The sequence below is a fragment of the Prionailurus bengalensis genome, chromosome B1 (genome assembly GCF_016509475.1).
Source record: "Prionailurus bengalensis isolate Pbe53 chromosome B1, Fcat_Pben_1.1_paternal_pri, whole genome shotgun sequence".
NCBI classification, from domain to species: domain Eukaryota; kingdom Metazoa; phylum Chordata; class Mammalia; order Carnivora; family Felidae; genus Prionailurus; species Prionailurus bengalensis.
Window position 1 is genome coordinate 152,095,492 of NC_057344.1, and position 288,358 is coordinate 152,383,849.

Here is a 288,358-nt window from a genome sequence, read left to right on the forward strand (position 1 = left end):
AGTCATCATTTCCAAGAAAATGCATAAAAAATCACCAGGACACAAAATGATATAACAAATTTTTAAGTTTCTAAGAGTGTTTATGAACAGATTTAGAGAACATACTTTTTCTTTGAGAACATACTTATTTTAAAGGAACAAAGAATATCCAAAAAATGTTTGGGATTTTTTACTTGATGTTGTGACCTAAACTACCCACAAGGCCTGTACTATAAATGATCATTTTGTTCCTACAGCATATTATTAAAATATGCCATGGGACAAAGGAGTACTAATAGGCAAATTGAAATTCCCTCACATGCAAATAAAATCAGTGTGTAATAGCAGTTTCATTTCCTCTTAATAATCAGGATTGGTGGTTTCAGATTTTATGATATAGCTCTACAAAATCTTACCTAAACCATTCCCTTATTTGTTCTTCCTTAGTCAAATCATTATAGATAAGTTTTGAAGTGACTTTATGTTTGGGTTAAATAAGAAATGGCTAATACAGAGGGAATAGAATCTCATGACTCTGAACCATTTTTCCATGTGTCTTCAAGATGTGCTCAAACTAGATTCCATCTCTATATTAAGTTTCACTAGATGAGTACTACTGCAAATGCACATATTTATGGTTTTGTGGTTTATATAATACCATACTCAAAATAGCTTATACTACATGATAACTTCATGGATTATGTTCAAATATTCAGTCTCTATTACAGATCATTGGCAAACCAGAAACTGTTTTTCAATAGAAAATAGTTATGTATAATAGATGGCATAATTTTGCTCTAATTTCCTAAAGGTCTATTTGTTCATTCTTCCTTAGGGGACCCATCAAAATTACCATACAGCATTCTTATCTGTTACAAATACTTTAAATAACAATTGATCTTGAAAGTCATAATAAACAAATGCTAGACTAATTTTTATAGCAGCCTGAATCTGTTGTTGAGCTCATGAATATAGCTTTAGTAATCTTTAAGATGTTAGTAAATAGAATCCAACAATATTTTAAAAATATGATGTATTATATTCAAGTGGGACTTATTCCAGAAATGCAAGGTTGGTTTAACTTTTAGAAATCAATGAGAATAGGGCACCCTGGTGGCTCAGTCAAACATCTGACTCTTGGTTTCAGCTCAGGTTATGATCTCATGCTTCATGAGATCGAGCCTCTCATTGAGCTGTGTGCTGACAGCATGGAGCCTGCTTGGGATTCTCTCTCTCTTTCTCTCTCTCTCTTTCTTCCCCTCCCCCACTCTCTCTCTCAAAATAAATTAATAAATTAAAAAAAAAAGAAAGCAATTGGTGTAATATGACTCATTATAGAATAAAGAAGGAAAACTAAATGATCATTATGATAGATGAAAAATTGACAGATTTAAATATCATTCATAATATTAAAAATTTCAGAAGACAAGGAATAGGAGAAACTTTTCTCTATATGAAAATTATCTATGAAAAATCTAGAGTTAAAATCATATTTACCAAAATATAGAACATTATCTTCCTAGGATCAAGAAATCAGTAAGGCAGTAATATCCCCTCTTATCACTTCTATCCAACACTTCTGTGGAGGTCCCAGGCACTCTACTCCACAGAAAAGAAATTAAAGCTATAAAGTTTGGAAAAGTAAAGTTAAAACTTTCAATATTTGCAAGTTGTTTGATTTGAATTAGAAAATTATAATGAATCTTTTTAAAAATACTAAAATTAATAAGTGAATTGAGAAAGTATAGCTTATATACATATATAATCAATTTTATATCTACATTTCAGAAATAATAATTAGAAATAATCAAATAACATGTTTTCTAATAATTGTAAAATTTCAAATCTATAATAGTCAAAATTTTTTGAAAAATGAAACATCTGAACTTATTAGTTCAGAATTATGCTTACATCAGAATATTTACATCAGAATACATTCAGTGTATTCACTGAAGTTGTTGAATTTACTGGATGGCTTAAAGTAATTTGTTGTGGGAAATAAGCTAAGGAATTTCCTGAGCCTGCACTGATGGGTTAACAAGGCATAAAGAATTAGAAAGCCATAGGATGTTCTCACCCAACTTTAGGCAAACAAGATTAGGTAAATAGGTATAGAGAGGGGGGGGATGGGGTGGGGGGAAGGGCCCCAGTATAGAGAGGGCGGGGCATAGGCCCCAATAGAGAACAAAGGTATATGAGGTAAAGAAGATTAGGTGTTCAGGGCAGAAATGCCCCCCAACTTAGTATTATAGCAGAAAGCTGCTTTCACAGGAAGGACAGACCAAATTAGGTAACAGGTAAATAGGGCTATAGACCACTGTGGGGTGAAGTTGCCCAGAGTGGAGCTAATTAGCAAAAGAAAGGTGCCTTGTTGACCCTGAGGTAGCATGCTCTGTCTTTCTTGTCCCCTAGACCAGTTTAGGTAAACAGAAGTGGTGCCTCATGTCTGCTGTAAATAACCTTCCACTGGGCGCCAGGATTTTGTTTTGTATTAACCCAAACCCCTAACCCCACATGTATTTTCAAAACCCCCTTTCCCTCAAGCCCATGAGTTAATGTTCAAAGTTTCACTGTCTCTTTGTGCACATCCATCACCATGTTTGTAAGCCTTCTGATCCTAATAAAAACGGAGCAAGGACCCTGAATCAGGGCTATTCCCTATTTGTTCTTCTGTGTCCTATACTTTCTATAATTCCATCCACTAACCCCTATTTATAATGAAAGCTTCTATCTATCTATCTATCTATCTATCTATCTATCTATCATCTATTTTTAATTCCTGTTTGCTAAGTATACTGGAGTTATTAATGAGTATGCTTTCATCAATTTATTTGTCCTTTGATTATGTATTATTTTTCCTAGTTATTTGTTTGACTCCTTATTTCATCTCATATACGTGTGATATAAATATGTAAATTATATGATATATAATATCATATATTTATGATATTTATAAATATCAATATTTATATGATATATAAATATATATAAGATATATATATATATATATATATATATATATATAATCTCATGAAAAAGTAAACTATAGGTTGCTTTGCTTTTCTTTTCCCCCAGAAAGTGAACATTCTTTCTTTTGTGTATAACTGTGAAGTGAGGAACTTAGAGCTTTAATAAATTTGAGATCATTTTTTGAAAATTCAGCTCATAATTCTCATGCTATCCTTATAAAGAGCTGAGATTCTTATGAAGTTACTGGTTGAACAGTGAAAGAATTTAGTTTTAGATTTTACTTTCTATTCTTAGAGAATCAGAATTTAATCAGTATAAGAATGTTCAAGATATCACAAATTCTTTACTTTTAACAACTCATTGCTTCTTACTGAGTAAAATTCTGGTGTGGGGAAAGGGTATTTTATAGAACTAAGAACTAAGCAATTTTGCATCTCAGATTATTCCCAATTCTAATTTGTTTTTTCACTTACATACACTGTCATTAAATAATTTTTCCATTTCTTCCTAACCCTGTAAAGTCTTTGTCAGGGTAATTCTTCGGCTATTTCAATCAGATGATGTACTTGCCACTAGGTATGGATTCTACTTGGTTTTAAATTTTGAAATATTTCTCTGTCTGGGGTTTGGTTCTTTATTGTTTTCTTTGCATCCATTGCTTTTCAATTTTCAAACTTTTACTTTCCTGTTTATTGAATAGTCCATATCTAGCCATTAGAAGTACCTTATTTTCTTTATCTTCTAAATGTATTTCATTTCTGTACCATTATATCACTTCCATCACCCTGGAGAAGTAACTATCATTTCTGAAGAACCACGGTACACTGTAAACAACTCTCCCTGTATTCAATATTTTCTCACATTTTCTATTTTTCACAAGTAAATATAGAATCATATCATTTCCTTATCAAAATGCTCCAGTAGCTTCCATCACATTCTGAAAAAAGAAAAAAGAAAAAAAAAATCCATGGTGTACCTGAATGATCTGGCCCCTAGCCACCTTTTCAAACTCACAATTCTCTCCAGTATCTTTTCTTTCTCAAAAAATAAAAAAAAAAATTAAAATGTGGAGAGTTGTGTCATTTTTTTCTGTTCAGGGAGTTAATATACATTTTCGTTTCCCTAGACTTGGAAAGTTCTTCCCTCAAATATTCACATGACTCATTCTTCACTTCATTTATATAATTCTATCAAATTTGCCTTGCAATCATTCCATATAAAAAAGAGGTCATACCGTTTCACTACATCATTAGCTAACAAATCATCCACTTAAAAAAAATTCCTTCATAGTACTTTTTATTATCTAGCTGACATTTTATTTTCAATCTGTTTATTCACTTGGGCTCTTCCTATGACATTTTCACACTGTCTTGTAGTACTCCATGTTTTACTTTTCTTTGAATAGAAAGTGAACTCCTGGCATGCTTGGGCAATGTCTCATTTCTTTTGTAATTTCCATTACATAGTTACCTTTATGTTGCCAAACTCCTCACAGGGGTGAATTTTTTCTCTCTTGTTCTTTGCTCAAGTCCTGACAACTGAAAAGTTGTCCACTTCAACTTCCACTTATTATGGCTTCAATAAATATTTCACTAATTAGTTCATGGTTTACACCTCTAGGAACCCAACAAATACTTGCTGAATTAAAGTGCATTGAATTCTCCCATTATTAATCATGTTATCAAAGATTTTGCTATATTATGTGGTATCAGAGAATAGTTCTGACAGTTTTTTATGTAAAATTTCAAAATATTATTATGGGACAATTATTCATGTTCATTAGTATAGCAGCTATTTTAATTCTTTGCTGATGGCCTAAGAAAATAACTTGGAGAAATGAAGCAATTATACTATATAGAATACAGTAGTGACTAGCCACACGTGGCTATTGAGCACTTGAAATGTGTCTAGTCCTAAATAAGTTTCTGTAAGTGTAAAATACACGCTAGATTTTGAAAGCTTAGTAAGAAAATAATGTACAATACCTCATTAATAACTTTATATTGATTCCATCTTAAAAAGTCAATATATTTAGATTCATTTGTTTAAATTAAAAATGGTTATATTTTATCTGTTTCTCTTTACTTTTTAAAATATGGCTACTACCACTTGTGGCTTGAGTCTATTTCTTTCAGATAGCATAGGACTAAATAGAGCTGAAACAGGAGGTTAAGTGGAGGATTGGTTAACCTTTTCATAGTGAAATTTGCTTGCATGCTAATTATTTTCATAGCATTTCAAACTCCCAAATACATAACAGGTATATCTGCTAGTTGTATGATTACTGGCTCTGTTATTTTGAACTTTCTGGCATATCCTTGGATACCTGGACTAATTTTACATAGAAATTGTATTCTATCAAGAACTTTGGTAAGAAAATATATACACAGCATTAAAAAGGCCCAGCTTGTTCTTTAAAAATGACCCATCAAATTGAATACAATATATTCAATTTGGAGTAGATATAGATATGTAGATATGTAGATCTCTATCTCTATCTCTATATCTATTATTACTCAGCAATCAACAATAATGAAATCTTGCCATTTCCAACAACATGGTTGGAACTAGAGTGTATTATGTTAAGTGAAGTAAGTCAAAGAAAGATGAATATCATATAATTTCATTCACATGTGGAATTTAAGAAACAAAACAGAGGAACATAAGGGAAGGGAAGGAAAAATAAGATAAAAACAGAGAGGGAGGCAGATGATAAGAGACTGAAATACAGAGAACAAACCAAGGGTTGTTGGAGAAGTGGGTGGGGGGGATGGGCTACATGGGTTATGGGCATTAAGGTGAGCACTTGATGGGGTGAGCACTGGGTGTTATATGAAAGTGATAAATCACTGAATTCTACTCCTGAAACCAATGTTACACTATATGCTAACTAATTTGAATTTAAATTTTAAAAAGTAACCTGTGAACAAACAATTAAATGTGGATTGTCCAGTGCTGAAATTAAAACATTGTATTAGTAGGATAGATAATTATTGAGTATGTTGAGGCTTCTCTCTTCTAGTCAAATTAATAGACTGGTGTGGTGGATGGTGTTGCAGGAAGAGGAGTTATACATGAGATGCAAAATTTCATAGTTGGTTAGATGATGAGTAGAGAAATGATATATACATTACAATCATAAATTGGACCATATGAGGAACTTCCAAATGGAAGTGTGTACCTAAAGTTACATTCCATGTGCTGCAGCTTTTCTAGTAACATCTTTCAAAGAGGGAGATGTGCCGTAGTTATGGGTTCCAAGGATAGGCTTTGGAGGCCATGGCTGTCTGATGTGGGCGTCACCATGTTATTGCGTAAGTACTACTAGTATAGTCTCTCTCTGTGCATAAAGGTCAAAGAATTTACGATAGTATTGACGCTAAACTTAACTTATGGGATATAAAAGCTTCTCCCACTTCTGAATTTCATGGCTATATGTAGGAACAATCAATGTGATGTGGTCAAAAAGGGATTTACAAGGGCTGGACACTGGGGATTGTTGTGTATAATATCCTATTAATTCTAAAAATCTTAATTGGTGGTTCTTTAAAGACTTTGGTTAGCTTTAATTCTTTCATCTTACAATGCTCAAACTTTTTTTTTAAATAAATTATGACCTTGGGTGGTATGCTGGCCTTTCGTAAAACTGGATCTTTCTCCTAGAAGCTTGAGAAGAAGGGTTAAGCTAACTTGCCTGAGATCTACTTACCCCTTTTGCCTGTAGAACACCATTTCCCAAAGGGGGAAACAAGAAGACAAATTCCTGATTTATTTTCCTCATGGCCTGGACCTTAGTATTAATAACCTAATTATATTTTTCTAGGAGAAAGATACTTATCTCTAAAATGTCCTCAGTAGGATATCCCTGGCTAAGGATTATAGTAAATAGAATCCCATATGGCTTGGATGTTTGAAAAATGTCACATAAGTTATACAAGTCATTGGTATATTAAATGGAGATGATTCACACTACAAGTACTCATATTCTGTGAAAAAAAAACCCCACACAAACATAATTTAAAGACTGAATCTATTCTGGGCTAGTAGGTGCATGTCCAATATGAAATATTAAGCTCCCCTAATCTATGAGCCTCACTCTACTTCATCTGAATGTTTTGAATGACTGTATTTTTGAATTAATTTTATAAAATTTGATAGTGGGTAATATGCTTTATTCATGTGAGTCTAATTTTACAATAAAACCCTGCATGTTAAGTAAAATTCTTAGGAACCTATTTAGCTAAGAATGATAATAAACAAGGCAAATACATTTACAAACTCTTTGGTCAGGCAAAAACAAAAATTCATATGCATACCATACCAAAGTGTATCACGTGGGAATTCTATGAGAATTGTGTTATGTCATGTCTGAATAATCATGTACTGTTCAAGTATACCATTAACTTTCCCAAGTGTACATAAACATATATTGACTATCTTAAAAAAAAAAATGAACAGAGTTCCATGACAGCATAAAGTTTACTGGAAGGGAATATGATGTAGAGCAATATTTGTAATAGGTGCTACAGAAAAGTTTATGAATATTAATATTTAAAATGTCCTTAAGTTCTACTCAAATCTATATTTTCTACTTTGGGTTTTTTTTAACAATAAGAATAGATCTTATAGGATGGTGCAAAGCCTTTGGTGATTAACATTTCAGTTATTGGTTAAAGGCAGGTCCTGGCTTCTAGTTTTAGTATGTGTTTTAGGCTATCAAATAAAGCAAGCTTTCAATGTGGACCACAATTCAATATGTCCCCTTTAGTCATTCTATAATGCATTGAATTCTGGGGCCAGAGAGTATTTAAGACTTCTAAGTGATCAGGCCCTATTTTCTTCAAGGACATCACAAGTTGGACAGCTTTGCCAAGATCAACTCTAATTCAGTTATGAATAGAGAGCCAATAAACACTTCCAAAAATTATATGTTTCTGAACATCTAGTTTAGCAATGGCTTTTACATAAGACTATTCAGTTAATTTGCAGGTATTATCACATTTAAAAATTGTATTTTTCAGTATGGGAGTCTGAAGAAAAAATGCTGGTTGAGACAGAGAGAATGTTTAGTATTGGTATTATACTTACAAGTATAATTGTGAGTTTACAGACTTCAATGGATAAACATTATAAAGTTGCAGGACTTAGGGTTTAGACAGTAGCAACTAAGTCAGAGGGTATTAATATTTATGTCCTTCCATGGCCAATTATTAATTCTCTTGTGCTGGCCATAAGGTAAAATGGAGAGCTGTGAGGACCCCTATAATTTCTCAAAGTACTGTCATTGTACTTGGTCTATAGCATTTATTCATTGAATTAGTTGTGCTTGGGCTGGACATTGTTTTTGTTTACCAGTATACTTTCTTTTGCATTATCTATAGTCATATTTGTCAGTCTCCTGGCTTTAGGACAAAGGAAGGGTTGGGCTCTTGTAATATGGATCTTTGAACATGGGCCAGTTTGATTTTTAAGGTGAGGAAATTCTTTTGGGTTTTTGTTTGTCTATAAATTGTATCTGTTTGGGTAAAAAGGTCTGCTAAGTCAAATCACCTTTTTCATGTTTAACCAATGTCTAATAGATTTGAGGCTCCCTAACTTCTACAACTGGGTTGAGATCCGAATATTACTTAAAGCTTTAATGTAGTCTGGTTTTGAAATTGTCTCGTAATTTCATTCATAATTTCTTATGCTGTTTACAGTTTTGAATTTTTGTTCAGTATCCCATTAAGGAATGATGGCCCTAAATAGAGTTCTCTTCTACCTTCTGGCTATTATAATACCTTTTTATGCATTAGGCATCTTAGACTATTCATGACTTTTAAGTGACATCCTTTGTATCTATCTGATTATTCCAGCAAGTAGATCAATTACCAGAAATCTGGCAAACCTGGGACATTGGCATCTAATATAATTCTAAACTCTTGCTTAATTTTTTTCCATCTTCTTTGATTTTCAGAAGTTTTTAAATGTAGCTTTGCAACAAACCAGAAGTTAGTTTTTTGTTTGTTTGCTTGATTGTTTTTTTTTGTAAATTAAGCAGCTCTACCTCCAGGAACTTAGGCAATGTTTATTGAATTAAGGACCCAATCACAATCATGAAGAAATGACAATTAATTTAGTAAATTTGTCTCAGTATAATCTGTGGATGAGTTCTTGTAATAAAAAATAAAAGATTTTCTTTTGAGTAGAACAAACAAATGTACATACCCAATACCATAAAAGAAGGGAGGATACATTTTTTGTTTTGTTTAAGTTTATTTATTTTGAGAGAGAAAGAGCACAAGCAGGGGAGGGGCAGAGAGAGAGGAGAGAGAGAATCCCAAGCAGGCTCAGCACTGTTAGTGCAGAGTCAACATGGAGCTTGATCTCATGAACCATGAGATCGTGGTCTGAGCCAAAGTCAAGAGTTGGATGCTTAACCAACTAAACCACCCAGGTGCCCCGAGGACACCTTTAATGAGGATTAATTCAAGGATTTAGGGAAACTGCTCAGTTACCTAAATGAAATTTATCTTAAAGACCTATTTTCGTAGAATATAGCAAATGATTTGCAGGTCCCAACCTGCTTGTTCTAGGTTATACGTGGAAAGAAACTTATGGCATTTGATCCAAATCCGTTCCCCATGAACAAAACAAAAAGACCATAAGAATAGCTGGTGGTAGAAGACAAGTAGAAGGTATGGGAAGTATCACAGAGAAATTTTCTGGTTTAAGCAGTCTGATCTTAAAATTTGGTTTGAGTCCACTTCTGTGGCATAATATGAGTGTATGTAAAATGAGAAGATGGAGACTGTCCAGAAAGTAGAAAGACAAGGGAACACTGAACAAGGTGGATACAGTATTGCATTTCAAATGAGTTAAAAATTACTAAAGAGTAATCTAAGACCATTGAAGTAGTTTATTAGAAACTGAATACATTATCTGGCCAGGTGAGAGAACCACCACGTCACTCAAGAGCAAGTGCAATGAATTCTCTGGGTAAAGCATGAAAGGACTAGACCTAAGTTTATGATGAGGAATTCTCAGACACCTCCTTAGGGACTGGTAATTATTCTATTGTGTGGTCATTGACCAATAAGGTCTGGAAGGAGCTACATTGTTTTTTGATCATTGTATCTATTTGTCTATCATCTGTATGTATGTGTGTGTATATACATATACAAATATATCAGTCTATGTATGTATGCATCTCTGTGTCATATATCTGTATACCTATGTATTGATCATCTATATGTCCAAGTATCTATGTTTGTGTGTATCCATCTATGTATCTGACTGCCTCACTTTCTGTCATATTAGCAGCAATAAGAACGTAGTGAGAAAGTTCATATGCACATCCCCAAAGCTCAGAAAAAAATACCTCCATCAGATTCTGATGCCAATATGTATCTTCTATCAACAGATACTGATAATTCAGCACTTATTTTTGGGTGCCTACTATGTATAAGTTGTATTTTGGATACGAAAATTAGGAAAAGCTTTTGTGGTCTTCAGAAGCATGCCTCTAAGTGGTGAGGTGTATATAAAAGACATCATGCCATAAGTACTTTTAATAATCATTTCCCTTTTTTGGATATAAGAAAAGCCATTTCTTCTATGTGTTGCTAAAACTTCCTTTTAAATTTGAGAGCCTGTTTCAAATGGAGATGTACCCACTTGGATCCACTGGAAAATAAGCAGAGATTCACAAAGATTTCAAGTTGCTTTCAGGGTCACTTAAGAAGCTTTTGCAATAATTGAATGGGGGCTGTACTTATGCATTTGGAGTCTGTCTGGTATACGCATTACATCTCCACTTGAAGTCAGAATCCCACATAGAGTGTTGCAGCTGTATTGGCAGTTAAGCAAAATGCACATTTCTGTTGAGCAGCATCACTGTGAATCACGGTAGAGGGAAACATTTATCTCTTATAAAACTTCCCACAGATGCACATCTCCCTGAGCTTTGTGAGTCTGTTTCTAACTCACGTGCCAGAGACAGAGCTCATTATTGCTTACTGTAATATTGCTTTCAACATGAGAACTCAATTTCCCATACAAGCTGCCAGAGTATTTATTCTGCTTATTACATTTAAGCAAAGTACAAATAAAATGATTCTGGGGGGAAGTGGAACACACCCTTGAAATAAACTAACCCATGTTTACTAAGAAACTTGTAATACATGTGATATCCAATGGAGATACAACAAAGCAGGTTGCCAGTTTTGAAGGGGCAGAGGAAAAGTTTGCAACAAAACTTGAATTAAATTTATTCCTGACGCTTAGCCCGCTGCCATAATCTTTGCTATTTTATTTCCTAAAGCAGTGGGAAGCTTTTCTGAATGTTTTGCAAAAATATACAGACATGTATAACATTACAATGCTGAGATCAAATGGTGATTAAATGAAAGCTCTGGTCATCTTCTGAGTGAAGGCACGCACACACTTGGTTTTGGTCCCGTGCCTTACACTCGGTTAGAATGTGTGAAAAATGCACTAAGTCTAGAAACTGCTGAACATGATCTTTAGCATTACTGACAAGAATCGAGTGATCATTATGTAAGGGAATATGTACTGTTGGTTCTGCAGACCCTCCATCTAGTAACATCACATTTAAATAGATATGAGAAAGATAAACAGTTGCAGGTGTTTTCTGCTGCCCCAGTGAACAGAGATTACTGGAATCTCTCACTACTTTCTTCCAGAGTATCCCAGAGGAGAGAAACACCGCTTCATAAAAAGCAATATGATCATGGTAAAAAATAAAAATGACACAATAGCACTATCATCTCCTCATGTCTAGTCCGTGGGGGACTAAAAATCATGTTTACAAAACAGTATAAGCTGTTATCCATGGATTTACAATAGGAGCCATGGTATTATGCTGTCCAATACAACATGATTTCTATGTTTGCATACTCAAATAATCATAATTCAATTTTCAGCCAGAAACAACTTTGTTTTTCTGATTATTCCTGACATCCCTTTTCCCCTTTGCCATTAGTGCTATCGTACTTACTTTTGTGTGCCACACTTGCCTATTTGGTTCCAATCACACATAATAAGTCACTTTATTTTCATTTTATTCCAACTGTATCTCAAAGCAAATGTCCACTAATTTGTTTTGAGGATATCCATGGCCCATTCCCTGAAACAGCGCTCTTAGCAAAGGAAAAAATAAGGAGGGAAAGAAATTCAACAAAGCAAAATAGCCTGAGCATAAAATCCACAAATGGTTTTGTGTGTCATTTGAATATATGTATCTGAAAGAATTGGCGTTTGTTAGTATGACCCTTATGCTACTATTCTCACACTACCTTTGATTGCCAAACTTTCTGTGCATTAAATAAACATGAAACGACAACATGCTTGTAGAATTTAAATTCCTGTTAAGTTTCAATGCAAAGTTGCTGTTACTTGAGGCTTCATCCCAGATTTTGAAATAATAAGCAAAGAAATGTAAGGAGACCACCAGCAGCCCCTGCCCATGCTGTAGACCCAAATAAGGTCGAAAAAAGAAGGGCAAGAAGGGTAACTGACCTTTTGATTGACTCTTCAGAAAATAAAATATACATGAAATCATTGGCTTGGCTTAACATTTTCAAGTAATGATGGAAATGAACCTAGGGAGACTTTCAAGTAAAAAGAGGAAGAAGCTTTATTTTTCAGAGTTTCCTGAAAATATGTATTATAGTGTTAACAAAAGAAAACTCACTTTGTGACCATAGGCAGCCTCTGCCTGCCCACGGCACGGAGGTATTCCCAAGTCACAGTTGCCCTTTTCTTCTAGAAATAATTACGTCTACAGACTAACTCTCCTCACCCTTTATGCTTTATTCACTTCCTCCCAAGGTCAAGAGAGATTAATAGGTCTGGTTTACTTTTTTAAAAATATTTATTCTTGAGAGAGAGAGACAGAGACAAAGACAATGGGGGGCAGGGCAACAGGAGAGGGACACATAGAATATGAAGCAGGCTCTAGGCTCTGAGTTATCAGCACAGACCCTGATGCAGGTCTCAAAATCAGGAACCAGAGACCATCACCTGAGCCGAAGGTGGACACTTAACGAACCAAGCCATCCAGGTGCCCTGGGTTACTTTCACCAGCTCTCTGCAGCTTTGCCTAAAAAACTGGAAGTATGTCCTAAGAGAGAGCTAATTTGGCTTCTCAAGCTCAGAATCTGGCAATAATTTACAATGTAGCTGCTTTTCTTTTTCCCTTGACCATCACAAAATTGCTTCTTTTTTTATTTGGTCTGAATTTGTTTATAACCCTATGTCTCTGAGTACCACCTTTGGAGCGTGTGTGTGTGTTTAAACTGCTGTTTTATTTACTTTGCTTAGAAATTGACACAGGTTTTAAAAATAGGGAAGAAAAAGACAAAAAAAATAGTAACATCCAATTCCAAGCAAATTCTACTTGATGTGGCGGACACTGTTACATAACCACACCTAAGTTATCCAGAGACAAAGATTACATGTAAATCAAATACATTCTAAATTAAGGGTAAATGGCCTATCTTGGGCCACCGGAGACTTTTCCATCTTTCTGTCAGGAAGAGGAGTGAGGTTAAAATTGGAGGCAAGAACTGGGACAGCCTTTAGGATACTCACTGTCCAGGTATGCAGTTTTTAGACTTCTATCATCAGCAACTCAGGATCTATCCAGGGAGCTATGGAGCTAAGACTGACTTGGGATGCTGATGAGTATTTTTGGAGGGGAATGCCATAAGGTCGGCGAGACCTAGAAGGCACTGTGAAGTGCTACCTGGGCAGACAAGAAAAGAATTAAGGGACTCTTAATTTTCAGTTGAGTCATGTTAATTCTCTGAGCCTCAACTTCCTTCTTACACAACATGCTGCTTATCCTCTTGTGAAGACTAAAAGAGAAAGTATGTGCAAATGTAGCTGTATCAGAATTCTAGTTCAAGTTACAGAGGCAGAGAAAATGAAGGGGCTAAAGTTCTTTTATCAATCGCTTAGAAACTGGATATCTTATTACTGTATCTATCATTTTTTATCACATTATCTGTTCTAATCATAGCACTAGACATCTTATATTCACTATCATGTTCACAGATAAACTTAGAAAGTAATTACGTAATGTCCTCATTTTATATAAGAGGACACTAAATGCAAGGAACGGTAAAGAGCTAGTAGAAGTCTCAGTAGTCTGTTTGTGGCATTGAAGTGATTCACCCTCAGGTTTTTACAACTCTGGACTTTGTTGCCTCCCCTCCCTCATGCTACATTAATTTAGAGTCCATCTCTGATGACCAAATGAATGGAGAAAGCAAGCAAGGTAGATGTGAGACATCTGTTACAAGGAAGGAGTCCCTGTATCTGATATGTGGTCTGACTTTTGTGTTATGGATCAATTCCAGATTAGCAGTTCAACTTGAACAAATATTTGAGAGAAGTCTATGTGTAGAGTCAATTATTAGCTGCTGGTACTCAGTATATCATTTTTTTGTAGCAATTAAGAGCTTTGGTTTGGGTGAAGGGAGCCCAATCTCTTCCACTTACTAGCTGTATTACCCTGGATAACCTATTTTTTCAAGAGCAATAAAAGATATAAAATGAAGACAATTCTATTACCTACTTTATAGGATGTTTGGGAAATCTGATATGAAAACATATATAAAGTACTTATTGTGCCTGATACAGTATAGTAAAATGTTAATGCATGCTAATTATTATATTATTGTAATTTTCCTCATGCCGCAAGGAGGTATATAGCTCCTCAAAATATTAAACAACCATATGATCTAGCAATCCCACTTCTGGGTATATATCCAACAGATATGAAATCAGGATCTCTAAGATATGTCTATACTTTTAAGCTCATGGCAGCATCATTCACAATAGCCAAGGTACAGAAATGTCCTAAATGCCATCTACAGATGAATGGATTTTTAAAAATGTGGTATATACATAAAAAGGATTATTCAGCCTTAAAAAAGAAGGAAATCAAAATGATTTTTATTGTGTGGCATGGGAAGAAAATTGGTAGTGGTTTCCATCTCTGCCCTGGATTGTTAAGAGATGTTGTATCAATTCTGTGTAATTCTCCTTTGGCAACTTTTTATCACCACAATGTGCTTGAGTATTCTCATCTTTAATTTGGGAATTCTGAGTGGGTCAAACTTTGAAATTGGGGTAAAAAGTGAGCTGAATAGGGTTTCTTATTCAGGCTGAATAAGTGGTCTCTCCCTCTGATGTTATTTGTATTCTGAGGTCTCACTGCTTTCTTATTTCCCTTGAGTCAAGATATAAAATCATCTTTGAATAGGGGTTGGAGTGGAAAGAAAGAAGAAATCTAGATCACTATTCCTTCTAATGTAACCACTCTTATCACAGGTTCTGAGCCTTTTGACACTTTAAAGAATCACCTACAAATAAGATTGAGAAAGAGGAACCTGGTCAAGCACTCTCATTTAATTCACATTTTAAAAGTTTCTTAGGAATCAATAAAAAAAAGACTGTAGTTTCATCCTGAGGGGGGAAGAAGAGAAGAAGGGGGATGGAAAGAGAACTATGTGAAGTAAATGTTTTTGACATAATTCCCCAAACGGGAATGGGTGGTGAAATTATCTGGGAAGAGAGAGGTTAAAATATGATAAACATTTCGTAAATTAAAAAATCAATATTTAAGATTATGTTACACGATTTATTTTTTGCATTCACTAGCACTTGAAATCTTTAGCATATTGTATAGGATTGAAATGATTGAAACTATAGCCACTGAAAAATCTGTATCCTTTTTTCCTTGTTTCTATATTTATTTCCAAAGTATGTGATATTTAAGTCAATGATAGAAGGTTTTTATTTTAATATTTGGGTCCAGTGAAGTCAATTTCTTTTTAAAAGAATCTTAAATTATAAGTTCAAATAACAAAACTTTTGGCTGCTTAGCACCAATAGAATATATTTTTATAATCACATCTGAATTTTGGGAATGACCAGCTAACTCAGAAATTCTTTATGTATCCCCCATTGTCTCCTGGAACATGAAGAAATAGGGAACATGGCTTATGGGAAAAAGCTTTCTTGCTGCATTATTTTTCTTCAAGGATCAGAAGAATTTGTGCCACTCACACACATACATGCATATACATTCACAGATAATAAGCTCGTAAAACACCACCGAATCAAAAGAAGCGAAGTAAAGTGACATTTAGGCTGTGAAGTCTTAATTTAGACACCACAATGATTAGAGTTTTTTAATATCATAATAACTGATAAATAGACTATGTGTCAGACATTTCATTCCTTTTTAATCAAAACTCCTAGTCTGCTAAATTAATAACCCCCTTGGGGTACAGTAGCAGATTTCCAATTTAGTCATAGCACATTAATAATGAAAAGTTCTGGGGGCACATTCCTTTATTTATGTTCCTCTTTTTATTTAATTATCAAGGAGGTTTAAAGAGACAAAGCAAGAAGGAGGGTGTTACCTTGACAGTTGCAAGCAATACAGATAAATGCAGAATGATTCAAATTATAGACTTTAAACATTGAAAGAACACTGTGGACTCAGGCACTTAAATCCACCCCCCGCCCTCACCCCCAAATTAGAAAGCCTTTCAGTAATGTTTCTGTTGTATGCTCAGCCAAGGTCTGCCTGGATGCTTCCAATTCAATTCCATGAACATTTACTATCCATCTGTTATGCATCAAGCACTGGAGAAGCACAGAAAGGCACAAGTAAATGAGTGGAAGATCTAGTTAACAAACTGGGTGGGAGGGGTATATAGAAAAATTAATTACAAAAATGTATAAAAGTAATTGAGCATTTATCATTTACCTTAAAACAAATGAGAAAAGACAACAAGTCTTTTTTAAAGGAATAAACAAAAATACTAAAGGCAAGAAAAATGTTACCAAAGGCCCAGAAATTATGGAAAACCGAGAGAGAGAGAGAGAGAGAGAGAGAGAGAGAGATTGGTAGAGGCCTGAGAAGGACCTGATAACCGAAAACCTGTGTGAAACAGCTCTGTGTTCCAAACCTGGAAGTGGTAGAAAAAGGATCAGGAGAGCTACCTGTGGCCAATATAAAGGAGGTACATTAAGGAGTAATTTGGGTAACGGAGTGGACTTTCCCCTACAACAGTGCTGCCCCTTGAAGCACATTAGGTAGCGGAAACATTTGCCCACAGCCTGAAGCAGTAACTGCAAAAGCGTGGCTAAGATAAAAGATGAACGCTGCAGACGCTGAGGGCAGCAGGACAGCCACCTGCCCTGCCCAGCGACCGTCCCTCCCTCCCTCTTACAGTTTGAGATGGAAAATACATCCTCAATTAGGCATATGGCAAACGTACATACAATTTCTAACATAAAATCACAAATCACCAGGTATTTAGGGGAAGCAATCAAAATGAATAAGCAGCACCAAATTCTCCATGAGAAATCCAGTCTGGTGGGAACAGAAAAGCGATAATATAAAAGAAAGGGAAGTTAAAACAGGTATAATTGATAGACTCATAAGGGTGACAAAGATGCTGCATCTATGATCCCAAAACAGACTTCTATTTAAAAAGAAAAGCAATTTGAGTTCTTAGAAAATAAATGAGTATATAAACATATATTATTAATAGCAGAATGGAAAAAGCCACCGTGAATTTTTCAAACTAGAATTCTGATTTCTTCCTCAATGTGATACAAGAAAAGTAGTAAGACAAACATATAAGAGAATCAGGTCTAGAAGAGCTACATAAACTTTACTCAAATAAAATGATACATAATATTTATAATAGAAAATATTAATAAATGTATATACATATGTATATGTATATATATATACTCCTCTATACATTTGGAAGCTGGTCAATCCAGTGAAGCTCTATATAAATCTGCTTTTTCTATGATGCTGTTGTTTATAGTCAGTGGAGCAAGCAGTTGGTAAGAAAAGAAAGATGCTAACTGGGAGAAAAAGGGTGTTAATTGGAACCCGAAAGAACAAGCTGGACCCTATAAAGTTCAGTTAGAACCCACGTTGGTCACTTGCTGCCTTTCAGTGTCCAGTTTCTGTGGTGTAAGTGATTTGAAGGAGACAAGGGCACCCTTCATCCCGGAGCCGAACATGGCCCTGGCCCAGGATTTGGAGCAATTGGCAGAGGAGATGGGGCAGGAGTAGGAGAAGCTGTAGGCCTGGCTACTGCTCACAGATAAGCAATAGGGTCCATGACTCGCATCAGTGCTTGGTGGTCTGTAATGGCCTTCAAGGCATGTAGAGCTTATAGCTCTTACCTCTCCTAAACCTCTCAGGTCAAATGTCTCTCCTGGCCACACTTGCCGGGACTACACAAGAAAGGGAAGAGGTCCACCAATTTGAGAAATAATTGGGTATTACTGACCTGTAAGAGAAATGTCACTTGGATAGAGAGCAGAGCAAACTCAGGATGCTGATGTGCTCAGCTATTATACTTATTTGAAATCACTGTCTCTTTCCCATAAATTGTTTAATCGGTGTCACAATCCTGTTTTACATGACTCAAATTGTATCTACATTATTCTTATTGTCGCTGTTTTTGTTACTGTTGTTAGCAGACACCACAAATTTGTTCCAATAGTGAATCTTAAAACCCACACAAGCTTTTATAAAGACTTTCAACTGCTTGGCTCAAGTTATTCAACAAATTGGATTCTTTCTGTTAGAACTCTGTGATTGATTTATATTTTGTATCTTTTACATCCTAAGTCTAATGAGGGAGTGCATTTAGAAATAGTTCATGGATCCTTTAATTCAGAATATTTATATGTATGCAGTCCAATCTGGTTTCTTGTTCTTTGTGTAGTATAATTTTTGTAACATGTTTTTGTATAAAAGCATGAAATATTATATATATGTATATTTACACATTCTTCTAATCTAACAGTATAGCTCTAGATACTTATTCATATTGAACCCATGCCAGCCTAAAAGGTCAGCTGTTTCTTTTCGTAAATGAATTCCACCTCATCAATAACCCTTGGTTAAAAAAATACCATTTATCAACATATCATCTATTGATTCATATCTTCTGAAACTCATCTTTGTCCCCCTTTGGAATTGTTTGTTTGTTTCTTTACTTTTATCTAAAGATGACTTCCATCTTCTGACCCGGTCTCCTTGTTCCTTTCTTTACATGTGTATATGATTATTTTAAGCCTGGAGACAAAAATCATTTAGAAGATGAGTATTGCCTGTTTCTCTCAAAGCATAATAACAAACTGCAGCCCTAGTAAACTGGTTTTATTATTGAATCATACACATGAAGTCTAAAACTAACTGAGAATTAAAGGGTACAAAAATGTAAAGAGGCTTATTTAATAAACCAGCTCAAAGATATTGTTAAAAAATTTCTTTAATTCGATAATTCTGCAACATAAAGTAGAATCAAGGAAGACATTTGATATGGATTTCTTAGGAGGCGGAAAGAAGTAATGCGAAGTGTAGCATGGCAATTAAAAACATTACAGAATATGATGTTGTTGAGATCATGTTCCTGGTCACAATTTTCAGTATGTGTTGGTTGTGTGACTTAGAACAGTATATTACTTTTCTAATTCTTGATTTCTCCCATCTGTAAGAAGATAATAGTAATGTCCATATTAGATATAGACTACATTAGATATAGTGTAAGATGATTAGATAATAATTACTTAAAAGTATAGCATAATATCTTTTTCATTTTTTAAATGTTAAGTTTTTTAAATTTTATTTCAGTGTAGTTGACATACAGAGTTAGTTGCAGTTGTAAAATACAGTGATTCAACAATTATAGACATTACTTAGTGCTCATGATGTGTACTCATTAAGGGTTTTTTTTTTTTTAAGTTTATTTTCAGAGACAGAGTGCACAGGGGAGGGGCAGAGAGAGGGAGAGAGAGAGAAACCCAGGTAGGCTCAGTGTTGTCAGCACAGAGCCCTACGTGGGGCTCAATCCCACCAACTGTGAGATGATGACCTGAGCTGAAATCATGACCTGGACACTTAACCAACTGAGCCACCGAGGCACCCTGCTCTTTAAGTTTTAATTGCTGCAATACTGTCACAATCAACAAAATATCTTTGCTTTTATTTCTGTTTAGACTTGCCTTTCCTCTTCCTGTTAACAATATCAAGTACTCCTAATAACCGTGAATGGGGTGAATTCTTGTAGCAGATGAATCATAATATGCTAAAGCAATTAATTAAAATGGCATATTATTTCATCTATCCACGTGTATCATTTGACTTGAACCCTCCACTCCAGGCACTTAAACACTTAAAATCAAAATCAAACCTTCATTGGTGCACAAAACAAAAATTTTGATAAAATAAGATGCATTAGGGGCACCTGGGTGGTTCATCTGGTTAAGCCTCTGACTTCAGCTCAGGTCATGATCTCGCGGTTTACATGTTCGAGCCCGCATCGGGCTCTGTGCTGACAGCTCAGAGCCTGGAGCCTGCTTTGAGAGCCTGTGTCTCCCTCTCTCTGCCCTTCTCCCCTCATGCTCTCTCTCCCCTTCAAAAATAAATAAACATCAAAAAAATTTTAAAAAATAAGATGCATTAATTCCTAATATCCTATAATCTATATTTTCCCCCAATGCTAGCAAAGGGTATTTTCACAGTCTTAAAATTCTTCCACTCAAGATGCACATGACTAAAGGCAGATGCCATGTAAGTGACTCTATTTGACTTTGTTCACTACTCTGGGTCTCTGACACCTTTACCATTAAAGGTGCGTATCACGTAGGCTGTATTCTGCTTCTAGAAGGAAAATCTGTGGATAATGATGGCTGGTTGTATCACTTCAGAATCTGGTGGTGGTTGTACAGTGGTTCAAAAGCAACAGGGTACTAAGTTGGCTTGTCTTTCCACTCAGGAACCCAAGATGCATACCTTTTTACTTATTTTTACCAGTGAGAAAAATCTTGCCAAGAAACACCAAGCATGGAGGACACAGGGACAATTTGGACTTGAGGGTAATCTTTCCAGAGAGGTGGGTCATCCCCAGTGGTCTCACACCTGGATTAAGCCTCAGCCCTTTTATTGTAATTCTTCTTCTTGTTCCTCTCTAGTAGAACAAGAATTGTTACATCTGGTCCATCTCTCTTATGGCCATTTCAACAAAAACCATTGGTTACATAATAACTGGCTCATTTAGTCCTAAACCCACTCAAAGAAGCAGAGGACTTTTGTAATTTCTAGTTAGCTTTATCTTGTGTTAAATAACAAAGATTTATAATGCTCGAGAATTTAAAAGTTTGCATGGCCAAGTATTACTGAAAAATAAATGTGTTAACTCAAATTTATGTATATTCCATAACAAAATATACTAAATATCAAAACTAGAATGTTTATCATAGTTTTATCCTAAGGAGAAGAAACCATAACCATAATTTTGTAAACATTCATGACATTCCAATTCATGATTACCTTCATCTCTCATTTCTTAAAAACCTACATATTTGTGAACATGTGATCATAAGTAATAGGATCACCAATGAAGATCACCAATAGAATGAGTTTTTCTTAGTCTCCCTGTGATAGATTATTATGGATGCTTTTTGCTGATGTATTAGGAAAAGAAGCAAAATAGCATTTTTTGTATTGTATGATTATATATCCATAAAATAACAAATAAATTTATAAAATGATAAACTGTTAAAACTGATAAGATATATTTTGGTTGAATAGCTATATACAAAGGGATAGATAAATATCAAAACAGTTTTTGGTAAAGAAAAAAAATTATTTGCAAAGGCATCCATCAACAACTAAAAACTGCTAGAAAATAATTTTGTGAGGTATGAACAAGATTTCATTCTGAAAGACTAGAAAGACTTTAATGAGTAACAAAAATTTTTCGTTAAAAGGAAGAAGCAGTAAGTAGGCTGTGAATACACTGGAAGATTCAATGTTGCAATTATATTATTTCTTCCTAAAAAACGGAAACACTTCCAATAATATTTTCATAACTTTTTATTTTGATTTAATTTAAAACTTTAGAAAAGTTGCAAGAAAGCTATAATTTTATAAGACCCTTTTCACAGATTCAACCATTTTTAACATTTTGCTCCATTTGATTTATTCTGTTTATTTTTAAGAACCACTTCAGAGCAAGCTGCAGATATTATACCTTTTACCATAAATACTACAGTGTGTATTTCCTAAGGAAAATAGCATTATTTGACATAATCACAATATGATTTTTAATATCATAAAATATAGCTTTGTATTTCCTTACCAGGTTAATCTCCTTTAACACTTCTTGAGTCTTCGTTTGTCTTTCATGATTTTGATGTTCAGAGTACAGGGCAGGCATTTTGTAGAATTTTTGTCTATATTTCCTCAGATTTAGGTTGTCTGTTTTGTCACTTATACAGGTGATGTTGTGAACTTTCAATGCATAATATAAGGAGATACAAGATGTTAGTTTGTTCTATTATCAATGACATTGTTGATCACTGATTTAAGATGGTACCTTTAGGTTTCTCCATTTTGTAAAGTTACTACTTTCCTCTTTGCAATTAGTGCAATTAATTGCGGGGGGAGATATTTTAGACTACATAAACATATTCTTCATCAAACTTTTACTTATTTTAGTATCTTAATGATTCCTGTTTGCATCAATTGCAACTTTGATGGTTGTAGAATGGTAATTAATTCACTTCGTCTTGGTTTTATTCATTGGAAGTCTATAAAGACATGCTTGTTTTCTTTTCCACTATTAATTTATATTTATTATGCACTAACAGAATTTTATTCTGTAACTTACAATGTATCACTGTCATTATTTACTCAGTATTCAAATTGATTTGGTCAGTAGAAGCCCCTTTGATACGTTCCTATAAGTCCGTTAACAATTATTATTGCTCTGCCCTGGAATCATTTTTCCAGAGTCCTGTTTTTGTTTTTGTTTTGTTTTTGTTTTTGTTTTTGTTTTTGTTTTTGTTTTAGTGCAGGGTAATATTTAAATAACAACATCTAGGCACAAGAGATGCTCATTCCTATGGAGATGTCATCGTTTCTGTATCCTTTCAGAGAAGGAAAAAAAAATAGGAAAATGTGTGGTATATGTGTGTGTATTTATGTATCTATTTCTATATCTATTTTTGAGTTTAAACTGATATATCCAATTCCAGTCTAATACCATGAAGTTTATTTTAGACCTCCTGCTTTTATTTGTAACACTCTTCTCCAAAACTGAGAGATGTAGCTCCTATTATCTTTAATATATTTACTTATTGCATAATTCCTGGAATACACAGGATGTAGACTCAGAATCCCTAATTCAACCCATTTCAGGTAATAGTCTGCTAATTCTAGTAACTAAAGTTTCATAATTGTAAGTTGTTTTAATCATTAGTTTGAAAGTATTTTATAAAAATTCCCTGTTTAAAAGTTACCTAGATTAGTTTTTTTAATGTTTGTTTGTTTGTTTGTTTGTTTGTTTGTTTAGAGAGAGCATACGTGCCCACACAAGCAGGGGAGGGGCAGAGAGACAGAGGAAGAGAGGGAATCTCAGCAGGCTCTCTGCTGTCTCACAGGGGGCTCAATCTCACCAACTATGAGATCATGACCTGAGCCCAAATCAAGAGACAGATGCTCAACTGACTGAGCCACCCAGATGCCCCTGGATTCATTTTCTTATAAACTATTTCCCTCCTCCTCCTCTTTTCCTCCTCCTTCTCATTTAGTATAGTTATGTTATATATTTGAAGTAGTTTCAGGTTCGTTTTTCTCTGTCTTCCATGTTAAGTTTTCTATATTCTTCCTAGTACAAGCTGTGATTCCATCTCCTCCAGATTAATGCAGTAATTTCTGACTGATCTTCATTCTTCCATAAGGCAGTCAAAGTAATCCTCTTTCAATATCCTTGACTATGTCATTCCCTGGCTCTAAACACTCCAAATGGCTTCCTATTTTACTTAGACTAATGCAGAGCATTTACAATCACCTATAATTTTCTATATGAGCTGCCTCCTCTTCTGAAGTCCCCTCTAACTCTGTTTACGTACCTACACTGATTCACTGGTGTTCTTCAAATATCTCAGGCACTCTCCTGCCTATTTCTCTTGTTTTACCCTGTGCTTAAAATGCCCTTTCCCTAAACCACAGAACGAATTGTTTGCTTGTTTCCTTCAGGAGTGTTCTTAGTGACTTCTTAGTGAGCTTTTTTTTTTTAACCCACTTACTTATAATAGAAACCTTCACTCCACTTTTTTGACACTCCTTTCCCTTTTATTCTTCTCCATAGTACTTACTGCAAACATGTTGCATGATTTTGTTATTTACTCTCCTTTTTTCTGAATCAGAGTGTAAATTCCAGTAAGGCAGCAGTGTTTGCACTTTGCTCACTCTGTATCCACAGTGCTGGTACTGTGCATGATACAGTAAATTTTTAATAAACAATGATTGGATGAATTTAATTAATTAACAGATCTTATCATAGCCTATTCTAGGACATTAGAAAGGAGACAAAATAAAACTCATTTCAAATATTTAATGGAATTGAGATTTCAACTTGCATGTTTTCAAAGTATTTTTCCTGGAGAAGTTATTTTCTATGGAGTATGCACTTACGTTGTATTGGGTTAAGGATATTGGAGTTTAATTGTATAAGTGGGGGTATATATAGGGTAAAAAAAATCTTGCTTACTTCAGGAGGCTGTGTAACTTTTCATTTTCCCAAATCTACCAACGAATCTTTTTGAAAATCTCACTTTTTCTGATAAACTGCAAGTTTTGTCTGTGTCCCGGACTTTCCATTCTCTGGAGTTGCATAATATTTTAGAGAAAATAGCACAGCAGTGATTGCAAATAAGTGTTTGTATTCTCTTTGCCCTGGGTGGGCAGGGATTTCTCATTTCATACATCATTACAACTTTCTCCAATGATTGGGCACCAATTTCATCTCACTCCATTACAACCAGCTACCTGCTCACAAACTCAGCATCCAGGCCAAGCTGAAACAATCTCCACAACACATTGTCTGCAAAACCTTGTAATTTCAATTGTTCATGCTAAAATGTTATGTTATGCATCTCAGTGCAATCTCATCATACTAGCACGTAGCAATAGGCTAATGAACTGTAACAAAACTCAGTTTAAAAATGTCAAACATAATGAAAAAAGGAAAAAAAATAACAGAAATACATAGATCCTCAATTGGATTTATATGTTCTTTGTGTTAAGACTTACATAAGTTTTATAAACTTTATTACTGGTTTATTTCAAATACATAAGTATTTTAGCATTATTCAGCTAGTCTATCTGCATTAATATTCTGAACCAGCATCAAAAGCTACTGACTCAACTCAATATTCATTCTTAAGTTTGTCACTGTCAATTAGGTCACATTTTCTCCATATAGTAGGTCACTAAATTTGGGAGGAATCCCAGATAACTCATCTTTATTCATTCATTTTGGTTGTTTCCTTGTCTTACTTTTGAGCATTTTCTGTGTGTAAGTTTCTAAGAACACCATGGTGAACTTAGCAGAAATGATGTCCGTCCTCATAGAGCATTATAAAACAGTTCCTCAAATTTATATTTAAAGCTGAGGTATGGGCTATGAAAGCAGAGTTTAGAGATCTGTATAATATCGCAACCAAAGTTCTAAGTGGTCAGAAAATTTATTCTGTGTTGTTCCTTTCCTGAGAAAATGAATGGACCCAACAGCGGGGAAGAGACGAGGGGGAGTAGACGTGAACATGTATGTTAGAGTTATGTGCACAGCTCTAGAGAAAGGGAAAAAATATGGTGAGTTTAATCAAGGAGAAAAGGGTAATATGACTCTGATATCAGGAAAGAATGCGAAATGGCAAAACTTGAGGCTGGAGATGTTGGCACCACCACATTGAGCTGGATTTGGAGCTCTATTTTACGAATCAGATGACTCTGCTGAGGAATTTCTGAAGTTGGAATAAGTCTGTCAGATATTCATTTTAGTGTGTTTCTTTTAGCTACAGTGAAGGGAGTGGATTTGCAAAGGCCAAAGGTAGAAACTGCAAAGAGTGGGAGATGCAATCATCAAGATGAGGGCATCCTGATGCCAGTAGAAGTGGAGAGATGCATATAGACTAAAGAGATGTTCAGGAGGAAAAAAAAGCAAGATGTAATAATTGATTGGGCATAAAAAGTGAAGGGAATGGACGTGTCAAGAATGATACCTTGATTCCTTAAATATATATTCAATAAACATTTTTGAGTCCCTATCAAATTGAAGAGCTATTCAAAGGCTAGGGCTACAGCAGTGAAAACAAAACAAATTTTTGCCTTTATGTAATTTACATCCTAGTTGCGGGAGCTAGGCAATCAACTAATTACTAAGAAAAATATATAGTTGTTCAATGGTGAGAATTGGAGAAAAATAATCTCCAGAAAACTTAAGGGGAGGATGAATTTAAAGGTAGGAGGGGAGAATTATAATTTTAAGTAAATGAGTCAAAGAAATCCACACTGACAAGGTGAAATTTGAGCAAAGATTTTAAAAAAGGACATCAATCTGAAAAGAATACCGAGAAAATGACATTTATGGAAATATTTGAAGGGGATGACGAAAGCAAACTTGAAGATAGTTGGAACAATGGGGTACCTGGGTGGCTCAGTTGGTTAAGTGTCTGACACTTGATTTTGGCTCAGGTCATGATCTCATGGTTTGCGAGATGGAGCCTTGCATTGGACTCTGTGCTGACAGCTTGGAGCCTGCTTGGGGTTCTTTCTCTCCTTCTCTGCTCCTCCCCTGCTTGCACTCTTTCTCAAAATAACTAAATAAATAAACATTTTAAAAAGATAGTTGGAACCAGAGTAGTCATGTCAGATTCATTTTGTTGTTTTTTTTTCTTTTGTAGAATTTTAAAAATTCATTTTAACATCTTTTTCAGATGTCATCTACAATATTCCTGTCTTCTCACACATCTTCGCCTCAGCCTGTGCCCCCTATTCCTCTCTTTTTCCTTTTCAAGCACGTACTCCCTTCTAATAAACTACATAGTCTGTTACTCTCAATTAGAAGTCCTGTAATAGATTTTTGTCTGTTTTGCCTAGAACATTGCTTAGCATAGAGCATATATTCTATACATATGTGTTAAGGAGGATAAATGAATGTCCGTCTTCAGCAGTATCTCTTTTGTATGCATAAACTAGATAAGTTCAATTTTCTTATTACGGTTCAGTGCCAAAGAGTTCAGCATGCGAGATCAATTTTCTGTCTCTTATTTCTTCCTGCACACAATTGAAGACTGCAAAATTCTTAGATCCAGAATTCGCTACTCAGTAATCTTGTTTTACAGTATGAATATATGTGTCAATAATGCATGTACACATTTTTGGACATTTCCTCTTAATTTTCTCCATATAATCAAAGGTTTAGGTAAATTTTATACCTCATGTACTATAGAAAAATGTGAGTAGATAACCTTACGGTAATTATCTTGCTTCATCTCTCCTCTCAACATTATAGCAAAGCAAGAAAGAAAGCAGATGTTGCTTTTGAGCTGAAATGTGCTAGGTGAATAAATTAGCTAAAAATGCCAAAGGATTGAAATATGTTGAGAGATACTTAGTGTGTCTTGCTAAAGGGAAAGATAATAAATGACTATGGCTTTTACTTCTATATTTTTATAGCACTTTCTATAAAACAAATAATGCATTACTGATATAGCTATTGCCAAAATGGTATTAGAGTAGTGCCATTTTTGCCAATTTTTCTTCCTAACTAATGAAATCTTATTTTCTACAACAACTCATTTATAAAACACATTAAGTGGCTTTAAAATATTTCTTACTGAACAAAGTTTGCTTTTTGGACTTAAATATATGCCCTTAGTACAGTGTTTGTGTTTAGACTTTAAAAATATTGCAGAACTAAGAGTGGCAATATAATCAATATATACATATATGTATATGATGTCTATACATATATATAAAATATATACTGATATATGTGTGATATATACACACACACATATATAAATATATATAAATATATACACTGATACATATACACACACACATATATATGCATGTATACACATACACATATATACACATGTATATACATACACACGTGTATGTGTATATAAACACATACACTCAGATATGTGTGTATATATATATGTATATATCAGTAATAGTGTGATGTTAGTACAGAGCTGTCCTTCTCTCAACTTGATTTTATTATAGGACTCATGTTCACCAAACTGTCTCATCATGCTTTATCATGAGTGAAATTAACATACATTAATACTAAAACATATGACTTTAGTGCTCTTAAAAGACCTGTGACATTAATAGGCATCACTATGACATGTTTATAACAAATCTACCTCCCTGATAGAGGTCAGGGAATGTACTGCATGTTGGAAATAAAAATGTGTTGATGTCATTTGCTTAGAGCAGAAACTTGACAGTTTTTTGTCTTTAACATGGAAACCCATCTGTATCTGTGTTTGCCCTTTCATACCTACCAACTACTTTCCTGACTAGGTCAATTATTTTAATATTTCTCAGTAACATAAATGAAAACAAAGACCTTAAAAAATTCAGCACCTATATTTTCTTAAAAAGTACACTCCAACTTCAAGCTTGAACAGTGAATACTTCAATATACTAAACACATGATTTAGAAGAAGATGTATTAAATAACACCACACAGATATAAAGCCAAACTTTAAGAAACTTATTTTATATATATTTAAAATATTTTCATTAGTACTATTTTAGTTCAAAGGGAAATCTAACTTAATGACTGTTATGATTCTTGACATTTAAAATATTCTGGTTATACTCTACAAAAGACTTTCTGCAGATGTTTCAATATATTTTTTATTATAAGTCAATTTGGTTGATAGGTCAAAAATAGAGAAATTTAAAAATTAGCAGTTAATGTTAACTTCCTTTATTCGAATACTCTTGCACTTCAGCTCTATGATTTTTGTCTTTTTTTAGAGAGTGAGAACCTGCACTGGTGAGTTGGGGGGCGGGGGAGGGGGGACAGAGGGGCAAAGATGGAGAGAGAGAGGGAGAGAGAGAGAAAAACCGAAGTTGGCTCTGTGCTCAGTGGGGAACCCGACACAGGCCTTGTACTCATGACTGTAAAATCATGACCTGAGCCAAAATCAAGAGTTAGCCACCTAAAAGACTGAGCTACCCAGGTGCCCCCACTTTGCTTTTTGTTATTTAAATATTTTTACAATAGGGGCACCTGGGTGGCTCAGTCGGTTAAGAGTCCAACTTCGGCTCAGGTCATGATCTCACAGTCTGAGTTTGAGCCCTGTCAGGCTCTGTGCTGACAGCTCAGAGCCTGGAGCCTGTTTCAGATTCTGTGTCTCCCTCTCTCTCTGACCCTCCCCCGTTCATGCTCTGTCTCTCTCTGTCTCAAAAATAAACATTAAAAAATTTTTTTAAATAAATAAATATTTTTACGATAGAATCTCTATGCTTAAGTTTTGTTTCTTGTTTTGGCATTTTACTCAACATTCTACAAATTTTCTTTATCTTTAATATCTTCTATTAAATTTTTCATTTTCCGTGCATTTACAGTTTAAAAAATGTCTTTCTGGTTCTCTCAAATCAGTTTTTCTCTTTGATTTATTGAATCAATTTTTTTAATGTTTATTTTTGAGAGAGAGAGACAGAACACAAAGCAGGAGGGGCAGAGATTGAGGGAGGGAGGGAGGGAGGGAGGGAGAGAGAGAGAGAGAGAGAGAGACAGAATCCTAAGTAGGCTCCAGGCTCTGAGATGTCAGCACAGAACCCAAAATGGGGGCTCAAACTTACAAACCGTGAGATGATGACCTGAGCCAAAGTCCGGTGCTTAATTGACTGAGCCACCCAGACACTCTGAAGCAATGTTTTTTTTTATATTCTCCAACGTTGCTAGCTATTTTTAAATGTCCTTGTATTCCGTGACTTATCTCTTTCCTCTGGTATAATTTGTCATTTTTTTAGTGTAATGGTTCACTCCTGTATAATTGTTTTTTTTAAAATATGTGTTGACCACTAGTTTTCTATTTTTTTATTAATATTTGTGAATAGTTTGATTACTATAAGGATTTACTTTTCATATGTGTTTTCTTGAACTGATTACGAGTTTTAAATTATTAGCATATCTACTGACATTTTTTATTTTAGAATTAGTGGTCAAAATATTGGCAGACAAACTGAACTTCTTATCACATGTGACAGAAAATGAAGCATTTTTATCTGGTGCACCAAGCCTGACACTTAAATTTTAGTTACTCACTGGCAAATTTCTTATGGATTCAATGGATTTACTCTAATTTTAGGTATGATGGTAAATGTCTCCACTGACAAGTTTTCTCTATATGAGGAGTATGAGTAGGACTGAACAACCATTGATGATCATTAAATTAAAAACCTAGAGGAAGGGCGCCTGGGTGGCTCAGTTGGTTTAAGGGTACGACTTCAGCTCAAGTCATGATCTTGTGGTTCATGGGTTTGAGCCCCGCCTCTGGCTCTGTGCTGACAGCTCAGAGCCTGAAGCCTGCTTCAGATTCTGTGTCTCCCACTCTTTCTGCCCCTCCCTGACTTGCACACTCTCTCAACTCTCTGTCTCTCTCAAAAATAAATAAACATTAAAAAAATTAAAAACTAGAGTAATTCATATACATTGGACTTTTGCTTTTTATGGACTGTGATTCTGAGTTTGGAATCCCTGCAGAGTCCCATCTGGTAGAAAACTCCAAGTTTCATTATATCCTTGCCTTGTACCATACCTGTTTTGCTTATGTCTTTCTCCACTCTACTTCATTAATCTCTTGTACTGCATATGCTCTCTGTATTCCAAAATTTTGTCAAAAATTCTAATGGGTACACTCCCCGTTTTGTTTTGGCTTTACTTTATTTGGCAGATATATTTACATTTATTTTTTTTTTAACGTTTTATTTTTGAGACAGAGAGAGACAGAGCATGAATGAGGGAGGGGCAGAGAGAGAGGGAGACACAGAATGGGAAGCAGGCTCCAGGCTCTGAGCCATCAGCCCAGAGCCGGACGCGGGGCTCGGGGCTCGGGGCTCGAACTCACCGACCTTGAGATCCTGACCTGAGCTGAAGTTGGCCGCTTAACCGACTGAGCCACCCAGGCGCCCCAGATATATTTACATTTAAATAGGAAGGTAGGGGAGGTTAATTTGTCCACTGAATCTACAATGTTGTTTCAGAAACTATATACTTTCCACTTCTTAAAGTTTTTTTTTTTTACTCTTCATTTTCTGTGTCTTTTCACAAGGTAAGGAAATACTTGTCCTGCTCTTTCCTGTCTTAAGAGATTACTTTTACTAATGTCACAAAATGAATCAGATTTCATTATCATGTATAGTATGATTCTGTGTAAGAGTGTGGACAGGGAAATAGAACTGGCAAAATTCCTATCATAGCTGTACCACTCCTAACTGTGATACCTTAAGCAGTTTAGTTAACTTTTTTGTGCATCAGTTACTTAAATTATAACATGGATAAAAAAATGTGCCTTCTCATTAGAGGGTATGTTACTGAAAAAAATAATAAAATAAAAATATAAAAAATAAATGAAGAAAGAAGGAAAGAAAGAAAGAAAAAAAGAATGTTACTGAGAAGTTTAAATGAGCTAATATATGTAAAGCACTTAGTGTATTTCCAGGTACTAAATAAGCATTCAAGAATGTTAAACTGCCATTATTAAAGTTTTTCTTTCAAACCATAGCTCCCCTTTCCTACACCCACATCCTTACTTTGCTTTCACTTCATAAGTCTTATTTCTCCCTTAATTCTTTTCAGCAACAAAAGTCTATCCAGTCTTGGTTAAGAATAGACATAAAAAAATCAGAAAACCAATTAAAAAAATAACAAATGGCAAACAGACTGCAATATTATTTACTTCTTTTAAATCCTGTCCTCTTTACTTTTCTTTTTAAAAAATTTTTTTAACATTTATTTATATTTGAGAGACAGAGTATGAGCAGGGGAGGGGCAGAGAGAGAGGGAGACACAGAATTCAAAGCAGGCTGCAGGCTCCAAGCTGTCAGCATAGAGCCCCACGCGCGGCCCGAATTTACAAACTGAGAGATCATGACCTGAGCCAAAGTTGGATGCTTAACCGACTGAGCCACCCAGGCGCCCCCTCTTTACTTTTTAATAAAAATTATTTTCATAGAATAGCTAAGTGCTATAGATTTAGTAAATCTAGCAAGTTTCAGTCTTCTCATTAAAGAGATTGACATTGTTTATTCTAGGAGAGTTCAAAAATATTCAAGAAAATTGAGCTCTTTCAGTCAAATATTTATAGAGAAAGGTCTTGTAATTATATAATACTTGTGGGAGTGAGGAAACTTGTGAATAAAAATAAATATAAAAAAAAGATTTGACTGCAGATTGTATATGAACAAAGGACAGGGAAATAAAACTGGTGACGAAGTTTGCTTGCATTGACTTTGATTTTGATTTGACAAAATGTATCTTGGGCTTTTGAAAGGACAATTTATTTTGACACTTTTTTTTGAGTCTTAGGTACACCAGGGATACAGGTTAGAGTCTCATGTGTATACAGGCAGCTTTTTTTTTAAAAAGTTGTGTTTTACTAAAAGAATATATGTGTTAAAATGGCATTGCACTTTCTGGTGGAAACAAATTTGTAAATAAATAGTATATTAAATGAATGAGTAAGAGAGAGAGAAATTTTACCAGTTATTTAAGGAAATAAAAGTGCTTATACGAGCTGCATCATAAAATAAATTTCACCTGTAAGTCTTTAAATAGTATTTGTCATAAGGTAAATGTCTTCCATGCAGTAAATGAAGAAATGGCCTTCTTTAGCCATTTATCTCTATCAACTTTCTGTCAAAAATAATAATTATGGCTTTCAAAATTCTAGGTTCAGTAGCTATAAAATAATAAGAAATTCATACTGATCTTTATGATACTATCTAGTAGAATGGACAGGAAAATAGAAAATTACTCATATGTCTTGAGAAATAAAATATAGCAAATAAATATATCTTAATAAGTACAGTGAGATGAGACTCAATATCAAAGTTAAAGGAAATAAGGTTTCATCTTTTCTATGCATCTTCTGTTTCAAAGAATGAGATAAATTCTTATTCTTTGATAAATTCTGAAACTTAAACATATCCTGAAAAGCATCTTTCAAATTAAAGAGAACAATAAAAAAATATTGGATACATTTACCATAATAGAAACCATTATTTTTAGACTCTGAATGCCTTATTATACTTAATTATACACATGATGAAAGTAACTTATATACCATAGAATGGACAATGCTAGAGAACGATACAAGTATGATAATATAGACATGATCTTCCCTGAATTTCCTTGTCATATCAACTCTGTTCCAATGGTATAAATGGATTAATCAAACATAACACATTACAAAGCATTTAACAGTTATAAAGTTGTAGTTTTTAGATTTTTTCCTTTTTCTTTTAAATAGGAAAAAAATATTTCAGTGACCATTTGAATATAATATCTCAAATTTCACTCAAACACACCAAAAAAGAAACTAAGCTTTCTATATTTGAAAAATAACCAAACATTCCAAAGAGAACATAATAAGAATTATAACAACCAAAGAATAAGATGTGAAGATGTGAAACAAATTTTATGTAAAATCTAAAATAATCAGACAATAAGTCCTTGTTAACCAGGTAGTTTTGAAAAACAAAATACTGTTTTGCACTACAAGGGAGCCTATATCTGGAAATTAGAGTTCACTTAAACTAATTGCCTTGGAGTTAAGTTTTGAAGATTACTGGCATAATAGCAACTCACACTAATGACATTCTAATTTCAAAGACAAAAATCCCACTTTGGGAAATTACAGATAGCTAATGAACTTCTAGTAGTTATATGAAGAAAATTGTGATGAGCACTGGGTGTTGTGTGTAAGTGATGAATCACTGAATCTCCTGAAATCAATATTGCACTGTATGTTAACTAACAAAAATTTAAGTCAAAAAATAAGATATTATATGAAGAAAAATTTTATTGTGATTATGTATATCATGGATAAAGCAATATAAACTAGTCATTCATCTCAACCACTCCGACAATAGAGTTGTTTTGTCAGCATTTAATTGAGTAAGAGGATTGGGGGATAAGAAAAAGGCATGGCCGTGCTGATTTCCTCTCCTTTGAGTCTGGTCCTTAAACAGAGGCATTTAAAAAAATTATGTTTTGGGGCGCCTGGGTGGCGCAGTCGGTTGAGCGTCCGACTTCAGCCAGGTCACGATCTCGCGGTCCGTGAGTTCGAGCCCCGCGTCAGGCTCTGGGCTGATGGCTCAGAGCCTAGAGCCTGTTTCCGATTCTGTGTCTCCCTCTCTTTCTGCCCCTCCCCCGTTCATGCTCTGTCTCTCCCTGTCCCAAAAATAAATAAACGTTGAAAAAAAAAATTAAAAAAAAATTAAAAAAAATTATGTTTGGATATAATACAGGAAAATAGTGTCCAAAAGTAAAGCCAAATCTTAATAATCTGTTTTATATGATTACTCTGACATTTAAATTGTTTGCATACCAACAAATTGACAAGAACACTTTACCCATTATAAATGGGTATTATGATTGCTCACATTGGTCCTAAAATATATTAACTTGTGTCTTAGGCCTCTTTCAGTACAGGCAGCAGATTAAACAAACCAAAACCATAAGACAAAATCTGACAGAGACTTTTTTGGATGAATTCGCCAACTATCTCTGGAAATATTCTGTTATTTTCCATTTTAGATAGGCAAAAAGTCCAGAAACTGCAAGAACAACATGTTAATGGTAAATAGTTATTTATTGAAAAGCGCTTTACATGTAAAGTGCTTTATTTCTTTTAGTTTGTTTTTGCTCCTTAGAAGAGGAAAAGCTTTGTGACTGGTTCTTGAATACATATTTTTATTAAAGGTAATAGGCCAAATAATGGCCAAATCTTTTTATGACATAAACTGCTGATTTATTTCTTCCATGGTTATATCAATAGAGTAACAAAAGAGTTAATTCAGTTAGAAATGGTAGTATAACATTTTATCCCTTTTTACTCAAATTGTGTGTTTGTTTGTTTGTTTTGCTAATTTTGTGTCATAATTTGACATTTAAGGTCATTAAGCATGTGTATTCTAATATGCGTCATCCTCAACCACAAATAATTTGGGGTAAAAAAACCTTTTGAATGAAATAATGTATATTATTACATTTGATTATTAATATTTCAATAAAAATAATAAGAGATTCGATCCTTATCCCCTTTCACAATTAGTCTAATTTCTTTTACATATCTTGTTTATTCACCTTTGCTTTCGTTACTTCAGGCTTCGTTAGGTCAAGTCTCATTCCCTTTAAGTAGATACAGAAGCTGATAAATTAAAAGTCTGGGAATTTAGGGATGCTGGGGTGGCTCAGTCAGTTGAGCATCAGACTCTTGATTTTGGCTCAGGTTGTGATCTCACAGTTGTGGGATCAGGCCCTGCTCTACACTCAGGGATTCTCTCTCTCTCTTTCTCTGTCTCTGTCTCTGTCTCTCTCAACAAATAAACTTAAAAAAAAAAAAAGAATCTGGAATTTCAATGCAATCTCCACACCTCAAAGGCCAAATAAATGCCTATGTCAACCCCTTTCTAGAAACTTAATTTCAGTGTTCAATAGTCACTCTGATATATATCATGTTCTGTGCTTTTAGAGTCATCCACACCTTTTGTGTGGCAGAAAAACTACTTTTCATTATCAAAGAAGCTAGTTTTGCCAAGAACAAAATAGTGATTTTAAATCTTAACTAAAAAATTAAGTGACTTCTTTTGGAAATGTCTTTTCATTTAAAATGTCTGGGTTTTATTACCATTTTAACTTTTAGGGATGGGAGACTCCTGAGTTGCATGGGAATTTTTCCTGTATTCTCTCTTCCTCTTTTTTCCATTAGTGCTAGATAATCCTTTCCATAGCCTCATATCCCTCAGTTTGTCATGTATGTCTTTCTTACTTTCTAAACTATACATTCCTCAAGGGTAGACTTGAATATTAGTCATTACATTATTCACTATAGTCAAGCAAGTTTTATTATAGTTGTTTTTACACATTGCAATAGTCTAAATGTCTTTCTTTAATGAAACTATATAAACCCTGTTGTTAATTTCCAACTACATTGAAAGTAAAGTAGAATTATTTTGCTAGTTTTACTTTAAGGGTGCAATTCTTAGCAGTGGTATATTTAATGCATGTTTTTGTTTTCTTTCTGCATATATGTTTTAATCAGAAAGAAAAAAATTTAAAAATCATTTTGTTGCTTGATTGTGTCATAATGCATTTTACTGAAGTCTTTTGGAAAATGTATATGAAATATAAAAATTCTGATTCGTTAAACATTTGGCTGTTTTCCAAAACAAAGTAATATCAGGAAAAATCCAATTGGATTTAAATAAATGTCAGTATCTTTTGAAATTGTAATTAGTCAAGTAATGTTTCTGGTTACCATGTGACTTTCCAAGGGAAACATTTTCTACTAGCTTGTCATTCTAATGACTAGGGTTTATTTATTGGATGAGTATCGTGTTATAATACCCTTGAAACTCTTCTAGTTGATTACTTTAAAAATCCATGAAGAAATGGTACATATATAGAGCTACATTTACTTGCACATATCTAGATATTAAAAATCTTATACTTTTCCCTTTGAAAATGAAAGTTTGATCTGATATATAAATCTCATAGTGTGGACCTAAAGTTTCCATCAGACATAATAGGATCACTGTTGAACAATTTGAATTTAGATTGCATGCAGTCCTAATGGTTTTCAGATTAAGAATATCAGAAAGATAACAAGTTATGGTATCTCAATGACATATTTATCATAAGGTTATCAATTAGAATGCAAATCTTTTGAAGCCAGAGTATTACATTTAGCAAATAATTATTCTCCCATCCACAGACTCTTAAGTCATATTCTAATGCCCAGGAAAGAGGCCTCATGACTAAATAATAAAATCTACAGAATTCAGAGTAAGTCCATTTGTGGTCACATTTCAGGGAACAGAATTCTCATTGACTTCAAGGGCAAAAAATTTAGTTGTAATGCAGCTTTCACAGTAAGAGGTTATCTATACAAGTAGATTTAAGAAGTAGCTATTATCCTGAATTTCAAAAACTAAATTCTGTCCTTGAATGGACATATGCAAACTCTATTGATTATAGGCCATTAACTGACTGTTTTTTAAAGAGGGTTTGATATTTATGTCATTACCAACTGGAAAATACAATGTTTAAATGAAATAAGCACAATAACCTTAACTGCCTCTGTGTGTATTATAAACATTCATTAATTTCATTTTCTCTACACTTTCTTAATTTATGTATGTCTCAATGTCATTTTTGTTAATTACAAAGACCTCTGTGTTCCTATTTAAGTTTGAAAAGCGATTTTGGTTATGTAGGCATCAAATGGTGTATCTCCTTTGGGATTTTTTCTAACATTATCCAAATTTTATTGGGTACCACATAATTATTTTACATTCAGTTTTGTGGTAGTTTACCTAGATGACTCACTCTGAAAGAAAAACACCAAGATACAGAATCTCTGACATTTTGTTAGTAACAGTTTCTAAATTAAAATGTTGTTAATTGAAACTGATCATATCAAGTTTTTTCAAATAATGGGGCTCTCTCCAGAGTCCACTAATGTTTTTAAATTTTTCACTTGAACTTTTAGGACAAACATGTCATTCTCTTTACCCCCTTTGTTCATTTCAGCCACATACTCCTGGATAAAATTATGTATGACCAGAATGGCATGACGATAACATAAGCCCATGGTCTATAAAATATCTAACAAAAAGATAGAAAACAGGTTAAATAAAGTGCTATCCAGTATATCACTTCTACTCTTAAGCTATGAGCAGGATTGTAGTCTTAAACTTCTTTCTCCTTCCCCATAAGAGTTACGAGCTTTTTTTTTTTATTTTTTTTTTAATTTTTTTTTTTCAACGTTTATTTATTTTGGGGACAGAGAGAGACAGAGCATGAACGGGGGAGGGTCAGAGAGAGAGGGAGACACAGAATCGGAAACAGGCTCCAGGCTCCGAGCCATCAGCCCAGAGCCCGACGCGGGGCTCGAACTCACGGACCGCGAGATCGTGACCTGGCTGAAGTCGGACGCTTAACCGACTGCGCCACCCAGGCGCCCCAAGAGTTACGAGCTTTAATAGTAGCTGTATAAAAGCTATAAACCTAAGAATTGGTAACTTTGAAGTTTTTTCTCCTATGTGCTTAAAAGTAAAATTCCTTTTTTCAATTTTGATAGTATTGTTCCATCTGCATCAGTAGATACTCCTCTTGGTAAGTTCAACTATAGGAATAGTAAGATAGACTTCCAAGTAATTTACATTCAACTTTGGAATTTCACAATCAGAGAGAGCTAGTAGAGAATAGAGAAGTCACTGTCTAAATAAAATACTAAGATCCATTATATTTTCTGGAAATACCCCTCTGTCTCCCTTAACATAAACAATTCAGAGAGCCCTATGACTTACATCCACAGGAAAGAAAGCACTATACCTAAGATAAGACATAACTGAATAAATAAACACCACATCTACTCAATCAACCTAGTTTAAATTTAAAAGAAAAATCTGAGAATGTAACGGTCTTGATTTTAGTAAGAAAAATTGATTTACACAGAGTAACTACACAAGTAGCTACTCGGTTGCTAACTAATTTGGGGATTACTATATGATGTAAGTGATAATAACTCCCAATTGTCACAAGGTTGAAGTGACTTCTTACTTGGATCAATCTCCTCTCAATAGGAAAAGCCTTACATTACCTTTCAGTAATAATAAAAGCAACAAGTACATATGCAAAATACACAGATATACAAAGCCAAGTTCATATATACATCTTTCTCAGACATGTAGCTCTTTTCTTAAGTGAGTGTTTAGTACTTCTAAGGCCATGCTGTGGCCAGCTAAGTGGTAGTAAAATGTGGAGGAGCAGGAGGCTTGACACTGTGTATCTCTAAACACAATGGCTCTTTCCTCACAAATTAATTTTAATATCTATGGGTAGTTTGTCATGAATTGAAAAGTTTTGCATCAATACACACAATTAGATTTATATGCAAATCTTGGAGTTCTTCTGGAATACAAAGAGGTGTACTTTGAGATAAGGGAAAAGAAGAGAAATAAGAAATGAAACTCCAAAAAACCCAAGTTATTATTTAACTGGGAAATGGCTGTGACTTTTTTCTCTCTTCTGCTTTTAGCATGAATGTATACAAATTAGTATTCATTTTTTGCCCCACACTCGATATGATAGATAAGTGGGAAAAAATCCCCAGGAAAACAGAAAAGTGCAATTTGGAGATTGCTTCCAAAAGCTAGTTAAAGTTTAAACTACGATTCCTGACTAATGATGATCTTGTTGCTATCTGGGTGTTTCCTCTCTGTTTCTTTCCGAATATCTCTGCCTCCATTGGAGGAAAAAGCTTAAGAGGATTTGTGCAAGCCCATGACTCCCTCATATGTAGGCTGTCCATCATTTTCTGAAGTGGGTATGTTTAAAAATAAAGATAACAAATTGTTTCAGGCCCTTCTCTAGCCCTATTCGGGTGGCCCTACTTTTCTTTGTCACAAAGTGATCTTGGACTGTGTTAGATTCTAGAAAGGCAGTATTTTCCATAGTACCAGACAATCTTAAACCTCTGCAGTCCCTTCCTGTATGTACTTGTGTGTACAGAAAAAGAAAAGGAAGGAAATGTTGCATTTTTTTGAAGCCTTTGTATTCTGTGTTGTGATGGGCAACTATAAGCATTTACAGAGAGAAATTCAAGGGTACTTGGGCTTCCTTTTACTTGTTTATTCAATGGGGCTTACATTTCTATATTTTTGCAAATGGCTTTATGTGGTAAGAATCACAACCTTCACCTACATATAAATACTCAACTTTATAAATAAATCCAATAACATTTTAAGAAGGGGGGGAAAGCAAATTTAGTACATGATAATTCATTGAAAGAAAAGAAAAAAACAAATATGCTGTATATTATGTTCAGTCACAGGGAAGGAAAGATAAATTGGCCACACATACAGATCAATAGAATGCCCATGAACACTACTGTTAAATCTTATATAAATGACTAACTGGAGGATCTGAAATACAATTAATTGCCTGTTATAGATATTTCCTCATAGGAGTGATAGATGCTTGGTCATCTGAGATTACATCTCCTTGAGGCATACAAACTACATGAGGCAATGATGCCATGAAGTCTCCCAACATTATCAGTCACAATCAAAATGGACAGAAGCAGCAAAGGAAAAGGGGACTCAAAGTTAAATAGTGACCTCTCGAATTGTGATTTTATAAGGATACTGAAATTATCAGTATCAGGCTATAGAACAGTAACAGGCTATAGAAATAAGAAAAAGCAAGCCTGAAGATAATTTAAAGCTAAATCTTTTAAATATTTTTTATGGCTGAGTCAAATGTTTGATATCTCATAAATGTCAGCTATATCATCTTCCCCTTTTAATATCAGCATTTCCCCATTCTTCTTTGGTATTCTTTCCTTTTCTAAATATTAAGTCTAGATTTGTCTGATGAAAATCAGCCTAAAAGTTGGTGATATAATATTATTTTTCTAGTTTTAGATTTAGTGTCTACTATGAAACTCAACTATGTTTCTGAGTTGAGGATTCCAGAAAATTTGACATTTTCAATATGAACAGTGCTAGAAATGTAAATAAGGTTTCTGGTGCTTTTATTCAATGAATTTCTTCAAGTCCCTAACATGCAAGGCGGTTTGTTTTATGTACTATGAAAATATAAAGATGAATTAGTCAAGGACTATGCCTTTAAGGGCCTCCCAGTCTAGTAGGAAAGACAAAACAATTCATAAAACTTATTGAAAAGTTTGGGTTCTAATATATGAGCTTTAAAATTCAGAGATATATCATAATTATTAATGATTTTTCTGTCTTGTTCTTGATAAAAATAGCATGGATCAAAAATGGCAGATGAAAACCAATTAGGAGGTCTGAATGAAAAATGCCTGTATCTGAAAAATGAATATGTATAAAAGCAGGCAATACAAATATTTTAAAGGAACATATCTCCTTCCAGTAGAGATTGGAGCAGAATATTAGCAATAATCAAATTCTCTAATTTTAAAGAAAGGAAAATTGATAACTAGTGAGGTGATTGACTTATTCATGGATTGATAGCTAAGCCAGGACTAGAATCAAGATTATAGACTCTAGTCCAATGTTCTGTGCATTAGGGAAATACAATATGTACAAAACACTGCACTTTTGATTTGAGGATATAAGATAAAAATATGTGAGAAGTAGAGAAAAGTAAAGAATGATGCAAAACTCTATGTCAAAGAGTATTCACAAAGATACCATTGTATTTTAAAATACTGGTTTCTGAACAGGAACAGAAAGATATATGTTTATTTGATATTTATTTCCATGGTAAAAAAGAAGAAAAAGGGATGAGAGAAGTTATGATAAAAATTGAGAATACAGGGTAAAGAAAACAATTGTAAAATGTTTTCTAAAAAGAATGACTAGGTTAGGTTACAGGATAGGTAATGGTAAGATGGATTTTGTAAATCAAGAACATACAGGGGCTCCTAGGTGTCTCAGTCTGTTCAGCATCTGACTTCAGCTGAAGTCATGATCTCACACCATAGATTCAACCCCCACTCTGTTCTGACAGCTCAGAGGCAGAAGCCTACTTCAGATTCTGTGTCTCCCTCTCTTTCTCTGCCCCTCTCCCACTCAGTCTCTCTCTCTTTCAAAAGTAAATAAAAACATTAAAAAATTTTTAAAGAAAATACATTAACCATGTTTTCTATAGTTATTCACATAATACCTGCTATATTTTTGACATTTCCTTATTTACCTGTATTATATTATTGATATATTTTATAAACTGATTTTTTATTTAGCTTTTTAATTGAGGTATAATAATTAATATATAATGCTATATTAGTTCCAGGTGTACAACATATTAATTCAACAATGCTGTATATTACTCAATACTCACTGTAATACGTATAATTGCCATCTGTTACAATATAACATTATTACAGTATTATTGACTATATTTTCTAGGATGTACTTTTTTTTAAATTTTTTTAACGTTTATTTATTTTTGAGAGAAAGAAAGAGCACAAAGAGGAGAGGGAGACATAGAATCCAAAGCAGGCTCCAGGCTCCGAGCTGTCAGCACAGAGCCTGTTGCAGAGCTTGAACTCACAAATTGCAAGATCATGACCTGAGCCAAAGTTGATCACCCAACCGACTGAGCCATCCAGGTGCCCCTACGATGTACTTTTCATATCTGTGATTTATTTATTTTATAATAGGAAGTTTGTATCTCTAAATCCCCTTTATTTTGTCCCTCCCCTACACACCTCCTGTCTGGCAGCCACCAGTATGTTCTCTGTCTTTAAGGGTCTATTTTGTTTCTTTGTTCATTTTGTTGTTTAGATTCCACATACAAATTAAATCACACAGTATTTTCTTTCTTTTATTTCCCCTAGCGTAATGCCCTCTAGGTCCATCTGTACTGTTGCAGACATGAAGACCACATTCTTTTTTATGACTGAGTGATGTTCCATTTTATGTGTGTGTGTGTGTGTGTGTGTGTGTGTGTGTGTGTATGTGTGTGTGTGTTATTGAGCCTTTTTTGTGGCCTAAGGTGACCTATTATGGAGCAAGTTTCATGTCCACTTGAAAAGATGTGTATTTTTTTTAAGCTGGAATGTTCTGTATATATCTGTGAAGTGCATGTGGTCTAACATGTCATTCAAAACCACCATTTCCTTATTGATTTTCTGTCTGGATGATCTATCCATTGATGTAAGTAGGGCATTAATGTCTCCTTCTATTATTATATTACTATCAATTTCTCCCTTTATGTTAATATTTGCTTTATGTATTTAGATGTTTCTATGTTGGGTGCATAGATATTTACAATCATTATATCTTCTTCTTGGATTGATCCCTTTATCATTATGTAGTGCCTTTCTTTGTCTTTTGCTACAGTCTTTGTTTTAAAGTCTATTTCATCTTATATAAGTGTTGCTACATCAGCTTTTATTTTGTTTCCATTTGAATAGTGTATGTTTTCCAAGCCTTCACTTTCAGTTTGTATATATCTTTAGGTCTGAGGTAAGTCTCTTGTAGACAGCATATAGATGAGTTTTGTTTTCTATTTGTTTTTAATACATCAGTCACCCTATGTCTTTTGTCTGGAGCATTTGTCCGTTTACATTTAAAGTAATTATTGATGTGTTATTTATTGCCATTTTGTTAATTGTTTTCCAGTCGGTTTTATAAGTCTTCTCTTTTCCTTCCTCCTTTTCTTGCTCTCTTCCCTTGTGGTTTGATGGTTTTCTTTAGTGTTAATGCTTGTATTTCTTTTCCTTTAATTTTTTTAATGTTTATTTATTTTTGAGAGAGAGAGAGAGAGAGAGAGAGAGAGAGAGAGAGAGACAACAAGCAGGAGAGGAGTGGAGAGGGAGACACACAGAATCCAAAGCAGGCTATCAGCACAGAGCTTGACCTGGGGCTCAAACTCAAGAGCTGTGAGATCATGACCTGAACCAAAGTTGGATGCTTAACCAACTGACCCACCTAGGTGCCCCAAATTTCTTTTCCTTTATATTTTGTGTATGTATTATAGTTTTGGTTTGTGGCTAATGTTAGGTTTATATATAACACCTTATATGTATAGCAGTCTATTTTAAGTTGATGGATGCTTAATTTCAAACATAATCTAAAAATGCTATATTTTAAGTCTGTCCTCCATATTTTGTGTATAAAGAGTCCTATTTTATTTATTTTTATTTTGTATATCTGTTAGAAGATGAGGGAGAGACAGTAAAGTATCTCCCAAACTGAGAAAGCACTTTGAGACTGGAAAACAAAGTAGCCCACTCCATACAGTTTGTACAGAGTTTTATTTAGGGTAACTCACTGACAGGTTCTGGTAGAGAAAAATCCACGGCAACTGTATAGTTATTGTCTGCAAAATCCAGACCTTAGTCCACAGATTACATAGAGTGAGAGACAGACAGAAGGACATTGCAATGAGATCAAAGGGTTTATGTGCACCTCAGACAGCTTGAATGCACCTAACCAACAGCTAGACTTTAATTTGATCTTGTGGAATAACCTATGCAGCAGGAAGCGAAAAGACTATGTTAATTATAACAAATTAATGGAAGGAAGGCCAAAACAAGCTTCTTCCCATCCCAGACTTGGTGGGTAGGCATTTCCAAGGTTTGTGTATTAATCTCCTAAGGACTGGAGCAGGTAGCCCCAAAAGAGGTCTTTGAGCAAATATGAACAAGATGGAGAACCAAAGATGGAGTCAGTGTAGTCAGCACTCTTACAGGTATCTCTTGACTAATTTTGTAGATAAATTGATTTTGCTGCTTTTGTGTTCTAACCTCCATACTGACTTTCTAAGTGATTAATCTACTACTTTTATTATATATTTGCTTTTACAAGTGAATTTTTTTTCCTTTCATAATTTGCTTACTTCAGTTATAGACTTTTCTTTCCACTTAAAGAATTCCTTTACCATTTCTTATAAGGTTAATTTAGTGAAGGTGAACTCCTTTAAATTGTATTTATCTGGAAAGCTCTTTATCTCTCCTTGTATTCTGAATAATAATCTTTCTGGGTCCATTATTCTTAGTTCTAAAGTTTTTCCTTTCAACACTTTGAATACATCATGTCACTCCCCGCTAGCCTGCAAAGTTTTTGCTAAAGAATCAGTTGATAGCCTCGAGGGGTTCCCCTTGCATGTTACTATTTTCTTTTCTCTTGCTGCTTCTAAAATTTGTTCTTTATTATTACTTTTTGCCATTTTAATTATTATATATCTTGGTATTGACCTCCTTGGGTTCATATTGTTAGAGATTCACTGTGCTTCTAGGACCTGGATGTCTGTTTCTTTCCCCAAATTAGGGAAGTTTTCAGGTATTATTTCTTCAAACAATTTCTCTGCTCCCTTCTTTCCCTCTTCTCCTTTTGGGATCTCTACAGTATGAATGTTATCACACTTGATGATAATGCAGAGTTTCCTTAACCTGTTCTCATTTATATTAGTATTAGTATTAGTATTAGTATTAGTATTAGTATTAGTATTAGTATTTATTGCTGTTCAGCTTGGTTGCTTTCTAGCACCCTGTCTTCAAGATTATTGATACATTCTCCTGCATCCTCTAACCTGCTGTTCTTTCCCACTAGAGCATTTTTTTAAAATCAAGAGTTGGACGTTTATTATTATTTATTTTTGAGAGACAGAGATAGAGCATGAGCAGGGGAGGGGCAGAGAAAGAGGAGACACAGAATCTGAAGCAAGTTCCAGGCTCTCCAGGCTCTAAGTTGTCAACACAGAGCCTAAGGTGGGGCTTGAACCCATGAACCATGAGATCATGGCCTGAGCCAAAGTCAGATGCTTAACTGACTGAGCCATCCAGAGGCCCTGCCCACTAGTTTATTTTTTAATTTCAATTATTATTACATAATTTTGAACTCTGATTCTTTTTTATATTTTATAACTCTTTGTTGACGTTATCACGGAGTTCATCCACTCTTAAGTCCAGTGAGACTCATATGACTATTAATTTTGAATTCTTTATCAGGTGTATTGCTTATTTTAGTTTTATTTAGATCTTTTGCTGTGACTGTATTTTTTCTTTTAATTGTGACATATTCCTCTGTCTCTTCATTTTGTCCAGTTCTGTGTGTGTGTGTGTGTGTGTGTGTGTGTGTTAATGTATTAGGTAAGTCAGCTATGTTTCCTGGTCTTAAAAGTAGTGGCCTCCTATAAAAGAGGTCCTTTGGTGCCCTGTAACACAATACCCTGGTCTCCAGAACCAGGTGCTCCAGGGGTGTCTCCTGTGTGGGCTGCATGCACCCTACTTTTGTGGCTGAGCCACATTTACCATCAGCTCAGCCAGTTGCCATGGTCAGCTTTGCCTGCAATGGGTTCAGTCGACAAGGTTTACTGTTGAGAGGCCTGTTTGAGATGGTACAGGGTTACAGGTCGGCAAGGTTGGCAGTCAAGGTAGCTGTCTGCAGTTAGCCTCTCTGCCACAGTTTCAGGTGTGTACTGAACAGCAAAGATTGTTCCCTGCATGACCAACTGATTAGATTTTGTTGGTGGGGGTTGTCAGCAGTCAAATTGAAAATCTGCAGCTAGCTTGTCTGTCACAGTTGCTGGCATGCCAGATGGCAGGGCTTGTTCTCTGCACAGTTTAGAGGCTTGGCTGCTAGACCTACAAGCACACTGGTTCTCTCTCCCTTTCCACAAGACAGGAGTTACTTTTGAGTGACATCAGTCCCTGCCAGGGTTGCTTGCAGGGTATGGGTGGGAAGGAACTGTACTGGACAGAAGCCAGCTGAGATGGGTGGGTTGAATGAGGCAGGTCTGCAGGGGAACATGGGAGTGAGGCATGTGGTGCTAGCAAGATAGGTAGAAGGCATTTGGGCTGGCTCCTGCAAATATCCAGGTATCTAAGATGGGTAGGAAAGAGAAATGGTACTTGCTGGCATTTTTGTTCCTGAAGAAATCTCTTGAAGACCCTTGCCCCTCCAGAACATATTTTGAAATTAGTAAATAAATTTCCTTCACATATACCTACATCATTTTCAAACTGCTGATTCTGTGCTGTGTCTTGGGTGGAATTATTTAGAATGTTGGCTCTTTAAGGGCAGGAATTTAGTTTCCTATTGCCTGATGTCTCTCCTAGAGTTAAGACTGCTGATTTTAAAAGCGCCCAAAGGCACACTGGTTTTCAAAGACAGGTATGATGGAGAATAATCCCTAGTGCCTGGGGTGCCTGGGGTAGGGTCTGACCATCTCACATCTCCGTGGGGATTTGGTTCCCAACCACGTTTCATTTCCTCCCTTCCACCCTTTTCTTTTCTATGTGGCATCCTCTCTAGGATTAAATGTAGAAGGCCTGCTATGCCAGTGTTTAGGTTATTTTCAGAGTTGGTCACATAGATGTAGCTATTACTTAGTGTATCCCTGGGACCAAGTGAGCTTAGGACTTTCCTACTTTGCCATCTTCTTTGAAAAATTGATTAAAACATATTTCAGTTATTAGGACCTAATGAAAAACCTTTAACACTTGCCATGAATAGGTCACAATCAAGGACAATAACATAGTTAAAATAATATTCAAGTAAATGCAAATGATGTTGTTTATTGTGCCAATATCAATAATTTCTATCCACATTTTTTGTTAAAAAATACATTAATTTATCATGGATAGGTTTGGGTAGTAATCCTTAAATTGATATGAAATTTTGTGTGTCTATTTCTTTAATTCCAGTTAATGCACAGTGTAATATTAATTTCACATGTACAATATAGCGATTCAACACTTCCATAAAACACCTACTGCTCATGACAGCAAGTGCCCTTGTTAATCCCAATCGCCTGTTTTACCCACCCCCCCACCTACCTCCCCTCTAGTAACCATCGGTTCTCTATAGCTAAGAGTCCCTTTCTTGTTTTGCCTCCCTCTCTCTTTTTACCCTTGCTTGTTTTGTTTCTTAAATGCCATATGAGTGAAATCCTTTGGTATGTTTCTTTCACTGACTGACTTATTTTGCTTAGCATAATACTCTCTAGCTCTATCCATGTCATTGAAAATGGCAATATTTCATTCTTTTTGATGACTAATATTCCATTGTGTGTGTGTATGCATACACACACACACACACACACACACACCACATCTTCTTTACCATTCAATAATTGATGTACACTTGGGCTGTTTCCATAATTTATCTATTATAGATAATGCTGGTATAAACATCAGGGTGCATGTGTCCTTATGAATTAGTGTTTTTTGTATTCCTTGAGTAATACCCCGTTGTGCAATTGCTTGATCAAAGTGCAATTCTATTTTTAACTTATTGAGGAAACTCAATACTGTTTTACAAAATGCCAGCATCTATTACTTGAGATTTTCCTTGCTTCTTGAGGTATGCCTGTATTGCAATCTGCTTTCCTCTAAGGACTGCTTGTAATGCTTCCCAAATGTTTTGACCATTGTTTTTGTTTCCATGTACTTTTCTATTTCTTCTTTCATTTCCTGGTTGACTCATTCATTGTCTAATAGCATGTTATTAAACTCCATATATTTATGGTCTTTCCAAATTTTTTCTTGTGGTTGATTTTTAGATTTGTAGTGTTGTGGTCATAAAAGGTGTATGGTATGATTTCAAACTTTTTGTATTTGTTGAGGCCTTATTTGTGACATAATATGTGACCCATTCTGGGGAATGTTTCATGTGCACTTGAAAACAATGTATATTTTGCTGTTTTAGGATGGAATGTTCTGAATAAAACTGTTAAGTCCATCTGGTCCAGTGTGTCACTCGAAACCATTGTTTCCTTGTTGATTTCTGTTTAAATAATCTGTCTATTGTTGTAAGTGGGGTGTTAAATTCCCATACTATTATTGTGTTATTACCAATTGGTTCCTTTATTTTTGTCATTGTTTTATATATTTGAGTGTGCTCTCAGGTTGGGGCATATATAATTATTATATCTTCTTGTTTGATTGTCCCATTTATAATTATATACTGACCTTTGTTTCTTTTTATAATCTTTGTTTTAAAGACTAGTTTGATATAAGTATTGCTACTCCAGCTTTCTTTTGATGTCCTTTTGCATGATAAAAAATTCCCACACTTCACTTTCAATCTGAAAGTGTCTTTAGATCTAAAATGAGTCTCTTGTAGGCAGCATATAGATGGGTCTTTTTTCTTAAATCCATTTTTATATGCCATGTCTTTTAATTGGCATGTTTAGTCCATATATATTCAAACTAATTATCGATATATATGTATTATCATTTTATTGCTTGTTTTGTCATTGCTTCTTAGAATTTTTTCTGATCTTTTCTTGCCTTTGTCACTTTTGGTCTCTGCTCTGCACTCAAAGAAACCCCTTTAATATTTCTCGTAGGGCTAGTTTGGTGGTCATGAACTCCTGTAGTTTTTGTAAATCTGGAAAACTATCTCTCCTTCTATTCTGCACTTGATCTTAGCCAAAAGGCCGAGAAGCAATCTCTCCTTCTATTCTGAATGATGGCCTTGCTGGATAGAGTATTCTTGGTTGCAGATTTTTCCCTTCTTAGCATTTTCAATATATCATGCCTCTCCCTTCTGATTTGCCAAGTTACTGTTGAGAAATCTCTGGCTAGTTTTATGGGTTTTCCCTCACAAGTTAATGACTTCTTTTGTCTTGCTGCTTTTAAGATATTTCTTTATTACTATATTTCACAAATGTAATTACAATATGTCTTGGTGTTGGCCTACTTTTATTGATTTTGATGGGAGTTCTCTGCCTTCTGGATCTGGATGTCTGTTTTCTTCCCCAGATTAGGGAAGTTATTATGTTTCATGGTCACTGAGTTCCCTAAGTCTATTTTTGTGCTGCATAATTCTTACTCTCTTTGTTCAGCTTCACTGTTTTCCATTATTTTGTCTTCTAGGTCATGAATTCAATCCTCTGCTTCTTCCCACCTGCTGTTCATTGAATCAGTCCTCTTTCCAATCTCCTTTACTGTATTCTTCATCTATGATACTTTTTACTCTTTTAAGTCTGTGGTAAGGGTCTCATTGATGTCTTCTATTCTTTTTCAATCCCAGTGAGTATCCTTATGATTTAAATTATCCACCAGGGATGTTATTTATAGCTGCTTCATATAGATCTCTGGATGTGGCCTTTCCTTGTTCTTTCATTTGGGGTAAATTCCTCCATCTTGGCACTTTGTCTAAATTTCTGACCTCTTCTCTGTGTTAGAAGAGCCAGTTATGTCTCCTGCTCCTGAAAGTAATGGCCTTCTAAAAAGAGGTCATGTAGTGCATAGGTCATGCAGATTCAGGGAGAGTCTCCAGTTTGTGCTACATATGCTCTGCTATTGTGTTGTGGCTGCTCTATCTTTCAGCCCAGTCCTCTGTAGAAGGTCTCCTTGCCTGTTGGGATAGTGTTTGGTCCCTGGCCTGATTGTGGTGAATTTTTAATAAGGTGTGCTCTGGTCTGCTGTAAAATGAAAGCTGACACCAACTCTACCAGAACTGAGGCTTTGCAGAACCCTCTCATCAGGAGAGGTGGTTTGGGCAGGGTTTTGTGCTTGTCTTCTGGGGGTGGAGCCCATTGTGCTGGGACTGAGGCAAGTTTGACTGAGAAGGCCATGCCAACAGAGCCCAGGGAGTGGGGCTTTGTGTAAACGAGGTAGGCAGCCAGTGTTGCCACTGTGCTGCTGCCTTCAGGTGGCTCTGTTTATGCTGATGGGCTGGGGAGGGAAATGGCACCAGTCACCTCCTTTTATTCTGGAGAGATGTCTCTATGAATGCTGCCTTTCAAGGCAGCCCTCAGCAGAGGGACTGACAGATGCCCCCTACCCCCATTATGTCTCAGGTGTTCTTTGATTGCTGTTTCCACATTACCTACCCCCTGGGTTATTTGCCTGCTTCCTTCCAAGAGCAGTGCAGTGCCCTTCAGGCTTTATCTCAGCCAAGCCCATTGACCTTTAAAATTCCAGGCTTTAAGACCCACTGACTGCAAGAACTCTTGAAATTCAGACCATCTCATTTTCCAAGTCAATGGCTTTGGGAAATGTTTTCCTTCTATGTTTCCATGTGCTCCCTTCTTTCCTGACCTTCCATGAGACCACAGCTCCTTCCCTTCCACAGCATCATTTCTCCCCTAGACCTTGTCTCTGCAATTCCTATTTTCTTCAGTGTGGACCTTTTCTCCCTTTAGTTGTGCAGTTTGTTCTGTCAGTCTTCAGGTCAATTTCTGGGGGTATTTAGGATGATTTGGTAATTAACTGCTTGGGTTTGTGGTACAAAATGGAACTAGGGTCCTCCTATTCAGCTGCCATCTTCCTTTCCCCGTGTCTCTTCTTCTTTTTTTTTTCTTTCATTTTTTTTTTGATAATTGAAAACACGTTACTTTTCTTTACTTTTTTTAAACACTTCATTTTCAGATAATTGTAAATTTACATGTAGTTGCAGTCAATAACTCAGAGATCCCTTTTATCCTTTACCCAGTTTTCCTGAATTGTATATCATGCAAAACTTTAGTACATTATCACAAGCAGTATATTGACATTTCTATATAGTAGAAACATAGAAAGGCTACATCAATACAATTATCCCTTGTGTTGCCAAGATGCTTATTCTTGAGAATTTGTTTTATATTCTCCAGTTAGAATAGCATCTTGTATGTTATACATGTGTATTAATACATAAATATTATTCCTGTGAAATCAGTTGAATCTCACTATATTATTCTGAAATTTGCTTTTTCATTTATCTGTTTATTTTCTTCAAATTTTATGTAAATTCTAGTCAGTTAATATACAGTGTAATATTGGTTTCAGGAGTGGAATTTAGAGATTCATCAATTACATATAACACCCAGTGCTCAATGCAACAAGTGCTCTCCTTAATACCCATCATGCATTTAGCCCATTCTCCATACACCTCCCTCCCTCAACCCTCAGATTGTATACTCTATCATTAAGAGTCTTATGGTTTGGTTTTCCTCTCTTTTTCACCCTTTCCCTTTCCTTCTTTTTTTTTTTTTTTTGTTTATTTTTTTTTTCTGAAATTTATTGACAAATTGGTTTCCATACAACACCCAGTGCTCATCCCAAAAGGTGCCCTCCTCAATACCCATCACCCACCCTCTCCTCCCTCCCACCCCCCATCAACCCTCAGTTTGTTCTCAGTTTTTAACAGTCTCTTATGCTTTGGCTCTCTCCCATTCTAACCTCTTTTTTTTTTTTTTTTCCTTCCCCTCCCCCATGGGTTCCTGTTAAGTTTCTCAGGATCCACATAAGAGTGAAACCATATGGTATCTGTCTTTCTCTGTATGGCTTATTTCACTTAGCATCACACTCTCCAGTTCCATCCACGTTGCTACAAAAGGCCATATTTCATTTTTTCTCATTGCCATGTAATATTCCATTGTGTATATAAACCACAATTTCTTTATCCATTCATCAGTTGATGGACATTTAGGCTCTTTCCATAATTTGGCTATTGTTGAGAGTGCTGCTATGAACATTGGGGTACAAGTGGCCCTATGCATCAGTGCTCCTGTATCCCTTGGATAAATTCCTAGCAGTGCTATTGCTGGGTCATAGGGTAGGTCTATTTTTAATTTTCTGAGGAACCTCCACACTGCTTTCCAGAGCGGCTGCACCAATTTGCATTCCCACCAACAGTGCAAGAGGGTTCCCGTTTCTCCACATCCTCGCCAGCATCTATAGTCTCCTGATTTGTTCATTTTGGCCACTCTGACTGGCGTGAGGTGATACCTGAGTGTGGTTTTGATTTGTATTTCCCTGATAAGGAGCGACGCTGAACATCTTTTCATGTGCCTGTTGGCCATCCGGATGTCTTCTTTAGAGAAGTGTCTATTCATGTTTTCTGCCCATTTCTTCACTGGGTTATTTGTTTTTCGGGTGTGGAGTTTGGTGAGCTCTTTATAGATTTTGGATACTAGCCCTTTGTCTGATATGTCATTTGCGAATATCTTTTCCCATTCCGTTCCCTTTCCTTCTTTAATATGAGTAAAATCCTATGGTATTTATCTTTTGCTGAGTGCCTTATTTCACTTAGCATAATACACTCTAGTTTCATTCAGATCATTGTAAATAGCAAAATTTCATTATTTTTGATGGCTGAATAATATTCCATTGTATGTGCGTATGTATATGTGTGTGTATATATACACACACATATATACACACATATATACACACACCACATCCTCTTTATCCACACTAAAGTGAATGGATATTTGGGCTCTTTCCATAGTCTGGCTATTGTTTATAATGCTGCTATAAACATTGGGGTGCAAATGCCCCTTCAAATCTATATTTTTGTATCACTTGGATGAATATCTGGCTGCACAATTGCTGGGTTGTAGGGTAGTTCTATTTTTAACCTTTTGCAGAACCTCCATCCTGCTTTCCAGGGTGGCTGCACCTGTTTGCATTCCCACCAACAGTGTAAGAAGGGCTCCCCTTTTTCTGCATCTTCACCAACATTTGTTATTTTCTGTGTTAATTTTTTAAATAAATTTAAGAAATAATGTGAAGAGCTCCAAAATATCTATTTTTTTCTAAATATATGGAGTAATTTGAATATCACTTTCTAAAATAAAGGCATAGGGTCTTTTATATAAATTGCCACTTATCTGGTATGTGAAAATAAAGTGCTTCATTGCAATACTTTTGATATTTTCTGAGAATACCAAAGAGGATACATACATTGTTCAGACAAGAAACATTTTACATTATTGCTTAGTTAGGGAGAATTAATAAATGAGTTTCTCATACACCCTATTTATATTTTGACCCAAGCCAAAATATATTTTGATCATTTCCCCAAATAAAATTTGGTCATTTAATGAGAGTTTCCTATGTACCAAAAACATTAAATCTTGTAACAATCTTACAAGTTTGGCACAATTACTATGGCCTTTAAAGCTGAGGACATTGAGATTTAAAGAGTAAAGTAAAAAAGTAGATTATTTTCCCTTGAACCCTGAACTTTGGAGCCTCAGTGGGAGGTAAAACCAGAGCTTGAAGTTCTTCTGCTGTGATCACAGAGCATTGGATCTGGGCTCCCCACACAGGATCTCAGCCTTTGACTGGGCCTCCTCTGCCAAGAGATCCAGAAATGTTTCTTGTTCCTATTCTAAGGATCCTAGCATCTGCTGGCTCAGTTCTATTGTGGGAAGCCCATCTTGGTGGCTTTGGAAGTTATATGGTGGGGAGTATGAGCAAGTAGGAGTGGGAGAAAAAGAGATTGGGATACCAACTAAAGCTCAGAGATTAAAACAAACAAACAAACAAACAAACTAACTAACTAAAGAAACCTCTAGCCTAGGCTCCCACCCTCCCTCTGTTTCTTCTTTCCTTCCTTCCATTTCTTTTTCCTTCTAACTTTTCCCCATGTGTTCCCTTAAACTCATACAGTACAGACCTTTCAGTCACTAAACTGTACCTCAGTCTTCATCATACTAGTTGTACATATCAAACTCTATAGAAATAATATCATTAACATATTTGTCTTTAGAGAGGCGCTATGACTTAGTGAAAACTAGGTATTTGAATAAATTCTACTTCTACATTTACTTGCTGTATCAACTTGGCAATCCTGAATAAAACATTTGTACCTCTGTTCCTTCATATGAGTACTTAAGTCACATGATTTTTGTGAGGATTAAATGAGATAAAGTTTGGGGCACCTGGGTGGCTCAGTCAGTTTAGCATCTAACTCTTGATTTCGGCTTGGGTCGTGATCTCATGGTTTGTGAGTTCCAGCCTTGCATCTGGCTCTGTGCTGACCGTGTGGAACCTGCTTGGGATTTTCTCTCCCTCTCCCTCTCTTTCTTTCCCTCTCCCACTCACCCATGCTCTATCACTCTCAAAATAAATAAACTGAAAAAATATATGAGATAATGTTCATTAAGTGCGTGGTACCAAAGTTAGTATATAGAGAATAATTAAAAATATAAAGTATTATAGTTTCTTCATATACATATATATGTATGTACACATACATACACACATATAAAACATAGCAGACAGTGGAATATACTGTGCTTCTTAAAGTTTTCTTATATTTTCATCCCTGTAATCTGATTAATAAAGATTTTCTGTAGCTCTAGTGTAATGAGCTAGCAGAATAAATTTTGAAATGTGATGAAATAACCAGATTGTATTTTTTGGTGGAATCTATGTCCTTCCTTCTATTATGGTGCTGATTTCTCAACAAAATTATCCATTTTAATATCTAATTCACTACCAAAATTGCCCTCATATGTTGTTTTCCCATGCATCCAATGACAATAACTCTTCTTTGGTGAAAAAACACATAGTTGAAATAAACAGAACTATGACATGAATATTTCATTAAAATTGACAAAACCATCACTAGCTGAAATTATTTAAAATGGAACACTATAAACATTCTAATGGGATTGATGGTAGATATATAGATAAATACATTTAAAAAGAAAATGATCTTTTCCTTGATATTCATAGCTATGGAATAGCTCCCCATATTTATAGTAAGAGTTTACTTGCTTATTAATCTGAGATCTTCTTGTTCTTTTCCTTTGTCAAGCTCTACTATGCTTTCTTATATTCCATTTTTCCAACAAACATTCCACCTTTTTATTCCTATGACTTGGTAGTTGACCCATTGTTCATTAATTTGACAAAACTTTCTTAAGCACTTCTCTTAAACATTTCTATGAACAAGATTCAGCCTGGGCACGAGGGAAACAGATAAATAAAACATGGATCTTATTTTTAAGAAACTGATAGACTGGTAAGGTGAGCCAGATATATGAATAAGTTAGTGGAATAATATACTTAAAATATAACATAAAATTATATGCAGAAGAGAAGAATACCCTGCTAACAGGGTATTATTCTTAGTGTAACTCTGCCAAAAATAGATGATTGATGCATCCTCCTGAATAGGGTATACTAAGTTAGATTGCAGTAACAAAGAGCCCCTCTATCTCAATAGCCTTCACTAGCACAGTTTTTCTCTGGTATTATTCTTTGCAGGGTGACTCAGATCTTTAATCCAGCATGAATATGAAGTAGAAGACCCTATTGGGACATTCTGGCTCCATGTTGGGTAGGGAGGGCACAGTATAATCATGTAATGTCTTTAAATCTTCTGTTAGGAACTAACAAATATCCCTCCCACTCATATTTCATTAGTCAGAACAAGTCAACTGCCTCATGTTGATAGATTAAAAAGCCTAATCTTACACAAAGGAAACCAGTAGAAAGAGGCCAATCAGAATGGGAAAAAGGAAGGGGCAGTAAATATTTTGAACAAGAAACACAAAGACAACACCCCTGGCTCCAACCAAGGAGAAAAAAGCCATGTTAAAAATATGCAGTAAAAGTGATTTACTTTTATTAAAAAGTTTTATTTTTATTTAAGTAAATGACTATTATTTTTTTTAAAGCATAGGCATTCATCCACATACATAGTAAAAGCACCATTGGCCAGAAATGTTTATTAATTAGTTTCTATGTGATGATAGCTGAAACATTTTGTGGAAAAATAATTTCCTGTTTCCACTTGCAATCCATTCTGAAAATAAATACTTAGAAATTGAAACTGGCCACAAGAAAAGCAAGTTTAGCAGGATCACATATCAGTATAACTTTTGAAGACACTTCTAGCTTTACTCTGAGAGCTTTAACCAAAATATATTTTAAGAATGACTTCAGTTTGTAAATTAGTATCATCTGAATTTATTAATTTTTCTCTCAGTAAACTCATATTTTAAAAACATTATAATATCTTTTATTTGTTAAACCAGTCTGAATAGAGACTATAAATTTATATTCTTAAATGAAGGACATTTTATTTTTCTGTTAGTTTCTTTTTTTTTTTTTTTAAATTTTTTTTCAACGTTTTTTATTTATTTTTGGGACAGAGAGAGACAGAGCATGAACGGGGGAGGGGCAGAGAGAGAGGGAGACACAGAATCGGAAACAGGCTCCAGGCTCTGAGCCATCAGCCCAGAGCCTGACGCGGGGCTCAAACTCACGGACCGCGAGATCGTGACCTGGCTGAAGTCGGAAGCTTAACCGACTGCGCCACCCAGGCGCCCCATTTTTCTGTTAGTTTCTAATTTTATCTTTGAAATAATTCAATATGTGGAGCTCCTAATCTGTTTAATCATGATGATTAATGTTTCTTTTCATTTTTAAAAATAAGGATATGATTCTCATGTAAATATTGAACATCCAACTATATTTTAAACACATAAAAGATAGAAATTTTAGATGTTAAAAATACATGTGCATTGTTCTATTAGTCTCAGTATGTATAGTATTTACTTTCCCTTTGATTTTAGTATCTTTTTTCTGTCCCGTTACTTCAATGGATAGTATCATTTAGAATGAAAATGAAACCATTCTTTGAGATCATTTCACAGAAACTTTCTACATTCCATGTTTGTGGATATATCAGGGAATTGTCATATTTTAGAATTTCTGGTCAAAGACTCTATCCAGGGTTTTTTTTTTTTCTGATAACTTATTTAAAATATGATAAATTAATTGACAAACACTGATGTGACAGCAATGGAAGTACAGAGCATGATTGTTGTTTAACAAAAGGAAATGGAACAGAGGAGGGATGAACATCAGATATATAAGAAAAGAAGGCACCAGAATTCAGGAAGATGTAAGAAAATGGGAGTTTCAGCAAAAGAAACTGCATGTGCAATAGTGTGGTGACAAGTTGGCACACTTCTGGTGGTGCAAGAGGCTGAGGTGATTAGAGCCCCATCAAGTGAGAGCTTTTGTCACAAGTCTCGGGAACTGGGATATTTATTTTGAGGTTGAAGGCAAGCCACTGGGATTTCTTTTTTTTGGGGGGGGGTGGATTTTAAGTATGGGGTTAATTTTTGGAAATATTATTCTGGCAACAATGTTGAAAAGGCTCTAACATGGGATAGGGAGACTGCTAGAAGATTCTTATAGCAATCTGGGCATGATATCTGAATAGACCTAAGGCATTGATAGTGGAGAGAGGATGAGTCAGCAATAAAAGTTAATAAAAACTCTGTGTAGCTGAAATAGTCACTTAGAAGATTATACTTAGCAAGCAAGGACTTGTATGTCATAGAACATGAAACATGCAAAATATGCCCATAATTACAAGAACTCACGAAATGACTGAAACATGAAACAGATAGTCTTGCTAATAAAAGTCATTTCAAGCGACTTTCAAGAGGAAATGGTTTTCAAATCACCACTGGGATATTAAAAGCAAAGCTGTCAATACAACAGTAAATTAACTTAAATATGTATCTGTTGAGAAAGGATTAGATCAATATTACTCATTCATGGATATTCTTACATGTTTATTCCAGTGATGTGCCAACGTTTCGGATCGTGCACTCTATTATGAGGGACAACACTTTTAATTTTGTATCCCAATATACGTAAACTTCAAAAATTGTATGCACATACCACAAAACTAATAGAATGTTTATATCAAAAATACATTCAACGTAGAAAGTTAATAAGGTGAAGTATATATCATATAAAATAATTATGTTTTATTGATAGAAAATGTTAGGTTCCAGTAAAATTAATAGTAATATTTCTGTTAGAGCAAGTGATTGTTTACTTCATGATTTTTGAAACTGAGTATTTCAACTTAAGGATCTTTTGCAAAGTTTATTTTGTATAACATTTTTAATGACAATTATAGGTTAAAGAGGAGAAAAAACTCCTAAAAATCCACGTATAAAAATGTAAAAGAAGCATCATTGACTGCACTTATTAAACCATGATGATAATATTTTAATCTCATTTTCCAGTTATATATATTTTTTTTGTTGGAACACAGATAGAAAATGTCCATTTCTCTGATCGTAGAGAGATATTCCAAACCAAAATGTTTCATTTTTCTATTTTTACAAATAAGTTAAGCCCACTGGAAATTTTAATTTAACTTTCTAGTCTCTAAATATTGTTTCAGGGTTTTGAAACTATCAGATATATGTGGCACATATCATTTTTAGAAACAAAATTACATAAAGACGGAAAATTTTGCAAGAATCTCTTTTACAACTATTATTTCCATGGAAAAATTTCCTTCGAACAACAGTGACTTTCTCCCTTAATATTAAAGTCCTACCTTTATATTGAAATGGCAGATTAACTGTCATTATTCTTTTTGAATATATATGCTTGGCAGCAAGCTACTGGCTTATTAAGAAAAGGTCAGCAAATTTGAAACTTATCTCTGTAAAATGAGTGGAAAAATGAAAAAAATGAGTGACTCATCTTTAAACTCAACCCCATTGCATCATAAATTATTATAGAAGTTACTACTTAAAGATATAGTTTCCAAAAAATGTAATGCTATTATAGATATTTTATAGCATAAAAACTTCAATATATTGTAATGTTCTGCTAGTGAAAGAATAATGAGTCCACCATTATCGACCCTTTACAATTACATGGTCTTCCGTTAGGAATCCTTCCATATGGTAAGTGATCAATGACTGTCAGATATATGGACCTAGTGAGGGCCCCAGTGGCACTCCATCCAACGACTATTAGTAAAGCATAATTTCTTTCTTGGTTTTGGTCAAATAAATATAAGCTGACATTAAATTATTTATTTTTCTTGTTTAATCATATTTCCACACAAGGAGAATTCAAGTCAGTGATCAGATAGCCTCAAGTTACAAACTAAAATACCCCATAATTCTGTTCTGCTAGTGATGTGGGTGATACAGAAGCCTATCTGGCTCCATCAGAAACTACAGTCAAGCATGGAGTTTGTAAAATGTTGTATGTGCTATGTATCCCTTTGGTCATCTGGTGAAGATTACCTACCCCTTCTTCAAATAATGTTTTCAAATGAAAACAATAATTTGTATCAAATGATAAAGGAGATTGGTATACTGAAATTTAGTTACCAAATATTTAAAACCAAAACTGAGAGAGAATGAGCAATAAAACTGCATCTTTTAGTGTATTAAATAACAAGATCTAGGAGTTATTTCAATAGTGACTGAAATTTTATAATAAATGCAAATATATTTTAAAGTCTTACATAAACTAGAATATTAAATGAGTGCATCTAATTGATATTGTGTATAAATTCACAGCTAATATTAGTAAACAGGCATACCTCAGAGATAATGTGGTTTCACTTCCAGACCACGGCAATAAAGTGAATAGTATAACACAATGAATATTATAATAAAATGAGTCAAATGCATTTTTTGGTTTCTAGTTCACATAAAAATTATGTTTACACTACACAATAATATATTAGGTATGCAAAAGTATTACATCTAAAAAAATCAATGTGCATATCTTAATTGAAAAATAATTTATCACTAAAAAATAGTAAACTTTATCTGAGTTTTCAGCAAGTCATAATATTTTACTGGTGTGGGGTCTGGTCTCAATGTTTACAGCTACTGACTGATGAGGATGGTGGTGGCTAAAGTTGGGGTGATGTGGCATTTTTTTAAAATAAGACAACAATGAAGTTTGCTGCATGGATTGACTTTCCATTCATGAGGAATTTCTCTGTAGCATGTGATACTGTTTGACCACATTTTATCTACAGTAGAACTTCTTTCAAAATTGGAGTCAGTCCTCTCACATCCTGCCACTGTTTTATCAACTAAGTTTATGTAATATTCTAAATTCTTTATTGTCATTTCAACAATCATCACAGCATCTTCACCAGGAGTGGATCCCGTCTCAAGAAACCACTTTCTTTGCTCATCCATAAGAAACAACTCCTCATCAGTTAAAGTTTTATCATGAGTTTGCAGTGATTCAGTCATATCTACAGGCTCCACTTCTAATTCTAGTTATCTTGTTATGTCCACTACAACTGCAGTTATTTCTTTCACTCATGTATTGATCCCCTCAAGTTGTCTGTGAGGCTTGGAATGCACTTCTTCCAAACTCCTGTTGATGTTGATATTTTGACCTCTTCCTGTGAACCATGAATATTCTTAATGGCATCTAGAATGGTGAATCCTTTCCAGAGGTTTTCAATTTACTTTGCCCCAATCTATCAGAGGAATCCCTACCTATGGCAGCTATAGCATTATCAACTGTGTTTCTTACATAAAAAGACGTGAAAGTCAGAATGGCTCCCTAGTCCATGAACTAAAGAATGGAGGTTGTGTTAGCAGGCATAAAAACAACATTTAACTGATTGTACCTTTTTTAAGTATATTTGTTTTTTTAAGAGTGAGAATGCATGCAAGTGGGGAGGGGCAATGAGAGAGAGAGGAGAGAGAAAATCTCAAGCAGGCTTCACACTGGCAGCGCAGAGCCCAACGCAGGGCTTGAACCCAGGAACCATGAGATTATGACCTGGGTCGAAACCAAGAGTAGGGGATGCTCAACTGATTTGTCACCAGGCACCCCTCAATGTACATTTTTAACAGAGCTCTCAGGTGACCAGATGCATTGTCAATGAGTGTTTCTTTCTGAGCAGTAGGTATCAACAGTGGACTGAAAATATTCAGTAAACTATGTTGCAAGAGATGTGCTATTATCTAGTTTTGTTATTCATTTACAGAGTACAGGGAAAGTAGATACATTATTATTTTTTTAAAGTAGAGTTAACATATCAATATAGGGGTGCCTTGGTGGCTCAGTCAGTTGCGCGTCCAACTTCGGCTCAGGCCATGATCTCACGGTCCATGAGTCGAGCCCTACTTCAGGCTCTGTGCTGACAGCTCAGAGCCTGGAGCCTACTTCAAATTCTGTGTCTCCCTCTCTCTCTCTGCCTCTCTCTCTCTCTCTCTCTCTCTCCCCAACAATAAACATTAAAAAATAGAGATTAACATATAACGTTATATTAGTTTAGCATTACAATATAGTGACCTGACAATTATATACATTCAGAAATGATCACCATGGTAAGCGTGGTTACCATCTATAATCATACAAATTATTACATTATTGTCTATATTCCCTATAGTGTAATTTTAACCCTTGTCATGTTTATTTTTTAACTGGAAGAAGTCTGTATCTCTTAATTCCTTTCACTCATTTTACTCATCTCTCCAACCACCTCCCCTCTGAGGATCACCAGTTTGTTCTCTGTATTTATGAGTCTATTTCTATTGTTTTTGTTTGTTAATTTGTTCTATTGTTTCACATTCCACATATAAATCAGGTGGTATTTGTCTTTTTCTCACTTATTTCACTTAGCATAACACATTCTGGGCCTGCCATATTATAAAAGGAAATATTTTATTCTGTTATGGACAAATTAGATCACACGCACGTGCACACACACACACACACACACCCTTCTTCATCTTCTTTAGCTACTTATGGACACAGATTGTTTCCATATCTTGGCTATTATAAGTAATGTTGCAGTAGACATAAGAGTGCATATATATTTTTTGAAAGAGTGTTTTTGTTTTCTTTGGTTAAATATCCAGAATTGAAATTACTGAGTCGTGCAGTATTTATACTTTGGTTTTTTTGAGGAACCTCTAAAATGTTATCCACAGTGGCTGCACCAATTTAGATTCTCAGTAACCGTACACAGTGGTTGCCTTTTTCCCATATTCTTGCCAACACTTGTTATCTTTTGTCTTTTGATACTAGCCATTCTGAGGGGAGTGAGTTAATACCTCATTGCGGTTTTGATTTGCCTTTTCCTGATTGTTAGTGATGTTAAGCATCTTTTCACATGTCTAATGTCCATCTGTATGGGCATTTCTTTGAAGAAATATCTGTTGAGGAGTTCTGGCTTTTTTTTAAAAAGGATTATTTGTTTTCTTGGTGATGAGTTGTAGGAGTTCTTTGTATATTTTGGATATTAGCCCCTCGTTGGATATATTATTTGCAAATATCTTCTCTCATTCAGTGGCTGCTTTTTCATTTTTTGAGGTTTCTTTTACTGTGCCAAAGCTTTTTATTTTTGTATGCTGACAAATTTTTTTGTCCTTGCCCAAGGAGACAGATCCAAAAAAAATATTTTTAAGGCTTATATCCAAGAGATTACTGCCAAATTTTCTATCAGTTTTAAGATTTTAGATCTTACATTTGGGTCTTTAATCCATCTTGAGTTTATTTTGTGTATGGTGTAGGAAAGTGATCCAGTTTCATTCTTTTGCATATAGCTGTGCAATTCTCCCAACACTGTGTTAAACAGCTGTCTTTTCCTGCATTTTATATTCTTGCTTCCTTTGTCATAGATTAATTGATTATACAAATATGGGTTGATTTCTGGAATCTCTATTCCATTCCAGTGATCTGTGTGTCTGTTTTTGTGCCAGTACCATACTGTTTCAATTACTGCAGCTTTATACTATAGTTTTAAATCCAGGCTTCTGATATCTCCAGCTCTGTTCTTTCTCACAGTCACTTTGACCATTCAGAGTCTTTTGTGTTTCCATACAAATTTTAGAGTTATTTATTCTAGTTCTTTAAAAAATGATATTGGTATATTGAAAGGGATTGTATTGAATCTGTAGATTGCTTTGGATAGTACATTTAAATAATATTAATCCTTATAATCCATGATTATGGTATATCTTTCCATCTATTCATGTCATCTTCAGTTTCTTTCATCAGTGACTTATTTTCAGAGTATAGATTCTTGATTAAATTTGTATTTAGGTATTTTTTTTAAATGTAATTGTAAATGGGATTGTTTTCTCAATTTATCTTCCTGCTATTTTGTCATTGGTAAAGAGAAATACAAGATATTTCTAGGGGCGCCTGGGTGGTTCAGTTGTTAAGCATCCAACTTTGGCTCAGGTCATGATCTCACAGTTTGTAAGTTTGAGCCCCATATAGGGCTTTATGCTGACAGCTCGGAGCCTGGAGCCTGCTTCAGATTCTGTGTCTCCCTCTCTCTGGCCCTCCCCCACTTGCATCCTAGCTATCTCTCTATATCTCTCTCAAAAATAAGTAAACACTTACAAAATTAAAGAAAATAAACTGGGACCTTAAAAAATAGATTTCTGTGCATTAATTTTCTATCCTACAACTTTAATAAATGTATTAGTTTTAATACTTTTTCAGTAGAGTACTTAGGGTTTTATATACATAATACTATACCATCTGCAATTCACCTCTACTTTATCCATTTAGATGGCTTTATTTCTTGTTTGATTGCTGCAGCTAAGACTTCAAGTACTATATTGAGTAGAAGTGATGACAGTGGATATCCTTGTCTTTTTATTTCCTTTTTAATTTTTTAAATGTTTTATCATTTATTTTTGAGACAGGGGCAGAGAGAGAGGGTGACACAGGATTAGAAGCAGGTCCAGGCTCTGAGCTGTCAGTGCAGAGCCTGACATGGGGCTCGAACTCATGAACCGTGAGATCATGACCTGAGCTGAAGTTGGACACTTAACTGACTGAGCTACCCAGGTGTCCCTATCCTTGTCTTTTTCTTGACCTTAGAGGAAAACCTTTTAGTCTGCTTTTAGTATGATGTTGGATGTGGGTTTGTCATATATGACTTTTATTTTGTTGAGGTAAGTTCACTCTAAATTCACTTTGTTGAGAGCTTTTATTATTTTTAATCATAAATGGATGTTGAATTTTGTCAAATGCTTTCTCTTTATCTATTAAGATGATTATATGCTGTTTATCCTTTGATTTGTGGATGTGAGGCCATCCTTGCATTCCTGGAATAAGTTGAGGATTTTTGCATCTATGTTCTTCATGGGTATTGGCCTGTCGTCTTCTTATTCTATAGTGTCTTTGTCTGGTTTTCACATGAGATTAATGCTCGTCTCACAGAAATAATTTAGAAAAATTGCTTCCTTTTCTATATTTTGGAGTAGTTTGAGAAGGATAGGTATGAACTCTTCTTTAAATGTTGGTAGAATTTACCTGTGAAGCCATTTGGTCCTGGACTTTGTTGGGAGTCTTTTGATTACTGATTCATTTTCATTACAAGTAATTGGTATGTTCAGATTTTCTGTGTCTTCCTGATTTAGGCCTGGAAGAGCATATGTTTCTAGGCATTTAGTCATTTCTTCTAAATTGTTCACTTTGTTGACATATAATTTTCCTAGTAGTCTCTCCTAATCCTGTGTGTGTCTGTGGTATTGGTTGTAAATTCTTTTCTATAATTTCTGATTTCTTTTATGTGAGTCCTCTCTCATTTTTTCTTAAATCTGGCTAAATATTTATCAATTTTGTATTTTCAGTTCATCAGATCTTAGATTCATTGATCTTTTCATTTTTTAGTAGCTATTTCATTTGTTTCCACTCTAGTATTTTTTTATTTCTTCCTTCTACTAACTTTTGGTTTCCTTTTTCTTTTTCTAGTTCTTTTAGATTAGATTTCTTATTTTAGATTTTTCTAGTTTCTTGAGGAGGGCCTGTGTCACTAAAAACTTCCCTCTTGAACTGCTTTCCCTGTGTCTTAAAGATTTTGAACTGTTGTGTTTCCATTTTCCTTTGTCTCCAGGTATTTTTCTATTTCCTCTTTGATGGTTTTCTTGATCCACTGGTTGTTTAGTAGCAAGTTGTTTAGTCTCCATATTAGTATCTTTTCCAATTTTCTTCTTGGATTTGACTTCTAGTTTCATATTGTTGTGATTTGAAAAGATGATGAATATGATCTCAATCTTCTTAAATTTACTGAGAGTTGTTTTGTGGCTTCACATTTGATCTATCATGGAGAATATTCCATATGCACTAGAGAAGAATGTGTATTTTGCCTTTTTTGGGTAGAATGTTCTGTACATCTGTGAAGTCCAACTGGACCAATGTATCATTCAAAGCCACTGTTTCCTGATTTTCAGTCTGATCTATCCGTTGATGTAAGTGGGGTGCTAAAGTACTATATTATTATTCCATCACTTTCAACTTCTTCTTTTATCTCTGTTAATGTTTTTTGTATAAAATTAAGTGCTCTGATGTTGGGTTCATAAATATTTATAATTGTTATATCCTTTCTTGAAATTGATCTCTTTATGTTATTTACTGCCCCACTTGGTCTCTTGTTACCATCTTTGTTTTAAAGAATGTTTTGTCTGATACAATATTGCTACTCCTCCTCCTCCTGCTGCTGCTGCCACTGCTTCTTCCTTCTTCCATCTTTCTTCTTTCTTCTTACTTCTATTCACATAGACTATCTTTTTCCATCACTTTACTTTCAGGTATGTGTCTTTAGGTATGAAGTCAGTCTCTTATAGGCAGCATATATGTGGGTCTTTTTTTTTTTAATCCATTCAGTCATCCTATATTTTTGATTGGAGCATTTAGACAATTTACATTTAAAGTAATTATTGGTAGATACACATTTATTGCCACCGTTATTTTTTTCTAGTACTTATCAGTTCCTTTTTTTGTCTTGCTCTTATCCCTTGTGACTGAATTACTATCTTGAGTGTTATGCTTGGATTTCTTTCGCTTCATTTTTTTGTGTATTTATTATAGGTTTTTGTTACAATTAACTTTCCAAGTATAGCCCAAGTATATAACATTCTATGTTAAATTGATGGTCACTTAAGTTTGAACACATTCTAAAAGCACTAAATTTTGATTTTCCTGTCTCCACATTTTATGTGTATAATATCTTACATATTTTTATTTTCTGAGTTCGTTGAGCAATTTTTTTAAATATAATGGACTTTACATTTTGTTTCTTTTAACATTCAGAAAAACTTTATAAGTAATTGATCTACTACCCTTACTATATTTGCTTTTACTGGGAAACTTTTGCTTTCATAATTTTCTTCTACTTACGTGTTTCCCCCCAATTATTAAAAGAGTCCCTTTAACATTTCTTGTAAGACTTGTTTTGTGATGATGAATGCATTTAGTTTCTTTTGTTGGTCTGGAAAACTATTTTTTCTTAAATTCTTAATGTTAACCTTGCCAGGTAGATTATTCTTGTAGTTTTGTTTGTTTGTTTTTCTTTCTTTCTTGCGGCTCTTCGAATATATCATGCCACTCCCTTCTGGCCTGCAAAGTTTCTGCTGAAAAGTCAGCCACTATTCTTCTGGGAGTTCCCTTGCATATAACTAATTGCTTTTTTCTTCTCTTAAGATTCTGTTTTTATCTTTAATTTTTAACATTTTAATTATTATGTGTCTTGGTGTGGACCCCTTGAGTTCATCTTGCTTGGAGCTTTCTGTGCTTTCCTAAACCTGGATGTGTGTTTCTTTCCACAAGTTAGGGAAGTTTCAGTTATTATTTCTTCAAATAAGTTTTCTGCCTTTTTCTCTCTTCTTCTTCTGGGATCCTTATAATGCAAATATTAGTATACCTAATGTTAACTCGGATGTCTTTAAAGCTATCCTCATTAAATTTTTGTTTTGTTTTTTAACTTGGTTTCTTTCCACTTATCTTAAGATTGCTGATCTGTTTTTCTCCATCCTTTATTCTGCTGTTGATTCCCTCCAGTGTATTTTTCATTTCAGTTACTGTATTCTTTAACTGTTTTTTAAAATATATTTTCTGTCTTTGTGTTGAGGTTCTCACTGAGTTCATCTATTCATCTATGAAGTTCAGTGACCACTTTACGACTCTTTTTTTAAGTTCTTTATCAGGTGGATTGTTTATCTCCATTGCATTTAGTTTTTGCTTTTTGTTTTTTCCTGATGTTTCTTATTCTTTCAACTGGAGCATATTCTTTTTTCCTCATGACATTTGACTTTCTGTGTTTATTCCCATAAACTAGGCAAAACAACTACCTCCCTACATCTTGAAGGAGTGGCCTTGTATAGGAGCATTTCCTATATGTACTGCATGTGTTAGACTGGTTGGCTGAAGATGTAACAGACATGAGCTGTGGGTTCCAGGGCATTCTGCACCAGGGCTACCCTGGAGGGATAGTTGGAGCTGCAGCAGGCATGGGCGAGGTATTCTACAGCACTCTACACCAGGGCTGCCCTGAAGGGATGGCTGAAACTAAAGCAGGCATGAGTCACAAGTGTCCTGGGGTGTTTCATGCCTAGGCAGCCTTAATGAGAAAGGTGGAGCTATAGTTGCACAGGGTAGGGGTGTCTCAATGTGCACTATGCCAAAGCAGCCTTGTTAGGATGGGTGGAGCTGGGACAGACACAGGCTCAAAGCCAGCTTGTTGAGGATAGCTGAAGCTGCTGTGGGCTGTGGCCCATGGCTAGCTGAGGTGGTAGTCTGCCTAACATGTCCAGATCTTGTTCCTGTCTGTGCTATCATGGTGGAAGGAGATGTAAACAATGTCCAGTACCTCCAAGCCCAATGAGTTCCAACAGTTCCCTATCATTTAGTGGATATTCTAGGATTAGTAAACAGGTTTCTTATAGTCTAGTTTCCCTTCAAACCACTATTTTTTTTGTTTTTGTTTTTCTGTGTCCTGCGTTGATCACATTTTTCATGTGGACCCCTCAGTGATATCCCTCCCTACTCAGGTTGCTGCATCAAGTGTGGGGTTCCCATCATTACTGTGTCTTTGTTTTTCCTGATATTCTCTATGTGTCCCTCTATCCTTTGTTACATAAAAGCTGTTTAAACAACCCTCTATTTTTCTTCAGAAGAAAATTTTTCTCTATATATGTATACATTCAGTATGTCTATGTGAGGAGGTGAGTTCAGTGTTATCCTGTGCCACCATTTTGGACCCATTTATAAGTAACATAATTCTTAAGGGCCCTAGAATTTACATAATGGTAAATGAGCAATGACTTTTAACTTAAAATTACTGTCTTCATTAGCTCTTAACAAAATTGTTAGCCTGTTCTTTGAAGCTTTAAAGCCAGGCATGACTTCTCCTCTTTAACTATGAAAGTCCTAGATGGCATATCTTCAAATATAAGGTTGTTTTATTGTACTAAAAATTTGTTAGCCACCTTCATTTATTACCGTAGCTGGATCTCTTGGATAACTTGCAGCCGCTTCTGTATATCAGACCTTGCAGCTTTGCCTTGCACTTTTATGGTGTGGAGGTGGCTTGTTTCCTGAAACCTCATGAGCTAACCTTCACCAGCTTCCAACTTTTCTTCTGAAGGTTCCTCACCTTTCTCAGCCTTTGAAGAATTAGTTAGGGCCTTCCTCTGGATTAGGCTTTGGTTTGAGAGGATGTTGTGGCTGGTTTTATCTCCTATCCAGGCCACTCAAATTTTCTCCATATTAGCAATAAGGCTGTTTCATTTTCTTATCATTTGTGTGTCCGCTGGAGTAGGATTTTTACATTTTTACTTTTGGAAAACTTCCTTTGTAGTCACAACTTGGCTGTTTTGTGCAAGAGGACTAACTTTTGGTCTATGTTGGCTTTCAACGTGCCTTCCTCCTAAGCTTAATCATGTCTAGTTTTGGATTTAAAGTGAGAAATGTGACTCTTCCTTTCACTTGAATACTTGGAGGCCATTGTAGGGTAATTAATTGGCCTAATTTCAATATTATTGTTTCTCCAGGAATAGGGAGGACTGAAAAGAGGGAACGAAATGGGGAAATGGCTGGCCAATGGAGCAGTCAAGACAAACATTTATTAAGTTCACTATTGTATATGGGTCTGGTTCATAGCTCTCCAATACAATGGTAACATCAAATATCACTGACCACAGATCACCATAACGAATATCATAATTTAAAAGTTTAAAATACTGTTAGAATTACCAAAATGTGACACAGGGGGTACAAAGTGAGCAAGTGGTGTTAGAAAACTGATGCTGATAGAATTGTTTGATGCATGGTTGCCACAAAGTTTCAATTTAGCAAAAACACAGCATCTGTGAAGTTAATAAGGCAAAATGCAATAAATGAAGTATGCCTATAGTCATATCTATATTCATAATGCAAGAGAATATTAATTTTCAGTTAAAAGTTGGTTAAAATATAGATGTAGCTAATACTTATCCATCTTAATTCCTGCACTGCCTGACTTCTGTCCATAGATTCCAGGTTAAACCTCTTGTGGAAAAAGCTGGTTACCTGAAAATATCAAAGAAATAATATTCTGGGTTCAGTGATAAGTAGCTATGTTACAGTAATTTGATAAAAGAGGTTACATAGAATAAGTAGGTTAATAAGTAGGCAAAAGTTTCTTTGTGTTTTTCAAATTAAGATAGACATCGTACTAACTTCTCCTCTCCCTAATTTAATAGCTTTTTCAACATTCAGTTGGTCTGTATCTATAGTTTGAATTATCTGTATATGCCTGTGGTGAACATACGGATAAATAGAACATGGAAAAAAATTTTTAAATAACTATTTTCCCTCTCTTGGTTCTTCTCTCCCTTTTTTCTCCATAGCATCCCACTTTTAACTCAAGTAATAAGAATTCTGTATGAGTTGTCATCAGGAAAAGAATATAAGTGGTTTACAAATACCAAGCATTTAGGGAATCAAAGGCAACTCAGAATACAACCAAAATATATGGGAGAAATGGAATTTTAACAATGAAAGACTGCTCTATTCCAGATTAAAAAATAATCCCCTGGTTCTGGAACAGACGGTGGGATATAGGAAAAATATGAGATCAGAACCCAATTTGAAAAAGAGGCTCTGCCTATTGCTTCCTGGGAAGATAGTAAATTCCCAGAAAATTCTGTGTAGGTGATTAAAGGCAGACAGAGCCTTGAAGATTATCAAGTCCTAATATGTCATAAAAGTAACTCTTAATGTGTAGCAAAGAAATACCTAGGAGATTACTAGACAAAGACTTGCTTAAGGCATACCATTGTGATCTGAGTGGATGAATGAGACTATGCCTGTCTCAATGGGTAGCCAAGAACCAGTTAGGTCCCACACAAAACAGATATACCTGGATTCTGCCTCATAAATCACTGCCACTGTTTCTCACAGGATTATATATTTAAAAGATAATGTCAAAAGAAAGCAAAGCCAAATCTTCCAATGTAGAAAGCTTTGGTTTCTTAGGGTGGAACATTGTGGCCTATTTCTCCTAAGACAAATCCTGATTCTTATCACAGTGTACCTGAACATGTACAAGGACAAGAGTCTACAGAAAATGGGAGTTGTCTGGGCCACAGTTGACTGTACTTACTTGGGAACATCAGCTTATCAGTATCCAGGAAGATGAACAATCAATCAATTAATTAATTATTGCTTCCTTTTATCTAATTGATGTGAACAGAGAAGAGTGATCCAGAAGACAAGGAAGAAAAGTTGAATGTTTTTTTTTTTCTTACTAATACATATAGGGAGTAAGGTCTAGAATTCATATTTCTCTATACTTGTTAAAAAATCTATGAATTAATACACTGACTTTATCTGTGTGTAGCTTTGCAGAATATAGCAGGTTTGGGTTTTTGAGTTCCCTACTATTTTTTTCTTAGATTATCACTATCTGTCAAAAAAAATCTTTAAAGTATCAAGCACATAAAGGTACTAAATTCAAGCAAAAATGCACAATAAATTTTTATTTGAAGGCTGCTATTATGATTACAGATTTGGAAAAAGTAGTTAGTGAAGTGGAGAGAGAGAAAACACTTGAGATCTCAGACAGAAAAGAATATGAAAGAGTAAATGAGAAGCTATCAGAAACCTTAAATCATGTTTTACTCCTATCCTATTTAAATGCCTGGTGTATTTTTGTTTTTTATCTTCTTAAGGGAATTTTCCTTGTTGAAAATATGTTGCAATATTCTTTGGATTTCTAAACCTTTGCCGAAGTCAGATGACAACACATTTGCAGTTCCTGGCACCCCAATCCTCTGCTGTCAGGACTGTAAATGATGCTACTTTTCAACAAAGCAGTGATCCAGTGAGGGGATTAGAGGCATGAATTTTAACCTACAAAATATGAATTTGAAGTTAACATGATGCTTTTTCAGTGGCTGTGTTCTGAGAATACTGTTGCTAGCAAGATTAGAGTGGCAGATGCTTCTTTAGTAGCCTTCATTGTAAGTGGAAATCACCAAATACCTCATCAGTTTGTTTTAAAGAACTACTGGCATAGTAAAGTCTGAATAAGTTTGTTTCCTCGGTATTGGCTTCCAATGTATTAGAGCATGCTTCTACTCTCTGAAGAATAATTGAATAATTGTTGGTAGGGGAAAGTGAGAAAGGCTACTGCTATGGCTAATTAATAGAGAGGATTTATATCCTCTAAATTGGACCCATTGTGGCAACCTCTCACCATACAACAGTATATACTGAGTTTAAGTACAAAGTTAATACATGATTTCACACAGCAAGCTCTCTCTTCCTGTCTCTCTCTTTCATGTTACATATGTTTAAGTTTTTTTGTGTGTGTGTGAAATGAAATATATACATATTCTTAACAAATCATAAAATTTCTTTGGTTGAGATTGTATTTGATTCTTCTATGCAGCCTGTATTCCAAGGAGAGAAATCTGGTGCTGTCAGAGGCAGTGGGGAGACCAAGAACCATGTAAGCCAAGAAGACAAGTGATAGAATACAAGTGATAGCAGACAAGGGTTCTCAATCATTATGAAGAATCATGCTTTCTGGGCCTTGCCTATAGCTGGGAGATGATCAAGGAAGAAGCAAGTATGAATCAGAATTAGGAGGCTTCAGCCTTATTTAGTTCCCTTTTAGTTGAAGAGATTTTATTTCTTTAAAAACATAGTATATATTATTTTATACACATACTTAGTATTTATTAAGTTGTTTATTGTGGATGCTGTGATTTTTCTTGGTAACTATTTGAATCCCATAACATGGGCGCTCAATGGAAAAGTCAGTATTTATTAGTTCATATGGCACATTGAGAAGTAGATGCTTAGTAATTGTTTTTGCTTCATCTAATGATTTATATCATATAGTGTTGCAACTAAAAACAAAGAAATTTAGGCTTCTGTGTGATTTTCCAGTTTCTGTGGAAGTTTAAAAACTATGCAGTTGTTAGGCATGATTACTTCTTATGGTTACCTATTCATTATGTCCAATTAAATCCTAATCATTTTTAAGATCTCAGTTCAAATATCACTTGAATGAAATATTTCCCACATTCCAAGATTGAATCAGATTTTTTCATTATACTTTGTAAACATGTGTCTTCAGTCATTTGCCTTATACTGCCTAGAACTTTTCATAATCTTACATTTACTTATGTAAACAATTAACTAATATCATTAGTTTACAACACTGTTCGATTGAATGAAGAGGTGATTTCTTTTGTTTCCCTGCATTATGTAGTAGAGTGTAAAATACATTATCAGGGTTCAATAAATATATGAAATTTATTTTACAAATGAATTCGTTAACATAAATATCGTTTCTTAGGTAGATTATAACATGTAAGAAAAATAAAACACTAATATAAATATACTATATATGTGATAAAAATATGGTGCTAAGGGAGAATAGTGGTAAAATTTAGAACTCTAGTTTGTTGGCCTCTAGGAACAACTTTAAATAGGAGAACTCTCTCGACTATATTCCATACTCACCAGCTACCTCGTACATTCTCTATCATTCAGATTCTATCTGATATTATAAACATTTTCAATTCTTTCATTCTTAGAACAATGATTGATCCCAAGCCCTAATCCAGAAATATATTAATTTTGGATATAAAAATAAGATCTCTTCTGCTGTGATGGGAGAAAATAAAGGAATGATTTTGGATAAAAGGAAACTGTGTGGAAGGGATGTGAGTTAAGGCAATTTATACATTATCATTTTTTTTAATCTGATAGAATACTGTAAAGTTTATGCTTGAAAATAATGAGAGGGGGAGGTTAAGGAGAGCACTAAAGCAGTATCTACTGAGCGAAATGTAACAAGGAATTACGGGGTTATGTGGCAAGATTTCCAAGATTAATTGAAGACAAAGTTGTATGTGAGTACAATTTGCTTTTTGTAGCACGAATCCAAGTGACTATATGATTTTTTTCTCCAGAACTGTCTTTAACTTTTTTTTTCTTTTCGTGGATAAAAATCTTTGAAACAATTTAAATAGTTGAAGAAATGTGTTTTGTTTGTAACTTTACAGAGAATTGTGTGGAATTAATATGGTGGTTTGGAATTTGTATAGAAATTATGTCTTTGATTTTGACATAGTTAATCCATTCCAGGCATCATTCAACAAGTTTGCCTTTTTTTTCACAGTTGAAAAAAAACTAATAGAAATTATGCATTATTTAACGTATTCTAGTGTTTACTGGTATTATAATTTTTTTAACGTAATGCATGAATGTACCAAACTGTGTAAATAGAACTTAATGTTGAAGGATCCCTCCAAATTAAAATCTAATTGGCCATGGTACATTTTTATCACTCTATGATATTTTGTGGTATTTCCTTATTTATATTTGTAATATGGGTCTCTGTTTTTCTTTCTTTCTTAGTTGGTATTTTCAATTTAGTTCACTTAAGCCTAGTTTAAACCTATCCCTAAACTAATGACTTGTATTCTGACCTCATTAACTGAATTTATAACTATTTTTATATATTATAAAATACCTAAACACCTTCTTACATTTTGAGACCATTAGGCCTTTTTTTTTAAATGTATATAATAGATAAAGCTTTTAATTCTTCAGGGCAGTTAGTCTGTATTCCTACCTCCTGCTGAGAAAACTTGAGCAATTTCTAATTGTTCCAATGGGGGGAAAAAAAGGCCACCTGATAACTATTATCAAAGCATTTATCCAAAGTTATAATCTGCATAATATGATGTATTCTCTTTGAAGCTGTTGTTTATACTTTTATTACAGCTACTAGTTCTTCAAATAAATTTTTTGTCCCCTTTTTCTCTCTCTTCTCCTTCTGGGATCCCTATAATGTAAATGCTGCTATGCTTGATGGTGTCACTGAGTTCCCTAAGTCTATTCTCATTTTGCATAATCTTTTTTCCTTTCACCTGCTCAGCTTGATTACTTTCGATTACTCTGTCTTCCAGGTTACAGATTTTTCTGCTTTCTCTACTGTTTACTCCATCTAGTGTATTTTTAATTTCATGTATTGTGTTCTTCATCTCTATTGGTTCTTTTTTATCTCTTTATTAATGGTCTCACAGATGTCCTCTTCTCATGTCCAGTGAGTATCTTTATGATCATTACGTTCTCTATGAGATATATTACTTATCTCCATTTCAATTAGGTCTCTTGCTATGATTTTGTCCCTTTCATTCTTTTGGGATATAGTCCTCTGTCTCCTCATTTTCTCTCTGTGGGTCTATTTCTGTGTTAGGAAAGTCAGCTATATCTCTTGGCCTTGAATGTAATGGCTTTATGAAGAAGAGTTCCTGTGTCTCCTATTCACTCAAACCTGTCATTTGTCTCCTGCGTGTCTTGCATGTGCCCTGTTTTTGTGGTTTAGCTACTTTTTCCCTCAGTCCAGCTATCTGCAGTGGCTCTCATTGCCTATTGTAGGCAGTGTTTAGTCTCTGTGGTGTTAGTGGACCAGTCCAATGCTACCTTGGGCTTGAGTTGAATCAGGCCAGGCATTTGCAAGGTGCTTTCCCTGTGTTGTACTTTGAGAAGATTTTGTTGGTGGCTGGTGCTTCCAGTCAGACCAGCTGTCTGCTCTCAGACCCTACTGGGGCTGTCCTTGGACTGGTTGGACTAGTATGTGTGGTAATCTTTCCCTCTCCCTAGGGCAGGAATCACTTTGGAGTCCTGCTGTCACCTCTGGGGGCTGTTTGCACACTGCCAAGCCTTTTGCACCACCGTGGATGGGCACTAGTCAATAGGGTTTTTGAGAGGTTGGATCCACATAGTGTATGCGTGTGAGGTGAGGGAGGGAGTGCAGTGTTCGTAAGAGTTGGGCATTAGTCTTCTGGGAGAGGGGACCTGCTGCCACCACCACTGGGACTATGGCAGGCCTGGCTGGAGGGGCTAATCATTTGAAGCATGGTGAGACACAGGGTTAACAGGTTAGGTAGGGAGTGTGGGTACCATGCTGGTTTATGCTAGGAGGTGGGGGAGGGAAATGGCCCCTGTTCACTCCTTTTGTCCTGGAGGAGTTTCCCAAATATTTCTGCTCCTCCAGCACAATCTCTGACATTAGTAAACAATTTTCCTTCCTGTGTACCCCATTTTTCAAACTGCTGCTTCTATGTTATATCTCTTTAGGTTGTTTGTTGTGCTGTCTCTTTAAAGGCAGGGATTCAGTTTCCTTGTGCCCTCCTGGCTCTCCTAGAGCCAAGCCCATTTATTTTTAAAATCCAGATTTTAAGTCTTACTAGTTATAAGAACTCAGGAAATTTAGTCCTTCTGTTTTTTCACAAGCCAAATGTTATGGGGATCCCTTTTCCCCATGCAGGTTCCCTGGTGTGATGGTCTGTTTCTCTCCCCTGTCCATGTCTGCAGGTCCTTCCCTCCTGTGGATAGTTCTAGGGGTCCATTTAGCTCCCCAGTGCATCTCTGCCCTTCCTACTCTCTTGTGGCCTCTGCTTTACATTTAGTTGTAGAGTTTGCTATTCTGGTCTTGAGATCATTTTCTGCGTTATTTACACTGATGTACTATCTAGGTGTATTGCTGGGACAAGGTGAGCTTAAGATTCACTCATTCTGCTATGTTCCCAGCAATTCCTGGTGTTTATTTTATTTTTTTTTAACATTTTCATTTGCCCAAACATGATTGTGGGTTTTTCCCCTATATTTTCAAAGAAATATATGAATATAATATCTAATAATTCTACCAGTATTTTCTAAGCTAGTTATTTTCCCTGCTAAGATCATTCTTTTCTTTTCTTTTTTTAAAATACTTGAAGATTGAATGCATTTGTATTTAGTATATGTTATATTATGAAAGCTTCTCAGAATACTGCTTACTCTGCATTCCTTAGATTTTTAAAAAATAAACTGTAAATATCCAGTAATTTATGCCTTTATTTCATCTTTGATTTATATTTTGCTCAATAACTTTATTACATATTCAATATAAAGTTATATATGTATATTGCATATATATTTTGAAATTTATTTTATTGTCAAATTGGTTTCCATACAACACCTGGTGCTCATCCCAACAGGTGCCCTCCTCAATGTCCATCACCCACTTTCCCCTTAAAGCCCATTTTATTCTTTAGAAGAATCTGTTAATTTTAATTGGTTTCTAATATCAGATTTTATCATATTGGTGTTATATGAACCCAATTACATTTGTACTTAGATAGGTAAAGATGTTTGCGTGTGTGTGTGATTGTAAAATCAATTTTGATAATATTTTATATTTTAGAGAAATATTCATCTTTATAGGTATCTGTGTTTGCATGTATATATTTCTTATTTTTTGTCTCATGAACTGGAAGTTTTACTTATTTTTAAATATCAAAATATAACGATTCAACTATAAATGTGCTTATATCTACTCCTTAACAAAAGTAAAACATCCTTAATATATTTTAATTTTTTTGCCACCATTGTAAAAGTTATTTCTAATATTAATATTGTTATTCTGTTTTGATTTGAGAATTACATTGTATGCTATAAACCACATTACAAACATTATAGACTCAAAATATAAGCGATATAATACTCATGATAACCTTATGAGCTAAATATGATTATTAACTTTTTTCTTTAAATATAAAGGAAATAAGGAAAAGAGGAGACTGCCAGGGTAACTCAGTTGGTATAAGACAGAACAGGAATTTGAATGGATGAGAATCTTTACCATCTGTGCTGTTAACCATATTACAACAACATATCACAGTATAGTATTTTTATACAGATTGCAAAATGCTTTATGGGTCATTTATCTCTCCTGCATAGTAAACCTCTGTGTCAAGAAGCATGTGGTTGGCTATGGCTCCTAAAACGGCACAAACTAACAATTTTATATTGAGATAGGGATGCAGGTAAGGTGAAATTTCTAAATACTGACAAATTCAGGTCCAAAATCTAGATGTTGGGTGTGATTGCATTAGTATCAATATAAGTTGTTTTTTATGCTAATTGGGAGATAAAATATAGCAAGCCTCAGTTTATAGTCACTCTGACCTGATAGGTATTTCTTTCTGAAATGTGGCTAAAATACCCTTGCACTTGGGTGTGCCTTAAATTCAGGCAGTGTGCAGCTAGACTGACTCACTTGCATCATTATCTGGCTATGTATTTGTGCTATTAGCTCCTTTGGATGTAAACTAAATTTAAAGCAACATGTTACCAAAAACAAATTTGTATCACAGTAATTTTCAAGCTGAACCCCATCTTTGTGGCTGCATAACTTCACTTTGTTCTATTTTTATTAGGCTGGAATACTTCCTCAAGAAGTGTGTTTCAGAGAAGTTGTATGGGTGGCATACATTCTGAGACTTTCAAGTCTGGAATTTTTTTTTTTTTCATCTTTATAAATGAAACATTTCTTGGCAGGGTTTATCATAGTTAGGTGTTGGTTTTCTATCCAAGAATATGTATCTTCAAGAGGCTAATACTACAGACAAGAAATGTCAGACTTTTCCCTTCTTAGCAATCTTTTTTGTTTATAAGCTTATAATTTATTCTTAGATTCAGATATTTCAGAAGTATTAGCAGAAATTATTTAGATGTAGATCTTTGAAAAAAAGTCCCACTTGGTTTAAGTAAGCTTTTTTGGTTGCCAATGGGCTGTTGTAAATTCCTTCCAGTATATTAGTAAGGAGTTGGCTCAGTGAGCTAGATAACTGAGAGATGATTAATTATTCCCTGAGAGCATATGAGCAAATATGGACAGTAATCAGATCAGTATTGCATTCTTCAGCCTCTTTTCTGGTTCAGATAAAAATCTAATAATTCTGGCCTGGAGGTGGTGTTCTTTTCTGGTTTCCAATAACATAATTTTATTTCTCATGTGAAAAAGATGATCTTATGAAGGATCTATCCTCCATATATACCTCACTTCAGGTACTATGTGTACCCTATTTTTCTTTTTTATTTATTTTTTTGGGGGGGAAGAAGGGGAGTGGGGCAGGGGCAGAGGGGGAGAGAGAATCCCAAGGGGCGCCTGGGTGGCGCAGTCGGTTAAGCGTCCGACTTCAGCCAGGTCACGATCTCGCGGTCCGGGAGTTCGAGCCCCGCATCGGGCTCTGGGCTGATGGCTCAGAGCCTGGAGCCTGTTTCCGATTCTGTGTCTCCCTCTCTCTCTGCCCCTCCCCCGTTCATGCTCTGTCTCTCTCTGTCCCAAAAATAAATAAAAACGTTGAAAAAAAAAATTAAAAAAAATTTTTTTTGAAAATAAAATTAGATAACTTTGATTTATTGCATCATGAGCCAGTTATATGTTACCAAAGATCCCATTATGGGTAAAACATGATGCACACATGAGTATATTGAGCCAAATTTAATCAGAAAGAAAAAGAAACATTACTTTTTCAAAAGAAAATTATTTAATACAGGATATTTGCAAAGGTAGTAGAAAGCCCAAAGAACATAGAGGATACTGAGGTTACCCACATATTAATGACTATAGGAAAAGGCTACCCCTCCCCTCTAGGATTGGGGAAACCAAAGCAAGAGTGGGTGGGCTCTTCAGAACCTGGGAGCTCACAGGAGGAATCCTACAGGACCTTGGACCAATGGCGAGAGGCTCTGTGGAGAGGAATGTGTTTGACATTCAGACCCATGAGGGGGCATCCGCCACTGTAACTCCAATCGTCAAGGCCAAGATGCAACTGTTTCCTCTGAGTGGCTAGTTTGTGCTGGTGACAGGAAACCCAAAAGAATCTGGAGTTAGCTGCTCTCTTTTGAAGAGGGATAGTGTCAGAAATGAAGTACAGGAAAGAAGTCACTTGTTTCTTTCCCCTAACTTCCAATCTCCCTCACTTCCATTGGCAGAAATTAACAGTAAACTAGTGGATAAAGATGTCTAATAAATGGTGTTTTTAGAATTCTAGGCTTAGCAACTCTGCAGAAAGTAGAAGTGTAGATTTAGAGCTAAAATCCAATAATGACACTATGTGTTTAGTAAAGTCAGTGAAAGGAAACTGAAGAAAATTCATAAATCCCTACAGGCAAAATTGAAGGTGCACTGAGGATATTTGAATGTTACAACATCATTATCAATAACCACAACGAAACCCTATACATTGCAGCCTGCTCAGTGTTACTGCCTCTTCAAACCAGACCAGTTTTCTAATTTTTTAAGTTTTATTTAATTTATTTTGAAAGAAAGTACACACATGAGCTGGAGAGGAGTAGAGACAGAGGGAGGGAGAGAATCCCAAGCAGGCTCCACACTGTCAGTGCAGAGCCCAATGTGGGGCTCAGTCCCACAACCATGAGGTTATGACCTGAGCCGAAATCAAGAATTGGTTGCTTAACTAACTGAGCCACCCAGGAGCCCCTATTTAACATTTCTTATGAACACATCTTGCTGGGAATGCTCACTCTTAGGAAAGAGTACAAGCCAAACTTTGTAATGTACAAATGAGGCTAGAATAATTTGCAAAAAAATAAACCTTGCAAGTGGTGATGTGTATTTTTTAAAGGTAACTTCAACTCTTAATATCCAATTTATATCACTGATGTTGGAATGTTTTATAGTTAAAATATGATGAATACCATCATACAATTCTTCTAATTATATACAAAATAAAAAAGAGATACTGATTTATTTAGAACTAACAAAGATAATCTTGGAAGGAGTTGGAAAGCCTTCAATGACTGGTTCAAAAATCGCTAAACACCAGGTCCCAAAATAGCACTTAGAATTTTGGACTTCCTTACTGGTAAGCATTCATTCAAGAATAGAACTCATTTCTTAAAATGTGGGCAAAACTAACATAAGAAAAACATTGTTTTATATATATTTTGCTTTTCCTCATTACTGATTAAAAATAAGGTTTCTGGTATAATTGCTGATTAAAAAGACAAAACAAATGTTATTAAATACCTGAGAAAACTGGTAGATAAAATTTCCATGGAGCAATAAGGCATGGTCTTCTCTGTTTTTCACAAGAAGCACCTGTTTCATTTAATGGATAGCATGAGCTCTTAAATGCAGTGGAATACCTAATCCCTTTGTACTTCAATAGCATGCATTGTAATAGATTATTATTTTCCTTCTGTCTCCCTCCTCTGGAATATAAGCTGTTAGGACAAAAGTCTCATCTGATGTGTTTTCTAACAGTTTCCCTCAGCATCTAGCAGAATGCCTAAACTCTAGTACACAGCAAATATGCATCTGTTGAATTAAATAGAATATCCTCTTGTGCCGTACTTAGTAATTACAAGTGACGTACCAACTCAACTGGACAAAAGTCTTAATACAAAAACTGAAATGAGTACGCAGTTCTATCAGAATTCATACAACAAAGAAAGAAAAATTATAGAAATTTTAAATTGTAGAGATGAAAGTGACCATTCCGAACATGGGGTGGGGGAATTAGGTACTCACTGGATTATAAATGAAAATTTGTGAATAATTTAACAAAACAAATTATTTTGTAAATGTAATGCGACATTACTGAAATGAAGGTTGGGTACCACAAAAAAAGCATCTAAATATTAAAATTTACTGAATTACCATTGAGAGTACATGTTGAATTCAATATTTTTGTAAAAAATCTAATAGATCATCACCATTAAATAGAGAGCCAAGTCAACAATAGTAGTTATTTGTTTCAGTTTTCTGCTGCTTCTTACCATGGGTACAAGTAATAGGAACAATAATCTGTAAGTTGCAGTGATTAGAAAGGTGAAATCTGGGACTTGCCAGCCATTCCAATAAACCCATGTGGACATCAGTATATTTCTGCAATAGATAAATGATTCAATGGAAACCATGTAGAAAATTTTGAAATTATATTAGCTTTTTCAGGCCACTATAAGGTTTTCAACTTCAGTGAGTTTAGAAGTATTGTAATGATGCCTATTTCATAAAATATACCTTCTTGCCAGGCATTCTTTGATGCAAGCCACTACTTCGAATCACATTATACTACTTGTTCCAAAATATTCTGCTGCTCCTAAAAAAAATAGTTTGCCGAAAGACAACACAGACTGTTTTCTGAAATAGGCAGGAAAAGTAGCTTTACAGATATCGAGGCCACAGAAGGAACATAGACTATGGAATCAAAAACATATCATGATGGTACCAATTGCTAGCTGTGTGAAATTGTGCCAGTTACTTAAAATTTCTAAAATTCACTGTTAAACTTAAACAATATCTTCCTTGTAGAGTATTGCGAAGGTTAGATAATACCCACATACCATGTATTGCACATAGTAGGCATTTAATAAGTGGCAACTACGTAAAGAAAATTTTGTTTTAAAATTCACTTTTTTAAAACGTAGTTCTTGTCCTAATTTTAAGGCTTTTTGGCTTTTCTTATAATTTGCTAACGAATCATTGCTCAGTAATGAAGAAATGTACTAAAATGCAGAGGCAACTTGATTAGGTATTGCTGATGAACTCCATTAAAGACTACTAAAATATAGAAATTTGCACTTCTGCAAATAAAACATGATGGAAATGGCACTTCTGAAGACATTGGGTTTTACTATAAATATCAGAAAACATTAAGCCTCAACTCCTTCAGGGAAGTCAGTGAAGCTTACTTCATGTTCTTTAGTGTCTATAACAGTGCCTAAAGAATAATATTTGGTGTAAAACAAAAAACAAAAACAAAAACTAAAGATAGCTTTTAAATGAATAAGCATTAGCTTATTTACCAATGGGTATCATATGGCTGCATGAGGGCTGCTGAGGGCACAGTTTATCACAGAAATGATTTGTAAATTCCAAGTGGACTTAGATGTCATCACTAAAAAATATTTTATGTTCAGTAAAAGTAACACATTCCAAATAAATTTTATTCTTTCTCCATGGACAGTTTCCAGACTGGGAGATTATAGAAAGGCATCTTATTACCATGAAGACTTTAGATGAGTGTTTCATAAATCTTTCATGACAGTCTTATGAGGAAAACATGAAAACAATGTATATTTAAAATTAAGTAAATTTGTAAATATATGTATAACTTTGTTAATCTATAGATTAGTATCAGTATGAAGGAAATGTCAAACATGGTTTCAACATTTGTACTAATCACATCAATGAGGAAATATTTGTTGAATTATGGACTCATCCAGAACTGATGAAAGTATAAAATTCAAGTATAAAAAGCTATGCTTCATCTTTATTTTGTTAGGCTAGGGAAATGATTGGACTACAACCAAACAATTTATTGGTTACAAGTTATGTTTTCAGAAAATTCTTCAGTGACCATCATACCAGGTTAGGTCTTCTTTTTATATGTTTTCATGGTACACTGTATGCCTTTTTATAAACGTAAAATTTATAGTGCTTTATTACTGGTTATTTTTTTCAGTGTGTCTTTTACCTCAGGATCTCTCCTTAAGCACAGAAATCATGTTACCTTTTGAATCTGCCTGCCTAACCCAACACCTGGCACATCCAAGGTATTTAATAAAGGTTTATTGATACCATTCTATCCATAAACCCTTTACATCCTATTATGCCTAATCTAATATTAATCACCTTTTTGTATTAAAAACTGTCAACCAGATTTATGGAATTAAAAATTTGTGGGGTTTTTTGGTAAGGCTTTACATTCTTGAACTAAGAAGGTTTGAAGACCTTGTCTCAACCCAATAGAAATACATGATGTCCACATTTCTGTGTGTCTCTTCTAAATTTCACACTCATTGACAAATACTATCTAGAAACTAATATCAAAGGATATAAGTGAAAATGAAATGTACTAGCTAGCTACATTTTGTAGTTATTGGCTACACATTTGAGAGCAACAGTAACCTGGGGGCTTATTTTTCCTCTCAAACCAGGGCAACAGATTTATTGTAGAAGTAACTGATACTTACAAATTTTCCATTTTTTGCAATGAGAACTTTTAAGATCTTCTCTCTTAGCAATTTTCAAATAAACAGTATTGTCCTTTAAACGGTAGTCAACATGCTGTACGTTATATACCCTTGACTTATTTTATAACTGGAAATTTGCACTTTTTAACCCCCTTCACCCACTCCTCAACCCTAATTCTGGCAACCACTAATTTGTTCTCTGTATCCACGAGGCTTGGTTTTCTTTTCAAAGCCACGTATAAGTGAGATCATGTATAGTATTTATAAATTGACTTATTTCACTTAGCAAAATGGCATGAAATAGATGAATGTTGTTGTAAATGGCAAGGGGTCTCCTTTTCTAATGGATAATATTCCATATTATTAATAATAGTCTTTTGATGGACACTTAGGTTGTTTCTATATCGTGGCTATTATAGATAATGCTGCAATGGACATATATCTTTGAGTTAGTGTTTTTGTTTTCTTCAAGCAAATATCCAGAAGTAGAATTTCTGAATCATATGGTTGTTCTATTTTTCATTTTTTTGAGTGACCTCCATACAGTTTTCTATAATAGCTTCACCAATCTACATTCCCACCAAGAGAGTACAAGAATTCCCTTTTCTCCACATCCTCACCAACACTTATTTCTTCCAGTCCTTTTTTCTCCATAATAGCCATCCTAACAGGTATGAACTGATATCTTATTGTGATTTTGATTTGCATTCCCCTCATGATTAGAGAGGGAGCACCTTTTCCTGTACCATTTGGCTATCTCTATCTCTTTTTTGAAAAAAAAAGTCTATACAGATCCTCTACCCATTTTTTGTCAAATAGTGTGGGGTTTTTTTTCTATTGAGTTTTATGATTTCTTTGTATATCTTTTATATTAATTCCTTATGAGATATCTAATTTGCAATATTTTCTCCCATTCAGTAGGTTGTCTTCATTTTGCACATGATCTTTTTTCTGTGCAGAAGCTTTTTAGTTTGATGTAGTTCCACTTGTTTATTTTTATTGACCGCTTTTGGTGTCAAGTCCAAAACAAAAATCATCTCCAAACCCAATGTCAAGTACTTCATAGCCTGTTTTCTTCAAGTATTTAATCCATTTTGAGTTAGTTTTTGCATATGATGTGAAACAGATATAAGATTCATTCTTTTGAGTGTGATGTCCAGTTTTCGCAGCATCATTTATTGAAGAGACTGACCTTTCCCTATTGTATATTCTTTCTTCCTCTCCTGCAAATTAATTGACCATATATACATAGGTTTATTTCTGGGCTCTCTATTTGGTTTCGTTGGTCTATGTGTTTGTTTTAATACTAATGTCGTACTGTTTTCATTACTATTGCTTTATAATACAATTTGTAATCACCATAATGCATCCGAATTTTTTCTTTATGCTTATGATTGCTTTGTTTATTCAGCAACTTTTATGCTTCTATACAAATTTTTGGATTTATGTTCTACTTATGAAAAATGTCATTTGGAGTTTTGATAGGGATTGCATTGAATTTATAGATTACTTTGGGTGGTATGGACATTTTAACAATATTAATTATTCCAATCAATGAATACAAAAGTATCTTGTCAATTTTTTGTCTTCTTCAACTTCTTTCATCAGGGTCTTAGAGTTTTTAGTCTACTGGTTTTTCACTACCTTGTATTTATTTACCCCCAGGTACTTACCCCAGGTATTTTATTCTTTTTGATGCAACTATAAATGATATTATTTTCATAATTTATCTATGTTCACTATTACTGTATAGAAATGCAAATTTTTATATTGATTTTGTACCTTGAAACTTCACTTATATTATTAAGAGAAAATCCTAATCAATGATAATAGGTCATCTGCAATTGATGACAGTTTTACTTCCTTTGGGTGCCTTTTCTTTTTTCCCCTTGCCAAGTTGCTCTGGCTAGAATTTCTATGTTGAATAAATGTCATGAGCATGGGTATCTATCTTGTGTCTGATCTTTGAGAAACAGATTTGTGCTTTTTACCATTAAGTATGATGTTAACTGAGGCCTTGTCATATATAGCCTTTACTTTGTTGAGATGCATTCTCTGTATATCCACTTTATTGTGAGTTTTTATTATGAATGTATATTGATGGGATTTTTTATCCTTCATTTTACTAATGTGATGTATTACATTGAACTATGCTTGCATCCCTGGAAAATTCCACTTAAACATGGTATATGATATTTTAAAAAATAATTTCATTTTATTTTTATTGAAGTATAGTTGACATACAATTTCCTATTAGTTTCAGGTGTATATCATATTGATTTGATAGTTTTACACATTATAATCTCCACAATAATTTACCATCTGTCATAATACATAGTTATTACATTATTGACTATGTTCCCTATGCTGTACATTTTATCTCTGACATACTTTATTTTTTAATGTTTATTTATTTTTGTGAGAGAGGAAGACACAGAATTCAAAGCAGGCTCCAAGCTGTCAGCACAGAGCCCAACACGGTCTTGAACTCACGAACCATGAGATCATGACCTGAGCCGCTGTCAGAGGCTTAACCAACTGAACTACCCAGGTGCCCCTCTATCACATATTTTAAGCCTCAAAGTCTGTACCTCATAATACCCTTTGTGTATTTCACCTGTCTCCCAAGCCCTAGAAGACCCCTCTGGTAACCACCAGTTTCTTTTCTGCACCTATGAGTCTGTTTCTGGTTTGTTTTGTCTTTTTCTGTGTGGCTTATTTCAATTATTGTGATACTCTCTAGGTCCATCCATATTGTCATAAATGCCAAGATCTCATTATTTTTATGACTAATATTTCATTGGGTGGTAGATAGTTGGATAGATAATCTCCATATGTAGTCACACCTTCTTTATCCATTTTTCTATTGGTTAACATTGTTTATTTTCATATCTTGACTATTATAAATAGTCATTGCTGCAGTGAACATAAGGGTATATATAACTCTTTGGATTGGTGTTCTTGTTTTTTCATATAAACACCCAGAAGGGAAATTGCTGGGTCATATGGTGTTTCTATTTTTCATTTTTGGGAAACTCCATATTGTTTTCCATAGTGACTATACCAATTTTCATTTCTACTAACAGTGTACAGGATATCCTTTTCTTCATATCCTTGGGAAACACTTTTTTCTTTGGATATTTTTGCCAACAACCATCTGACAAGAGTAAGGTAATAGCCCATTGTGGTTTTGATTTGCATTTCCCTCATGCTTAGTGATGCTGAACATCTTTTCATGTGTCTGTTGGCCACCTGAATGTCTTTGAAAAAAAAATGTCCATTCAACTCTTTTACCCATTTTTAAATTGGGCTGTTTGATGTTTTGCTATTAAGTTGTATAGATTTTTATATACTTTGGATCTTAACCTGTTATTGGATACATGATTTGTTAATATCTCCTCCCATTCAGATTTCCTTTTCATTTTGTTCATGGTTTCCTTTGTTGCAAAAGCTTTTTCATTTGATATAATCCCATTTGTTTTTAGTTTTTGTTGCCCTTGCCTAAGGAGACTGGTCCCATCAAACATATTGCTAAGACAGATCTCAGTGAGCTTACTGCTTATGTTTTCTCCTAGGAGCTTTATGGTTTCAGGTCTTATATTCAAGTATTTAATCCACTTTGAACTTACTTTTGTATATGGTATAAAATAGCACTCTAGTTTTATGATTATGCAGGTAGCTGTCCAGTTTTCCTAACACCATTTACCGAAGAAACTTTCCTTATTTTATATTCTTGCCTTCTTTTCCATAGATTAATTGCCCATATAGGCACTGGCTTCTTTCTGGGTTCTCTATCCATTGACCTATATTTCTGTTTTTGCACCAGCACCATACAATTTTGATTACTATAGCTTTGTAGTATCATTTAAATTCCGGGAGTGTGATACCTTCAGCTTTGTTCTTTCTCACAATTTCTTTGGTTATTTGGAATATTTTGTGGTTCCATTCAAATTTTAAAGTTCTCTGTTCTAGTTCCATGAAAAATGCCATTGGTATTTTGATGCGGATTACATTCAATCTGTAAATTGCTTTGGATAGTGTGGACATTTTAATAATATTCTTCCAATCCATGAGCATGGACTATCTTTTCATTTATTTGTGGTGACTTTAATTTCTTTCAGTAAAATCTTACTATTTTCAGAGTTGTATAATTTTAATTTTAGGTTGAAATTCGTTTGCTAATATGTTTTGAGGATTTTTGTATCTATATTCATGAGGGTTATTAGCCTGTAATTTTATTTTCTGTAGTGTTTGTCAGGTATTTGTATCAGGGTAATGCTGGTCTTGTAAAATAAGTTTGGAAATGTTCCTTCCTTTTCTATTATTTTGAAAAAGTTTGAGAAGATTTTGTATTATTCTCTTTTGAATATTGGGTAGAATTCACCAGTGAAACCATCTCATCCTGGACTTGTTGGGATGTTTGTTATTACTGATCAATGTCTTTACTATACCAATCTTAGTACGTTGAACATTTTTAGACATGTACCCGTGTTTCTAGTTTGTCCTATTTGTTGGCACGAAATTGTGTATAAAAGTCTCTTATAACTGATACCACAATAATACACAGGATCATGACATCTCTTCTTTTGTTTCTTACTTGAGTCTTCTCTTTTTTTGGTGATGGTAGTTAAAAGGTTTGTCAGTTTTATTTTTCAAAGAACCAAAATCTCCTCTATTGTATTTTATTTCCATTGTTCATTATTTCCTTCCTTCTACAAACTTTAGGCTTTGTTCATTGAAAAACAAAAATTCCTTAAGGTGTAAAGGTAGCATGTTTGAGTTTTTTCTTTTCCTTTAGGTAGGCATTTATTACTATGAACTACCCTGTTACAACCATTTTTGTTGCATTCTGTATTTTAGTTGGTTGTATTTTCATTTGTCTCTAGGTTTTTTTTGGTTCTTTTTCTGATTTCTTTTTACCCATTGGTTACTTACTAGCATGCTGTTTCATCTCCACATTAATGTGGAGAAATATTGAGACTATAAACTGACTTATTTTTATATATTGTCTTAAATAACCTTTGAAACATTCTTGAGTCAAAATGTTTAACCATTATCCTTTACCATGTTAGAAATGAAATGTTGTAATATGATTAACTCCTTTTATTTAATGCTGTATTTTTCTATTTTATATAGTAATTTTTGGTAAGTTTTACTCTCATGTAGATGGATTGGTTAAGTTGCAATGCCAGTTTGACTTAAATTACCTTACTTGAGGTTAAAATGCTTTTGGACTGTCAAAATTTTGAAATGGAAGCAGAGTTTGTGAAGATAGTGGAGTAGGAGGACCCTGAACTCACCTCATCCCATCTCACAAAAAGATATCACTCACAATGGAGTAAGTAAATGTGAGAATTACCCAAAGACTAGCAGAACAAATTCCACCACTAAATGTAGAAAAGAAGCTACATTGGAGAGATAAGGAAGGACAGAAAGAACGGTAGGGAACTGGTTGTGGGTATGGAGAGGGGAAAGCACCAGTGAGCCCAGGCAGGGAAAAAGAATTTTGTAATGTCAGGCCTTGCAAACCAGAGGGATTGATTTCTGTGAGTTTGTATAACCAGTGGGACTTGGAGTCTGGAGCTTTAAAAGTCAGCTGATTTGCATTGGGCAAGAGGGGAGAGCCTGTGATAGCTGGGTTCTCACCTTAAAGAGAACAGCTTGTAGAAGTGACAGTTTACACAATACCAGGGGATAAATGGGAGGGATATCTTTTCCTACTGATTCGGGGGGACTTCACTAAGAACAAAGTAAATGACAGGTTCCATTTTCTTCCCCTGTGCCTAGCATAAACACTGACAAACTTGATGCCTAACCTGCTAGTGGTGTGCCCTATAGTGTGTTGTTCTCCTGAGGACTCATCCATCCCAAGCCTGTTGGCCTTGGCCCTGGGCTTAGAGAAAATTTTGTTAACACCACATTCTCTCCATCCAGCTGCCACCTCCATGTTTCTATCAGCCCCCATGCTACAGGGGAACCAGCCTAGGACTAGTGGTGCAGTACAAATTCTGCTAACATTGCTGCCCCACCTCTTGAGGCCTCCTATGGTCATGCCAGGCAGAGTTGGCCTGACTGGGTCTTATTTACATCACAGAGAGGCCCCTACCATGCAGAGACTCAACACAGATATCTGGACAGAAAGAAAAGTGCTTCAGACACAATAGCAGGATGTAAACAGCACACATAGACTCCTCTGAAGTGCAGTGTTCTGGTAAATAGGGGACAATGCACTGCAGAGCACTACAGGTCCTCTTCTTCATAAAAATGCTATTTTCAAAAGCAGAAAGTTTAAATGACTGTCCTAAAACACAGAAACATACACAGAGAGGTAGACAAGGAAATAAAGAAATATGTACTAAATGAAAGAACAAGCAGAGATCTAAGCAAAACAGAAATAAGTGATATGCCTTAATAGAGAATTAAATTAAGTAATGATTATAAAGTTACTCACTGGATTTCAGAAAAGAGTGGAGGACATCAATGAGACCCTTTACAAAGAGATACAAAATAACATACCAGAAGCGAATAACTCAATAAGTGAAATTAAAAATATATAACTGATGGAATAAAAAGCAGGCTATAGGGAACAGAGGAATGTATCAGTAACCTGGAGGATAGAGTAACGGGAAACAATCAAGCTGAACAGGTGAGACTACTGCATAATGAAAATAGGTAGAACTCAATAGCTCCATCAAGAATAATAGCATTTGCATTATAGGGTTCTAAAAAGGAGAAGAGAGAGAAAGGGGGGAGCCAAAAATGTATTTGAAGAAATAATGATTGAAAACTTCCTGAAACTGGGGAGGAAAACAGAGATCCAGATTCAGGAAGCACAGAAAGTCCTCGATAAATTCGACCCAGGGAAGTCCACACCAAGACACATATTAATTAAAATGACAAAAACTAGTGATAAAGAAATAATTTTAAATGTCGCAAGAGAAAAGAAGAGAGTTACATATAAAGAAAACACCATAAGCCTATCAGCTGATTTTTAAGCAAAAACTTTGCAGGCAAGAAGGGAGTGCCATGATGTATTCAAAGTGCTAAAAGGGAAAAATCTGTAGCTAAGGCTACTTTACACAGCAAGGTTATATTTAGAATAGGAGAGTTAAGGAAATCCCCCCCCCAAAAAAAAATTAAAGGAATTCATGACCACTAAACTAGCTGTACAAGAAATGGTTTTTGTTTTGCATTCACAGAATCTTCCTTAATATAAGAGTAAGAAAAATAGGAAACAGAAGAGAAAAAAAATTAAGACCATCTGTAAAAATCACTCAAGAAAAGCACAAAATAAAAGGATGTAAAATATGATTCAAATATCTAAAACATGAAGGGGAGAGGAGTAAAGAATGAGTTCAAATTTAAGCCATCATCACCTTAATGCAGACTGCTACATGCAGATGGTATTATATATAACCTAAATGGTAACCACGAATCAAAAAACAGTAATAGATATGCAAAAATTAGAATAAGAAATCCAAATGTATCACTACAGAAAACTGATAAACCATGAAAGAAAAAGGATCAGAGAAAAACTATAAAAACAACCACAAGTATTCTATTCCATTGGTCTAATGTGTCTGTTTTTGTGCCAATACCATGCTGTCTTGATGATGACAGCTTTGTAGTAGAGGCTAAAGTCTGGGATTGTGATGCCTCCTGCTTTGGTCTTCTTCTTCAAAATTACTTTGGCTATTCGGGGCCTTTTGTGGTTCCATATGAATTTTAGGATTGCTTGTTCTAGCTTTGAGAAGAATGCTGGTGCACTTTTGATTGGGATTGCATTGAATGTGTAGATAGCTTTGGTAGTATTGACATTTTAACAATATTTATTCTTCCAATCCATGAGCATGGAATGTTTTTCCATTTCTTTATATCTTCTTCAATTTCCTTCATAAGCTTTCTATAGTTTTCAGCATACAGATCTTTTACATCTTTGGTTAGGTTTATTCCTAGGTATTTTATGATTCTTGGTGCAGTTGTGAATGGGATCAGTTTCTTTATTTGCCTTTGTGTTGCTTCATTGTTAGTGTATAAGAATGCAACTGATTTCTGTACATTAATTTTGTATCCTGCAACTTTGTTGAATTCATGTATCAGTTCTAGTAGACTTTTGGTGGAGTCTATTGGGTTTTCCATGTATAATATCATGTCATCTGCAAAAAGTGAAAGCCTGACTTTATCTTTGCCAATTTTGATGCCTTTGATTTCCTTTTGTTGTCTGATTGCTGATGATAGCACTTCCAACACTATGTTAAACAACAGCAGTGAGAGTGGACATCCCTGTCTTGTTCCTGATCTCAGGGGGAAAGCTCTCTGTTTTTCCCCATTCAGGATGATATTAGCTGTGAGTTCTTCATAAATGGCTTTTATGATGTTTAAGTATGTTCCTTCTATCCCAACTTTCTCGAGGGTTTTTATTAAGAAAGGGTGCTGGATTTTGTCAAATGCTTTTTCTGCATCGATTGACAGGATCATATGGTTCTTTTTTTTCTTTTATTAATGTGACATATCACATTGATTGATTTGCGAATATCGAACCAGCCCTACAGCCCAGGAATGAATCCCACTTGATCATGGTGAGTAATTCTTTTCATATGCTGTTGAATTCTATTTGCTAGTATCTTGTTGAGAATTTTTGCATCCATATTCATCAGGGATATTGGCCTATACTTCTCTTTTTATGCTGGATGTCTGTCTGGTTTAGGAATCAAAGTAATGCTGGCTTCATAGAATGAGTCTGGAAGTTTTCCTTCCCTTTCTGTTAGACCCATAAAAGTATGGCAAACTAATCTTTGAAAAAGCAGGAATATCCAATGGAAAAAAGACAGTCTCTTTAACAATTGGTGCTGGGAGAGCTGGACAGCAATATGCAGAAGAATGAAACTAGACCACTTTCTTACACCATTCACAAAAATAAACTCAAAATGAATAAAGGACCTGAATGTGAGACAGGAAACCTCTCTGACCTCAGCCACAGCAATTTCTTACTTGACACATCCCCAAAGGCAAGAGAATTAATAGCAAAAATGAACATTGGGACCTCATGAAGATAACTTCTGCACTGCAAAGGAGACAATCAACAAAACTAAAAGGCAACCAACGGGATGGGAAAAGATATTTGCAAGTGACATATCGGACAAAGGGCTAGTATCCAAAATCTACAAAGAACTCACCAAATTCCACACTCGAAAAACAAATAATCCAGTGAAGAAACAGGCAGAAAACATGAATAGACACTTCTCTAAAGAAGACATCCAGATGGCCAACAGGCACATGAAAAGATGCTCAACATCGCTCATCAGGGAAATACAAATCAAAACCACACTCAGATACCATCTCACTCCAGTCAGAGTGGCTAAAATGAACAAATTAGGAGACTATAGATGCTAGAGAGGATGTGGAGAAACGGGAGCTCTCTTGCACTGTTGGTGGGAATGCAAACTGGTGCAGCTGCTCTGGAAAACAGTGTGGAGGTTCCTCAAAAAATTAAAAATAGATGTACCCTATGACCCAGCAATAGTAGTGCTACGAATTTACCCAAGGGATACAGGAGTGATGATGTATAGGGGCACTTGTACCCTAATGTTTATAGCCACACTTTCAACAATAGCCAAATTATGGAAAGTGCCTAGATGTCCATCAACTGATGAATGGATAAAGAAATTGTGGTTTATATACACAATGGAATACTATGTGGCAATGGGAAAGAATGAAATATGGCCTTTTGTAGCAATGTAGATGGAACTGGAGAGAGTTATGCCAAGTGAAATAAGTCATACACAGAAGGAGAGATATCATATATTTTCACTCCTATGTGGATCCTGAGAAACTTAACAGAAGACCGTGGGGGAGGGGAAGGGGGGAAAAAAAAGAGGTTAGAGAGGGAGAGAGCCAAAGCATAAGAGACTCTTAAAAACTGAGAACAAACTGAGGGTTGATGGGGGGTGGGAGGGATGGGAGGGTGGGTGAGGGGTATTAAGGAGGGCACTTGTTGGGATGAGCATTGGGTGTTGTATGGAAACCAATTTAACAATAAATTTTATATTAAAAAAACCACAAGTAACAAAATGGCAGTAAATACATATCTATCAATAATTACTTTAAATGTAAATGGACTAAATGCTCCTATCAAAATACATAGGGTGACAGAGTGGATTAAAAAAAAAAAAAAAGAACAACAAGACATATCTATATGCTACATACAAGAAACTCGTTTAAGATTTAAATAAAACTGCAGATTAAAAGTGAGGGGATATAGAAAAAACTTATCATGCAAATGGCTATCAAAAGAAAGCCAGACAAGAAATATTTTTATTAGACAAAAAAAAATTTAAAACAAAGACTTTAAAAAGAAGCAAAGAATATTATATAATAATAAAGGGAATAAAAAATATAATGAATATAAATATTTATGTACCCAACATGGGAGTACCCAACAACAAAAAAAAACAGTTAATAACAAACATAAAGGAAATAATTGATAGTAACACAATAATATCGGGCGACTTTAACACCCCACTTTCATCAGTGGACAGATTGCCCAAACAGAAAATCAACAAGTAAACAATGGCTTTGAGTAAAACACTGGACCAGTTGGATTTAACAGATATATTCAGAACATTCTACTCTAAAACAGTAGAATACATATTCTTTTCAATACACACAGAAGGTTCTCTACAAATCAGAATAGAAAACAACCCTCCACAAATTCAAGTCGATCAAGTAAACCATGCTTTTTTTTTCCTAAACACCACACTATGAAGTTAAACACAAGAAAAAATCTATAAAGACTACAAATACATGGAGGTTCATTAACATGTTACTACATAATGAATGGGTAAACTAAGAAATCAAAGAATAAATTAAACAGTACATGGAAACAAATGAAAATGAAAACACACTGTCCAAAATCTTTCAAGTGCAGCAAAAGCAATTCCAAGAGGAAAGTTTATATCAATACAAACCTACCTTAAGAAGGAAAAATAAGTAAGTAGGTAAGTAAATCTCAAAAACTCTAACCTTACACCTAAAGGAGCTAGGAAAAGAACAAACAAAATTTAAACCCAGAATTTGAATTTTGGCAGAAGGGAGGGAATATTAAAGATTAGAGCAGAAATAAATGACATAGAAACTAAAAATTAATTAAAAAAAAACAGGAGACTGTTCTTTGAAAAGGTCAATAAATTTGATAAAGCTCTTGCCAAACTCATCCATAAAAAAGAGAGAGAGAGAAGAGTCAAATAAACAAAATCACAAATGAAAGAGGAGACTAACAACCAACATACAGAAATGCAATCAATTGCACGACAATATTATGAACTATATGCCTACAAATTAGACAACTTCGAAGAAATGGACAAATTCCTGGAAACATATAACCTGCCAAAACTGGAGCAGGAAGAAAAAGAAAATTTGAACAGAATGATTACCAGCAAGGAGATTGAATCAGTAATTAAAAGACTTCCAACACATAAAAGTCCAGGACCAGATGGCCTCATTAAAGAAGAGTTAATACCTATTCTACTCAAACTGTTTGAAAAAATAACAAAGGAAATAAAACTTCCAAACTTATTCTATGAGGCCAGTATCACTCTGATATCAAAAACAGATAAAGACACCACTAAAAAGGAGAAGTAAAGGCCAATATCCCTGATAAACATACATGCAAAAATCCTCAACAAAATACTAGGAAACCAAATCCAATAATAATCCAAAAATCACTCACTACGATCAGGTGGGATTTATTCCTGGGTTGCAAGAGTGGTTAAATATTTGCAAATCAATCAACTTGATGCATCATATCAAAGAGAAGGGATGAAAACTATGTTATTACTTCAATAAACACAGTAAAAGCAGTTCACAAAGTACATTTCTATTCATAAAAAAAATCCTCAACAAATTAGGTTTAGAGGGAACAAACCTAAATATAATAAAGGAAAAATATGAGAAACCAACAGCTAACATCATCCTTAATGGAAAAAAACTGAGATCTTTTCCCCTATGTTAGTAACAAAACAAGATATATATTCTCACCAACTTTATTCAACACAGTACTGGAAGTCCTAGCCACAGCAATCAGACAACAAAAAGAAATAAAAGGCATCCAAATCAATAAGGAAGAAATAAAACTTTCACTACTTGCAAATGACATGATACTATACATAGTAAACCCAAAGATTCCACCAAATAACTGCTGTAATTGATACACTAATTCAGTAAACTCACAAGATACAAAATCAGTGTACAAAAATCAGTTGCTTTTCTATACATAACAACGAAGTAGCAGAAAGAGAAATGAAGAAAACAATACCATTTACAATTATACCAAAAATAATAAGATACCTAAAAATAAGCCTAACCAAAGAGTTGAAAGACCTGCACCCTGGAAACTATGAAACATTGATGAAAAAGATTGAAGATGACACAAAAAATGGAAAGACATTCCATGCTCATGTATTGGAAGAATATTGTTAAAATGTCTATATTACCCAAGCAATCTACAGGTTTAATGTGATGCCTATCAAAACTCCAAAGACATTTTTCAGAGCTTGAACAATCCTAAAATTTGTATGGAACCATAAAAGAGCCTGAAAAGTCAAAGCAATCTTGAAAAAGAAAAGCAAAACTAGAGGCATCACAATTCCAGACTTCAAGTTATATTACAGAGATGTAGTAATCAAAACAATAAAGTACTGGCACAAAAATAGGTATATCGATCAATAGAACAGAAAACCCAGAAATAAACTCATAAGTATGTGGTCAATTAATCTTTGAGTAAAGAGGAAAGAATATCCAATGGTAAAAAGTCTCTTTAACAAATAGCGTTGGTAAAACTCAAAAAATGTGAGTTATATCCAAAAGAATGAAACTGGACCACTTTATTACACCAAATACAAAAATAAATTTAAAATGGATTAAGAATCTATATATGAGATCTGAGATCAAGAAAATCCTGTAAGAGAACACAGGCAGTAAATTCTGACATTAGCTGTGGCAAAATTTTTTCTAGATGTGTCTCCTGAGACAGGGAAATAAAAGCAAAACAAACTATTGGTACATCAAAATAAAAAGCTTTTTGTACAGTGAGAGAAACAATAAAACTAAATGGCAGCCTACTTAATGGTAGAAGATATTTGTAAATTATATCTCTGACGAAGGGTTAGAATCCAAAATATTATAAGAAATTATACAACTCAACACCCAAAAAACAAATAACCCAATAAAAAGAAAATGGGCAGAAGACATGAACAGACATTTTTCAAAGACATCCAGAGACCAAAAGACACATGGAAAGATGCTCAACATTACTCATCAGGGAAATGCAAATCAAAACTATAGTGAGGTATCACCTCATACTTGTCAGAATGGCTAAAATCAACCACACAAGAAACATCAGGTGTTGGCAAGGATATGGACAGAAAGGAAACTTCTTGAACTGTTGGTAGGAATGCAAATTGGTACAGCTACTGTGGAAAACAGTATGGAATTGCCTCAAAATTTAAAAATAAAACTACTATATCATCCAGTAATTTTAATACTGGCTTTTTACCAAAAACAAAAACAAAAATACTAATTCAAGGAGATACATGCACCTTTATATCTATAACAGCATTGTTTACAATAGCTAGACTATGAAGCAGCCCAAGTGTCCTTTGATAGATGACTAAAGAAGATGTGGTATATATGCACATACACTCACATACACACATAATGGAATATTATTCAACTACAAAAAAGAATAATATCTTGCCATTTGCAACAAATAGATGGACTAGAGAGTATGATGCTAAGCAAAATAAGTCAGAGAAACAAATACCATATGATTTCATTCATATATGGAATTTAAGAAACAAAATCAATGAGCAAAAGAAAGAGACAAACCAAGGAATAGACTCTTAACTGTAGAGAACAAAGATGGTTACCGTTCTGGAGGTGGGTGGGGGATTGGTGAAATGGGTGGTGGGGATAAAGAAGTTCACTTGTTGTGATGAACACTGGGTGATGTATGGAATTGTTGAATCACTATATTTTATACCTGAAACTAATAAATGCTGTACATACAGTATACTGGAATTAAAAACATATATATATATATATATATATATATATATATATATATGTATATATATACATATATATATGCATATGTATATATATACATATATATGTATATATATGAAATTTAAAAATAATGTTGAAGGAATAAAAATTTTTTGAAATGAAAGAACAGCAAAGTGGTTTGATACAGAAATGACAATAACAGATGTTAATAAAAAGGATAAAATAGAAATATCTTTGATTTCTTATACTCTAAATTGTCACAAAAAGCCCTGATTTACTACTGCTTTGATTAAAACCTAAGCCCATAATATCTGTTAATTAAATGCAATAAAATTACAGTTTTTACTCTCATTTAAAAACCTATTATGAATGTTATAGTCTTTATTGAAATGAGAATAGACAGTGATGGAAATAAATGATTTTTAAAGCTATATAGAATAATTTTTGTATTTATAGACATAAAATAGAATTCTAATTTAAAATGTATAGGTAATAGGGGAGCCTGGGTGGCTCAGTCGGTTGAGCATCCGACTTCAGCTCAGGTCAGGTTCTCACGGTCCATGAGTTTGAGCCCCACATTGGGCTTTGTGCTGATGACTCAGAGCCTGGAGCCTGCTTCAAATTCTGTGTCTCCCTCTCTCTCTGCCCCTCCCCTGCTCATGCTCTGTCTCTCTCTGTCTCAAAAATAAATAAAAACATTAAAAAATTTTTTAAATAAAATAAAATGTATAAGTAATGGAATGCAAAAGCAAAAATGAATCCATTTACTTACATAGCTCATCATCAACAAGTGGGATATAGGGTTAAAACACAGATTCTATTATTAGTCTATCTGGGTATAAATATTTACTTCATCAATTTCTACTTGGACATGTATTAATGAACATGTTATTAAGTTTAGGTTGTGGTGAAAATTATTTAACACATGTTAAATGGTAACAATGTCTGGCACATTTTAGGCACTAGATAATTGTCTGCTGTTCATTTGACTTCTTAGAAACTTAATACCATACTGATTCTGTTAGTTCCTAAAATAAAAATAAAAAGACTTCCAAAATCATATAATTTTACTTTTCACATTAAGTAAATTGTAATGAATATTCTGATTCCATCTTCTGATATTTGATTGCTATTTTTACATTAAGTGTCACCACTCTAAGAAGACTGAATGCTACCTCATTTAGTGTGGGTAGGAGAATCAAACCATATAAGTGAATGGCTGCATAAAGAAATCCTAACCCCAGTCATAGGCCCTGCAGCACAATAAAACACCAAAAATAGTCTCCTTTTCACATTTTCTCAAGCCATACTCACACAAGCTTGAGAGGCCTGCCTTGATCACCCCAGGAAAAAATTAAAGCATTATGTAAATAATATACCTTTTATAACCACTTGCTGTGGCATACGTGAGTTTGAAAATCTGGGCCACATTTTGGGAGGGGGATCCATACTGCCTCTGTAGGTCGCTAAACTCCATATGCAAAAACTACAGAATAGTATCATTATTTTGTTAAAGATTATAGAATTAAATATTACCAAAGAATTTTCAAGGCAAATCTCCTTTAATGTGCTTTTTACCAACAAAAAAATTCCAGAATTTTTCTAAATATTTTATTTTTCTAAATATTTTATTTTTCTAAACTTTTTTGGTGCAGACTTCTATTGTTAGCATTTTCTTCAGAAAAAAAAATCTAGATTTCCTGTGCAACATTTCTCTTTATTCAACAATTCCTTAACACTTCTGTTCTTTGGAAATGCAACAGTTTTATGTGTCTTTAAAAGAAGTTATAGATATAATACTCTACACAAAGAATTGAGCATTGAAGGCACATTCACCCTTGCTTCCTATGACACACTTACTCTATTACATTTCTATAACAAATTAGAATTTTAAATAACAGTCATGTTTCAGTTATGGCCTAATTATTTCAGATGAAATAGGTTCCAGTTAGACTTTCATATATTAGGAGCATATTTAGTACATTTTTCTTCAGCACCTATTTATGTTGTTTTGTACCATTAAATTTGATTTAGCAATTTGGTTCTATCTGACATGCAATGGATAAAAGAAACTGAATGTATAAGTAATTGCCAGCAAGAAAGATATTAACATGAATTTGGATGTAGCTCTAGAAAGATGTATTTTAACAGGAGATAAATCAACATAACTATGACAAAATTTTATATGAAAAAATACTCATTTGTTGTGATTTCCTAGGGTAGAAATGTAGAAACTGGTATTATCATGGGCCACTGAATATAGTTTCCCCCGAAACTTGGCTCACTGCATTTCTCTTGCACTTATATACATTCATTGAAAACTACTTAAATATTCCTGTTATGCCTCTTCATCAAATTTCTAAGAAATCTGAGATCATAAAAAAATTAACAGGAAAACTAAAATCTAGAATATTTGTCTTTACTCCTTAACATATAAACATAACATGAAATGATCTTATAACTCCAGTGTAAAGCTGTTTATAGGAGAGTTAGTTTGGGTGGAACGAATTAAAATTATACACACAGAGAAACATGAAGCATTGCCAAGCATTTAGCCTAAACATGGCCAATCAGTATGTATGCTATTGAGAATATATTAAGAAATATTGCTATACCTATGTTTTAATGAACCAAGATTTGTGCAGATCTGTGCCTTGCTAAGTCCCTAAAGTTTGAGTTTTAAAACTCAGCCAGCCTTCCTGGGATAAAACATAGGTGCACTCTGCTCCCAAGCATGCAGATGTCCTGGACATAGATAGGGTGAAGGCAAGGACCTGATGAACGCATGATCAGAGATTGTTTGCTCTTGTGTGAGGTCTTCCCAGACAGTCATGGGTGCAAACTCTCCTCCCCAGGGATGAAGGAATGGACTGGCACTATTTCCCACCCCTGTCCCTTGGTATAAACTAACTTCAGTAAGCAGCACAGTGGTCTATTTTTAAATATGTTTTTAAAGTTTATTTACTTATTTTAGAGAGAGAGGGACAGGGAGAGAATCCCTAGCAGGGTCCACACTGTCAGTACAGAGCCTGATGCAGGGCTTGAACTCACAAACCTTGAGATCATGATCTGAGCTGAAATCAAGAGTCAGATGTTTAACCAACTGAACCACCCAGGCATCCCAACGTGATGGTCTAAACTACTTACACCAAGCCCCATCCCCTGTGCACTGTAGGTGCTTCTTTACTAGGGCACTGTGCCTGAGAACCAGAGCAGTGGGCTCCTCCTCCAGAAGACCAAAAGAAATACCCTGAATATATCAAGTCTACTGGTCATAGAGTGCTGCAAAGCTTCAGCTCTAGTGGAAATAACATCAGGTCTCTTTTAACCAGCAGATCAGAGCACACCTCATTAAAACTCAGCACACACTGGACAAGGTACAAACACTCCCTGCTGCAGGCAAGGAGAACCCTGCAGAAGACTGGGGAGAAAGTGCTGCCAAAACACAGCAGCAGTGTGCACATAACATACACCAGAAACACTTCCTGAAGCACCAGGCTCTGGACAATATATGACCTCTTCTAAATAAAACCACTATTCCCAGGAGAAGGAAATGGAACAGGCTTTCCTAAAAAACAGAAGACAGAGACCTAGACCAAATTCCAAGATGAAGGAATTCATCCCAAAAGAACAAGAAAAGGTCACAGTTAGGAATCTAAACAAACAGATTATGTAATATACCTGAACCGGAGTTTAAAACAGTAATCATAAGAATATTAGGTGGGCTTGAGGAAAGCAAAGGCAGCACCAAGGAGTCCCTTACTACAGAGATAAAAGACCTAAAAACTAGTCAGACTGAAATTTTAAAAAATGCCAAAACCAAGATGCAAACGGATTGGATGTAATGACCAAAATGAAGGAAGAAGTGAGGAAATAAATAAGTGATACATAAGATAAAATTATTGAAAATAATGAAAATGAAAAGAAGAGAGAAAAAAATCAGATCATGAGTGTAGACTTGGAGAACACAGGGACTCCATAAAGCATAATAAGATTTGTATCCTAGAAGTCCCAAAAGAAGAGAGGGGCAAAGGAGCAAAGGGTCCATCTGAACAAATTATACCTGAAAACGTCCCTAATCTGAGGAAGGAAACCGACATTCAAGTCTAGGAGGCACAGAGAACTCCCATCAAAATCAACAAAAGCAGGGCAATACCAAGACATATTATAGTAAAGGCAGCAAGAAAAAAGAAATACGTAACTTACAAGGGAAGAAAAATAAGCTTCTGTTTCTTCACAGAAACTTTGCAGGACAGGGGAGTGGCATGATACATTTAACGTGCTGAATGGGAAAAGTATGCAGCCAAGAATACTCTATCCATTATGGCCATAATTCAGGATACAAGGAGAAATAAAGAGTTTCCCAGACAAATAAAAACTAGGGAGTTTGTCACCCCTGAGCCAGCCCTGCAAGGAATATTAAAGGGGTCTCTCTGAGTGGGGTAAAAAGATAAAAAGACCCAAAACAACAAAGACTAGAAAGGAACAGAGGAAATATCTAGAAACAACAAATTTATAGGTAATACGAAGGCACTAAATCTTTATCAGTAATCATTCTGAATGTAAATGGACTAAATGCTCCAACCAAAGGACGCAGGGTTTCAGAATGGATAAGGAAAAAAACTAACCAACCAACCAAACAAACAAAAATAAGACCCATCTATAAACTGCCTACAAAAGACCCATTTTAGGCCTAAAGGCACCTCCATATTGAAAATGAGGAGATGGAGAAGCATTTATCATGCTTATGGTCGTCAAAAGAAAGCTGAAGTAGCCATACTTATATCAGAAACTAGATTTTAAAACAAAGAGTATAATAAAAGATGAAAAAGTGCAGTATATCTTTAAAAAGGGAACTATCCAACAAGATGATCTAACAATTGTGAATATATATGCTCCAAACATGGAAGTGACTAAATATATAAAATAACAAACATAAAGAAACTCATTGGTAAGAATACAATAATAGTAGGGGACTTTAACAGCCCACTTACAGTAACAGATAGATAATCCAAGCAGAAAATGAACAAGGAAACAGATGGACTTAACAGATACATTCAGAACATTTCATTCTAAAGCAGCAGAAACACATTCTATTTAAGAACACATGGGACATTCTCCAGAATAGGTCACAAATCAGGCCTCGACAAGTACAAAGATTGTGATCATAACATGCAGATTTTCTGACCACAACATTATGAAACCTGAAGTCAACCACAAGAAAAAATTTTGAAAGACCACAAAGTCATTAAGGTTAAAGAACATCCCACTAAAGAATGAATGGTTCAAACAGGAAATTAAAGAATAAATTTTAAAAAATACATGGAAACAAATGAAAGTGAAAAAAACAGTAGCCCAAAACCTTTAGGATGCAACAAAAATGGTCATAAGAGGGAAATATATAGCAATATAGGTCTATATCAAGAAGAAAGAAAAATCTCAAACATGCAACCTAACCTTAAACCTAAAGGAGCTAGGAAAGGAGCAGATGAAGCCTAAAGCCAGCAGAAGAAGGGAAATAATAAAGATTAGGATAATAAGTAATATAACAGAAGAGACTGATGAAACCAGGAGCTGGTTCTTTGAAGAATTAATATAATTGATAAACCCCTAGCAAGACTTACAAAAAGAAAGGTTAAAGACCAAAATAAATAAAATCACAAATGAGAGAGGAGAAATACCAACCAACACCACAGAAATACAAATAATTATAAGAGCATATTATTAAAAAGTTATATGCCAACAATATCGGCAATCTGGAAGCAATGGTTAAATTCCTAGAAACATATAAACTACCAAAAGTGAAACAGGAAGAAATAGAAAACTTGAACAGACAAATGACCAGCAAAAAATTTAATCAGTAATCAAAAATTTCCCAACAAACAAAAGTTCAGGACCAGAAAGCTTCCCAAGGGAATTCTGCTAAACATTGAAAGAAGAGTTAATACCTATTCTCAAATTGTTGCAAAAAATTGAAACATTTTATGAGGTCAACATTACCTTGATTCCAAAACCAGGCAAAGACCCTACAAAGAAGGAGAATTATAGGGGCACCTGGGTGGCTCAGTCAGTTAAGAACTGACTTCAGCTCAGTCATGATCTCATGGTTCATGGGCTTGAGCCTCGCATTGGGCTCTGTGCTGACAGGTCAGAGCCTGGAGCCTGCTTCAGATTCTGTGTCTCTCTCTCTCTCTCTGTGTTCTTCTCCTGCTTGTTCTCTGTCTCTGTCACTCAAAAATAAATAAACGTTATTAAAAAAATTTTTTTAAAGGAGAATTACAGACCAATATCCCTGGTGAACATGGATGTAAATCTCCTCAACAAGATTCAAGAAAATTGAATCCAACAGTACATTAAAAGAATTATTCACCATGATATAGCGGAATTTATTCCTGGGCTGCAAAGGTGACTCAATATTTGCAAATCAATGAAAGTGATTCACCACATTAAAAAGGAAAGGATAAGAACCATATGATCCTTTCAATAGATGCAGAAAAAGCATTTGACAAAATACATCTATTCTTTACAAAAACCCTCAAAAAAAGTAGGGATAGAGGGAATGTATATTAGCATAATAAAGGCCTTATATGAGAGACTCACAGCTAATATAATCCTCAAAGGGGAAAAACAGATATTTTCCTCTGTGGTCAGGAACAAAACAGATGTCCACTCTCACCACTGTTATTTAAATAGTGATGGAAGTCCTAGCCTCAGCAATCAGACAACAAAAATAAAATGCCACCAAATCAGCAAGCAAGAAGCCAAATTTTCAGCCATCACAGATGACATGATATTCTATGCAGAAAACTTGAAATACTCCACCAAAGAATTGCTAGAACTGATACATGAATTAAATAAAGTTGTAGATAAAAAAATCAAAGTACAGAAATACATTGCATTGCTATACACCAATAATGAAGCAGTGGAAAGAGAAATCAAGGAATCCATCCCACTTACAATTGCACCAAAAATAGTGTGTGTGTGTGTGTGTATGTATGTGTGTGTGTATAATGGAATATACCTACGAATAATCCTAAGCAAAGAGTAAAAGATATGTACTCTGAAATTGAAGGTTACAGAAAGAAATGGAAAAACATTTCATGCTCATGGATTGGAAGAACAAATATTGCTAAAATGTCTATACTACCCAAAGCCATCTATACACTTAATGCAATCCCTATCAAGATTTCACCAGAATTTTTCACAGAGCTAGAACAAACAATCCCAAAATTTGTATGGAACCACAAAAGAACAAAGTAGACAAAGTAATCTTGAAAAAGAAAAGCAAAGCTGGAGGCACTACAATTCCAGACTTCAAGCTATATTACAAACCTGTAGTTATCAAGACAGTATGGTATTGGCACAAAAACAGGCACATAGATCAATGGAACAGAACAGAAAACCCAGAAATGGACACACAGCTATATGCTCACCTAATCTTTGACAAAGCAGGAAAGAAAATCCAGTTGGGGAAAGATAGTCTCTTCAACAAATGTTGTTTGGAAAACTGAGCAACAACATGCAAAAAATGAAACTGGACCACTTTTTTCACCAAACAAAATAATAAATTTAAAATGGATAAAAGATCTAAATGTGAGACAGGAAATCATCAAACTCCTTTTTGACCTTAGCAACCTCTTTGACCTTAGCCATAACAACTTCTTACTAGACAAGTCTCTGGAGGCAAGGGAAACAAAAGCCAAAGTGAACTACTGGACTTCATCAAGATAAAAGCCTCTGCACAGTGAAGTAAAAAATCAACAAAACCAAAAGGCAGACAGTGGAATGGGAGAAGATATTTGCAAATGACATATAAGATAAAGGGTTAGTATCCAAAATCTATAAAGAACTTACCAAACTGAACACCCCAAAAAACAAACTACCCAGTTATGAAATGGGCAGAAGACCTGAAAAGACATTTTTCCAAAGAAGACATACAGATAGCTGACACACACATGAGAAGATACTCAACATTATTCATCATCAGGGAAATACAAATAAAAACTACAGTAATGTATCACCTCACACTCATCAGAATGGTTAAAATGAAAATCACAGGAAAGAAACAGATATTGGAAAGGACGCAGAGAAAGGGGAACTCTCTTCCACTGGTGGTGGGAAGAGAAACTGGTACAGCCAGTTTTTGAGAGCAGGATTATCAACAATAGCCAAATTATGGAAAGAGCCCAAATGTCCATTAACTTAAGAATGGACAAAGAACTTGTGGTATACACACACAATGGAATATTATTCAGCCATAAAGAAGGATGAAATCTTGCCATTTGTAATGACATGGATGGAGCTAGAGAGTATTATGCTAAACAAAATAAGTTACCCAGAGAAAAATACCATATGATTTCACTCAAATATGGAATTTAAGAATCAAACAGATGAATATGGAGGAAAAAAAAACAGAAGGAGATCATAAAATAGACTCTTGACTATAGAGAACAAATAGAGGGTTGCTGGAGGTGAAGTGGGTAGGGGGATGAGTTAAATAGGTGCTGAGTACGAAGGAGGTCACTTGCTGGGGTGAATGCTGGGTGTTATATGTAAGTGATGAATCACTAAATTACACATTAAACTAATATTACACTATATGTTAATGAACTACAACTAAAAACTTGAAACAAACAAAAAATAAGTTCAACTTTTGTTATACTCCCTAACTCCGCAAGAGAGTATACTTAACTTTTCTGCTTAATAGCATTTTTTTCATAGTACTTAGTGTTTTGTATTATAACTTATCTTTCTGTCTCCCCAAAAGGACTGACAGCTTCTGGAAGAATATGTAGTATATATCTGCAAAGAAAGGGATCCTACTGAAATGATAATACCTATTATCTTTGGATAGTGAGATTATTTGTGATCTCTTAAATTCCATTTCTTTCTCTGTAAAAAATATTAAAGCAAGATTGTACAACATGTTTCAGAAACACAAACAATTATTTTAGCCAGCACAATGTCAGGGATGTATATTAAGCCAGAATTCAGCTGGATTATGACCCACAGCCCAAAAGTGGACCATTGCTTGTCTGAATGGCCTGCAAATTAGAAGGGTTTTTACATTTTTAAATGTTTGGAAAAGTAAAAAGAATATATTGTATATTTTCAATGCCTGTTTTAATACTATAAGAGTGGATTTGAGTAGTTGCTGTAGATACTATATGACCCACACAAACTAAAGTATTTACTCTCTGGTTCTTTACGAAAAGTTTGCTGACATCTGTCTTAAGCCTGTGATGACAGAGTGAGAGTTTTAATGTTTAATGTTTAATGTTTAGTTCTACCCATAAGAGGTGCTAGACTTAGCAAGAGTGAGAGTTTTAATGTTTAATGTTTAATGTTTAGTTCTACCCATAGGAGGTGCTAGACTTAGCAAGGTGACTGTCAGCTATAATGTGATTTCTGGCTAGAGTCAGATTAGAGAGCAAGGCAATTTCAGACATATGATTTTGTTGTTCATAAGACATTAAAATTCCACATCATTTTTTTTGAAGGAATCTTTTCCTTGTAAAAAGTCCCAAATATTCAAAATATATATATCCTCCATTATATAAAATAAGTCATATCAAATAATAATTTTGAAAAATAATGTCTAATCCAAAAGGTTATAATCCATTAATATAATACTTTCCTTATCTATTAAGACATGCATTAAAAATAATAGCACTTCTATACATTTCTAGAGGAGTAAAAAGAAACTGAAAAAATTTACCTTTATAAATACAATTGATGTAAGAGTTCATGAGGGTTTAAATGTCTCCTCTAAAATGTATAAGACATCCAGGTTCTAAAAAAATGGTTACTCTTTCAAAGTACTTTAAATCTCATAGAACAATAAAGAAAAGAAATGTAATAGAAGTTCCAAAAGTTTTTTGTTTAGCATCCTTCCATACTATGCAGTTTAGCTTTGCATGATTTCCCCACAGCCTTTGCAGAAATGTTATTAAGTTCAGAAAATTGTTTCTCCTCCTGCATGTTGAGAGAAAAAGCAATTTGAAATGTTTATTTTATGTTTGAAGTTTCTATTCATAAAGAAAAGGCAAAAATATTGTTGACTTCAATTTGTTGCTTAAACCACCAAAAGTGCACATTCATGGAATTATTTACTATAGTTTGAGTCTGATAAATAAAAGTAATCTTATATTTTTTTCATTGATTAATACACAAAGGTGCTTTGCATTTCCATGAAGAGAAAAGAAGCCATTGCTATTTTCATTTTCCCCTGGTGGTGGATGAAATACCTTGTTCCTAAGCGGAGGTCAAGAGAGCTATTACACCCTAATAGAATGTAGTAGAGTTGAGATCATGCTCATTTACACTAAATGAACTGAGACCTACTGCTAATTACTAAATTTTGTGTACTGATACATAAACAAAGATACTCTGCAATAAAGAAGTAGATACACTATCCTGCAAATGTCCTTTTATGCACAGCTCAATGAATGACAGGCTTGAATGGGTAACTGTATGTGGTAAAATGGCTTATTTTGTACTTTAGTATGGTTTATTCCTAATCAAGTTACGTACAACTTATAAAAGCCATTGGCTATTTACACTTTGGTAAACTGCAAACCCAAACACTCTCAATAAGGTAGTAAGTGTACATTTCTACATAAGATTTCTATTGCCTCAGGAACTATACTCTCTGTGTAATGGCTTACACTCCACCAGCCTGATTAAACTTCTAATTATACCGTATTGAATGTGTCTATATAATGCTCACAGAAAAACAAAATCACACCCTTCTATAACTACAGTTATTAGGATTAAAAAAAAAAACTTAAGAAATTCTTTTTTTCAGAATTTATATTAATACAACTAGAAGTGCTTCATGATAAAAACAATGAGGAGAGGTTGTGGTTCAAGATGGTAACATGGGAAGATCCTGAAGTCACCTCCTCCCACAGGCATACAGAATCTATAGCTACATATAGAAAATTTTTCTTTGAAAAAATAACAAAAACTATAAATAAGCTAAATGACTGCTACGCACTAAGGAAACTAAAAAAAAAAAAAAAAATCCCACATCAGGGCAGACAAAAGAGGGAAAGATGCGGGGATGCAATCTCACCATATACTGCACCCACAGCATGGCCGTTTATAATCAGGAAGAACAGAAACCTTGGAGCTTCTCCCTGAGAAGTGAAGGGTTTGAATCCCACCTTGGGCAACTCAACATTTGGGACCTGCATTTGACAGATGAAACATCTAGCTTTCATCTCAAAAGGACCTGTGTCCACAGGCTTCTAATTTGGCATACACCTATAAGACTACTCCAGGGGCAGAGGTTAGTGGTTAGTGGATATCAATTTTGTGTTCTCCCTCTTCTTCACTCCAGGTTGCTGGTATCTCCTAGAAAGGTGTTGTATACTTCTCTGGGCTAATTTTTGTGACAGCCATAAAAGGGACTCAGCTAGATCACCTGGAAATGGTGGCCAGCAGAATTTATGCTTGTCATCCCACTGGATTCTATATATTTGCACACTTTAAAAGCTGCTGCCTTGGGGCGCCTGGGTGGCTCAGTCGGTTAAGCGGCCCACTTCGGCTCAGGTCATGATCTCGCAGTCCATGAGTTCAAGCCCCGCTTGGGCTCTGTGCTGACAGCTCAGTTCCTGGAGCCTGTTTCAGATTCTGTCTCCCTCTCTCTGACCCTCCCCTGTTCATGCTCTGTCTCTCTCTCTCTCAAAAATAAATAAAACGTTAAAAAAAAAAATTAAAGCTGCTGCCTGTGGATCTGGATTCTAGTCCACTTGAATCCAGTTGCTGAGATCCTCCCTTAAGGACATTGATGGGTCGTGGCACACTCACAAATACTGGAAGCCACTAAAATTAAAGGAAGCTGCTTGGACAGTCACAAAGGTTTGAAAGACAACCCAGGGCTAGGGCAGGGTGGAATGATAAGGCTTATCTTCTGCATGTCCATTTCTTTAACAATGAGAGAAGTAGCTGTTTCATCTCTGCATAGATACCAATACAGACAGGCAAGAGAGATAATAGAGGTTCCAGAGGGAGAGGAGAGAGAGAAATAGGCTGAAAACTTCCCTAACGTGGGAAAAGAAGCAGATGTCTAGATCCAAGAAGTCCCCAGAAAGTTCTAAATATGAGGAACCCAGAGAAATTCACACCAAGACACATTATAATTAAAATGTCAAAGCCAAGGAAAGACTCTTATAAACAGCAAAAGAAAAACAACTTGTCATATACAAGGGAATCCACGTATGACCACCAGTAGTTTTTTCAGCAGAAACGATACAAGCCTTAAGGAAGTAGCACTATATATTCAAAGTGCTAAAAGAAAGAAAGAAGAAAAAGAAAAAAAAAACTTCCAGGCAAGAGCAGCTGGCCAGGTTTTTTCTCAGAATTGAAGGAGAGAGAAAGTTTTCTAGACAAGCAAAAGCTAAAGGAGTATGTCATCACTAAGCCAGGCTTACAAGAAATGTTAAAGAGACTGCTTTAAGTTAAAAAGAAAGGGTGCTAATTAGTAACAAGAAAACATATGAGGGGCACTGGGTGGCTCAGTTGGTTAAGCATCTGACCTCAGCTCAGGTCATGATCTCCCATTTCTTGGGTTTCAGGCCCGTATCAGCCTCTCTGCTGTCAGCACAGAGCCTGGAGCCTGCTTCAGGCTCTGTCACTACTCCTCCCCTGCTTACGCTCTGTCTCTTTCTGTCACTCTCTCTCAAAAATAAATAAACATCAAAAAAAAAAAAAAAGAAAACATATGAAAGTATAAACCTCACTGATAAAGGTAAATATGTATTAAAACTTAGAATAATCTAAAATTATCAAGGTAGTGGATTAATCACTTATAAAGCTAATATGAAAATTAGAGGACAAAACAGAGAAAAGATAGATGATGACAAATATAACATTAAAAACATAAAACGTGGGAGGCTCCTGCATGGCTCTTCAGTTAACTGTCTGGTTGATTTTGGATGAGGTCATGATCTCATGGTTGGTGAGATGGAACCCCACAGTGACAGCATGGAGCCTGCTTGAGATTCTCTCTCATCCTCTCTCTCTTCCCCTCCCCCACACTCATGTGCTCTCTCTCTCAACTAAACATTAAAAAAATAATAATAAAACATGAAGATGGGAATATAGAGCTTTAAAATGAATTCAAACAAGTTGTTAACAAGTAAAATATAAAAATATCTTATAAAAAATATCTTATAAGATTTCTTATAAATATGATTTGTAAGCCACATGGTAGGCACAAAGAAAAAGTAATAGTAGACAGAAAAAAAGAATCTAAGCATACAACTAAAGAAAATCAATGAATCATGAAGGAAGGGACCAGAAGAATGGTACAGAAAAAGAAGTACAATACAGCCAGAAAGTATATGCCTATCAATAATTTCTTTAAATGCAAATGAAATAGTCCAAATTACATACAGTGCCTGAATATTTTTTTAAAATCCATCTATATACTGCATATAAGACAATCACTTCACATATAAAGATATATACAGACTTTAAGTAAAGGTATGGAAAATATATTTCATACAAATGGAAACCAAAAGAAAACTGGGGTAGCTATACTTATATGACACAAAATAGATTTTAAGACAAAGACTGTAATAAGAGACAAAGAAGGACATTACATAATTATAAGGTGTTCAATTGAGGAAAAGAGTATAACACTTGTAAATTTTTACAAGCACTCAACATAGGAGTAGTTAAAAATATATATACACTAATATCAACAAACCTACAAGGAGAAATAGGAAAAGAATAATAGTAAGAGATTTTAGTAACCCACGTTAGTCAATGGATAGATCATTCAGATAGCAAATTAATATGGAAACATTGGCTTTAAGTGATACGTTAGACCAGATAGATTTAACAGATATATCCAGAATATTCCATCCTGAAGCAACAGGATGCACATTATTCTCATATGCACATGAAACATTTTCCAGGTTGGGACATAAATTAGGTCACAAAACAAGTTTTTAAAGTTTAATATTGCAAATATATCAAGCACCTTTTCTTACCACATTGGTATGAAAGTAGATATCAGTGACATAAGTGACACAAAGAAATTGGAATATTCACAAATATGTTAAGACTAAACTATAGGCTGCTAAATGACCAGTGAGTCAAAAAAAATTAAAAGATAAATTAGTCAAAAAGGACTCCAAGGTGGAGGTAGCAAAGTCTCAGGTGATCGGGGTGGCTCAGGGGCAGATCTGATACAGAAGGAGAGGCTAACATGGCAGAGAAGTAGGGGGATCCAAAGTTCCCTCTTCTCTCAAACACAGCAGTGTTGAGACCAAAGGACTTTGAACTCCAAGAGTCCAGGAGACAAAGTGACAGTTGCTTCCAGGGACCCACCAGGACAACCTGACAGGCTATACATGCTTGATTGTAAACTTGGAGAGAGAAAATTAATGGACTGGAGGGATACAATTCTGCAGAGACAAAGGGAAGAGAAAGAGAGGCTGGGGAAGCATATCTAAACAGGAAAAAAATTTGGATGGAGAAAGATCCAATCTCCAACTGTGGGGCTTTCTCCAGACTGGGGCCAGCTGCCCAGACCCCACACCTGGGAAGGATGGGGAGCCAGTCCCGGGCTCAGTAACTACTTCAAAAGCACAGTCCACAGTAGGATAAAGTGATCCCTGCCCTGGAGTGCTATGAGAAGAAAGTATATATCCACACAAAGGAGCAGCATTTCCCCGAAACTGGGGCAGATGGAGTGAGAACCTTAAAGACATCAGGGTTTAAGTCCCAGTGGAGTGGGACAAACCACACGCATGCCACTGTGAGGTGGCAGGGCAGCTCTTCCCTGGAACCAGGATACACAGAGCAGGAATTATTAAGGCATCAGGGTTTAAATCCCAGCCAAGCACCAGGAAGGTGAGGGAGTCAGTGGAGCAGGAAAAACCGCCTCATTTGTACCTGCGACACAGTGAGGATGGCTTAAACAGTGGTTTGGGACACCTGGTCTGGGGAGGAGAAACTGGAGTGTTGCCATTTTTCTCCCCATAACCAACAAGGTGGGGCTTCAGGGAATGGATAGGGGGCCCACAGTGGAGGCGAGACCTGCCTACACCAAACCACACCCCTCTGGCCTGATAACTGGTATCTACTGGAGTGGGATTGACACTGAGGAACCACACAGACCTTCCTCCTGACCCTCACTGTTTCATTGCCTGATTTAATTCTCAGGCAATTCTTATTTTAATAATAATTGATATATTCTTCCTTCCTTTTCTCCTTCTAATCTGTTCCCTCCTCTAGTCTGGTTACTCTGCTTGGTTTGTTTAAGTAGACATATTTAATTAATTCTCTTGATACATGTTCTGCATCTCCTTCTTTATTTTCCTCACTCTCTCACTGGATTAAGCCGTACAGTTTCTTTGGTCAATTTTCTTTTTCCCCGCTTCCTTCTTTATTTTCTTTACTCTCTTTCTGGATTAAGCCATATAGTTTCTCTGTCTGGACAATTTTTTATTTTCTTTTCTTTTCCCCTGCCCTTGTCATTTTTCTCTTTGTATGGGATAAGGCCTCTTCCATTTCGCTCTTTGTATGGGATAAGGGAGGAGCACTGCGCCCCCCCCCATTGTTTACTTGTAGCTGGAGTTTCTGGTTTTTTTGTTCTGTTTGTTTGTGTGTTTGCTTGTTTTTGTTTTCTGTTTCTTTTTTGTTTGTTTTCCTTTCAAGGGATACTTCAAGGAACAAATCAAAGCACACCTGGTGAAGGGTCCAAAACATCACTATGAGTAGGGACACAAAATAATCAAAGTCATAAGAATAGAGAGCAACTAACACTCTCCAAAAACACCTCCTGAAGGGCCAGGCCCTAGACAGTGTATGACCCCTCTTTAATATCTAGTGCCCGCAGGTGCAGGGCATTTAACAAGCTTTTAAACGCACAGGAACAGAAAACTAGCCAACATTACAAAATGGAAGAATTCTCCTTAAAAGAAATTCCAGGAAGAAATGACAGCTAAAGAATTGATCACACCACATATAAACAATATAACTAAACAAGAATTTAGAATAATAGTCATAAGATTAATCGCTGGGCTTGAAAAAGAGAAGACAGCAGAGAATCTGTTGCTGCAGAAATCAAGAAACCAAAAATAGTCATAATGAAGTTAAAAATGCTGTAACAAGGTGCAAAATAAACTAGAGGTGTTGACAGCGAGGATTGAAGAGGCAGAAGGGAAAATAAGTGAAATAGAAGATAAAATTATGGAAAAAAGATGAAGCTGAGAAAAAGATTTAAAAAAATTCTGGAACACAAGGGGAGAATTAGAGAACTAAGTGATGCAATCAAACAGAAGAATATCCATATCATAGGAATTCCAGAAGCAGAGAGAGAGAAAAGGTCCAAAGGTGTACTTGAACAAGTCATAGCTGAGAACTTCCCCGAACTGGGGAAGGAAATAGACATTGAAATCCAGGAGGCACAGAGAACTCCCTTCAGACATAACTTGAATCGATCTTCTGTATGCCATATTATAGTGAAACTGGCAAAATACAAAGATAAGGAGAGAATTCTGAAAGGAACTAGGGATAAAAGGGCCTTAACATACAAAGGTAGACACATAAGAGTAGTGGCAGACCTATCTACTGAAACTTGGCAGGACAGAAGGAATGGCAGGAAATCTTCAATGTGATGAACAGAAAAAGTATGCAGCCAAGAATCCTTTATCCAGCAAGTCTGTCATTCAGAATAGAAGGAGAGATAAAGGTTTTCCCAAACAAACAAAAACCGAAGGAATTTATCACCACTAAGCCAGCCCTACAAGAGATCCTAAAGGGGATTCTGTGAGTGAAATGTTGCAAGGACCACAAAGTACCAGAGACATCACTACAACCATGAAACCTACAGATAACACAGTGACACTAAATCCATATCTTTCAATAATAAGTGAATGTAAATGGATTGAATACTCCAATCAAAAGACATAGGGTATCAAAATGGATAAAAAAAAAAAAAAACAAACCCAAGACCCATCTATTTGCTGTCTAAAAGAGACCCATTTTAGACCTTAGGGCACCTTCAGATTGAAAGTGAAGGGATGGAGAACCATCTATCATGCTACTGGAAGTCAAAAGAAAGCTGGAGTAGCCATACTTATATCGGACTAACTAGGTTATAAGCTAAAAGCTGTGACAAGAGATGAAGAAGGACATTATATCATAATTATGGGATGTATCCTTCAAGAAGAGCTAACAAGTATAAATTCTTATGCACCAAATTCAGAGGCACCAAAATACATAAAACAATCACAAACATAAGCAATCTTATTGGTAAGAATGTGGTAATTGCAAGAGACTTTAATACTCCACTGAGAGCAATGGATGGATCATATAGACATACAATCAATAAAGAAACAATGTCCCTGAATGATACACTGGACCAGATGGACTTGACAGATATATTCATAACTTTTCATCCTAAAGCAGTAGAATACACATTCTTCTCAAGTGCACATGGAACATTCTCCAATATAGATCACATATAGGGTCACAAAACGGCCCTCAATAACTATAAAAGAATTGAGATAATACCATGCATACTTTCAGATCACAATGCTATGAAACTTGAAATCAGCCATAGGAAAAAGTTTGGAAAAACCCCAAATATATGGAGGTTAAAGAACATCGTACTAAAGAATGAATGGGTCAATCAGGCAATTAAAGAAGTAATTTAAAAATATATGGAAACAAATGAAAAGGAAAACAGACAGTACAAACCCTTTGGGATGTAGCAAAGGCAGTCCTAACAGAAAAATACATTGCAATCCAGGCCTAGCTCAAGAAACAAGAAGAATCCCAAATACAAAATCTAACAGCACACCTAAAGGAAATAGAAGCAGAACAACAAAGAAACCACAAAGCCAGCAGAAGAAGAGAAATAATAAAGCTCAGAGCAGAAATAAACAATATAGAATAAAAAAAACAGATAGAACAGATAAATGAAACTAAGAGTTGGTTTTTTGAAAAAAAAATAAATCAATAAACAAACAAAATTGATAAACCCCTAGCCAGACTTCTCAAAAAGAAAAGGAAGGACCCAAATAAAATCATGATGAAAATGGATTTATCACAACAAATCTGTCAGAAATACAAGCAATTATCAGACAATACTATGAAAAATTACATGCCAACAAACTGGACAGCCTGGAAAAGTGGACAAATTCTGAGACACCCACACACTACCAAAACTCAAACAGAAAGAAATAGAAAATTTGAACAGACCCATAACTAGTGAAGAAATTGAGTCAGTTATCAAAAATCTCCCAACAAATAAGAGTCCTAGGCCAGATGGCTTCCAAGGGGAATTCTACCTGACATTTAAAACAGAGTTAATACATATCTTTCTCAAGATGTTCCAAAATATAGAAAGGGAAGGAAAACTTCCAGACTCATTCTGTGAAGCCAGCATTACCTTGATTTCCAAACCAGACAGAGACCAGGAAAAGGAAAATTGCAGGCCAATATCCCTGATGAACACAGATGCAAAAATTCTCAACAAGATACTAGCAAATCAAATTCAACAGCGTATAAAAAGAATTATTCACCATGATCAAGTGGGGTTCACTCCTGGGCTGGAGGGCTGGTTCAATATTCACAAATCAATCAATGTGATAATCACATCAATAAAAGAAAAGAACCATATGATCCTGTCAATCAATGCAGAAAAAGCATTTGACAAAATACAGCATTGTTTCTTAATAAAAACCCTCTAGAAAGTTGGTATAGAAGGAACATACCTAAACATCATAAAAGCCACATATGAGAAGCCCACAGCTAATATCATCCTCAATGTGGAAAAACTGAGAACTTTTCTCCTGAGATCAGGAACACGAGAGGGATGTCCACTCTCACCACCGTTGTTTAACATAGTGGTGGATGTCCTAGCATCAGCAATCAGACAACAAAATGAAATAAAAGTCATCAAAATTCACAGATGACATGATATTCTACATGGAAAACCTGAAAACCTCCACCAAAAGACTGCTAGAACTGATACATGAATTCAGCAAAGTTGCAGGGTACAAAATCAATGTACAAAAATAGGTTTCATTTTTATAACCAATAATGAAGCAACAGAAAGAGAAATCAAGAAATTGATCCCACTTATAATTCCACCAAGAACCGTAAAATACCTAGGAATAAACCTAACCAAAGATGTAAAAGATCTGTATGCTGAAATCTATAGAATACTTATGAAGTAAATTGAAGAAGACACAAAGAAATGGAAAACAATTCATGCTCATGGATTGGAAGGATAAATATTAAATAGCAATAATTCCCATATAAATTTGCACATTCAATGCAATCCCAGTCAAAATTGCACCAGCATTCTTCCCAAAGCTAAAACAAACAATCCTAAAACTTGTATGGAACCACAAAAGACCCCAAATAGACAAAGTAGTATTTAAGAAGAAAACCAATGTTGGTGGCATCAGAATCTCAGACTTTAGCCTCTACTACAAAGCTGTAATCATCAAGGCAGTATGGTATTGGCACAAAAAACAGACACATAGACCAATGGAATAGAATAGAGACTCCAGAATTGTACCCACAAATGTATGGCCAACTAACCTTTGACAAAGCAGGAAAGAGCATCCAATGGAAAAAAGACAGTCTCTTTAAGAAATGGTGCTAGGAGAACTGGACAGCAACATGCAGACTAATGAAACTAGGCCACTTTCTTACACTATACACAAAAATGAACTCAAGATGGATGAAAGATCTAAATCTAAGACAGGAAACCATCTAAACCCTAGAGGAGAAAGCAGGCAACAGTCTCTTTGACCCCAGCCACAGCAATTTCTTGCTCATCACATCTCCAAAGGCAAGGTAATTAAAAGCAAAAATAAACTATTGGGACCTCATGGAGATAAAAACTTTTGCACTTCAAAGGAAGCAACCAAAAAAACTAAAAGGCAACCAATGGAATAAGAAAAGATATTTGCAAATGGCATATTGGATAAAGGGTTAATATCTAAAATCTATACGAACTTACCAAACTCAACACCCAAAAAACAATCCAGTGCAGAAATGGGCAGAAGACACAAACAGACATTTTTCCAAAGAAGACATCCAGATGACCAAAAGACACATGAGTTCAACATCACTCATCATCAGGGAAATACAAATCAAAACCACACTGAGATACCACCTCACACTGGTCAGAGTGGCTAAAATTAATAACTCAGCAAACTACAGATGCTGGCGAGAATGTGGAGAAATGGGAACCCTCTTGCACTGTTGTTGGGAGTGCAAATTGGTGCAGCCACTCTGGAAAACAGTGTGGAGTTTCCTCAAAAAATTAAAAATAGGACTACCCTACAACCCAGCAATAGCACTACTAGGAATTTATCCAAAGGATAAAGGAGTGCTGATTCATAGGGGCACGTGTACCCCAATGTTTATAGCAGTGACTTCAACAATAGCCAAATTATGTAAAGAGCCTAAATGTCCATCCACTGATGAATGGATAATGAAGATGTGGTTTACATATACAATGGAATACTACTTTGGCAATGAGAAAGAATGAAATCATGCTATTTGCAGCAACATGGAAGGAACTGGAAAGTATTATGCTGAGTGAAATAAGTCTGTCAGAGAAGAATAGATATCATATGTTTTCACTGATATGTGGATCTTGAGAAACTTAATAGAAGACTATGGGGGAAGGGAAGGGGAAAAATAGTTACAAACAGAGAGGGCGGGAGGCAAACCATAAGAGACTCCTAGATATGGAGAACAAACTGAGGGTGAATGAGGATGTTGGGGAGACGGAAAATGGGTGATGGGCACTGAGGAGGGTACTTATTGGGATGATCACTGGGTGTTGTATGCAAGCAATGAACCACGGGAATCTACCCCAAAAACCAAGAGCACACTTTACACACTGTATATTAGCCAATTTGACAATAAATTATATTAAAGAAAATCTTCAGAGAAATAAAATGGAAATACAACATATCAAACTTTATGGGATGCAAAAGGGAAGTTCATAGCAATAAATGCATTCCATAAGAATGAAGAAGTCTCAAATAAATAATGTAACTTTATATTTCAAGAAGCTAGGGAAAAAAGAACATAGTCCAGAGTTAGTAGAAGGAAGAAAATAAAGATCAGAGTGGGAGTAATTGAAGTAAAGACTAAAAAAGAAATTAAATACATTAATGAAAGTATTTCGAAAAGATTAAAAAATACTGACAGACTTTTAGATAGACTTCCAAGAAAAAAGTGAGGACTTAAATAAAATCAGATATAAAAGAAGAGACATTACAATTGACAACACAGATACAAAGATCTTAAAGGACTACTATGAACAATTATGTGCCAAAAAATTTGATTACCTCTAGAAACATACAATTTGCAAAGACTAAACTACAAAAATATTAGGAAGTCTGAACAGACTGATTACTGATAAGGAGATGAACCAGTAATATAAAATCTTCCAACAAACCAAAGTCAAGGACAAGGTGGTTTCACTAGTGATTCTACCAACCATTCAAATAAGAATAATATACCAATCTTTAGCAGTGGCCATGGTATGGTGGAGGGTGGTGGGTGGAAGATGGCTAGATGGGTGATGGGTACTAAGAAGAGCATTTGTTGTGATGAGCACTGGATATTGTATATAAATGATGAATCGAATTCTACTCCTGAAAATAATATTGCACTGAATGTTAACTAAAATTTAAATAAAAATAAGTAAATAGTTTATTAAATAAATACAAAAACAAAAAAAATAAAAACTATAAAATAAATTGGACTATTAGTTAAAAAGTGATACCAATCAATTAAAAAAAAGAGTTGTTACAAATTATAGATTATATACATTACATGTAAATAGGATAAGAACAATCATAAAAATAAAAAATATACATACCAATCCTTCTCAAACTCTTCCTAAAAAATAGAAGAGGAAAGAGTACTTTCAAAATGATTTTATGAGGGCAGCATTATTCTGATACCAAGTCCAGAGATGGAAGTCACAAGAAAAGGAAACTATTGGCCAATATCCCTGATCTGCAACAATGTGGATGAAACTGGAAGGTATTATGCTAAGTGAAATAAGCCAGTCAGAGAAAGTCAGATATTATATGTTTTCACTCATATGTGGAATTTGAGAAACTTAACAGAAGACCGTGGGAAAGGAAAGGGGAGAAAATAGTTTCAAACAGGGAGACAAACCATAAGAGACTCTTAAATACAGAGAACAAACTGAGGGTAGCTGGAGGGGCAGGGGAGAGGGGAAAATGGGTGATGGGCATTGAGGAGAGCACTTTTTGGGATGAGCACTGGGTGTTGTATGTAAGAGATGAATCATGGGAATCTACTCCCGAAGCCAAGAGCACACTGTATACACTGTATGTTAGCTAACTTGACAATAAATTATATTAAAAACTCAAAAATAAAAAGATATACAAATGGTCAATAAGCAACAACAATAAAGAATGCTTGCAAAAAAAAAGAGAGAGAGAACACTTGCAGATGCATACAAACATAATTGATCACTGTGATCAATCTTTCAGCTAATTTCTGCACTCATTTATGCATCAAGACATGACGAGTATAACTTAATCCACACTAGAGTCAGTAGTAATGAAGTGAGTATTCCCGGGAAGTAGTCTGAGTTCTTAATCCTCAGGAATATCCTTTCCTTATTCTGGTCTTCAAGTTATTCCCATGATTTCTATCACTCTTTTTTTTAAAAAAAATTAATGTTTATTCATTTTTGAGAGAGCAAGGGGGTGGGTAACAGGAGCAGCAAGAGGAGACACAGAATCCAAAGCAGGCTCCATGCTATCAGCACAGAGCTGGATGCGGGGCTCAAACTAATTATGAGATCATGAACAAAGCCCAAGTCAGATGCTTAACCAACTGAGGCACCCGCGTGCCCTGATTTCTGTCACTCTTAAAGAAGAGCTTATCTGTTCTTTCCATTCTGAAAAGCACTCCCAAATATGTCATGAAGAGGACTAGAGGAGTGTGAATTGGAATACTGCAATTGTGTATTAGATGCAATCATCAGACCTGTGAGCATTATAGTAAATAGGTTATCTATAAAGAGTGGTCAGACTTATGTGGATCCTGAGAAACTTAACAGAAACCAATGGGGGAGGGGAAGGAAAAAAAAAAAAAAAAGAGGTTAGAGTGGGAGAGAGCCAAAGCATAAGAGACTGTTAAAAACTGAGAACAAACTGAGGGCTGATGGGGGTTGGGAGGGAGGGGAGGGTGGGTGATGGATATTGAAGAGGGCATCTTTTGGGATGAGCACTGGGTGTTGTATGGAAACCAATCTGACAATAAATTTCATATATTAAAAAAATAAAAAAATAAATAAATAAATAAATAAATAAATAAATAAATAAAGAGTGGTCAGATGCAAGCCAGTTATTTCAAAGATAAAAAGTAAAGCTACTTTAGTAAACATAATTTAAATAAACTCTTTGGAGACTAGAAAAGTAAATCCAGACATTCAGATAATCCTATCTTGGTCACAAATTTACAAGGCAGTTGTCATTATCATGTGCCACTGTTTGGTTTGAATCAGGTTACAATATATATTAATCCCTTCAGTTTTTTGTTGGGTTATCAATGTTTTTTTAATTGAGTTTTTCATTTGCTAAATCTTTCTGAATACTGTGAACTTGGCTCTGTGATTATAATATTTAGTTAAACTGAGTTATTTTCCCAAAACTCATACCATGAAACCTTTGGCAAAATGGATAGGTAGAAGTTTTTCAATGAAACAGATGCCAAGAGTAGGATGGTCAGTCAGATAGTAACTCTGTTCTCTATATTCTCAACTAGCCCATTTTTTTTGCCTACTGAAGAACACAGTGTCCTAAGACATTCCAGAGACTGGGAAATCCCAGCTTTTCTTATTCTCTCTCTCTCTCTCTCTCCTCTCTCTCTCTCTCTCTCTCTCTGGCTGTGTGTGTGTGTGTGTGTGTGTGTGAGAGAGAGAGAGAGAGAGAGAGAGAGAAGGAGAAATATATTCATCTTCAGACTCAGGATTTTTTTCACCTCTGAGAATTGATAGTAATTGATTAAATAACATCATCCTCGACAGTGTGAAATAAAAATCTGTTTTCCTTAGATAGTATCTGTAATGCCAGTTGTTCTGGTCTAATTATTAAAAGCATCTTATTGCACTTTTGCAAGCGTCCCAGTTCACAAAATAAATTACATGGTATCTAGTGCTAGGCAATTACTAATTGGCCAACCTCTTCTGAAAAGGCTCTCATTTGTTGAGAAATCAAAGTTATCTTAGAATCCTAGGGTTACAGGAAAACTCTAAGCCACAGGTAATCTAACTCTATATTTTATATTTAAATTTTCTAAACATCTTGACAACAGGTCAGTTTGTTAGGAAAAACAATCATAATATCACTCAAAGTCAAGATTTATACTAACAGGATACAAAAAGTAGAGATTTTTGACAAGATAAAACTGAAGTAAAATCCTTTATTTTTTATGTTTTTTCTTAGTAACTCGATTGCATAACAAACTTGGAGAATTTCTTGCTTTTCTATATGAATGCTGCAACTTATTGGGTCTACGTCAGTATTTGTACAATGTCATTGAATAAAGTTCCAGTAACATACCTACTAAAAATTACTGAGCTCAGGGCACCTGGGTGGCTGAGTTGGTTAATTGTGAAACTCTTGATATCAGCTCAGGTCACAATCTCCTGGTTTGTGAGATCAAGACCTCTTCAGGCTCCATGTGATAGCAGGGAATCTGCTTAGGATTGTTTCTCTCCCTCTCACCCTGTCCCTCCACTGCTCACTTGCTCTCTCTCTCTCTCTCTCTCAAAAATAAAATAAACTTAAAAACTATTGAGCTCAATATTTGTCCCAGGCATTGGCCTAAACATTTATAATAAAATAATGAACAAAAAAGACAAGTCTTGGCACACATGCAGCTTTAATTTCATGGAAAAAGGCAGTATAAAAGGAGCAAGGAAACAAAGGAGAGATGAAGAGTTTTAAATCTAGAAATATATTCAGAATTAAAGCCTTTTTTCCTTAAGTTTATGTATTTTTGAGAGTGAGAGAACACGAGTTGGGGAGTAGCAGAGAGAGGGAGAGAGAGAGAGAATCCCAAGCAGGCTCCACATAGTGCAGAGCCCCACACAGGGCTCGATCCCAGTACTGTGAGATCATGACCTGAGACGATATCAAGAGTTGGGCACTTAACTGACTGAGCCACCCTGGTACTCCAAAATTAAAGCCTTTTAATTTTGTAGCCCATACAGTTTTTCTATAAAAATAATAAAAAATAATCAGGAAATGAATAATATATGGAAAAGGAGAGAGAAAGATCATTTTGTTAGCATTCTATTTACTCTCCTATTTCTTGTTATATCAAGGGAGATCGGCAAAAGAAGGTTCCCTGTCTTACAAGTATGGCATCTTGTGAGATGCCGCAATGAGAGGAGCCTTCAGACTGAGACACAAAGAGTACTCTTTATATTTTCAAATTTTGTTTTTCTTGTAGAAATCTTTAAAATGAATCCTTGTAGAAAGAAAAAAAATATATAAAACTGATAGATAAAATTTTATCCTCCTCAAGCCTTCCCTCCCCCCTCTTTTTTCTCCTAATTAATAGTTAGGTCTTCTTTCTTGGAGAAGTAAAATCTAGGCTAGCTGTTGCCAGGCATAAGTATCTTCCACTCACATGGCTGGACTCATCCCAGGGGGTTCACCCTTAACTGCACATAGGGGTCAATTTATTTTACAGTTTCTACTGTCATATGTGTTTGAGAGAGAGAGTGAAAATGTTTATTGAATTGCTTAGGGTTATGTTTAGTGAATTTGTTAGCCAGCATGCTATGGTATTCCATACCCTAATCAGGAAGCCCCTTTACAATCTGAGCTGCCCTTTCTTTCTCCTCAAAATATACCTAGCCTGAGTTTCAGGTCTTCTCTATATCTTTAGGGGAATACTGTCTCCTTATAATTATTTCACTATTCTTCTAGATGAGATGGTTATTGTTGTGAGTATCTGCAGCTAATTCAATGTTCTTTGGGATATCTGATACTTGAATTTAATTGTGCTACTCCTGAAGGCTACTGGATAATTAGAATATAATGTATTAGTAAGTTGGGACTTCTCTGCTATCTTAAATTAATAATTATTGGTGGTTCATCAGCAAGATTTCCAAAATATGGTGAGAATTGTTTCAGTAACACAGTGTGGCCCTTTTTACTTTTGTTCATCTTTGGGATGCTTTCCTCTATTAAGAAAATGAAATGCAAAGCTTATCAAATTAAACTTCATAGCTTCCTCTTTGTAATTGGTAGTGGGCATTCCTCCATATTCCTCTCTTTTAAGGACACATAATGATTTAACCTTCCCCTGTTTTTTCAAGCCCCCTTAGTATTTGACATACTCATGAGAACAATACATGTTTTCTAAAGATGTGATTGGACTCAAGGGTCTAAGAATGGAGACTTGTAGCAAGAAGGATATATCTTTGGGTGAACAGGGAAAGGCAAGTAGTTATGAGAAGATGAAGATTAGCAAAGAAAGACTAGCAAAGAAAGATTGAAAAGAAACAATCACCCACACAATTCAGACAATACAGACATAGACATGCATCACTTATAATATTCTTTAAAAAAATGTTTTCAATGTTTATTTCTTGAGAGAGAGAGAGAGAGAGCATGTGATGGGGAGGGGCAGAGAGAGAGGGAGACACAGAATCCAAAGCAGGCTCCAGGCTCTGAGCTTTCAGCACAGAGCCTGATGTGGGGCTCGAACCCACAAGCCCCTGAGATCATGACCTGAGCCGAAGTCGGACACCTAATCAACTTAGCCACCCAGGCACCCCATCATTTATAATATTCTTCTTTTTATGTTTATTTATTTTTGAGACAGAGAGAGACAGAGTGCAAGTGGGGGAGGGGCAGAGAGAGAGGGAGACACAGAATCTGAAACAGGTTCCAGGTTCTGAGCTGTCAGTACAGAGCCCAACGCGGGGCTAGAACCCACGGACCGCAAGATCATGACCTGAGCTGAAGTTGGACGCTCAACCGACTGAGCCACCCAAGCGCCCCTCATTTATAATATTCTTAAAGCTAGCACTCAAATACTGTAAGGGGAATAGTTTATGAAGAGAAATATTTCATTAACACATAGAACCATACTTTACCTATAGCTCATAGTAGCAATGTTGATTATCTGTCCCTTCAAGAGAAGTAATTCCTTAGATTGCTTTATACCCATGAATAAGGTACACACTCTGGTTATGGTTAAAGTATGAGCACTTATCCTTGCATAATTCGGAATACCACAATTCCAAACTATTTGAACACCCCTGGAAACCAAAAGCCTTTGTCTGCATTTCATGGAAACAGATCAAAATGATAAAGTTAACTCCAATCTCAATAAATGTTTTATCCTCAAATATTTCTTATTAATTAGTACAGTCCTCAGAAGTAAAATGAATAAAAAAGAGAGGTACAAAAGCACTGGTAATGATGTGTAATTATAATTGAAATGTATTGGAAGTTCATGAGGAAAATTTACATTTTTCAAGTAAAAACTTATGGATGGTAGAGTCTTCACATAAATTTTTCTGACTGCTCAAAATACCTCAATATTCACATTTAGAAATTATTTGGCTACTTGTTGATTTTTAATCAGATAATAGTATTCTTTTCATAAATCAGTGTGCTTATCTTTAATTTTATACATACTTAAATACATTTGAAGAATGGAATTTATTTATCTTCAGTACTCATTAGCTTCAATAGAGTAATGTTCAGCTTACACTGGCATTTCTATTAATGGCATATATACTCACAACTTTATATAACACAGCAAGCACTTATAAATCAAGAATCTCTCTCTTACTTTCTAAGATATGTCTGTTAATTGTCCTTTTGGTGTTTTGTTATTCAAATCATTAATTTTTGTAAAAGTGTCCATGAACAATAAGAACACTCAAAAATGAAAAGGTGTTTTTTTTTTAAATACAGCCTTTAGTGAGATATTGATAAGATCATGTTCATTATCAATCTATGCATATATGTATTTTATAGATTCAATATAAGTAATGAATGTGAGGTCTACTTCAAGATGGTAGACCAAATATCCATACGTGATTCCATTCTTCATAACCCCATTGAAATGAGAGAAAATCAATTTAAATAAACATGTTTGTTTAAACAAAAGAACTGCCTAAACAAAGAGATGCTATTAAAAGAGTTGTATGTTATTTCTGGAAAGTAGAAACTGAAAACATTAGGGTAATGGATAAGTCCGGATGAAGAAACTTGTAACCAAAAAACAATAGAGTCCTTCTCTTAATAAGGGTTGTATACTTCTAAACAGAAACTAAAGAACAGAATTGGACTCAACTATTAGAAAAATCACAGGACTGCTTTTTTCATGGGTATTTCCAGAACATTAGAATGCGGCTTTCTAAATCCTTGCTAAAAGTTTGCAAATACTGACAAACATTGTCAAAATCAAATGTTTTGGAACTCTGCAAATAACCACAGCTTACAAAAATGTGAGGAGTTTTTTTTTCAAGAAAATAGTTAAATCTTGGTAAGCATTTACATTTCTTATTACAATTCCCCACTCTCTAGCACTAAAGTATCCTTACAAAACAGCAACCTTGGGACAATTACAGCTGTGAAAATCAGGAGGCTAGCCACCACTGGGCTAGAAGATGGGCTTGGAGTCTCTCAAAAATATTCTCAGAGAAATGTCACTATATGACCTTGCTAGATTATTCCTAGAAAAGCTACATTTATGGAACTTGCCTTTATTTGACTTGACTCCAACCTTATTCAGTGAGGGTATGTGTCAAAAACAATCAGCAGTAAATGCTTTACATCATGGCTACTTGAGGTGGCTATATTATATAGTACAAACAAGAAGCTATCAAAAATCTTAAAAAGAAAATCTGGAGAATGCAATATCCATAGAGGGTTTTGTCCCTGGATTTCCAAGCTAGGAGTCTTATTGGTTCAAGCAACTTAAGAAAAACTATTAGCTGACCATTGAGCTAATTGAGCACAGATTTCTGTGCTCACCCATGACAAAGAACACAGACTTATGGAACTGGTCCAGGAAAGTCACTATGCATATTAATGCTAATGTCAAAAACATGAAAAAATCCTGGGGAGGGGGGAATCTGATTTCAAGTTGCATATTACATCATTTAAAATGACCAGTATGCTATAAAAAATATGTGAATGGAAATAAACAAAAATGTTTTGTTCATACACAAGAAGAAAATGATTCAAGAGAAACTGTATCTAGTGGGCCCAGATGTTTAAATTACTAGATAGAATTTTAAAGGAGCATTGTAAATATGTTCAAAGAACAAAAGGAAACTATATGTAAAGAATTAAAAGAAAATATGGCAATGGTGACTCACTAAATAGTGAATATCAAAAAAGAGAAAATTAAAAAAATGAAAAGTTTCTAGGATTGAAAAGTACAATACTGAAACAATAATAAAAAAAAATTAGCAGCCTCAGCAGCAAATTCAAAGTAGAAAGGAGACATTTTTTAAACCTAACACAGATATCATCAAGCATAAGAACATTTGCTTAGCCCAGAAGAAGCCCAGAAGAACAGAAGACAGAGAAACGGGCATAAGGAATATTTGAAGAATTAATGGAACAAAAAAACTTAAGAAATTTGATTAAAAACCCATATATCCATATCAAGTGACTCAATAAGCTCTAAGTAGGTTATATTCAAGGAAATCTATCACTACATACATTATAGTCAAATTGCCAAAGGGGGAATTTTGGAGTAGCTGGAAAAAATGATTCATAATATACAATAAATAATCAATAAAAAATTGATTTCTTATTGGAAACTGAGGTTTCCAGGAAGATGAACTATTCAAAGAGGTGAAAGAAGCAAATTGTTGAAAAAATTCTATATCCTTCAAAAATGAATGATATAAAGAGTATTATAAGAGATTACTGTGATCAATTATGTACCAACAAATTTTATAGCCTAGAAGAAATTGAAAATTCATGGACACATATAACCACAAAGATTTAATCACAAAGAAATAAAAAATTAGAACAGACCAATTACTAGCAAAAAGATCAAATCAGTAATCAAAACCTCACAACAAAGAAAAGTCCAGCACAAGATGGCTTCACTGGTTAGTTCTACCAAACATTTAAAGAAAATTAATACCAATCATTCTCAAAATTTTTGAAAAAAAAGATGAAGAAACACTTTCAAACTTATTATACAAAGCCATAATTATGCTGATACCAAAACCAGACAAGGACTCCACAAAAAAATACAAACCAATATCCTTGATAAACATAGATGCAAAAATCCTCAATAAAATATAAGCAAACCAAATTCAACAACACATTAAAAATATCATATACCACAATTAAGTGAAATTTATTCCAAGGATGCAAGGATAGTTCAACATCTACAAGCCAATCAGTGTGATACATGACATCACAAAATGAAGAATAAAATCATACGATCATCTCAATAGATAAAAATAAAAACTTTTGACAAAACTCAACAGCCATTTATAGTTAAAACTCACAAGAAAGTGGTGACAGAGGGAATATTCTTCAATTTGATAAAAGCCATTTATGACAAGCCCACAGAAAACATCATACCCAGTGGTGAAAAGCTGAAAAGGACTTTCCTCTCAGATCAGAAACAAAACAAGGATGCCTACTCTTGCCACTTTTATTTAACATAGCATTAGAAGCCCTACCCAGAGCAATTAGGCAACCAATCAATGAATATAAAGGAATTAAAGATATCCTAATTGGAAAAGAAAAAGTAAAACTATTACTAGTTGCAGATGACATGTTATATATAGAAAACCCTAAAGACTCCAGCAAAAAAGTAATAGAACTAATCAACAAATTCAGTAAATTGGCAAAATAAAATATCAATATACAAAAACTTTTGTTTCTATATACTAATAACTATCAGAAAAATTAAGAAAACAATCCCAATTATAATTGAATTGAAAAGAAGAAAATAGGAATACATTTAACCAAGGAAGTGAAATAACTATACACTGAAAAACTGTAAAACATTAATGAAAGAAGTTTCAAAAGACACAAATAAGTGAAAAATATCCATGCTCATGGATTGGAAGAATTAATGCTATCTTAGATGCCCAAACTACCGCAAGCAATTTATAGATTTAATGCAATCTCTATTAAAATTCCAGGGGCATTTTTCAGAGAAACAGAGCAATCATGAAACTTATATGGAATCACAAAAATACCTGAATAGCCAAAGTGCTTGTGAGAAAGAAGAGAAAAGATGGGAGCATCATAGTCCCCAATTTCAAACTATATTACAAAGCTATAGTAATAAAAACAGCATGGTATCAGCATAAAAACAGACACAAAGATCAATGACATGAAAGAAGAAATAAGAGAGAGATTTGGAGGGAAGATGGCAGTGTAGGAGGACGCTGGGCTCACCTTGTCCTGCTGATTGCTTAGATTCCACCCACATCTGCCTAAATAACCCAGAAAACTTCCAGAAGACTAGCAGAATGGACTTTCCAGAGCCAAGCACAGACAAGAGGCCCACGGAAGAGGGAAGGAAGGGCAGAGAGGCAGGGCACACTACATGGACTGGCTGGAGAGAGTCGGGGCGGTGGAGGGGCAGCCCGCCAAGCAAGGCAGAGCCCCCGAAGTCTGGCTTGCAAAAGTGGAGGGGCTGGACTGTGTGAGTTCTGACAGCCAGTGGGACTTAACATCTGGAAGGTTAAAAGTCAACAGCTATGCTCTCAGAGTGCGGGGAGGGTGAGAGGGCACTGTGAGGGAGAGTTGCTGAGCCCCACAAGACAGAGCTCAGCTGGGCAGGGAACAAAGGCGCTGGCAAGCTCCAACTCCCTCTCCCATCCCCTAGCCAAAATCCCAAAGGGAACCAGTTCCTGTCACCAAACTTGCTTGCACTGCGCAAACACCCAGTGCTGTGCTTCTGTGGATCCATCCCTCCAATGGGTCTGCCTCCCTCCCGGTGCTACAGGGCCCCTCCCACAGGGGACCACTGATGGCAAAGGGAGCTAAGCCTGCCCCTCCTGCCCCTGTGCACATTGTGGATCCATCCTGGCTAACACGCCAGATCCCATTGAAGCAGCACCACAAGCCTGGCAGTGTGAAAGTAGCTCAGACAGGGGCCACACCACTCCACAGTGAGTCCTACCCCTGGGAGAGGAGAAGATAAAGTACACACCAGTCTGACTGTGGCCCCAGCCGTGGGCTGGGGGCAGACATCAGGTCTGACTGCAGCCCTGCCCACCAATACAAGTTACTCTGGACAGTACAAGGGAAGTGCCCTGCAGCTGTGAGCCACTGAAGAGACTACCCAAGATGACAGAATGGAAGAACTCTCTTCAATAGAAACTCCAGGAAGTAGCAACAGCTAACGAATTGATCAAAAACGATTAAGCAATATAATGGAACAAGAATTTAGAATAATAGTCATAAAATTAATCGCTAGGTTTGAAAAAAGCATAGAGGACATCAGAGAATCTATTGCTACAAAAGATCAAGGGACTAAGAAATAGTCATGAGAAGCTAAAAAATGCTATAAATGAGGTGCAAAATAAAATGGAGGTGGCCATAGCACAGATTGAAGAGGCAGAGGAGAGAATAGGTGAATTAAAAGATAAAATTATGGAAAAAGAGGAAGCTGAGAAAAAGAGAGATAAAAAAATCCAGGAGTGTGAGGGGAGAACTAGAGAACTAAGTGATGCAATCAAACGGAACAACATCCATTTCATAGGAATTCCATAAGAAGAAGAGAGAGGGAAAGGGGCTGAAGGTGTACTTGAACAAATCATAGCTGAGAGCTTCCCTGATATGGGGAAGGAAAAAGGCATTAAAATCCAAGAGACACAGAGAACTCCCTTCAGATGTAACTTGAATCAATCTTCTGCATGACATATCATAGTGAAACTGGCAAAATACAAGGCTAAAGAGAAAACTCTGAAAGCAGCTAGGGATAACCAGGCTGTAACTTACAAAGGGAGTCTTACATAAGACTAGTGGCAAACCTATCTACTGAAACTTGGCAGGCCAGAGAGGAATGGCAGAAAATCTTCAATGTGATGAACAGAGAAAAAAAAAAAATGCAGCCGAGAATCCTTTATCCAGCAAGTCTGTCATTCAGAATAGAAGGAGAGATAAAGGTTTCCCCAAACAAACAAAAACCGAAGGAATTCATCACCACTAAGCCAGCCCTACAAGAGATCCTAAGGGGGATTCTGTGAGTGAAATGTTGCAAGGACCACAAAGTACCAGAGACATCACTACAAGCATGAAACCTACAGACACCACAATGACTCTAAACCAATATCTTTCAATAATAACTCTGAATGTAAATGGACTAAACACTCCAATCAAAAGACATAGGGTCAGACTCTTAACTAAGTTATCAAGGTACCCCTATTTTTTTTCAAGAACAAATAAAGTGACAGATGTAAATGCTCTTCTCAGTAACCATATAAAATACAAATAGATTAAAAATTGTAATAAAAAGTCAGAGATTGGCAGCATATATTTAAAAAATAAAACAAAATAGGGGCACCTCTATGGCTCAGTTGGATGAGCATCCAACTTTGGTTCATGTCATGATCTCATCGTTTGTGGGTTCCAGCCCCAAGTTGGGCTCTGTGCTAACAGCTCAGACCCTGGAGCCTGCTTCGGATTCTGTGTCTCCTCCTGTCTCTGTGCTCCCTCCCCTCCTGCCATGCTCATTCTCTGTCTCTCAAAAATAAATAAATGTTAAAATTTTTTTTAATAAAACAAAATATTATTCAATTATTTGATATCTACAATATATATACTTTATAGGTTCAAACACACATTCACAGGTGAAAATATAAAAATAATATTTGGTACACAAACAATAACCAAAAGAGAGCTGGGTAGCCTACATTATTACCAGAAATAAATAGACTTCAAGACAAAAATAATTTTAATGACAGAAGGAGATTTTATAATGATAAAACAGTTAAACCATCAGAAAATGTTTATAATTACAAAAAATATGTTCACCTAACAATATAGTCCCCAAATAAATAAGGCAAAGTATGAGTGAACAGAAAAGAGTAACAGACAATTCAATGACACTTAAAATATTATCCCACTTAAAACATTGGTAGAAAACTAAGCAGAATACCAACCAAAAAAGTAGGAGACTTGAGTAACACTACAAACCTAATCATAACTAACAAATATGCAATGTTCCTCAGATAAACAGGATGACACATGTTTTTCTGAAGTGCACATTTAACATTCTTAAGGATAAACTTCATGCTAAATTATAAAACAAGATTCAACATACTTAAAAGATTGAAATAAGAAAAATATGTTCTCTTACTACAATGGAATTAAAGTTAGAAACCAAAGAGACATTAGGAGAATTTTTTTAATTTTTAAAAATAGAACTACCCTACAATCCAACAATTACACCACTAGGTGTTTATTCAAGGAATACAAAAATACTAATTTGAAGGGACACATGCATCCTGATGTTTACAGCAGCATTATCTCCAACAGCCAAATTATGGAAAAAGCCCAAGTGTCCATCTACTAATGAATACATAAGATGTGGACTACAACTATATAAAATGGAATATTTCTCAGTCATCAAAAAGAATGAAATCTTGCCATTTGCAGAGATGTGGATGAAGCTAGAGTGTATTATGCTAAATGAAATCAGTCAGAGAAAAACAAATACCATATGATTTTTCTCATATGTGGAATTTAAGAAACAAGCCAAACAAACATAGGGAAAAAAGAGAGAGACATACCAAGTAGCAGACTCTTAACTATAGAGAAACAACTAATGGTTACCAGGGGGGGAGGTGGGTGAGGAAATGGGTAAAATAGGTGATGGGGATTAAGGGTGCACTTGTGATGAGCACTGGGTACTGTATGCAAGTTCTGAATCACTATGTTATACACCTGAAACTAATATCACACTGGGTGTTAACTAACTGGAAGTTAAATAAAAACTTAAAAATATATAAATTAGGAGAACTCCCAAATATCCTGAAATGAAACATATTCCTAGAAAACCAATAGAATAAGAAAGAAATCAAAGGGAACTTACAAAACATGTTAAGGTGAGTGAAAACAACATACTGAATCTAATGAGATGCTTCTAATAGAGTGCTTAGGGGAAATATGTAATTATAAATACTTATATTTAAAAATAAGAAAGATCTCAAATCAATAACCTGACTTTCCACCTTAAGGAATTAAAAATTATCAAAGTAGTGCAAGGGAAGGAGAAATAAAAGAAATGATATGGATTAGATTATAAGTAAGTGAAATAGGGAATATAACACCATTGGGGGAAAGTAATAAAACAAAAAGTTGGCTTTGAAAAAAAGTTGAAAAGTGATAGATCATAGAAAAAGGAGATAAAACAAATTATTGCAGTCAGGAATAAAAGAAAACACATAAAAATGACTTAACAGAAATTAAAACAATACTAAGAGAATACTATTAACATCCATGTGCAATCAGTTAGGTGAATTAAATATATTCCTAGAAAGACACAAACTAGAAAAACTGACTCAAAAAAAAAAAAAGACAATCAGAATAGACCTATAACAGAATATTTGTAATTTGTAACAAAAAAAAAAACATTTTACTAAGAAAAACCCAGGCCCAGATGGTTTCAATGGTGAATTCTAAAAAATATTAAAGGAGGAATTAATACCAATTCTTCACCAACTCCTTCATAAAAAACTAGAAGAAGGAATACTTCACAGCCTACTCTATGAGGATGGTATTGCCCTAACACAAAACAAGACAAAGACATCACAAGAAGACAACCACAGACCAATAGTTCTTTGACCATAGAATCAAAAATCTTCAATAAAATTCTAGCAAACCCAATTCAGAACTGTAATAAATGCTACTTGATTACCATGTAGATTTATTCCAGGAATGAAGGTTGGTTTAGCATTTGAAAATCAATTAAGGCAATGCAACATATTTTGCAACAAATAAAAGAAAAAATTATTTGATAATCTCAATGACATATAAATATTTGACAAAATCCATTTGTGATTGAAAAAAGAAAGTTAACAAATTGAGATAGAAACTTCCTCAGGCTGATAAAGTGCATCTAATTAAAATCCTCAACTAAAATATAGGTATGAAATGGTGAAAAATAGAACACTTTTTCCTATATCAAGTAAAAAGTCAAGACATCCACTCTTGCAACTTCTATTCAAAATTTTACTGAAGATAGAAGCCGGAGCAATTAGGTGAGAAAAATAAACATTTCTAAGAAATAGGTATAACTATCTCTGTTTATAGATGGCATAATCATTAATATACAAAATATGAAATCTGAAGAAATCCACAATAAAATTATTAAGAATAATAAACAATTCCAGTAAGTCTACAGTATGTAAGATCAATATAAATAATTCAATTGTATTTTATACCCTATCAAAAAACAATTCAAAAGTGAAATTAAGAAATCACCTATTTACAATAGCATCAGAAATAATAAAATACCTGAGAACAAATTTAATAAACAAAAGTATAAAGAGTGTACATAAATCTATAAAATAGTGTTGAAAGATATTAAATAAAATCTAAATAAATGGAAAGACATCCCATAAGCATAAATTGTATGACTTAATATTGTTAAGATAGCAATGTATCCATAACTAGATTCAATGCATTTTATAAGAATCTCAGCTGGGTCTTTTGCCATAATAAAACACACGCACGCACACACACACACACACACACACACACACACCTATTTCTAAAATTCTAATGGCATTATTAGGGACTCAAAAAAGCTAAAAACAACATTGAAAAGGAAGAATAAAGTTGGAAGACATGATTCCCAATTTCAAAACTTCCTACAAATTTACAGTAATCAGTAAAGTGTTGTACTGATTTAACGATAGATAGTGAGATATAACTGAAAGCCTAATAAACCCCTCATATGCCATCAATTAATTCTGACAAAGATGCTAAGACTAATGAGTGGAGAAAGAATAGTCATTTTGACCAGTTATTCCGGGACACTTATTTTCAAAGGCAAAATAATTAATCTGGACCCCTACTTCACATCACACACAAAAAGTTAACTTAAAATTGATCATAGACCCAAATGTAAGAGCAAAAACTTTATGCTCTTAGAAGAGATCATAGGGGTAAATCTTTGTGACTTTGGATTTAGCACTGATTTATTAGGTATGACACCAAAAGAACTCGTAACCATTGAAAAATTTAGATTTCATTAAAATTGAAGACTTTTGTACTGTGAAGGACTCCATCATGAGACAGAATCAACATAAACAACTTACATCATTGGAGAAAATACTTTCATATCATTTATCTGACGAGGGTCTAGTTTCCAGAATATATCATCTTATTAAACAAAAAGACAAAGGCTCATTTTTTAATGGGCAAAGGGATTTAAATATATTTTTCCAAAGAATATACACAAGTGGTCAACAAGCACATGAAAAGATGAACAACATCCTTAGTCACTAGTGAAATGTAAGTAAACAGAGTAATGAGATGCCACTTTATATCCACTAGGATGGCTATAATCAAAAAGACATATAAACCAAGTGTTGGTGACAATGTGGAGAAACTAGAACCCATAACACTCACCACTGGCGGGTATATAGAACAGTAAAACTACATTGGTAAACAGTTTGGAAGTATATCAGAATGTTAAGCATAGAGGTACCATATGTCCAAGCAATTCTACTTCTGGGTATATACTCAATAGAAATGGAAACATGCATATGAAAAATCAATTCATAATTAATAAAAATGCAACAATCCAAATGTCCATCAACTGATGAATGGATAAACAAAATGTACATTTTTTGCAATAGAATATTATTTAGCAGTAAAAAAAAAAGAATTACTGATAATATGCTACAACATAGATGGATCAAAAACATTATGCTAAGTGAAAGAAAATTCACAAAAGACCATAAATTTCATTATTCCATTGATAGTAGGTGTCCAAAATAGGCAAATTTATAGTGTTAAATTAATTAAACAAGGAGCCTATTAGACTGGGGTGGCCTTAATGCTTTGGTAGCCCAAAATTCCTAATTTAGCCAGACTAAATGAACTCACATCCAAGAAAATGAAAATTAAGAACAACCAATCACAGACAGCCAACTTGCTATATAAATAAAGCACCTGTTTGAACTATAGCAATTAAATAGTTTTGTTTGTTTTGCTTCTGTATCTTCTCTACAAAAACTTCTACCTCCTGTAGGTGGAGTGCTCATAATTGTTGGTTTGCTGCTGCCCAATTCTAACTGATGTATGCTCAAATAAACTCTTGAAAACTTTCATGAACCTAGTTCGTCTTTTACTAATAGAGACAGGAAGTGTATTGGTGGTAGCCCAGGTCTGAAAGGGAGAGTTTAGAGGAATATGAGGAGGGCCTTTTACTTATTAATGGGGTGTTTTGGAGGTATGAAGATACTTTAAAATCGGATTATTGATAATAGCTGCACAACTCTGAATATACAAAAAAAAAAAACCCACTGGATTATAAGAAAAAATTCAACATTTGTGCCTTTTAATGTATGTAAATGTTCTCAAGACCCTTTTAATATGTCATAATAATAAAGGAGGGAGATATGGAGTGGATGAAAGTATAGATGAAACATCATAATGTTAAATAGCATTACTATGTGTTAATAGCCCTGATGTGGCATAAAGTATATCAACTCTTCAAAAAAATTGCTTTGGGAATTATCATTATGATAATCAGAGAAACTACTGTCTGTGGAATAGCTAGGCAGATTTTCCCTGTGAATATTCAGAGCAGGTACTTAGATGTTTGCCTTCATGATAATAGAGCCCAAGAACCGCAAAGTGTAACACTTTCCTAGAGAGAGCTCTCTTAGGGAGATTGGGTGATGAGATCAAACACTGAGGCAGATCCCAGTCAAAATAATTCAAACCATCTTATTGGGTATAATGAAAGAATCTGTACATAATAAAAAAAAAAGTAACTAATTTTAGTGACAAAATAGAGAAAAAACACCTCCAAATTAGAGCTTTTCATAGTCATAATGAACATATGTTACCTCATTTAATGAAGATATTAATGAACATATAATGGCCTTATATACAGCAAGAGCATTATAAGTATTATCCATTATTATTAATAATAATATCAGCTACCTTTGAATAATTACTCATTTCCCATTAATAAATATGGATTACCAGTTAAGGGTTAACGGATATTTATGATAAATAAAGAACATAAAATAAAAGGATCAAGATAAAAAAGCAAAATAACTAGTCTAGTTATAATGCATACAAAATAAGGACCAAGAAAATACCTTAAAAAATTATTTCGTATTCCTAGAAATTTTTAGGAAAGAAAGGAAAAAACAGAAAAAGTCCATAATGAATAAGAAAAATCAAGAATAAGAAAGCTTATGGAGTTAAAATATAATTTCTGATATTTTTTATCAATTGAGTACCATGTAATAAAATACAAATACATGAATGTTGACTATATAATACAAAATATATAAGGAAGTGAGCCAAAGTATAAAGTGCAAAATATAGAGGAAAAATATCACAATAAAATGTTGCATTACATTGACGATTCAGAAAATTAAACGTTTGTCTAATTAGAATTCTGGAAGATGAGAACAATTCCAGAAGAAAATCAATAAAAAAGTAGTAAATGACTTTACAATTCATATGTAAAATAAAATATACAAAAATATCCAAGAACACTTAAAAAAATAAAACTCTGAATAAGAGAAAATAAACATGCCCTACCAGATGTCACAGCATGGGAAAGTTACAGTAATTAAAAATGTGTGCTTTTGGTTTAAGGATAGCAAAATGCATTAATGGGACAGATTAGGTCTAGATATAAAAGCATGTATAAATGATAAAGTAACATATGGTAAAGATGATATTAAATTAGTGATTGTATGATAATTGGCTACACATATATATATATTAAAAAAATGCAGAGCTTGACTCTATAACAAACATATGCCCAAGCATATGCATAAAAACTATGGTGGATTTAAAATTTAAACACTTTCAAAAACTATATACTATTGGAAGAAAATATAGAATATTAAAAAATACTTTATGGCTATAAACTTATTAAGTATGTTGTAATCCAAAAGCTATATAGGTGAATATTGTTATATATTACTAAATAAATATTTAAAATGGTTCATAGCAAAAGACACTAGATTTAAAATTGAAGGCAAGGAGAGGGGGAAGAGGAGGGAAAGAAGGAAGGGAGAGACCAGGCTTTGAGGAGGAGGGAGAGCTTTAGCAGCAGCAAAACAGAGGAGCAGTTGCTAGATTTATTTAGTGCCTATTAAGGGGGGCCAAGCATTATGACAGATTCTTGATGTACAACATCGCTAATTCTAAAAATAAAAAAGAAATTGGTATCATAGTAGATATTATTAGCTGCATTTGAAAGAGAAGGGAAACAAAAACTTTGAGGAAACTATGTGGTATAAATGAAGGAGTACCGCAAAAAAACAAAAAAGTGAATTCACTTGAGACAAATACATATAATCATGGGCACATTAATATATATATATATATATATATATATATATATATATATATATATATACACATTATTTGATAATCACCTTTCCAGATGGGTAAAACATTCAGTATGATAGCAAATGTCCACTGCCTTACATATTCTTATCACCAAATACCCATCAGCAGGTAATCAATTAACAGGTTAGTGGCACAGGCAAGATTCAATATCGATGTATTCTGAATAAATTCCTACTTTAACAATTTTATTATTATTATTATTACTTTGTTTGCCACAAATTTTTAGAACATTATGCAGATTTTTTTCCAGTTAAATCGTAGATTTCAAGAATTTTCAGCCATACTCCCCATGTAAGCATTCGTGTATAAGTGCCATGCACACACACGCACACACACACAAATACACAGAGGTTCTTCATTCTGAAAAAAGTGTCGAAAGTACATAATTATTTTAAATAAATATAAATATATTTTATATAAATAAAAAGTATCAAAAGTATGTATTTTATATAAATATAAATGTTTTATATTTATATAAACATATTTTATATAAATAAAGGAGCACAAAAAAAATCAAAGCATTTTCAGATCCATAGATGTGGATAATTGATTTTATGATGGCCACCAATAACTCATGCCTTCTGCTACCTATACCCTTGGGTAGTCCTCTTCCATATTGACCCTGGACTTGCATATGGGACTTAATTTGGTCAATGTGACATCAGTAAATGTAAGGCAAACAGAGATGTGATGAGGTCTTTGTAGACTGGTAGCTTATCACTTGAAGTCCTGAGAAAAAACATAGGTTAAAAATATTGGGAAGAAAGGCCCTCTCATCTCAGCCATTTTAGTTAAGTGCCCAGCTGAAGCACTAGGGAAATACCGTTGCACAGTGAACCCAAGGACGACCTGCAGGGGAACCACTTGGTCAACCAATAGAATTGCGAGAAATCATACACTGCTCTTGTTTTCAGTCATTAACTTTAGGATGATTTGTTATACAGCAACAGATAATTGAGGCACTTATTATCTGCTTTGTACTCTGTTACGAGTTGGGAAATGTTGGCTAAGGCCCTTAAAATCTGAAAATTTTACTCATCAATAAAATCAGGATAATAATTACAACCAACATTTGTATAGAGGTGACTATTTCATTCTCATCTCATTTAATCCTTATGGCATCTCTATGACCAATGCAGTTATTGTCTCTATCTCGGAAGAGGAACTGGATGAGAGGTAAATAAATGTGTCCAAGGTTACACATCTATTAAAAAGTAGATTTAGGGCACCTGGGCAACTCAGTTAGTTGAGCATCCGACTCTTGGTTTCAGCTCAAGTCATGATCTCACAGTTTCATGAGCTAGAGCCTGCATTGGGCTCTGTGCTGACAGCGCGGAGCCTGCTTGGGATTTTCTCTCCTCGTCTCTCTCTGCCCCTGCCCCACTTCTACTGTCTCGGTCTGTCTCAAAATAAATAAATGAACTTAAAAAAAAAAAAAAGTAGCTCTAGAGTCTGTGCTTTCAGGGTTTATTTGATACAGTCAAGTTTGTGCTAATTTTTAGATAAGAAATGCACTGTCTCTCTCCCTCTTCCTCTTTCCCCTCCTTCTCCCCCCTTTCTTTTTTAACAAGCATCTGCTCATCAGTTTTAATATCTATCAATCAAATTTTAAGTGTGACCAACCGTTCTTTTTGCTCAGTTGTGGAATTTGTCTCTCTAGCCATCTACATTTCTGTGGTTTTGCTAAAGGAAACTTTCTCTCCTATAAAATCCTACATTGCTCTATTGTACTCTGGAGAGCAGTCCATCTGCTTCTGCTGGTTTATACATAACAAGCTCTGCTCAGGAACCTAAAAGGACATAAATCTAGAACTACGGATCCATGCTTGTCAGTGCCATATAATACAGCTCCTGTTCAGTAATTATGTATGATAAACATCCTGATTATAATACATCTCATCCACTAAGGTGGTCTGCTAACACACACATAATATGGTTTACTGACATAACTAGGCTATACACAGCTTTTTAATGTGCTATTTCCTGAACAGAGAGACTTCTTTTAATCTTTTTCAAGACTGTTCAAATGATGGTGCCTTGCATACTGAATGCACCATTTACATTCAATTAAAATTTGAGGCCTCAACCTCTCCAAACTAATTTGCTCCAAATAAGTTTGCTTTCATTTCAGTGGTCCATTAAGAGACAATATTTTTCAGGTTTTACAGATTTATTATTAACAAATTATGAAAATTATACTTCTAAATAATTTTATTCCTAGATTTTCTCTAAGCAGTCTTTACCCACATGTTCTACTAAGCAATATTTGTTTATTATAGTATGCTAAATCAGACTTCATAAAAGTGAACAAAATGAATTCACATCCAATGTAAGTGAATATAGTGTTGGTTATTTGTGCCATAGTAAAAAGACTTGGTAAGTCTTGGTAAGACTTAGTAAGACAAGGTAAGGACCTACTCACTCCAGGTATTTGACAAGTTAGAAAATATTTATTTTCAAATATGTCATAGAAAATTGATGAGCTATGATGATACATGGTTGTATGAAATTTAGGAAATAGGAATAAAGCACCTCTTCCTTGTATTGACTTAAAAAAATAGGGTGCCTCGGTGGCTTAGTCGGTTAAGTATCTGACTTTGGCTCAGGTCATGATCTCACAGTTCATGGTTCAAGCCCTGTGTCAGGCCCTGTGCTGACAGCTCAGAGCCTGGATCCCGCTTTGGATACTGTGTCTCCCTTTCTCTCTTTGCCCTTCCCACACTCATGCTTTGTCTTTCTGTCTCTCCAGAATGAGTAAATGTTATAAAAAAATTTTTTTAAAAAGAAGTTAGATCCAAGAAAGTGATCTGTATATACACTTTTAAAAGTATTTGGATCCCAGGAACATACAGCCTTTAAGATGCTGCAGTATCTAGTTATGACAGCTAGAACATCTGGATTTTTAATAAAAAAATGCCAGAAAATCTTTTAATTTTGAGCAATATATTTGAACTTGAAATGAATAATAGCTTCTACTGGGAAAATGGAAAACTCAAAGTCTATGTAATGAGATTTTAGCAAATATTACATGCAAGATCTTGTCCTTCCTCTTCCTGTTCTCTTTTTCTCTCGAGGAGATAATTCCATATGCATGCAAAAGAAACCTGACATGTTTCCTTAGAGGATTTCTGGAGAATTTGCATTCTGATTTGCTCTTCTTTTGCCAAGAAAGACTTACCACATCCACTTGTAGTCTACATAAGGTTCCTAACATCAGAGGAAGGAAAGAAAGATAAACTAGAAAAATAAATATGGTCCTGAAATAATATTTACATGACCCTGTTTTCCTGCTCTACCATTAAAAACGTTTCCTTACAAATATGTCTTAAGATATGTCTAATTTCTAACTATGAACCTACTCTTTAACATATCCAAATTAATATTATCCAAATAACTATCCTTTTACTTTTGTACATGCTTCAAGAACATTTAAGAGTCATTCTATAAGCTCTATGCATTTATTACCATTACATTATAAAAACTACACTTTTAGGGGTACCTGAGTGGGTTAAATTGGTTGAACGTCTCATTCTTAATTTTGGCTCAGGTCATGATCCCAGGCTCATGGGATCGAGCCCCACATCAGGTTCCATGCTGAGCATGGTGCCTGCTTATGAGTCTCTCTCTCTCTGCCTCTCTTCCTAGTGCTCTCACTCTAAAATTTAAAAAAATACACTTTTAAGTACAGTTTTAAAATTTTTTAAAGAAATTTTTTTTTAATTTTTTTTTCAACGTTTATTTATTTTTAAGACAGAGAGAGACAGCATGAACGGGGGAGGGGCAGAGAGATAGGGAGACACAGAATCGGAAGCAGGCTCCAGGCTCTGAGCCATCAGCCCAGAGCCTGACGCGGGGAGCGAACTCACGGACTGCGAGATCGTGACCTGGCTGAAGTCGGACGCTTAACCGACTGCGCCACCCAGACGCCCCTAAAGAAATTTTTTTTTGATAAATAATCTTACCTACATTTTTGTTAACAAATATTTGTTCATCATTATACACTAAGAGCAAGTTAAATAAATGAGCATATAAATTATATGCATAAATGAATATATAAATAAATATATAAATGTATCTACGTACATGTGTGTGTGTGTGTGTACTCTTTAATGTGCCTTTGTTTGAGAGTATATTATAAAATCAGGGGCTCCTGGGTGGCTCAGTTGGTTGGGCATCTGACACTTGATGTCAGCTCATGTCATGATGTCACAGTTCATGAGACTGAGCCCCACATTGGGCTCCACACTGAGAGTGAAGTCAGCTTGAGACTCTCTCTTTCTCTCTGCCCCTCCCCTGCTTACTGCTCTCTGTCTCTCTCAAAATAAGTAAATAAACATTTAAAAAATAGCATCTAATAAGATCAATGTAGAAAAAAAACATCTATTGTTGGCTAATGTTTCAAAGAAAGAAGTAATCTTTAGATATCTTTTACAATAATTATTTCACATTTCCTATGGAGAATTGGTAGAAAAGTGCACACATTCATATACTTTTTTTTTCCATTGATCATTCTCCATTTTTACAATTTTTAGAGGTTTGAACTATATGCTAGCTTATCCTCTATAATTTCTGCTTTAACATAATCCTTACTTGTATTCCTTTTCATCCATTTGTTTATTCACTCATCTTTTCAAAAGGCTCTGAAAACACCATACATACTTCTATCCATTTGCTCCATAATAGAGACTCTATATAGTTAATCATTGTCAAACCCTGCTTACTTCTCCTCCCAGGAGATTGTAGGTTGAGTAAACTTGTTGGCCAAGATGAAGAGACTGAAAGTGAGACTATTGTAGGAAATCTCAAGGTACCTTCAGGTGAAGGATGGAAGTTAAACATCTTCTTAATCTTTGCCATACAATGTCTGGCCTCTTGCCTCAAATCTATAAATGTGCTCCTCCCTATATGCATGCAACATTTATGTATATCTGATAACCCAGGGAAAACAATTCTAGAGTATCTTATTTGACTCATATTTGAATTTTTCACAAATTATGTTTTAAGTATTCTTTTTCATGGGTTTAGTTAATGTTAATACTTCTTACTGAAATATTCATGATTGAAAACAATGATTGGTAAACAAACTTTTGGAAATACACCTAAATAAAAAGCTTTTGTGCAGCAAAAGAAACTATCAACAGAATGGGAGAAGATATTTGCAAATTATAAATATATTAAGGAATCATTATCCAAAATATAAAAAGTACCTATACTACTTAACACCAAAAAATACAAATAATCTAATTAAAAAATGGGAAGACATGAACAGACATTTCTGCAAAGAAGACATACAGATGGCAAACAGACACATGAAAAGATGTTCATCATTACTTACCACTAGGGAAATGTAAATCAAAACCAGAATGAGATATCACCTCAAACCTGTCAGAATGAGAAAAATTAAAAACTCAGGAAACAAGTGTTGGTTAGGATGTGGAGAAAAAGGAACATTCTTGCACTGTTAGTAGGAAGGCAAACTAGTGTAGCCACTATAGAAGACAGTATAGATGTTTCTCCAAAAATTAATAATACAAGTACCCTATAATCCAGTAATCGCACCTTGAATATTTACCCAAAGGATGCAAAAATACGGATTCAAAGAGAAACATGTACCCTGATGTTTATAGCAACATTATCTATAATAGCCAAATTGTGGAAAGAAAACAAATGTCCATTGACTGATGAATAAAGAAGTGTGTGTGTGTGTATGTCTATGTATGTGTGTATATATATGTATATGTATATATATGTGTGTGTATATATATGTGTATATGTATACACACATACATATATACATGCAATAGAATATTATTCAGCCATCAAAAAGAATGAAATCTTGCCATTTGCAGTGCCATGGGTGGAGCTAGAGTATATAATGCTAAGCAACATAAGTCAGTTAGAAAAAGACATATACCATATGATTTCACTTATGTGGGATTTAAGAAACAAACAGATGAACATGGGTGGGGGGAAGAGAGAGGCAAACCACAAAACAGACTCTTAACTGTAGAGAACAAAGTGAGGATTGGTGGGTAGAAGGATGGGATAAATAGGTGATGGGTATTAAGGAGGGCACTTGTGATGAACACTGGGTGTTATATTTAAGTCATGGATCTCTATATTCTACTCCCAAAACTAATATTACAGTATATGTTGACTAACTAGAATTAAACTAAAAACTGAAAATAAAAAATTATATATATATAAAAAAATTTAATGTTTTTAAGAAACTGTTTAAAAAAGAGTGCATTTATCATGAGAACTGATTAATCTATAGAATTGTTGAATCTCTGTATTATGTATCTGAAACTAATATACTATATATTAACTGTATTGCAATTAAAAATTTCAAAAAATGACTACATAAAATCATGAATAAGACTCTTTCAGGAAATTTAAGAGGAATGTCCCCCCAACCCATTTAGTTTATAAGCCTTATATGCCTTTTCTTATAATTCCAATCCACTTGTCCATTTCTAATCCTATTTCAATATGGATATTTTATTAGGATTGTCTTCCAGAAAATCCCATTTCTATAATTTAATTAGCTATAATCTATATTTAACTAAGCTACATGATTTCTGGCCACTATAAATTGTCAATAATTCACCACAGGAAATTTCCTGATGGCATGTATAAATCACAAAATTTTGATAGTAATGTTAATGTTCTCCATTGATAGCTTTCCACTGTGTTTCACTTATTTTTATTTTACCTCTCTCTGTTACTTACTTTCACTTATTATTGTCCTTCCTCCTACTAGAACCTGAACAATCTTTGACTTTTCCTATTTTCTCTGAATCAACGTCCCTGTTCAACATGGTTATCATCTTAATTCATTTTGATTTGTTTTATACATAGAAATCCATGAAAGAATATGTCAACTAATCTCTTGCTAGCATTTCAAATATTTTTCATCCATGACAATCTCCCTTCCTGATTCATAATTTTAATAATATAAAAAATAAAATCATCATCATAATAATAAACCAGAAAAACCTTTGCTTTTTCTCTGATATTGCCTGGAACTGGCAAAGAAAGTCATTGAAGTCGTTTCTTGTGGGGAGGGGCCAAGATAATGGAGCAGCATGGAAGTTCACAGCTTCTCTTGTTCCTGAAATGCAGCTAGATCAGCACCAAACCATTTTACACACCTAGAAATTTGAATGAGGACTAACACAACAATCTGCATAACTAGTGAAGAAGTAAACTGGGGGAGAGGAAAGCTGCAGAGAGTAGAGGGATGTTTTTGCAGAGAAAGGACAGAGAAAAGAGCGTGAGTATAGGAAAAGCACTCCCTGCAAAGTAGCTGGAGAGAAAGCGAGATAGTGGAAACACCCATAAGGAACTGAACAAGAAAGGGAGAAAGGAAAAAGTAGAGGGTTTCAATACCATTAGGACTATATAAACGGGAGAGCAATCAGAAATTCTGCAGCTCTGGTGGTGCTCTCATGGGAAGGGTGAATCCCCAGGAACAGGCAGCAAGGTCCAATGGGTCTGCAGGCCACACGAGGAGAAGCAGCTCCCCTGCTAGAAGGACATTTGGTAGAGGCCATATGGCCTCCTCACAGGCAAAGGTCCCAGAAGATCCCAGAGAACAGCCATGTTTGCTGGCATTGGAACAAAGATGCCAAGATGCCGTGAAACCTGGCGCTGGCTGTGTGTTGTGTTTTGCCAGAATCTCTGAACCTCTGCTGCTGTGTGATCACGTGAACTTTTTCTGGGGCAAGCAGGCACTCAATTACAATCTCTGAACCTCTACAACAACGCAACCACATGAACATTCCTCCAGCAAGATGGCACCCAGCCATTGCCCAGTGAGACCCTCCCCCAGAGGGTCAGAGTAGGTCCAAACTGTAGGGCTCTCAGAAGTGAGGGGTTTGGAAACACAGCCCCATATGAGATATAATTCAAGAAAGAGGTGCTGCCTTGCAGACAGGTGGCTTGGGTGCAGGCAGTATAGAAGTAGGGAGTGGACAGAAGCTGGTGACAAAGGAGGGGTGCTTGACTGTTGGTCAGTGAGAGCACAGAGTTCTGGTGCCAGAGACTGGGATGCCATTTTCACCTCTCCTACTCATCAATCCACCTCAGTAAGCTAAGCAGCACCACCTAGTGGAGAACGGAGCCATTACACCAAGCCCTGTCTAATTGTGCCAACCAAGCACTGGCCCTAGAGGACCACCAGAAGTCTTTCTGTGATATAGAAGGCAAAATTATGGAGAATAATCATGCAGAAAAAAGAGGGAATCTAAGGCAAAAGAATACAATACAAGAATTTGAGAACTCAGTGAGTCTTTAAAAAGGAATAACATCGGGGCGCCTGGGTGGCTCAGTTGGTTGAGCGTACGACTTCGGCTCAGGTCATGATCTCACGGTTCGTGGGTTCGAGCCCCACATCGGGCTCTGTGCTGACAGCTCAGAGCCGGGAGCCTGCTTCCGATTCTGTGTCTCCCTCTCTCTCTGCCCCTCCCCCACTCACACTCTGTCTCTCTCTCCTTCAAAAATAAATAAACATTAAAAAAAATTAAAAAAAAATAAAAAGGAATAACATGCGAATCATATCTTTTGGGATAAAGAGAGAGAAAAGGGGGTAGAAGTTTTAAGTGAGTAAATCATAGTGGGAAAATTTCCTAACTTGAAGGAAAATACAGACCCAAAATCCAGGAACCACAGAGGACTCCCAGTAGAGTCAACAAAACCTTACCATCAACAAGGCATATCATAGTCAAATTCACAAAATACACAGATAAGGAAAGAATTATGAAAGCAGCCAGTGGGGGTGGGGGGCAGGCCTTAACCTACAAGGGAAGACAGATCAGGTTTGCAGCAGACCTATCCACAGAAAGTTGGCAGGCCAGAAAGGAGTGGCAGGATATATTCATCATGCTGAATTGGAAAAATATCCAGTTAATAATTCTTTATCCAGCAAGATTGCCATTCAAAGTATAAGGAACAATAAAGAATTTCCCAGAGAAACAAAAACTAAAGGGGTTTGTGACCACTAAACCAGCCCTGCAAGAAATTTTAAGGGGGACTCTCTGAGGGGAGAGAAGATGAAACAAAGCAAAAAAAAAAAAAAAAAAAAAAAGACCAAAAGCAACATAGGAAGGACCAGAGACACCAGAAACTCCAACTCTACAGACAACACACTGGCATTAGATTCATATCTTTCAGTACTCACTCTAAGTGTCAATGGACTAAACACTCCAATCAAAAGACATATGATATTAGAATGGATAAGAAAACAAGATGCATCTATCTGCTGTTTACAAGAGACTCATTTTAGACCTATAGTCACCTTCAGATTGAAAGTAAGGGGATGGAAAACCATCTATCATGCTAATGGTCACCAAAAGAAAGCTGGAGTAGCCATACTTACATCAGACAATCTAGATTTTAATATAAAGACTCTAACAAGAGAGGCACAAGGGCACTATATCATAGTTAAGGGGTCTATCCACCAAGAAGATCTAATAATTGTAAACATTTATACCCCCAACTTGAAATAACCCAAATATATAAGTCAATTAATCACAAACATAAAGAATCTTGTTGATAATAATACCATAATAGTAGGGGACTTCAAGACCCCACTTACAACAATGGACAGAAAATCACAAGGAAACAATGGCTTTGAATGACACACTGAACCAGATGGACTTAAGAGATATATTCAGAACATTTCATCCTCAAACAACAGAATACACATTCTTCTCGAGTGCACATGGAACATTTCCAGAATGGATCACAAATCAGACCTCAACAAGTACAAAAATATCAAGATCATACCATGCATATTTTCAGACCACAACAGTATGAAACTCGAAATCAACCACAAGAAAAAATTTGGAAAGACGGTGAACACTTGGAGATTAGAAAACATCCTGTTCAAGAATGAATGGGTTAACCAAGAGGTTAAAGAGGAAATTAAAAAGTACACAGAAGCCAATGAAAATGATAACATGACAGCCCAAAATCTCTGGGATGCAGCAAAGGAGGTCGTAAGAGGGAAGTATTTAGCAATCCAGGCCTTCCTAAAGAAGGAATAAAAGTCTCAGATACACAACCTAAACTTACACTGTAAAGGGCTGAAATAAGAACAGAAAATAAAACCCAAAACTAGCAGAAAATGGGAAATAATAAAGATTAGAACAGAAATCAATGCTATCAGAAAAAAAAAAGAACAGATCGATGAAACCAGGAGATGGTTCTTTGAAAGAATTAACAAAATTGATAAATCACTAGCCAGTTTGACCAAAAAGAAAAAGGAAAGGGCCCAAATAAATAAAATCAAGAATGAAAGAGGAGAGATCACACCCACCATTGCAGAAATACAAACAATAATAAGAGAATATTAAGGGCAATTATATGCCAATAAATTGGGAAATTTGGAAGAAATGGACAAATTCCTACAAACATATAAACTACCAAAACTGAAACAAGAAGAATAAAAAATTTGAACAGACCCATAACCAGAAAAGAAATCAAATTAGCAATCAAAAATCTCCCAACAAATCAAGAGTCCAGAGCTGGATGGCTTTCTGGGGGAATTCTACGAAACATTTTAAAGAAGAGTTAACAACTATTCTTTTGAAGCTGTTCCAAAAAACTAGAAATGGAAGGAAAACTTCCAAACTCATTCTATGAGGCCAGCATTACCCGGATTCCAAATTCAGACAATAACCCCACTAAAAAGGAGAACTACAGACCAATTTGAATATGAATATGGAATAAAAAATGCTCAACAAGATACTAGCCGACTGGATCCAACAATAAATTAAATGAATTATTCACCACGATCAAAGTGGACTTATACCTGGGATGCAGGGTTAGTTCAATATCTTCAAATCAATCAATATGATACATCACATTAATAAAAGAAATGACAAGAGCCACATGATCCTCTCAATAGATAAGAGAAAGCATTTGACAAAATATAGCATACTTTCTTGATAAAAACCCACAAGGAAGTAGGGATAGAAGGATCATACCTCGAGATCATAAAAGCCATATATGAAAGACCCACCAATAATATCATCCTCAATAGGAAAAAACTGAGAGCTTTCCCCCTGAGATCAGGAACATGACAGGCATGTCCACTTTCACCACTGTTATTCTACATAGTATTGGAAGTCCTAGCCTCAGCAATCAGACACCTCAAGAAATAAAAAGCATCCAAATCAGCAAGGAGGAAGTCAAACTTTCACTCTTCACAGAAACCATGATACTCTATATGGAAAACTCAAAAGATTCTATAAAAAAACTGCTAGAACTGATAAATGAATTCAGCAATTTCACAGGATATAAAATCAATGCATACCAATAATGAAGCAACAGAAAGAGAAATCAAGGAATGGATTTCATTTACAATTGCACCAAAAAACATAAAATACCTAGTAATAAACATAATCAAAGACATGAACAATCTATACACTGAAAAATATAGAAAGCTTATGAAAGAAATTGAAAATGCCAATAATACCCAAAGCAATCTACATATCAACACAATCCCTATGACAATAACACCAGTATTCTTCACAGAGCTAGAACAAACAATCCTAAAATTTATATGACACCAGAAAAGACCCTGAATACCCAAAGCAATCCTGAAAAAGAAAACCAAAGCTGGAGGCATCACAATTTCAGACTTCAAGATGTATTACAAAGCTGTAATCATCAAGACAGTATCGTGTTAGCACAAAAACATATACTTAGATCAATGGAACAGAATAGAAACCCCAGAAATGGACCTACAAGCATATGGCCAACTAATCTTTGACATATCAGGGAAGAATGTCCAATGGAATAAAGACAGTATTGTCAACAAGTGGTACTGGGAAAATTGCACAGCTACATGCAGAAGAATAAACCTGAACTACATTCTTACACCATACACAAAAATAAACTCAGAATGGATGACAGGCCTAAAATGTAAGATGGGAAGCCATTAAAATCCTGGAGGAGAAAGCAGGTTAAAACCTCTTTGACCTTGGCTGCAGCAACTTCTTACTCAACATGTCTCTGGAGGCAAGGGAAACAAAAGCAAAAATGAACTATTGGGACTTCATCAAGATAAAAATCTTCTGCATGGTAAAGGAAACAATCAGCAAAACTAAAAGGTGACTGATGGAAGGGGAGAAGATATTTGCAAATGATGTATCTGATAAAGGGTTAGTATCCAAAATCTCTATCCTCTCGAGAGGAAGAGAGAGAGAGGGAGATATCACATTTATCACCCAAAAAACAGATAATCCAGTGAAGAAATGGGCAAAAGACATGAATAGATACTTTTCCAAAGAAGGCATCCAGATGGCTAATGGATGCATGACAACATGCTCCACATCACTCATCATCAGGGAAATACAAATCAAAACCACAATGAGATACCATCTCACTCCTTTCAGAAAGGCTAACATTAACAACTCAGGCAACAAGAGATATTGGCGAGGATGCGAAGAAAGAACACTTTTGCACTGCTGCTGGGAATGCAAACTGGTGCACCCACTCTGGAAAACAGTGTGTAGCTTCCTCAAAAAATGAAAAATAGAACTACACTACACTACCTCCCAGAAATTGAACTACTAGGTATTTATCTAAAGGATACAGGTGTGTGGTTTTGAAGGGGCTTTTGAACCCAGTTTTATAGCAGCACTATTGACAATAGCCAAAATATGGAAAGAGCCCAAATGTCCAACGACAGATGAATGGACAAAAAAGTGGAGTGTGTGTGTGTGTGTGTGTGTGTGTAATGGAATAGTGTTCAGCAATCAAAAAGAATGAAATCTTGCCATTTGCAAAAACATGGATGGAACTAGAGTGTATTATGCTAACCAAATTAGTCAGAAAAAGACAAATATCATATGATTTCACTCACATATGGAATTTGGGAAACACAACAGATGAACATAGGGGAAGGGAAGGAAAAATAAGATAAAAAGAGAGGGAAGCAAACCATAGGATACTCTTAAATTCAGAGAACAAACTGAGGATTTTAACTTACTTCTTTAAGATTAAACACAAAACTATACTCCTAAGGAACAGACTTCTTTGTTTCTAATTGCTTGAATTCTCCCAGAACATCACTGAAAATGTATTTATATTTAGATATTTCCTTTTCTTTTTCCCAATCTCAGTTTTCTGTATTTAAAAAATATTCTTAAGAACTCCGGTAAAACTTGTATTACATATTTTACATCATCTTTTCCTTTCTTATACTGTTTGGTTTATTTTTTAGGAGACAAAATACTAACATGATCCCAGGAAGATTTGAAGTTTTAAACCAACTTAAAAATTATAAGAATACAACTTATACCAAACAAAGAAAAAGATTCAGTCTTATAAATTCAGTCTTCCTTATGCATGACACACTATTCTAAATTGATTTATAATTAATGAGTAATACCACTGGAAAATAAAGAAAACTAATATGATCTTTTCTTAAATAGGGGCATTGAAAGTCTAAGTGATAAATATACTTATTGTCCAAAGAGGAATCTTCTTACATTTAATGAAACGTTAATGATAAAGGTTTGATGAATGTATATGGGCTGTCTTAATATTTGTTTCAACTTTTTATACCAACCTTAGTACATCAGTTCTACAGAGAAACATAACAGAAGATATATATTTATTGTATGTAAACACTTATTACAAGGTATACAAGGCTCACATGATTATGGAGACTAAAAAGTTCCATTACCTTTTGCAAGTGGGAGACCCAGGAAGACCAGTGATATAGTTTGAAGGTGTGACAGTCAGAGAGCCAATGGTGTAGATTCCCACACAGGTTTGAAATCTGAGAATCAGGTATGTGGAGGGCAGATGATTGATGTCTCAGCTCAAATAGGCAGAGAGTGAATTCAAGTTTCCTTGACCTTTTTATTATATGCAGGTCTTTGGTGAAGTGAATAGTCCTACCAGCATTGAAGGGGGCCATTTGCTTTGCTGAGTTCACCAATTCAAATTCTAATCCCTTCCAGACACATTCAGAAGTGATGTTTAACCAATTTAGACATTCTGTGGCCCACTCAAGTTGACACATCATAAAATTAACCTTCACACTCAAGTTCCCTCTTTCAAGCCCTAAAGATTAGTTCAGTGTCCAATATAGTTAATTTCTATACTTTCTTAATAACAATGATTCTTCTTCAACATTTATTATTATTCACTCTAATTTACTTTTCTTAACCTCTGATGTGTGACATTATTTCTCTCTTCACTCTTATGAGAGTTTAAGGTCTAACTTTTTCAGGAAGCCGATTAATTTCCACCTGTTCTTCAAAATGCCTGTAAAAAATGTACCTATTCATTTCCGTTGGGTTTTGTTGAAGTGTGTTAGTTTTCTAAGAAGCAGTAAGAAAATTACCACATGTCTTCTTTACAAGTTCTAAGAAGAAACTTTTCTTGCTCCTTCAAGCTGGTGGTGGCCTCAAGTCTTCCTCAGCTTACAGCTGCATCACTGTAATCACTTCTCTAATTGTCACCTGCCCTTCTTTTTCATGTGTGTCCTCTGGGTATTTGTCTCTGAGTACCACCTTCCTTATAAGCATGCATCACTGAATTTAGAGTTCACCTTAACCCAGTATGATTTTAACTAATTATATCTGTAAATACCCTATTTCTAAATAATGTCACATTCATAGCTACCAGATATTAGGACTTGAACATATTTTTTGGAGTACAAAATCAACCCACTGCATGCAGGATGAGTTTCCTGGAAAAAGACTCTGAGATTCAGTCAGGAAGCTTAGTGTAGAGCACTTCTGAATTAAAAAATGGTGGGGACAGAAGGATGCAGGATTAGGCAAAGAGAATTTGAACTGTGATGCAGTTACAACAGTGGTCACAGTCAAGTGGGAAACTCTAGAAGAGGGATAGTCCTACAGAATTGTTCTGCATTTTAGCAAAAGGACTACATCCTTATATATCTTAATTAAACAGCCAATGGATGGGAGTCTTCTTTGGGGATGAGATTTGACAATGAATAAGGCAGTCCTCTACAACCATAAGCAATTTCCAAAGAAAGCTTTGGCGGACAATTATCAGCCAGCAACACACCCAGCAGTTAGGGAAATGAGGGCTTCAGTTCTGAAAAACGTGTGGACAGAAGTTTTAGAGTAATCTAGCCCAATTCCCTCTTATACCATTGGATCTACACTGCTTTCTGACATAAGTTCTGGACAGATATAACCTAAGATTCTGGTGGGCCTCTTCATCAGGAGAATTTGTAAGATCTATGAATAAACTGTATGCCACTATAACTACTGTTGATGCTACAACTGATCCATGCTATTTCCCTCCTCTACTACTCAATATAGATTCCACTTATCTTCAGCTAGCACTTCTGATCATCTGAATGGTCTTTGAGTTAAGGTTATACAGATTCTTATATCTAAGAAGTATGAACCCTTAAAGACCATACCGTTTTCTTTTCCCATCCAAACTGGGCAAGGAAATACAAAAACATGCTTAAATGAAACACTCATGTATAAAGCAAATTCTTCTCTGTGCCATTGTCTAAAATCAGATCTCCACTTGATGATCATAGTTACCTGGTCAGGATGGTGACACCCTCTCTTTGCCTACTGCTCTCTTAGTACAGTAAGCCCAGGATATCTGCACAATATCTAAAGTTGAAGTTAATAGGATTCTTGATATATGCCCTGAGGAAAACATTCCCACTCTGGGCACTAGAGGAGCAGGCATAGAAAGATCAATGTGTCAAAATGAGTCATTGAGAGTGATGGTACTTGGAGCCATTCCTATTTCCACACCTTTGTTCCTAGACCCAAAACATAATACTTTGTGTGTGTGTGTGTGTGTGTGTGTGTGTGTGTGTGTGTGTGTACGCTACATCTTTAAGGACAGTAGGTCATGCTTGTATGTTAAGATCTCCAGGCTGGTTCCTCAACACATCTTCAAAACATGTTTCTATCAGGCTGGTGTTTTCTTGGCAGTATAGTATACAATAAAACCAGGAGATCTAATGGTTATTTGGTAATTGCAAAACTTATTTTCCTATGAAATGAGACCTTGGGTCTGATACAATGTTCTGTAAGATCAAACATATAGTAGGCCCCTAGAGAGTAATGTTGATGGAAGACCTGTGGGAAGGAAATGCAAACCCATGCTTGGAATATGTGTTGATTCCTATTAAGATGAATTGTTAACCACCCAGGCTGAGAGCGGTTTAATAGTTGTGACTGTAGCTTGATCAGCCATGTTAAAGGCAAACCTATGCACCTTCTGCCAGCCATGGCCTACAAAGGATGCCTAACACAGATTCTTAATAATGCTGGTGCCCCTCTCCTGAGGACCTTCCTCATGTCTTTGCTAAGTGAGTGTTCTTGAAGTCCTCTCAGAGACTATATTCATCAAGATTTTCATCATTACATAATGTAACCACTTCAACTTGTCTACTTAAGATCTTGATTACATTATTCAACATCTATCAAGGCAGCACTATCATTTATGTGATTTATAATGGACCATCCCTTTATTTAAGCTTCCAAGAACCATTCTAGAACATCACCCAGATTCTTTAACAAGAAGGTGTCCCCATGTCAATATACTCTCCATTTTCCTTACCTATAATGTAACATAAATGAAATGCCTTCCAACTTAGAATAATCCAATCTTATGTCTCAGTCTGCTTGACCTAGCACCTCAAGATTAAGTTTTATAAACATTATCCTGATTCTAGCTGGTAAATATTGATCAAGTCTTGCAGCTCTTAGTAGATCCAGGATATTTCTGGCTCAAGTGTGTTGTGACTTATTGTTCTGGTGGTCATCAGGAGTAAAGAGGAAGATCTTTAAGGTTAGAGTATATTGTTTTACCAGGCGGAAACATAGTAATCTCTTCAATCAAATGAGAAACATTAACTTAATAGAAAGGTGTGGATGATTTATGCAGACTCAGAGTTCAGAGGAATCTATGGATTCAGAAATCAGATACTTCCATATAATGTTTTAAGACCACACTTCCTCCTGACCTGGACCTTGACCTTGCTAAGCAGACCTACCAGGATGTATAATTCAACCTTCAAAAAACTGGAGAGCATCAAACAACTGATATCAACATATTGTTTCTTGACAAAGTACATGAAGTTGACTTAAACTAAATAGGATAAAATGTACATAATCTATCTCATGACAAAAGAGAAGAAAAACTACTCAAAGGAAAGCAAAATTTCCTTGAAATAATACTGTATATTATTTATATACATTGTAAATATATACATATATATTATATATAATATATGTAATGTTATAATACTTATATATTATATAATATTTAAGATATACAGTATTGTTTATTATACATATTATAACAAGATTTACAGTAAACAACATTTGCTAATTGCTTTCTCATTGTCTGCCTTTAAAGATTTAGGGTGGTGTGAATGAAGTGTCATCCCATCATAGGATAGTTCTAGCTATTCTCAAGGCACATACTCAGTTATTTTAATTTGAAATGTTTTCCCTTGATCTTGTTAGCACTCGAGCCACGTCATTTGTTGACAGAAAAACAAACTTGCACATACAGCCATCTGTTGACTATTTTTCTGAGGACTTTTTCCTTTTTGATAGAAAACAAAATTTAAAAAAGTAATAATGCCACAGAAACTAATTTCAATTGACACATGCACCATGGCTTTTAGTCATAATACTAATACCAAACACAATAAAACATGGACTTTTAGAGGTAGAGTCCTCAGAAAAATAGTCAACAGATGGCTGTCGGCTGGAAGAAAAGATGTGGAAATACAGTATTTTTTTTTTACATTATACATAAAGTGATATAGAAGAAATAGATAACACAAATAGGTCTCATCTTTAAAAAAAAATGCAAAGTAGCTTAAAAGTTTTCTAGAAAGAAAATTCAATGTCCAGGTGGTTTCACAGGTGAGTTCAACAAAGAATTTAAGGAAGACATTAATTCTTCAAAACCCCGTTTTCAATATTGAAGGTCAGGGAACATTTCCACATCATTCTATAAAGCCAGTATAACACCAATACCAAAACCAAAGACATTAGTAAGATAGAAATATTGGTATACACCAATATTCCTTTTGAAAACTGTTGTTAAAATCCTTGAGAAAAATGTATTGAAATCCACCAGTATATAAAAATCATTGTATATCCTGACAAACTGGGATTTATCTCAGAAATATGAAGTTATTTTACCATTATAAAATCAACCTATATGATTTCACTTATATGAAGTATCTAAAATAGACAGAGTCCTGGAAGCACAGAACAGAATGATGGTTTCCAAGGTCTGGAGAGAGGAGAAAATGAGATGATACTGTTCAATCAATATAAGGTTTTATTTATACAAGACGAGTAAGTTCTAGAGATCTGTTGTAAAACATTGTGGCAATAGTTACCAAACTGTATTGTATACTTAAAATTTTGTGGAAAGTGTAGACCTCGTGTTGAATGTTCTTACTACATAAAAAAAAACTAGTTGGTATATGTGATAGGGAACAGAATGTGAAGTCGGCTATCTTGTTAATATGAACAATAATTAAATACTCAAGGGAAATTTGAAAAAAAACAATCAAAAGTCAAAACTCAGCATGCAATATGGCCTAACTCCCAGAACACTCATCAGAGAAGAAAGGTTACATTGATGGCTTTCTCACTGATTTGAGATTTTACCTTGAATAAATTCATGTTGTTCAGTTTTTAGAAAATAAATCTATGTAGGAATGCCAGCAAAAATGGTAGGGTAAGCATCTCAAAAAATAATCTCAATAAAAACAAAGAGAACATTTCTAGAAAGTGTCAAAATCAACTTTTCCAGAATTGTGACAATTAACTACAGGTGTGCACCAATGTGGGAAGCATGTATTCAAGAACAATGGACTTAATATTAGTAAGTACAATGAGTTTTATGGCATTGTAACTTGGTCTATTGCCATCTCCTCCTCTCCAGCTTCGTGGTAGGCTTGATAACCAACAGCCAGACAATCATGGAGAACACAAGCATCTTATGAGTCAGTAGTGGGGGCACAGGATTAGAAGTCCTTTATTTAAAAAACAATATTTTAATGTTTATTTTTGAGAGAGAGAGAGACAGAGGGAGCAGGGGGAGGGGAAGAGAGAGAGGGAGACACAGAATCTGAAATAAGCTTTAAGCTGTTGGCACAGAGCCCAATGTGGGGCTCGAACTCACAAACCATGAGATCATGACTTGAGCAGAAGTCTGGTCTTTAACAGATTGAGCTACCCCAGGGCCCCGAGGTCCTTTAAAACTGTAATCCCAGGGACGCGTTACCCTTAGTATGTGTGATTTTTCCCTGAAAGACCTTATGGGCAAGCCTGATCTTGTTGGACCTCTCTCAGGTTCTCTCAGAGTGAATAAACATTGTGTCCAGGGACATTTGTCCTAAATAATCAAAGACAATTGTTTAACATTGCTTGAGACAGTCAATAATAATCACAGCAGAGAATAAGCTAATCCAAAAGAATAAGAAAGGAAGCTGGGGAATGAGAGTTTCACAGGGATCTTTGAAAAGTTCTAACATATTCCTGGGAATAAGAATTAGGCTGTACTTATGAACATGGTTGTGTACATACTTGGGAAAGACTGAAGAAGGCACTAAATTCATGCCTCTAACTTTGAATTTGCACCAGCAGGAAGTAAAGATTAAGGCAGAGTTGTAAAGGGTTTGGCTTAGTGTTAAAGGTGTAACCCAAAACACCCAGCAAACTCCTTGGAAAAGATTAGTAGACTTTTGTTTTCACATCTTCAAGGAAATCTCTATGTCTATTCACTGGCTGAATAGTCAGGTAACTAAAGCAGAGACTTCAGTGGGGTGCCCGGGTGGCTCAGTTGGTTAAGCTTCTGACTTTGGCTCAAGTCATGATCTCACGGTTCATGGTTCAAGCCCTGCATCGGGCTCTGTGCTGACAGCTCAGAGCCTGGAGCCTGCTTCAGATTCTCTCTCTCTCTCTCTCTCTCTCTCTCTCTCTCTCTCTCTCTCTCTCTCAAAAATAAATAAACATTAAAAAAATTAAAGCAGAGACTTCAGGCTAAACATGGTAAAAGCTACAGCTTTGCAGAATTAGTTCAGAGAAGTCACTAAACAAATAACAAGGAAGAGAAACAATAACAAATGCTATGAAAAGGGACAATTTTGATTTCTAGACTTGCCATGTTATTTAAAATATACAGTTATCAACAAAAAAATTAAAAGACACATAAAGAAATAAGAAAATATGGCCCATAACAGGAAAGCATAAAACATGCAGTAGGAAGTGTCCCTGAGGAAATTTAGATGTTGGACTTCCTTAAAAAAGATTTTAAATCAGCTATTTAAATAACTGTGTCTAAAGAGTTATGGAAATGTATAAGAATGTTTTTTTATCAAATAAAAATTATCAGTAAGACAGATGCTATTTTTTGAAATGAAAGTCTGTATTTTATTTTTAATATTTGTTTGTTTGTTTAGAGAGCATTAGTGGGCAAGAGAGGCAAAGAGACAGAAAGAGAATTTTAAGCAGGCTCCACAGTGGTGAGATCATGACCTGAGCTGAAATCAATAGTTGGACACTTAACCAACTGAGCCATCCAAGTACCCCAGAAATCTGTATTTTAAAAATTATAATAGCTAAAATGAAAGATTATTTAGAGTGTGTCAACAGCAGGTTTGATTGGCCAAAAGAAAGAATGGGCATTTTAAGAGTTAAATGGAGATTATACAGTCAAAATAATAATTAAAATATTTTGTGCATTTGAAATATGTGTAGAATTAAGCAATTTGAGAACAAAAGGTAAAGATAAAGGAAATACATAGTGCTAAAGTATTTTTAGGTTTTATCATTACTGTGCAAGTAGAAAAATGAATTACAGCAGCACTACTGAGGAAGTGGTAAAGTAATTATTTGTATAAGACTGTAATTAATCAGGAATGCTAGTTTAACTCAAAAGAAACAACCTTTAAGACATTAAATGTATAAGAGGCTAATATATGGTAATATTTTTAATAGGAAACAAAAAAAATCTCGAAGCATGTAAGCAGAGAAAAGTTATATAATACAAATAATAAACAAAAGAAAGGTGACATAGCTATACTAAATCAAGTACTTTAAAGCTATAAACATTAGAGATAAATACAAACATATCCTCATGATTAAGGTATCAGTTGAATAGGAAGATCTTTATCCTTGTCAAATAATCTTATTCTATAAAATGCAGACCTATATTGATTAAATGTAGATTTGCAGAATCCATATTTGTAATGTGAGAATTTAACAAATTTTCCCAAATTGTTAATAATTTAAATACGTTAGAATTTAAAGATGTGATTGAGAAATGATGTAACTGTAGATTATGATGTAGAAATGATGTAATGTGTAGATTATTGAACCCTATATAAATGTGTATGACAGAATACACATTTTCAGATAAACATAGAAAATTTTCAAAATTTGTTATACGAGTGTAATCATACAAAATATGTTTCTAACACAGTGGGATTAAGCTAGAAAATAACAAAAAGAGAAAAAGAAAACCAACAGGATGTCTCTGAGCACTACACACAAAAAAGAAAAATTCACATTGGCTCTTCACAAAAGATGTAATCAAAATTCCTTTATTACAAACTAGAAACTAGAAAATAAGAAAATAACATTCTATATAAAGAAAGTAATTGAAAAAATAATGTAATCGAAAGAAATCAATAAAATTTGTAAGTTAATAGGTAGGCAGATCAAAGGGAAATAGGAGACATTATTAATATCAGTTGCAAAATAGGGATATTAATGTTTCTGATATTAAAGTAGTAGAGATATTAATTAATTACATTAGAGATTTTTGCCAATAAAATTGACAGTTTAGCTAAAATGCACAAATACTTTGGGAAGAAAGTTTAATAAAGCTGAGAGTAGAAGTATAAAATATCAGTAATACGATTCATATTAAATAAAATAAATCCAATATTAAATATCTTCCCTTCAAAGAAATCTCCAGGACCAGATGGCCTTTCCACTAAATACTCATAAGTATTTATTTAAAAAAATAGGTTTAACCTTACAGAAATTCTTTCAAGCAAACAGAAAATGAGGGAAACTTTAACTTTTTTTTTTAATATCAGGCAAGCATAAACTTCACCCCAAACCTATATATATATATATATAAACCTATAATAAACCTAATATATTTAGGTTTATTTATTGATTTTGAGAGAGACAGTGTGAGTGAGCAGGAGAGGGAGAGAGAGAATCCCAAGCAGGCTCTGCACTGTCAGTACAGAGCCTGATGTGGGGCTCGAACTTACAAACCGTGATCATAACCTGGGCTGAAACCAAGAGCCGGGTGCTTACCAGACTCAGCCACCCAGGAGCCCCCAAACCTATCAAGGATATTAAAAGAAAGGAATATTACAGGGTAATCATTCTCATAAGAATAGTGCAAAATTTTTTGAAGTTATCTAATATTTTCCAGGGATATATAGAAGTAATTATATATCGTAATCAATTAGACTTATTTTGTGATTGCAAAGATAGTTAAATATTTAGAAGTTAATCAGTATCATTCATCACATTTAAAGATAAAAAGAAAAATTATCTTGGTGAGAGATTTAAAGTATTTGATGAAATTCTCACTCATGATAGAAATACTTAGCATTCTGTGAATATAAAGTAACTGCTTTATAATCATCATCTTCCCCAATGATGCTAACATATAATAAGCATTGTATATAAGATGAATTTTAACAAGATTTCTCTTATCTGGAATCAGAGAAGTATTTGTATTGCCACAATGTTTATTCAAGAACATAGGGGAAGTCTTAGGAAAGTATATATACAGAATAAGGTTTGAAAAGAAACTAGCACTATTGACACATGACAGGATTACCTAAAATAACCTCAAATCATGCAAAACTATTAGAATTAACAAATGAGTCTGACAAAGTCATAGGCTAAAATAAATAAAAAATAAATTGTATTTATATGCCAGTAACAAAAATATAATATTTTAAAAATGATATTCTTTATTCTATACCAGGAATGAAATATGTCAAATGCAATCAATCCACATAAACATATGCAAGTGATTTTTAAGAGAGAAAAAAAGCAATAAAATGGGGAAAACACAGTCTTTGTATGAATGGTGCTGGAAAACTAGATACCCACATGCAACAAAGAAAATCTAGACACAGACCTCACACTTTTCACAAAAATTAACTCAAAAAAATTATACACCTAAATGTAAAATGCAAAACTATAAAACTCCTACAGGAGGAAATAGGAGAAAATCTAGATGACCTTAGATATGGAATGACTTTTTAGATACCATACCAATGGCACAATCAATGAAAGAAAGAATTGATAAACTGACTTCCTTAAAATAAAAAATTTATTCTCTGCAAAAGACACTGTCGTAAAAATGAGAAGACACGGTACAGACTGAGACAAAACATTTGCAAAAGACAGATACGAAAAAGAGTTGTTATCTGAAATATTCAAAGAACTCTTAAAACTCAACAAGAAAACAAACAACCCCATTAAAATATAAGCAAAAGACCTGAACAGACACCTCACCAAGAAGATATACAGATGGCAAATAAGCATATAGAAAAATGTTCTTCATATGTCATTAGAAAAGTGTGATTAAAACAATGATACACCACTACATACCTATTTAAATGAACGAAATCCACAACACTGACGCCACCAAATGCTGGCAAGGATGAGGAGCCACAGGAATTCTCATTCATTGCTGGTGGGAATGCAAAAGAGTACAGCCATTGTGGAAGACAGTTTGGTGGGTCCTTATAAAACTAGAAAGGAAAAAAGGTGAAAAGTGAATCATATTAGGCTATTGACTCATCCTTTAATTAAAAACAAGCTGAAAGCGAATTTAAGAACAAGATTGACAAAATTATCTTTATAATTCAGGAATGGTGCACACCAGTCAATCTGAATCCAGCTTTGCTTTGCACATTTTCACGTAAGTATGACAGCTGAGATTCTGCTACATAATTCACCTTTTTACATCCCAGGCTTGCCAAACAGACACAGTGAAATCTCATGAATACATAGGCCTTCCTCTGATAACTGTGTGTAAGTTAGTGAGGTTTTATCTGTAAAGAAGTTGAATTTTCTTTTCTTTTTTCAAGTTTACTTATTTTGACATGGGTGGGGGGTGGGGGGGGGGGAGAAGGTAGAGAGAGAGGGAAAGACAGAGAATCCCAAGCAGGCTTTGCACTGTCAGTGCAAAGCCCGATTTGGGGCTCAAATTCACAAACTGTGAGAGCATGACCTGAGACAAAGTCAGACGTTGAACCAACAGAGCCATCCCATACCCCAGTTGAATTTTCTTTAGAAATATTACAGTAAAGCAACCAAAATGATTCAAACACCTTAGGTTAATGGTAAAGTTGGAGAATATGGATAATGTTGCCAAACAAGGAAATGTCTAGGAATGTGATTTACGTACAATAATACAATATACTACAAGTCTATTTTAGTTTCTCCTCCCTGTTCTCTTTTTGCTTGCTTGTTTTTAAAATCAAATCACTTACTTGCTAATTGAAAGCTTTCTGGAAGCATTAATATTAGAAAATATTACTATGATGTCCCATAAAGTTGGGCTTTATTTCTAAATGGCCTTATAAACGGATGGCTTTATGCTTTCATTTGACTGGTAATCCAAAAGCTTTTCTTTAAGTATATCTGGAATTCCAAGAGCTTCATCATTAGAAATTTTACTGGTAAGCCTTCATGACATTCATATCATTACAATTAAAAATAAAAATCATCGAGTAAAGGTAAAAGCAGTATGTGCATGAAGATCACACAAAGAATTCAATTCAAAACCCCCTCTAACAAACAATTTAGGATTGCAATTTTATACTTAAGACCTTAGTGGAACATACTCGCTTCTCATTGGAAAGTAACCACTCTTTATTCTGCAAATAAAATTCCACATTAATATTTCTAATATGATTTTCAAACATTTGGCCATTTCTGGCAAACTTCATCCTCACGAATTTCAAGTTAATTTGCATGTTATCAAACCTATGTCTAATTTCAGTTTTTATAGAACTGTTTGTGAGTAAATGACAAAAAAAATATCTTCGCATGAAAGAATCATGAGACACAGTATAATGCTACCTAGAAATAAAACAGTGGAACTCAACATAAGCCAATCTCAGCTCATCAGCATTGCCACAAATGCAATGCTTCACTTTGTTTTATGAGCATCTAGAGCCAGATACTATAAAATTGCTGTGAGGGATTACCTACTAGGGACCCATGTAGACTATGCCAGGAGTAACACAGAGGTCTTTTCATACTATTATCCATGTAATATGAATTCTGCACAGCAGAATTTGGAAATATAGGAAGTGCTTTTATATTATGTCCTAAGGAAGCATTTGCCCCCAATACTAATATTCATTCTACCACACCATTCCCTAGAAATCTCATTCAGCATTGCCACACATGTTTGCAATAATAACAGTTTTACTGGCCAATGTTCTCAGCACCAAGAGCACAAAAATCTGTGTTGGCAAAGCACATAGCAACTATCCACGTGTGTGGGTGCTTGATTCCTGGCAGTTTACCTCAATTGTAAATAGGACCGATGGCCAGAAATCCTAGCTTGCAAGTTCTCTCACCTCATTTGGAAACACTTATTTCATTCTAACAGTCCCTCTGGTGTACAGAAAGAAAAATAAAGTCATAGTGAATTTTTAAATAAAAACATGTTACACCCTGCCACTTCCCTTGAGCAACCACATTCCATATTTTACTCTTTTTCTTTCTCATTTTATTCAGAGTTGGAGCTGAGATGCCCAGTTGATAGGAGTTTGCTATGTACATGAAAACAAATACTAAACTTCAATACAAACACATGTGTCTTTGGGGAAAGTTTGGGAATCTGCTTAACAGATATGTCAAATAGATTGTTCTTCATACTTTTCAAGTGAAAGGGATCGTTCTAGGAAATCAAATATCAAAAACATGTCCTTATTTTTTATTTAGTACTGATGTCACCTGAATGTCTTGTGATGAACACTCTGTGATTTTTGTGTCTATGGTACTCCTGTGCCATGGAATTTAAAAAAAAAAAAGACCCTTTTATTTTTATTTTATAATTTCTAGTTGGCTAAAATTTAGTGGTGATTTGAAATAGAAAGCTGCTTTTTACATTCAAAAGTTATTTTAACTGTGATCAAGTGCTTTTCAATAAAACAGAATAAATAACCTTTTAAATAATGTTAGTTTCCTTTGGTTCCTACTATCTTAAACAATCCACTACAACAATGCAAGCTGACTTCAAAATCCACTTCTGAACTCATTTTTTAAAATGAACTGTAATAGGTCCTAAACAATAGAACTGTAAGAAATTAGAGGTTTTACTAAGAGTTATTTAGATGAGAAAATTATAGCTTCATATTAGCACATCTGTACCTTGACAATCAAATGCATGAGTGCATTATAATTTCAGTGAATTATGCAAAATGCTAATTAAAAAGTCGAATTTACTAATCATCTCTCAGGGTCATAACTGGAATTGAATTTGAGTAAGGACAAACAATTCCACAAAATGCATTTTCGTCATGTAGTTTTTAAAGCTGCTTAGAAATGCACACCAGAAAAACAATTTTTGTTTTCATATAGATGTTAATTGATTTTGTTGTGTTCAACCTATCAGAAATTATTGATTACTCCGTTATAAATTATGGCTACATAGTGTAGCTGTAAATTTCAGAAAATGGTGCATTATAAATATACACAATTATAATAAATGTAGGTTTTGTGTATTAAATTAAAAACTGATTAATCAGTAGAAATCAGCAGAATTCTCATATGATTTTCTACATCTAAAATTTACCTTCTAAGCATAAAGCACATGAATAAAATGTTTTTATACATTTCCCATTTATGATATTTGCAATCTTTAGCTCTTTTAGTAATATTTCAATAATAACTCATTATATTTACTTCTAAGTATTTTTTGGAACACCTGGATATTTTAGAATACTATAATTTCTCAGATAAACAATATTCATGATAGGTGGATATTCAAAAGATAGGTAGATTAGATAAAAATTGTAAATTTTTACAATTGTATTTTGTAAACGATATATGTTTCTTTATTTTCTCTTCCAAACTTTAATATTTAGTGCTAAATATTCTGCTTCTTTCTGTTCCTCGATCATACCATTTTGTTTGTTAATCAAAAGCTATAAAGGAATAGCAAAAACAGAATAATTTTACCCCTCTATTTCTGCCTATACAAATTCTTCCCTATGTTTTAAGGGCCAGATGAGATCCTACATCCTTATCAATGGAGCAGGTAGGAAAGGAGATGGTGGAGACAAAGTCACTGTCTTCTTTTGGACAAAGTGAGTAAAATAAAATAGAAATAAAAATGAAGATAGCCTGGCAATAGCTCTACCAAAATGCTGAGCCAATGTACTTCATATGAGAAAATATGAGTATATATGTTGAATTAAATTCAGGTCACCAGATTTATTAAGTCCAAATTGGTTGTAGAACCTTGATGCTTCTCATTAAGTATCTGAAATTTACTATTAATTTTGAGATGCCTTTGGCAGTCAGTGTAAAATCATGTCTAGTGAAGTCCTAGTTTCGGGATTCATTTGGCAATGCCTCTTTTGATTATTAAATTTAAGTGCTTATTACCTGCAATTCTATAAAATGTTTAATGTTCCAAGACAGGTATTTGTAGAGACTCAAAAACCTCTGTGTTGTAAGGACAAGGTAGATTCTGCCAGACATTTTAATGCCACTGCTGGTCACTCAGGCTGTAATTGGCTCTAATTAGCTCTCTCATCCAGCTGTAACATTCTTTACCTGCAGCTGAGAGGCACTCAGGAGAGTGGAAAAACCTCTCCTATTGAGTATTTGAAAACATCAGCTAAATCCCTGCCAATATGATCATTATAAATGAGCTGCAAACCCATTAACTCTGATAGGAAATGGTTTGTGGGAAGTAAGATTTGATCCAAACTAGCGCCACAATAATAGTAATCAATGTCCAATGAAAACACATTCCACTATGTGAACATGGCCCATAAGTAAAGGCTGTATTTAAAACAGTAGAGTGGACAGGCTCAGTGAGAGTTCAACTTTTTCTGTTTATTCAGGTTACTTTCCACTTTATATACAGACTTAGGGTTTTTGAGGTTCATGAATAAAATGCTCTTTCATAAATTCAGAACTTTCAGGTTTATTTTAAAAACTTAGGGCGATAATAATGGAATGATGTCATTGCTGTATAATTATTTCCCCATGGATTAAAAAAAAATGATATATGCACATTCATTGAAACCCCCCTCCAAAAAAAAGTCTGAGAAAAGCTTGCTCTCAAATTTGATTTGAAAATATTTTCCTGATTTCTCAAAAGATAGGAACTAGTAAAAGATGATACATATCCTGATGAAAGGCAAAGAAGGAAGAAAGTAGGCTTAATTCAAAACAAAAAAAAATTGAAGATAATTTCTTTTGTTATTTTTTTCAGATGATGATTAATTCTTAACTCCTACTGTAATTCCTAAGACTTTATTTTCAGATGTGTGAAAGAAAGAATAAATAAAAACTTATCACAATAATGCTAATGTGAAACTAAAATCGAATGGTGTATGGAAATCAAGGGGTGGCAAATACAGTTTATTTGCATTCACAGCTGGATAAATTATTCTGTTTCCTGTGGTTGTTTCTCCCATCTAAAAGTTTCTATTTCTTCCATATTGGAAGCTCCATGGTTGAACTAATTTATTTTATATGCCTATAAAAAATGAGTTCTAAAATTATGACTGCCATAATCCAGAGGAAGACAATTTAATAAAAACAAGAGAAAAAATAAATTGCCCTTTCTCGATGCCAATTGAATCTCCAATAGCAGCAAGTCTTTACTGAGTATATACAGAGGAGTATATATGAGCCCTAGAAATATGGTAAATCACAATCTTTGAAGGACTCCTCTTTGAGGGGGATGGAATGAGCATGCAGACAAGTTATCATTAAAAGGGAGCATATTCTGCAGGTTATAACATTGACAGGAGTAAGCAATAGCTACTGTAAGACCTTTGTAGAGTTTTATAGAAAAAAATGCAATTATGTTGATCTCAAAGTAATGGTGAGATTTAGACCTGAATAAAAGAAGGTAGGAGGTATTTCAATTAAGACTGCTATGCTAGATTCTGATGAGGGAATAATGCAAAAGCAATTTGCCTATACCATAAGTTTGGTGGAAAGCAGATACAAAACACATGTCACTATCCAACTATATACTCTTTACAAAACTTTGTGTAATTCTATGAAATTATCTGGTACAAATGGGATTCAAGAGAAAGTCCTAAAATACTTTAAAAATCTGATATTCTTTAAACCAGTTTAATCTTGATTAGGTATTTTTGTTCTTTCACGTCCTGTTGGAATATGATACCTAATACACATCTACTTATATTTCTAGTCATACTATCTTATTAACTTTGGCCATTTTTTATTATTTCCCAGTCATTGAAAATTGTTTTCTTTGAAAATCAAACAAGTCAAGTTTCAAAAGCATTGTCAAAGTACATTCTTCAAGAAGATTTATTAAAACTGGCTTGCTTCAATAATACTGCTTTCAGTTCAATATTAGTGACTATTTAGCTTAGCACAATTTAAAGCAGGAAAAAATATGAGGAAAGAATTAGATAAGTAGAATGTAAGTGAACTATGGTTTCAAATATCATGTATTTTTAATGAAGATAATTGGGCAATTTATAGAACTATAACAAGTCTCCTACACAATGTCAAGACCTAAAGATGGTAACATATGAGATCTTTAAGTAGGTGCAATTCAGCACTCCTGAATTAACTCATTTTGATCCTTAATTTAATATCAGCTATTAAAAAAAGAAACTTAGAAGCTTCTAGAGGTTTGTATCTAAAATATACACCATAAAGTTAGTACTTTAAATAAACAAATAAAATAATGTTATCTTTAAAATTATGCATTATCCTATGAAATGAAAAAAACCAATCTGTACTGACGTGCCTATAAATGGTGTATTTTTAAGGGACATTTTTCAAAAATCAAGAGACTTAAATTTGCACATTTTTCAATTTTTAAAAAACTGTTGTTGAGTATTAATGAGTATTAACCTGAATTTTTAGCTTCCATACACTACTTCTCATTGAGGTTTTCAGTATTTCCTTCTGAACTGCTGAGACTAGACAGCCCTGCCTTCTGATTTTTAAGCTACTCATAGCATTGCTGTATCCTGCTGACTAGGGTCAGTGCCTGGATCATGGTTATCCCTGAGGCTTCCACTGTTTTATTCACTGATCCCCCTTGTTATACTATCCTCCTCGAGTGATTCATAAAAACCAGTGTAATGACAAGTTACAGTTCTTCAGTGACAAAGATACTGTCAGCTCATATCCATATATGTATTTTCCCCAAAATGAATATATGAGGAAATTCAGTTTTAGCTTCAACATATAGAGAGCACAGAACTCCTCACTCCTATTCTACATCAAGAAAATGCTATGCACTGAAAAAAAGAAAAACTTTTCTTGGGGGCGCTTGGGTGGCTCATTTGGTTTTGGCTCAGGTCATGATTTCCCAGTCGTGGGTTCAAGCCCTGCATTGGGATTTGTGCTGACAGCATGGAGCTTGCTTAGGAATCTGTTTCTCCCTCTCTCTCTTTGCCCTTTTCCCATTCAGACTGTCTCTCTCTCTCTCTCTCTCTCTCTCTCTCTCTCTCTCTTTTTCTCTCTATCTCAAAAACAAACTAAAAAAATAATAATAAAAATAAAAATAAAAACAAAAACTTTTCTTGGACCATCAGAGAACTGATAGTGAAGAACAAACTGTCACTTTGAAATTTGGAGAGACTAAGGAATCTAGAAATATACAGCTTCTAAGAATTGATTACCAGGAGCAGAAGTTACTGTCAGCTATGAAATGGTGGAACAGTTAAATGCTAATGGTGAATTACTGAAAGCTGAGTGCAGAATAGCATGAGAGTGAGAAACTTCCAGAAAGGCCATAGTCATTGGAGAAGCTCCACACTCTCCCTTCAGGAACTCTTGGAGGTTCTCCTGGTAAGGATCTGGAAAAGATCCCCTCTTGGCCCTGGACCTACCCTAGCAAAACCCCAGATTCTCCTAACAAAGACTTAATCTCTTTGGCAGGATATGTACCAGAGGATAACTAGGAAACCTTTCCCAGCTGGAAAAAGGAATTCTGCTCCACCTCTGGCTGCTCTAATCTTGTATTACCAATGGAAAACTAATAGTCAATAGAGGACAAATCTTCAAGGAAATAGACTGAGAATAGTGCAGCCAGGAAAAGAGCTGGTGGGTAGGAGGAGATAAAATTTATTCTGGAGAAGGGAGAAAAATACTCGTAAAGATGACACCTCTAAGTCACAGTACCACTAAAAGAAAAAGGTTGCAGAAATCACCACCACTACACCAACAAGTCTCCAGCATTATAGCAATGGATTACAGCTGAAAGAGCTGCAAGACACAGACTTTCGTTGAGCAACAGTACAAAAGAAAACAAGAAAGCCAAGATGGAGAACAAAGACAAAGATGCTACAGCAATTTGAAGCCTCTTGTACCTATGATTAAAACAAACATTAAACACAGTCCAGTTAATATCCAGACTGATATAAATCAGCTCATTTGAGGCCTGTTTACTTCAGTATCTATTTCCTAATACACCCTTTCTGATTTTCAAGAACACACAGATATGAGCGCACACACACGCACGTGCACACACACACACACACACACACACAAATCCAAAGACATAAAGCAAGCATCATAACCAGATTCAGATATGACACAGGTGTTGGAATTACCACAAGGAATGTGAAACAATAATGCAGTAAAGACTATGGTAAGGACTGTAATGGAAAAAGTATAATATATGCAATATAAAATGGATAATTTCAGCAGAGAGATGAAAAGTGTAAGAAAGATTCAAAATCAAAAGCTAGACATGAAAAATCATGGTAACTGAAATCAGGAAAGGTATTTGACAGGCTCAGTAGACTCAACATAGGTAAAGAAAAAAAATCAGTGAACTTGAAGATTGGTTAGTAAAAACTTCTAAAACTGAAATTCAGAGAAAAAATGAAAGTAAGGGCAAAAAAAGGATGAAAAGATAAGAAAGAACGCAAAGTGTAAGAAACACAGAAGTGGTAAAATTTAATTTAAATGTATCAATATAAGCACATCAAATATAAAGTCAATACAAACATACATACACACACAGGTGAATCATGTATAAACTGCAGTAAACAAAAGCAAATTGAATATCTTAAAGGAAGCCAGTGGAGGGGTTATCTTACCAATAGAAGAATAAGTATATAAATCATACGATCGTTCTTGTCAGAAACAATACATTCAAGAAGGGAGTTGAGTGAAGACTTCACATGCTGGGAAAAGAAGAAGAAGAAGAAAAAAAAAAACCCTGCTAACTGAAAATGCATATCCAGTGAAATTATCCTTCAAAAGTAAAGTATAAAGACTCAAGTTGTGTAAAGTAAAGGGATAGTAAAAAAGAGCTAGAATAGCTATATCAATTTTAGACAAAGGAGATTTTATTCAGAACGAGAAATGTTATCAAGGATAAAGAGAGATATTACAGAATTTTTTTTAAAGTTCAATTATCAAAGAACCTAAAACAACACAGTGCAAAATACACAAGACATAACTGATACAAGAGAAAGGAGAGTTAGACAAATCCACTATTACAATTAATCTTTAGCATCCTGTCAGTAATTGATTGATCATGTAGGTTAAGGATAAAAATAAAGATAATCTGAACAGTATTATCAATCAACTTTACCTAGTTGACATTTAACAGAATACTCTATCCAACAACAGAACACACATTCTTCTAAAGCTCATATGGAACATTAACCAAATAGACCATATCCAGTGCCATTAATCAAACTTTAACAAATGTAAAAGAGAAATCATACAAAATATGTTACCAGACCACAACAGAATTCAGGTATAAATAAAGAACAAAAATAGTTAGAAATTTCCTAAAATTTTGGAAAGTAAACAACACACTATGAAATAATCCAGAAACAAAACAGATGTACATAGGGGAAGGAGGAAAAACAAAAAGAGAGGGAGGGAGGCAAACCATAAGAGATTCTTAACTATAGAGAACAAAGTGTTATTGGAGGGGAAGTAGGTGGGGATGGGCTAAATGGGTGATGAGCATTAAGGAGAGCACTTATTGTGATGAGCACTGGGTGTTATATGTAAGTGATGAATCACTAAATTGTACTCCTGAAACCAATATTACACTATATATTAACTACCTAGAACTTAAATAAAAGCTGAAACTCAAAGGAAACAACCAACAAAACTAAAAGGCAACCAACGGAATGGGAAAAGATATTTGCAAATGACATATCGGACAAAGGGCTAGTATCCAAAATCTAGAAAGAGCTCACCAAACTCCACACCTGAAAAACAAATAATCCAGTGAAGAAATGGGCAGAAAACATGAATAGACACTTCTCTAAAGAAGACATCCGGATGGCCAACAGGTACATGAAAAGATGTTCAACGTCGCTCCTTATCAGGGAAATACAAATCAAAACCACACTCAGATATCACCTCATGCCAGTCAGAGTGGCCAAAATGAACAAATCAGGAGACTATAGATGCTGGAGAGGATGTGGAGAAACGGAAACCCTCTTGCACTGTTGGTGGGAATGCAAACTGGTGCAGCCACTCTGGAAAACAGTGTGGAGGTTCCTCAGAAAATTAAAAATAGACCTACCCTATGACCCAGCAAGAGCACTGCTAGGAATTTACCCAAGGGATACAGGAGTACTGATGCATAGGGGCACTTGTACCCCAATGTTTATAGTAGCACTCTCAACAATAGCCAAATTATGGAAAGAGCCTAAATGTCCATCAACTGATGAATGGATAAAGAAATTGTGGTTTATATACACAATGGAGTACTACATGGCAATGAGAAAGAATGAAATATGGCCCTTTGTAGCAACGTGGATGGAACAGGAGAGTGTGATGCTAAGTGAAATAAGCCATACAGAGAAAGACAGATACCATATGTTTTCACTCTTATGTGGATCCTGAGAAACTTAACAGAAACCCATGGAGGAGGGGAAGGAAAAAAAAAAAAGAGGTTAGAGTGGGAGAGAGCTAAATATAAGAGACTCTTAAAAACTGAGAACAAACTGAGGGTTGATGGGAGGTGGGAGGGAGGGGAGAGTGGGTGATGGGTATTGAGGAGGGCACCTTTTGGGATGAGCACTGGGTGTTGTATGGAAACCAATTTGACAATAAATTTCATATATTAAAAAAATAAGTAAAGAAAGAAAGAAAGAAAGAAAAGCTGAAACAAACAAACAAATCATAAAACTCCCAAAATAATCCATAGGTCAAAAACAGAAATTAAAGATGATTTAAGATATTTTTAAATTTTTTTTAATGTTTATTATTTTTGAGACACAGAGAGAAACAGAGCACGAGTGGGGGGAGGGGCAGAGAGAAAGAGGGATACATAGAATCTGAAGCAGGATCCAGGCTCTGAGATGTCACTGCAGAGCCTGATGCCAGACTCAAATTCCCCGACAGTGAGATCATGACCTAAGCCAAAGTCAAACACTTAACCGACTGAGCTCCCCAGGTGCCCTGATGATTTAAAATATTCTGAATTAGATAAAAATAATACAATGTGTCAAAATATTTGGGATCCACTGAGAGCAGTGCTTATATATAGTCATAATTAAATGTATATGTTAGAGAAGAAGATATAAAAATCAATAACCTAAACTTTCATCTTAGGACTAACTATATAAAAAGTGTAAAATTAAACTTACAATGGTAGACAAAAGTAAAAAAAAATTAAAAATAGACAAATAAAACTGATAAACCTCTAGCCAGGCTCAGGAATAATACAGGGGTAACAGTACTCATCTTATGAACATTAAGAAGGTATTAAGGGGGTATTATGAACAACTTTTCTCTACAACTATGAACATTTTCATGAAATGTAGGAATTACTTAAAAGTACAATGTATTAAAACTCACTTAAGGAGAAATAGATAACCTGAATAGCTCTACATGTATTAAATTAATAGACTAAGTATTGCAGAAAAGAAAACATCAGACAAGGTGGTTTCATTTGTGATTTCTACCAAGAATTTAAGTAAGGCATAATACCAAGTCTATACAATTGCTTTCAGAAACTAGAAAAAAGAAAATGACTTTCCAAGTCTTTTTATGCTGCAAGTATTACTCTGGTTCCAAGGTCATATTACAAGAAAGAAACTAAAGACAAATATTTACCCAACTGACTTAAAAATTTGTCTATATGAAAACTTGTATGAGAAGGTTATAACAGATTTATTCATAATCACCACTCACTGGAAGCATCCAAGAAGGTTCTTTAATAGATGAATGATTAAAAATAACAAAAAACTGTGACAGATCCATACAGTGGAATACTATTTATCAATAAAAAGAAATGAGTTATCAAGCAATGGGTGTGTCTTAAATATATGTTTCTAACTGAAAGAAGTCAGTTTGAAAAGGTGATGTAAAAATTCCATTTTTATGGTGTTCTGGAAAAGATCTAACTATAGAGACTGTAGAAAACATCAGTAGTTTTGAGGGGGTGTGGGAGTTCAGGGGGAGGACTGAACAGGTGAAGCACAGGGAACATTTAACAGTAATGGAACTGCTATGTATGCTACTATACTAGTGGATACACAACAGTATGCATTTTCCAAAATCGATAGACTTCAAAGTACAAATAATTAAACTCAATGTATGCAAGTTAAAAAACAACAAATGAGGCAATTGGAGAATTCCAGAATGGAATGAAGACTATGACAAATATTGTAATTATATAACAAATTGGATGTGTGTGTGTGTGTGTGTGTGTGTGTGTATGTATATGTTAATGACCTAAGTGAGTCTGGTAATAAATAGAAACTGAGACTACACACAGAGTAAAGGAAATGTACATACATTCTATATTCTAGTTTATAAGGTTATTTCCCATGGGAGTACAGGTTAAAAAGTTTGAAACTGCAGTACCAATATATTGGGAATAAACAAGTACATGAAAGATGGGGGAAACAAAAGTGTCTCCCTTTTAGAGTGGGGAATTATATATACACAAAGGGGAAAATCAGAATGAACATGCAGTACTAGATGAGAGTTGAAGATATCAATGAGAACTAAGGGTTAGATTAAGGTAGTAGATAGATCAACACATTTGTCTGTACACATGGGTTATCATACTGACAGATATTTCCTAGCTGTGTTCTCTGAGAAGGCCTACAAGAGTAATGCCCAGGTCTTGATTTCTAATATCACTCTTCAATACATGGTAGCAGGACCCTTTGGAAAAATTGCTGATTCTAGAACTGTAAGGAAGAACTCAAAAAGAAAAATTTTCCAGTTGTGTCAAATGAACACAAGAATCACCTGGAAGAGCTCCCAATAACTGAGTCTGAAACAATTTGGGAAATCAAAGAAATGAGGTAGTATTAGATAGTAATTCAAAATATAAAGAAATATCCATGATTGCAGATTGATATAAATCATGACTGAGTTAATAAATAAATAAGGGAGAACAGACAAGTCTCTAGCTTGAAGATGCCAAATTATTCATGTATATACTCACCCCTCAAGGAGGTACAGCATTACTCTCATCTCTTAATTGTGGACTATGTATAGTTTCTTTCTAATGATTACAGTATGGAAGAGAAGAGGGGAAGAAACTTTATGGTAGAGACCTCTCACAAACACTAACTCAGCCAGATGTTCAGAGTTAAAAGCATCAGTGACAAGTCATGCTAATAGCATATATACCCTTTATATGATGAAAACCACACTTTACTTCTTAGGTATTCATTCCAAAAATACATACCTATAGTCTAACCATGAGGAAAACATCAGATACACAAAAATTGAAGAGCATTCTATAAAATAGACCGGTGGTAAATACATCCCCAAAAGTGATAATAAGTACATTTATTTATTCAATCAGCCAACAGTTTATTGAGCAGTATGGTCTGGTAAGTTTTAGGTGCTGAGATTACAGCAGGAACGAACCTAAGAATATCCCTACGCTCATGGAGTTTATACTGTAATGAAGGAAACAGAAGTAAATAAGATATAACATGGCATCCTGGATGAGATTCTAGAACAGTAAAAGGACATTAGGTAAAAACTAATAAGTGCAAATCAAGTTGGGACTTTAGCCAATGCCAATGTGTCAGGATTAGTTCATTAATTTGACAAATGTACTATAGTACAATGTTAGTGATAGGGGAAACTGTGCACAACACATGAAATGTCTCTAATGTCTTTGCAATTTTTTGATAAATTTAAAATTAACCTAAAATTAAGAGTTTAATAAGATTTTTTTTCAAAGGAATACATGCCATCTAAGAGACTAATTCAGTATTGGTTTTATATCCATTAATTCAGTATTGGTTCTAGATCCATCATGTGTTGTATTGGCCCTAGGTCTTTTCTCTAATTATTAAGATCTTGGTGATGGATTTCATGGTTCTCTTCTATACGCAGACCACCCCTCACCATGTAATATGGTTATGTGTCTTTGATCTTTAAAGAGAATGATGGGTCACAGTCTCAAAACTTTTTCCCTAGGAGACTCCTTTCTCCTCTTTATAAATTTTATATGCAAAAGAATATGTTAGTTTAGGGATACTCCTAATTCTGGTCATATCCAGTCGATTGCTAGAAAAAAAAAGATTATTTCTCTTCTGCCAACAGATCCAAACCCCAGATCTCCCTAAATAAAAAAAATCCCATCATAGTAATTCTTCACTTTTGAAATGTGTTTATATTTTATTTCATCACTTGTGTTGATCCTTCACACAATTTCATTAGGATGTGAACTTATTTTTGTTTTGTTCTTCAATATGCCACCTGGGAAGGAGTGGAGGGTGAATGTGAGCAGAAAGGATAGGATACTAAGCTTGAGTCAAACATAAATTATGTTAAACGGTCCCTTCTGTGAAGGCCTCTAATTTATCCGCATCTATGTTCTCTAATAAAGAATGCAATTCATATGCAATAATAATATTCCCATGCCTGTTCTGTCCAGCAGGCAAAACAGCTGTGTCCAGCTGAGGGACAAACACAAGGCACCACTGTTGTCATGCTAAATCAGCTGCAATTACACAACATCTGCTTTCTGTTCAGATTATAGCGCTGTGATTTTCTAGTCATCATACTACTTTTTATGTCTCCAAACTAGCTCTACTATAAAATCAAACTGATACTTAAACCAGTTCCTTCTCCCCTATTCATCCCTCCTACCTTAGTATAAAATTACCACATATTACATTTTTATCCCAATAATTGTTTTCAATACATTAGTTAAAGTGTATTATCCCTCAGAAATTTTAGAAAGAATAGTTGAACAGGGATAATATTTTAGGACTCATTTTCCATTATACTTTTAAGTCATGTCATGCCATTACTTTTCTATTCTTCATGAATTCCGAAGTGGTAAACACATTCATTTATTCATTCATTCAGTTAGTCAACAGTTTATTAAGCACTATGGTCTGGTCAGTTTTAGGTGCTAAGATTATACCAGGAACAAACTTGATAGCATCTCTACAATCATGGAGTTTATATTCTGATGAAAAAGACAAAAATAAAATGAAGTATAATATATAGTGGTACCTGACAAGGATGACAATGAGCAAATGAGCAAAAAAGAGTTTAAAAGTTTCAGAAACTGAGCGTAAGAGGCAATTATTTATATATAGTAGTCAGGAAAGGAAAGTGACCTTGAAAGTTTACTCTTCTTCATGGATAAATACTGTGTTAACTGGAAATACTTCTAGACATTTTTTCCCATATCAGTGTTCAGTTGTGACTTGTCTTCACAGAGATAACACACACATTACAATCAATGGTAGAAATGTCAATAAGGTAAATTGATTGACCCTTACGCTTAATGTTGAAGAGTAGTTCAGAAAGTATACTTCTACAGGACATGACATTTCATGCCTTAAATGCTATCCATATGCTACCTGCCTGCTACCTCCTTTTCCCTCAAAAATAACTCACCTGAGTTAATCCTACTTGTTCTTTCAATCCTTAGTGAAATGTCACTTTCCCAGGGAATCTTTCCTAACTCTCACCCATTCAGGGTCAGGTTTGAAAATATTTGATAGTTTCCTCTGTTTACTCATGGAACTATCAGCAGAATTTTTAATTATATCTTATTTGTATGAGTATATATTTAATACCTGGCTGTTCTATTGGAATATAGCTTTAGGACAGCAGAGGTAAAGATTTTGTTCCTGGTAAGTTCTCGATGCTTAGCAAAGTGCCTGAAAAATACTTGATAATTATTCATTTTATAAATAAACTAACTTTTTTTTATCATTGAGAGGAAAGAAAAACTTGTTAAATATTTCTATTTTTGTTTGGCTGATTTGGTTCTGTTTACTTCTCACATTTTGCTGCAATATAAATAAAATAGTTGTATAAAATTTACCATGATGATGTTTGTTATTTATGTTTATGGTAAATTAAAGTACATATTCAGCAACAAGTCTTCTTAGAAAATGTGTTGCTTTTTAAGATGGATTGAAGAGGTGGTCCAACAAGACAATGTAGGAAACCCCTAAACTCTCCTCCTCTCATAGATACACCAAATCTACACCTACATATAGAGTAATTCCATTTCAAAAGGAATGGAGGGTTAATTATACACTTTCTGCACAATAAATGATAGAACTGGATGGAGAAAGGCAGGAAAGATGAAGGCATGAAAACAAGAACATAGCAACTTGCAGTAGGGAAGGATACTGATGAGGAGCATGCATATAGATTCACCTGCCCTGGGACAAAGTGAAAAGAGAAAGGTTTTAAGAGAAATTAGACTGTAAGTGAAAAAAATCCATTTACTAACCCTAGAGCATTTGTCAAGTTGGTAGAGAACTGATAGAATTCTCTCCATCATTGAAGGTTCTGGCAAACACTAATTTTTATTTTCCCTCTCCACCTTGATGGTGTGAGTGGAAGCAAGGTCCTTGTACTCTAGTCAGCCTGATAGGATTGCCCCAACCCATCCCAGACCCCTGGTCCACACCACCTCCAGCTTCCCCACCCAAGGTGGATACAGTGTGGCATGGGCTGGGAAATGCTGGCCTCAACACAACACAGTCATCCCACCAAGGCCACTATGGCACAGCATGCCTCAGGATCCACTTGGTGACTGTCCCTTCCAGCCCCAGGTGTCTGGCCAAGGTGATCCAAGGGTGATACACTTCCAAGACCCCTCACAGCCTGTACCCATTCTAACTAGTCTGCCAACACAGCCCCAGCATGGTACACCATGGGTCCCTCCTAGCCTGTGCTCACTCCATTTCCATTCATATTTCCAAGTCACCACTAGCACAGTGAAGTCCAGGACACCCCCTTTCCTATGCCCAATTTAGCCACCCTGTCAAGATGGCCCAGGTGTTTACACCCTGGGATCCCTGCTCCAACCCCAGCCCACACTTGCTCCAGCTCCAGTTGTTCTGCCAGGTGGCACATTCCTGGACGCCCCACGACTATATGTACTCCAATTCCAGCCATCTCATCAAGATGACCCTCAGGTGTTGTTACTATGGATACCCTGGCTCACACCTGCTATTGACCCAGCCAGCCTGCCAAAGCAGCAAGACATAAACATTCTACACAGGGAATGCTCTTACATAAGGCCACGCTTTCAAGACAGAGAGGTAGATGTTCCACCTAATTTATAAAAACAAACACAAAAAGCCAAAAAAAATGAAATAGAGGAATATGTTTCAAATGAAAGAACCAGATAACTAACCCACCAATACTCTGATGAAATAGAGATAAGTATTTGACCTGACAAACAGTGCAAAGCAATGGTTATAAAGAGCTCACCAAACTTGGGAGAAGTATTGAGGAAGAGAGTGAAAACTTTAGCCAAGAGTTAAAAAAAAAGCATAGTAAAGAACCAATCAGAACTGAAAAATTCAGTAACAAATGAAAAATACACTAGAAGATATTCAGTAGCAGATTAAAAGACACAGAAGAATGAATCAGTTATCCAGAAGAAGAATAGTGGAAATTACCCAATCATAACAGCAAGAAGGAAGGAAGGAAGGAAGGAAGGAAGGAAGGAAGGAAGGAAGGAAACAAGCAAGGAAGGAGAAAGAAAAGAAAAGAAAAGAAAAGGAAAGAAAGAAAGAAAGAAAGAAAGAAAGAAAAGAAAAGAAAAGAAAAGAAAAGAAAAGAAAAGAAAAGAAAAGAAAAAAGAAAAGAAAGTTAGTTAGTTTAGGGTCTTTAGGATAACCTAAATATACTGACATTTACATTATATGGATCCAGTAGGAGAAGAGAGAAAAGGGTAGCAAATTTATTTGAAGAAATAATGGCTGAAAATTCCCCTCACCTGGGGAAGGAAACAAACATCCAGATTTAGGAAACATGAGATTCCTGATCAATATGAATTCAAAGAGATCCACACCAAAATATATTATAATTAAAATGGCAAAAGTTAAAGATAGAAAGTCTTAAAAGCAGTATAAGAAAAAACAAACAAGCAAATAGTCACACACCCCAAAACTCCATAAGGCTATTAAGCTCATTTTTCAGTAGAAATTTTACAGATCAGAAAGGAGTGGCAGGATATATTTAAAGTGCTAAAGGAAGAAAAATTATCACCAAGGATACTCTACCTACCAAGGACAACTTTCAAAAGTGAAAAGGAGGTAAAGAGTTCCCTGACTAGCAAAAGCTAAATGAGTTCATCACCACTAAGCTGGGTTTATAAGAAACATTAAAGGGTCTTCATTGGTAAGAAAAAATTATGACTAAATATAATCTGTAAAACAAAACAATCTCATTGGTAAGACAAATATATAGGAAAACAATGAATCAATTATTTAAAGATAGTATAAATGTTAAAGACAAAAATAATAAAATCAACTATAATTATTAGCTAAGGGATGCACAAAATAAAAAGATGTAAAATATGACGTCAAAAACATAAAGGTGAAAGGGAGAGAACAGTATAATGCCTTTAAAATATATTTGAACTTAAATGACTATCAGCTTCAAATAGATGGTTATATAGGTATACATAGACATGTGTAAACTTAATGGTAACCACAAGCCAAAAACCTACAACAGATTCCCAAAATTAAAGGGAAAGAAACCCAAAAATAACAGTAAAGAAAGTAATCAAACCCTAAGGGAAATGATCAAGAGAAAAAGAAAGGAGTAGAGAATTACAAAAGCAACAAGAAAACAATCAACAACATGGCAATGAGTACATACCTAACAATAATTATTGTCAATGTAAATGGCAAAAGACTTCAGGTGGCTGAATGGATAAAAAGCAAGACCCATTTATATACTGCCTACAAAAAACTCACTTCAGAACTAAAGACACATACAGACAGCAAGTAAAATGATTTAAAAAATGTATTCCATGGGAAAGGAAACAAAGATAGAACAGTAATATTTATATCAGACAAAATGACTTTAAAACAGACTGTATCAAAAGACAAAGAATGGTACTACATAATGTAAAGTTGTCAATCCAAGAGGATATGCCACTTTTAAATATTTATGCAACTAACACAGAAGCACCTAAATATATAAAGCAAATATTAACAGACATCAAGGGAGAAATTCACAGTAATACAATAATAATAGGGAACTTTAACTTCCCACTTACATCAACGGATAGATCTAGACAGAAAACCAATAAACACATTGGTCTTAAATAACACATTAGACCAGATGAAATTAACTGATATATATATATAGAACATTCCACCCACAAATTGTAGAATACACATTCTTTTCAAGTACACATGGAACATTCTTTAGGATAGATTACATATTAGGCCCAAAACAAACCTCAGTAAATTTAAGAAGACTGAAACCATTATCAGACAACTTTTTTGACCATAACAGTATGAAACTAGAAATCAACTGTAAGAGAAAAAAAACTGGAATAAGAAAAACAAACATGTGGAGGATAAACAACTACAATATACTACTAAACAACCAGTGGGTAAATGAAGAAATCAGAGGAAATCAAAAAACAATTTAAGATAAATGAAAATGGAAAGACAACTTTCCAAAGTCTATGGGACATTGCAAAAGCAGTTTTAAGAGGGAAGTTCATAGTGATAAGGGCTTACCTCAGGAAATAACATCACAAATAAACAATCCAATTTTAGAGCTAAATGTGCTATAAAGAACAAAGTTAGTAGAAGGAAGAAAATAAGATCAGAGTGAAAGTAAATTAAACAGGGACTTATAAAACAATAGAAAAGATCAATGAAACTTAAAGCTGGTCCTTTGAAAAGATAAATAATGAAACTCTAGGCAGACTCATCAAGAAAGAGAGAGGAGTCAATATATAAAGTTAGAAATTAAAGGGGAGAGGTTACAAATGACATCACAGAAATGCAAAGGATTGCAAGAAAATACTATAAAATTATATTCCAATAAATTGTTCAACCTAAAAGAAAGGGATAACTTCTTAGAAATACACAACTATCTAAAACTGAATTGTGAAGAAACAGAAAATATGAATAGACCAATTAATTACAAGTAACAAAATTAAATCAATGATTTAAAAACTCCCCCAAAACAGGTCCAGGACCAGAAAGATTTACAGGTAAAATGTACCAAAAATTTAAAGAGTTAGTACCTATCTTTCTCAAATTATTTTAAAAAATGAACAGAAAGAATGCTTCAAAACCTTTTAGGAGGCCAACATTACCCTAACACCAAAACCAGACACACACACACACACACACACACACACACACACACACACACACACACTCTATATCCCTGATGAATAGAGATATAAAAAATTATCATCAATATGTTAGCAACACAAATTCAACAATATATTCAAAAAGATCATACACCATGATCCAGTAACATTTATTTCAGAGGTGCAAGAATGACTCAACATCTGCAAATCAATGAATGTAATATACCATATTAACAAATGATAAAAATCATGATGCCAATCAATGCAGACAATGCATGTGACAAAATCCATCATCCATTATGATAAAAACTTGAAATAAAGTGTATATATAGAAGGAACATAACAACATAATAAAGGTCATATGTGACAAACCCACAGCTCACATCATACTCAATGGTGAATAAATGAAAGTGTTCCCTTTAAGATCGGGAACATGATAAGGATGCCCATTCTGGCCACTTTTATTTAACATAGTATTGGAAGTCCTAGCCAGCACAATTAAACAGGTAAAGGAAAAAAGTAAAAGTCTTCCAAGTAGGAAAGGAAGAAATAAAACTGTCACTATTTGCAGATAACACAACAGAAAACCCTCAAGACTTCCATCAAAAGTGTAGAACTTATCAATGAGTTCAGTAAAGTTACAGACACAACATACAGAAATTTGAAACATTTCTATATACCAATAATGAGCTACCAGAAATAGAAATTAAGAAAACAATCCCAATTACAATTGCATCAAAATGAATAAAACACCCAAGAATAAATTTAACTAAGGAAGTGAAAGACCTACACCCTGGAAACTATGAAATATTGATGAAAGAAATTAAAGCCACAAATAAATTGAAGGATTTCTGTGCTCATAGATTGGAAGAACAAATATCATTAAAATGTCCATACCACCCAAAGCAAACTACAGATTCAATGCAATTCCCATCAAAATACCAGTGGGATTTTTCAAAGACCTAGAACAAAGAATCCTAAAATTTGTGTGGGACCACAAAAGACCCCAAATAACCAAAGCAACCTGAGGAAGAACAAAGTTGCAGGTATCTTGATCTCAAGTTTTAAACTATACCACAAAGCTATAGTAATCAAAACACTATGATACTGGTGCACATGCAAGTGTGCATACACACATGCACGTGCGCGCGCACACACACACACACACACATCAATAGAACAGAAAGTCCAGAAATAAACCTAGGATATGATAAATTTATCTATAGCAAAAGAGTCAAGAATATACAATGGGAAAAAGTCTCTTCAATAAGTGGTGCTGGGAAACTGGACAGCGACATGGAAAAGAATGAAACTGGACCAGAAACTTATACCATACACAAAAATACACGAAAATGATTAAAGTTTTGAATGTTTAAGACCTGAAACCATAACACTCCTAGAAGAAAACATAGGTAGTAATCTCTGACACTAGTCTTACCAGTAATTTTTTGGACCACTTTCCTCAGGCAAGGGTAACAACAGCTAAAATAAACAGATGGAACTATATCAAACTAAAAAGGTTTTGTGCAGCAAAGGAAACCACCAACACAATAAAAACTTAACCTACTGAATGGGAAGTGATATTTTCAAGTAATACATCCAATAAGAGGTTAATGTCCAAAATATATAAAGAACTTATATAACTTAATATCAAAAAACAAACATCTGGATTTTAAAATGGTCAGGGGACCTGAATAGACATCTTTTTCAAAGAAGACATACACATGACCAATAGGCACACAAGAATATGCTCAACATTACTAATCATCAGGGATATTCAAATCAAAATCACAACGAGATATCACCTCACGAATGTCAATTGGCTGTTATCAAAAAGAAAAAAATATCAAGTGTTGGTGAGAATGTAGAGAAAAGGGAACATTTGTAAACTATTGGTGGGAATATAAATTGGTGCGGCCACTGTGAAAATAGGATGGAGGTTACTTGAAAAATTAAAAATAGAACAAACCATATGATCCAGCAATTCCACTTGCGGGTATTTATCCAAAGAAAATAAAAACACCAATTTGAAGACCCAGATACACCCCTATGTTTACTGCAGCATTATTGACATTAGCCAAGATATGGAAGCAACCTAAATGTCCACTGTTAGGCAAGTGGGTAAAGAAGTGGTGTGTGTGTAAGTGTGTATATATAGTCAACCATAAAAGAAATGAAATATTGCCATTTGCAATAACATGGATGGATATGGAGGATATTATGCTAAGTGAGGTAAGTTAGAGAAAGACAAATACCATATGAGTTTACTAACACATGGAATCCAGAAAAAAAAAGAAAGAACAAACAAAACAGAAACAGACTCATATATACAAAGAACCAATCGGTGATTACCAGAGGTGAGGGGCTTGGGAAAAGTAGGCAAATTATGTAAAGGGGATTAAGAGCTATAAACTTCCAGTTATAAAATAAATAAGTCACAGGGGTGTAATGTACAATATAGAGACTATAGTAAATATTGTGATAATTTTGGTAACAGAAGGTAATAACACTTCGTGTGGGGATCATTTGATAATGTATAAAAATATCAAATCACTGTGATGTACATCTGAAGCTAATAGGATTTTGTAAATCAATTATGCCTCAACAACAAAAAAAGATTATTTAGAGACAAAGGATGCAGATAAGTAATATGATAAATTGACTTACACTCCTAACAAGAAAATGTACTTATTGGAATGTTCGCCATTATGTTTTAAAATGTTAAATCAAACCTTCATTTTTTTCCATCAATCTAGAGATATCCAATTATTTGTCTCTCATAATTCATAAATTTAAAGAAAACAGACCTCATTTACATTAATTTATATTTATGTGAATATTTATTTTGAAGTGTTTTTCACCAAGTGCAGAAAACAAATCTATGAAATGGTAAAACAAGTATTCAGTCAGTTCTCTTTAGTTTCTTTATTTTTCCCTTACAATGAAAAGCATGATGTGATAGTATCATACTAATTATTTGAGGATTAAATCTGTATTAAATTAGGATTTAAATTGGATACTAATTAATTAGCATTAACTGGAACCAATTAGTGTTAAATTTTCCCTTTTTAAAAATGAAATTAAAACATTTATATTTTTAGTAACACTGGAACACAACAAAGAATTTGAAAAACATTCAAAATAAAAGTGGAATCTACATTCTCAAGAATCTCTTTTGATACTATTTCCTAGTGTTGCACCATTTTAGAATATTTTGGTTTAAAAAAGAAGTTTGAGATACAGTCTGTTGCACTCTGCAAGTTGCAGTGGAGTATAAGGCAAGAAAATCAGATTTCTGGTGCTGTATATAATATCCCAGGACTCTTTTCACGTGCTCAGACTGTGGAGTATTACTTCATTGTTTACCTGATATTATTTGTTTAATGCCATTCTTCCTCGTTAGATGGTTAGATGATAGGTGACTTAATCTAGCACAGTGCCTCAATAGGTACTCGATAAATACTTGCTGATTGTTGACGTAACGCACTTATTGAATTGACCCAAATAGACTTTTTAAATTTATAATATGGACATAAATTGCCATCACCCCATAGCATTGTCATATGGAACAAATAAGAAAATAAATTGTTTTAAGAAGATCCTACAATGTCAAGGAATGTAAAGTATTATTATTCTAGTCAAGATCACTTTGACAGGGACAAGGTAACTTATTTTTATGTCTTTCATTCTAAGCCTAGTATTAATCCCCAGCTGCCATGGGCAAAAACTAAGGACAACTTAAATTTTACAAGCAGCATTTTGCACTTCTAAGGTATTTAAATTCTTTTGGAATAAATTACTATATTTTGAAAGTCATAAATACTATTGAGTTTTTAAAATTTTTAATTGTTTATTTAACTTTTTTCCCTATCTTCATTGCCCCCTAATGCCTGTTTCCACTGCAACAATTTTCAAGTTGTCTTCCAGCTCGTGTTTCTTTTGACTTTGCTAAACAAACCTGTTAGGTGTTTGCCTACCACAGTTTTAAATTTTCTGCTTAGTATCTATAATTTGGTACATGTGACATTTTTAAGTTTACTTATTCCCCAACTCTAATCCATATTTTCACTAAGAAGTGATGCTTTCCATTTACTATGCTCATTTCTCCCATCTTGCAAGACTTGTCTGTATTTCAAGCTCAATAATATTTGGAGACTTATATCACATCAATATACCTATTCACTGGGTGATTCCAATTCTAAGACTGGATCCTAAGGAAATAAGAGAGTTGTGTGCAAAGATGCATAAATGAGGACATTCATTACATGGTTAGTTATCATAGCAAAACAAAATTTAAAAGACTGCAAAAAAGTATGAACAACGTAACCATCCAAAAAATAAAATATATATTATGAGATATGCTTTTCTCAGAATATTGTGTATCCAATAAAATTACATTTATAAAGAAGGAAGGAAAAATTGTTCCCTACAGGTGTGTTATATAACATTGTTGACACTAATAACAATAATAATGGTTTGTCTATGTTTCACGTTCGACAGCATTTATTGGTGTCTAGCTGAAGACCAATATATCTTTGTTTTTGTTTTTTATTTGTATCTCACTTCAATATTTTTCTTCAATTTCTTTTTAAACTGCAAAATGTCTTCATTGGTATTTTTCTCTTCATATCACATAGTACAGAGTACATTATTACTTTTCCCCCCTCTGGTAGATTGCATTAATGATCCCAATTTTTCTCTAAATCCATTCTCTTTACCATGAAACTTTGTGGTAACTTCCTATGGGGGAAAAGCATAATTCTTTGCCCCTTGGCAGCAACATGTGGCTTGTGTCAATGAGATGTTAGTTATATAACACAAGCTCTCTTAAAAAGACCTTGTAGAACTAACTAGCCTACAGATCTCAGGAGGATTGAGATACCTAGAATACAGCTACCCAAACTAAGCTTTTCCTCCAAAGCCTAGCCTATAATTGAAACTACATCACATTCGGATGCATAGATTAGTTAAATCAAAATTAACTGAGCCAAATCTAGATTAGAGGAGCCATGACTAACCCTTAGGCATGAGAATAATAACAAATGATTGCTATTTTAGGTCACTAAGTTCTGGGATGGTATTTTATGCTGAATAAACCACTGGTCAGTCTCACAGCAAAACTGAGTTAATAATAATTTATTTTTGCATATAAAATGTTCATAAGAACACTATATTACAACTTTCAATGCTTCAATAAACTTATCTTATTTTCATCTTATACCTATCTATAATTTCCTGTGATCAATACATGTGCTTTGTATTCAAAAGAAAAAAGTCCATACTTTCTCCATCACTTTAACATATAAGAAAACAAACTTCTGAGATATTAGCTAAAAGCTATGTTCTGCTTTCTTGTAGCTTTGACTGTAAATTTTATTTTGTCATATCTGAGAATATAATTGTTAATTATGTTAGAGTCAACTATGAGATACATAAATAAAACATGTGTATTGATCATTATTAATGCTTACAATTATAAATGTTATAATATTAAAGCTTTATAGGTTATGATTCAATGGATCTTAAACAAAGATTTAGTCTTGGGTTTAAACCAAAACTAAATGGGTTTAAATGGGGGCAGGGAGGGGCGCCTGGGTGGTTCAGTAGGTTAAGCATCCGACTGCAGCCCAGGTCATGATCTCACAGTCTGTGAGTTCCAGCCCCGTGTCGGGCTCTGTGCTGATAGCTCAGAGCCTGGAGCATGCTTCCGATTCTGTGTCTCCTTCCCTCTGCCCCTCCCCTGCTCATGCTCTGTCTCTCTCTCTGTCTCAAAAATAAATAAAAACATTAAAAAATAAATAAAGTAAATAAATAAATGGGGGCAGGGATACATACAACTAATTTCAAACACGTGAGATGATGGCATTAAGAATAGTTGGCTGGAAATAAATATTTGCTAAATTGTGAAACAATCCCCAAATTATGAGTGTATTGAGAGAGAATCTGATAAATCAGAGTAAAAAAGGAAAAAATACACATCGTAGAAGAATATCACATGTGTCGGTCATGTCAGTAATTCAGAAAGCTTGCATATTATGCTTGCTGGCCTACAGAAAGTTGTCCTCATGAGAGTGACTATATGGATAGCAAACACGTGAAAACACATTTGAAGAATGTTTTACCTAACCCAACTTTGTAGTTTAGGATACAAATAGAGCCATATTATTCCACTTAATCACATTGACCTCCTTCTGATCTTACTAGGAAGAAATCCATTATTTTTCTCTTGAGACTACCCTTACCTGCAATCATTTAACAACCCCGAACATGGCTTATTCAATCCAAAATATTCAGTAATGTTTTCAAATATCAAGCAGAGTGACAATTCCACAGTCAATCTCAGTGTTTGCTCACTGTCACCAGGAGTTGCTAATGGGCATTGATCACATACAGAGCAGTAGATGCTTGTCCAGTGGAGCAAGTATTCCCTGGCTGAATGTGTAGCAGCATTCCAACCAGTCCTAAGGGTTAACTTTCTTTAAGCTTATGCACCCTTGCTTGCTGACCTAAGTCCCTTGGTTTGTAGCAGAACTAATCTACTTTCCTTGAGATTTTACAGACATCTGGCCTTGAGGAACAGATGACCAGAATTTCCCAGAAGATAAGGTCTGACCACATTTGAAAATAGCTGCCACTAATGCCAGTAGGTCTGTTCAGGGTCTTGTCGGCTATCATTAACCACCTGAGAACCAGCTCCTCCTGCATTCAGCCTCCACCATTTCCCAGGCCTTCCCCTTGAAAACCCTCTGGCTTTGCCTGGACTGGGAAGACTGTCTTTAGATGTCAGTCCACCATCTTCCCCGGTTGCTGGCTTCCTGAATAAAGCAACTTTTCCTTTCCCCACGATCATTTGTCTCTTGAGTATTAATTTTTGAGCAGTAAGCTGCCAAACCTGAGTTCAGAATGGTTCTCTGTCCAGTAACAGTTGAGGTCCCTGGTTAGACAGCAGATAATTCCACCCTTCAGCCTAAGATTTATGTCTATTTTTGCTTTATAACCTCATACCCAGAAATTGTTTTCAGAAGAAGACTGTTAGAGCACCAACTATAGAGAGGCTTCCAGTCTTAACACAAGCTTTATTAAGAAACATTACCTCACGCACATAGTGTTGTACCTGGGGTTTCCAAGCCAAACTTTTCTCTTCCCACATAATGTGATCTTCCAATTATTATGTTATTCTTGTCAGGAGAACTCTTTTCCAGTTCATTAGGCATTTACAAGAAAAGTTGGGCAAATTTTTCTAATTTGAAATGCTAGAAGTGTCTCTTCCTATAAACAGATATCTAGGATTTTCTATACTAATTGAGGTAGTCCCTCATCCATCGTCTTATTCAGGAATTATTTACTATGTGCCTACAACATGTTAAGTACTCTTACATCCTTTGCAGATACAACAGTGTGAATAAAAGGATATCCACTGCTCTCTTGGTGCTTGTGTTTTAGTGGTGGAAACCATAAACAAATATACTAATAAATGAGGAAGTATGAGGCAGTAAGAAGTGCTTTGGAGAACATGATATTTTCATTAATAACTTAGTCAAGAAAGAATGAATCGCGTAATGATAATGGCTAAAGTGTTATTCTGGCAGAAAGTTTTAGCTAGTGTAATAACCCAAAACCTGGAACATGCTTTGTGAGTTCTAGAAGGAGAAAGAAATCCAGTTCTGACAGAGGCCACTGGTTTGTCGCTAAACAAGAAAAGAAAAAGAAAAAAGAAAAAGACTTGCAAGATTTGCAGGTGATGTGGACCAAAAGGTAGGCTTGTAATAGAACAGGTATGGTCTTATAGACCAAATAATGAGTTTAATTTTGTTAAATGCAATGGAATCCCATTGAAGGGCTTTAAGTAAGACGGTAAGTGTTATTGTTTTATTTAAAATAATACTCTGGCTATTTTGTGAAGAATAAATTGTTCATGAGTGAAAATGGAATCAAGAAGAATAATTAGGAGGCTATTATAGTAATTCAAGCAAGAGATAATGGATTTTAGACACTGTGAAGGAGGAGAAAATTGGATAAGATAACTAGCAGGAAAAGTTTTGAAAGTAGCAGTGACAAGTAGTTTAAATTAAGTAAGAAAAAATATGGTCACAATGAATAAATAGATGGGAATCTTAACAGAGAGAACAGAGACAGCAAAAAATATATACAAAAAACTCAAGAACTGAGAAACACAACGGCTGAAATTAAAAAAAAAAAAATTCTATCTGATCACAATAGTGGGATGAGGGGTGGAGACTGTAAAAATATGAACATGCAGAAAGACAACTGAATTTGAATTCAGATCTCTTTAGAAGTCTAGCTTATAAGATTTAACAATTACTAGGAGCCAGTTCAAAAAACCTCACAGTACATTAACTTTGTTAAATGGCTATCTGATACTGCCATTAATTCACTAATGCACTTTTTTGGGCTGCTTATTTTGCATCTTGCTCAAAAAAAGGGGGGATCAGGAGGCTTACAGACATTAACACAATATAGCAAGATAAGATGATAAAGGGGTGGGGGGGGAGTAGGAATTACTAGTAATTTGGAAAATGTGATCAAAATGGTAAAGATGTACCCAAAACACTTGATTTAGAATCAGACCTAATTCTGTAACTAATTAGATGTATAATATTGGACAAGTTACATAAAATTGGTGTCTACTTTTCTCATCTATAAAATGGGACTAGTAATACATATAAATAAGGTTAAAAATGTTAGACAAAATGTATGCAAAATACCAAGAACCTATGGGTGTAAATCACTGATGAAGAATAACTCTTTAAAACCATCTAATAATGATAATATTGCTATTGTTTTTGTTTATAATTTAGACACTAGTCTATAATATAGCATCTTGTAACACATACTAATATGTACAATAGTGAAAATTTTTGATCATATCCTCTAAAAACTACTTGACATGTCAAGGATGCTAATTAAGGAAGGATTTTTTCTTCTTTAATCATTATCTAACTTGAAATCACTGAAATCCTTTTATAAAAGTCATGGGAAAATTACCATGAAAACCCTATTAATTTGTTTTGAGGTGTTATAAGACTGTTAAAAATTATCTTAAAATAACAATTTGAGGGACATGTGGGTGGTTCAGTTGGCCAAGTGTCTGACTTCAGCTCAGGTCATGATCTCATGGTTCTTGAGTTCAAGCCCTGCATTGGGCTGTCTGCTGATAGCTCAGAGCCTAGAGCCTGTTTCAGATTCTGTGTCTCCCTCTCTCTCTCTCTCTGTCCCCTCCCTCTCCTTCAGAGATAAATAAACATTAATTAAAAAAAAAATAACAATTTGAGGAGCACTTGGGTGGCTCAGTCAGTTAAGCATCCGACTCTTGATTTTGGCTCAGGTCATGGTCTCACAGTTCCTGGGATGGAGCCCCACATTGGACTCTGTGTGGACAGCATGGAGCCTGCTTGGGATTCTCTCTCTCTCTCTCTCTCTCTCTCTCTCTCTCTCTCTGACCCTTCCCCTCTGTCACTCTCCCCCATTTAAAATAAATAAATCCTTTAAAAATAAATAAAAATAACAATTTGATTTAGGCATTTTCTGGTCATATATTCAAAAATACTGATTTTATGTTTAGTTGCCTATGAAGGTATGTCTTCCACACACACAAAACAAAAAACAAACGTACATATGATGTATCATGAATCATTTCCAATATTGTCAGAAAAAAATGTTAGGAAAAATTACTTCTGTGAGAAAACAGCTTCCCAAGTAAAGCCTGTATCTTATACATTCAGTCAACAAATTTAGACCAGTAACCAGATCTTCAAAACCAATGCGTATATTTTTTCAGAAAAATAAAAGGCTAACTACAGGATTTAAATCTTTAAAATTTCAGGTGGCTTCCTCTACATTTTGATCTTTTTGTTTCTTATCAAATACCCTGAAGTTTCCTTATGCTGACAGTTTTATTGTATTGGTTCATTAGTTCATTATATACTTACCGTGCGCCTCTTTGTATCAGGCATGATTTTTAATTCTAGGAATTCAGAAGTGATCAAACAAACCAAAAGAAATCCTACTTTCATGGAGATGCATTCTAATTAATGAAGTCTGTTGATTATAAAATAAATAAGCCAGGGGCGCCTGGGTGGCTCAGTCGGTTAAGCGTCCAGCTTCGGCTTAGGTCATGATCTCACGGCTTGTGAGTTCGAGCCCCGCGTCGGGCTCTGTGCTGACAGCTCAGAGCCTGGAGCCTGATTTAGATTCTGTGTCTCCCTCTCCCTCTGCCCCTCCCCTGCTCATGCTCTGCCTCTCTCTCTCTCTCAAAAATAAATAAATATTAAAAAAATAAAAATAATAATAATAATCTTTAAAAAATAAATAAGCCACACACACACACGTGATGTATGCTGTGCAGAAAAATGAATGAGGTAGAGGAGATAGGAAAGCTGCTGTGGGGGGGAGAGTCAATCTTAAATAGGAAGGTAATAGAAAGACTCGCTGAGATAACATTTGAAAGAAAGTTAGATGTGTTTGCTCATACATTGTTTTCCTCTATGGAAAACCAGGGTAAAAATCATTCTAGACCAAGGAAACACTAAATTCAAAGTTTCTAACATGAGTGTGTAAAGCTTATGGAGGACCAGCAGGGAGGCAGTGTAGCTACAGCAGAGTAAGCTAGGGAGGAAATTGTAAGATTTGTCACAGAAGTAATATGGGGACAGAACATGTAAGGCCTTAGAAGCCATTATAAGTTCTTTGGTTTTATTTCTAAGGGAAAAGGGGAAAATGTTAGTGTTTTAAACAGAAAGAAATACGAACTGACTTATTTTTTTTATAGGTTCATTCTAAGTGCTAGGTATAGAGTAGATGTTAGGGATCCATATAGGGAAACAGACTAGTTAGGAGATAAACTGTTTCAGTCTAGAAAAGAGTGGCTTGGATAAGTGTGAAGGTGGTAAGAAGTAGAAAATAATAGGCTTTACTGGCTGAGTATAAAGGAGAAGAAAGAAGTAAAGGATAAAAAAAGTTTTGGCAAAAGAGAATGAATGGAAAAATTGAGCAATTTCAGGAGAAAGGTGTTTATGTTTGGACATGTTAAGTTTTATTCATTATTATTATTATTATTATTTTAGAGACAAAGTAGGGGAGAGAGAGGAAGAGGAAGAGGGAGCGGGAGAGACAGAGAGAGAGAGAGAGAGAGAGAGAGAGAGAGAGAGTCTCAAGCAGGATCCACACTCAGTGCAGAATGTGACATGGGTGGAGAGGGAGTGCTCAATCCCCATGATGCTGGGATCACAACCTCAGCCAAAATCAAGAGTCAGAGGCTTAACCAAATGAGCCATCCAGGGGCCTCTGGACATGTTAAGTTTTAGATATCTACTGAATGCTGAAGCATATATGGCAAGCAGAAAGATGGATGTTCAAACAAGAGATCTGGTCTAGTGATGTAAGTGTGTGAGTCTTAATATCTCCAAGGACACAGGTATAGGTAATGGGAAAATAGAGGTATATTTATATGCTAAGAATTATCTACTAGAAAGGGAAAATATTGATGATGAAAGTGGAGAAAGTGGAGAGAAAAAATGGTCTATCATTTGTTGGGGGATATGGCTCATAGTCACAGGTGGAAAGTTTTGTTAAATAAGAGCATAGAGAATTCATCCAGAGAAAAATGGAATAAATCAGAGCTTATAGTCACTGCTGCTCCTATGTGCCAAAAGATAGCAGCTCAAAACCACATCCATAAGTCATTTGTTCACAATTCTTTGACTGGAGCAGAGGCTGCAGAAAATGGTTCACCTCCACAAGAGTGGCCACCCCGCATGGTTTCTGTGAAGGCTGGACTGCCCCAAATGGCATTTTCACTCTTATAATCAATGCCTCTTTATGTAACTGGAGACTGGTCATACATATCCCTTATTTCCACACAATTCCTTTTCATGGACAGTTTTACATCCTTAAAGCATGGTGGTCTCAAGGATAGTAGAAATTGTGCTGTAGTGGCTGACTTCTCCCAGAACATAAAATATGAAGCTTCCAGACACCTAGAACATCACTTCTGCCACATTTTATGGTCAACGTAATCATAGGTCCAGCCCAGATTCAAGAGGAAAGAAAACAGACCATAACTCTGAATGGAGGAGTAGCAAAATCATAGGGTAACAGGACTTGTGGAAGAGAAAGTATTGTTGTTACTGTCTCTAGAAATATGATCCACCGTGATACCTTATAAGGCTGTAGTAAGCATTTAAAATTCCTTAAATAACATGAAAGTCCTTAGTAATTATGTACACACTCAACAAAATAAGCATGGGATTACCATGTTACTATTTTATGATAGAAAATTTATTTCTCCATTATACTCAGTCCTAAAATTCCCCCTCCTTCAGGTTGGAGAGTTACTTCTATTGAAAAGGAACAGAGAATCAAACTGTGACACACAAGTTAAAAGTTTAAAAATGAGTTTAAGCTGGTACTTCTTATGACTTCAGATTTAAGATGGGCAAAAAAGATCACTGCAGATTATTTTAATTGTAAAATAGGTTCTCAAATATTCATTTTTATCTCAAAACACTTTACAGTTCATTGGCTTTCAGCTACAGCATGAATGATCTTAACGATTGAGGGCCAATGACTTTATAGAAAAATAACAAACTTGCCAATATATTAGTTCTAAAAGTGAGAGATTATGAATTCTTTTAAATCATGTTCTCCAAAATTTAGCAGCGTGGTTAAATTATTAAAATGGGAAAAATGAATATATAATGACAAATATATCCTCATTAAGAACAATGTGATAGGGGCGCCTGGGTGGCGCAGTCGGTTAAGCGTCCGACTTCAGCCAGGTCACGATCTCGCGGTCCGTGAGTTCGAGCCCCGCGTCAGGCTCTGGGCTGATGGCTCGGAGCCTGGAGCCTGTTTCCGATTCTGTGTCTCCCTCTCTCTCTGCCCCTCCCCCGTTCATGCTCTGTCTCTCTCTGTCCCAAAAATAAATAAACGTTGAAAAAAAAAAAATTTAAAAAAAGAACAATGTGATATGTTACATTGGTTATAGAGCACTTTAAAAGTAGTCCAATTGCATTGTCTTCTTTGACCTAACGTGATTAGTTCTACATCCTTTAGTAAATTGAATCAGATTTTGAGGTTTATCAATTTTCTAAAAAAGAAAACAACAGATTTCTAATTTGTATAATATACTCAGATTTTCAGAATAGTTAAGAAATTACCTTAGGCATTAAAAGTACCTTCGGTATCTATTTTTATGCCACATATAATGCCACCATTATTTTTATATTTATGCATAACAAATTCTATAAGTAACAGAGGAACTAAAAATTAGATTTTTTTTTTAGCTTGGAAGTCTACTAGTCAGAATTTCAACATAGAATGCTGGGATTCTCTGCTCTAAGTATCACAAGTCTGAAATCAATGTTCTCGTGTGGAAAAATCCACTTCCAAGCTTGTTTCTGTTTTTGGCAGAATTCAGTTCCTTACAACTGAAGTCTCCTTTACCTTACTATGTAACAATTTCACCATCAAGCCACCAAGGGTGCATCAGATCTATCTTGTACTTCAAATCACTGCCTTTTTCTGTAGCCAGCTACAGAAAACTTTCAGCTTTTAAAGAGCTCATGAAATTAAGTCAGACCTCCCCATATAATCTTTCTAACTTAAGGTCAACTGGGACATATAATACAACCATGGTAATAAAATCTACTATAGTCACTTTCTGGAGATTATACATGAAGTAGATACCAGGATCGGAAAATCTCCAGGGACATCTTAGAATTCTGCCTACAACAATGTAAAATGGCAATTTCTCTACTAGTTACAAATTGGTACCCTTAGATATCAATTGAGTGTCCCCACCCCCAGCCCCTGGTAACCAACTTGCTGAACACCTTAAACTTATCCAATGTTATAGGTCAATTATATCTTGGAAAAAAAAAAAAACAACACCAGCAAAAAAAAAATGACAAAGTCTCAGAATCTCAAAATAATTCCTTCTGCTTTTTAAAATCTAGACATGAGGAATAAATGAGGCATGGAATTTTTTTTCCCTTAAATGATTATTTATACCACTATAATGGCATTTACACTGAGACAATCCTTTTATTGCAACCTTAGTAGTGAGAAACAAATACTTTTTATGTTTTGTAAATTTTTAAATTATATATTTTACATATTTACTTATATTTTTTAATTTGTAAACTATATATTTTACATATTTAAAGGAGTTATAAAATAATTAATGAAACAGATCAATTTTATGATGTTGATTATGCTGGAAGTACGAACTAGAGAATCTAATTGGGGAACTTAAAAATAAACTGATAGAAATGTATGATATAATCTCATTGAAAGGGTGGGATCAAAAGCTTGTCAGAAGTAGTATGGAAAATTATGTTTTGGATAGCTAACAAAAATTATACATAAATTCTGTAACTATTATATGGGCTATCAAACCAACTTGTGAGCAAAATCTGGCCACCACCTGTTTTTATATGACCAGCAAGGTAAAAATGCTCTTACATTTTAAAATGTAAAATGTAAATATAGCTCTCAACAAAATTGTGTACAAACCTATATCCTAGTTTCTAATTTTTTCCACATAGGAGTAATGGTTACCAACTCTGAAATTACTTTATATATATCCAAGATTGAACAAATAACTATATAAATTATAGATAACGGGAACTAGTTTTTTCACTGTCAGAGCACAAATTTACAAAAGAGGGGGAAGACTAGAATGAACCTCATGGTGTTGGATTAGAGTAGCTATACGAAGTCATGTTGATTTTAGTATAGATAGATGATAGATGAATAGAGTGATAGAGGATAGATAGATACAGGTAGATATAGATGTCTGAGTGTACGTGCACACATTACTATACATTTATATTTGTTTGATCTGCCAGCTGAGTGGGCTTAGAAGCAATGATACCCCAATAGCAATGAATCAACCCATCCTCAGATCTTGATTTCCAAACACTATTTTCCATTAAAATGAATTAGGACATGAGGCAAGGAAAAACAAGATGAACCTGAAACATAAAGCAAGAAAACATATCTCGATATTGGCCTTAGCAATAATTTTTTAGATCTGACATCAAGAGCACAAAGAGCAAAAGCAAAAATTAACATGTTGGACTATTTCAAACTAAAAGCTTCTGCACAGTGACAGAAACAACAACAAAAGTAAAAAAAAAACCCTACTGACTAAGAGAAAATATATGTAAAACATATATTGGCTAGGGGTTAATATACAAAATATATAAAGCGCTCATACAACTCAAGGTACACACTAGTCTGACTATGGCCCCAGCGGTGGGCTGGGGGCAGACATCAGGTCTGACTGTGGCCCGCCCACCAACACAAGTTACTCCAGACAGTACAGGGGAAGTGCCCTGCACTTGGGAGCCACTGCAGGGACTACCCAAGATGACGAAACAGAAGAATTCTCCTCAAAAGACTCCAGGAAGTAGCGACAGCTAATGAATTGATCAAAAACGAGGTAAGCAATATAATGGAACAAGAATTTAGAATAATAGTCATAAAATTATATGCTGGGCTTGAAAGAAGCATAAAGGACAGCAGAGAATCTATTGTTACAGAGATCAAGGGACTAAGAAATAGTCATAAGAAGCTAAATAATGCTATAAATGAAGTGCAAAATAAAATGTAGGTGGCCATAGCATGGATTTAAGAGGCAGAGGAGAGAATAGGTGAATTAGAAGATAAAATTATGGAAAAAGAGGAAGCTGAGAAAAAGAGAGATAAAAAAATCTGGGAGTATGAGGGGAGAATTAGAGAACTAAGTATTGCAATCAAACGGAACAACATCCATATCATAGGAATTCCAGAAGAAGAAGAGAGAGAGAGAAAGGGGCTGAAAGTGTACTTGAACAAATCATAGTTGAGAATTTCCCTCATCTGGGAAGGAAAAAGGCATTCAAATCCTAGAGGCACAGAGAACCCCCTTCAGACGTAACTTGAATCGATCTTCTGCATGACATATCATAGTGAAACTGGAAAAATACAAGGATAAAGAGAAAATTCTGAAAGCAGCTAGGGATAAACAGGCTGTAACTTACAAAGGGAGACCCATAAGACTAGTGGCAGACCTATCTACTGAAAGGATAGGCAGACCAGAAAGGAATGGCAGGAAATCTTCAATGTGATGAGCAGAAAAAATATGTACCCAAGAAGCCTTTATCCAGCAAGTCTGTCATTCAGAAAAGAAGGAGAAATAAAGGTTTTCCCAAACAAAACCCAAAGGAATTCATCACCCCTAAACCAGCTCTACAAGAGATACTACAGGGGATTCTGTGAGTGAAATGTTCCAAGGACCACAGAGTACCAGAGACATCACTGGAAGCATGAAACCTACAGACATCACAATGACTCTAAATCCATATCTTTCAATAATAACACGGAATGCAAATGGACTCAATGCTCCAACCAAAAGACATAGAGTACCAGAATGGATAAAAACAAAAGACCCATCTACTTGCTGTCTATAAGAGACTCATTTTATTTTTCAATATATGGAATTTATTGTCAAATTGGTTTCCATACAACACCCAGTGCTCATCCCAACAAGTGTCCTCCTCAGTACCCATCACCCACCCTCCCCTCCCTCCCACCCCCCATCAACCCTCAGTTGTTCTCAGTTTTTAAGAGTCTCTTATGCTTTGGCTCTCTCCCACTCTAACCTCTTTTTTTTTTCCTTCCCCTCCCCCATGGGTTTCTGTTAAGTTTCTCAGGATCCACATAAGTTTGAACATATGGTATCTGTCTTTCTCTGTATGGCTTATTTCACTTAGCATAACACTCTCCAGTTCCATCCATGTTGCTACAAAGGGTCATATTCCATTCTTATTGTCACGTAGTACTCCATTGTGTATATAAACACAATTCCTTTATCCATTCATCAGTTGATGGACATTTAGGCTCTTTCCATAATTTGGCTATTTACAAGAGACTCATTTTAGACCTGAAGACACCTTCAGATTGAAAGTGAGGGGGTGGAGAACTATCTATCATGCTACTGGAAGTCAAAAGAAAGCTGGAGTAGCCATAATTATATGAGACAAACTAGACTTTAAATTAAAGGTTGTAACAAGAGATGAAGAAGGGGCATTATATAATTACAGGGTCTATCCAGCAGGAAGAGCTAACAATTATAAATGTCTATGCGCCAAATACGGGAGCTCCCAAATATATAAAACAATTAATCATGAACATAAGCAACCTTATTGATAAGAATGTGGTAATTGCAGGGGACTTTAATACCCCACTTAAAACAATGGATAGATCATCTAGACACACGGTCAATAAAGAAACAAAGGCCCCGAATGATACATTGGATCAGATGGACTTGACAGATATATTTAGAACTCTGCATCGCAAAGCAACAGAATATACTTTCTTCTCGAGGGCACATAGACATTCTCCAAGATAGATCATATACTGGGTCACAAACCAGCCCTTTAGAAGTATAAAAGAATTGATGGGGCGCCTGGGTGGTGCAGTCGGTTAAGCGTCCGACTTCAGCCAGGTCACGATCTCGCGGTCCGTGAGTTCGAGCCCCGCGTCAGGCTCTGGGCTGATGGCTCGGAGCCTGGAGCCTGTTTCCGATTCTGTGTCTCCCTCTCTCTCTGCCCCTCCCCCGTTCATGCTCTGTCTCTCTCTGTCCCAAAAATAAATAAAATAAAAAAAAAAAGAAGTATAAAAGAATTGAGATCATACCATGCACACTTTCAGACCACAATGCTATGAAACTTGAAATCAACCACAGGAAAAAGTCTGGAAAACCTCCAAAGGCATGGAGGTTAAAGAACACCCTACTAAAGAATGAATGGGTCAACCAGGAAATTAGAGAAGAAATTTAAAAATATATGGAAACAAATGAAAATGAACATACAACAATCCAAACGCTTTGGGATGCAGCGAAGCCAGTCCTCAGAGGAAAATACATTGCAATCCAGGCCTATCTCAAGACACAAGAAAAATCCCAAATACAAAATCTAACAGCACACCTAAAGGAAATATAAGCAGAACAGCAAAGACACCCCAAACCCAGCAGAAGAGAAATAATAAAGATCAGAGCAGAAATAAGCAATACAGAATCTAAAAAAAAAAAAAAAAAAAAAAAAAAAAAAACAAAAAAACAGTTGAGCAGATCAATGAAACCAAGAGTTGGTTTTTTGAAAAAATAAACAAAATTGATAAACCTCTAAAAGACTTCTCAAAAAGAAAAGGGAGAGGACTCAAATAGATAAAATCATGAATGAAAACTGAATCATTACAACCAATCCCTCAGAAATACAAACAATTATCAGGGAATAGTATGAAAAACTATATGCCAACAAACTGGACAATGTGGAAGAAAGGGACAAATTCATAAGCACCCACACACTTCCAAAACTCAAGCCTGGAAAACTAGAAAACTTGAACAGACTCATAACCAGGGAAGAAATTGAATCACTTATCAAAAATCTCCCAACAAATAAGAGTCCAGGACCATAAGGCTTCCCTGAGGAATTCTACCAGACATTTAAAGTAGAGATAATACCTATGCTTCTCAAGATATTCCAAAAAAATTGAAAGGGAAGGAAAACTTCCAGACTCATTCTATGAAGTCCACATTACTTTGATTCCTAAAACAGAGACCCAGCAAAAAAGGAGAACTACAGGTCAATATCCCTGATGAATATGGATGCAAAATTTCTCAACAAGATACTAGCAAATCAAATCCAACAGCATATAAAAAGAATTATTCATCATCATCAAATGGGATTCATTCCTGGGATGCAGGGCTGGTTCAACATTCTCAAATCAATCATTGTGATACATCACAATAAAAGAAAAGATAAAAACCATATGATCCTGACAATCGATGCAGAAAAAGCATTTGACAAAATTCAGCATCCTTTCTTAATAAAAGCCCTCGAGAAAGTTGGGATAGAAGGAACATACTTAAACATCATAAAAGCCATTTATGAAATGTGCACAACTAATATCATCCTCAATGGGGAAAAACTGAGAGCTTTCCCCCTAAGATCAGGAACACAACAGGGATGCGCACTCTCACTCCTGTTGTCTAACATAGTGTTGGAAGTTCTAGCATCAGCAATCAGACAACAAAAGGAAATCAAAGGCATCAAAATTGGCAAAGATGAACTCAAGCTTTCACTCTTTGGAGATGACATGATGTTATACATAGAAAACCTGATAGACTCCACCAAAAGTCTGCTAGAATGGATACATGAATTCAGCAAAGTAGCAGGATACAAAATTAATGTACAGAAATCAGTTGCATTCTTATACACTAATAGTGAAGCAACAGAAAGACAATTAAAGAAACTGATCCCATTTACAATTGCACCAAGAATCATACAATACCTAGGAATAAATCTAACCAAAGATGCAAAAGATGTGTATGCTGAAAACTATAGAAAGCTTATGAAGGAAATCAAAGAAGATACAAAGAAATGGAAAAGCATTCCATGCTCATGGATTGGAAGAATAAATATTGTTAAAATGTCAATACTACCCAAAGCAATGTATACATTCAATGCAATACCAATCAAAATTGTACCGGCATTCTTCTTGAAGCTAGAACAAGCAATCCAAAATTTGTACGGAACCACAAAAGACCCCAAATAGCCAAAGTAATAGTGAAGAAGAAGACCTAAGCAGGAGGCATCACCATCCCAGACTTTAGCCTCTACTACAAAGCTATAATCATCAAAACAGCATGGTATTGGCACAAAAACAGACACATAGACCAATAGAATAGAGTAGAGACTCCAGAATTGGACCCACAAAGTATGCCAACTCATCTTTGCCAAAGCAGGAAAGAATATCCAATGGAAAAAAGACAGTCTCTTTAACAAATGGTGCTGGGAGAACTGGACAGCAACATGCAGAAGAATGAAACTAGACCACTTTCTTACACCATTGACAAAAATAAACTCAAAATGGATGAAGGACCTGAATGTGAGACAGGAAACCATCAAAACCCTAGGGGAGAAAGCAGGAAAAAACCTCTCTGACCTCAGCCACAGCAATTTCTTACTTGACACATCCCCAAAGGCAAGGGAATTAAAAGCAAAAATGAACTTTTGGGACCTCATGAAGATAAAAAAAACTTCTGCACTGCGAAGGAAACAATCAACGAAACTAAAAGGCATCCGATGGAATGGGAAAAGATACTTGCAAGTGACATATCGGACAAAGGGCTAGTATCTAAAATCTATAAGGAACTCACCAACTCCACACCCAAAAACAAATGATATAGTGAAGAAATGGGCAGAAAACATGAATAGACACTTCTCTAAAGAAGACATCCAGATGGCCAACAGGCACATGAAAAGATGCTCAACATCACTCCTCATCAGGGAAATACAAATCAAAACCACACTCAGATACCACCTCATGCCAGTCAGAGTGGCTAAAATGAACAAATCAGGACACTATAGATGATAGGATGTGGAGAAACAGGAACCCTCTTGCACTGTTGGTGGGAATGCAAACTGGTGCAGCCACTCTGGAAAACAGTGTGGAGGTTCCTCAAAAGATTAAAAATATATCTACCCTATGACCCAGAAATAGCAGTGCTAGGAATTTACCCAAGGGATACAGGAGTGCTGATGCATAGGGGCACTTGTACTCCAATGTTTATAGCAGCACTTTCAACAATAGCCAAACTATGGAAAGAGCCTAAATGTCCATCAACTGATGAATGGATAGAGAAATTGTGGTCTATATATACAATGGAATACTACTTCGCAATGACAAAGAATGAAATATGATCTTTTGTAGCAACATGGATGGAACTGGAGAGTGTTATGCTAAGTGAAATAATTCATACAGAGAAAGACAGATACCAAATGTTTTCACTCCTATGTGGATCCTGAGAAACATAACAGAAGACCATGGGGGAGGGGAAGAAAAAAAAAGTTCGGGAGGGAACGAAACCATAAGAGACTCTTAAAAACTGAGAATAAACTGAGGATTGATGTGGGGTGGGAGAGAGGGGAGGGTGGGTGATGGGTATTGAGGAGGGCACCTGTTGGGATGAGCACTGGGTGTTGCATGGATACCAACTTGACAATAAATTTCATATTAAAAAATTAATAAAATAAAAAATAAAAAAACCAAAAAACAGAACTCATACAACTCAATAACAAAAAATAAACAACATGATTAAAAAATGGACACAGGAAGTAAACAAACACTTTTCAGAAGACACACAGATGAGCAACAGTTACATGTAGAGTTTCAAACTTACTAATAAATTAGGGAAAAACTAAGCAAAACCACAATAAGATATCACCTTGCAACTGTTAGAATGATTATCATCAAGAAGAATTAACATGTAATGACAAGGGATATGGAAAAATGGGAATTCTTATACACTGTTGGTGGGAACATAAATTAGTACAACTAATGAGGAAAATAATATAGCAGTATTTAATTAAAAATAGGAGTACCATATGATCTAATAATTCCATTTCTGGGTGAATACCAAAGGAAATGAAAACAGGATTTTGAGAAGATATCTGCACTCACATGTTTATTGCAGCATTATTCACAATAGCCAACATATAGAAATAACATGTGTCCATCAACAGATGAATGGATAAAAAAGATGTGAGGTGTGTATACACACAATAAAATAATATTCAGCCATGATAAAGAAGGAAATCTTGTTATTTGCAACAACACTGATCGATCTTAAAAACATTATACTTAGTGAAGTAAGTCAGACAAAGACAAATACTGTATGATATCACTTACACATGGAATAAAAAAAATTAATGACAGAGAGTGAAACAGTGGTCACCAAGGACTGGTGGATGGGGGAATAGGAGAGATGTTGTTTAAGGGTACAAACTTGCAATTAATAGATAAAACAAAGATAAAAACAAAATTAAAAAAAAAACACCTTCTGGAGATCTAATTAATATTGTAGTGATTATAGATATCAATATTGTATTATAAACATCAAACTTGCTAAGAGACTACATCTTAACTATTGCCACCACAAAAAAGAAATGGTAATTATATGATATGATAAAGATGTTATCTAATGCTACAATGGCAATCATACGGCAGTATATAAACAATTTAAATTAATATGCTGTATACCTAAAACTTATGCAATGTTATGTCAGATATATTTTCGTAAAACAAACAACAGATGTGGGATACCTCAAATGTACACAGGAGCCAGCATGAAAGACGTCTCGCTATTTGAACAAAATAAGTAGCAATAGTATTCTATAATAAATTAAGGAATAAATAGATGTGATTCCACACTTATATGAAACTATTTAATAAAAAATAAATGAGAAGGGACAACTCATCTTACAGAAGGATTCAAAATAATATATCCTGATACTCTTTCATTCAGGAGGTGGAATTTATTTAATACCTCTCCTCCCTTCAGCAGTATGGGATAAATTTAGTGGCTCACATTCAAAGAAAAGAGTATGGGAGGCTTGTCCACAGTCATAGCAGCAGGACAGGCCTTTCATATTTTGCAGGTGAGTTCTGTTCTAAAATTGTCATCTGTGTTTCTTAGTTACCTGGTGCTGACTGCTGTTTTTGTGTAAATGAACATTGTGCCTTACTACTTCTTTAGAATATGTAATAAAAGTTATTACATAACTGAAAAAAAATATAGTAACTACTTTAGAGTAGAGAGTACTAGCAAACACTGCCTTACCCAATTAATCAACTTTAACATCACCATTAATGTCAAGTTGATACCACGGACTCCTTGATATAATGTGATAACAATGGTACTTCACCTCTGTAGTCTTCATCCCCAAATCTATAATCCTAATATAATCACAGAAAAGCATCAGACAAACCCTTTTGTAGGATACTCCACAAAATACCTGGCCAGTATTCTTAAAATATATCATAAAAAAAACCAAGAAAACATTAAGAAACTCAGATTAGGAAACAAAAGGACAAGTTGCAACATGGTATCCTGGATTGGATCCAGTAATAGGAAAAAAAAAAGGACATTGGTGGAAAAAGTGTTGGGATTCAAATTAAATTTGGAGTTCAGTATTGTAACAAAATCTCTGTTTTGATACATACACTATATATAAGATGTTAACAAGAAGCTGAATGGAAGCCATATATTACCTTGGTCATTCTTCTGCAAATCTGAAATTATTTCAAACTAAAATGCTTATTTATCATTTTTAAATAAATACATAATTATTTTTCCAATCACCATTTTCCCCATAATTTTATATCTTCACCACATCTTCCAATAGAACATGTAATTTGAGCATGAAGTTGACTTTACAATAAACTAACATCCTCTTTTTTTATTCTAAAGGCAGCAGCATTCTGAGTTAATGGAGGAAAACGTAAAATAAAATTTAAAAAGCAGAGTGTCTTTGTAAAGAGTTAAATAATTTTGCTTTACAAAAAGAACACATGTATGTGCCACACAGTGACTCACGTTTGTGAGTCTTCCTTATTGACAAAAATCCATAAGCACACTGGCATACAGGTACAGCCCATCAAATCCCCTAACCTTCATATTTTGATTGATGGAATTTTAGAAAAAAATAAATGTTTTGCTAATACCAGAGTGACTGTCACATTTGATATTGGTTCACTGAGAGGGTATTTCCACATTCCAGATTGTGACAAAGGAAAATGTGTTTTGTACCAAAACTATGTTAGAAACCTTGAAAGGTTCAGAAGCTCATTTCAGATAAACTCTTCAACCTTACACAGACACGATACACTACAGCTACAAAACTGAGCTGAAAATTTCCTGGGTACGTGGTTTCTTATGAGATTCCTAGAACCATGTCTTTTTTCCCCCTAGCAAGGCTTGCAAATAAAACAACCTTACATCTAGAAGTCAGTAAATCCAGTGGCAGTATTCAGGGCAGATATTTCATGTGCTTGAGGATTCATGAGCCTCTTTTCCTTGCGTAAGCTTCATAAGCTATTGCTCATATTCAAGTGAGAGGTCTAGACAAAACAAGGACCAAAGTCACTAAAGAATTCTACTCTTTCTTGGTTTCCATTTTTCCAATTCTTCATCAATAAGTCATGAAGCAAGTAAGAACATGTTAAAAGTGAAATGACTTAGCACTATAAAAAATTGAAAACTTTTACTTTCCTGGAGACGTGTTGCTACTTTGTAATATTTCCAATTCTATTTCTTCTAACTTGATAATTACCTTAAATTCTACACACACAGAACACATTTTTAAAAAGAGTAAAACTTCAGACCAAGTTGGTAAACTTCAAATTAGAATGAATATAATTATGGGTTTGATTACGAGAAACTGTCTGGCACTGTCATGCAGTATATTATATTTCCTCCACTTTGAACACAATTTCTTGCTTCTGTTTCACCTGTACCTCTCTGACGACTGTCTCCATTCCTCTCAGGAAATATATTCAAATTCCTCTTTTTTTTTTTTTAACTGGTTGCAATTCCACCTAAAATTTCTTATCTTTTCCTTAGGCTGCTTGGAACTCTTCTGTACCAATACTTTTTGGTTTCTTCCATTTCTTTTTTTTTTTTCTCCTGACATCATGCAGGTGGCTTCTAAGAGATATTACCTTCACAATTAATGACTGGGCAATATTTATGTCTACCATGACACCTTTTAATGCACTGCCTTAAAAACATCAACTCCTATTTTTATAAACATAGGAGAACCTACCTCTCTTAGGAAAGAGAATGTTTTTTCTGAATACACAAAGCAGTAATGAAATGTTTCTTATCTTAATTGGGGCCTTTATTTCTCTGTTCTCACAATTCTGTTTGTATCTTCTACACTAGAACTTGCTTATTTACTTTAGACTTTTCAAAGAAGAATGTAAGAAAGTTTTATGCCATTCCAACTATGTGATGGTGATTGAGTGTTACAATTAAGTGTTATGGGGCTGACCATTAAGAAATCTATCAGAAACGTTTACTGCTTTACTTTTATCCTTTTATCATGACAAATAAAGCTCCCCAAGAAGACTGGAATCTATCCATTTTTTTTTAATTTAGGGGGCGATATAATAAGGAAAATTAAAATATAGCATTTCTACAAGGACTTCAAAAAGACAATATAGAAAGAACAGCAGAAACCAAATAAAAAGATAAAATGCACTAATTTATTTATAAAAGTTACTAAAACTGTAACAAGAGAACATAGTACATCTGAATTATCTTATGTCTATTGAATCAATTGAATCTGAATTAACTATCTTCCCAGAGTACAAGTTAGAGCCGCTGTTGAATTCTCTTAAATTAAAAAGTATCATCATCCTTGCACGACTATCCCAGGAAGTAAAAAAAGGTAACTTTTCCAAATATTTTGTGGTTTTAATAATGCTTGGTAGCACGATCATTCCTGTGAAAATACGGTTTCATGTAAAAAAGAACGTAATGGACTACATGAAAAAATAGTATAAGTTATCTGTCATTTCAAATTTTCATTGGATTTGAAAACTGGAAAATACAAGCTAATCTTGAAACTGTATAATTAGTGACAAAATGTTCAGTTTATATTTTTTCTCTGCTATGACCTCGGGCCAATGCCACTGTCTTACGCATATAGAACTCTTACCTCGATGTGTTAAACAGAATTATGGAGCAGCAGATGAAGTGGTAGTGGCAGACCCAAATTAGACTATTTTCAGCATGTTATTGATAAAGAGGTTACCATGTTATCACATTCCCTTAAACATATCAATGAGTAACATGAATAATGGTAAGGGACTTTATTCGATTTTCTGAGTTCCATCTACAACTATGGATCTGATATTTAGTGTAAGAAAAATCATTGAATAACTTAAAATTTAAATAAGATCATGTAACATGGCTTCTGTCCCTGATGGAGTACTTTGCAGTAGGATGGCAATATAGCCACAAACAAATAGGAAAGCTAGATGCAGTTTTTTTAAAAAAAAATCTGTTTGATGGAACTAGACAACTTTAACAAAATTTGAGAGTCCAAAATCCCAGAGAGAAGGGAACTACAGAGAAATGATGTGATATTTTATAGCCATTTTTCCTTTCAGCACCTCTGTTATTATCGGTGTATGGAAAGGCCAAGAAACTAGGAAGTGAGTTTAGGTAGAGAGCTATTTTCAAAGCAGCAAAATTTTGGCAAGTTCTCAAGAGTGGAGAGGCATAAATTTGAGTTTGGACTGTAAAGGTAGTCAGAAAACTGGGGTATGAGTATTCACCTTGTAAGAAGGGAATCCCAGCACAGTGATATGATACTGTGCCAATTTTCCACTTGAAGCATGCCAGATTCTTGAGATGTACAGGGAAGTAGGATAAGAAGTTACCAAGAGCTATTAATCTGTGGAGCAGAATTTTCCACAATCTAGTAGCACTGAGCCAAAAAAGAACATTACGAAAAATTTCCAAAAGAATTTACAAAAAGAAAAGGGCTGAGAAAATATCCCAGTTCTCAGCTGGAAATAGATGTGGGCTCTAGAATTAAGGGTGTACACACTCCCTACAAAAGTTCAAGTGTACGTACTTGGTACAAAGTTGTAACCCAGCTTCTACTGAACTTAGCCCCTCTTGTCTTCACTCTTCTTACTATCAGAAGATAAACAGAAACCTCTCAGAGGAAGAAAAAAATCATACAGAGCCTTTAAAATTTTAAATGCCTGGCATTCTATAAAAAATAACCAGGCATGTCAAGAAAAAGAACTAAGAGATAAAGAATGATAATACTAACAGACTCGCAAGATGACTCAGTTTGTAGAATCATCATCATAAGATTTCAAAATCCAGTATTTTAAATTCAGAACTCACATGAATGTAGCAGCAGATTGGGCATATCACAAAAAAGAATGAGTGAACTGAAAGATGGAAAGCAAAAAAAAAAAGTACTAAATCTGGACAAGTATAGAGGAGAAATATATGACAGAGGGAAATTAGTAATATATGTAATTAGATTCAGAAAAAGGGCAGAGAGTAAAAATGGTGAAGAAACAATACTGCAATGGATACCAAGCAAGAATTTCCAAATCTGTTTAGAGGTATACATCAAGATAGATCAAGAAGCCCTAAAAGCGTCAGGCAAAATAAATACAAAGAAAACCACAGCTAAGCCTATCATATTAAAACTGATAAGTCACTATATTAAAATATAAGGGATTAGAACCATATTGTCTTCACAGATGAAAAAAATTATAAAAGTCAAAACATATTCATGATAGCATTATGAATCTTAGCAAATTAAAAGATAACACTCTTAAAATGAAAAAAAAATGCAAAAAGCTTCAACAAGTATAATTAATGGCCAAGTGCTGAAAGCTTTTCCCTAGAGACTGGAAATCAGAAAAGAATACCCCTTTTCATCACTTGTGTTTGATTTGTCTTAGTGTTACTAGCTGATATAAATAGGCAAGAAAAAAAATTAAATCTTGCAAATTGGAAAAGAAAAATCTAAAACTATAATGACTTGTAGACATTTAAAAAATAGCAATTACTCTTATAATAGATATCATAGAAACCAAAACACATCATAGGGAAACCTAATAAATTGTGTAGTACTTTTATTCAGAAACAATTTCATAATATTGAGAGAAAGTAAAGAGCACTTAAACAAATGAATAGATAAGCTCTGTACCTGGATTGGTAAAAATATGTTTTGTGGGTTTTTTTTTTTTTTTGTACATAGACAAGCTTGTTATTTGTTTTATATTGAATATATTCAAAAACCTGTGAAGGGCACCAATCTCACATACACGGTTTAAATATTGTACATATGTGTGTGACATCTATGTAATTGCCACTTAGATCAAGATTTAGAATGCTTTGGCACCTTTGTTTTCCTTATATATACTCCTAGGCCATGGGTACTCCCATGGTAACTCCATAGTAATAGAGGCAATTCTATTTTGATTTCAAACTGTTCTTGAACTTCATATAATTGGCTAAATGTACTTGAATTTAAACATACAGGGGTGCCTGGGTGGCTTGGTCAGTTGAGCGTCTGACTTCAGCTCAGGTCATGATCTCACAGTCTGTGAGTTCGAGCCCCGCGTCAGGCTCTGTGCTGACAGCTCAGAGCCTGGAGCCTGTTTCAGATTCTGTGTCTCCCTCTCTCTCTGCCCCTCCCCTGTTCATGCTCTGTCTCTCTCTGTCTCAAAAATAAATAAACGTTAAAAAAATTTTTTTTAAACATACAACTGTATATGTTTTTGTGTCTGGCTTCCACTGTCCATTACTGTATTTGTGAGATTTATCCATTTGTTACATGTGACATTTATTCTTTCATATTGCTGTGTGGAATTACTCATTATTTTTAACTATGCCATTATTATTCATCCATTCTCCTTTGGTATGCACATGGATTGTTTCCACTTTTTAGCTATTGCAAATAAAACTCCTGTGAACATTCTTTGCATGTAGTTTCATGGAGTTATGCCCTTATTTCTCCTGGGTATATAGTATGGAGTGGAATTGCTGGTCATAGGTTGAACATTGAAACAACTAACTTTCCAAACTGCTTTTACCATTTTACTTTCCTATGAACAATGTATGAAAATATTAGTTTCTCCCCATTATCATCAATATTTGGTATTTACCATGTTTTAAATTTGTGTTAATTTGATGTAAGTATAGTAATATCTTATTGTGGTCATAATATGAATTTCTCAAATGATTAATGATATCTAGCGGGTTTTTTTTAAATTTTTATCATCCAATTCAAGTTCTTTTTGTGAAGTATCTGTTCTAGCTTTTTTCCATTAAAAAGTAGATTGTTCATTTTTTGCATTTATTATATTTATTCACATATTCATGTTATATATCCATATACATGTATGTGTATATGTACATATTTGTATGTGTGTATATACAGATAGGCATATATATGTGTATATGAATATGCATATGTATATGAACCTTTTGCTATATATAATATATATTATTAATATATATTATATTACTATAATATATATTATATATAATGTGAATGTCTTCTCCAAGTCTAAATTTTGAAAATATTTTTTCAGTCATATTATTTGGTAAGCATGAAGTTTTGTGTTTTTTTATTTAAATTTTTTTTCAACGTTTATTTATTTTTGGGACAGAGAGAGACAGAGCATGAACGGGGGAAGGGCAGAGAGAGAGGGAGACACAGAATCGGAAACAGGCTCCAGGCTCTGAGCCATCAGCCCAGAGCCTGATGCGGGGCTCGAACTCCCGGACCGCGAGATCGTGACCTGGCTGAAGTCCGACGCCTAACCGACTGCGCCACCCCGGCGCCCCATGTTTTGTGTTTTTTAAGTATGTGAAACTGCTCCAGCATCATTCTTTGAAAAGACCATTCTATACACATTGAATTATACAGTTGTCTAGGTCATAAGTCAAGTGTGCATTATGTGTATTTGTGTGTATTCTTTCTCATTGGTTTATTTGTCTAACTTTATGCCAATTCCAGTTTTCCCTTAACTTCTATAGTTACAGTAACTCTTAATATCTGGTTAGGTAAGTTCTTCAATTTAGATCTTCATTTTGGTTTAGTGGCATATATAATCATGTATAAGAATGTTCAGGGAAGCACTTTTTTTTTTAGTTTTTAAGCGTTTATTTGAGCAAAAATTAATTCCAATCAGGCAACATTGAACCAGAAGTGGTTAGGAATGCTCTACCATAAGAAGCCAGGAAAAGACATTTACAGAGAAGATGTGGAAGTAAAGCAAGGAAATTATTTGGTTGTCTATAGCATAAGCATTTGCCTTATTTGGGAAAGCCTAGTTTACTGTTTGTGATAGGTTGTACTAAGGGTTGGACTTCTTTACTTGAGTCATTTACAGGCATAGGATTTGGTTTGCTTACTTAGGCTACTAAGGCATTAAAGCTGCCTCAGTCTAATGGCTTGTTTAATTATTATTAATTGCCACTAACAACAAATAGCAGAAATGTCCATCTATGGTGGAATTTATATACTTAATTGTATTTGCATATAGTGAAACACTGTACAGCAATAACATCAATAGTTTATATATGCAAAAGGATGGGTGAATCTCAAAGCACTTTGTGAAAGCTAACAGATTAAAAAATGCATATTCCATCATTCTTTTATGAAAATTTCAAAACAGCTATTAGTAATGAAGGCATTAGAGATCAGATTGCTAGTTAATTTAGGAAAGGATTGAGTGTAGATCGTGACTTATAGCCCATTTGGGGGCAGAAATTTTCCAGGGAGTTGGTAGTATTCTATTTCTTCATCTGAATGATGGATACAATTGCAGGATTACCTAAACTCCATACATCCATACACATATGATTTGTGATTTCAGTAAATAATCTTTGCTTCAGTTCAAAAAAATAAAATTTTGTAAAATAAACAGAAATGGTAAGTGAAAATTGATATCATTATGTTTCCATTAGAAATTATATAAACAATCCAAACTTTATGGAAATTATAATATTTCTATCTCATTTCCTTCTTAAATCATCAACTATAACTTGAGCAACCTTGTATTTTTTTTTTTTTTAACTTCAGAGTTGAGAATGTATTACCCTGGTCTACTTCACAAAATTTTATAAAATTGTTTCTAGCTTCTGTTTGTTTGTATTCCGTTGCTTTACTAGCAATGCTCTGTTTTGAACACCAGCAAAAGTTGTGGGAAACAGTTCAGCAATATGAAGGGGAAAAACATTAAGCCAGAGCTTTATGCTTCTCATTGACTTGCTAACTTCAAGAACTGCTTCTTCTCAACATAATTCTTCTTCTTCTTTTTATTTTCCTGCTTTGAAAGCCTTCTAGACAAAAACACTCTAAAATTCAACAGAAATCACATGGAACAACAACAACAAAATGAGCTGTTCAACATTCTGTAAGAGCCGGTTCATCACACGTATCACTGTGGCCTAACATTTTCTGATATCCAAGAAAAAAGAAAACAACACTTACCTATTTTTAAAAATTCCTATTCTACTCTTGCCATTATTTGATTGCATCTTCAAGGAAACAGAAAATCACACGTCATTTTGTAAAGTTAGTGTCAGAAATGCTGAAAGGGTTGACTAAAGAGAATTTAGTTTAGTGGCCAGCAATGGACATATTTTCCTGTATTTTAAGAAATACAATAGTGAGATCAATATACTTGTAATTTTCAAATACGGTTCAAATTCTAAATGTTGCTAATAAATTAGAGAAATAAGTCTATTTCACACCTATCAGATTGTACACCTGTTCAAGGTATACAATTAGATATATTTTCCTTTTTTAATGTGTATTTATTTTTGAGAGAGAGAGACAGCCCATGAGCAGGGAAGGAACAGAGAGAGAGGGAGACAGGATCTGAAGCAGACTCTGTGCTGACTAGATATACTATCTAATGCTTCGTTGATAGAAATGCAAGTGAACTGACACAGGCATTGTAGAATATTGCAGATGTGAAGAGACTCAGTACTAGCATGTAAAGAAAAAGTGATATCTTCTTTTATTCAGGCCCACTATGTATACGATAATGTAAGGGTTAAAGTCATTTTGTGTAATCTTTCCTATAATCCTACCTGCACATTGAAATAGATTAAATATTATGTATTTAGCACTGTTTCCCCTGGGCTTAATACAGTGACAAGATTATAGCAATCATGTGATGATTATTTGTAGAATTAGTCCATCAATTAGTATTATTAAGTTTAACTTAATAGCAAACAAAAAACAAATGGGGATTATGAAAGGAAGATGATTTGTCAGGAATCACATGGGTAACTAAGTATCTAAGCAGGATCTGGCTACAGATGCGTCTGAATCCAAATCCCTTGATATTGCCACATAATAGTTATTTGCCTTAATGCAGATATGAATGACCACTGTTATTATTTGAGTTATGTGACGAGATGAGAGGGAGAAGTTATGATTCTTTTTCTGCAGTTCTATTTCAAGGAAGGCTAAATAAATATACCATAATTTTGTATAATTTTATGTGATTTTTAATCCTCTGAAGAACTTCAAGAGATAGTTGTACTCTTTTTGACATTTTAAGAGTTCTTTATATATTTTGGATACCAGATCTATCATTTGAAAATGTTTTCTTCCCATTTGTAAATTACCTTTCATTTCCATTGTGGTTGTCATTTGAAGAATAGAAGATTGTAATTTTATGATGTCCAGTTTATCTTTTTTTTTTCTTTCATTGCTTATACTTTTAGTGTCATATGTAAGAAATTATTTCCTAATCCAGGACATAAATATTTGTTGTGTTTTCTTTTAACATTTCTAAGTGTTCTCTGTGTCTATTGAGATCATTTTTTTTTCTTTTACTCTAGGCTATTACATTTATAACTCATGACTCTCTAGGGTTGTTTTTACTTCTGATTTTTTTATAGTAAAGGATTATGGGCATGAACAGGAGTGCAAGTCACACCCTCATAGGCTATCTGAGATGCTTAGGTGAGGTAAGCAGGAAAAGAGCCCCCAAGTCATCCATACCCTAATCACTGACACATGTCAATGTTACCTTGACCATGGCGAAAGGGACTTTGCAGGTGTGATTAAATCAAGACCGTTGAATCAAGGAGATTATCGTGGATTATTATTATTCAAGGAATTAGAAAATCCTTTTAAGAAGGTTTTATACAAGAAAACTGTAGAAGAGTTTTCTCTAAATCCTTAAAAAGATCAGAAGATGCTACACGCCTATCTTTGAGATGGAGGAAGTGGCCATTAGCCAAGACATGTGGGTGGATTCTAGATTCTGGAAAAGACAACGGAATAAATTCTCCCCCACAGCTTTTACATGGAATGGAGCTCTACTGACATGGATTTCAGCCTGGTCAAACTCTTTTATACTACAGACATCCCCATCTCTAAGGTAACAAATACGCGTCGTGTTAAGCTCCGCAGTTTGTGGCAATTCCTTAAAACAGCGACAGGAAACTAATGCATTAGGAGATAACAGAAACATGAGATGCTCAAGACATAGTTTGAGATACCTCAGCTTAAATGGGCAAGCTCATGGACATATTTTTTTTAAAAAAAAATTTTTTTTTTCAACATTTATTTATTTTTGGGACAGAGAGAGACAGAGCATGAACGGGGGAGGGTCAGAGAGAGAGGGAGACACAGAATCGGAAACTGGCTCCAGGCTCTGAGCCATCAGCCCAGAGCCTGAAGTGGGGCTCGAACTCCCGGACCGGGAGATCGTGACCTGGCTGAAGTCGGACGCTTAACCGACTGCGCCACCCAGGTGCCCCCATGGACATATTTTTTGTAACAACCTTTAAGTCTTTTGGACCTTCTTTAGTGAAAACTGTGGTGGCTTCTTACTGTCAACGTGAAATCCTTAGAATACATCTGAGTGCTAGATTGATCAGCATACAGAGGCAGTTTTACACACATTCTTTAAAGGAAACAGAGAGAGAGAAAAAAAATACAGGAAAGTGGAGAGACAGAGAGACTCTGAGAGGGTTATATATATTGCCTTAACTTATTTATTTTATAACTTGAATTTTCAAATTAGTGTACTTTAACATTTCAGTGATATGCTATTGTTCTTGTTTTAGTTCTAACAAAGCAAGATGTTATTCTATTATGGAATGAAACATTTGACATCTTCAAATGGTAATCAGTTTATGTGACTGGTGAGTTTAGGAGAAGAGCTAAATATGTATGCCTAGGCTCTTCTTTGATACTTTTTGGAATCTCTTGTCTGTAAAATGCATTCATTTTGCACTTTCTCTGCTATGCACTAAGAGGCGTCTTACTGACAGTGGAGGTCTGAGGTTGTCCAGTGTTGCATGTGACTACCTAATTCAAACCTAATTTTGGCATTAATGAGTCTTTTTTGTCGTAAATCTAATGCACCATTTGCTAACATTTCTAACAGTAAGAATAATGTTATTTTGATTTCCATCTGTCTGAGAATCTTGTGTTTGTCTTTCAACTTGTTACAAATGCTAGTCCCCCTAAAAAAGTATAATTTACTGACTCATAACGTCCCAACAGAAATTATAGGAATGATGGGGGGAGGCATTTGAGTGGGTGAGTCAGTTAACCATCTGATTTTGGCTCAGGTCATAATCTCACGGTTTGTGGGTTCAAGCCCCAAGTCGGGCTCTGTGCTGACAGCTCAGAGCCTGGAGCCTGCCTTCGGATTCTGTGTCTCCCTCTCTCTCTTCCCCTCCCCTGCTTGCACTTTGTCACCCTCTCTCAGAAATAAACATCAAAAAATTTTTTTAAAAAAAGAAATTATAGGATTTAAAAAAATTTTAATGTTTATTTTTGAGAGACAGAGAGAGACAGACTGTGGGGGGGGGGGAGGAAGAGAGAGAGAGCAAGACACAGAATCTGAAGATGCTCCAGGCTCTGAGCTGTCAGCACAGAACCCTACACGGGGCTTAAACTCACAAGCCGTGAGATCATGACCTGAGCCGAAGTCAGACACAACCGACTGAGGCACCCAGGCGCCCCAAAAATTATGCGAATTTTTAAAGATAAGACATAACCACTCGTTGGTAAGCAAGAGTATTAAACATGTTTGTCATGGGACACTAGCATTTTGACAGTGAGTACTCTAAAAATGGCAAGTACAGGGGCGCCTGGGTGGCTCAGTCGTTAAGCATCTGACTTCGGCTCAAGTCATGATCTCGCAGTTCGTGGGTTCGAACCCCAAGGCAGGCTCTGTGCTGTCAGCTCAGAGCCTGGAGCCTGCTTCAGATTGTGTCTCCTTCTCTCTCTGCCCCCTCCCCCACTTGTGCTCTGTCTCTGTCTCTCAAAAATAAATAAGTGTAAAAATCAATCAATAAACAAACAAATAAATTTAAAAAATGGCCAGTATACACATAAACAGCGTGTACTGAACCACACCAAAATAAATGTCCTGTTATAGCAACATAATTATTATTATGCAAGATGTACATCCTACTGGTAAATGCAGTAACAATCAATTCCAAAGGAATCAGTAAAAGATTTTGCCACCTCACCTCATTTGGTTTTGTCGTGAGCTCACAAGAAGGCTGTCCAAGCTCATAAGCTCAAAGCATTCTAGTTTTGCTGTCTGCAATCACTACACACATCTGAATGAACATTAAGCACTTGAAAATTTGCATTGGATATGCAGCCTTCTGAGATGCATCTAATGTGCACATTCTAATTAACTCTGCTACCACACCTGGGCCTACCATCCATGGCTATAAGCACATTTTCAAGGGGGATTTGAAAGGCAATTCATTAATTTAGTGTCATTCTCCAAAATCAACAACAATAAAAACATACAAAGGAGTGGCAGATTTGATGCCTCATTCAGCCTAGAACTAGAACATCTGCCATGAAGCTAAACTGAGTTTGTTTTGGCTTATGTTTTGAAACACTATTTTCAAAGCCCCAATCTGTTTAATTTGAAGGGGTTTGGGAACAGGGAAAGATGGTTGAATATCAAAGTCCTGTGACTGCAGGTCGACTTTTTAATGGAGCCTCTTTAAGAAAGAAAGAATAAAAACAAAAAAGCAGCGGCATCAGTAACAAAGGCATTAGAATTTAAATCACAAGACGGACAAAATTCAAATCTTGCCTATATCACACCTATAGTTATTTGTCCTTGGGAAGTTACTTAAGAACTTTCAGTATCAGTTTTTTCATCTATAAACTGGGTACAATAATATTTACATCACAAAATTTTCAGGAGATTTCAAGGATAAGATGGTTATGAAGAACTTATCACTAGCTCTGGCCTGTAAGTGGCAATCAGTAACTATTATTTGAATCTGAATCTAAAGAGAGTTGAAAATGCACATCTACACAGTGAAGCTTACAGAGACTGAACTTGCATATTGCCTCGATAAATAAGATTTCACATATAACTGCCAGTCATAATTTCTGCATTTATCTGCTCTGAAAGCGTAATAAACAGTTTCAGGTAGGCACTCCTTAAGACACGGGGGAAAAAGCACTGAATAAGTTTTATTCATTTCTATCAAAGCCACACTACATAAGCATTTACTCTAAGTGAAAAGAATGTTTTCAGAGCAAAGAGATTTTCAAGGTAGAATCTCAGCCCTTCTTTCAATAATAGTGCCTCCTTCAATTCCCTCCATTACCAACATTCTGGATGCAAATTTGCCAAAGAATGTGAATGAGATACTTAGTGTAATTGTCATTGGGTGTTAATAAATGCAGAATTAATAGAATTGTTAGCAGTGAGTTGCAAACTTCACCTATACCATAATTTTGTGTGCTGAGAAAGCATTCAGTTTTAACCCTAATATTTTGTTTAATTCATTACCTCCTCAGGAGAATTCACTCATGCTCTAATGTGAAAAAAAAATTAACTTTAGTTATAAACAGTATATGTAATCCTGTATAATAATGTACATAATCTACTTAAGTGATGTTCAATCTCATTTTAATAAAAATAAAGCCAGATTTTCAGGATGTGTTTCTTGGATAAGGAGTACAGCTTTTCAATCCTATGGCAATCGCGGGTGGGGGGGGGTGGGGGTGGACAGACACAGGGCAAAGATGGGACAGCAAGAGTCAGAAGCTGTCATCCTTGAGTTTAGCCATTGTCCTCAGCAGCTTCTAGTCACTGTCTCTTTGCTCATCTAACTGCTGGAATCTAAGCTTGGTGTAGATAGTGAATTGATCTTTCTCTTGGATTGGACAGAACCCATTAGGACTCTCAAGCTGAACCAAATACCTTTTGACTCTAGACAGCTATGAGCCCCCAGGTTTCGGTTACATCCTACAACAAAGAGAAAAACCAGGCCAGCAGTCCCCCTCAGGGTCTGTTGGTTGGGGACAAAAAAATGGCTTCCTTGCCTTGCCATTGTAGGTTTCAGATGAAGTCTGCTACCGCTCAACTCAGCATTGAGTCATGCCAACTGCGACACTAAAACTAAGTGCCTTGAATGAGATATAAACCTCTCAACATCCATCTGCCTAGGTTGCCCACCTCCAAGATGAGTGGCACAGGCCTATCAAGAGTCCAGGTTTCCAAGACATAAAGGAAAATGGTATTTCCTTTTTACGGCCTTTCTATCCTCCACATGAGGATCAAATGTGAGGTTTGTAACATTTAGATGTTTCAAAACAAGGTGGCTGGCTGGCTCTGGGTTGTAATACAAATGAAATTTATATTGCTTTTGGTTTCCTACCAACTATGTATGTGTGTATGTATGTTTTTTGTATGTATGTGTCTGACACCCACCAGCTCCACTCCAGACAAACTCCATGAAATGATGAAACATCTGTTTTACTTGTGGACACTATCAACACAGAGGTCATATGTGAAGTCCTGGGAGCAGGACTTCTCTGTATCCTGGAAGCAGGTAGCACTGTCCAGCAAGAGAGTGTCATACATAAAAGCCTGAGAACAGAATATCCAGAAAGGCTTGTTCAGTGTAGGTAAAGATGAAATATTTCTTCAATATTTTTTCAATTTCTTCTGCAATTTCTTCAGTTTCTACTCTCTGCCTTTGAACTTTATTAAATGATATTGCAATTGGAAGGACTACTTATGTTCTTTAAATCCCAGAACATTATACCTCCTTTATGTGAGAGATGCCTTTGCATTCTATTTCAAATTATACTCATACTTTGCCACTTGGAAAGAAAAATTAGGTTTCTGCTCCTTTTGTTATTTTTATCTCCCCCTGTAATAACTCCTTATTATCACAAAAATTAGATGATTTCCATGTAACATTTCTAGATTTTGCAAAATAAATTTTTAGTTCTGAAACCACAACAGTAAGCAAAATCAGGGTCTGACCCCACATTTGCCAACTTGTTTCTTCTTGCTCATAGTTCCTGTTATTTTTACTGAATTACCTGCCTTTGCTCCAAATATATTCTTGATCAAATATATATTCTTGTTCTTTGGAGCTCCCTTTGGAGGAAGAAGGAGAGATAACATAGTCTTTACTATCACTTAGTTATTCAGGATGTATAGGAGGCCCTTGTATAAACTACTGGTAAAAAGCAAATATTCCAGGGGTACCTCGGTGGCTCAGTCAGTTAAGTGTCTGTCTCCTGGTTTCAGAACATGTCATGATCTCATGGTTCGTGAGTTTGAGCCCTGCATCAAGCGCTGTCAACACGCAGCCTGCTTGAAACTCTCTCTCTCTCTCTCTCTCTCTCTCTCTCCCCCTCTGTTCCTCCCCCACTTTTACTCTCTCAGTCTCAGAATAAATGAATACATTAAAAAAAAAACTACTCTGTAAAAAAAAGCAAATATTCCAAAACGTTGAAAAATAACTTTTAAAATTATGTTTGAAAATAAAAATCAATGAACACTTTGAGACTCCAAATTATTTTACAATTTTGAGTTGCATGCTTATGTTTGAATTTATTACATAGTGAGGGAATCCATCATTACAGTGTTTAAGGCTGTTAAATTTCTAATATGGTCCTTATTGGGCATTTGAGCTCCTCAACTGCATCCACCACTCCAATTTCACCATGGTCTATTTTACATATTAATCTGGTATATACAATTTTCTAGGAAAAATATTCTTATGCCTACAAAAAAAAAGCTTGATACAATTATTGTCTTTAATAAAAGCTGATAAAACTACTCTTCCATGTGGTTAACATTGTCCTACGAATATTTTAGGATACTTGCATCCTTTTCAACTAATACATTTGACATACTTTTGACTTGACACACTGCATCATCCTTCTGGTTCCATTCATAAATAAATATCTCATCTAGACTTCTATCTCTTTGGATTATACATAATCACAAATCTTTTTTTTTTCTTTTGTCTTGGTGACTCAATCTTGCAATAAATCTTGTAAGTCATATCTGATATATCTTAGAGTCAGCCATTTTATTTGTACTAAACAAAATTGCCTGCCTTGTATGACTTTTCTATAGCTTCTGACCCAGGAAGAGTTTTAAATCCAGTTCCATGCTTTATACCTCATTCTTTTCTTTTTAGTAGTTTAAATTGTTTTAGCATTTTTTTGTCAGTTTCGTTTCTCCCTAAGTTCCTAGGTTGTCATTTTAGTCAACTTCCAAAAAGCTCTAGTATAAAGAGGAATTTTTATTTACCCTAAAGAGGATGTTAGGATTGTTTTATTTGTTACATGCCCTTTATGACTGGCACATTTACTAAAAACATTTTTTAGTATAAGTATGCTCCAAGTATTATTTATTTGAAATTCAAATTTAACAGTGTTGCTATTGTATATGGCAATCCCATCTTCTTTAGATCTCTGAAAATTTCCAAATTTGTCCTCCCTTCTTGTGCTTTATATGGTCTCTTTCATATGTATTAATTATGCTCATTTATATGGTTCCTCCATTAAATATTCTTCATGATATAGGGATAGGCCAGTAAAAGACTAAGAGACAGACAACAAAAGGAAGATAGGAGGGAATGCAAGATATTTATAAAAAATATATACGAAGCAGGTCAACATGGATAAGAGGTAATGTGAGAAAATCATGCAGAAATTATAACTGAAAAATTTCCTAAAAGACAGAAACGGTGTATAATTAAATAAGAAGGGGGGTGGGTAGCCATTGTTAAAAGCAGTCACATTTCTGAAGGAACTTTTAAAGCTAACTAGACTAGGACCATATAACTGCTATGAGGTTGACTGAATATGGATTCAAACCCAAGTCTGTCAGATTTTGGAGCCCAAACTCTTAATTATTATGAAGCTACATAAAGGGCCCATTCTTTTATGACTTATATCCATGAATAATCAAAGGTCATGTGTCTCCTAAGTACAACTTTTTCTCCTTTTCCTTTTGGAGTCTATTTTTCTAGGGATATTTTACTGTATTTCTTAATTTTTATGAACATTGTATTGATTAAACAGCAACACTTGCTTAACCATATTTGCAAATACTTTAGTTTTTCCAAGTTTCTTGCTTAATTGCATTTGATTATATTAAGGTGTTCTTTTTTTAATGTACATATGTTTAATAGATTTTTAAATGATTTTTTGACATTTTTTGCCTCAAAAATACTCTAGATATAATATGAACTCACATATATCTATATACATATATAGATATCTATATACGTATATAGATATATATGTATAGATATATAATGTTTTTGGTTTTCATTTTCTTTGTTAATTATTTAGTATGTCAGGAACTTATCTTGGTCTTTGGTATGAATAAACTTGAAGGATTTTCACTGTGTCCAATAACCAATCATGATGCTTCACTGTTAATTTGTGCTCACAGTTCTGCATTGTACTTATATCACTTTCCAGAACAGTAGACCTATGTACAACTTAACTGGGACTAATGAACTCCCACAGCTCTTTATTTCACTGTTAAATGTAATAGCTATAAATACCCTCCAGCAAGCATGGTCCCTTTTTCCTCTACTATTATCCTTAATTCTCTCCATTTCAATATGCTTCCATGAAATATGTAATACCTATGATATTAAACACAATATTGCAAATACGATATCCTCTGGAATATCCCTGTTAATGAGTATTACACCATACTAGTTAAGATTAAATATACTACAGTCAGATGGGCTCACTTTGAATTCAGCTCTTCCATTTACTACTGGCATGACTTTATGTAAGATATTAAACCATATGTACCTGAATGTCTTCATATATACACAACATAGAGATAACAGCTTTCTATTTGGTCTTTGTAAGAATGAAATGGTATATTACAAACTGGATAAAGCATGAAGCAGAGTGTATGGGGCATAGTGAATGTTCATAGTAAGTCTGTAGAATAGAGTTCTTAAGAAAACAAGCTTTAAATTTACTTATGTGGATTTGAAGCATGACTCTCTCATTTACTGCCTTGCAGGACTCTTAAAAAAGCTCCTTATTCACAACATGAATACAGTTTTGTATCACTTATAATGTACTAACTTTGAAGTATGAGGTAGTAATTAAGTGTGGGCTTTGGGGCTAGACAATTTGTGCTCATAGATGAATCTAATACTTGCAAGCTGTGTGATCTGGAAAGCCTTACTTTGGCTTGCTTCTCTGTGAAATGGGGATAAAAACTACACCTGCCTTCTGTGGGAGGCCGGGCCCCGGTGCCAGGCTGAGACCGGGTCGAGCAATGTTCCCGTTGACTCAAGCCAACCCGGTGGTTCCCCCTCCCATTCCCCCATTTTCAAGGGCATACGAAAGCCTTGTCAAGGCTGAGAAAGTTAATTCCTGAAGACTGTGGTCTGCAGGTGTTGGCAGTAATGCTACCTCCCTTTTTCTACCCCGAGTCAGATAGAAACAAACATGGGAATTGTGTTTTGCTAGCAATCTTATCAACAAGGTCTTGTGACCCGTCTAGAAAATGCACAAGAAACACAGAACTAAATGTTTTGGTGGGCAGCAATTATGTGAAACCTGTTAATTCTTAGAATGACCTAACCCATAAGAGTCTGGTTATAAAAGATTGTATACAGCAACAATAAAGCCGTCACTTGGGCCATCAGCCCAGGGGACCCTCCTGTTCCCAAACTTTCTCTTCTCTCTTTTTTTTCTTGCATTCCCCTACCCTCAGGACCCTGACCTCGGTGTTTGTCGTGCCGGCCGCGACAGCCTTCTAGGTTGTTCTGAGACTACAAGCAAGTTAGCATACGTTCACCACGTAGAGAAGCATCTGACAAGGAAGAAGTGCTGAGTAATTAGTAAATTCTGCAAAATGTTCTTGATACTGACATTTTCTCATTTCACAGCAGTGGCATCACATTTCTTTATTCTTTATTGATTTTTCAAATATTTTGCATATATTTATCTTATTTTCTCTTTTTTGCCTTGTATTCTTTTGTATTATTTTCTTCTCTTGATCTCATTCTACTTCCATCCTTTTCATCGATGTTTCTAATTCTCTTTCCTTTTATGCATTTCATTCCATATTCACTTCTCAAGATTATTTGAGGAAAAACCCTCTTTATACATACAATCCATTTAATTGAGGAGAAAAAGTGGTCACAGATAATGAGTAGCACACTGCAAATCATACCTACCTCTCAGATGAACAGTATTAATCATTTTATTAATTTTTTTCTAATTAAAGAGAATCAAGTTAAATACTTCTATTCACAGTATGATTGTCTAAATTGTTTATGTGATGATTCAGACTATTTTTATTATATATTTTTGTGGCTTAACCAAATGTGATTATTATAGCCTAAATATTAATTTTCAAATTGTGGTCCATGATTAATTTGTGGATCATGAAATCAATTTAGTGGGTTGAGTTTCTCATTGATAAATCAAATTCAATAGAGCAGAATAGAATGTATTTGAATCGAACAGAATAGAGCAGATTGCCATCATGTAAGGGAATGTATGTTTATAAAACATTTTTTAATTCCAGGTTTTTATATGAGTAAGTGTGTGTGTGTGTTGGTGGGTGTTGAGTATCAGTGTAAAATGCATTAAGTGCCACAGGGCAAGGTCCAAAAGCTTTTACACAACGCTGGATACATGTTGTTGATAGTTTTGAAATAACAATAGATAAGGAACACAATATTTTGTGTTTTGTCAATTAGTGTTGAAAACAAAGGGCTGTTATTGAAAGTTTAGTGAGTCACAGACTTTTCTGCTTTAAGGATTTACTACTATTCTTATTCAGTTAACTATCTGTGTATATCAAAGACTTTTGATTTACCAGTAGCAAATAGGTTAATTCCAAGCTGGCTTCTATTTACCACTTACTAGGACACATTTTCCCTACCCTCTGTCAGTTGTTGTGTGCCAGTCCTATTTGATATTGTTTATATACTTAACATGATCCAAATTATAGGAGTTTGATTCATTTCATGGTTAAAACACATGCATAGAATTAGAATTCCATGTAGAAATATAATAGTTTTGTGATTCTTCTCTTGATTATTATAAACAAGAGAAATTAAACCTAATCGTGGACTGAATCACAAAATCAGTCAAGGCATAAGTTTGAATTACACATTTAAGGAACTAACTTGACTTACAGAACTAAGTCTTTCAAGGTATTACTCTGAAATGACTTTCCATTATGTGTCCACTATGGTGTTAGAAAGTACATAACTACATCCTTAAACTGCAGTCGATTTCAAACATGTCAAATGCAAAAATACTGCTAACTATACACGTGCATTACATTCACAACTCTTTTCTTCATAATCTGGCTTTAACAATTTAGTGTAGAGGGAATGCTGGGATGTCCAAACTTAGCATATGACCTTCTGTAAACTGCTGTGCTTGCTGCCAAGCTGTGCATCTGTGGATATGCCCAGATGGCTTTATTGTAGCTATTTAAATTGGGGAATCTATAATAAGAAGTCATTGCTTATTTAACCTGCTTTTCCGGAACACTTAGCATACAAATTTGGTTAAAAATTCTAGGACTTTTGTCATCATGTATGCTGGTGTCTAGATGGGTGTGTGTGTGCATGCACGCTTAAGTGTTTGTAGAGATATACAGTATATTAACCATCTCCTAATTTGTTCTGTTTTGACACGTATAGATTTTAATTTGATTTTGTTAGCTGGAAAGGGATATTAACTGCCTTTTTAAATTCAAGACATTTCTGGTAACCAGAGTTTGTATGTGTACATACTTAATATATGTTTGCTGATGGCATGATAATAACAAAGAAGGAAAAAGAATTGGGTTGAAATAACATAATTATATGCCACTAGATAAGGCAAAGAAAGATACAAATTATGGGTACAAAGGGGGTATTGGTTTTCCTTGTTACTGTACTTTTAGAACCAAACTAGTACCCCTTTTAAGAAAAAATGCTACAGTGAGCTTAAAGGTAAATCAGCTTGGGGCACCCGGATGGCTCAGTTGGTTGAGTGTCTGACTTTGGCTCAGGTCATGATCACACTGTTTGTGGGTTCGAGCCCTGCATCGGGCTCTGCGCTGACAGCTTGGAGCCTGCTTCAGATTCTGTGTCTCCCACTCTCTCTGCCCCTCCCTTGATCTTGCTCTCTCTCTCTCTCTCTCAAAAATAAACATTAAAAATTTTTTTAAAAGGTAAATCAGCTTAATATAGTCATCTGCATTGTAATTCTCTTTAATAAGATAGTATTCATGAATTAGATGGAGCATACATGTGTGAGTATGTATGCATAAGTGGGATATATTTAACCTTTCTACTATTTGAGAGTCCTCTCTCAAATATTAATCAGAAAAGAGAAAGAATTAATATGTATTGAAAACAATAAGCAAAATGTATATTTTCCGTGACTAAATACAATCTGATATATGGACTCACAAATAATATTAATACATATTAAAATATATTCATAAAAAGATATTATTTTTAGTGATTTTTAAATAGTTTTTTTCATGAGCTATGTTCTTTGCCCTATATATGAATTGTGACAATTTATTAAAACATAGTGGATTGCCAAACGATTTTTTTTTGGTGCCAACTTATTTGAAACAAATCAGAGGTTAGTTACATAGGGGCAAAGGTGGCTAAATACTTTCAATTTGACCTTTATTAAGTAATATATCAAATGTAACCATATTCTGTAATACTATCTCATTTGCTTTTTAACTTGATAACAAAAAGAATACATGAGGAGATTTAGTAATATCTCCTGAATAATCAGAGAATTAAGAGTAACATTTATAGTATTTGTAGCACACAGAATTTTAGGAACGGTCACTCCACAAAGTGTTATATTTTATTGTCTTTCTACATTAAAAGGAATACCCTCTTCCCAAACATGTTCAACATTGGACTGAGTCAAAAAGGCTACTCTGCTATAAAAGTATAAACAGTGTTGAGGTTAGATTCAAATATACTGGGTTCAAGTTTCCTTTTTGACATTTAACATCTAAGCAATTGCTTCAGTGAGAACCTAACTCACAAGATAAACCACTGAATATTTAAAACAAAGGGGTTTTTAATTTTGATACTTGGCTACATGGAAGATGAGGGAGATGTGAGACCAAAAAATGAGAAAGTAAGGTTCCTACTGATGAACTCCAGGAGAAAATTACTAGAAGCCCAAGCCCAGACAGTCAAAAGGAGGGAGCAGAGTTACTGGAATTCAGGGTCCACTTTACTCAGAAAACATAGCAATAGAGTGGTCCTATTTGATGGCATTTGGAACTATATAAGAGATGTAACAGGTGGTGAAAATGGAAGGAGAGAACTGAGAGGCAGAGAAGGAGGATAAATATCCTGGCTTTTCTCTTTCCTATACCCTTGAATCTCCCAGTATGGTACCCTGGTCTGATCCCATCCAGAATCCAGGTGGCAATGGTGTGTGGAAAGTGTAGCCTGAAGGTCAGCCTCTGAAATGCAGGACAGAGCAGAGGAAGGGCTCTGGGGGAGAAGCACAGTCAGTATCTCCCATGTTTCCCTATCTGTAAAACAAGAGTTATAATAAACCATCTGAAAATTTTACTGTCAGGATTAATTTAGAACAGTGTGTGAGCTTTGAAAAGCATCATGCCGGTGAAAGTTGTTACTATTATCACTAGAAGGAATCTAGCAATTACAGAGCTAAGCGTTCTTCATTTTGGTTACTTTATAACTAGATATGTTAGCCATTTGGTTCATGCAGAAGACTAAAAATTAGGGATTAGTCTTTCTGTGCTTTAGAAAGCACAATAGAGGGGCACCTGGGTGGCTCAGTCGGTTGGGCACCGACTTTGGCTCAGGTCATGATCTCAAGGCTTGTGAGTTCCAGCCCAGCGTCAGGCTCTGTGCTGACAGCTCAGAGCCTGGAGCCTCTTCAGATTCTGTGTCTTGCTCTCTTTCTCTCTGCTCCGCCCCTGCTCACGGTCTGTCTCTGTCTCTCAAAACTAAATAAACATTAAAAAAATTTTAAAAAGAAAGCACAATAGAAATCTCTAATAATTTGGAACATGAAAATTTGAAACGATTTGTATTCCAAATGAATGAATCCCAGATGAAAGGTTGAGGTTACCTTTTCTAGAAGAGCAACATGAGGAGCTCTGTGGATCTATTTTCCAGAAAAACTGGTGACATTGTTTTAAATTAAAGTCTCTGAAAATAGTCCCAAGAGTGATGGGTGCAGCCAAGATGCAGGGACTCCCTTTCTCTGTTCAGTTCCCATTTGTAAGATTGAGGTACTAGCTTGGGCTCTGCATACTAACAATATAGGACCTCTGTTCCTCCTGTCTTATCCATAGAGAGGAGACTATAAATCAGGATAGGAAGGCTGACAAGACCAGAGGTTGAGGCAACCACTACTTCCTCCATTGAATACCCAGTTATTAAAGCAGAGGTGGCACTCAGAGAGAAGTATGCCACCATCACTCCCCCAATTCCAGAGCCATGACTTCAAAATGGTGTCCAGATAGAGAAGCATGTAGCTCCTCCCTAAATAAATAGCTTGATTGGAAACAAAGAGGGACGCTAAGCATGAGGATGCTCTTAAAAACAATGGAAAGCGTAGGGAAAAAAAACAATTAGGAAAAGACTGGTCCTTCGACTGGAGATGGAAGGAAACCCAAAGGCTTATTAGCTAGTTCATCAGAGAGAAAAGGAGACAGCTGTGGGGCATTCTGCTGGGGGCGAGAACAAATCTCAAACACTGACCTCAAAAACCATCCCTACAAATGAGCCAGGTTTAAATTGGATCAGTCTGTGGAGCAATGTATGCCTAAGAGCATTGCTGAAGATGGAGAGATCAACTAGAAGTTAGTGGTGCTTACCTACTGTGTGCAGTCGGAAAGGAAACAGCGAGCCCTGCTCAAATCGTTGTTACCCCAGGTGACTGTGACTGTTGGGCTGCACCCCTGAGGAACACTACTACACGCTCTACACTGCTGGGGAAATAGATGGCACTACAATAATCCAGCCACTCCCGAAACAAACACAAACAACAATAGCAAACCCTGGGTAGTAGATGGCCAGTACTTAGATTTGCTAGAATATATTTTCTAAAATCCCTGGTTTCCAACAATAAATATTTATAAGAACTGGGAAATTTTGACATGGGACAAAATCAGGCAACAGAAACTGCCTGTGAGAGCAACCAGTGGTCAGATTCAACAAAGATTTTAAAGGAGCCATTGTAAGTTTCTCAAAGAACTAAAGGAAATTATGTTTAAAGAAGTAAAGAAAGTAAAGACAGATATGACAAAGCCTCATCAAATAGAGAATGGCAATAAAGATATAGAAATTACTGAAAGAAAAAAAATGAACCAAATGGAAATAATGGAGTTCAAAGGTAAATAAGATGAAAACAAAACGAAACAAAACAAAAAAACCTAAAGGGACTCAACAGATTTGAACTAGCAGGACAAAGAATCAGTGAATTTGAAGATAGAGATTATGTAATCTGAAGAACAGAGAGAAAAAGAAATTAAGAGAAATGAACAGACCCTCAGATAAACGTGGATAGCATTAAGAGAACTAACATATACTTAATGGGAGTCCCAGAAAGAGAGATGGAAGAGAAAGGAGAAGAAAAAGTACATGAAGAAATAATGAATAATGGATGAATACTTTAGAAATTTGTTGGATTAATTAATCTACACAGATAGAAAGAAGTATTGGTGAGTATGTGGAGAAATCAGAACTCTCACATTTCCCTGGTGGGAACATAAATTGGCATAGTCACCTTGTGAAACAGTCTTGCAGTTCCTCCAAATATTAAATATAGAGTTATCATTTGGCCCAGCAATCCCAATCTTAGGTATATACTCAAGAGAAATGAAAACAAATATCCACACAAAAATCTGTACACTAATGTTCATAACAACACTATTCACAACATACAACCCAAATACCCATCAACTAGCAAATGGATAAACAAAATGTGGTTTATATACACACGAGTATATTTGGCCATAAAAAATGAAGTACTGATAGACTGCAATATAAATAAACCTTAGAAACATGCTAAGGGAAAGAAGCCACTCATAACCACACACACACACACACACACACACACACACACACACACACACACACACACACACGATTTCATTTATATGAAATGCCCAGAAGAGGGAAATGTATAAGAGCAGAAAGTAGCTTAGTGGTTACCTATGTCTGGTGGCTGATAGTTAAAGAGCGTAGTGTTTGGTTTTGGAATGATGGAAATATTTCAAAATTGGTTGTGATGATGGCTATATAGCTCAGAGAATATACTCAATTCTAATACTAAAAGAAATACTAAATCAACTAAAATATTGAATTATACATTTTGAATGGGTAAATTAGATGGTCTGTAAATTATATCTCAATAAACCTGCCACAAAAACAAAAATTAGAATGTGTCATGCTTCTATAATTCTTAGGGAACTATAACCATAAAATAGAATTCAGTTACCACTATTGTCATCTTGTCATATTTTTTTGGAAACATAAGTCATATTCCAAGAGCAGAAAAATATTGGCTACTTAGTATTTTTTTTAAGTACACATGTAAAATACATGCTGTATGTCTCTGCTACTGATTTTAGTACTTGGAACTAGACACTTTTGCACCCTAAAAGTCAAATAACTGAATTTGATGTTTCTAATTTTTGCAAACATGACACAATTTTGTAGGCATGTTAACTTTTTAATTTTCATCTCTTTTCCTGCATTTGGCAATGTGTTTTTTTGCCCAGAAGGGCACTTTAAGTACCAAGAGGTAGCTTTAATTTGCATTTGCTGGCTTTCAAATGCATGTGTCCTAACCTTAACATCTCTTAAGTAGAGTTTATTTTGCAGAGAATCTGTTTATCTAGCATTAGTACATGACAAAAACAGGAATGTAATAAGAACGCATAAATTGCAAATGCATAGTGCATAACTGAATATTTGAGCATGTCTCTAAGCAGTGGGGCAATTTGATCCTTATAATCCAGTTTATTTTTTTTTTCCCTGAGAGAAAAGGGCATGCTTATCTAGGATTTATTTCATCTGCAATTTTCACATGACAAAATTTACTTTTAAGTTTAAAATGATGTTGTTTCAGTCCCTGGTGTCTGAGTGTGATGAGAGTTGGAAAGGCAGACAGAACTACAAACGTCTAATCTTGGCATGGCATTTGCTTTCCATTTTCTTTAGTGTGCACTGGTGGGATATTACTGAATGTTAAAACCTTGGCAGAGTCACTAGTGTGTAGAGTCTATTTCTATTGTGGAGAGGGAAGTAAATTTGAAGTACGATGAAGTTTATTTTCAAAATGATTGCCGATTAGTTAATTTTTATCATTAAATTTTCTTTTTGGCTACAGATACCCTGAAGAACATTGAATTCTCAGCCTGCTAAACAATGTACTGATAAATATACTCTTTATCCGAGGTAAAGGATATGCATCTCTGCCTTTGTCTTTTGTGAATATATTACACTCTTGTCAACAGTTAAAAGAGTGGCCCAAAAGTATACACTACTCAATATTACCAACCCTATGATCATAAACACTTTTGTTTCAAGGACTTAAACTGAACAAGTGTTACATTCTGTTTCTTACATGACCCATCTCACACAAATTCTCTCCTTCAGCTGGATTTTTCTCATGCTTTTTAAAGCCCTGAGCTAACCAAACATATAACAATATTGTCATTATTATAAACAAACAACAATAATAAAAAAACAAAAACAAAGCCTTGATTCTGCTATTTTTAACCTACTCAAATTGTCTTATTGTACAACCAAAAACAACTTCTATTCCATATTTTCTCTGATCCCTGTTATATTTTCTTGAAATAACTCTGACTTACCCCTTTGAAATAACCCTCATACACTTTTCTGAATTTCCAACTATTCTATAAAATGCATCAGAGAAGGATCATCATTATAGAAATCCTATTTACACATATATTTATTGGGAGCTCAATATGTACCAGGCATCTTCTAGGTATTTAGTATATATTAGTAAACAAAACAAAAATCTCTGTCCTTGTGGAGCACTGTCCTTCTGGCATGGATAGGCCTATAATAAACAAATTAACAGACTACATAGTATCTTTAGTAATCCACATATTATGAAAAAAAGGAAAATGTAGAAGAAGGGATTGAAATTGAAGGGGGTATGGTGTGGTTCAGTATGAACAGTAAATATCAATATTGTTTCCAATACCTAGCTTAATGCTTTTGATATAGGTCTTGTAAAATACATGGAAAGTAGAATCAATAAATGACTTGTTTCTATAAAAAGCTTCTTTATATCATTATCCTTTGATTTCCTTTTTTTAGTCAGCTTGTGTCATGTGTAAAATATAGATATATGTGTTGATACAGGTATATAGACTTAGATAATGATACAAATGTTTAAGCTTTTTGATACATTGCTATTTGTCCTATCTCTATCCAGAGATAAACACTTATATGGACCCCATCCATTTTAGGAGATGAAGCATCTTTTAATCCCACTAAATGATTGACTTGATGATAGGACTGAAGAAAGTAATAAATAAGAGAACAGAGTAGAGAATAGTAAAACTCTTAGGCAACAATAAAAAAAAAAAAAAACTGGAAGCCAGAAAACTGGGAGAGAAGAAGGAGAAGACAAACAATTGGGATCCCAAGATAATTCTTTAAATTCTTCCAGGAGCATATGACTACTCTCCAGTTAGTGTGCAAGTCCCTGTAGGTAGAAATGCATTACATTTTTTTTTAATATCACTCAGTGTCCACAACATAATAGGCAGTCAAAAAATAATGATTCATAAAGACCTTTCAACAGTTATGGGATCCAATATGTAAAATAGATTTGGACTCTCTTAAGACATAGATGATCACTTATTAAATCCCTATTATAATAAATAAAACCTAGATATGTATTAGAAGGAGCATATAAAGAGCACAGTGCTATGGAGTAGATCACCTAAGCAGGTATAAAGACACATTTCAAAACTGTTTCACATTGTTCAATTATACTTCAAAAATACCTCAATAAATCCATCAATAAATTGTTGATTCTTTACAGGGATTGTGATCAGCCCAAGGACATTATTAATGTATTTTCATCAAATCACATGAAGGTGTTTCAATTATTTATAGAGGTGTAATAAAGCACTGTGGTTGACTTCAGAAGTTATGGGTTCAAAAAATTTATGTAATCATTGATTGTAGTTTATGTTTCAAAAGGATGACACAGTGGTCACTGGATTGTAGTTTATTTTTACATGGTTGTTCCCCCAAACATTAATTGTATGATTTTAGACAAATTTTTATAATGTAATCTACCCCTGCCACAGTTCTCTCATCTGTAAATTAGCCTAATAGGGTGCCCCTTATAGAATCAGTGTGAGTTTCAAATAAATTAATACAAGTAATAGACTCAGAAGACAGTCTGCCAATTTGCACACACAAATTAATGCCTAATTAACTAGTAACAAAAATGTTAGAACAATAGTTTTACCTATAATTTCTGGCGAAGTGTTTACTTTTATTCATGCTTTGGAAACAACATGCCCTTCCTAACTCATATTATGGAATTTATATAAATGTTGATTATTTACAGATATGCCAGGGTATCAACATTACTCTGACACCAAAACCAGAAAAGGGGACCACAAGAAAATAATAGGCTAATATCCCTCAGGAACACAGAGGCAAAAATTCTCAACAAAATATTAGCAAGTTGAGTCCAATAATATATTAAAAGGATCATACACCATGGACAAGTAGAATGTATTCCAGAAATCCAAGAATGGTTCACTGTCCACAAATCAGTGTGATATACCACACCAACAAAATGAAGAATAAAAATCATATGATCATCTCAATAGATGTAGAAACAATGTTTGACAAAGTTCAACATCTATTTACATAGAAAATCTCAACATAGTGCCAAAGAGGACATATACCTCAGTGTAGTAAAGGCCACATATGACAAGCCACAGCTAACATCATACTGAATGGAGAATACCTGACAGTTTTTCTTCCAATATCAGGAACAAGACAAAGATGCTCACTTTCAGTTTCATTGAACACAGTACTGGAAGTCCTTGACAGATAAATTAGGCAAGAAAAAGAAATAAAAGGCATCCGAATCAGAAAGGAAGAAGTAGGGGTGCCTGGGTTGCTCAGTCGGTTGAGCATCCAACTTCGGCTCAGGTCATGATCTCATGCCTCATGAGTTTGAGCCCCACATTGGGCTCTGTGCTGACAGCTCAGAGCCTGGTGCCTGCCTCATATTCTGGGTATCCCTCTCTCTCTCTGCCCTCTTCTGCTCATGCTGCCTCTCTCTGTCTCTCAAAAATAAATAAACATTAAAAAAAAAGAAAGGAAAAAGTAAAACTGTCACTATTTGCAGAATACATATTATATACAGAAAAACCCTAAAGTCTGCATCAAAAACTATTAGAAATAATCAACAACTTCAGTAAAGTTGCAGGATACAAAATAAATACGCAAAAATCTGCTTCAATTCTATTCACTAAAAGTAAACTATCAGCAAGAGAAGTTAAGAAAACAATCACATTTACAATTGCATTTTAAAAAAAAGCATTCAGGTATAAATTTAACCAAGAAGGTGAAAGACTTATACAATGAAAACTATAAGACATTGATGAAAGAAAATGGAAAAAGACACACATAAGTGGAAAGATATTCTGTACTCATGGATTGGAAGAGTTAATATTGTTTGAATATCCATACTACCCAAAAAAATCTACAGATTCAATGCAATAGATATCAAAACTCCAATAGCAGTTTTACATAAATAGAACAAACAATCCTAAAATTTGTATGAAACCACAAAAGGTCCTGAATAGCCAAAGCAATCTCGGGAAAGAAGAACAAAACTGGAGGCATCATACTTCCTGATTTCAAACTATATGACAATGTTACAGTAATCAAAGCTATACGGTTTTGGCACAAAAACTGATCAATGGAACAGAATAGAGGGCCTAGAAATAAGCCTATGATATATAGTCCATTAATATATAACAAAGGAACCAAGAATATACAATGTAGAAAGGAATGTCTCGTCAATAAATAGTGTGAAAACTGGGCAGCCATATGCAAACGAATAAAACTGGATCATTACCTTATACCATACACAAACTCAAAATGGATTAAAGACTTGAATGTAAGAACTGAAGCCATAAAACTCCTAGAAGAAAACACAGGCTGTGAGCTGCTTTACATAAGTCTTGGAGATGATTTTTTTTGATTTGACACTAAAAGCAAAGGCAACAAAAGCAAAAACAATCATGTGGCACTTTATCAAATTGAAAAGTTCTGCACAGCAAAGAAAACCATCAAAAAATGAAAAGGCTACTGAAGAAAAGAGAAAATATTTGCAAATTATCTATGTGTAAGGGGTTAATATAAAAAATCTATAAATAAGTCCTACAACTCACTAAGAAAAAATTCCATTAAAAAGAAATGGGCAGAGGATCTGAATAGACACTTTTCTAAAGAAGATATACAGATGGCCAACAGAGGCACTCAATATCACAACTCATCAGGGAAATGTCAATCAAAACCACAAATATTATGTCATACCTGTTAGAATGGCTATCATCAAAAAGACAAGAAATAACAAGTCCTAGCAAAAATGTGGAGAAAAAGGAGCTATTGTGTATTGCTTGTGGGAATGTAAATTGTTGGAGCCACTAGGAAAACAGTATGAAGTTATCTCAAAAAATTAAAAATAGAACTACCATATTATCCAGAAGTTCCACTTCTGGGGATTTATTGAAAAGAAACAAATTCTAACTTGAGAAGATATACACACTTCAATGTTTGTTGCAGCATTATTTATATTTGGAAAGACTTGGAAACAACCTAATTGCCCATCAGTGGAGGAATGGCTAAAGAAAATGTGTTACATTTATACACTGGAATACTATTTAGTCATAAAAAAGTAAATCTTGCAACTTGTGACAACATGGATGGACCTTAAGGGTGTCATGCTAAGTGAAATAAGTTAGACAAAGACAAATACTTATGATCTCACTTATATGTGGAATCAAAAAGAAAAAAATCTTTTATTTAAAAAAAATTTTTTTTAACGTTTATTTATTTTTGAGACAGGGAGAGACAGCATGAACGGGGGAGGGTCAGAGAGAGAGGGAGACACAGAATCTAAAACAGGCTCCAGACTCTGACCTGTCAGCACAGAGCCTGACGCGGGGCTCGAACTCACGGACCGCGAGATCATGATCTGAGCCGAAGTCGGACGCCTAACCAACTGAGCCACCCGGGCGCCCCGAAAAAAATCTTTTTAAATGGGCTCATAGAAGAGATTGGTGGTTGCCTGATGTCCGGGGTAGGCAAAAATAGGTAAAGGGTGTCAAAAAGTATAAACTCCAATTTATAAAATAAATAAGTCATGAGGATGTAACGTACAGCATGATGGCTAAAGTTAATATTACACTGCATATTTGAAAGTTGCTATGAGAGTAGATCTTAAAAGTTTCATCACAAGAAAAAAATATATAACTATGTAGATTGATGAATGTTAACTAGACTTACTATGGTAATCATTTGGCAATATATAAAATATTGAATAATTATGCTGTATACCTGAAGCTATTATTGTGACATATGTCAATTATATCTAATAAACTCACTAGATATATTTGGAGTACATACTTGAAATACATAATATTTAACAATACCAATATTTAACTATAGAATAATTGATCCTTATTTACTATTGGTAGCACATCTTTAAAATAGTATTATATGTATTTTAAAAAAACCCCTATCACACACTCAATTTATTCAATATACTCTTAGAATAATTCACAGGGAATAATTTACTAGAAACTTTCTAGGAATTATGATTATAAAATCAGCCTCAGTCTCTGTTTATTGTATTGTATCCATTACAGATATAACATATAACATATTATATGTTATATGTATTGTATGTATTGTATCCATTTATTGTATTGTATCCATTACAGATATAACATATAACATATTATATGTTATATGTATTATATGTATTGTATCCACTTATTGTATTGTATCCATTACAGATATAACATATAACATATGTCCTTTCTGATAGTTAAATAAGAAATATTTAGTTTTAATAGAACTTTATCTCTTTTTCAGGTTCCATTTGTGGAATTATTTTAGTAAGAGGTAAAATATTATTGGAAATGAAATTCCAGGACAAACAATGGAATCAGATAGTGTCAGTTATTGCCCTTTTGGGTCCTCACTAACCCAGGCAAATATTTCCATTTGAAAGACTGATAATAGTTGTCCTTCAGTGTTGTACCTTATATTGACCATTAGTTAAGAAATTATTCCCATAGATTTCTGATAAATTAAACAATACCCCACCTTTTCTCCCTCCCCCTCTCTCCCTGTCTCACACACCACACATACACACACACACACACACACACACACACACACACACACTCACACACACACACAATGTGGGTTACCACACTTTTCTAAGGATCTCAAAGCTTTCAGAAAGGTGATGACATATCTAATGATCAAGGCTGGGCACACAAGAAAGCCATTTGTTCATACAACTAATTTCTCAAGTAAAATATATTAAACTTAAATGAAGCTATCTTATGTTTTCTATCTTCATAAGCTGATCACTGTGCCCAAAATAGTTCTTTCATTCTACCTTATCCCAGAGTCCACTTGCTAATGTCTAGAGTTAAAATAGAATTTGCCAAGAGCAATATTCCCTCAATCTGCCATTAGATTATGAAAGGTGTCCTTTGTGCTGATTAGTCTTTAAAGAAAACTTTTTCAATGTACTCATCATTGGTTTTCTGTCTGTCGGAAAGGTTGAAAGTTCCTTCAGGGAAAAATAATTTCCATAGTCTAGTGCCTAGCAAAACACTAGGGTAAAAAAAAAAAGCTGTTAATAGAATAAATGAATGTCTATCTTAATATAAAAACTCATGGAAATATTTGATAAATTACTTTCTTACATCAGCAGAAAACATATTATAGCTTGCTATTATTATGATTTATTTTTTTAATATGAAATTTATTGTCAAATTGGTTTTCATACAACCAGTGCTCATCCCAACAGGTGCCCTCCTCAATGTCTATCACCCACCCTTTCCTCCTTCCAACCCCCCATCAACCATCAGTTTATTCGCATTTTTAAGAGTCTCTTATGGTTTCTCTCTCTCCCTGTCTTTTTTTTCCTTCCCCTCGCCATGGTCTTCTGTTAAGTTTCTCAAGATCCATATAAGAGTGAACACATATGGAATCTGCCTTTTTCTGTATGACTTATTTCACTTAGCATAACACTCTCCAGTTCCATCCATGTTGCTACAAAAGGCCATATTTCATTCTTTCTTATTGCTATGTAGTATTTCATTATGTATATAAACCACAATTTCTTTATCCATTCATCAGTTGATGGACATTTAGGCTCTTTCCATGATTTGGCTATTGTTGAAAGTGCTGCTATAAACATTGGGGTACAAGTGCCCCTATGCATCAGCACGCCTGTATCCCTTGGGCCAATTCATAGCACTGCTATTGCTGGGTCATAGGGTAGATCTATTTTTAATCTTTTGAGGAATCTCCACACAGTTTTCCAGAGAGGCTGCACCAGTTCACATTCCCACCAAGAGTGCAAGAGGGTTCCTGTTTCTCCACATCCTCGCCAGCATCTATAGTCTCCTGATTTGTTCACTTTAGCCACTCTGACTGGCGTGAGGAGGTATCTGACTTTGGTTTTGATTTGTATTTCCCTGATGAGGAGTGATGTTGAGCATTTTTTCATGTGCCTGTTGGCCATCTGAATGTCTTTAGAGAAGTGTCTCTTCATGTTTTCTGCCCATTTCTTCACTGGATTATTTGTGTTTTGGATGTGGAGTTTGGTGAGTTCTTTATAGATTTTGGATACTAGCCCTTTACTGTCATTTACAAATATCTTTTCCCATTCCGTCAGTTGCCTTTTAGTTTTCTTGATTATTTCCTTTGTGGGGCAGAAGTTTTTATCTTCACGATGCCCCCAATATTCATTTTTGCTTTTAATTCCCTTGCCTTTGGAGATGTGTCAAGTAAGGAATTGCTGAGGCTGAGGTCAGAGAGGTTTTTTCCTGCTTTCTCCCCTAGGGTTTTAATGGTTTCCTGTCTCACATTCAGGTCCTTCATCCATTTTGAGTTTATTTTTGTGAATGGTGTAAGAAAGTGGTCTAGTTTCATTCTTTTTTTTTTTTATTTTTTTTTTCAACGTTTATTTATTTTTGGGACAGAGAGAGACAGAGCATGAACGGGCGAGGGGCAGAGAGAGAGGGAGACACAGAATCGGAAACAGGCTCCAGGCTCTGAGCCATCAGCCCAGAGCCCGACGCGGGGCTCGAACTCACGGACCGCGAGATCGTGACCTGGCTGAAGTCGGATGCTTAACCGACTGCGCCACCCAGGCGCCCTAGTTTCATTCTTCTACATGTTGCTGTCCAGCTCTCCCAGCACCATTTGTTAAAGAGACTGTCTTTTTTCCATTGGATATTCTTTCCTGCTTTGTCAAAGATTAATTAGTTGGCCATACTTTTGTGGGTCCAATTCTGGAGTCTCTATTCTATTCCATTGGCCTATGTGTCTGTTTTTGTGCCAATACCATGCTGTCTTGATGATGACAGCTTTGTAGTAGAGGCTAAAGTCTGGGCCTGTGAAGCCTCCTGCTTTGGTCTTCTTCTTAAATATTACTTTGGCTATTTGGGGTCTTTTGTGGTTCCATACAAATTTAGGATTGCTTGTTCTAGGTTCGAGAAGAATACTGATGAAATTTTTTTTATATATTTTTTTTACATTTATTTTTGAGACAGAGAGACAGTAATGAACAGGGGAGGGTCAGAGAGAGGGAGACACAGAATCTGAAACAGGCTCCAGGCTCTGAACTGTCAGCACAGAGCTCAATGCGGGGCTCGAACTCACAGGCTGCGAGATCATGACCTGAGCCAAAGTCGGGTGCTTAACCAACTGAGCCACCCAGGTGCCCCATACTGACGCAATTTTGATTGGGACTGCATTGAATGTATAGATAGCTTTGGGTAGTATTGATATTTTAACAATATTTATTCTTCCAATCCATGAGAATGCTTTTCCATTTCTTTGTATTTTCTTCACTTTCCTTCACAAGCTTTCTATAGTTTTCAGCATACACATATTTTACTCTTTGGTTAGGTTTATTCCTAGGTATTTTATGATTCTTGGTGCAATTGTGAATGGAATCAGTTTATTTGTCTTTCTGTTGTTTCATTATTAGTGTATAACAATGCAATTGATTTCTGTACATTGATTTTGTATCCTTGCTTTTTGTATCCTTTTGCTTTTTGTATTTCAACTTTGCTGAATTCATGTATCAGTTCTAGCAGACTTCTGGTGGAGTCTATCGGATTTTCCATGTATAATATCATGTCATCTCCAAAGAGTGAAAGCTTAACTTCATCTTTGCCAATTTTGATGCCTTTGATTTCCTTTTGTTGTCTGATTGCTGATGCTAGAACCTCCAACATTATGTTAGACAACAGCGGTGAGAGTGGACATCCCTGTCATGTTCCTCATCTCAGGGAGAAAGCCTTCAGTTTTTCCCCATTGAGGATGATATTAGTTGTGGGCTTTTCAGAAATGGCTTTTATGATGTTTAAGTATGTTCCTTCTATCCCGACTTTCTCGAGGATTTTTATTAAGAAAGGATGCTGAATTTTGTCAAATGCTTTTTCTGCATCGATGACAGGATCATATGGTTCTTTTCTTTTCTTTTATTAACGTATCACTGATTTGCAAATGTTGAACCAGCCCTGCATTCCAGGAATGAATCCCACTTGATCATGGTGAATAATTCTTTTCATATGCTGTTGAATTCAATCTGTTAGTATCTTATTGAGAATTTTTGCATCCATATTCATCAGGAATGTTGGCCTGTAGTTCTCTTTTTTTTGCTGGGTGTCTGTCTGGTTTCAGAATCAAAGTAATGCTGGTTTCATAGAATGAATCTGGAAGTTTTCCTTCCCTTTCTATTTTTTGGAAAAGATTGAGAAGCATAGGTATTATCTCTGCTTTAAATGTCTGATAAAATTCCCCAGGGAAGCCACCTGGTCCTGGACTCTTATTTGTTGGGAGATTTTTGATAACTGATTCAATTTCTTCACTGGTTATCGGTCTGTTCAAGTTTTCTATTCCTTTATGTTTGAGTTTTTGAAGTGGGTGGGTGCTTATGAATTTGTCCCTTTCTTCCACATTGTCCAGTTTGTTGGCATATAGTTTTTCATACTATTCCCTGATAATTGCTTGTATTTCTGCGGGATTGGTGGTAAAAATTCCATTTTCATTCATGATTTTATCTATTTGAGTCCTCCCCCTTTTCTTTTTGAGAAGCCTGGCTAGAGGTTTATCAATTTTGCTTATTTTTCTCAAAAAAACAACTCTTGGTTTCATCTGCTCTACTGTTTTTTTAGATTCTATATTGCCTATTTCTGCTCTGATCTTTATTATTTCTCTTCTTCTGCTGGGTTTGGGGTGTCTTTGCTATTCTGCTTCTATTTCCTTTAGGTGTGCTGTTAGACTTTGTATCTGGGATTTTTATTGTTTCTTGAGATAGGCCTGGATTGCAATGTATTTTCCTCTGAGGACTGGCTTCGCTGCATCCCAAAGTGTTTGGATTGTTGTATGTTCATTTTCATTTGTTTCCATATATATTTAAATTTCTTCTCTGATTTCCTGGTTGACCCATTCATTCTTTAGTAGGGTGTTCTTTAACCTCCATGCCTTTGGAGGTTTTCCAGACTTTTTCCTGTGGTTGATTTCTAGTTTCATAGCATTGTGGTCTGAAAGTGTGCATGGTATGATCTCAGTTCTTTTATACTTATGAAGGGCTGTTTTGTGACCCAGTATGTGATCTATCTTGGAGAATGTTCATGTGTGGTCGAGAGGAAAGTATATTCTGTTGCTTTGGGATGCTGAGTTCTAAATATATCTGTCAAGTCCATCTGATCCAATGTATCATTCAGGGCCTTTGTTTCTTTATTGACCGTGTGTCTAGATGATCCATTGTTGTAAGTGGAGTATTAATGTCCCCTGCAATTACCACATTCTTACCAACAAGGTTGCTTATGTTTGTGATTGTTTTATATATTTGGGGGCTCCTGTATTTGGCACATAGACATTTATAATTGTTAGCTCTTCCTGATGGATAAACCCTGTAATTATTATATAATGCCCTTCTTCATCTCATTACAGCCTTTAATTTAAAGTCTAGTTTGTCTCATATATTTATGGCTACTCCAGCTTTCTTTTGACTTCCAGTAGCATGATAGGTAGTTCTCCATCCCCTCACTTTCAATCTGAAGGTGTCCTCAGGTCTAAAATAAGTCTCTTGTAGACAGCAAATAGATGGGTCTTGTGTTTTTATCCATTCTGGTACCCTATGTCTTTTGGTTGGAGCATTGAGTCCATTTATATTTAGTGTTATTATTGAAAGCTATGGGTTTAGAGTCATTGTGATGTCTGTAGGTTTCATGCTTCCAGTGATGTGTCTGGTACTTTGTGGTCCTTCCAACATTTCACTCACAGAATCCCCCTTAGGATCTCTTGTAGGGCTGGTTTAGTGGTGATGAATTCCTTCAGTTTTTGTTTGTTTGGGAAAAACTTTATTTCTCCTTCTATCCCGACTTGCTGGATAAAGGATTTTTGGCTGTATATTTTTTTCTGTTCATCACATTGAAGATTTCCTGCCATTCCTTCTGGCCTGCCAAGTTTCAGTAGATAGATCTGCCACTAGTCTTATGGGTCTCCCTTTGTAAGTTATAGCCTGTTTATCCATAGCTGCTTTCAGGATTTTCTCTTTATCCTTGTATTTTGCCAGTTTCACCATGATATGTTGTGCAGATCGATTGAAGTTACGTCTGAAGGGAGTTCTCTGTGCCTCTTGGACTTCAATGCCTTTTTCCTTCCCCAGATCAGGGAAGTTCTCAGCTATGATTTGTTCAAGTACACCTTCAGCCCCTTTCTCTCTCTCTTCCTCTTCTGAAATTCCTATTATATGGATATTGTTCCGTTTGGCTGCATCACTTAGTTCTCTAATTCTCCCCTCACACTCCTGGATTTTTTTATCTTTCTATTTCTGAGCTTCCTCTTTTTCCATCATTTTATCTACTAATTCACCTATTCTCTTCTCTGCCTCTTCAAGCTGTGGTCACCTCCATTTTATTTTGCACCTCATTTATAGCATTTTTAGCTCCTCATGACACTTTCTTAGTCCCTTGATTTCTGTAGCAATAGATGCTCTGCTGTCCTCTATGCTTTTTTCAAACCTAGCAATTAAATTTATGACTATTATTCTAAATTCTTGTTCCGTTATATTGCTTAAATCGTTTTTGATCAATTCGTTAGCTGTCGCTACTTCCTGGAGTTTCTTTTGTGGAGAGTTCTTCCATTTTGTCATCTTGGGTAGTCCTTGCAGTGGCTCCCAACTGCAGGGCACTTCCCCTGTGCTGTCCTGAGTAACTTGTGTTGGTGGGTGGGGCCACAGTCAGACCTGATGTCTGCCCCCAGCCCACAGCTGGGGCCACAGTCAGACTGGTGTGTACCTTATCTTCTCCTCTCCCAGGGGTAGGACTCACTGTGGAGTGGTGTGGCCCTTGTCTGGGCTGATTGCACACTTCCGGGCTTGTGGTGCTGCTTCAATGGTATCTGACTTTTTAGATGGGGTGGATCTGCAAGGTTCACAAGGGCAGGAGGGGCAGGCTTAGCTAGCTTTGCCATTGGTGGTCCCCTGTGGGAGTGGCCCTGCAGCACCGGGAGGGATGGATCCACAGAAGCACAGCATTTGGTTTTTGGGAGGTGCAAGGACTTTCAGTGACAGGAACTGGTTCCCTTTGGAATTTTGCCTGGGGGATGGGAGAGGGAGATGGTGCTTTCCAGTGCCTTTGTTTCCCTTCTGAGCTGAGCTCTGTCTCCCAGGGCTCAACAACTCTCCCTCCCTGCATCCTCTCACCCTCCTAGCTCTCCACTCTCTGAGAGCAGAGCTGTTGACTTTTAACATTCCAGATATTAACTCCTGCTGGCTGTCAGAACTCACACAGTCTGGCCCCTTTGCTTTTGCAAGCCAGACTCTGGGATTCTGCCTTGCCAGGCAGGCTGCCCCTCCACTGCCCAGGCTCCCTCCCACCAGTCCCGCACCACCTCTCCACCCTTTCTACCCTCTTCTGTGGGCCTCTTGTCTACGTTTGGCTCCAGAGAGTCTGGTTTTCTGGGTTATTTAGGCAGATGTGGATGGAATCTAAGCAATCAGCAGGAGGTGATGAGCCCAGCATCCTTCTATGCCACCATCTTCCCCTCTCATCTTTGATCATTATTTAGAAAGTAGCACAGGTTAAATAGCAAATAAGAGAAAATGATCAATGGAAATTTTATGATATCCTTCACCCAACTTTATACCTTAATAACATGTATTTAGCTATTCAGCATTAAACTTTATTTATTTATTTAGAGAGAGACAGAGACAGCATGAGTTGAGGAGGGGCAGAGGGAGACAGAATCCCAAGCAGGCTCTGTGCCCCAAGCACAGAGCCCAAAGCATGTCTCAAACTCATGAAATTGTGAGATCATGACCTGAGCTGAGACCAAGAGTCAGATGCTTAACCCACAGGGCCACCCAGGCTCCCCTTTCAAGATCTCTTTTAAATCCAGGTAGCTGAGGCTGCTGATCTGGGCCTGAGCTTTACAACACTTGAAATGGCTCTTCTTTTGTCAATATCCCCAGAGCAAGGAGTTCACAGGCATAAAGGGAGATAGTCTTTTGCACCTTCTCCTCTAGATCATGCTTCTGATATCTGTGTTTATGGAATCTTCTGCCTACAGAACCAAAAAGTTACTTCTAAACTTCTGTATGATTTCTGCTTATTATCTTCCTTCCCAAATAGTAGTTTAAGATATTCTTTAGATTTTTATTGTTGGCTTCTCATAGTTGCATTAATGATTTATATTTTAGTCTCTGATATTCTAAAAGAATGAAAGATGTTTATATGAGCCTCAGGTCCAATTCATTTTATTTCAAGTTTAAAATATTCCCCAGCTTAGGCCATGATTTTCTGGTTCAATCCTGAAATAAACTAATTTTAATTATCTTAACAATTTGTCTTCCCTAAACTTCTCAATGTCATTTGGTGTCTCTTGGGTTCCATAAACAATAGATATTATATTGTTCTTTTTAAACATTTTCTTCAGGACTTTCTTGTGTCAGCCTATAGTTATTATGTCTACATGTTTTTAAATCAATATCTCATGACTTGTATGCCAGGGCTTAAGGGAGAAAAAAGTATCTCTCTTCTCTGGCTATTCTTGTTCTTTCCAAAAACATTCTACTCAAGTATATGTCCTCAAAGAAAAAAGGAAATAAATATGAGAAATAGGCATTTATTTTTTCCCAAGCTGGGTCTAACCTGACATAGATGCTGTGCAGTGACATTACCTAAGAACATACACTTTGTTTTGCATATATGTGGAAGTTGGGAATGTAATCCTCACTGCTCCTGAGGACTGTTCCAAAAACATCTGGGAATGTGTCAACTCTTGCTACAGCAAAGCAGGGTATGCAAAGAGAGAAAGCATTCCTTCAGGAGGAATTTAATGTGTTCCCAGCACTATCTCTTCTCACAGTCTTCCTCAACCAACCTCAGTGGACTTAATGTTGGTTTTCAGTTCTCACAGGATTAAAGTCTCTCTAAATGAGATTTTGGAAAGAAGGCAGCTCAAGACTATGCACATGTGTGTTTCATGGCCTGCTTTTCTTATTATCCCTAAACATCTTCAGAACAGAGGGCATTCACTGTGTTAGAATTCGCATTATTCTGTTTTGTATTATTTCCACCTTTTCATATAAAATTAAGGTTTAATAATTCTACCATATAAAAATATGATAAACTAAGGAAGTTACATGTTTGCTTTTTGTCTCTGTGGTCTGAAGGAATTATTCTGGTTGTTGCTGTTAATGCAGGTTTTGAAACGTGGTTTTGTTTATCTAGATATAAACAGATATGTATCCATTATGCAGCAAACCAGTACATTAATAATACACATGATTTTGAAATACATTGAAATAAATGTAAGGATCTAAATGGAGACAACCACATTATTTATCACAATATTTCAATGACTTTTGAAAATAAAGAACCACATATAATTATATTTGTGATTTAAGCCTGCCTTTTCCTTACTGAGGTCACAATGTATCAATATGTTAAGACACAGTGGTAATATTATAATCCTTGTAAATATATTGTTATCTCCCCATGATTGTAGCATACCTCTGCTAAAAGATATCCAATATACAGAATATAATATACACAGTACATAAAAATACACTTAAATTGTAAATGTGGATAATATTTCATATTAGAGATTTGTTTTTTTGTTTTTTTGCTTTTCTCACAATGATGACTTAAGCTAAGTATTTTTCTGAATAAGTTACTACATAGCTTCTCATTCCAAAACAACTACTTGCCAGCTGTAGGACTTCTAGCAAATTATTCAAACTGTAAGTCTTTGTTTTCTCAACTGTAAAATAAAGAATAGGATCTTTCTCACAGACTTACTCCTAGGATTGAATAATTTATATGTTAAGCTATAATGTTATAATGTTATAATGTTATATTAGATAGTTGATATGATGATGGTGATGAGAATAATGGTGATGGTAATGATGTCAATGTTGCTAAGATAAAACACGTTTATAAACTCTGACTAGACATATTACTCAGGTAGTAGGAAATGACCTGCTAGGATGTTAGGCCATATCATACATCACCATCCTTTTGGATAGAGAAATAATATTCATTGTAAATAGGTTTGTGTAACCTTTGAAAGTGGTTGGGCAAGAGAATACTAATAATTTCAATTACATAATTATCTATGAAACATAAGTTATAGGAGATTATGTAACTTTTAATAGATGATTCAGATATGTGCAATATGGGAGGTCAAGAACAAGTAAAAATAATATGTCATATTTAAAACTTTCTATACCTTTAATGTCACATTTATAGAATACTAGTGATAGCTTTTAGATGGATAAAATTGGATGATGAAGATAAAATTGAATATGTTATTTCTTTAAAACTAATATATAGTGGACCTTAAATTTTTCATCTCAGTATATAAGACTTATAAAATAAAAACAAAAATTATAATTTCGGATCAGATTATTTTTGTCTCTTAAGTGGTATTAACTGCTTAAACAATGTCATACACATTGTTAATAAAACTTCATAGTTTCTTTTTTGACTTAAAAAATTGCAATGTAATGGGATGCCTGGGTGGCTCAGTTGGTTGAGTGTCTGAACCATGATATCATGGTTCATGGGTTCGAGTTCCGCATCCGGCTCTGTGCTAACAGCTCGGAGTCTACAGCCTGCTTCAGGTTCTGTGTTTCCCTCTCTCTGGTCCTCCCCTGTCTCTCAAAAATAAATAAATGTTAAATTTTTTTTTAATTGCAATATAGTATTCATTGAATAAAATATATGTACTGCTTAATGAACTGTCACACAATGAATGTTCATGCTACAACCATGAAGCTCAAACATAGAATATCAGTATTTCATAAACCCTCTTCACGTCCTTCCCAAACATCTCCGTAACACCACCTCCGCAAATAACAATTATTTTAATATTCAATATTCAGCACGACAATTTTTGAACATTATGTGTCTGGAATTATACAATATTATTTTGTGTCTGACTCCCAAATTTTGGTTTGTGACATTTATTCATGTTGCTTTGGTAACTATATTTTTTTCATTGCCATTTTTGTAAAATATTCTGTGATATACATACTTAGTAAGTTTTCAAAGCATTCAGTTAATATAAAAGTGAATCCAGTACCAGAAAATGTACTCTTATTTCACAGCAAAGTAGGTGAGTAAGAATTGGTAACTATGAAAGAAAAAGAAAACAGATACAATAGTATTTTTAAGAAAGTCTGATTCTGTTTTAGTTTGGAGTTTTATAACAAGATGCTACAGACTAGGCGACTGAAACAACATAAATTTCACAACATGGTGGTCTTGAAGTCTGAGATAGATACCAGCATGGTGGGTTCTGCTTGTAACTCTTGTTTCATTGCTTGGCAGGGGAGGGGTGGGGGTAGAAGCAGAGAGAAAGAATGAGAGAGAGAGAGTGAAAGGGTCTCTTCTTATATGGGCACTAATCCCTAACTATGTCCAAAAGACCCTATCTCCTAATACCATCATATTCTAACACATAGGGTTAGCATTTCAACATACAACTTTGGAGGAGGCATGAATATTCAATACATAGCAGTTTATTTCCGTAGTTTTGGATCTTTACATATTTTCTCACTTTATCCCATTTTGCATTTTTCTTGTCTTCTCAAGGATAGGGTTGACAAATTTCACTGACAATAATATAGGTCCCCAGTTAAATCTGAATGTCAGAAGTACAGAAAAAAAAGAAGAAAGGAAAGAAAGAAAAAAGAAAAACTTCAGTATAAGTATGTTATACAGGACATAGACTAAAAAGAAAATATTCATTTTTTTTTTGCTCTGACATTCAAATTTAACTGGTGGACTATATTTAATTTGTAAACTGTATGCAAGGGATAGTATGTACATACTAATATGAATGGGTTGTTCTTCTGAAGCATATATGAAAATAATTGAAGTTCCTTGTGTGCTATGAACTAACAGTTTTATATCTATTTGAAAAGCTGAACTTTCTTCCAGATTACAAAAAAAGCTTAATAATTTTAGGTAACAACCCTATTTTATATAGAGTACCATTATTCATAGTAAAAATAAACATAATAGTTGCAAATGCAAATTTTCAAAAATGTGTTGGGGATAATGGTCAATGAAAAGGCTGTCAATTTCTTATCAAAATAGATAAAATGAAACACTAATTCAAAATCATATATACAACCCTATGTTTACTGAAACATTTATATAGCGCAAGATATGGAAGAAACCTAGGTGTCCATAAATAGATAATACACGTGCACGCATGCACACACACACACACACACACACACACACACACACGCTCCTGAATGAAATATTACTCAGCCATAAAAACAATAAGATCTTGCCATCTGCATTGACGTAGATGGACCTAGTGGCTGTTATGCTTAGTAAAATAAGTCACACAGAGACAGATAAACACCCTATGATTTCACTTACATGTGGAATTTAAAAAAGTAAAAAGGAACAGATCCATAAATACAAAGAACAAACATATTTTCAGAAAGTAAGGGGGTGGGAAAGGGTAAAATGGGTTGAGGGGAGTAGGGGATACAGACTTTCAGTTACGTAATGACTAAATCACGGGATAAAAGATCAATGGTATACAGTGGTATCATTGTATGGTGACAGATGGTAGCTACATTTGTGGTCAACACAGCATAACAAAGTTCTCGAATCACTATGCTAAAATTAACTATAGCATCAACTATACTTTAATAAAAATGAAAAGGAAAGAAGAATTTCTATGAACAATATAAGGAAAAAAACCCTTGGTCATTGACATAAACTTTAAAAAATGACAGGAAAGTGGCACCGGGGTGGCTCAGTTGGTTAAGTATTGGACTCTTGATTTTGGTTCAGGTCATGATCTCACAGTTTGTGGGTTTGAGCCCCATGTCAGGACTGTGCTGACATCATGGACCCTGCTTCGCTCTCTCCCTCTCTTTCTGCCCCTCCCCTGCCAGTCCTCTCTCCTTCCCTCCCTCCCTCTCCCTCTCTCTCTCTCTCTCTCTCTCTCTCTCTCTTCTAAAATAAATAAATAAACTTAAAACAAAAAGTGACAGGAAAGATGGAAGGAAGAAACATGATCAAGGAATCTAGCCATTCAAGATCTGTATCAAAAATAAAAGACTTAAAAATGAAGAAACTATAGATAAAAGAGCAGTGTAAGCAGTTTTTCCTCTTAAACATGGAATAATATCTAGATAACAGTTAAAATTATCATTAAATTAAGATGGGCACTTGTGATAAGCACTGGGTGTTGAATGTAAGTGATAAATCACTAAATTTCACTCCTGAAGCTAATATTACACTGTATGTGTTAACTAAATGTAATTTAAAATGTTGAAACTACAAAAAAAAAAGAAAAAAAAACCCAAGAAGATAAATATTTTCAATGTTGGGAGTGAAAGAAAAGTGATCCTGGAACTAAAAACCAGAGCTGAAGAGTGAGGAAACATATGAGTGCTGTTGATTTCACTGCAGCAGCGGCTTTCAATAAGACATGTATTTAAAAAGAAATATAATGATTCCAATCACATTAATTTTTGTCAAAGTATCTTTTTTAAATTAATAGTTAAGGAAACTTAAGTTTTAAAAAGTAGTATTGTTTGCTCTGCCAATAGTCATTCTTTCACTTGTAATTCAACTGCTTTTTCTTGTATTAATTTAATCATCCATATTCACATTACCGCATATGATATAGTCATATTCTTATGAACGTATTTTAATCTGACTCTCCTAGAGCAATTATGTTTTTCTTTTCATATATTCAGTTTGTTAAAATAAAATGTTAATATTTTACAAAAATAATTCTAATTTTATTTTTTGTGGAATATTATTTATTGTTATTAGCAGCCAGGGACTTGTCTCAATGCTTGAAGGAAAGAGAAAAAACTTGTAGGAGAAAGATAAAAAAGGCAGGCATCTCATTATCTTTTAAAAATATTCTAAAAGTAAACATACATTGGATTTGTGTAAAGTAAGTAGAAGATCAGTCAAAACATATTTCAACAAGGTCCCTATTTGATTTTCACAGATTTTTTTTAAAGGAGCACCAGGTATTAGATGTGGTTTTCCCTCAAATGTAGCTAAGCAATGATTCTTTATTTAAGGTTTAGTGTGCACCACTTTGTATAGAATCAGAGGTAATTTACACAGAATAAAATAACATAATTTGTGTAGGGACTACATAGCAAAGACATAGAAATTTTTAAACATTCTTAATATTGCCCTAAGCATTGTGTTCAACATTTAAGAATTTCGAATATTTTTGTTTGCTGATCAGATCCAGTACTAAAACCTTGAAAGGATCTATAACCACAGTTTATTTTTACTTTTTTTTTTTTTAACTTCTAACCTGGAATAAAGGGTAGAAAGAAAAAGGCAAGTTATTACCTGGAGCTATGTGAGCCTGTCATCTTTCTTTGGGATCTGCCACAAAGAATCTCATAATGAAAAACGGTAATGATGTGCTTCAATGTGAAGAAGTTGGACCCACTATTCCAAAGGTTGATTTGTGATTTTCACGTTATGATTTTTATTTTTGTATTAACATCTGCTCATGGAGATGACAAGTTGGTGTGGGAATAAGGGGCTTAAACATATTCTCAATTGAGTTAATGGGTGTTATATTATCTCCTATTAAAAAAAAAGTTGGCTTTAAAAATTCAGTGCTAATATCTATGTCACAGATTCCCCAAGAGGGAATTTTACTCTGGTTTCCTACGGGATATAGTAAATGCAAATAATATTTTAAATTGTCCTATATTAACAGATGGTCCGGCAGAGGATTTTACTTCAGAGATTCCTGTTTGACTCTAGATTGCACAAAGTGGGCTGAGATAAAATAAGAGAGCTGCAAATCTTCTACTTCACATTAATTAGATAAGGGTGTACAGTCACATCAAGGTTTGAAGACTTTGGAAGACAGCAGCTGTATCTGAAACCTACCAAATAGCATTTAGGAAGGTTGAATAATAGACTATGTGGAAAATAAAAATTAATTACTGAGGGTTATCAGGGAAGTCAAGAAAATTACAAGCATTCACAGCAGATTGGGTCAAAAGAACAAACTTTAGATCATCAAATATGGCAATTTTAAGAAATTGATTGCATAATGTAATCCAATGTTTAGAAGTTAATTTATTTAGATAGTTCTTCTACTTAACATATCTGCAAAGGAAGCCTTGGGCAAGTATTTCCTAAATCTCACATCACTCCAAGATATATCAAATCTCTAGTTACCTGTCTTCATTTATACAAACGTTCATACAAATTTTCCAAAGTTAGAAATACGGCAAAGGGTCACCATGTATCTTTGCAAAGCTATCTTAAGCACTGTCCAAAAAGCCTGCCTAAAAGTATCGGAATCCAAAGGAGTTTCTGTTATTTGATTTTTTACTTGCTGTTTATTACAATCCAATGTCTCTAATATTGGGTGCTACCTTGAAAACTGATAATTTACAAATATTTTTTGTCTGGTAGAAGTACTCATCATTTCTATTTGGTAAAAAAGATAGCTTCAAAAATAGTTTTATAATAAAAAATAGTTTTATAATCAACTTTGCAAATATATTTTAGTTCTACAATAGAATTTTGGCAATGTATTGCTAATTGTTATATATACTTTGGTCACCCACATTCTCTTGTTTTCTTTTGGGGATTTTAACTTTTTATTTAAATTCTAGTTAGTTAACATACAGTGTAATACTGGTTCCAGGAGTAGAATTTAGTGATTCATCACTTACATATAACACCCAGTGCTCATCCCAACTAGTGCCCTCCTTAATATTCATCACCCATTTAGCCCATTCCCCTGCCCACCTTCCCTCCAGCAACCCTCAATTTATTCCCTAAATTTAGGAGTCTGTTTAATGGTTTGCCTGCTTTTTTTTCCTCCCCTTCTTATGTTCATCAATTTTGTTTCTTAAATTCCACATAGGAGTGAAATCATACGATACTTGTCTTTTCCTGACTGACTTGTTTTGCTAAGCATAATATATTCTAGCTACATCCACATCATTGCAAATACCAAGATATCACACTTTTTGATGACTAATATTCTACAGTATGTGTGTGTGTGTGTATAAACATATATATGTGTGTGTGTGTATACATCTCACTTTTTTTTTCAATATATGAAATTTATTGTCAAATTGGTTTCCATACAACATCCAGTGCTCATCCCAAAAGGTGCCCTCCTCAATACCCATCACCCACCCCCCTCTCCCTCCCACCCCCCATCAACCCTCAGTTTGTTCTCAGTTTTTAACAGTCTCTTATGCTTTGGTTCTCTCCCACTCTAACCTTTTTTTTTTTCCCTTCCCCTTCTCCATGGGTTTCTGTTAAGTTTCTCAGGATCCACATAAGAGTGAAAACATATGGTATCTGTCTTTCTCTGTATGGCTTATTTCACTTAGCATCACACTCTCCAGTTCCATCCACGTTGCTACAAAGGGCCATATTTTGTTCTTTCTCATTGCCATGTAGTACTCCATTGTGTATATAAACCACAATTTCTTTATCCATTCATCAGTTGATGGACATTTAGGCTCTTTCCATAATTTGGCTATTGTTGAGAGTGCTGCTAGAAACATTGGGGTACAAGTGCCCCTATGCATCAGTACTCCTGTATCCCTTGGATAAATTCCTAGCAGTGCTATTGCTGGGTCATAGGGTAGGTCTATTTTTAATTTTCTGAGGAACCTCCACACTGCTTTCCAGAGCGGCTGCACCACTTTGCATTCCCACCAACAGTGCAAGAGGGTTCCCGTTTCTCCACATCCTCTCCAGCATCTATAGTCTCCTGATTTGTTCATTTTGGCCACTCTGACTGGCGTGAGGTGATACCTGAGTGTGGTTTTGATTTGTATTTCCCTGATAAGGAGCGACGCTGAACATCTTTTCATGTGCCTGTTGGCCATCCGGATGTCTTCTTTAGAGAAGTGTCTATTCATGTTTTCTGCCCATTTCTTCACTGGGTTATTTGTTTTTTGGGTGTGGAGTTTGGTGAGCTCTTTATAGATTTTGGATACTAGCCCTTTGTCCGATATGTCATTTGCGAATATCTTTTCCCATTCCGTTGGTTGCCTTTTAGTTTTGTTGGTTGTTTCCTTTGCTGTGCAGAAGCTTTTATCTTCATAAGGTCCCAGTAATTCACTTTTGCTTTTAATTCCCTTGCCTTTGGGGATGTGTCGAGTAAGAGATTGCTACGGCTGAGGTCAGAGAGGTCTTTTCCTGCTTTCTCCTCTAAGGTTTTGATGGTTTCCTGTCTCACATTTAGGTCCTTTATCCATTTTGAGTTTATTTTTGTGAATGGTGTGAGAAAGTGGTCTAGTTTCAACCTTCTGCATGTTGCTGTCCAGTTCTCCCAGCACCATTTGTTAAAGAGGCTGTCTTTTTTCCATTGGATGTTCTTTCCTGCTTTGTCAAAGATGAGTTGGCCATACGTTTGTGGGTCTAGTTCTGGGGTTTCTATTCTATTCCATTGGTCTATGTGTCTGTTTTGGTGCCAATACCATGCTGTCTTGATGATGACAGCTTTGTAGTAGAGGCTAAAGTCTGGGATTGTGATGCCTCCTGCTTTGGTCTTCTTCTTCAAAATTCCTTTGGCTATTCGGGGCCTTTTGTGGTTCCATATGAATTTTAGGATTGCTTGTTCTAGTTTTCGAGAAGAATGCTGGTGCAATTTTGATTGGGATTGCATTGAATGTGTAGATAGCTTTGGGTAGTATTGACATTTTGACAATATTTATTTTTCCAATCCATGAGCAGGGAATGTCTTTCCATTTCTTTAAATCTTCTTCAATTTCCTTCATAAGCTTTCTATAGTTTTCAGCATACAGATCCTTTACATCTTTGGTTAGATTTATTCCTAGGTATTTTATGCTTCTTGGTGCAATTGTGAATGGGATCAGTTTCTTTATTTGTCTTTCTGTTGCTTCATTGTTAGTGTATAAGAATGCAACTGATTTCTGTACATTGATTTTGTATCCTGCAACTTTGCTGAATTCCTGTATCAGTTCTAGCAGACTTTTGGTGGAGTCTATCGGATTTTCCATGTATAATATCATGTCATCTGCAAAAAGCGAAAGCTTGACTTCATCTTTGCCAATTTTGATGCCTTTGATTTCCTTTTGTTGTCTGATTGCTGATGCTAGAACTTCCAGCACTATGTTAAACAGCAGCGGTGAGAGTGGGCATCCTTGTCGTGTTCCTGATCTCAGGGAAAAAGCTCTCAGTTTTTCCCCATTGAGGATGATGTTAGCTGTGGGCTTTTCATAAATGGCTTTTATGATCTTTAAGTATGTTCCTTCTATCCCGACTTTCTCAAGGGTTTTTATTAAGAAAGGGTGCTGGATTTTGTCGAAGGCCTTTTCTGCATCGATTGACAGGATCATATGGTTCTTCTCTCTTTTTTTGTTAATGTGATGTATCACGTTGATTGATTTGCGAATGTTGAACCAGCCCTGCATCCCAGGAATGAATCCCACTTGATCATGGTGAATAATTCTTTTTATATGCCGTTGAATTCGATTTGCTAGTATCTTATTGAGAATTTTTGCATCCATATTCATCAGGGATATTGGCCTGTAGTTCTCTTTTTTTACTGGGTCTCTGTCTGGTTTAGGAATCAAAGTAATACTGGCTTCATAGAATGAGTCTGGAAGTTTTCCTTCCCTTTCTATTTCTTGGAATAGCTTGAGAAGGATAGGTATTATCTCTGCTTTAAACGTCTGGTAGAACTCCCCTGGGAAGCCATCTGGTCCTGGACTCTTATTTGTTGGGAGATTTTTGATAACCGATTCAATTTCTTCGCTGGTTATGGGTCTGTTCAAGCTTTCTATTTCCTCCTGATTGAGTTTTGGAAGAGTGTGGGTGTTCAGGAATTTGTCCATTTCTTCCAGGTTGTCCAATTTGTTGGCATATAAGTTTTCATAGTATTCCCTGATAATTGTTTGTATCTCTGAGGGATTGGTTGTAATAATTCCATTTTCATTCATGATTTTATCTATTTGGGTCATCTCCCTTTTCTTTTTGAGAAGCCTGGCTAGAGGTTTGTCAATTTTGTTTATTTTTTCAAAAAACCAACTCTTGGTTTCGTTGATCTGCTCTACAGTTTTTTTAGATTCTATATTGTTTATTTCTGCTCTGATCTTTATTATTTCTCTTCTTCTGCTGGGTTTAGGCTGCCTTTGCTGTTCTGCTTCTAGTTCCTTTAGGTGTGCTGTTAGATTTTGTATTTGGGATTTTTCTTGTTTCTTGAGATAGGCCTGGATTGCAATGTATTTTCCTCTCAGGACTGCCTTCGCTGCGTCCCAAAGCGTTTGGATTGTTGTATTTTCATTTTCGTTTGTTTCCATATATTTTTTAATTTCTTCTCTAATTGCCTGGTTGACCCACTCATTCTTTAGTAGGGTGTTCTTTAACCTCCATGCTTTTGGAGGTTTTCCAGACTTTTTTCTGTGGTTGATTTCAAGCTTCATAGCATTGTGGTCTGAAAGTAAGCATGGTATAATTTCAATTCTTGTAAACTTATGAAGGGCTGTTTTGTGACCCAGTATATGATCTATCTTGGAGAATGTTCCATGTGCACTCGAGAAGAAAGTATATTCTGTTGCTTTGGGATGCAGAGTTCTAAATATATCTGTCAAGTCCATCTGATCCAATGTCTCATTCAGGGCCCTTGTTTCTTTATTGACCGTGTGTCTAGATGATCTATCCATTTCTGTAAGTGGGGTGTTAAAGTCCCCTGCAATTACCACATTCTTATCAATAAGGTTGCTTATGTTTATGAGTAATTGTTTTATATATTTGGGGGCTCCGGTATTCGGCGCATAGACATTTATAATTGTTAGCTCTTCCTGATGGATAGACCCTGTAACTATTATATAATGTCCTTCTTCATCTCTTGTTACAGCCTTTAATTTAAAGTCTAGTTTGTCTGATATAAGTATGGCTACTCCAGCTTTCTTTTGGCTTCCAGTCGCATGATAAATAGTTCTCCATCCCCTCACTCTCAATCTAAAGGTGTCCTCAGGTCTAAAATGAGTCTCTTGTAGACAGCAAATAGATGGGTCTTGTTTTTTTATCCATTCTGATACCCTATGTCTTTTGGTTGGCGCATTTAATCCATTTACATTCAGTGTTATTATAGAAAGATACGGGTTTAGAGTCATTGTGATGTCTGTATGTTTTATGCTTGTAGTGATGTCTCTGGGACTTTGTCTCACAGGGTCCCCCTTAGGATCTCTTGTAGGGCTGGTTTAGTGGTGACAAATTCCTTCAGTTTTTGTTTGTTTGGGAAGACCTTTATCTCTCCTTCTATTCTAAATGACAGACTTGCTGGATAAAGGATTCTCGGCTGCATATTTTTTCTGTTCAGCACATTGTAGATCTCGTGCCAATCCTTTCTGGCCTGCCAAGTTTCAAAAGAGAGATCAGTCACGAGTCTTATAGGTCTCCCTTTATATGTGAGGGCACGTTTACCCCTTGCTGCTTTCAGAATTTTCTCTTTATCCTTGTATTTTGCCAGTTTCACTATGATATGTCGTGCAGAAGATCGATTCAAGTTACGTCTGAAGGGAGTTCTCTGTGCCTCTTGGATTTCAATGCCTTTTTCCTTCCCCAGTTCAGGGAAGTTCTCAGCTATTATTTCTTCAAGTACCCCTTCAGCACCTTTCCCTCTCTCTTCCTCCTCTGGGATACCAATTATGCGTATATTATTTCTTTTTAGTGTATCACTTAGTTCTCTAATTTTCCCCTCATACTCCTGGATTTTTTTATCTCTCTTTTTCTCAGCTTCCTCTTTTTCCATAACTTTATCTTCTAGTTCACCTATTCTCTCTGCCTCTTCAATCCAAGCCATCGTCGTTTCCATTTTGTTTTGCATTTCGTTTAAAGCGTTTTTCAGCTCCTCCTGACTGTTCCTTAGTCCCTTGATCTCTGTAGCAAGAGATTCTCTGCTGTCCTGTATACTGTTTTCAAGCCCAGCGATTAATTTTATGACTATTATTCTAAATTCACTTTCTGTTATATTATTTAAATCCTTTTTGATCAGTTCATTAGCTGTTGTTATTTCCTGGAGATTCTTCTGAGGGGAATTCTTCCGCTTGGTCATTTTGGATAGTCCCTGGAGTGGTGAGGACCTGCAGGGCACTTCCCCTGTGCTGTGGTGTATAACTGGAGTTGGTGGGCGGGGCCGCAGTCAGACCTGATGTCTGCCCCCAGCCCACCGCTGGGGCCACAGTCAGACTGGTGTGTGCCTTCTCTTCCCCTCTCCTAGGGGCGGGATTCACTGTGGGGTGGCCTGGCCTGTCTGGGCTACTTGCACACTGCCAGGCTTGTGGTGCTGGGGATCTGGCGTATTAGCTGGGGTGGGTAGGCAAGGTGCACGGGGACAGGAGGGGCAGGCTTAGCTCGCTTCTCCTTAGGTGATCCACTTCAGGAGGGGCCCTGTGAAGCTGGAGGGAGTCAGACCCGCTGCCGAAGGGGTGGCTCTGCAGAAGCACAGTGTTGGGTGTTTGCGCAGAGCGAGCAAGTTCCCTGGCAGGAACTGGTTCCCTTTGGGATTTTTGCTGGGGGATGGGCGAGGGAGATAGCGCTGGCGAGCGCCTATGTTCCCCGCCAAACTGAGCTCTGTCATCCTGGGGCTCAGCAACTCCCTCTCCCTTTGTCCTCCAGCCTTCCCGCTTTCCGAGAGGAGCTGTTAACTTATGACCTCCCAGATGCTAAGTCGCGCTTGCTGTCAGAACACACTCAGTCCGGACCCTCTGCTTTTGCAAGCCAGACTCGGGGGCTCTGCTTGGCTGGTAGGCTGCCCCTCCGCGCCCCGGCTCCCTCCCGCCAGTCCGTGGAGTGCGCACCGCCACTCTGCCCTTCCTACCCTCTTCCGTGGGCCTCTCGTCTGTGCTTGGCTCCGGAGACTCTGTTCTGCTAGTCTTCTGGTGGTTTTCTGGGTTAGTTAGGCAGGTGTAGGTGGAATCTAAGTAATCAGCTTCAGGATGCTCGGTGAGCCCAGCATCCTCCTATGCCGCCATCTTCCTATCCTCACTTCTTGATTCATGAGTTGAAGGACACTTGAGCTCTTTCCATAATTTGGCTATTGTTGATAACACTGCTATAAACATCAGAGTTCATGCATCCTTTCAAATGAGTATTTTGTACCCTTTGGATAAATACCTAGTATTGCAATTGCTGGGTCAGAGAATATTTCTATTTTTAAATTTTTGAGGAACCTCCATATAGGTTTCCAATTCCAGGTTGCAGTTCCAATTGGCTGCACCAATTGGCAATCCTATCAACAGGGTAAGAGGGTTCCCCTTTCTCTGCATCCTCACCAATATCTGTTGTTTCCTGTGTAGTTAATTTTAGCCATTCTGACCGGTGTGAGGTGGCATCCCATCATAGGTTTGACTTGTATTTCCCTGATAATGAGTTCGTTGGGTAGCTTTTCATGTGTCTGTTAGCTACCTCTTTGTCTTCTTTGAAAAAAAAAGTCTATTCATGTCTTCTGTCCATTTCTTAGCTGGATATTTGTTTTTGAGGGGTTGAGTTTAGTAAGTTCTTTATAAGTTTTGGTTACTGGGGCACCTGGGTGGCTCAGTCAGTTAAACGTCAACTTCAGCTGAGGTCATGATCGCATGGTTTCTGAATTTGAGCCCCACATCAGGCTCTGTGCTGACAGCTCAGAGCCTGGAGCCTGCTTGGGATTCTGTGCATCCCTCTCTCTCTGCCCCTCTTCTGCTCTCTCTTTCAAAAACAAGTAAATGTTTAAAAAATTTTATAAGTTTTGGTTACTAACCTTTATCAGATTTCCATTTGCAAATATTTTCTCTCCTATCACAGGTTTCCTTTTCATTTTGTTGGTGATTTTCTTTGTTCTTCGGAAGTTTTTAATCTTGATGAAGCCCCAACAGTTCATTTTGCCTTTGTTTCCCTTGCCTCTGGAGACATGTCTAGTAAGAAGTTGGTATGGACAATGTCAAAGACGTTGTTGCCTGTGTTTGGGGTTTTGTGGTTCCATACAAATTTTAGGATTGTTTGTTCTACCTCTGTAAAAAAAAAATGCCGGTTGTATCTTGATAGGGACTTCATTAAATGTATAGTTTGCTTTGGGTAGTATAGATATTTTAACAATATTTGTTCGTTCAATCCACAAGCATGGAATGTTTTTGTGTCTCTTTGTGTCCTCTTCAATTCATTCATCAGTATTCTATAGTTTTCAGAGTAGAGATCTTTTACCTTTTTGGTTAGTTTTATTCCTAGTATCTTATGGTTTTTGGTGAAACGGTAAATGGGTGTGATTCCCTGATTTTTCTGTTATTCCATTATTGGTGTGTAGAAATGCCACAAGTTTATGTACATTAATTCTATATCCCTGTCAAGCATTCATATACTTCCTGTTCCAGGTCTTTCCTCAGGACTTTATTTTTGTCAACACAATGAAAATATGAGAATGATGATAAATAAAAATTACAAGTACCTAAAGTATACCCGCTACTATGCTATGCAGTTAAAAATAATTACTATTCAAAGCAACTCTAGGTTGAATTAAATAAGCTTAGGCAGAGATAGTCCACTAGTTAGCTTAATATCACACAATTAAAGTCGCTTTTATCCGATGTCTTTATTTTAAACCTGGCACACAAAATTCTGTTTCCTTAAATCTTTTGTTGGGCTACAACTTTAAATTTTTTCAATTTCTCCAAAACTTACTGTAACTCCAAGTCACACAAAGCAGTACATTAATAGACTACTATTCTCTCTTATAAGAAAGCATGTTTTAGTTTAGGTACAGATTCATCTTCTTATAACCTCCACGATTTAGGTTAGTCCAAGAAAACACTGAATTGAAAACAACTCCTGACTGTTCTAAGAAGGCAGTTAGCAGAGAATGTAAAATAAGTCTCTATTAGCATATAAGAGAGGATTTAACACCAATAGATGCATATTAAAACTTTTTTTGATGACCACATAAAATGAAAATTTTTAATTATTATTGAGAACGCAGAAAGAATAGAAACTACATCAAACGATATCCATTTCTTATCCTCAGTTCTTGATTAAGGCTTCAAAAGCTAGAGGTGTATGAGTCACAAAAGATACATTATTTTTAATTTTTTTAATGTTTATTTTTGAAAGACAGAGAGTGAGCAGGGGAGGAGCAGAGGGAGAAGGGGACGCAGAATCCGAAGCAGGCTATAGGCTTTGAGTTGTCAACACAGAGTTCAAGGTGGGGCTCGAACTCACAAACTGGGAGATCATGACCTGATACTAAGGGGGACACTTAACTGACTGAGCCACCCAGGTGCTCAGAAAATACATTATTTTTAGAATGAAAGGTTCCAAAAAGAGAATTATTAAGTAAGAATTTAAAATCCCAGTATTGGAATTACATTTAGTTTGACCAATATGTTAACTTCTGGCGTTTTCTTTTTTTTAAAGATTTATTTTCCTCCAGATATTTTCCACTCATTTTCCTAAGCTAGTCATGTCAGCATGGCTCTTTCTCTCATTTGATTTCATGTGAAGTCTGTCACCCCAATTTTCTACCCTACCTATGCCTTCAGTTTAGCTAAAGCCTTCTTCCAGATCCACCAAATTCTATAGCAATGATGGGGTCTTTATCTATAGTCCCTAGAATCTTTTTAATTATCACTGCATGGCACATTTATACATATATTCAGCAGGTTACATTATGTTTAACTATTTTGAAAAAAATCTTGTGTGAAAGTAAAATTTGGAGAAATTAAAGAACTTATTCACAATGTGATTAACATCTATCATTAGTGTATTGGAGTTACAATAACTTTTGGAGATTGAGAAATTTGAAAGTTACACTCCAACTATTTAAAAAATTTCTATACACTTTCCAAAACAGGTCTAACTATATTACACTGAATTACCATAGTATACTTTTCTCCCTACTTAAACCTTTCTTCAACTTCCTTTGTATCCCCCCAAAAGTACAAAAACATTGTTCTAGATATGCCTCCTTTGGCAACAGAAACAAAAGTTAAAATAAACTCTTGGGTATACACCAAAATATAAAGCTTTTATACAGCAAAGGAAACCATAAACAAAACAAAAGGGAACCTACTGAATGGGAGAAGGTATTCACAAATTATGTTTCTGGTAAGGGGTTAATACCAAAATATATAAATAACTTACACATCTCGACAGTAAAACAAGATAATCTGATTTAAGACAAAGAAACTGGACATTTTTTCCCCCTAGAAGACATACAGATGGCAAACAGACACATGAAAAGAAGCTTAATATCATTAATCATTGGGGAAATGCAAATCAAAACTATAATGAGATATTATCTCACATGTATCAGAATTGCTATAATCAAGAAGACAATAAATAAGTGTTGGTGAATATGTGGAGAAAAAGAAACACTCATGCACTGTGGGTAGCAATGTAAATTGATGTAGCCATTGTGGAAAACAGTATAGACATTCCTCAAAAAATTAAATATCCTATCATCTAGTAATTTACCCCAAAGACAAAAGCACTAATTCAAAAAGATAAATGCACCCATATGTTTACTGCAGCATTATTTACAATAGACAAGATATGGAAACACACACATATACACACAAAAACACACACAATAGTACTCAGCCATATAAAAGGATGGCACTTTGCCATTTGCAACAACATGGATGGACTTAGAGGGTATTAAGCCAAGTGAAATAAGTCAGACAAAGTCAAATGCCCTACATTTTCATTGACATGTAAAGTTTTAAAGACAAACAAAAAGCAGAAACAAATGCATAAAAACAGAGATTTGATGGTTGCCAGAGGGAGGGGTTGTGGGAATGGACAAAATGAGTGAAGGAGAGTGGGAGGTACAGGCTTCCAGTAATAGAAGGAAAAAGTCATGAGAATGAAAGTTACACCTTACAGAATGCAGTCAATAATATTGTAATAGAGGTGTATGGTGACTGATGGTAGTCACATTTGTGGTGAGCATAGTGTAACATAAAGACCTATTGAATCACTGTTGTACACCTGAAACTAAAATTGTCAACTCTACTTCAATTTAAAAAAGAATGAAGAATGTAGATACAGGTAGAATGTGATGTTAAATATTTTTCTGCCTGGGCCATAAAACAAATCTCAGCAATGGGGTGCCTCGGTGGCTCAGTCGATTAAGCATCCGACTTCGGCTCAGGTCATGATCTTGCAGTTCGTGAGTTCAAGCCCTGCGTTGGGCTCTGTGCTGACAGCTCAGAGCCTGGAGCCTGCTTCAGATTCTGTGTCCCCCTCTCCCTTCACCCCACCCCTACTTGTGCTCTCTTTCAAAAGTGAATAAACATTAAACAAATTTTTAATAAAAAATAAATCTCAGCAACTTTAGAATAAAAAAACATTCCATGTGTTTTCAAACTATGGAATCAAACTCAAAATAAATAGATAAATCATATGAAAATCTCCAAATATATAAAAATTAACTTACTTCTAAATAATCATGGTTCAGAAAGGAAATCTCAAGAGAAACAAAACAATGAATTGAATGAAAATTAAAATACAGCATATCAAAATTGGTGTGAAATAGCAAAAGCTGTGCTTAGAAGGAAATTTATAGCATTAATACTAAGTATTATTTCAGGGATATAAAGCGAGTTCAATATTCAAAACTCAACCAATGTAGTTGACCATATTAACTGGCTAAAGAAGAAAAATATTTAGAACAATAGTATGCTTCAAATCAATAATTCAAACTCCCATTTCAAGAAACCTAAAAACAAACAAAAAACAACAAAACCAAAATACAAGGATATTCATAAGGAATGAAAAAAAAGATTTAAAAAATCAATGAAATTTTCCTCACAAAAATAATGCAATAAAACCTCTTTGAAAAGGGAAAAAAAAACAATTCTTTGAAAAGATAAATAAAATTTGAAAACCGCTTAAAAGACTAGCAATGTAAAAAGGGAGAAGACATGAATTACTAACATCATGAGTGAAACAAATGATACTACTACAGAGCTTGCAAAGATCAAAAAGATAGTAAGGGAATACTATGAACACTACGATAAACATAAATTTGACAACTGAGGTAAAATGAAATGATTCCTCAAAAAGCACCAATATCCCAATTCATCCAGTATGAAAGATTATTCAAATATCCTAACTATTGAAGACACTAAATACAAATTTTAACCTTCAAAAAAGGAAACCTCCAGGCACAGCCAGTTTCAAAAAGAATGTGCCAAATATTAAAGAGGTATCAGCACTGACCCTATACAATATTTTCCAGAAAATAGAAGAGGTTTATGCATTTTCCAATTTGTTTTCTAAACTACTACTCCTGTGATTAAAAAAAAAAAACCTGACAAAATACAAGAAAACTACAGATCAGTATTTATTACAAATTTTAGATTCAAAAATTCTCAACAAAATGTTCAAAAATAAATTTAGCAATAATTAAAAATGATTGTACACCCGAAGGAATTGAGGTTTATTCTAAGATTGCAAGGAAGTTTCAATATTCAAAAATCAGTCAGTATAATCCATCACAGTCAGTTCTATTCACCACAATAAGGCAAGAAAATAATACAAAAACATACTGATTGGAAAGGAAGAAATGAAACTCTCACTATTTTGCAAATGACCTCATACTCTAGCTTACATATAAATTTCAATATAAAAAAAGCCCCAAAATAAAAAAAACAAAAACAAAACCTTAGAATAAGTGAATTCAGCAAGATTACAAATGTGAGATGAACACATACAATGTTTCTGTATTTGTTAATGAATATGTGGACACCAGAGTTAAATATAAAATCATTTAAAATCATTCAATGAGGGACATCAGCAAGATGGTAGAGTAGGAGGCTTCTGACTTTTCTTCCTAGCATAGACACACCAAATGTATATCTAAGCATGAATCGATTCCCTCAGAGAAATCTAGAAATAAGTTGAGTGGTTCCTATACACTGGAGGATTGAGAAAATACCTACAGTGAAATGGGTATGAAAATATGAGACACATTCATTCCATAAACCTGACATCAGGCACAGTAACTTACAGTCAGGAGGGAACGTCCAATGTTTAGTTTCTCCTAGATCTGTGTAGAGTTTAGAATATACATCTAGTGTGCCAACTTTTATGGATGTCACACAAGGGAATGGTTTTCAATTCACTTAGCTTGGGAGACAATGAAGCTCAACATTGGTAAGTCTACTAGAAGTTCTGGCCAAAGATTTCAAACAAGAAAAAAAAATGGTATTCAAATTGATAAGGAAAATGTAAAATGCTCACTATTTACAGATGACATAACACTATTTACAGAACTCTGAAGGCTCCACCAAAATTCCACTAAAACTGATAAATGAATTCAGTAAATTGCAAGATACAATATTAATATACAGAAATCTGTTGCATTTCTATACACTAAGAATTAAAAGCGGAATGAGAAGTTTAGAAACCAGTTCCATTTATAGTTGTATCAAAAATAATAAAAACACCTGGGAATAAACTTAACCATGGAGGTCAAAGACCTGTACTCTGAAAACTATAAGTCATTAGTGAAAGAAATTGATGCCAACATAAATAATAGAAAGATACACCATACTCCTGTATAACTACCCAAAGCAATCTACAGATTCAATGCAATCCCTACCAAAATACCAACAGCATGTTTCATAGAACTAGAAAAATTAATCCTAAAATTTGTATGCAACCACAGAAGACCTAAAATGGTCAAAACCATCTTGAGAAAGAAGAACAGGCTGGAGGGATCACAATTCCAGATTTCAAGATAAGCTTTTTGAACTATAATAAGGGAAACAGTATGGTAGTTGCACAAAACAGACACAAAGATCAATGGAATAGAGAGCCTAAAAACAAGCCCACACCTATACCGTCAATTAATCTATGACAAAGATAGATTAGCCCTATAACTCAAGCAAAGACCAATCAACCCTGTAACTCAACCAACAACAGAGGCAAGAATATACAAAGAGGAAAAACAGTCTCTTCAACAAATGGTGCTGGGAAAATTGGACAGCTACATGGAAAAGAATTAAATCAGACTGCTTTCTTACACCATATACAAAAATAAACTCAAAATGCACGAACAACCTAAATGTGAGACCTGAAGCCATAAAACTCCTAAAATAAAATATTGGCAGTGATCTCCTGAACAATCAGCCTTAGCAGTATATGTATGGATATGTTTCCTCAGGGAAGGGAAACAAAAGCAAAAAATATACCATCAGGACTACACGAAAGTAAAAAGCTTTTTCACAGCAAAGGAAATCACCCAAACAATGTAAAAGCAGCCACTAAATGGGAGAAAATATTTGGAAATGACATATTTGATAAGGGGTTAACATCTGATAAAAGGTAAAGAACTTCCACAACTCAACACCAAAAAACAAAACCAAAAAAAACAAAACAGTCGAGTTAAAAATGAGCGGAGGACTTGAGTAGACATTTTTTTCCCCAAAATTGGAAATAGCCATATGAAATGGCCAGTAGACACATGAAAAGATGCTCAACACCACTAATCATTGGCGAAATGCAAATCAAAAGCACAATGAGATATCCCCTCATACCAGTCAGAATGGCTACGATCAAAAAGACAAAAAACAAAAACAAAAACAAAAACCAAAAAAACAGTGTTGCTGAAGATATGGAAAAAGAGGAACTCTCATGCTCTGTTGGTGGGAATGCAAAATTAGTGCAAACTCTGTGGAAAATCGTAGGGAGTTTCCTCAAAAAATTAAAAATGTAAATGCCATACAATCCAATAATTCCACTATTGGGTATTTACCCAAAGAACACAAAAAAGCTATGTTCAAATATGCATCCTTATGTTCACTGTGGCATTACTTACAATAAGCAAGATACAGAAGTGGCGTAAATGCCCATCAATAGATAAATGGGTAAAGAAGATGTGGTTTGTTTACATATGCACACTAGAATATTACTCACCCACAAAAAAGAATGAGATCTTACCATTTGTGACAACACTGACAGAAGTAGAGTGTACTATGCTAAGTGGAATAAGCCAAAGACAAATACCATATGATTTTATTTACATGTAGAATCTAGACAACAAAACAAGTTCTTAAATACAAAGTGTGTTTGCCAGAGTGGAGGTGGGGATGGCCAAAATAGATAAAGGAGATAAGGAGGTATGAATTTGCAGTTATAAAATAAGTAACAGATGAAAGTACACTATGTGGAACATAGTCACTAATAATGTAATAACATGTGTGGCAATAGATGGTCAGTACACTTACCATGCTGAGCATAGAATAATATATAAAAGTGGCAAATCAATATGTTGTATACCTGAAACTAATATAACACTGTATATTAATTATACTTCAACAGTAAAAAAGTGGCCTCTAACATGCTAAAGATAAAAACCATAGTATTAAGTTTTTCGCTAAAAATAATAAAAATATAAAATTAAAAAATAGAATCATTCAATAAGTGAAATACTCTAGGACAAATCTAACAGAAAATATTCAGATCTTGTATGATAAAAAGTAGAAAATGATGATGAAAGAAATCAAAGAATATCCGGAAAAAAAAATAGAGAGACATACTATATTCATATTCTAGAAAACTGAACACTTCTCCATCAAATTGTTATGTGCTTTTGGGCACCTGGGTGGCTCAGTTGGTTAAGCATCTGACTTCAGCTCAGGTCATGATCTCAGGGTTCAGGAGTTCGAGCCCCACGTCAGGCTCTGTGCTGACAGCTTAGAGCCTGGAGTCTGCTTTGGATTCCGTGACTCTCTCTCTCTCTTCACCTCCCCCTGCTCATGCTCTGTCTCTGTCTCTCAAAAAATAAACATTAAAAAAATTTGTTATGTGGGTTTAACACAATTCCTCAAAATAATCCTAGTGAGATTTTTTTTGTAGACAAAATAATATAATTCTAAAACATATATGGAATGGAAAATCAACTATAATAATTGATGTGGGAGAAATTAATCTGTAAGATTTGAAGATTTATTATATGGCTAGTTTGTGTGGTATTGGCAAAGGGCAAGACACATATATCAGTTGATCAAAATATAGAACCTAAAAATAGAACCACACAAATATGCCCAAGTGTTTTTTTTCTATAAAGGTATAAAAGAAATTAAACATGGTAAGCATAGCCTACCACACATGGTAAGGAACAACTGGTTATCCAAAGAGAAAAAAATGAACCTGCCTTAAGGCTCACACTTTATATGGAGCACACTCAATATGGGTCACTAATTTAAATTTAAATGATAAAAGTATAAAACTTTTAGGAAGAAATAATTTGAGATCTAGGTTAGGTATAGAGTTCTTTAATGCCAAATAACTTGATACATTGGGCTTCATCAAAATTTATTTTTCTCCACAAAAGTTCCTTTTAAGAGGATGAAAAGACACTGCAAAGTACAGTCTGGGAGAAAATATTTGCAAACATATCCAACAAAAAATTAATATATAAAACATATAATCAACTCTCAAAACTCAAAAATGAAAAATTCAATTTGAAAATGGGCAAAAGAGGGGCACCTGGGTGGCTCCGTCATTAAGTGTCCAGCTTTGGCTCAGGTCATGATCTCACAGTTTGTGAGTCTGAACCCTGCATTGGGCTCCGTGGTGGCAACTCAGAGCCTGGAGCCTGCTTGGGATTGTGTGTCTCCCTCTCTCTCTGCCTCTCCCCTGTTCGTGCTCTGTCTCTGTTCCTCTATGCCTCTCTCTCTGTCTCATAAATAAAAAATGAAAAAATTAAAAAAAGAAAAAAAGGCAAAAGATACAAACATTTCATTAAAGAAGATATAGAGAGCAAAGAAGTACTTGAATAGGTGTTCAACACCTTGGGAAATGCAAATTAAAGTCACAATGAAATACTTCTATACATCTACCAGAATTGCTAAAATAATAGCAACAATATCACATGCTAGTAAGAAGCAGAGAAACTGGTTCACTCATATATTTCTGATGGGTACGTAAAATGGGGCAACCACAATGGAAAACAGTCTGGCAATTTCTTTTAAAAACTAAATAAGCAACTGTGATAAAATAAACCAGCAATTGCTCTTCTGGGCATCTGTCCTAGAGAGATAAAGACTATAATCACATAAAACCCTGTCCCCGAATGACTAGAGATTTGTTTGTAATAGCCAAAAACTGGAAAAAAATCAGATGTTCTTCAACATGTGAGTGTTTAAGCAAACTTTGGTACACCCATACCACATGACACTACTCAACAACAACAAGAAATCATTTATGCAACAACTTGGGTGAATCTCCAAAGAATTATGCCAAGTGGAAAAAGCCAATCCAATGTACATTTCCACTTATAAAATATTTTTGAAAGAAAAGAATTATAGAATTAGAGGATAGATTAGTGACTTCCAGGGGTTAAGGATAGGAGGTAGCAGCAGGGAAGTGGGTTTGGTTATTAAACAGGAAACGTGAAGGATCCTTGTGGTGACAGAAATGTTCTGTCTTTGTGAAATGTCTAATGTTATCAATCACTAGTTCTGTTATCTTAAAAAAAAAGTCAGTTAACAAATCCGAATCATAGTCTTAGCAAATAAGAGTAATAATTTTACTCACTAAATTCAAAATATTAAAAGTATTAAGTTAGGTAATATGGTCCTAGAGTTTGATATCTGTATCTATATATCATATATATAAAATTTGGGGTTCCTGTTTCTATTATCAGAAAATAATATAGTGAATGCTTGATAAACAAATGGCAAATGAATAATAATAATTAAGCCAGTTTACCATATATACATTAAGTATATAAGAAAACATTTTATTTTTATTCACAAATGTATACTCATAATGGACAGTCAGTAAGGATTTGTTGAACAATAGGTCATTATGGCAACATTTTTAATGAGATATTTTAATAACATATTTCCTTGATTTATTTTGTTTTTTCTCCAATCAAGAGGCTATTCATTTGAGAACTACAGATAATTAGACTTCTTTTGAACTAAATCTTATTTTCTGAAATAAATTACTTTAAGCATTTTTTATTAATAGTTTCTGACATACAACCTTTGTTCAAAAGGTGCTTGTAAGAATAAAAGAAACTTGCTATTAATGAGCTCAGTGTAGTTTATCCTTAGATACTCACTTGAATGGTGCTTGTCAGAATTCAAGAGACATTTGACAAATGAGCCCAGTATGATTTTAGACTCTGAGGACATCTCATTTTCTGCTGTATACTCCACAATATTTAGCATAGCATGGGTAAATTAAAATCCCATAATTGATTAAATTTAAATTCCACATAACAGAGTGTGTCCCTATCTTCTATCAGCTATCCTAAGTTCTTGAAAAATAAATATTTGTAAAATAATATTGTTTAAATGTTGACATGAATGACTCACTCTGAGGAGGGCATTAAATCAGCCCCACTGCTTTAATATTTGCTACTGTTTCTAATGCACTGTGACATGGAAGTTAAAATCCAAAATTTAGTGATTAAATTTTACCTTGTATTGGCTTTTGTACAATAATTTAAATTAGATCTTTGAGATTTCTCCTTTGTGAAATGAATACAGTATACTCAATACCAAGAAACGCTATTTAAAAATCTCCTCATGGAGAGAGGGAAGGAAGATGGCGGCGTAGGAGGACGCTGGGCTCACTGCGCGTCCTGCTGATCACTTAGATTCCACCTACACCTGCCTAAATAACCCAGAAAACCGCGAGAGGATTAGCAGAACGGAGTCGCCGGAGCAAAGTGCAGACCAGAGGCCCACGGAAGAGGGTAGGAAGGGCGGTGAGGCGGTGCGCGCTCCAGGGACTGGCGGGAGGGAGCCTGGGCAGAGGGGCGGCTCGCCGGCCAAGCAGAGCCCCCGAGTCTGGCTTGCAAAATCGGAGGGGCCTGACGGACTGTGTTCCCACAGCAAGCACGACTTAGCGTCTGGGAGGTCATAAGTTAACAGCTCTGCTCGGAAAGTGGGAAGGCTGGAGGACAAAGGGAGGGAGAGCTGCTGAGGCCCCGGACGACGGAGCTCAGTTTGGTGGGGAACAAAGGCGCTCGCCAGCGCCATCTCCCCCGCCCATCCCCCAACCAAAATCCCAAAGAGAACCAGCTCCTGCCAGGGAACTTGCTCACTCCGCACAAACACCCAACTCTGCGCTTCTGCGGAGCCAAACCTCCGGCAGCGGGTCTGACTCCCTCCCGCTGCCACAGGGCCCCTCCTGAAGTGGATCACCTAAGGAGAAGTGAGCTAAGCCTGCCCCTCCTGTCCCCGTGCACCTTGCCTACCCACCCCAGCTAATACGCCAGATCCCCAGCATCACAAGCCTGGCAGTGTGCAAGTAGCCCAGACAGGCCAGGCCACCCCACAGTGAATCCCGCCCCTAGGAGACGGGAAGAGAAGGCACACACCAGTCTGACTGTGGCCCCAGTGGTGGGCTGGGGGCAGACATCAGGTCTCACTGCGGCCCCGCCCACCAACTCCAGTTATACACCACAGCACAGGAGAAGTGCCCTGCAGGTCCTCACCACTCCAGGGACTATCCAAAATGACCAAGCGGAAGAATTCCCCTCAGAAGAATCTCCAGGAAATAACAACAGCTAATGAGCTGATCAAAAAGGATTTAAATAATATAACAGAAAGTGAATTTAGAATAATAGTCATAAAATTAATCGCTGGGCTTGAAAACAGTATACAGGACAGCAGAGAATCTCTTGCTACAGAGATCAAGTGACTAAGGAACAGTCAGGAGGAGCTGAAAAACGCTTTAAATGAAATGCATAACAAAATGGAAACCACCACGGCTCGGATTGAAGAGGCAGAGGAGAGAATAGGTGAACTAGAAGATAAAGTTATGGAAAAAGAGGAAGCTGAGAAAAAGAGAGATAAAAAAATCCAGGAGTATGAGGGGAAAATTAGAGAACTAAGTGATACACTAAAAAGAAATAATATACGCATAATTGGTATCCCAGAGGAGGAAGAGAGAGGGAAAGGTGCTGAAGGGGTACTTGAAGAAATAATAGCTGAGAACTTCCCTGAACTGGGGAAGGAAAAAGGCATTGAAATCCAAGAGGCACAGAGAACTCCCTTCAGACGTAACTTGAATCGATCTTCTGCACGACATATCATAGTGAAACTGGCAAAATACAAGGATAAAGAGAAAATTCTGAAAGCAGCGAGGGGTAAACGTGCCCTCACATATAAAGGGAGACCTATAAGACTCGTGACTGATCTCTCTTTTGAAACTTGGCAGGCCAGAAAGAATTGGCACGAGATTTTCAGGGTGCTAGACAGAAAAAATATGCAGCCGAGAATCCTTTATCCAGCAAGTCTGTCATTTAGAATAGAAGGAGAGATAAAGGTCTTCCCAAACAAACAAAAACTGAAGGAATTTGTCACCACTAAACCAGCCCTACAAGAGATCCTAAGGGGGACCCTGTGAGACAAAGTACCAGAGACATCACTACAAGCATAAAACATACAGACATCACAATGACTCTAAACTTGTATCTTTCTATAATAACACTGAATGTAAATGGATTAAATGCGCCAACCAAAAGACATAGGGTATCAGAATGGATAAAAAAACAAGACCCATCTATTTGCTGTCTACAAGAGACTCATTTTAGACCTGAGGACACCTTTAGATTGAGAGTGAGGGGATGGAGAACTATTTATCATGCGACTGGAAGCCAAAAGAAAGCTGGAGTAGCCATACTTATATCAGACAAACTAGACTTTAAATTAAAGGCTGTAACAAGAGATGAAGAAGGACATTATATAATAGTTACAGGGTCTATCCATCAGGAAGAGCTAACAATTATAAATGTCTATGTGCCAAATACAGGAGCCCCCAAATATATAAAACAATTACTCATAAACATAAGCAACCTTATTGATAAGAATGTGGTAATTGCAGGGGACTTTAACACCCCACTTACAGAAATGGATAGATCATCTAGACACATGGTCAATAAAGAAACAAGGGCCCTGAATGAGACATTGGATCAGATGGACTTGACAGATATATTTAGAACTCTGCATCCCAAAGCAACAGAATATACTTTCTTCTCGAGTGCACATGGAACATTCTCCAAGATAGATCATATACTGGGTCACAAAACAGCCCTTCATAAGTTTACCAGAATTGAAATTATACCATGCATACTTTCAGACCACAATGCTATGAAGCTTGAAATCAACCACAGGAAAAAGTCTGGAAAACCTCCAAAAGCATGGAGGTTAAAGAACACCCTACTAAAGAATGAGTGGGTCAACCAGGCAATTAGAGAAGAAATTAAAAAATATATGGAAACAAACGAAAATGAAAATACAACAATCCAAACGTTTTGGGATGCAGCGAAGGCAGTCCTGAGAGGAAAATACATTGCAATCCAGGCCTATCTCAAGAAACAAGAAAAATCCCAAATACAAAATCTAACAGCACACCTAAAGGAAATAGAAGCAGAACAGCAAAGACAGCCTAAACCCAGCAGAAGAAGAGAAATAATAAAGATCAGAGTGGAAATAAACAATATAGAATCTAAAAAAACTGTAGAGCAGATCAACAAAACCAAGAGTTGGTTTTTTGAAAAAATAAACAAAATTGACAAACCTCTAGCCAGGCTTCTCAAAAAGAAAAGGGAGATGACCCAAATAGATAAAATCATGAATGAAAATGGAATTATTACAACCAATCCCTCAGAGATACAAACAATTATCAGGGAATACTATGAAAAATTATATGCCAACAAATTGGAAAACCTGGAAGAAATGGACAAATTCCTGAACACCCACACTCTTCCAAAACTCAATCAGGAGGAAATAGAAAGCTTGAACAGACCCATAACCACCGAAGAAATTGAATCAGTTATCAAAAATCTCCCAACATAAAAGAGTCCAGGACCAGATGGCTTCCCAGGGGAGTTCTACCAGACGTTTAAAGCAGAGATAATACCTATCCTTCTCAAGCTATTCCAAGAAATAGAAAGGGAAGGAAAACTTCCAGACTCATTCTATGAAGCCAGTATTACTTTGATTCCTAAACCAGACAGAGACCCAGTCAAAAAAGAGAACTACAGGCCAATATCCCTGATGAATATGGATGCAAAAATTCTCAATAAGATACTAGCAAATCGAATTCAACAGCATATAAAAAGAATTATTCACCATGATCAAAGTGGGATTCATTCCTGGGATGCAGGGCTGGTTCAACATTCGCAAATCAATCAACGTGATACATCACATTAACAAAAAAAGAGAGAAGAACCATATGATCCTGTCAATCGATGCAGAAAAGGCCTTTGACAAAATCCAGCACCCTTTCTTAATAAAAACCCTTGAGAAAGTCGGGATAGAAGGAACATACTTAAAGATCATAAAAGCCATTTATGAAAAGCCCACAGCTAACATCATCCTCAATGGGGAAAAACTGAGAGCTTTTTCCCTGAGATCAGGAACACGACAGGGATGCCCACTCTCACCGCTGTTGTTTAACATAGTGCTGGAAGTTCTAGCATCAGCAATCAGACAACAAAAGGAAATCAAAGGCATCAAAATTGGCAAAGATGAAGTCAAGCTTTCGATTTTTGCAGATGACATGATATTATACATGGAAAATCCGATAGACTCCACCAAAAGTCTGCTAGAACTGATACATGAATTCAGCAAAGTTGCAGGATACAAAATCAATGTACAGAAATCAGTTGCATTCTTATACACTAACAATGAAGCAACAGAAAGACAAATAAAGAAACTGATCCCATTCACAATTGCACCAAGAAGCATAAAATACCTAGGAATAAATCTAACCAAAGATGTAAAGGATCTGTATGCTGAAAACTATAGAAAGCTTATGAAGGTAATTGAAGAAGATTTAAAGAAATGGAAAGACATTCCCTGCTCATGGATTGGAAAAATAAATATTGTCAAAATGTCAATACTACCCAAAGCTATCTACACATTCAATGCAATCCCAATCAAAATTGCACCAGCATTCTTCTCGAAACTAGAACAAGCAATCCTAAAATTCATATGGAACCACAAAAGGCCCCGAATAGCCAAAGGAATTTTGAAGAAGAAGACCAAAGCAGGAGGTATCACAATCCCAGACTTTAGCCTCTACTACAAAGCTGTCATCATCAACACAGCATGGTATTGGCACAAAAACATAGACCAATGGAATAGAATAGAAACCCCAGAACTAGAACCCACAAACATATGGCCAACTCATCTTTGACAAAGCAGGAAAGAACATCCAATGGAAAAAAAAAGCCTCTTTAACAAATGGTGCTGGGAGAACTGGACAGCAACATGCAGAAGGTTGAAACTAGACCACTTTCTCACACCATTCACAAAAATAAACTCAAAATGGATAAAGGACCTGAATGTGAGACAGGAAACCATCAAAACCCTCGAGGAGAAAGCAGGAAAAGACCTCTCTGACCTCCACCGTAGCAATCTCTTACTCGACACATCCCCAAAGGCAAGGGAATTAAAAGCAAAAGTGAATTACTGGGACCTTATGAAGATAAAAAGCTTCTGCACAGCAAAGGAAACAACCAACAAAACTAAAAGGCAACCAACGGAATGGGAAAAGATATTTGCAAATGACATATCGGACAAAGGGCTAGTATCCAAAATCTATAAAGAGCTCACCAAACTCCACACCCAAAAAACAACCCAGTGAAGAAATGGGCAGAAAACATGAATAGACACTTCTCTAACAAAGACATCCGGATGGCCAACAGGCACATGAAAAGATGTTCAGCGACGCTCCTTATCAGGGAAATACAAATCAAAACCACACTCATGTATCACCTCACGCCAGTCAGAGTGGCCAAAATGAACAAATCAGGAGACTATAGATGCTGGCGAGGATGTGGAGAAACGGGAACCCTCTTGCACTGTTGGTGGGAATGCAAATTGGTGCAGCCGCTCTGGAAAGCAGTGTGGAGGTTCCTCAGAAAATTAAAAATAGACCTCTCCTATGACCCAGCAATAGCACTGCTAGGAATTTATCCAAGGGATACAGGAGTACTGATGCATAGGGGCACTTGTACCCCAATGTTTCTAGCAGCACTCTCAACAATAGCCAAATTATGGAAAGAGCCTAAATGTCCATCAACTGATGAATGGATAAAGAAATTGTGGTTTATATACACAACGGAGTACTACGTGGCAATGAGAAAAAGTGAAATATGGCCTTTTGTAGCAACGTGGATGGAACTGGAGAGTGTGATGCTAAGTGAAATAAGCCATACAGAGAAAGACAGATACCATATGGTTTCACTCTTATGTGGTTCCTGAGAAACTTAACAGGAACCCATGGGGGAGGGGAAGGAAAAAAAAAAAAGAGGTTAGAGTGGGAGACAACCAAAGCATAAGAGACTGTTAAAAACTGAGAACAAACTGAGGGTTGATGGGGGGTGGGAGGGAGGAGAGGGTGGGTGATGGGTATTGAGGAGGGCACCTTTTGGGATGAGCACTGGGTGTTGTATGGAAACCAATTTGACAATAAATTTCATATATAAAAAAATAATAAAATAAAATAAAAAAAATAAAAATGTCCTCATGATTGTAAAATACTGAGTCGTAATGATAAAAGCATTACAAACTATAAAAATATTTTATTGTAGTATTAAGATGAAAACCACATAATTCCTGTGTTGGAAAAAATATTCTATCTCTTGTTACTTAGCAATCCAGAATTTAATAATTTACTTAAATAATATAGAAATTTATTTCTTGAAATTATGAAGAAAAAATTTACAATCACAAACCAAGGAAAGCTTAATTTTTTCAATAATACCTGCATGGCTATGTGCACCAATATTGGTAGCAATCTTTGACATTAATGTGGATATCTGAAAAGTAATTTCTTACATGTTAAGAATATTTTACTTTGAAAGTATTGAAAAGTAATAATTTTTTAACTTGTTAATTAATAGAGACACTTCTTGATTTACTCAGAGAATCTAGAACAATATTTATTCAGGTGAATTCGACCAGACATTTAAAGAGCTAATACCTATTCTCCTCAAACTATTTCAAAAAATAGAACAGGAAGAAAAGTTTCCAAATACATTGTATGAGGCCAGCATTCCCCCGATATCAAAACCTGACAAAGACACCCCAAAAAAGTGAACCACAGGCCAACAGCCCTGCTGAACATGGACACAATATCCTGAACAAAACATTAACAAACGACATACAACAATACATTAAAAAGATCGTCCACCATGATCATTTGGGATTTGTTTCCAGGATACAAGGATGGTTCAACATTTACAAATCAACCAATGTCATGTACCACATCAACAAAACAGAAGAAAAATTTTAACATCATCTCAATAAATGCAAAAACAAGCATTTGGCTACATTCAGCATCCATTCATGATAAAAACTCTCAACAAAAGGGAGGGAACATACCTTAATAAAATAAAGGCCAAATAAGAAAACCCCACAGCTGACATCATACTCAATGGTGAAAAACTGAGAGCTTTTCCTCTCAGATCAGGAGCAAGACAAGGATGTCATTCAACATACTACTGGATATGCTAGCAACAGCAGTCAGGAAAGAAAAAGAAATAAGCAGCATCCACGTTGGTAAAGAAGTAGAACTATCACTATTTGCAGATAACTTGATTCTATACATAGAAAATCCTAAAGACCCCACCAAAAAACTACTAGAAGCAATAAACAAACCCAGCAAAGTGGCAGGATACAAAATTAATACCCCCAAATTGGTAGCATTTCTATACACTAACAATGAAGTCAGATTTAATGCAATGCCTATCAAAATACCAACTGCATGTTTCACAATGCGCAGAAGACCCTGAATAGCCAAAGCAATCTGGAGAAAAAAAATAACGAAGCTGGAGGTACCATAAATTCAGATTTTAAGACACACTACAAAGATGTAGCAATCAAAAAAAAAATATGGTACTGGCATAGAAAGAGACCTATAGATCAGTGAAAGAGAATAGAGACCCCAGAATGACCATATGGTCAAGTAAGTTATGGAAAAGGAGGCAAAAATATACCATGGGGAAAAACAGTCTCTTAACAAATGGTGCTGGGAAAACTGGATAGCTACATGTAAAAAAATAAAACTGATCTACTTTCTAATACTATATACAAAAATAAATTCAAAATGAATTAGAGACCTAAATGTGAGACCTGAAATCATACAAATCCTAGAAGAGAACACAGGCAGTAATTTTTCTGACATCAGCCATAGCAATATTTTTCTAAATATGTCTCTTAAAGTAACAGATGTAGATACAGGTACTGGCATAGATATAGATAGATATAGATGATATATATTTAGATAGATGGAGAGATTATATCAGAATAAAAAGCTTTTTCACAGCAAAGGAAACTATTGAGAAAATAAAAGACAGCCTACTAAATAGAAGATATTTGTAAATGATATGTTTGGTAAGTGGTTAATTTATAAAACCTAGCCAGTTCAATAGCAAGAAACAACCCAATTAAAAAATGGGCAGAGGAAATGAATAGACATATTTCCAAAGAAGGCAAATGGATACATGAAAAGATGCTTAACATCACTAATCATCAGGGAGATGAAAACCAAAACCACAATGAGATATCACCTCATGCCAATTAGAATGGTTAAAATCAAGACAAGAAACAAGTGTTGGTGAAAATGTGGAGAAAAATGAAGCTTTGTGCATTCTTGTGAGAATGTCAGTTGATACAGCCACTGTGGAAAAAGTATGGAGATTCCTCAAAAAATTAAAAATAGAAATGACATGATCCAGTAATTCCACTATTGGATATTTACCCAGGGAAAATGAAAACATTAACTGGAGAAGATATAAGTACCCTAATGCTTATTTCTGCATTATTTATAATAGCCAAGACATGGAAGCAACTTAAGTGTCCATCACTAGATAAGTAAATAAAGATTATGTGTTATATATATGTATATGTGTGTGTGTGTGTATATACATATATATAGATATAGATATGTATATATAAAGATTATGTGGTATATATATAAATATATAGAGAGATAGATAGATACAGATATAGATATATAGATATATTCATTATTATTTTCTCCAGATGGCTGTGGCTATTCAGGGTCTTCTGCGCATTGTGAAACATGCAGTTGGTATTTTGATAGGGATTGCATTAAATCTGACTTCGTTGTTAGTGTATAGAAATGCTACCAATTTGGGGGTATTAATTTTGTATCCTGCCACTTTACTGGATTTGTTTATTGCTTCTAGTTTTTTGGTGGGGTCTTTAGGATTTTCTATGTATAATATCATGTTATCTGCAAATAGTGACAGATTATAGATATATTACATAAAGATTATATATATATAGATTTTATATATATAGATATATATACATATATACATATACAAATACACACATGTGTGTATATATATATATACACACACACAGATATACATACAATAGAATATTACACAGCCATAAAAAGGGATGAGATCATGCCATTTGAGACAACATGGATGAACCCAGAGGGAATTATGGTAAATGAAATAAGTCAGATTGAGAAAGACAAATACCATATGATTCCACTTATAAATGAGATATTTAGAAAATAAATAAACAAAAAGCAGATTCGGAACTATAAATATAAAGAACTGATGGTTTCTAGAAGAGGGGTGAGGGTTGGGCAAAACCAGTGACATAGAGAGGGAGATTAGGCTTCCAGTTATCGAATGAGTAGGTCATGGGGCTAAAAAGCAGAGCATAAGGAACATCGTCAATGATACTGTAGGAGGGGCATAATGGGACAGATGGTAGCTATCTTTGTGGTTAATATAGCAAAATGTATAAATCTGTCGAACCACTAACTTGTATACCTGAAACTAATGTAATATTGTATGTCAACTATGCTCAAATTTAAATAAATAAATACACACAAAGAACAATATTTTTCTAAGAAGAAGTTGAAGTGGTAAAATTTGGAGAAGAGAGTAGAGAGAAAAATATGGCTGTTAAGATCTTTAGCATTTATCAAATTATGAATATGTTCTTCAAATTTCTAATTTTTAAAGTCAATATATTCAGTGGAAATTATGAGTTGTGACTTCAGAGTATTTTAACTTAGTACAATACAAATATCAAATGCATTCTATTTGATAAATAAATGCTACACACACACACTCCCAAATAACTAATTATAAAATTTTGCATTGGTATTGGTAGAAAGTCAAGAATTGTTTTTTTTTCTGAATTACTGTTTAATTAAAAAATATTTTTTAAGATTTTGTGCTCGAGATCTATGCTATTCAAATGTAGACATAGCTATAGGTGATACTTACATTTTACTTAATTAAAATCATATTGAAATATTTACTTTCTGAATCCTACTAAACATTTCTGGTGCTTGGTAGAAACATGTGGCTGATAGACTGCACAGTTTTAGCATGCAGATATAGGACATTTTCATCACTACAAAAAAAGCTCTATTAGAAAGCCCAGATCTAGAACTTTTCCAGTATGATTTTTATTTCAAATGTTATAAACATGTAAGGGAAAACATCATACAACTGAATCTGTAAATTCAATGCAATCCCTATAAAACTCTGAGCATGTTATTTTTTTGGGATATAAACAAACTGATTTTGACATATATATATATATATATATATGTATATATATATATATATATACACACACACATACATACACATATACATATATATATGGAAAGGCAAAAGACCAAGAATAGCCAACATGATACTGAAGGAAATAAAGTTGGAGGCCTCACACTACTTTACTCCAAGACTTACTCTAAAGTTATAGTTATCAAGATAGTGTGGTATTGACAAGTAAATAGACAAATAGGTAACTGGAAGAGTAGAGAGAGTCCAGCAATAGATCTTTATAGTCGACTGATTTCTGATGAGGAAGCAAAGGAAATATAGTGAAGCAACCAGTGGTTCTGGAACAACTGGCCATTCACATCCAAAAGAAAAAAAGAAAAAGAAAAAGAAAAAGAAAAAGAAAAAAAAAGAAAAAGAAAAAGAAAAAAATAAAAGAGAAAGAAAGAAAGGAGGAAAGAAAAGAGAGAAGAAGAAGAAGAAGAAGAAGAAGAAGAAGAAGAAGAAGAAGAAGAAGAAGAAGAATCCAGACAGAAACTTTATACCCTTCACAAAAATGAATTCAAAACAGATCATAGACATAAAGGTAAAATGCAAACCTATAAAACTTCTACAAAGTGACATAGGAGAAAATCTAGATAAGCTTGCATATCACAATGAGTTTTTAATTTTTTTAATGTTTATTTAATTTTGAGGGAGAGAGAGAAAGTGGAGGAGGGGCAGAGAGAGAGGGAGACACAGAATCCAAAGCAGGCTCCAGGCTCTGAGCTGTCAGCACAGAGCCCGACACAGGGCTCGAAGTCACAAACTGAGATCATGACCTGAGCCAAAGTCGAACACTCAACTGACTAAACCACAGGTGCCCCACAGTTTTTAGACAACACCAAAGACACAATCTATGAAAGAAATAATTGGTAAATTGGACCTCATTAAAATGAAAAACTTTAGCTTTGTAAAAGTCATTGTCAAGAGAATGAGAAGAAAAGCCACACACTAGGGGAAATATTTGCAAAAGACACACCTAATAAACTATTATCCAAAATATACAAAGAACTCTTAAAATTGAACAGAAAACAATCGACCTTATTAAAAATGTGCGGATGGGAATACAAAATGGCACTGCCTCTTTGGAAGACAATTTGGAAGTTTCTTATAAATTAAACATACTTTTACTAGGGTGCCTGGTTGGCTTAGTCAGTTGAGCATCCAACTCCGGCTCCAGTCATGATCTTACTGTTTGTGAGTTTGAGCCTGGCGTGCACCAGGATCTGTGCTGACAGCTCAGAGCCTGAAGCCTGCTTCAAATTCTGTGTCTCCATCTCTCTCTGCTTGTTCTCGCTCTCACTCTCATTCCCTCTCTCTCTCTCTCTCTCTCTCTCAAAAATAAACATTAAAAATATTTTAAACAAACTTTTACCATATGATCCAACAATCACGCCTTTTGGTATTTACCTAAACTTATATCTACACAAAAACCTCCACACAGATGTTTATAACATCTATATTCCTAGTTGTCAAAACTTGGAAGCTACCAAAATATCTTGAATGGAAAACAAACTTTAGTACATCCCAAAAAGAAATGAGCTATCAATCCATTTCAGACACAGAGGAATCTTGAATGCAAATAAGTGGGGAAAAAAAAGTCCTCAAAAGGCTACAAATTGTATAATTCCAACTATATGACACTTTGGAAAAGGCAAAACTATGGCAACAATAAAACAATTCTTGGTGGTCAGAGGTTGAAGGAATGAATAGGTGGAGCATAGAGGATTTTCAGGGAACTGAAACTACTTTGTATGACACTATAATTATGGTTACAAGCTATTATGCATTTGTCCAAACCCACAGAATGTACAAGAACAAGAGTGAACTGTAATGCAAACTGTGGAGTCTGGGTGATTATGATGTGTCAATGTAGGTTTGTCAATTTGTAGCAAATGTAGCACCGTGGTAGTGAATGGATTTGATCATGGAGGAGGCTCTGCATGTGTGAGGACAGAGGGTATATGGGAAATCTCTGTATAGTCTCAATTTTGCTGTGAACCTGAAGCTTCTCTGAAAAAGTGTTAAAAAGTCTACCATATTAGGTCATATGCATTAACTAATCTTTATTTGTCCATTGTTCCTGAGCAAAGACAATTCATATTTAGTTCTTGGATTATCAATAAAATCCTTCTCTTTTATTATTCTGGTTTTCTTTAGCCTTTCAACTTTATTCAGAGGCACACTAGAAATTATATATGAGATATTTTTTTCTATTTAAAAACTCATTTTTGGTTACTGTTGCTTTCTTATACCATATAAATTCACAATTTGGTTATTAATACTCCTGGTCAGAAGCAAAGCCTTGAACAGGAATATACAGGTCAGCTCTAAAAGTTCTAAGACACTCAGAGAGGGAATTAGGTGTGGGCATAAATAAGAACCTCCTTGACAATTCTGAGTAGGTGTAACCAGAGGAACAAAAGCAGATTTTACACACACACACACACACACACACACACACACACACACATATATATATATATATACATACATGTATAGAGAGAGAGCATGTGAGCACAAGCAGATTATATATGATAGGATGATAGATAGATAGATAGATAGATAGATAGATAGAGAGGGGTTTTATTGAAAATTAGCTTACATGTCTGTGAGAACTGACCAGGCAAGTCTTAATTCAGAGAACAGGATAGTAGGAGAGCATATTGGAATGGCTGGGCACACACTGAATCTGTTTTCACAAGCATAATTTCTTCTTACCCAGGAAAGCCTTACCTCTGTTCTTAAGGCCTTTCAAATGATCAATCAGGGCCACATAGATTATCAAGGATAATCTTTGTTACTGAAAGTCAATTTATTATGGACTTCCATCACATCTACCAAATACCTTCATAGCAGCATCTAGATTACTGTTTGATTAAAAACTAGAAATATAATCTTGTCAAGTTGACACATAAAACTGACCATGACAAGTAAGGATTATAACTACTGCAGGATTGTTAAAGATCACTCAGAAAAAAAAAAAAAAGTTGAATATTCTAGTCTCATCATGACATTTAACCTATGGGTTAACACAATAAAATACATTTCTTGCTTTCCTAAAATGGCTTGAAATGGAACACTATAGAATTCTTTTTAGTTTTTAGTGATTTTTAAATTTTTTAACAAAAATTTTACATTGCAAAACAGTTCCACCTTCTATGTTTCTGAATTTGTAATAAATACGGAAAGACAACCTAATGTTTGCACAAATAGCACGTTTTTGCTTTATATCACGTTTCAAAATTCCCTTCTTAAAGTTAATTAAAAAGAAGACAGGATGTATTTCAAAATACTTTGGCAGAACTTGAAAAACAGTTTAGGGTGTTTCTTACTTATCCTCAGAACAGTTTTAATCTATTTTATCATGCACTTTGGCCAAAGCAAAGACAAACAAATAAAAATTTCCACATCAAGACCCAAGTAACTGAGAACACAAACAAGAACAATTATTTCACCAATCTGTTTTGCTTCCACAAAATGAAATTGTGTTTCTTATAGATGGATGCTTTGATGGTTTTCCTTTTTACTGAACTCTCATTTTGACCACTTCATTGAGATCTCAATTCTGATCCCCCCCCCTTTTTTTTTCCTTTTAGAGAAGCTTAAAGAGAACTTAATAAAATTCAGTGTCTATTACCTTAAACTGTTGCCATTTTTAACCAAATAATAGTGCATTTGCTCTAAGGTGCTTAATTTTTTTTCTAAAGTTTGTCAAAGATATAGTTGTTGACCAAATTTTTACGTACATGAAAACATACACTTTTATGAAAAAATAAAGGCATAGATACAAAAAGCAAATTCATGATTTGAATTGATAAAGGAAAGCCAAGGTCATGAGATTTAGTCTAGGAATTTGAGTCTTTAATTAGTCATTCCCAGAAGCAAATAATCAAAATAAAGAAAAAATAATCAAAAAAAAAAAAAAAAAAAAAGGAAACTAGCTACTACTGTTTCTATAACCTTGCCTTTCATTTCCAAGATAAGAGCCTTTACTTTAAAAAGTGTTCTTTGTTTAGGGGCCCCTGGGTGTCTCGGTTGGTTGAGCGTCCAACTTCATCTCAGGTCACGATCTCTTGGTTTCTGAGTTTGAACCCTGCGTCTGGCTCTGTGCTGACAACTCGGGGTCTGGAGCCTGCTTCATATTCTGGGCCTCCCCCTCTTTCTGCCCCTCCCATGTTCATGCTCTGTCTCTCAATAATAAAAAAAACATTAAAAAAATAAATAAAAAAAGAAGTGTTCTTTATTTAGACAAAAATACTGGGGGCCTTACCATTATGTCCAAGAATTTTACAAAAGTTTTCTATAGATTAATTCTTTCAAAGTCATAGTGTTTGACTAACCAACTTATTCAACTGGCTTAACTTCACTGCTAAGTGGGATACATAAGGCAAAAATACACATCTTCTAATATCAAAAGGTCTCAAAATAAACAAAAAAGAGATCTCACATTAGGAAGGCAGGTAGAAAATTTATATACACTTAGGATACTGTGACAGGAAATACAACACGGTACTATGAAGTCAATAAGATCCTTAGTTTTAGAAGTGGGAGTGGATACATTTGATGAGAAATATTTCCACTGGAAACACTGTTCACATTGAGTCTTAAAAAACAACAACAGCAAACGCTATATTTATTGAGGAAAGTGTGTTGGAGCAGAGTGAGCCTGGGAAGGAGAGTGAGTTTCTGGTATAGAAAAAAGGGATTACAAAGGCCTAGGTTCACGGAAGAACACAGTGTAACTTATAAAGGGGGGATATTTCTGTAATTAGAATGCAGAACCTGGAGGAGTAGATTGGTTTGTCTTGGTAGGAGACAAGACCATAGAAGTTGTAAGTTATCTTGTATGTTTTGGCAGGTAATGTATACTTTTATGTAAAATATGATTGGTTCCATTTGCAATGCCTACGAGACATCCATCTACATCCTGGCCTCTCAGATCTTACACCTCCTCACTTTTAATAATCTTTTCATCCACCCAACCTCAACAACACATCCCCAGAGTAATAACCAAGTCTGTGTCACACCCAACTGAATTATCTCTGAAATTCAATTTCAAGCTCTGTGCTCTATAACAATCACCCACTTTTTAGGTCATTTACTCTATTTCCACCAATTAAAGAAATACATTTCAACTTTATTCAGACATCCAACCCATTGAGCCTGCTATATTTTTCTCTATTAACTTACCTTTCTTTTTATGCACCTTAGATCATTTGCACAGTATGAAAGTCAGGCCCTGATAAATAGTCCTAGTTCCTTTGATTTCTTCTCTTTTCTTTGTATTAGCTTACTGTATTAGGGTACTTTTAGTCACACTATAGCAACAACCAACACTCAGCAATAAACACATCAAATAAAGATTTATTCCTGGAAATTATTGCATTCTGATCCATATCTCTTAAGAACTCAAACTAGCAAAAATATTTCTAGTAGTTATAGCAGAGAAGATGTGAAAAATTTATACAATGGCTCTTACAGCTTAATCCAGTAGTAATATATGTCAAATTGGCTTACAAATCTGAGAAAAAAAAAGTCATATAAATGCAATTATTCTCTTCCTTACAAAAGTACAATCTTATTAGGTACTTGAGAGGGGAGAAAATTGGAGCATTTACTAATAGCTCTAATGACCATATGTCTCACCAAATCTGGTCCTGCTTAAACTCAGGAGCTGCCTTTTCTTCACCAAAACAGCTGAAAGTTTCCAAGAAGAAAAAGAAAAATAGGAAACCTCAGAAGACTCACTTTTCTCACTATGTTTATGCCAACAAATAACAAATGGGCACTTACCGTTGTCTTGCCTATGCTTTCCTAAAATGTATAATTTCCCATTTTACAAAATAAGTATTTTATACTCTTACCACTCTTCAAAACCCAACTTCTCATATCTATCTCTTATGATTTTTCTACTGAGAAATTATGAACAATCATTAAGGAACTATTTAATATTCCTACATTCATATCTACTAATCTGCCATTTATGTCCTTCCCTCTTAGTCCAATAAATGACTCATTTTTGTATCCATCAAAGCCCAAAACCTCCATGTGTCATGGATCTTGCCCCTCAAGCTAAAGAAAGAGATTTTCTTTTCCATTTTCTTCATCATATTCTTAGCAGTTTCCCTTACTCTCTTAGATCATCTTCAAAGGTATATAAATATCTCAGTAGGTTCCATATTTATTTTTAATAAATAATTTTTATGTTTTAAAAATGTTTTTTAATAAAATATTTTTTAATGTTTATTTTTGAGAGAGACAAAGACAGAGAGTGGGTGGGGGAGGGGCAGAGAGGGAGATACAGAATCTGAAACAGGCTCCAGGCTCTGAGCTGTCAGCACAGAGCCTGACGTGAGGCTCAAACTCACGGACTGCGAGATCATGACCTGAGCCGAAGTTGGACTCCCAACTGACTGAGCCACCCAAGCGCCCCATCATTAGGTTCCATATTAAAAAAAAAAAATTAGGGGCGCCTGGGTGGCGCAGTCGGTTAAGCGTCCGACTTCAGCCAGGTCACGATCTCGCGGTCCGTGAGTTCGAGCCCCGCGTCAGGCTCTGGGCTGATGGCTCAGAGCCTGGAGCCTGTTTCCGATTCTGTGTCTCCCTCTCTCTCTGCCCCTCCCCCATTCATGCTCTGTCTCTCTCTGCCCCCAAAATAAATAAACGTTGAAAAAAAAAATTAAAAGAAACAAAGCCAACAGAGTCAAGTGCAACAATTTCTCAATCCTAAGTCTATCACCAACATAAATCGAATGTTTTGCTTCCTTTCACAGCAAAACTCTTAGGAGTTTTCCTTAGTAGCCTTCCCCTCTTGCTTGCTTCCCATTCTCTCTACAAACCACTACAGTTGTCTCTTCTTCCCCTCTGCTGCAGGAGATTTTTCTCATCAAACATTCCATTAGTTTCCTTGCTGTCAAGTCCTCATCTTATTTGACTTCCCCTGCCCCATCAGACACTGTTAACATAATCACTTCTTTGAAACACGTTTTTATTTTGCTTTCCAGACTTCCTCCTATTTCAAAGACTTCTCTTAGACTTTTTGCTATGTTCCATTCATGGCTCATCCACTAAACACTTAAGTGCAACAGGGATTACTTCTGAGTTCCCTTCTTTTCCGTTACTCCTTTGAAGGTTTATATTATAGAATGACATTCCTTTAAACACACACATTAGACAGATTTTAAAAACTACCTCCAATTTTGAACTTCACACTTGTTTATCCAGCTTAAGATATCCATTTGACTGTCTCTATGAAAAATGTCTTCACTGAATATCATGTACATTATTACTCCTGGAGTTGTCTGTGTAGAGGACAGAATGTCTACTATGTATCTAAGCTAAACAAATTCATTAAAGACCTGTTGATACCTCTTGGTATCTAGTATTTTGCAATCTACCTTCTGGTCAGTTTTTGTGTCTCAGTAAATAGCAACACGATTATATTACCACTTAAATCTAACACTAACATTCTTCCCCCCCGCAACTCTTTTTACCACAGTCCAAAATCACTTTATTGGGAAGTCTTGATTACTCTGTCCCAAACTATATCTGAATCTGGCCACCTTAGAGGGCTCCATTATGGTACTCTTTTCTTCTTGCCTAAGTCATCATTATCATTTAACTATTACTGAAATAATCACTTCATCTACTCCTTTGCCTCCACTATTGTTCCCTAGGACAGAGCCAGAGGGAATATTTCACACACACACACACACACACACACACACACACACACACACATACACACACACGAGTAGGTCATTTTATAATACTTTATAATATTTTTCCCTTCTATTTTCAGTAATATTCTGAGAGTTGCTTACTTTTCTGACCACATTCTTCTTTTTAAGTTTGTTTGTTTGTTTAGAGAATGAACACACCAGGGAAGGGCAGAGAGAGAGAATCCCAAACATGCTTCACTGACAGCACAGAGCCTGAGGCAGGGCTCAATCTAACGAATCTTGAGATGATGACCTGAGCCAAAATCAAGACTCCAATGCTTAACCAACTGAGCTTTCCAGGCACTCCCACATTCTCCTTTTTGATTAGCAGAATCTAAATCTAACTACACCTAATGTAGTTCTAACACTTAGAGTAATCTAATCTGGAAATAAAATCCTTGAAACTTATTTAGCAATAGCAAGATTTAGCAAATCTTTCTCCTAGTTTTTAGGCATGCATTTTTCAGTTTTAAAATTCACAAAAAATTAATTGCAGTTTTAATTCTCTTATCTGCTTCTAACTGGTCCCACTTCTGACTCAGAAAAAAAAAACAACGAGGTAAACGATTTAATCAAAATACCAGCATACCTATTTTTTTTAATATGGGAATATGATGGATGGACGGATGATTACTGGGCAGACAGATACTAGATGACAACAGCAGAATGAATCACTACAACACCGCTTTTTAAATTTACTTTAACTTTTTAATAAAGTGACAACTTGACTAGCATATTTTCCCATTAGCAGAATGGAAGAAGGTGAGAGAGAGAGACAAAGAGTGATATTGAGAGAGAGAAAGAGATTGAGACTGGCCGAGAGAGAAAGAGAGAAGGGATGAGAGAATAAGGACAATAGCACG